The following is a 275,124-nucleotide window of genomic DNA, read 5'->3' as shown; positions in this document are numbered from 1 at the left end:
AAATTTAGGCTGGAGGTGAACATAGCCAGAACAAAAATGAACAATTGGATTTAAATTAGATTTAGCCACCAGATATTGAATAGTTTTTCTCTCGCAGGGAAATAAATCAACTTGGCAGCAATATTTGGAAAGCTTTTGTTGGGAAAGTGGAAGTTGAAAATGTCTGCTCGTTACAGACATAAGATCACTGCTGCGTTGGGCCAAAGGCCTAGCTAGTCCTTCATAGCTGGAATAGCTTTCTTCCATTCTTGCTACCTAGCAGCTAGTATTTCAGCTGATCTTGAGAGTAGCGTAGAATATGTTTGCTAGTGTTATCCTCCCATTTGCTCCATCCTTTTTTGTCTAATGTATTCCACTGTGGACATTACACTTTTAATCTAAACCCTTCCTCCCTCTTCTGTTATTGCTTGATTACTCAGTTGTCTTTGGTGGGGAACTCAAACAATTTTTGAAGTTCAAGTATACAATATATATTGGATCATGCTTGTTAATGCGCTCAGAAAAGTGTACTGAGACAGGATTTTGCCCTTGCAGTTGGTAATTCTTCAACAAAATTTGTTCTAGATACTTGATAATTTTAATAATACTTTCCAGTGATTTATTCAAAATAACTGGTCTGTAATGTCCTATATCCCCTTTCAGTCTCTTTTTAAAATTATAATTACATTGTCCATTTCCCAGTCCCTGGGGAAAAGCTGTCAATTTTAGGAAGATTGTGTTTTAAGAGGCCTTGAGGTAGATGCCATCTGGAACTAGAGATGTATCTATTTTTCTCCCAGGACCAAAACTTTCTCCTTTGTTACCCTGTTTGCCTCAGGCCTGAAAAAGCAAATTGATACCTGAGCATCCTCCTCCGTAAAGACTGGTGCAGAGAATTAATTGGGCTTCTCTGCAGTTTCTTTGACCACACTTAGTGCCCTTGTCCAAGGCTCAAATCATTTTTGTAGCTGGTTTCCTGCTTTGAATATATATTTAAGGATTTTTAATTGTTTACCTTAATGTTATTTGCTATATACACATTGACATCTTTCATGCATCTTTTATTATCTTTTTGTTGTTAAAGGATGTATTCTTTTTTCCCCTCAATTGCACTAGTCTTCCACTTGGACCAGAGTTTCTTTATTCTTTGAGGGAAATTTCTTAACTCTAATGTCATCTCTGATGTGACTTGATAACTCATCCTGTTACTATATTCTCTTGGATTTGGTAGCACTTTTTCAGATTTGAGGTACAATATACATTCTAACATCTGTTATGTTTTTTAAAAATAATATTCAGCATTCTAGAGAGACTTGACCCTCTTGATTCTTCCTTTTCCTTAGACAAGTGATCTCATTTTTCTTTAAAAAGTTTTTTTAAAAAATCAAATGCAATGCATTGACCAGCTCCTGCTTTTGCAAACATTTGTAATAGCACTGTGGTACTCTTTCCTATCAGTTCAGTCATATTTACATCTTTGACAAGACCCTAGTACTTCCTAAGTCTAAAATCACTTTTTCTATGGTATAATCTCATTCATACATTCATTCATTCATTCATTCATTCATATATATATATATATATATATAAAAATAAAATAAAATAAAATAAAAATAAATGTTTTTGTCATGGCTGGAACATCTGTTTTTATAGTATAATTTACAGGTGCCTGTTGAATTTCATTGCCCATCTGAAAATCACTCCAAGCATCATTAATCAGAAAAGCATCTTAGTGTTAAATTTGTTTTGGGGCCTCTTATACATAACAATTCTATAAGTCTACCCAATATGAAAATGCTGATTTGTTGGAACGTATGCTATCATATGTAGGGTGACAGCTTCCCAGTATACCCTTCTCATCTTTTGCTGTAGCACCCATTGTTTTGGAAAACTCTCTTCCTATAGCACTATGGTTGTCTCCATTCCACTATGTACTGTAGTTTTTATTCAACTATATTCCTAGCATCAGGTTGTCCCTGACTCTTCAGTCTCTGTAGGCCCCACCAATCAATCTCAGCATTTTTAGATCAACTCACTTGACCTCCAGGAATGAATGTGTTCCATGAAAGCCCTTACACTCACTGATAGTCATTTGGTGTAACACACTGAATGGCCTCCAGTGTATTACAATAAATCATTATCAGTTCCTGCTCCCCTTCTGTTCACCTGTTATGTTGGCTACTTACTTGATCAGTAGACTACAGGTTTGCATAGCTGGTCAGATAAATTATATAAAATATCAAGAGGGGAAGAAAAGTCAACAGCCCCAACTTCCTTATTCTGCTGCCAAACTGGCCCTGATACCGAACGCCTGTTTATGTTGAGATTTGGTCACCAGGACTGATACGTTTCATCATATGGTGCTTCCTTATCGTTGTAGAGATACTAAATATTATGTAACAGTATTTCTCTTGCAGCTATAACATGTAAAAGAAATCTAAAGGGAAAGAATTTCTCTCCTTTTAATGTAACCAAGCCTTTTAATTCAATGCCTCTTGAAATGTACAACTTCCATTTAAAAATCACACTTGCCATGAATACATTAACTTTAGCACTGATTAATTAATTACATGCCACTTCAAAATACAATAACAGCCCTTCAACAAAGGCTTCTGTGCAGTCTTTGGGGGAGACAGTAAAGAAATACAATGAGGAAAGACCAGGGCTTCCCTTCAGCACCATTGTTGATGTTCCTGAGTTAGGCTCAGCTTGATAATCATCTGTATACTGTGGATCCCTGTTATGAGTTCTGCCTCCTTTTGTGTTACGAGAGGACATACGTTTTTCAGGGTCTGTGCTCCTTTTCCAAAACAAAGTTTCTTCTATATTCTGGAAGGATTGAAAATGGACTGCAAATTGTAAGTTGCCTTTTACAGCAGCTACGTGATTTGAAGAGTGGGCCTGGCTCACTTGTTCGCTTCATCTGTGATTTCTTCCTTGCAAATGAACATAGTGCTCTAACCGGATCAACAAGACTTGTTGCAAGGGCGTAAGGGACCAGATCAGGTTTGTGCAATCCTGAACTGATTCATGAGAATGATCACTTCTACAGTTTAGGTGACTACATCATTGCAACCTGCCCCCTTGTGGAAATATTCTTGGAAGGGTCTGAAGTCTATTATGCACTTTGCTGCAAGGTACTTAAGTGCATATTTGACTTCCAGAACTAACAAGATAAAGATACTGAACAGCCTGGGTTGAGAATATTTCCCTCTCTGTCTGAATGTTTAAAGCCTTCCTCCAGACCAAGGACTGCTTCAGGTAGTAGACTAATTCCAGCATTGGATCTCTGCTGAAAAAGAGAATCAGTATTGAGACTGAGCGGATTTCTCCTTGGCCTTCACTTCTAATTGACCTTCCAGTTCTTGGAAATAAAACTCCTTGGCATCAAACAGAATTGACACTGGCTTCTGCTCCTAAGAAAAATCTGATGCCATTTAAACGATCAATGGGTCTAATAGCACCACAAGCCTATTTAACAGAAACTCTTGTAGAAAAAACAGGAATAAGAATTAAAGAATTAACCCGATGGTTGATTTGAATCAGAAACAGGCAGACGGGAGAATCTTGGGGTGGCGTTCCTCCATGACTTGGCCGAAGCAATAGAGCCCCTTAGTTCCAACCTGGTTTGCAGATCTCCAATGTCCACATTGCATTCTGGTAATGGGCGGTGGGCTAGTGGGAGTCGTTGGTATTCTCCGCGTCACACAGCTCCATTTTCCTGTCTGGGTTTCTGTACAACAGTCCGAGGGGTATTGAGAGAGGGAGCGAGGGTGCACAAGAACCCTGCTAGCAGTGTCAGTCCCAGGCCGCCCCAAGCGCAGAACATGGACCAGCCATAGCCATGGCTGATGTCCTCTGGTAATCCATAAACGTACCGAGGGTAGCGAGACAGCTCAAAATTTATCCCAGCCACACACGTGCAAAGGGAAATGATGCAGCAAGTGCCTGAGGAGGAGGAGAGAGAAAGGATGTGTAACATCTTCCCTGCCAAAGGCAGAATCAGACATGTTTCTTTTTTCTTTTAGTCTTTCTTCAATCTTTTTCAATCTTCTTGTATTTTACCTTTATGTTGAAACCTCAATAAAGTTTATATAAAAAAGAATCAGGCATGTGAAGCTGCCAGCTTTTATCTCTGCCAGCGGGGTAAAAATACAGAAATGAAATACTTCCTTGTACAGACAGTTTCCTGATTTTTCCTCAGGCTCATTACTCTGATTCCTGCCCCTTCCTCGGCATGCAGCCGTCTCAACTGACCGAGTGCTTTTACAGCTGTTCTGGCCTCTTTGACCTTTACATTTTGAATACTTGTCTGCAAGGAGATCCACAGAATATAGTCCAAAAAGTCAAGATGGCGGTTGTGATGGTGCAGTGGAAGCTCACCCATTTTTTGTGTGTGTTGCACATGCAGTGGGCATAAAAAAAAAAAGCAGGTGGAGCCTCAATCACACTGTTGTGCCCACCATCTTGACTTTTCAGACCATATCCTGTGGACACCCTCCTTGTCTGAACTCTTCCATCAGCTGTCTTTCCTTTAAAGTTGCACTGCATGCTAATCTTGCCACACAAAGAGCTGCACTGCAATATACTGCAGTAAAAACACTGCAATGTTCAGATTGTAGAACAGTGTTTCTTAACCTTGGCCACATTAAGCTGTGTGGAATTCCCCAGCCAGGGAATTCTGGGAGTTGAACTCCACACAGCTTAAAGTGGCCAAGGTTGAGAAACACTGCTTTAGAGGATGGTTCCTGGGGTTACCCTAAAGCTTGCAAGGTGAGAGACTGAGCATATGACTACACTGTTTCCTTACATCTCTAGAAGTAGCAGCTTCATTAAAAGCCACCAACTTCTGTGCCATTTAGCAATCAAAATGTTAGAAATAAGGAAGGGAGGGACACAGTTTTTGTGGTGTCGTTCTCTTATCTTGGTAAATAGCCATCACTCCTGTATCTCCTCAGTAGATTTCTCATGAAAATACTAGCTAGTAGTAGCATCTGTTGCCATCAGTCCCATGTATTTTTGGTCATCTAAAACACCATTGTTGTTTAAGAAATATTCCTACACTTTGATGTTGTTTGTAAGGCCTGTAATGTGCTTTATACATAAACAATTTTGTTCCAACCTGAAGTGCATGTGATCCGTTTCTAATTTTGCTATAAACCAATCGACACAGGCGAATTATCTGGTGGTTTGATTGTTTTCTTTGTAATCATGGTGTCTTCCCTGCCAGGTAAGTTAGTAGAATACTGCACTGCTTCTTGGTTTCTCCTGAAAGGTTTAACCATCCGATCCCATCAATATGAAAACTGGTATAATGGATGGAAGGAAGAGTGTTCAGTTTACTTGCATCTGTTCTCTTCCTTTTGAGCTGTCAACTCTAACTGCCCCCCACTCCGTAGCTGTGCTTTTAACAACCCACAGATTGCACTGTTCATATTATAGTAGTGAATTAGTCACTAAACTAGTGACTATTGATAAGTATAAAATATAATTTTGATTTCTTTTCTTTTCTTAGTTTGTATTTTTAGTTTGTTTGGAGTTGTCTCTTTTCTAATTTTATTTTTTTAGATTAAAGATTATTTTGTTAATTATGTATGCATAAAATAAATAAATTAAATGGAGAAAAATTAAATTCTAAAAAAACCCTCAGATTAGCAACAATGAGCAAATCACAGAAGTCTTTCTAAAAGGGTTTGAAGTGTGAGTTAATACAAAGGAGAGGCAGTAAGAGCAGACTTTTTAACCAGTACTTAAATAAGTTAGTCTTACCTTCTGGCTATAATTCTGCAATATAATTTGTCTTCATGCTAGGGGAAGATTATTCATGTATTAATTCCTGCCTCTTTAACTGCAGCTTAAAGCACAGCCATAGGGGAGTGTTGAAAAGCTAACAGCCCTTACTGAAATGGAGACAGGAAACAAATTATTTCACAGAAGTAATCTGTTCAGTTGATGCAGAAAATTTGCAGCTGTGGTTTCACTGAAAAGTGGCCATTCAACACTTGCCTCTAGGCTTCCACAGAAAACCCCGTGCCCCCTAAGTCTTCCTGCAAACTATGACATAGCTCTGAAAGTTTGCTTTAGAGACAGGCAATGGGTGGGCTCCATATGTTGTTCCACTGCATCCTTCAAACTAGCTATGCTAGCAAGGGCTAGCAAGAGTCATGGTTCAGTGATATCTGCAGAGTTAAACAATGCCCATGCGTAATCTTTATGGGGAGGAAAACCGTGCATCTGGCAAAGAAGCCAGCAGCATTACTCTCTTCGAATCCCCGAATCAAACTTGTGCTGGATTTCTACAAATTTAACTGGCATGCCAAGTTTAGGTTACAGCCTATTAGCTGAACACCATTATTTTGTTCATTCATTCATCTGAAAACTCTCCAAGCATTTTGAAGTTGAGTGGATACAAATAATGGCATTCTCTGTTCAAAGTTCTTTTATCTATGAACTCAATTCCTCTGTTAAGGCATGGATTCGTTGCATATAATGCATAATACAAATGCCAGTATCACATTCAAAAGTATTTTGAACAAAAATAATAATTAAAAAACTCACCTCCCATAAGGAAGAGCAGTCCAGCTACATATTGCATGAGCTCATGCTGTTTACAGCAGCCCAGCATGCCAATGATCCATCCAAAGAGGATTATGGACACTGCCATTCCAATGAAGCCAGCTGTCATTCTCCGCAGGTCTGAGGGGAGGCGTTGTTGGTGCATGAAAGGAAGAAGAGGGAGAACACCCACAGAGAGTTAGTTGGGCAACTGTAGAGCAGCCTTTTCGAAGCTGGCACCCTCCAGCTGTATGTGGACTACAATTCCAGCTTGCTAGATCTGATAAGAGTTCTAAGTCCAGACCAATGTGGAAAAGACTGCTCTAGAGATCTGCAACATGGGTTCACTTTAGGGCAGGAGATTTGTGAATTTTGAGACCTCTATAAAGCAATTAAGAAAGCAAACCAAGCAAAGCCTTAGGACTTCCAACAAGTATAAAGTCTCTTTCATAACTGAATCTTGCCAACAGGAAGGGACTAGCTGTGTAAACCTGCTCCATTGAAAATATTCTGTTTGTTAGTTAGTGTTGTTCTGTTTTTCTGGGATCATCCATGACTCTACGGATAGGCAGTTTCCTTGAATGTACAAGCAATCGTGCTGCCTTGTAGCTCAGTGTAGCACAATGCAATACAGTGCAATCAGGCAGTGAATATGGGATCATCAGTGATTAGTTGCAGAGGGCATTACGTTATGATGTAATCCTGCCACAGTCTCAATCTGGTTGCCTCTTGACAAGGAGTTCAAGAAGGTAAACAGACCAGGCAAATGGGAGTGGAAAAAGAAATGGCTAATAAGTGATCAAGAGTGTAGCAGTGAAGGCATGGGGGAATTGCTAACTAAGGTCCTCCAGTCTTATGCTCTCCACATATACTGGATTTCAGCTACCATAATGGAGTTGCAGTCCAACACTGGGGGGCAACAGGTTGGAGCAACATCTACCTCTGAATTAAGGTAGATGATCTTTCCCCTCAAACTTGAGTTCTAAGTGATTTTCTGATCGTGCCTCCATTGCTTCCTTGGCAAAAATATAAAAATGGATTGCCTAGTCAGGGGTAGAGTTATATTTTTTTTTCATTTTTTTCATTTTTTTTTTGAGAGGCAAGTGTTGCAGCAGGTAAAGTTGTGCCAACCAAATGGACAGGGCCAGAATTCTGGTTTCTTTCCTTGGGAGAGGGAGAATTTCTCTTTTAACCATGTGCGTTAAGGCTATTTTAGAGCTTACTTAACCATTTCTATGGGCTTCCTACTGCAAAATAGCAGGAAACTGTGCAAGTGTAATCAAATTAGGCTCTAGGGCTGCAAAAATGTTTTGGAAGGGCTGCATGAGATCATGAGGGCCTCAGGTTGCCCTTCTTGGTATAAGGTATAAATTAACGCAAAGTGATGATCCCAGAGAAATAAGCTCTTGAACATTGTATAATGAGCGCTGTAGGGGTATATCTGGCTTAAAAGTCAGGAACACCTGAGCAAAAACATGCAAGGTTCTTCTTGCAGCTTGGAGGCCAGAGTGAAATATGGGCCATAACTCCCTCCAAACTGCTTTAACCCTGCTGGGGAAAGGTGACTGCAGAACAGGTAGATTTGCTTCATCTGGATAAGCAACTGATGGTGATGGTGTTTTCACTGCTTCCATTATATGGTTAAGAACTGTAATTCCCTAGAATCATCTTTTCAGGTTTTTGTCTTCTGGCCCTTCTGGATGCAAACATGCACATTTTCAGACATCTAAGAGTAACATATATTTATTTCAGTCCTCTTCAACTAAACTAATCGGAAATTCCAGGAAGAAATCTGGAAAGAAAGGTGGTAAATGGCTGATTTAGTTCCTTGCTTCTGAAAGAATCCAGACTATTCCAAGGCAAGCAACTTGTTCCATTTATATTCACTTTCTTCTTGCATTCAAATGCTAAATATGTAAGCAAAACAGCAGACCATTCTTGAGCAAACATGGAGCATACTTGCTTTTGACACACATGAAAAGCTAATATGCCTGTTAGAAGAATATACCTCTCCTTGATGTGCTAGCTTTCATATGTATCTTTCTCTACAGAAACAAAGCATACTCGCACACACACACACACACACCCTTCTCACCCCTATGGGTGGTATGTATCTTCCTCAACCTTGGGTCCTCTACCAGAGGCCTGGGAGTTTGAGGGTCCAGTGCAGTATCTTAGCTGTTCCTAGTGTTGCACTCTTCTGGACAGAGACCTTTGATGCTGTTCCTGGGATCTGCTGGAGCCACTCTCCCAGCTTAGGAGTCACAGCCCCGAGTGCCCCTACCACCACTGGGATCACTTTGGCCTTCACTTTCCACATCCTCTCTAGTTCCTCTTTCAGGCCCTGGTACTTCTCCAGCTTCTCATACTCCTTCTTCCTGATGTTGCTATCACTTGGCACCACTACATCTATCACCACTGCTGTTTTCTGGTCCTTGTCTACTACCATGATGTCTGTTTGATTGGCCATTACCTGCCTGTCCCTCTGGATTTGGAAGTCCCACAAGATCTTAGCTCTGTTATCTCCATGACCTTCTGTGGAATCTCCCATCTGGACTTGGGGGGCGGGGTCTAGCCCATACACTGTGCAGATGTTCCCGTAAACAATGCCAGCTACTTGGTTGTGCCATTCAGTGTATGCTGTTCCTGCCTGCATCTTACACCCTGCCACTATGTGTTGGACTGTCTCTGAGGCACAGTCTGCACCTTGGGTCTGTCTAGTGTGGTAGACCCCTGCTTCTGTGGACCTGCTGCTTAGTGCCTGTTCTTGTGCTGCTATGATCAGTGCCTAAATACTGTCTCTTAGTCCAGCCCTTTCCAGCCACTGGTAGGATTTCCCAGTGTCAGCCAGCTCAGCTATCTGTCAATGGTACATCCCATGCAGGATCTTATCTTGCCATGGCACTTCCTCTGCTTGATCTTCCTCCCATGTCTGCTGCTGTCTCAGGCATTCTCTCAGGAGCTCATCTTTGGGTGCCATCTTACTGATGTACTCCTGGATGCTCTGGATATTGTTCAGGACAGTGGCTTTGACACTCACCAGACCGAGAGATATATATCTCTTGAGATATATATCACAAGACAAGATATATATATATAGAGGGAGAGGGAGAGGGAGAAGGAGAAGGAGAGAGGAAGTCCTAGGAGGGACCTGAGGATCATTCTCGCAAATAGCCAGTTGGTTCTGATAAATTTAATACTCCCATCAAGTCCCCCAATGGGAGGAGATGGGCGGGGACAAATCAAACAAACAAACAAATAAAGCACATACAAGGATGTGCTTGGGACACTTACGGAGGGCATGCCATTCATCCTGGCGGATGGTATTAGTAACATTAATAGGCAGGTTGCGTGGCAGGGAAGATGAAGTGTAGTGATATTTCACAGCTGTGCAACGTTGAATGACTCCTGCAAAAGACAAATGCAGTGTGCAGTTGGGGATTCTATAGCTGAACAAAGGCATTGGTAATGCTGTTTTCCCCTTACTGCCTATAAATCACATTAAACCGCTTCTGTAACTGAGAAATTGAATTACTAATCAAGAAGTTACTGATTAGACTCATCCCCATGCTGAACCATTATTTGTTTTAATTTTAGTTTCTTAAATTAGTTGTAATGTCCAGTTTCATTACTTATTATCAAGCCACAGTGATTCAGCAGTATATAATACAGAACCAAACAAACCGCATTATTGTTACATTATCTGAACTCAGTCAGTAAGTATTTTTAGTATTCAGGGGTGTTCTATACACACGAAGCTGCTGTTGCTATTATGCCGCTATATCACATAAAGAGGAACTACTGATATGCAATTGGCTAGTCTGTTGGTTGTGGGTACATTGATAACAATAAAGAGGATGTCTGCTACAGAAGAAAAGAGCAGAAATTTAAAGAAGCATTTGAATTAATATTGTGATTTCACTCTCGGGCACTCTTGAATGGAGGTGAATTGTCTACTGTGTGACTCAAGACATTTTTCTATTAAATCTGCCCACAAATGGCCTTTTAAAAGTTATTTTGCTCTAGATAATCATTAGAAAGCCAAACCACAGAACTGGCAATGCATGATTCTATTACTAATCACATAATTTCAATACATTATGCCACCCAGCTTTCCCCTTAGCTCAATCTTCACTGGCTTTGGTAAGTCAAAGAGGATTCAAGCATCAAAAATTCTGGCACTTATGAATTAATTCCTTAAATTCGTCTTCCCAGCATTGTTTCTGATTGATTTACCATCGTTTGCTTCAGTTACAACACAAGAAAAGATTATGTTTACTGGTCTGCTGCTAGGGCTGCGCAAAGACCTCTGACCTGCTTCAAAACTCAGATCCAGAAACAATCTGACCCTTGGTTTCAACCTGGAATCACGTGCTCCAACTCTTACCTGGTTCCAAAGCATGATTCTTATGTGAATCATGAGATGTCAGATCTAATGTAGCCTTTGCAAACTTGGAAAAATATATGTTTAATGAACATTAAACAAATGGTATTACTTTTTCTCAGTTGTTAGAGAGTGATGAAAATCAATAAAAAGCATAATTGCATTGCTCCTACATTTCTCTTTGTTTAAATGTGTAAAAATTAATCTTTGCTGGCTTTTTATAAAGGGAAATTGTGATAGAAAATAGATGTATTATATGTGAATAAGTGGCCTTTCCAAATATGATTGAATTCCTGGTGGTGGTGGTGAAGTATTTGTATTAAATGTACTTCAGCAGTACTTATCAGAATGGTAGCAAGACTGTAACCCAGACCCCTTTCCATGCACACATAATGCAGCCCCATCACAAGAGTCATAAGCCTCAATTTCATCAGGCTGGAATCCAAATCACAGAATCCTAAAGTTGGAAAAGGCCTTTGTACTGTTGAGTCTTTCAGTGCAGGGATCCAAATTAAAGCATCGGGATAGCTAGCTGTCTAGCCTCTGCTTGGGAAAAGAAAATGACATGTTGTCAGTTTCTGAAATCACCCAGTTGTTCACACTGGGGCTCCTTCTACCATGCTGTTCCTCCCTGTTTGGGTTATTTTCCTGTAGCTAACTTAAAGAAGACTCCTACATGGCTTCTTGAATATTTTTATAGTGTTCAGTCAGTGGTAACAAAGGTACTTTTCTACTGATACTTGATTTCTTTTAAAATGCTACTTCAGCAGCATCCAGTGTCATCTTCAACTAGGCCAAAATGATGACACATGCATGCTGACATCATCACACAAGGGCCACTTGCATTTTTGCATCCCACTATCTGACTTATGTGTTTAAGTCATAGCATTTGTGTGATGATGCCATATACTTCATTTATCTCGCTCATCCCCCGAGGGATGCCCATCTGCTATTTAACTAATGTCTTTAATTTCTTCATTTTGTGGAGTCCTTGCTGCTCTCTGAACTTGGTTGTTTGCTTGCAGATGTTTCATTACCCAACTAGGTAACATCATCAGTGCTAGTTTCTTCATTTTAGTTACCTTTCTGAAACTTCTTTGCAATTCTGGTGGTCTGAATTTCAAATAGTAACTAAACATGACATTGTGCTTGTGTATAAGAGAGAGATTAGTCTGGCTCCTACTGTTGTTAGGAACAATGTCCTACTTTGTCCCTTCCCCATCTGTGCAGAAAGAAGTAATAGCACTTTTGACAGCCTGTCTCTCTATCTTTCAAATTACAAGTTCTGAATAAAAGCAGAAACACATTCTGTGTTTCAAAGGAAAACAACTCACTGCTCTGGTGCTCTTTTTGATTGGCTTCAACTAAGTCAGGATACAGGACCTCAACGCAGAAATCTACCGTATACCCTTCCTTCTCTCCATGTTTGGTCCTGAATTGCAGTCTTCGTGTTGAGTTTTTCAAGTCAGAAATGCAACAGAGTCATTTGCCATCAGATGTGGCACACTTAGGACATCACCTCATGCTGAGGACCCTTTTTCCTTTAAAGCCATGGTTTCCTATTTGTGATACAAGGACCACTGGTGCTCTGGTGGTCCCTGGTGCAAATGTCAAAATAAAAATAAGTTGTCAAAAATTATCAATATCTTGTGAGATTGTTTTCTTATTCAAAACTTGAAGAGATTTTAGGTGGACACACCAATATCTCATGAGGTTTGGCAACTTGGCATAGTTTCTGCCATTTTGCTTTTAAAAAATAAGTATTTCTTTTATTATTTAATTGGGGACAATCTGCAGATGCTACTGGGGATATCACCTACTGTATGTTATCTGCAATGTTGACTCTTGGGGTATATGGTAGGCCTTAAATCTTCCAGTGTTGACGCAGTGATCTCTATAAAAGAAAAGCTGGGAATCACTGCCTTATGAATTAAATTCTGGATCCGTAACTTTAGCAGAGAGGCTGATGCTGAAATGAGACGGAGCAGTAACACATATGAGATGGCTCTGTCCTGTGGTTTCTCAATGCTGGGAAAGATCATTACCCATAGGAACCTGGGGCTAAAAATAAATATAACGTTCCCAGAACACTGAGAGGATACTTCACAATTGCATAGTACCTTATCTTATCACAACAAGACATGGATTAATCAATGCTCTCCACCAAACCTATCATTTTATAGTATCAGGAAAGCAAACCCAGCCCACTCAACATAAAACTATCCTTGCTCAATGTGTATTATACATTATAAATATCATATGCCTGTCAACTTCTTTGATAGGCTGATACCCACATTGATGTCTAGCTTAGTGTGAAGGGATGTCACTTATGGCATTCTCTTAAACTGCACACTTGGGGAATGTGGAAATGTTACTGATTCTGACCCAGACTCTTCGTCCCTTGGTCATTTGTCTTACCTTAGCTTGTCTTTTAACATTAAGTCTGTGTTTATGGAATTGATATCAGTCAGAGAAATGTGACCTCTTTGACCCAAGAGCCACAGTGTTTGAGTGGCAAGTGGCAGGGCAGAGTGTGTCTCTAAGTAAGAGAGAGAGAGAGACTAAAACTGATTAATTTTAAAATTTAAATGCAATTAAATTTAATATTCTTCCCATATATTTAATGATTTTCCCCTCCTGTCCTGTTTTAATTGATTCATTCATTTGCTGGGACTTCTATGCTACACCAATCCAACAGGACTGTTAAAAAGTATAAATTGGTCGTTACTACCAGAGGGTTCTGGGGGTTTCACCCAAGGAACCATCTTCAGTTCTGGGGCTTCAGATCGTGGTCCCTTGATGGCAACCAAAATTCAATAGCAGTGATTATTAATTTAAAAATTAACTCTTTTGAGTTGTAACGTAAGAGTGAAGTTTGCCAACAGTGTGCCATTTTTTTTAAAAGGTGCCTCAGCCAGCAGAAGTGGGCTTATTTTATGTCATTCAGGAAGCTGCTTCCCTTATGCCTACTGTGAGCAATGTATTGTGGTCAGTGCTGTGTCTTAAAAGATCAGGCAGGGAAACTATAAAGAAGCAAAAGCCCAGAGGTGAGACAAAAATCGTGAGGTCAGGAGCCTACTCTACTGGATATGGACATGGGTCCATACACTCTCCCCCTGCTGAAAAGCCATAGTGACAAAAGTGATGTGAAGTTGTATTGGGAGGAGTGATTCTGAAGGCATGCCAACCTCGTAGGCTGGCAGCCTCCAAAATCTATTACACAAAATGGAAGTCACAATCCAAAACAGAGGTGAGCTTAAGATGCTGGATTTAATGGGCTTATACACACCTAATGTTATATCAGATTTTGGCTTTATTATCCAATATATGCATTAGCTTTGGGAGAGTCACAAGGGAGAGATGGAATTTAGAAAGCAACCAACAGAATTGGTTTTAAATTCCTTGGGCATCATTGGTGGAAACAGAAAGCCTTTAGATGGGAGGGGGGCCTATCAGCGAGAAGGAAATATTATGCAGGAAAATACCAATTAATAAAATGAAATAAATGAATTGCCTCTCAGTGGATAAAATCAGCATGGAAACTTAATAAAGACAGAAGATGCATCTGTGTGAGGATTAAATGCAGGAGAGCAGCTGATTGTTTTATAATGGATTCTGGATTCTGGAAACTGGATGCTGCAGCTTTACTTTTGCTACAAAGGTAGGAACAGGAGATTCTCAACTTTGCTTAGCACTGCAGGGCTTAACAAAGGCGATGTTTGACAGGTCCCTTTCCCAAAGCTGACAACTGAAAAGTATGCAGAGGGGAACAGGAAAGGGGAAACAGAGGCAGGAATAACTTGCAGAAATACCTGTAAAATAGTCTTGTATTTGTTTCCAAACCTTCAGGAAGAGGTGAATTTTGAAAATGGATTCTAGGGATGCATTTGGGGGTGGCCGTTCCAAATTTAAAGGGAAGCAAGGGAGAGACCAGGAGTTTAAGCCTTAGGCACCGAGCCAGCTGGGTGTCCCTGGGCCAGTCCCTCTCTCTCAGCCTGAGGAAGAAGGAGGCAAGGGCAAACCACTTCTGAAATCATGCCAAGAAAGCTGCAGGGACTTGTCTAGGCAGTCGCCAGGAATCAAGACTGACTGGAAGGTAGAATGAATGAATGAATGAATGAATGAAAGAAAGAAAGAAAGAAAGAAAGAATATATGACTTCTTTACAACTATGATCAAAGTTTTCTGGAACTGGAACTCTTTTCAAACAATCATCTTTGGACAAGCTTACCAAACTGGAGCATGCAGGAGGTTCTGTGGCAGAATGTAATCATACCTTGTCCTGCTCTTTCGCTGATGCCATGTTAGAAGCACTTTGCCCCACCTATTTCAATGTAATCGGACAGAGTGTCCTACACCAATCCCAGATAGAATGACACTCCCTCCAGCATCTGTCCCAGCACACCACAATTTCCTCTTCCACTCCAGCAGAACAGCTCTAGTGGCAGAGTGTTCCACAGGCAGCCCAAGGACATGAGTTACTCTGCCAGTAAAGCAGTAGGTAATGCTCAATCACAGGATTTTTCATGCTGCCTTCAACCAGCAATATGTTTGCACTCTAATCTGTTAAGAGTTATTCCTAAAATATCTCAAACAGTTTTCTTCCACTTTTCTTCAGATTTTAATGTGTATCACATAGTTTATTGTTCAAAAGCAATTTTTATGGAAATTTAAAAAAAAGTTCTGGAAGTGGATGAAAAAGGCTAAAAAAAGTGCCACCATCAGAGTGAACAATTAAAAAAAACAAAACAAGAAATTGATGTGGAATGAAATTGAAGGGAAGAAATGCTAGGAGTATTTTGGATATTTGTATGGGAATTTCGAACAATTGAAATAAATGTTATCAATGTCAGTGCCCAAGAAAAAAAATGGATGAAGCAAAGTCTTAAATGTTGGGAGAATGTTGAAAAATGGTAAAGTTGTAGGAGCAGAAGGTATAACAGGAAAAATGTTCAGTATGGAAGTGGTGAGCTTATAGAGTTCAACTTCTTTAATGTCTATGCAGGAAGGCTGCACGCGTGCCGGACAATTAGAAGAATGTGGTTATTGACCCACAATAACAAAGCAAAAAGTAGCAAAAGTGAATGCAAAAACTACAGAGGAATCAATTTGTTAACTGTGCCTTGGAACGTTTTTGGTAGAATTCTAACTGGAGGGGTATAAAATGTAATAACAAGGAAAATTTGGGAAATGCAATATGGCTTTATGCAAGACTTTATGGTTTTTGGCAGACCCAAGTTTTACTCTTCAGAAGCTCATTGAGTAGTCTATGTATGAAAATGTATTTTTCATTAGTATGGAGTAGAAGGGTGGTTTCTGAATGTGATAAGAATCATGTATGATGGAAGTAAAGTATATATGGGAATAAATGGAATGCTTAGTAAATGGTTCAACACTGAATAGGGAGTAAGACAAGAATATGTGATGTCCCCTTGATTGCTTCATGCATTTATGAATAAAGGTGTAAGAAATGCTTGTGGTGATGGTAAGAGGTATTGGTTGGAGACATGAACCTATGTGTACTTTTGTATGCAGATAATGCTGTGCTGTTGGTTGAGAACTCAATTTTTTTCAGTGAATCTTAGACAGATTGTATAATGCAACAAGAAATAGAGACTTAAAAACTAATGTAACAATGATGAACGTAGCTGTGTTGCACAGAAAAGGTGGAGAGAACCATTGCAAGTTATACACAACTGGTGAAAAATACTAACAGTGATGAACTTGTGTATCTGCGGAAGGTTGGAAGGAAGGAGGAGACTGAGAAAATTGTGGTTGGATGGAATCGGTGAGATCCTGAAAAAGAAAGAGATGAGAGGTTTAAAGAACAACAGGCCATGAATGAATCTGTGCATAGATGCAGCTGAAGCAAGGATAGTTGCCAAGATAAAAAGGTATGGAGAGGTATAAGAGTGTGATGTTGCTATAAACTAGATTTAGCTATGTTTCCTTTTCTTATCTCAGCTCTTTAATTTATTTGGCTTACTATTTCTTATTCCCTTTCTACACTTTGCATAGCATTGCTTATTCCAGAAACCAGCAGCGTAATAGATATGCGTATCTGTATGTGCCCTGTCTATAATTGTTGTTTAAACTAATTTTTCCTGTTGTTATTATTTGAAATTAGTTTTTAACTACTACACATAGTAATGCTGAAGAGCAGGATATATTTTTAAGAAGTAGAAGAATTATTCCGCATCATCATCTGTAAGCTACAGATGCCACAATTTCCTGAAATGTAAGGAAATCAGGTGAAATTTCTGATATGGTTCATATCGGAATTACACGTATTTCTGTTTATTGCAACCAATCCATTATTTTTGCAATTTCCACGACTGTTTCAGCTGAAGGATATCCTTTGGGAAAACTATGTGATTCAGTGATTACCATACAGAAGCTCAACATTCTCAGCCTTTGGCTCCTGCGTCAATGATATAGAAAAAATGAAGATAACTGTTATCTCATTTGAGTAGCACAAGGCAATAGCTGCTTTTTATAAAAGCTGTTGGGTGCATGTCAAGATTATAGGGATGGGGAAGAATTCTGTTCATTTTTTTTTCAGTAAGATCAGAAGCAAAAACATTGAAATTCAAAAATTAAAAGAAGGATGGAAGCAGACTGGCAGACACATCCATTGCTATTTAACAATCAGAAATACATTTTTAGTACAAATGCCAGACAGTACATCAAAAATATTTTGCTTAAGTCTCTACTACTTATTCCCCTGGAAAAGGCCTACAGCTGCATCTGGATTTAAGATTCAATAATGGCACCCATAATCAGGATTGCTTCTTATAGCTAGGCCATGGTCATATGCACGCCAAGGACCCCTTCGGTGGTCCCTGAAAGTGGGCAGGGCATTCATTTATTTAATTACTTATGTGATTTATATAGCCACCCAAGTTGCAATTGTGACTCTTGGCCCCTAAAATAGAAATAAAAACAAAAAGCAAAAAATAACCCACAAAAGTAAAAACAATAAAAGGCATAGGACCACAGATAGAGTACAACAAAGGCCAAACCACAATCATATCCATAATCCTAAACCATTGCAAAACCATGGCATTCTTTCATAGAAAGTATGTCCACCCAATCGGATTTCATGAGATAAGTAATCAGATAGGTGGTAGCCCAGCCTGTGCCATGAAGGATTTCAAAGGCAGTAACCAGTGCTTGAATTGCATGCAGAAGCCTACTGGGAGCCACTACAGTTGACAAAGTGGTGGGTATACCACACGGCTATACCACAGTGAGTACATGACTACATGGGGTGCTTCATTCTGGACCAGCTGTAGCTTCTCAATAGTATTTAAGGGCAGCCTTATGTAGCGGTATTACAACAGTCCAAATGAGAGGTGACCAAGGCATGAGTTACCCTAAGTAGAATCTCCTGAACCAGGAAAGGGTGGAATTTGTGCACACGGTGGATTGGTGCACAGAATGGATTTGCTCTTCAAGCAAGAGAACAGAATCTAAGAGGATCCCCAAATTGCCTACCAATGCCTACCAGCACTCTGGGGGAGTGCTATCCCATCCAACACTGAAGTTGTAAGATCCCCAGGTCTAGGGGGTTCTTATGTGGTCTCTCCCTGTCCATCAATCCTGTGGGATTTCTTGGTTTTCCTTGGAATATTGGAAGATGAAACAACAGAAGAGATTCCTAGAGCATTATTAGAGAATGACAAATAGTAAATCCAACTGAGCATGTGTGAGAGCCCACATTACAATTACACTGAGGCAATAAAAGCAGCAAAACAGTTATTTTTCCACTCTTATTGTCCATGGATAGCTGGCTAGTGGCCCTGTTTAAAATGACCTGTTCCCTGTCACAGAGTTGCTGTGAGGAATACTCTAGGCATCTGGTAGATAAAATTACTCGCATCCACTCTGAGTTAGATTCCAACTGGACACGTCATGTTTAACTGGCCAAGTTGTGGTCATTGTCATGTTAACTGGGAGGTATTTGATCCTATGACTCCTGAGAAAGTGGACTAGGTGCTTGAGGCTGTTAATCCAGGCATTTGTTTAATTAGATCCCCAACTTTCTGGTTGGTTAAGGCCTCTGGGGACATGATGCATAGTTGGATCTATGCAGTGTTAAATTCATCTTTGAGAGAGGGGGTGGTTGTGCTTTCCTTGAAGGAGCTGGTGAGGCACCCCTCCTCAAGAAGCCATTGATGGATCCAGTGTTCTGAAAATTTTCATCCAGTCTCCAATCTTCCTTTTTTTAATAAGGTTGTTGAGAAGATAGTCACACTACAGCTTCTGGGAGCTCTTGAACAAATGGATTATCTAGACCCATTCAACTCAAGTTTCATACCAGGGCATAGTATAGAACAGTATTTCTCAACCTCAGCAACTTTAAGACAGATGGACTTCAACTCCTGGAATTCCCCTCCCGGCATACTGGCTGGGGAATTCTGTGAGTTGAAGTCCACCGTCTTAAAGTTGCTGAGGTTGAGAAATATTGGTATAGAGATCATACTTACCAATAACCTTTGGTGAACCCATCCTGGTTCTCTTTGACCTCTCAGTAGTTTTCAGTATCATTGATCATGGTATCCTCCTCGGCCAGCTATGGAGTTTGGAAATGGGAAGCACAGTATTGTGGTGGTTCTCCTCCTTTCTTTGTGGCTGGTTACAGTCATGTTGACAGATTGGGAGAGATCTAGCCCAAAGATCCTGGTTTGGGGGGAGGCTTGGGGCTCCACACTCATTACTCCTGTTTAACATCTATATGATCCTGAGGAATAAATAAGACAGGGTCCTTGGGGCTTTGAGCCTTGCCACCTGCATTTTAGCCTCATATCCCTCCTGGTTGTTTAAAGCCTCCTGGGAGACAACATGTCATTGGGTCCAAGTGGTGGTGAATGCCTCCTTGTGGGAATGGACGGTGCTGCCTGCTTTGAAGGAAGCTGTAGTTCTCTCTCTCCTCAAGAAGCCATCACTGAATCAACAATTCTGGACAATTTTCATCCAGTTTCCAACCTTCCTTTTTTAGGGAGGCTGTTGCAAAGTTGGAAAGCTTACTATTACAAAGGGCCCTGGAGGAAATGGATTATCTGGACACCTTTCAGTCTGGGATCAGGCCAGAGTATAGTACCAAGATAATATAGTCATGCTTGTGGATGACCTCTGGTGGGGGATAGTGTCTCTGTTCTGGCCATTTTGATTTCTCAGTGGCTTTCAATGCCATTGGCCATAGTATCCTTCTGAATTGGCTCAGGGAGCTGGGAGTGGGGTCCATGTTCTTCAGTAGTTCTCTTCCTTCCTCTGAGGTTGGTTTCAGTCAGTGTTGATGGGGGAAAGAAGTCTAGTCCTAGGCCTCTGATCTGTGAGGTACCTCAAGGCTCAGCTCTGTCTCCACTCCTATGTAACATCTACTGTACATGAAGCTGCTGGGTGAGATCATGCAACAGCACAGGAGTAAGTATTGTCAGTATGTTGATAATACTTCATTATACATCTCTTCGCTAGGCTGCCCAAGTGATGTCCTCTCCCAATGCCTGGAGGCTGTGAGAGTCTAGATGGGAGGAACAGGCTTCATCTCAACCCTAGCCAGACTGAATGGCTGTGGGTTTTAGGGTCCCCTGGATCTGGAGAGAGTCCATGATTAAATCTGAATGGGATTGTACTCTCCCAGCCTGCACTGGCACACAGTCTAGGAGTCCTCCTGAACTCATGGCTCCTGCTTGAGGAGCAGGTGGCAGCAATGGCAAAGAGAATTTGCACAAATCCATCTTGTGTGCCACTTGTGTGTATTCCAGGATCAGGAGGCTGACCTCATGTCACTAGCCTTAGTCATGTTTTGCTGGATTGTTGCTATCCACTCTATATGGGGCTGCCTTGAAGAATATTCAGAAGCAGCAAGTGGTCTAGAATGCGTAAGCATAAGCAGTTTTGGGTACACTATGGTATGAGGATGTACCACCACTGTTTTGTGAGCTGCACTGATTTCCAGTAGGTTTTTGGGTGCAATCCAAGATGCTGGTTATCACCTATAAAGCCATACATGGCACAAGGCTGGGATACATGAGGGATTGTCTGTGTCTAGCAGTTTCTTCTGTCCCGCCAGAACCACCAGGGTGGGCATGCTCCAAGACTTTTCTGTAGAACAGCATCATCTTATGGGACCTAGGAAGCTTGCTTTCTTGTTGCCATGCCTGCCCTGTGGAACAGCTGCACCCTGAAGTTCCATGGCCCTGACCCTGTTGCTTCTTTGGAAGGCCTAAAAATTTGGTTCTTTGGTTCTTCCCTCAGGCTGTAAGGTGAGGATGTCAGTGGAGTCCAGTTTGTGTTTTTTGCTTTGGCTGATGGAAGAATCTTTTCTTTTTAACCTGGCAATTTTTACTGATTATATATGTGCTGTATGTATGTATGTATAGTATGTATGCATGGGGGGGGATGTTTTTATGCTTGTTGGCTACCCAAGTTATTAACATGAGAGGGGCATATAAATAAACAAACACATTAAAAAATAATCCACAGTGACTTGGTCTTGCTAGTGGGCTAAGCTGAAGCCTATTCTTCCCCATCCAGACCTCCACAGTCTCCAGACACTGGGAAAAGACCTTTATGGCACCATTTGGTTGACCTGGGTAGAGATGTATAATTGAATATCATCAGCATATTGACCATATTCAACCTATGCTGATGGATCATGTCACTCAGTGGCTTCAGGTAGATGTTAACCAAGAGCAGAGAGAGCTTGGAGCCCTGAGGGATCCTGTAAAGTACAAGTCTAGGGTGAGATCTCTCCCCCTGTTAACACCAACTGGATCCAGCCCCAGAGGAAAGAGGAGAATGACTGCCACACCATGCCCCCCACTCCCAACTCCCAAGGTTGGTCTACAATTGATGCTATGGAGGGGCTAACATTTTTGGACTCTTTTTTTTTCATTTTGGGAAGCTTGTATTTTCAAAAGTTTAGGGATGAAGGCTTGAGGCACCAACTACATCCCAAAAACCTCTCCACTCTTCCCCAGTTTGGGTTATTTTCCCATTGTGAGGGTGGGGGGATTACTGAGCAAAGTGGTGGCCATAAGGCTCTGCAAAGGTTTATGGATCATGTAGCCCCTTAAAACTTTCCCAACCCCTGAGAAGCACAGAATATGGATATTAAAAATTCACCCCACCTGGGTTAGTGATGTCACAGTGTCATCAGCCATACCCCTGGCACATTAAATAGGGCTGTGGAGCCTTTCCTAGAACTAAAATGAACTAGATTATGCAATAAAAGCCATATAACACAGCAACTACTTAGGGCCTGGATCTGATGCTTTAATGTTCAACACCAAAAAGGCAGGTAGAATTCCTTGAATAACCTCATCCCATAAATACAGTGTTCACCTTGCAGAAAGGATATCCTCATCTGGTCAGGCAAATTAATCTACAAACTGTCACACTCCTATATGCATAAGGCATAGGCTAACTAGCCTGCTACGTATAGATCACCCCGGCATCTACCTTAACCAACTATATTGGACAAAGTGGCCAACACCTACACAGAGGAATAAATGGACAGAAATCTGACATTGGACATGCCAGGATTTTTAAAAAATGAGAGAAATAGTCTGAGGTTGACCTCAAAGTAGTAATTTTTTAGGAAAAAGAGTTACAGAGACTTATTTTATTGTAAAACACCTGAGCTAGAATTAATCAAAATGAATTAAACAAAGGGACCTCTCTAATGCCAGGATGTCTGTGTGCCACACTCAGCAATTGTTTTCTGAATGGTCCCTATCAATAGGCAATTATCATTTTCTGCAACTCCTGTATTTCACTTTCCTCTGACTCCACCGTTTAGTTTCACTCTCCCCTCCAAGCCACACCAGCATGGCCCAGGGTTGTATTCTATGCATCTGATAAGGTGGACTGAATTCCACAATGCTTATGCAGTAATAAATGCATTAGTTTTATATGATGAAAGAAGACTCTGTGTTTTTGATGTAATAGAAGGGTAATGTTTCCAGGTGTACACCGAATCAGAAAAGGACTCCTAATTCTAAGCAGATGGAAGACCTTTGGTAAGGGAAGAATGTGTTCACATGAAAAATCAAATGTAAAAAATCAGATCAGCTGATCATACATACATTCAGCACCAGCGTTGCTTCCCAACATACTGCAATCACAGAAAACCTTGCCAATCTTATCCACAATCAGTTGGTTCATATGAAGTCATGAGAATTTGTACAGAGGACCACTGTAATTGTTTTTATGCTCAAGGCAACTCCATGGTTGGTTAGGGGTGTGCATGCACATAGCAACACAAAATCCTACAGAAGCTGAACACTAGAGATCCGGAGCTAAGGAAGTAGCCCCATTTTAGGAATCATATACTTGTGAAAAGTCAGTTCGGCGGTCAGCTCTTTTTGAGGCTTCTAGCCACCATGTGATGAAAGGAAAGGCTTCAAGACCTCGGAAACCTGGTATTTCGTGGATAAGCAGCAGGAGGAGGGACCAGGAGGTTACCCTCCAAAGAAAGGGCTGGGAATCGCTCTCAAACCACAAACGAGCTCAACAGCTAAGCTGAAGAGCGACACTTGGAGGCATCTCCCTCAGCGGTTCAGCATCCTGGACAGCGACACTCCCGGGGCGCCTTAAAGGGTAGCTCGAAGGGAAACGCGCCCAAACCCCGCTCCCGTAACGCAGCCTAGCCTAACCTTCCCACTGCACGGGGCGCGTCCGCTCGCTCGCTCGCTCGCTCCGCACCTTTCCGGATGAGCTCCTCGCTCTCGGGTTCGAAGCCCGCGCGGTGACAGCGCCGCCACAAGCCGGAGACGGTGGAGTTGAAGCGGCGGCCGCACTGCGATTCCAGGGCAGCTGCGGCAACCGGGAGCGGAGCCGATGGCGGAGTCTGGCCGGCCACCAGGGCCCGCGGCGGCCGGGCGCGGAGGGGAAGGTGCGGACTGGGCGCTGACATGGAACCCGGCGGGTCGTTGCTGTTGGCGTTGCGCTTGTGGCCGAAGCCCCGGCAGCGCTCCCGGTGCCGCCGCGCGTCGGTCTCATACCAGGAGTCGGTGCCGATGGCCACGGTCAGCAGGGCCAGGGCGGCGGCGGCCAGCAGCAGCCCCGAGCAGCTCAGCGCCTGAGCCGCGGCCGCCATCTTCCCCGCGCCGCCGCCGCCGCCGCCGAGTCGCGCCGCCCGCCACTGCTGCTCCCCCTGCAGCCCGGCCGGGGGGCCACAGCGCCTGCCAGCCAGCCAGCCAGCCACCGGACCTGTTCCTCCCCGCCCGCCCCTGCAGGCTCTCGTGGCTTTCTCGCCCCCGACTGAAATTATGGGACGGGACGGGACGGGATGGGACGGGACCAGCGCCAGGCTGCTTTTGCGCAAGACTGGCACAGCTGGAGGAGAGAAAGAGAAATCCCCCCTCGCCTTCCCTCCCACCCAAAAAGCAGCTTTCGGATCCAGGATATTTCAATCTGGGGGCGCGTTCCTGATAAATAAAGCTCCGAATAGCTTTTATTCTATTTTTTAAATGTCTATTTAAAGGCATTATCACTGTTAGGATTCAGTCCTAGGCGTACATTACTCAAATTGGAATGGGGTGTGTGTGCGTGCCTCCATGGTGTGAGTGGGCACATCATCACTCCCGCTACAAGCTGCTGACTTTGACCGCTAAGAATCTGGGATGTTTTGAATGGGAAAATACTCTAAGCGTGGAAGGGGGCTAAAAAAACAATGGCTTCTTTCGCCTCATTTCACTGTATGTAAAGAACACCAAGGCCTGCTTCACACAGCCTTGCCCCTCAGCCTGTTCAGCACCACCAGGCTGGTACCCCAAGTGCTGTGCTCTGTCCTCCCACATACGTGGCAGCCCTCCCTTCAGCTGGCTAACAAGAGTGCAAAAGATAGCAGCCCACAGTAATCCAACCCCCGCCGCCCGTTCCTCCCTCTCCATTTATTTTTCATGGGGGAGGAAGAATGGGCCCTTTGGGGGGGAAGCAGAAAAGCTGTCCTTCAGAGCAGCTGGGGAGTTGCGGGGGTGGGGGGAGGAGAGAGCAAAGCAGATGTTCGCATCAATAGGGACTTCCCTCAACTCCAGCGGAAATGGTTGAATGGACATATGTCAGGCAGCTGTATCAGTCCCAGGCTCCCTCAGTTGGGTCTGCGTCTGCTGCTCCATCAACAATTTTCTGGCTGGGTCATTGGAGACCTTGGAGCTCTGGTGGGTTGGCGTCCAGTCCTGGCTGAATCGCTTGTACCATTTGCGTTGCTTCAGAGACTGGGTGGATAACTCTGAAAAGCTGCTCCATCATCCTTGGATTGAGCAAAGCAGAGAAGCGGGAACTTTGGACCTCAAAATGCCACCATAAGTTATTATAGGTAATAGGAAGAGGACACTGTTAGAGCATTCCCCCAACAGTGTAAAAGCAAATACGTCGTTTCGTGGACCCAAGGCTGGAAATTAGGGATACTTAAAGTTATCAGTGCTTTTTACTCTGCATAATGCAGCGATGGGCAACCTTTGGCCCTTGAACTGCACATACCCTGGAGCCTCGCACTGTCTTGTATCCGAAATTGAGCTGCAGCACTGAGTTTTGGAAGTGTGCCAAAGTGCTGCTAAATAGGTGCTTTCAGCAGTCAAAATAATGCTGTTTCTGCTTTTAATGGCAGCAAAAATACAGCAATTTGCTCCTGATTGTCGGGGGTGGGACTAGGGAATGAAAGCCTCATTGCTTCCTCTTTCCTCTCAGGGAAAAGGGCTCAAAATGGAGCAAGAAATCAGTGATTGTGAGTCATAGTAAAATATGCTCTCCAGAGCAGGAAGAAGTGTATGTGTGAGAAAAGAGGAGCATGATATGTGCATGCTTGTGTATGTGGCTACATGTGTATATCCATATGAGCACATATGCAGGTGAGCACATATGCAGCCCCCAAGATCTAGGTACCTGGATTCATCCTCCCAGATGGTTGACCATTTTGGTTATCCCACCGAGGAGGAGGAGGAGGAGGAGATGATATTATAAGGGGTTATAAAAATATATGTGGTATGGCAAAAAGGTACAGAGAAAAAGTGTTCCTCCCTCCCTCTTAATAACTAAGTGTAATTGATCAGTGATGGCAACAGCAGTCTGACCAGACTAAACTTTACTATCTCAGCATCTTGTAGTGACTTTAAAAAGTGGCTTATCTTCCTGCTTACTGCCACATATCTTTATATTGATTCCTAGCACTAATTCTGTAAGATGGCCAGATGTCGCTGCCATCCTTTAAATCAACTCATGTTTTATTTCCTTTCATCATTAACGAGGAGTTTCTGTTAAGTCAATGAAAACCAATAGAAAAGGACAATTCCCCAAAGAAGCGGATGTTCCATCTTTCCATTTTCACGAGGAAGTTGCTCCAGGAGTTGCAGTGACCCTTGTAGTTCTGTGTTCATGCAGTGATTGTTGTGGGTCTACAGCAATTGTTTCATCCATCTGCATGGACAATTAAAAAATTATATTGTACATATACAATTTTAATTGTACATATACAATTAAAAATTATAGCACAATTCCAGAATGTCAGTAAACTCTAAGTCTACCAGTCTGAATTTTCCCCTATGCCTCATCTGCACCATTCTTTTTAGTATAGAAGGAATATTTTCTTCTTCATATACAGTTGCAGGGATTGGAGTCTCTCTGGAAATGCATCTTTTATAAAAATGATTCCTGTATATGACACTATAATTCTGAAAAAGGAAAAGAGATCACCACCCTTGCAGCAGAAAGTACCAATCACTGCTCTGTAGAGAGAATTCCATTATATATTATACTTCATTAGCTAACCTTATGAATTCTATTGGGTGCATTTGCCGTAAAAGCTTCTTTAACTGTTGTCAGACAGAATAGCAACATCGTAAGAGAAATATTTAACAAAGAGATAGTGCATTTTTGGAATATTCTGACATTCCAGAGGTTCTACTTCATTTTGTAAGGGTATGCTTGCAGATTTTGAAACTTCTGCATTTTGCTCATAGCTACCACTATGTTTAATAAATTGAGGAACACAGTGGTTGAATGCAAGAAGAGAGGCAAGAACAGTACGTAGAAATCTATGTACAATCCATCATGGTCCCCACATTCTCATTGAGATGGATGGTTTGTGGTGGATTCCACTGCAGTAAAACATGTAATAGAACCAATTGTGTGAATGCTACATTGTCTCTCTGCAAGCAACAAAAACTGGAGACCTTGCCAAAAAATGCATCAATCAATGGTTATTAGCCATATTGGCTACGTGGAACCTCTGTGTTTAGAGGCTCAATGCCCAGGAATACTAGTTTCCAGAGAGCAATAAGAAGGAGGAGGCAGTGCTTCCAACCATCTGGTTGCCTTCAGTGAGAAGCAATATATTCAGCTAAATGGATTTGTTCTTCACTGTGCTAGAGGGCAGGAGTAAAATTAATGGGCAAAAATGAAGAGAAGCAGACTTGAGTCCTCCCGTAGAGAAAGTGTCCAAATGGTAAAAGATGTCCTGGTCAGCAGTAGAATTGGCAGCTTTGGGAAGTGGTAGATTTGCCCTCATGGGATGGCCATCTGTCAGTGATATGGTGGCACAAAGGTAAAATAAAATCCTTTTTGGAGAAAAAGGGCCACAATAGGCAAAGTGGACTGGGCCATGCCACACATAGGGTGAAAATTAGGGGATCTGGAGAGGTTTCGTTTTTTAAAAAACGATGTCTATTTTTTAAGGCTTGCTAGAATTGGCTGAACTTTCCAATTCCGTGGTCTAACCTAGCAGTGCTCTTCTCATACCCTGTATGGCAGAACACTTGGGAGCTGCATCGTCTCCAAACTTCTGATCGAAATCCCTAGGTCTGTTTTCTTTTTAATTTTATTTTAAATAAGCCTCATGTAAAGCAAGCTGATCTGATAGTTTTAAATGCAGGAAGATTACTGTATCTCCACCATTTCAGCCATGTAGTTTTTGTTGTTATTAATAGACCCACTTGCTTCTTTTAGAGTTAAATCCCAATAAAGTTAATCCCACTGGGCATTTGAAATCATGTATACTACCTGACTGCAGATACTGTCTGCTTCATCTCTGTAAGTTAAGTGTTAGATTTAATGGATGCTGAGGGACTGCAACTCCCTACAACATTCCAGCATTACTGAGAATATTGATGGCCTGGGGAACAGCACTACGTTCTGTAAGATGTTTAACTGGCTATGTCATTATTAGTTTCTTACTAATAATGACATAAGTCCAAAATTGGGCTCAACCTGAGACCCTGGATTTTGAAATGAGAGGAAAGATAAGTTGTTGCTCTGGTGACCTGGCCTTGGCCAATCTATGAGACAATGGCCAATATGGCGAACACACCAAGTTGGATATTTCAATATACCTGGTCTTTGCCTATAATTTGGTAAGTTGCTCAAGACAAAATAAAGCTGTTAGTAAGGAGAAGCAGTGGAAAGTGCTTCCTTGCCCATCCACACCATGCCAACTGACCATCTAAATTTGGCTGAACTGTACTGTATCTATGAGGAGGAGGAAAGAGGAGCAATCAGTGCAATTGTATGAAAGATCCGAGGGTGCTGGGAAACTAGGTTCTTTGCAAGACTCTGTATTCACTGCAGCTCTCTTTTACCAGGAATTTCTCAATGTCTTCCTGTGTTTCAATTTAATCCCTTCACAAGAACTCAGAGATAAAGGATCATTGCTTTCCAATTTCATTAATTTTGTTTACAATGTTTTTACAATGGAATAAATATTTTTGTGCCATTCCACAGGCTGAGATTAATATGTTTACTTCTTCAAGATTTTCCTCTTCCTAGATGGTTTCTTGTGATTTCTACAGAAAACTTACTTTCACTTGGCCACACACTTCCAAATAAAGCACTATATAGCAGTCACTTGCCATTTTTATTTCCTAAGAGGGTCTAGGAGGCTTAGAGGCAGTCTTGGACAAAAATGACAGGCAAAACTGAAACCTGCTTTGCAGCATTTTACTTACTAAAATTAAACTTTGTAAAATCAGGCAAGTGGAGAGCCTGCCAAGCATTAAAGGTGGTTTCCATAGGTGTGCTGATGCCTACAGGCACCTTGTGAGCTTGATTTTCCTGGGCAATAAAACCCTGACATTTTGAAGTGCTTTCATATCAATGTCATAAATGAGGCAGTTGAGGGACTTGTGCCTCTCTTCTCTCCCCATCCCTCCAATTGATTCTTTCATCCCCCCTGTAAGGGAATTCATGGCAGGCAGAGATAATATACTACAAGTTGGGCTGCAATTATTTTTGATCCAGCAGATCTGTAGCTATTATCAGTCTATCCCTAGACCATTTCCAAAGCATCTCCTTCGTGTCCTTGCGATCCTAGTCTTCTGATTGTAGAAAGCCCTGGGGAGAGGGAGAGATGGGAGAGGAAGTTTCTGCCTTTATTTTATCTTTGATTTATCCCTCTTAACTTATAGGTCTCTCTCCAACCAAAATGTATGGTCCTTGGGACACCCTTCTGGGCATGCAGGGCTGCATTGTCAGTCTCAGGCATCTTTATTTAATCTTTATTTCAGTTTTTATTCTGCTCCCTTTAACAATTTCTGGGCAGCTCATGTGACATTATTAAACTCATAAAATGATCAATAAAATATGATGATTTAATTCTCTTTCAATCAAAGATAAGTTTCAAAGTGAATAGCCTTTCCATCTCCCCATGACAAACATCTCATGGGCTGGAAGAACTACATATTCACTACCTTCCTAAAAACTTACAATGGGGGGGCTAATCAGATCCCAAAGTGGTAGAGAGATGGGCAGCCACCCCAAGGGCCCTTTTCTGGACCCCTAACCTCCTGAGGAGAGGGCACCCAAAACTTCTCTTCCCAGGTGGATCTCACAGGTATGCAGATTCTATCTGGAGGAGTCTGGGGCCCAAGCCATATAGGACATAAATAATAGCATTTTGAATTTAAGCATATGAGAGGTTTATGTCATGAGTAAGGATGGCAAGCAGGGGGCTCCCATCCAGACTGTTAAGCGCATGCGTAGCACTGAGGAATTGGGCAGCCATTCAAAGAGACACAGATCGGGACCGCCTTAGTCTTTGGGGTTTATCTGTCTGGGTTTTTCCCACGCTTCTTCAGTTTGTTAGGATTCCTGTTATGTACTAGCAATAAACATTAGAGACCAGTTCCTTGTCTCAGCGTGTTTCCTGGCTGTTAGGACAGTTTTCTTCCTTTTGTCCAAATTGTTGCAGAACCAGAAATAGGTTAAGCTTTAACCAGGGGAGGGATGGAAGATAACAGGCCAATGAAGGTTCTGTTTAAATCATGTAGCTGACTTTGCCTGCTGTAAGTCTTGACCCAAGAATAAATCCATGAAAGATGGCTGTTGACAGATCTATCTGGCCGTGATCAAGTGAAATCTGTATGTTCAGAGGATATACAGGCCAGAATATTAGATGCTATAGATAGATAATGGGGATATGCCCTTTCAGAGTTCACTAGATGAAATATTGATGTGATCCAACATGTCTTTCTTTCTCTCTTTTATCATCTGCTTTTTGTGAACTGTGATACAGATTCTCCCCGAGGGGAGAATGGCTTATCATACTTTAGTAGAGATCTGCCTTCCACAACTTGATTCTCTCCAGAGTTGTTAAATAGTAATTCCCAGTCAGAATAATCAGAAGGCATCAGGTCAGGGAAGGATAAATCAGATGACCTTTTTGTCCTACCAAGAATTTCCTCATATTTAAGTGAGATGTGTGCAAGAGCGCAACGAAAGAGTAGAAGCATAGATGTCAATAAGAGACCACACTCAGATTTTTAAAATTTAATCTCTATTGCCTCCATGTGAAACAGATGAAGGTGAATGCACAAAAGCTAGTGCAAAATAATGCTACTTCCTCCAAAATACATGTATTGTGGAAATATTTACCATCCGCCCATCATGTTTGTTTGTAACATTGTGAGGCTAGTTCCAAATGCAGTAGAGGCCTCTTCCCTTGGACTCTGAATGGCCACTTCAGGCAATGCTCCCCAGTATCTGCAAATTCACTCCAGGCAGCCTGGGCTGCAAGCCAACAATAACAGCTCAGAGATTAATGAGTCAATGTCACCCACTTTGCATTCCTAAACTGTGAGCAGAAAATTCCTGCTGTAGCTTGCAGCCTATATCAGACTTAACCCTGATTCAAACAGCATGATCTTCTATGTACTCTCTCACCCTGGGAATGCACTAGAGCCTCTTAACAATGCTAGCCAGAACTTAAAGGGCAACAAGTATTCTTGGAAAATATTAGCTATGGTGCATAAAAGGGATTAAACACGTAGGATGAGTAGGAAAGGTGTCTTTTTGGGACTTGGCTCTAGAAATAGCTGGAAGCAACCATTGGAGGAAGCCAACTTTCCAGACAGACAGATGAATAAAAAGAAAAGATGTTTCATTATGAGGGTCAATGGGACAGATTAGCTGCATCTATTGCTGCTTTATGGAAGAGTTGATCAAAATTCGTGAACGTCTTTCAGCTAAAGTCACAACAGCAGCAACAATAACAACAACAACAACAACAACAAAATCTGAGTTTTTATCCCTGCAGACTTAAGGCTGCTGTATCTACTGCATTTCTCTTTATGCTGCCCATGTGTATCCCTTCCAAGTTTTCTCTTATTCATTATGGAAGAATGTAGGTTTGTCTTATCCTTTAAATAGTTACCAAATGAACCAAAACGGAAGCTGCAGAACAAGACTAATCCTGTTGCTTTCAAGCTACCTCAAGGCCAGAATGAATTAAAAAATCCTTCATTTTAAGCAGTGTTAGTGCTACCGTAGGAAGAAGGATATTGTAGGCCTTCTTAGATCATACCTCCCAGCTGTGGGTCCCTAGGAGTTTTTGTAGTTAAGTTTCATCACCCCAATTACTGGTGGTATTCTAGTTTTGACAAAAAAGCTATAGCTAGAGACAGAGTTATTAAATAATCCATTTAAGCATTTCTTGTGTGAATCCTGATTGCATAATACAAATGTACTGGAGAAGCCTAAGAAAGGACCAGCTAAATCCAATTGGATTTTCAGTTACCCACATTTGGAAGTAAGGAAGCATCAGGCTGTAGAAGATCAACATCCTAGAACCAGGATAGGAAACCTGAGTGGCCTTTCAGGTGTTTTGGATTGCCAACCCCAAGTCCCTTGCTATTGGCCATGCTGGCTGGGATAAATGGAAGCTGGAATCCCACATACGTAGAAGGCATCAGATTGCTTATCTCAGAAAAAGTACAAAGCTGCTTTATGGGAAGGGAAGATAGCAAAGTGGTAGGCAACATGCTTCAGTCCCTCCTGCCTCCATTCTGAAAAGGATTTCAGGGTGAAAAGAACTGGAAAAGCTCTCTAGCCAAGATCCCGAAAAGTCACTGCCAGTCCAGATATACTAAGCTAGATGGGAAAATGGGCAAATACAGGCTCCAACATATGTCAAATAACAACCAAGTATTTTGCTGCTGGTGACGACCTTGAGACCAGGAGAAAAGAGAATTCTTTTGCCTGCATGCCAAGGCTACGATTTTGCCTTCTATTTCACTCTGGAGTTTTGTCCAAGCAATCCCAGCACACAGACTGGTCCAACTGGCAACCCCATCAGTTCCACCAAAAGAGGTGCCTCCCATCATTGCTGCTTTTTTGTTTAAATTATTATTTAAAAAAAAAAAGACACACAGACACCTTTTTTCTCAAAATGTTGGATGTCCAGCTTTGTACCATTTAAAAAAAAAGAAAAGAAAAAGAAAAAAGGATGCTTTATTTACCACCCTGAGCAGCAGTCGGATCCGCATGCACACGAGGAAGAAAAATCCACTGGTGTCCCTGGCTCCTTTGTAACACTTCAGAGGGAGGCAGCTTTGTGAAACGGCAGAAAGAAGCTGGAGCCCCTCATTCCGTAGTGAGGGAGAAAAGCACCATGACAACGATGCCGGTGCACAGAAGGAGGACTTGTTGCACGGAGTGCCTAGGCAAAGGAAGGAGAAGAAGAGGAGGCCAGGCATGAAATCTGTTCCAGGGTCACCCTCCTATTTTTATCTTTCCTGGACCTTCAAGGCAATTACTATAGAATCATTGTACAGAGTAATACAAATAAAAACATTTTTTTTAAAAAAAAGATTATATTGTGGTTGTTAATGCTTGCATTTATACAACATGCTTAACTGGTAAAGACCAAACAGATGCCTTTAAATGCCATGCCAAGCTTTGGGGTTTTTTTTGGATGGGATGGGAGCTTACTTTGTTGTGTTAACCCAGTTTTTACTAAGGGTATATGATTCAAGGTATTACCGGAAGCCAGAGAACAGATTAACTCAGTAACCAGGTTAAATGTGCTGCATGAATGCAAACATAGTGTTGGACTTGGACTGGGGAAACCGAGGTTCAAGTCTCCATTTGACCATGGAAGTCCCTGGTGACTTCAGTCTGGTCATCCAGGGACTTTAAGATGTGTGGACTTCAATTCCCAGAATTCTGGGAGCTGAAATCCATACACTTTCAAGTTGTTGAGGTTGAGAAATACTGATTTAGTCTCCTTCTCTTTCTTAGCCAATCTGCTTACAAGGTTGTTGTGGGTACATAACAGGGGAAAGCTTTCAAAGAAAAGGTGGGTTACAAATCAAGTGCAACACATCAAGGAAAGTATTATCATTGGCACAGGCACCATGAAAGAAACCCACATCATAGCACCACAGCTTGTGTTCTTCTTATACTTTTTAAAATAACAGCTTTGATTTGTGTTCTGATACCATGAAACCAGTGCTCTGGGCTTCCTGAAAGAGACATTTTTCCACAAGGAAGTGGTCAAGGCAGATTTTTTTCCTGTTTTTGATCAGTTATTTTTTCAGAAAAAACCCTATTGCAAAATCCCATTTTCAACCTCTGGTAAAACTCGTAAGAGAAGTGGTAGTGTGGGAGATGCTACAGGTTCAGACTGTTTGCAGAGTGAAATGCTGGGCCTCAGCACCATACATCTGGCTAAACTACTAATAGGTAACCATTGAAACTCATCTGGGCTGGCTATTTCAATTACATTGGTCCTCACGACTCTGCCTTTGGAATCAAATTCTGCTTCCAAAGTCTCCCCAGGAACAGCTCCGCATGTGCAGCAATCCTCATCAGTAAAGACAAAGGAATTTAATAGACTCTTCCTCATAATAACTTATGTCATAAAAGCTTTTCCAGTCTTTGGGATTTCACAGCACTCTCTTTTGTTACGGCTATTTAAGCTTTTTTTCCAAAAAAAAAAAAAATCATTAGAGCACCTCTTACCAAGGATTCTTCTCTTCCAAGAGATCAGGTACCACATTTACCAATGCGATGTATAAGAATCCTCCAGAGGTAAAAGGGAGAATCCAAGCGATGGTTTCCCCTGCACAGATAATGAACAGCACATTAGTAACCAAGCATTGCCCATATTTTATATTCTGTATGAACACTTTTAGACCCAAAGGGAATGGAGCCCAGGCTTCTGAGCCATCTGCCGTGCATTCAAAGAGCCTTACCTGTCCCTTTTGGTGACTGAGCACAGATGGCAAAGCACGCTCCCAGAATGCCCCCAAGGGCTGTGGAGAGCTGTAGCTTGGCTGCACTCCAGCGATCAAATCCAGCACGGAGGAGAATGACAAAATCACCCACCTACAGAGCGGGAAAACAGAAATAGCATTCAGGGGCAATGCCCCCAACCTGAAAATGGTGTGGTGGCTATGGCATACTACCTAGGATAGGCTGTTCCATGGAGGGCAGGTGGCCCGGATGTTCTCTGTACTTGAAACCTGGTTCCTGACAGAAGCTCTGGGGGCTAATAAACTGTGACTTAGCAGTTTGTTTGTTGTTTTTATTAAATAAGCAGGAAAACAACAGAAAAAGAAAAAAGGAAAAGAATATATATACATACATAAAAATACGTACATAACATAGTAATCCTTAACTCGTCTATGCTGTTATTTCTCCTTTTTGCTGTTGTTGCTGCTGTTGTCAATGTTGTTATTACTGTTGCATAAGTTTTGCACTAAGAGCAAATATTTAAGTAGCACTTAAAGGCTTTTCCCTTTTTTTTAGTCACTGTATCAAACCTCATCCTTTGGATTTTTATTTCAAATCTTCACCTTAGTGGCTTAGTATTGTTTTATTTTATTAATGTTGATACTATGCAGAAATTATTCTGATTATGGATTTCCCCCTCCCCTCCAATTTATGCTTGCTGGGCTGAATTGTTCCACTGATTGTATCTCATCCTAAGATTTACTGAGATAAGATAGGCTTGAAACATTTTAATAAATACATACAGTTTAATAAATTCCAAGATTCAGAGTTGAAGGGGGTAATTAATGACAAAGCATAAACTCAGATGCCGTGCATTGCTTTTCTCCAACCTAGTGCCCTCTAAATTCATTGAAATATCTAGATGTGGTGTAGCCTAACATATCTGGAGAGCACCAGATTGGGAACATGTTTTTTGCCTTATAGAAGGGGACAGCTCTTCTGCTTGCTTGATAAGAAGGGATGCTAAGCGATATTCACTATCTGCTATCACCATCATTTTGGCAATGAGGAAGCAAAAGGATCTAGATGTGTTCACATTCATCTTTGGCCTCTCCCTTCTCTTCCACTATTAGTGTTCACACTGTATTATGAACAGAAGAGAAGGTTTCTCTGCTTTTGGCTTACATCAGTCTGCAAAGCATTCTGTGTTACTAATGCCATGCACGTGCACACAGGATTTCTGCTCTACACCTGCTCAGCTACCCAGCACACATATTCCAGACCCACTCACCTCATGGGGTATTTCATGTAGAAGAATTGCCAGGGTTGTAAGAAGTCCAACCTAAAATCAAGGAGAGAAACTAGCTAAGAGAAGTCTCTATAGCTCAGTACAGCAGCAATAGCAGCAATACATGATCCTTTCTGAGGAATCTGTGGGTAAGTAAAGAAGCAGCTTTTTTACCTCAGACAGTGATCTATGTAGTGTTAGCACTTAAAGTACCTATAGGAAACATCCAAGTGGAACGTTGAGGCTTTGGCATAAGTATTAAGGAGGAACAGGGGAAAAAGCTGAAATTGTTTACTAAATATTATACAGACCTTCTACTAGAGTATGGATAGGCAATTTTGGCCCACAGGCCACATGTGGCCCTCAGCCATAAACAACAAAGCCTGAAGATGCCTTCTTCATATTTTCTCAGTGGCCAGCTGATCCTCATAATCAGCTAGCTAGCAGGCACAAATCAGTGGTTTTCCCTTGCCATAATCAAGAGGAAACGAAACAATCAGGGCTTTGCCAGCCAGGTGACTATTTGATCAATTGACTGACTGGAATCAGGTCACTGTTTCCCTGCTGCTGGCAATGACCTGGATCAAGTTATTTGTTCACGAAGGGGTATGGAGGAGAGGAATGAGCTTATAGGAATACTGTGTGTTTGATGGGTTGCATTAAGTATATGTGTGTCAATGAGTTTTCATGTATGTGCTACCCCATCACCCAAGCTTGGCTGTCACATCCTTTTACTTTTTTACACTGTAAGCCACCCAGAGTTCGTCTGGAGTTCATCCGGGTGGCACTGAAATCAAATAAATCATCATCATCCTATGTAGTCTTTGGGGCAGAAATTGTATTTATTTATATATAATTAAATGGGCATTCTGTTTTTCTTTCCATATAAAAGTTAAGGCAGCTTACAAAATTAAAAATATATACTATAAAGTGAACAAACAAAAAAGACAATTAAAAGCAATGATAAAATTAAGAACAGTTTCACTGAAATCAATTCAGATAACAAAATAATAATTTATTAAACTTGTATGCCACTTGATTGACTCTGGGCTGCTCACAATAATCAAAGAAATTACAATAAAGTCAATAAAAAATAAAGATAGAAGATTGCAAGTGGGATGAAGTGAGGGGTCTCACTCTCCCTCGCCAAAGGCCTGGGTGAAAATCCAGGTCTTCATGGCTCTTCTAAACAACAGCAGAGTGGGGGCCATCCAGACCTCAGGGGGAACCTTGTTCCAGAGGCACATGCCACTACAGAGATGGTGCGCTTCTGGGGTCCTGAGAGATTACATTGTTTAATCAAAAGAACCCAGAGCACACCAACCCTGAAGGATCGAATTGGTGGGCAGATATTATGGGAGATAGGAGGTCCCTCAAGTAATCAGGTCCTATGCCATGTAGGGCTTTGTAGGTAGCAATCAGCACCTTTAATCATACCCAGAAGCAAACCAGTACCTAGTGCAGCTCATGAAACAGAGGTGCTACACGGGGATACTGAGGCATGCCCATTACTGCTTGCGCCACCTCATTCTGGACCAGTTGAAGCTTGGTGGAAGAGATGGACCATTTTCCCAACACTGGAAGAGTTGGGGGTCAAACATACCTTTTTGGGAACATAGTTCATAGTCTGGGAGCCACATAGGAAAAGGTCAGATAGACCAGCTTCACAGAGGGAGATACAGTCAGACTGTCAGCTGCTTAGGACTTTAAGAGCAATACCCAGCAAGCAAGTGACAAACTGCATTCATCTTTTAAGACAGATATCATATGATTCATGTATTTTGCAACCAGATAGCAGTTTAGCTGCCACATTTTGTATTCACTACAGTTCTTGGACACTTTTCAAAAGCAGACAGGTCAGCCTTCTTTCTGCATCCACTGCCATGGAGTAGCATTATCAATTGGCCTCAAAAAAGTCTTCCATGACATGTGCGATCCAGTTTGTCCTAAGAGTTCCTCCACTTGCATTTGAATCCTCCTCTACTGTGTTTCATTGGGAAGAGGGCAATTCACCCGGGCCATCTCCTTGTTTCACAGATTTGCCAAGGCTTTAACTAGAGAGCCAGAATGAAGGCAAGGAATTCCCCAAACATATTCAGGAAACCAATACTCTGCGGTGGTTTATAGCAGCCATTAGTCTAAACTGACCAGACAGTAATCTGTCCATGAGAATGGAGTTAAAACAGCTCCTCCATTTTCAGAACACAGGCACCAATCAAATATCACACCCACTATACATCCTGCAGAGATGAGCCCAGAACCAATTGGGCTAGGCCCTGGTCATTGTGGACATGCAATCCTGAGCCACTCCTGACTGCACAACCTCAGTGTGGACACGGAATTCTTTCAAAACAAGAAGTGTAGGATAGTCCACTATCATATGTCATCCTGGGTAGCTTAGAAAGAGAGGCTGTTGTACAACAGGGTGAACAGTACACCACAGGATCCCTGCGCTGCCCAAGCCATAACCCAAAGGTAGCAGTAGACATTCAAAATTGGCAGACTGTTGGATGGAGATGGAATTCTTAGCACATTTGTGTTAAGAGTAATGGAAGAAAAGTCCTATACTTCGGAATGGAGGACAATTGTCTTTTAATACCATCTTCTTGTTGGTAAAGGAGGCCCAGTCTCCTAAAGAAGGGAACTTACCTTTCTGCTAACCAGAAAGCTGGCTGCCACTGCCAAGCCATGTGTGAAATTATCTATTGCGTTGGCCAAAAGATTGAGATATCCACTCATCTGCCGAGGACAAAGGAGGAGGGGTGAGGAAGAAGAACAAAAAGGAAGGAATTCAGAAGCTTCAGGATTAAAACTTAACAAAAGATTAACCAGTAGAGGTGGTCATATTCACAAATAAAGTAGAAAATACGTCTTTTACTCCCAGTTTTAGTTTACACACAGTTTAGCTGTTGCATAAATGCTGCTTTGCATAATGTTGCTTACCATAGATACCATAAGCACAGCTTAATGACATTCCCATGTATGTATGTACAGTGCATGAAAAGGCACATCTAGTCAAACAGTATGCTTCAGTGAATCCCTGCGTTAACAGAGGCTGACACAACCACTTCATGGTACAAAGCTAAACATGATATATTTCCACAGATCTGAACATATTCTAAGTATTTAGGAGCTGTTGTCTACAGATTCAAAATAGACAACAATGCACATGGCAAGTGCAGTCACTTGGATAACCTTACAGCGGATTCAGTGCTACTTTTTTCCTAACTGTAAAGTTGTTAATAAGGCCCAGAAAGGTGATCAGTGTGTTTACCTACAAGGAAAATGAAATCAGTATCACAGATAAACAAATACTTTGATCCTTCTAACCTCTCAAGTTGTGATGGTTGTCATCTTTACTTCCAGCAACCATGGGGTTTCTCTAAGCAGCTGTCTGAACATTTGAAAATGAAAATAATTCACTCTTACAAAGCAGAAAAAGGCTATACAAATCTCTAACCAATTCCAGCTAGCAATTTCAACTGGGAGAAACACTATTAAAAAATGGATATTCTGAAAAACAGAATCCATGTATCAGAGCAAACAATCTGCTTAAAAGTTCAGGTAACACTGGAGTAGTTGTCAGAGGTTCACAGTACAGCCACAATGATCTGTGTGGAAGATTTGTCAGAAGGAAATCTTTCCTTCAACTTCATCATTAAAGTCATGCAGAAGAAAACCTTAATCCAGAAACATTGGAACAAAGTGCTTTGCACTGATGAAATAAAGAGTGAATTGTTCAGCCACAAGCACATAAGAGAAACACCTGAAGGAAAGAACACCTTGCCAACAATTATGCTCTGGGCTTACATGGCAGAGGGTGGCACAGGAAATATTGTCCAGGTGGAATGGTTCCAACTAAATATCAGCATGTTCTAAAACTTACATCTCACTGTCAGTGAAGAAACTGAAGCTAAAAAGAAGTTGGATATTTCAGCATGATCTGAAATATATGTCCAAATCAACCATAAGTCACTTACAGGAAAGAAAGATAAAGGTTTTGGAATGGCCTTCATTATACCCAGACTTGAGTATTATGGAAAATCTGTGGAGAGATTGTGGCATATGGGTTTTAACGACCTGGCCTGGCTACTGTTCTCCTGGTGTGAGTAAAAGGGTAAAAGCAGTTCAATTCTGGCCTTGAAGGGCTGCTGTGCTGTCACGAGACCTGATGAGCTGACCAGGCTGCTGGCCAGGGCTGGTGTGGTGAGATGTCGAGACAGCAGTCCCATTGCTCCAGCCTGGTATGTAGGCATTGGGGAGTAGAACCCTGGGGGACCCCCACTTCCTCAGTTGCTGAGGGACATGCTGCTGGTCTGGCTAAAAATTGGAGGGAGAGAGAGAGAAGGAGAGGGGAGAGAGAGAGAATGTCTGTGCACTGAGTGAACAGAGTGGCTCGAGAGAAAAGTTGGAGAGAGAAGTTAAATGTGCAGAGCAGTTGTTGGTTGCTGGTTGGGAAGGGAGAAGAAAGGTCCAGGAGTGGCTTTCCTAGAAGAAGGGAAGTGAAGACCCAGAGAGACGAGAGCTCCACCCAAGACCCAAGAACAGGAAGGAGGGACCCGACTGGCTGCAGGCGGCAGCTTCACCAAGGGGAAGGAAGGAATCAGCTATCATGGAGAAGTGCTGGTCTCTGGGGAAGGACTAGGCAGAAGAACATGAGAGGTTCTTCCCCCAATGGAGAAGCAGTAGGAGAAAGTCAAGCCACGCTGAGCACACTATAGTAAATTCCAGCCCCTTTCTTTTCACACTCTCTTGCCAAGCCCAGAAACAGGGGAGGGAGTCAGAGAGAAAAGGGGACGGAGCAGGAGGGATAGAGGGGGATAGTCTCTGGGAGAGACTTAGGAGGAAACCTGACACTGGGTGAACACTGGGACTGTGCTGTAAATATTTGTTGTAATAGCCTCACTGTAAATAGTAAAAAAAAAGCTTTCACTGTCTTGTTTTCTGTGTCAATTGCCACCCTTGCAAAAGCACAATACACTTCCAGTTCAAAAAGAACCCCACCACACTGTGACAGAAATAGCAAAAATGCAGGAAACCTGCAGTATGAATATTTCTGAGCTAGGAAAGATCTGCAAGGGAGAGTAGGGAAAAATTCCAAAAGAATAGAAAGACCCTTAGTTGGCTACAGGAACATTTGGAAGCTGTTATTTCTATCAAAAGAGGTGTTGTAAAGTACTGTCTAAAAGTACCCAACTTCTGCACCTGCCATATTCACTGCTGTCTTATTCTGAATTGGACTGCAAATGAAGAGGAATTATGCTTTCAAATTTGCAGGAAGTTGTTGTATTTAGCTTTGAACCATATAGAGGTTGTGTCAGCTTCTGTTCATTTAGGGATCCAGTGAATCATACAGTTTGATTGGGGTGCCTAAACTTTTGCATGCGATTGTATATACATATGGATACTTGTATTATATAATCCTTATGCTGGTCTATGATCATAATAAAGATCTGATTTGATATATAACCCTTATTTTTTCTAAATGTAAATTTACATAATATAAATGTATACATTTTAATAAAGAAATGAATAAAGGTTTGAACTTGAATTTGTGAATAAAGAGACAGATTGCTTTGGAAACAGCAACATGGAATTAAATGATGGTCCCTAGGAACACACAAATATAAAATTCAGTGGATGCAGTGTTACTCTGTTTTGATGGGCATAGCTCTGATAATGTGCCCCCTGCCAGTTTTCAAACAGAAACACAGCATCTAGGCTTATCCCTTAGCATGTATGACCTGGCTCCTTTCTCCTCAATTGGAAAGTGTATTTTTAAGAATACAGAATCCCTGCACTGTGGAAAGTAACATTACTGTAGTGATTTCAGAAAAAAAACAGTGTTAGAATCCAGGCATTAGCTGTTCATTAGGGCTGTCCAACAATCTGAATTCAAAGAGAAAAAAAGAATTTGATACCTGTGTGGATGCACATGGCACCCCTCTTGGAAACTCTTTAAATCAAATGTGTCTTTTGCTTCTTTAAGGAGATGCCAGCAGGTGTGATGTGCATGTCCCTGTGTGTTGCGAATCATCTTTTCCCCTTTGAATCCAAATCACTCCCTAGTCCTACTACCTGTATAGACTTAGCATGAGATTTAACATTAAATTGAATTATGATTATGATTAAATGATTAAATTATTATTTTTATTAAATTATGATTATTAAATTATGATTAGGTAAAGGTACAGGTTTCCCTTGACATGAAGTCCAGTCGTGTCCGACTCTAGGGGGCGGTGCTCATCTCTGTCTCAAAGCCGAAGAGCCGGCGTTTGTCCGTAGACACTTCCGTGGTCATGTGGCCGGCATGACTACACGGAACGCCGTTATGATTAGCATTAAATTAAATTATGAGACTTAGCATGACTTAGCATTAGAGCCAAGTGGTTAAGGCAGTGGGTTAGAAACCAGGAGACTGTGAGTTCTAGTCCCGCCTCAGGCATGAAAGCCAGCTGGGTGACCTTGGGCCAGCCACTCTCTCTCAGCCAAACTCACCTCACAGGGTTGTTGTTGTGGGGAAAATAGGAAGAGGAAGTAATATTAGGTATGTTAGCTGCCTTGAGGTATTTATAAAGATAATAAAGGCGGGATAGAAAATAAATAAATAAATAAATAAATAAATAAATAAATAAATAAATAAATAAATAAATAAAGAAAGAAAGAAAGAAAGAAAGAAAGAAAGAAAGAAAGAAAGAAAGAAGAATTAAGGAGGGCATACTTGGGGACCAGGCACCCGGGGCATTAAGATGGAATTGGAACCTTAGTTCAGTAGCAGAGCCTATCTTTTGTATATGCAAAGTCTCAAATGCAATCCTGGGCATCTCTGATACAAGGAGGTAGCAGGAGCAGAGAAGACCTCTACATTTGACAATGGAGTACACAGGGCTGGGTATCTTAATAGTCTCAGTCAATATAAAGCAGCTCTATGTTTTATAGTACAAAGCAAAACAAATGGAAACTTTGCTCTTCTTTAGAATTCTGTCCCACTTGCTTATTTTCAGCAGGCCATGACTTCTTTTGAAGTGTTTCTCCTCAAGTGGCCTACTACATCTCTCTGTGGGCCATGGATCTCTAGAGCCCATCAACAAATGTTTTACCTTGATTTTCTGAGCTGATGGTGAAAGTAAATGAGAAGACCCATTACAATGAGCAGCGCCCAACTTCTTTCTTTGGACTGGAGTGTCTGCATCTTGCATAGAGGAGCTGCTCCCATTCAGAATCCTTTCAGTAGCTGGTCTGCAATCACTGACCTAAATCATGGAGAAATGGTTGATCTTTATCCATGTCCATCAAACAGAGATTTCTCTTATTCCTTTTATAACATCCCATTTCAAATGCAACGAACAAAGTACTATCATATGAATATTTACTTAGGTGAGAGGTTTAGGTAGAGTCACACAAATTAAACATACATTTATATATTTCACACATTGCTGTGGAAGCAAAATTGATATAATTTGCTTCAGTCTCTCTAACTCCACCCCAAAAATCATTAAAAAAAACCCTGAAAAATTACTGCTTTGAAATTTGTAAGACATGTATACACTATGGTGATGTAGGATTTTGGATTCATTTCCCAAAAGATGCTTCAGAGTGCACAGGGGCCTAAATGTAGCATCTGCCTGCAACTCTTTAAAGGCAACTGTGCCTTTCTATGGGGCTGTCCTCCAAAGCTGCTACATGACCCCAGGCAACGATGTGGGTGCTTTAAAGAGCGGCAAACAGGTGCTACACCTGCTTCCTTCTGCCCTGTAAAGCCTATTTTTGGCATCAAATCTGAAGCACTGCAAAGCTGTAAGATACACACATATGACTTTCAGGAACTTATTTCTGTTTTTAAACTGTGACTGAGGCTTAGATTTTTTACTATCCTTTTTATTGTAAACTGCCCAGAGTCCCCCATTGGGGGAGAGGGGTGGTAATATAAATCAAATAAATACATTAAAAAAAAACCCTATCTATTTGCACAGTTTATGCTCAGTGCAGAAGCAGAGGGTAGGAACAGGAAAGAGAGACATTCAACATGGCGTGTAAGGCTTTTCATATTAGCAGAAGATTCCTGTGGGGCACAATAAAATGATGCCTTTCTTCTCCCCCATAGTTCTTATACACTGAATTCCTAAACTATTAAGGAAGCTTCTAAGAGAAAGATGGAATAAAGTGTCATGCGGAGCAAAGGGCAGCACATCATGCCGTTATCTAAAGTGAATTCAAGTGCTCCTTCCACAGTCCACTCACCAAGTTGGTACTTCCTTGTTTTTCACTATCTGGGAACATCTTCTGCAGACTCAGGAAGGTCAGTAAGCCAATGATCACCCAGAGCCCCAGAAGCTTCTGCTGTTGGAAGCTCTGCCCTTCTCCTTGTAAGGGTGGGGAGAAGAAGTAGAGCAATCAGTTCCTACTGTATGCCTAAAAATCATGAGTCCACAGGATGATTTTTCCCAGCTCTCAGCATCCCCAAGCAATCTGATCCTGTAGAGGGCATGTTCCATTACTTTATGGTCACAAAAGGCAAGCTGGGTACTAGAGGAGGAACAAAATCCTAGAGCTCCCGCACCCCAGGGAACAAATAATGCAACCAAAAATACTTGCTATTATTCCTGCAACATAAAATACCCTCTTCTCACTATGTTACCTCCTAGGAGATTCATCAGAGAGTGCCTTGGTCAAGGAAAAATAAAATATTTGGCACTCAAGAGTTGGGTAAGAAATTTATCTATTGCAATGTACCAATGAATTACTGCTGAATTTACAAAGGGCCATGAAGCACTTGTGGCTGCAAGAATTGTCATAAACATAAAACTACATGGATTTGTACCATCAATGGGTAACCATGTCATTAGCCTTAAGCAGCATGGGCTTGAAGCTGTAAGGAAACCTGCTCTTCCCCCTCAGTATGATCAGCTGACCAGCAGAAAATGGATTCTGCTATTATTAATGGCAGGAAACTAGGCCACCTGGTCCTGGCTGGTCAGGGATCACATGATCAGCTAGTTGGCAGGGATCAGATTACTAATTTTCCATTAATAGCAGTAGGAAAACAACCATCTGCAGTGGCTTGGTAGCAGGAGAGAGGCAAGATGCATTTGAAGGGTTTCACAAGTGTGTGCATCTAAGTATTGTGCAAATGTGGCCTCTGCCGCCAACCCACAAACCTGTACAGGTAGTTCTCGCTTAGCAACCACAAGTGGGACCAGCAACTCCATTGCTAAGCTCTGCAGTTGCTACGTGAAAAATCACGTGACCACGACAGGCTTACAACCTCATTTCCCTTTGGTCGTTAAGCAAAACGTCCTGTGACTTACGATTTTACTTCTGCCTTTTCTATTAACTCTGCTTGTCACAAGCTAATTGAGAAGCAAACAATGGTGAACATGTGACCGCAGGACATTGCAACAGTCATAAATGTGACCATTGGTCACAAAGCTATTTTTTTTGCAACTCTGTAACTTCGAATGGTCACTAAATGAGGCAGTCGGTAAGCAAGGATAAACTGTATGACCTTTCAGGGCTGAAAAGTCTGTCCACCCACAACACAGTCTGATTGGCAATTCTGATTGTAAGAAGATGGCATACGCTGGAAATCTTACAGCAGAGCCAAAAATAATCTGTATTAAGAAATCCTGATTACATACTCACAGTTGTAAATGTAAAATAAATCAGTGAGCTTTTAAAAGTCTACATAATTCAAAATCAAAAAGAGAAGATCAATAATTTTGGCTTCTCACATGTTGGTATAATCCCATCATCCACTGCTAGTTTGACTAATGATAAAGGATTGTGTTAGCTACAGCCAATCAACTTCTGAGAACCAAAAGTGGAAATCACTGCTTTAGTGTATTGGTGTACATAACCTTTCAAAGGTAACTTTTTTTCATCAAAATGCCCAATAATCAGGTACCCATAGATGCACATGATTTGAAAAATTATGACCTATTTATAATGAAAGTACCACAGCCTATAATAAGGATTGTGAGAAGGGCCTAATTGTGTGTAACATACATACAGTACTGATAATGTAGCATCCAGCATGGAGTTTGCAGTCTTGAAAAAAAACTGGCTTTCACCTTTCTGAAAAAAGTTTTGATTGCAGTAAATCACTTGAAACAGGAGATTAATTGGTAAAAAAAAGTTAAGGGCCTGTGGCTTTGCATAACTCTGTTTCCTTCTGGCTATTAAGCCATTGACCACTACTGTGTATTTAATTATTTCTCTTCCTAGATCCCCCAGTTATGTGACTTTCCGCCAATCCAGTTTTTGCTATAGAACGTTGATTTTCTGAAAGCCTGAATCCTGAAAGCGAGTGTCTTTTATGCTTTAGTCTGTGAACAAGACTAGGATTTCTTGAGTAAAGGATCATGTATAGTTCTGGCTATAACCATGTATGTTCAAAGCTGCAAATTCAGCAGCCAAGTCTTCTTAAATTGTATGCACAGCAAGAAACCTGCACCTTGAAGTAGCTAATGCATTCTTCTGCCATACCCTGGCAAGTTCTTAAATGGTACCTTTGATTAAATGGACTACAGTCAGCTTCATGCTCTCGATTCAGGTTGACTGTAGCCGAGCAAGCATGACAGGCAGATATGTGTGAGATGATGAAGCCCAGAGGCCAGATAAGAAGACAAATGGAGACACATTCCAGAAGAGTCACCAGGGGTGACACTTTCAGGAAAGATAACCCCTGCAAACTCAAAGCAGACAGCAACACAAAGACAGGTGCCTCTCTTAATGATGCTCCACCATGCTACAGGTCACAAGACCACACTTCTATTAATCAATTTGTTAATTATAGAGCTTCACTCCCTCCCCATCCAAGAGTGTTGAAGCACATGGGGGTCAGGAGCTGTGCTTAATTTGTCCCTATTTTTCTTTCTTGTACCTACAGGCATACACTGGCTGTGCTTGATCTTTTTGCCATACCAGGCCTTTCTATGATTGCAACCCCAGAATGAATCCATTCCAGAATCCACAATATATCTTCACAGATGTGATGAAACAGATGGCTGTGACCTGCCTCATCACCTTGATATAGGCTTGGGTGTTACCTGCAGTAGCACTACAAGTGTAGGCCCAAGCTTCGGGAAGCAGGTGGAGAAACACGTTTCCCAGAAGCCCACCAACAGCAAAGCTCAACAGCTGCTTCATTCGATGGGATCCCTCTGAAAAAGAAATAGCAGCCAGTCACTGCAGGGCTTGGCTTGGTCTTATTCTGCTACTCATGACAAACCTGAGAGGACATTTGTATACAAAAAGGCAGCTGCTATATGCTTAGTGTAGATCCACTGCTTCCAACAAAACACTGAAATACTTTGAACCTCTAAATTGTGCCTGCCAGCTGGAAGTCCTTGCCAACTGCACTTCTGAGAGCAGCAAAACTGCCATCTGTGAGCTGAGCCAATAGAAAAAAGCAAGATAGTAGATGTCTGGCCCTCTGGCAAATGAACAGGGTGTGGATATTCCAAAGATCCAATCAGCTGCTACAGAAGTTAATACCCTGATTGATTTAACATACCCACTTATTTAGATGTCCAGACTTATAAACTGTGTGGGCATTGTCGGGGAAAATCTCAAAAGCCACTGAGAAGGCACTTAGGTGGCTTCCTTGTGGTCAAAGAGTAGGGCTTCAATCTTCTGCCTAATATTTTGCTCATTCCTATAACCAATGGAAATCAAATGATACGAACTGCTAAAGTACATGCAAAACAATTCCTCATCTTCCTTTAAGCAGACCAGAGAATTCTACCTCTTGGGTTGTGAAATTTTGGTTAACCTGATAAAGTACAATGGGTGAAGGTCCAATGTGACTTTCAGACTTTTCACTGGACAAAACATGGGGCCTCACCTTTAGCTCTGAAGTTACCTTGCTAAAAGACAGAAAAGATTGTCACTATATTTCAGGAAGCAGCATTTCCTGGCCACAAATAGTACTCAGCTACTGCATTAAAAATACATACCAGCTCTGGCATTCACTGACCAGGGAGAACAGTCGCAAATGAGAGCCAGGCCTAACAGGAATGCTCGGCTGAAGAATTGACCTACCTTCCGATTTCAGTGCTGCCCCTGTCTCGAGAGGAACGAACAGGAGGGGAAGAACCCCACTCAGTCCCACCATAACAGAACCAATCATAGAACAGGTCCAGGCATCTAGGCGTTCCTCACTGAATACAGCTCCCCAGGACCCAGCATCTTTTTCACATAGGGAGCTCGTCCCTCGGGTTGCCTGGCTCAGTGGAAGATCATGGGCCTGACAGACAATATTAAGCAACAGGAAAGAGAGAATTCCTTGCAGAAGCGACCTTTCCCCCATCATGACTGTGTGGTATCAGCCTGGCGGGCTAATCCCTGAAAGCAAGAGAGAAAAGATTAGCCATTCTATACCCATATTTATGTTTCTCTTCTACTATCAGTAACTTGAAAATCACCTCTCAAAGCTTTTAATTCTCCTTGCTCCCATTGTTTATCTTCTTTTTTTTTTTACTTCAAGGAGACTAAGGTTAACTTACAGTTTTGTTTACTTTAAATAGGGAAATCTCACTTAGTACAGTTCCTGACTGACTGTATGTATCAAGGAAGCAAATAAAAATATTTATGAGCTAATTCCTTGTGCCCTTGCCTCCAAGGCTAATTGAGGAGACACTGAGGGACTTTTAAAGATCCAAAAGAATTAAGATCTCATCCCCATAATTAACAATTATGCTAATGGTTTCAAAATGTAAAATGTGATTTACAAAATATTTAGATCAGGATTGCAGTGAGGAGAGATTAAAAGATTAAGATTGAATTATTTTATTTCATAAGTAGATTTGAAAATAAATGGGATGGGGCTGATCTACATTTATCTGGTTTTCAAAGCTAGTCATGCTACGTAACTGGGACTGCACCTAATTTATGGCAATTTCCTTAGTTAACAACAGCCCTTTTTCCTTAGTCAACACAGCAAAGTAACATACACTATATCCAACCTGCCACAGAACTGTAATAAAGATGGTGGTGGGGCACACTCATCCCCAAGTATTGTATGTGCTTGTCATCTGCCAGGAAAAACTCTTACTTCTGAAGAAAGAACATTGGATAAAGAGATATGCTATTGGCTCAGCTGAGAAACTGTCATGAGTGCCGTTGAGCTGAAGTCATCAGCGCAATGGCACACATGACAATAGCAAGGAAACAGGGGAAGGGGCTCAAGATAAGTAGCCATCAACTCACAACGACTAAAGGTCAAGAAACAATAGCTAAACGGATCACGGAGCACACCCAAGCCATTAGCGTTAATACAACGGAGATCGCCCAGCTGACAGCAATCACCGGAGGAATAGAGAAACCGATGATGGGCGATCCCAGAACGCCAGCGGGGCCTCGCAACCCCTCACCCACCGGCAGGTCAACGTGTTGGACAAAGGGGGGTGACGTGACCGCGAGTGAGGGGGCGCTGACCGGCACGGGGTATTTAAACCCCGCACCGGCACGCTCCTGTCACTCTCAGCTTTTTTCCCGATGCTGTACCTGCGCTGTGAATAAACCAGAGCCTGTTCCACCGAACCAGTGTCTGAGCATTATTCAGAGGTAGGCAGCGCATGACATAAAGCTGAGAGTCATAAACTCAGCCTCGCCGAGCCCCACCGGACGACAACGAGCCGCGGGAGGAATAGACGGCGAGAAGACCAGAAAGATGAAGCCGGAGCGACGCGGGCAAGGAGGGCGAGCCGCACGGCAAGAAGCAGAGGAGGACCGACCGAGGCCAGAGGCACCGCGGACTCCCGGAGCCATGGACGCCCACCCGACCCGACCCGAGCCTCAGCTCCAACCCCAAGGGGAGATGGCGACGGAGGCGACCCGACCGCGGGAGGGAGCAACATACCTTCCGAAACCAGCGGAGGACCCCGCGCCCCACATCGCACCCCAGCAACAGGCGTGGAGCGACAGCCCAACGGCGGTCAGCACGGAGGAGGACGATGGAGACACCCAGCAGACGGCGGAGGAAGCGGACCAACGGCAGAGGGAGGATGAACCCCGCCGGCAACCCACCTCCGCCGACACACCGACGGAACCGGCCCCAGCGGCGGCGCGGACCGTGGACGAGGAAGCACGAGCTGAACTCGCGGCCATGTGGACCCAACTGAAGGAACTCCGGACCATGCTTCAGTCGCTCATGCCCCCCGCGCCGCCCAACGACGTCCCCGCACAGGCCCACGCCCCGAGCGAAGCACCGAACCCCCACGGGCCAGATGAAGGTCAGCAGACGGCCCAGGCGGACGACACCACAGGCCGGGAAGCGAGAGGAAGGGCTGCGCAAAACGCCCGGGCCCCAAAGGACTTCCCCATCTTCTTTGATGGGAACCCCACGAAACTGTCGTTCTTTATAACGAATGCCAGGGAGTTCATGGGGAGGCACGGACACTCCTACGACTCCGAAGCGGACAAGATCGCTGCCGTGGCGATCAAATTACAAGACAGGGCGGCGGACTGGTACGTCCAACTGTACGAGTCCAGCTCCCCCGCCCTCGCCAACTTCCCCACCTTCATCAATGAGATGAAAAACTACTTCGAAGACCCCCTAGCCAAAGTGAGGGCGAAAAGCGCACTCCAAAGACTTAAACAGGGCACACGCACTGTTCCAGACTACGCCCTGGAGTTCAAAGCCCTTGCGGGGAAGGTCAGCGACTGGTCCGAGACCACCCTGCTGGAAATGTTCAAAAGGGGGCTCAACCGCGACGTACTCCAATGGGCCCTCTACCGCGACGACCCAGAAACGCTACAAGGGTGGATCCACCTCGCGGGGAAAGCCGAACACGCGCACCGCACCTTCCTCATGACAACCGCGGAAGACACAAACTATACCTGCAAAAAGGTACCCGCACCACACGTGGGGACGGCCGGCCCCACATACCCAAAGAAGAAATTCAATCGGGAGCCCTGCGGGAAGTGTGGCAAACTAGGGCACAAGACGGCGGATTGCTTCGCCAACCGACCGCCGACCAGTGCGCCTAAACCCACCCCGAAAATTAGCCCCAAACCACCTAACCCGGGGCCGCCCCCTCACCGCCGAATGACCGTGGCCACAGCGACACCAGAGGAAGGCTGGGACGCCTACTGGGGGGAAGACGACAACGGAGACCCAGACCAGCCGGCGGGAAAAGCTCCCCGCCTGCCCTGAAACGCGTTGCGAGGCAGGCGGTGGGACAGCAGCGCGAACCACCTCGACGGAACGGCGAAAGCTCCGTAATAATGGCGGCAATTAAACTCTCTGCCGGCAACGGAGCCACCACGGCCGCGGCATTAGTAGACTCGGGGTGCTCAAAAAACCTCATCCACCCCGACTTAGTCGCCAAACTCGACCTCCGCTGCTTCCCCCTCCCCACGCCGTTGGCATTCCACCAGCTGGACGGCTCTACAGCGGGAGGGAAACCAGCTACGCTGCAAACCGAGCCGGTCACCCTGCAAATGGGCACTCACACCGAACGCACATCGTTCGTCGTCACTCACATCGGACGGCCCATTGCAGTCCTGGGGATGCCATGGCTCGCGACAAACAACCCGCGCATCAACTGGGAGACCCGCACCTTCACATTCGGCGACGGCGAGTATCGGGCACCAGTTCCAGCGGGCAGAACCAACCCCACTGTGGGACGAGCGGAGGCGACTACACAGGACAACGCCGCTACCATAGCAGACCTACCGGAACAATACGCCGACTTCTCCGAGGTCTTCGGAGAGGCGGAAGCTGACCAACTACCCCCCCACCGCAAGACGGATTGCCGGATCGACCTGCTGCCCGACGTCCCCTTACCTAGACCAAAGATCTACTCGATGACCCCGAAGGAGATGGCAACCCTCCGGGAGTTCATCGATAAAAACCTAGACAGGGGATTCATAGAGCCAGCATGCTCACCGGTCGGAGCCCCCGTCTTATTCCGGGAGAAGAAAGACGGCACCCTACGGCTCTGCACCGACTACCGGGGCCTAAACGCGGCTTCCCTGTCCAACAAATACCCCTTACCCCTGGTGAAGGACATGCTCGCCCACCTGTCCACGGGCAAAGTCTTTTCCAAATTGGACCTTCGCGAGGCGTACTATCGCATCCGAATCAGGGAGGGGGACGAATGGAAGACTGCGTTCAACTGCCCCCTAGGCGCCTTCCAGTATAAAGTGCTGCCGTTCGGACTCGCGGGGGCCCCTGGGGTGTTTATGCAGCTCATCAATGAGGTACTGCATGAACACCTGTTCAAAGGGGTCCTTGTCTACATAGACAACGTCCTTATCTACACAAAAACACACGAGGAACATGTGACCCTAGTCAGGCAAGTCCTCGACAAGCTCAGAAGGGCGCAGCTCTATGTCAAGCCTACAAAGTGCGAATTTCATAAAGCGCGCCTAGACTACCTGGGGTACCGAATCTCCGGGGACGGCATAGAGATGGACCCCGCAAAAGTTGAGGCGGTGCTAAACTGGGAGCGCCCCCGCAACAGACGCCAACTCCAGAGCTTCCTCGGCTTCGCGAATTTTTACAGGTCATTCGCCCGGGGGTTCGCAGAGATAGCCCTCCCCCTAACGGACCTCCTCAAAACCAAAGGGGTGGGGGACACCCGACGCGCCAAGAACCCGGGCACAGTGTTGAATTGGACTCCCGCGTGCCAGACCGCATTCAACAAGCTGAAAGCGCTGTTCACCACGGAGCCAATCCTCGCGCACCCGGACCCAGAACGGCCGTTCGTGGTCCAAGCCGACGCCTCAGACTTCTCCCTGGGGGCCATCCTACTCCAAAAGGACCCCACGGGACTCCTGAAACCATGCGCCTACCTGTCGAGGAAGTTTTCCGAGACAGAAAGGCGATGGCACGTCTGGGAGAAAGAAGCCTTCGCGGTAAAATCGGCGCTAGAAACATGGCGACACCTACTCGAGGGAGCCACCCAACCATTCGAGGTCTGGACCGACCACCGGAACCTCGAGGCCCTACGAACGCCCAGACGCCTTAGCCCAAAACAGGTCCGATGGGCCCAATTCTTCAGCCGCTTTAATTTCCAGCTGAAGTTCATGCCGGGCAAAAAGAACTTCCTGGCCGACGCCCTCTCCCGACTGCCCCAAGACGAAGAGCCCGCCCCAGACACCATTGGGACGGTCCTATCCGCCTCGCAACTGGGGATGGCCGTGACCACCTGGAGCGGCGCCCGGAGACAGCTCGACTCTACGGCGCAACCGACGGCGGGACAACCTGCGACCAGACGAAGCCAACCGCAACTACCAGGGGGAATACGCACGGACATCGCCGCCGCCCTCAAAACCGACCCCTGGTTCCTGGCAAACCCCGACAAGGTAACGATGGCACAGGACCTGGCATGGGGGGAAGGCAGAATCTATGTCCCGGACTCGCAACGCCAAGCGATCTTGCATAGGTCACATGACGCCAAGCAAGCGGGACACTTTGGGTTCCTCAAGACCCTACACCTAACATGGCGTCAATTCTGGTGGCCCGCGCTCAGGCGAGACGTGAAAGCATACGTAGCGTCCTGCCCAACGTGCGCTAGGGCCAAACGGGCACCAGGCAAACCCGCGGGGCTATTACAACGGGTGGCAGAACCCTCCCGCCCATGGGAGGAAATCTCTATGGATTTTATAGTGGACCTCCCACCCAGCCAGAACAAAACGGCCATTTGGGTGGTGAAGGATTACTTCTCAAAACAGGCCCACTTCATCCCCTGCACGTCGGTCCCGTCCGCACAACAACTAGCCAAACTCTTCCTCATCCACGTGTACAGGCTACACGGATGTCCCGCACGTGTGGTGACCGACAGGGGCACACAGTTCACCTCTAAATTCTGGCGGGCCTTCCTAAAGCTGACGGGGACCCAACAGGCCCTATCCACTGCCTGGCACCCCCAGACGGACGGGGCCACAGAGGTCCTCAATGCCACCCTAGAGCAATTCATATGCTCATATACCAACTATCACCAAGACGACTGGGCTGAACTGCTCCCGTTCGCCGAAGTCGCATACAACAACGCCGTCCACACGAGCACGGGGAAAACTCCGTTCGAGGTAGTCTCGGGGCGCGACTTCGTCCCCATACCGGAGCTACCTCAACCCCCGGAACCCCAGGTGGACGCTAGCGACTGGGGACGGAAGATCGCGGAATCATGGCCAATAATCACGGCGGCGCTGAAGGATGCACAGGCAGCCTACAAAGAGCAGGCCGACAAGCACCGGCGCCAACAACCGACATTCCAGGCGGGGGATATGGTCTACCTATCCACCAAATTCCTAAAGTCACCCCAACCCTCGAAAAAACTGGGGCCTAAGTACATCGGGCCGTTCCGAGTCACGCAAATAGTGAACCCGGTGGCAATACGCTTGGACCTGCCACACAACCTACGGAGACTCCATCCGGTGTTCCACACCAGCCTCCTGAAACCAGCAACCACCTCTCGATGGCACCCAAGCACGCCACAGCCCTCACCGGTGATGATCGACGGGCAACATCACTTTGACGTAAGGGACATACTCGACTCCCGCAAGCAACGAGGAACTCTACACTATTTGGTCAGGTGGAAACACTTCCCCCACCCGGAATGGGTGGCGGCGCACAACGTTAACGCGCCTGACCTGACCCGGGCTATTCACCGGGCATACCCCGACAAGCCAAAACCAAGGTTAGCAAGCCGTCCCCTGCAAAACCCCTCCCCCGCGGCCCCCCCGCCTACCATGCCCCAAGGGAAAGGGCCCCCCCAAGCCCGCGACTTGGGTGGACCTCCCCCCCCCGGGACTCACTCCCCCCGCCCCGGGCCCACGAGGCAGTAACAAGCGTGCGCCAGCACCCTCCCCCCGCCCCGGGCCCACGGGGGAGTGGCAAGCAAATCAACAGGGCAACCTGGGGGCAACGCCCAGGAGCACAAATAACAAAGGCGACGCACTTTGAATAAAAAAGAAGGGCCCTACCTGGAGCTGATAAGCACCCGACCAGCCACGCCTCTCTCCTCGCCGAACTGAGCCAAACAAACAGGGTGTGGCCGGAGCATGCGCACGCCAGGGCGTGACCTGGGCATGCATTCTAAGGACACACCCTGGGAAGGCACGTGGTAGAGGGAGGAGCAAAGGGAGGGGCGAAAACTACTCCGGCGGGAATTTCAAAAAAAAAAAAAAAAAAACCAGAAAACCGGGGGGGAGCACTATTCGGACAGGGGGCAGTATGTCATGAGTGCCGTTGAGCTGAAGTCATCAGCACAATGGCACACATGACAATAGCAAGGAAACAGGGGAAGGGGCTCAAGATAAGTAGCCATCAACTCACAACGACTAAAGGTCAAGAAACAATAGCTAAACGGATCACGGAGCACACCCAAGCCATTAGCGTTAATACAACGGAGATCGCCCAGCTGACAGCAATCACCGGAGGAATAGAGAAACCGATGATGGGCGATCCCGGAACGCTAGCGGGGCCTCGCAACCCCTCACCCACCGGCAGGTCAACGTGTTGGACAAAGGGGGGTGACGTGACCGCGAGTGAGGGGGCGCTGACCGGCGCGGGGTATTTAAACCCCGCACCGGCGCGCTCCTGTCACTCTCAGCTTTTTTCCCGATGCTGTACCTGCGCTGTGAATAAACCAGAGCCTGTTCCACCGAACCAGTGTCTGAGCATTATTCAGAGGTAGGCAGCGCATGACAGAAACCAATTGCCATCTAGCTCCTCCCCTTCCTTGACTGATTCCATCCACCAGGTCTTAGGGCAGAAGAGACATACTTAGGTGGTGCATCCATCCTTGTGCTCCTTGAACTCTCAGCGGCTGTTGATACTGTTGACCATGGTTTCCTTCTGAGCTGGCTCTGTGGGTTGGGGATTGAGGGCACAATTTTACAGTGGTTCTCTTCCTTTCTCTGGGGCCAGTTCCAGTCAGTGTTGATTAGGGGGGAGAGATCACTCCCTAGGCCATTCCTTTGTGGGGTTCGGCAGGGTTCTACTCTCTCTCCGCTCCTTTTCAACATACATGAAACTGCTGGGTGAGGTCATCCATCAGTTTGGGGTTCAGTATCATCAGTATGCTGATGATACTCAATTATATCTTTCAACTCAGGGCCAGACAAGAGAGGCTGTCAAGGTTCTGTCCAAGTGTCTGGAGGTCATGCAGGTTTGGATGGGGAAGAACCATCTCCAACTCAATCCTACCAAGACCAAGTAGCTGTGGGTGTCTGGGCCATCCAGATCTGAGGATATTGCATCTTTCCACCTTGGATAGGGTAGCATATCCCCCTTCAAGGCTGCTGCTCCTGCTTGAAGAGCAGATGGTAGCTGTGCCAGGAAGGCCTTTGCACAACTCCATCTGGTGCACCATTTTAACCCTTTCCTAGATCAAGGGGCCCTTCAGTCACCCACCCATGCCTCAGTTATTTTGTAGCTTGACTACTGCAACATGGTTTACATGGGGCTGTCCTTGAAGACCACCCAGGAACTTCAGCTGGTCCTGAATGCAGTGGTGCAAGCAGTAATGAGCTTGCCTTGGTATGCCCATGTAACACCTCTGCTTCACAAACTGTACTGCTTGCCAGTTTGCTCCCAGGTGTGATTCAAGGTGCTGGTTGTTACCCATAAAGCTCTACATGGCACAGGGCCTGGTTACTGGAGGGACTGCCTGTCTCCCATAACATTTGCCCAGCTAATTCAATCCTGCAGGACTCTGGTGTTGTGGACTCTGCGTTCCTTTGATTAAACAACGTCATCTATTGGGACCCCAGAAGTGCACCTTCTCTGTAGCAGGGCCTGCCCTCTGGAATGAGGTTCCCCCCAAGATCCAGATGGCCCCCATTCTGCTGTTGTTTAGAAAGGCTGTGGAGACCTGGCTCTTTACCTGGGCCTTTGGCAAGAGAGAGTGAGACCCCTCGCTTCATTCTATCTTGTCTAGCACACTTGCCATCTTTTATCTTTTATCTTTCATGTTTTATTGATTTTATTGTAATCTCTTTGATTGTTGTGAGCTGCCCAGAGTCATTGGGAGTTGGGCAGCATACACATTTAATTTATTATATTATTATTGTTGTTGTTGTTTTCAGTGGTTGCATTTACAGAAACTTACAACAGTAGGGGATCTCTACAGATCCGATGACACTCAGGGCAAATAAACTTCTGGTAGGTATTTTTATTGTCTATCCTGCCTTTATTATTTTTATAAATAACTCAAGGCTGTGAACAAAGCTAATACTCCTTCCTCCTTCTATTTTCCCCACAACAGCAACCCTGTGAGGTGAGTTGTGCTGAGAGAGAGGGACTATTACAATGGCCTCACAAGGCCAAATGGCCCCTTTAAAAAATGGAATTAAGCCATGTTGGATTGGTCCTGTCTAGAAAGAAAAACAGAAATTCAATACTTCCTCCCAAACCGTCATTCCCCTCCTCCCAAACCATCTGAAAGGAATCCCAAACACAGAAATAAAGCTACTATGTTGATGTCACAGCCAACAAATATTTAGGACTTCTGGCTAATTACATCTGACATGTGGTATTAAATTGATTCTTAAGAGTGAATTTCTATGAGACACTTGAGAATTTTTCCACTCAGCACATACAATTCTTCTATCAGTAATGAATGGTCCCATTCATTAAATTGCCTATGGGTGAAAGCCAACTGGTGTAGGCAAAACTCTCTGCAGCACAAAATGTGTGACCCTGCCATTGGTCACAATGAAACAATTGTCTTAGGGAGCAGACTGGAGTAGCAATGTCGATTTTCCAACCATCCCTCTATTGGAAGACAGATCTGTGTGTGCCATTTGGATTCTCCTAGGCCCCAAAGCTAGCTTCCAGCTCACAGGTTTGGTAGAGGACTCTGTCCTATTGGCTGTGTTGAGTAAGATTCAACTGTCAATCTGTCACTTTTTATACATGGAATTAACCTGAATGGTCCTCCAGAATTTATTTGTAATTCAGTTCTTTTTTACTTTCAGGTTCTCTCTCTCTCTCTCTCTCACACACACACACACACGCTTTACAATACACAGAAGTACTATTTTTAGGTGCCATGCCTATAATAAACTTATCCAGGAAGACGACCATTTGCAAAAGGTTGCTAAAATAGAACTTCTATTTACAATACCCTTTGATGCCAGATAATAGGATTAAACATCTTAAGTCTGTGGTCTCTTTAGAGGCTTCACAAAAACATTACATGAATATTTTGCTAAAACCACCAAAACAATTCTAATAGCCTCGATACCTTTGGGAGCATGGGAAATAGTACCCTGATATATTACTTCTGGGGATTCGATTTTTATTATTATTGTTGCTATTGTTAATGGACACATTTCCTCAAGGGTTACCACTGGGGAGGCAGAGCTGAGGCAAGCAGTGAATCCAACTAGAGCCAGAAGGGGGTGAAGGTTCCAGTTTTCTTTCTGAAACCCCCTTTTTTTCTTTTTGACTCCCATCTTTTTCCCCCTCCCAAGTAGCAGGCTGCCCCCAGCAGCATGAACTAATCTTGGGTTTTCAAAATTACTGTAAATCAAAGTCAGTGTGTGGTTCTAATGACTTGGGGTTGCTCTTGCCCTAAGTTTTTCTTTCCTGCCCATACAGAATTTGCTGCGTGGACATTACCAAGATAAGTTATTTCTAAATCAAACACAAGTTATAGAGCATCTTCTGTAAGTTGTGTTACTATAAAACGGTAGCTAGCGGTGACTGGGAACAAGAAACAGGAGCAGTATACTGTATGTTTCTATGTGGAGCAGGACAATACTTGTCATCTACTAGTGGTGGTGGTGGCAAACTGGGACAGCATCTCAAATTATAGTTGGGAAGACAGTTAAGCCCTTAATGAAAGTCCCACCAACCACTATCCTCTCATAACATGATCCCTACCATTATTTTTTTGTATTTAAAAAAAACCCTAACTAAAGGGAAGCTACACAGAAGCATTGTATTCCTATTGTAACTATACATCTAGTTACAACACAAAGAGCTTAGAATCCTATATACACATATGCAGTTTACAGCCACTGCCTAAAGATGAGACATCAAGGGAAACATTTTTAGAGCTCCTTACAACTCAAATAAATGCTTTCCAAAGGAGGAAAATTCACATATTCCTCTACAAATTATCATGTGTCAGATGAGCAAGTTCTGCCTGTCAATCAGCTTAAAGAAATCCCCTGTATCAAAGTCAGTCTGTGATTCCCTAGGGAAAAAGCTTGAATGCAAAAAAACATACGGCCTCATGACCTATGGATGCATTTGAGGTCATGATCCAGAGGCTGAGTCAGAGCACATTCCACACTAGAGTTCCAAGGAAAGATTTGTCTCAGAGCAATGCTGAGATGGCTGGCTGTGGAGCAGCTGTCTTCCTGAAGGCATCTGATCCGTGGAAGAGCTTAAGCAATGAACTGCAGGGTGTGAATAATTTCTCCAAGTCAACGAGAACAAGATATCCCCAGGGAAACAACACTGCACAAGAAAACAGTAACGTGATTTTTATTGGTCTATCTGTATATCTATTTGAATGATTTAAAACAGCCTTTTTCAACCTAGTGCCCTTCAAACACTTTACGACTACAACTCCCAGAATTCCTAAGCAGCATAACCAGAAGCTATTTTGAACACATATGCTTGGGACTGTGTTCCATGCCAGATTTGTCCCACTGGCCAAGCAGGACATTTTCAGAGGAGGCTTTTATTTGCAATAAGCTTGCTTTGTTCATCAAATCCAGAGGTGGGAAGGTTCCAGATGTCCTCATTTTCCAAACCTTCCCATCTTTTTCTGGCACTTCCTCCATTTTTTTCCCCTTATCACAGAAACTCCATTAAGGAAGAAAACACAGAATAGCTGCACAGTGTCTTCTGATCTGCTTGCAACAGCAGCTTTCTGTCTTCAGCTAAGCCTCCACCAATTTCCTGCATCATCAACTCACTGGCCATTACTACTGGAAATGTAAACTTGCATCTCATCCAATAAAGAGGAGGAGGAAAAGAATAGCCCAGAATATTAATCACATGGGACATTCTTGGAGCTGCTAGGTAGTACAGTCAGAATTTCTTCTCCTCTTGTTTCCTCCCCCACCGCATATGCAGCTGAGAACAGGATAGCCATACTGCTCCATATCCATACTGCTCTTAACATTTTTTCTGGCTGATCTCCTATCCAACAAGCCACTCTTAAAAAAGAAATTATAGGCATACTTCTATGGAAGCCCATGGCTTGTCTGTAATTATGCAAGTGCTTGCAGACAAAATGTCATCTTATTTTCTACAGCGGAAATAGAAATAGCGATGAGCAGATTCATTCCCAGAGCTTTTTTATAGTTCGGCGGTAAGCGCCTGCAATTCTACTGAAAATCCTGACCTTCTGCCAATAGCTACAGCTACAAGGCTTCCAATCACTGTAGCTGTACCACTGAGGGATTCAAAATATCCCCCCAGGATTTTCCATTCTCAGCATCTTCCCTAATGACTATCCCATTCCCATGCAGCACTTCTAATCCTACAGGTGCACAGTCCTCTACCCTTCCTTAAATAAAAATGAAATGCATTAGGACTTTAGATTACTTTTGATCAAGCCCTTCCACTAATACATAGAGATCTGGTCTTACCAGATCTTTAATTTCCTTAAAGAGAATATCAGATGCCAATATTACTGCATCTTAAAGTAGCATGCTTGCTATATACAGTTGGCAGAAATTCCATAACCATGCAATTCAAATTCTTCATAAGAAAAGGAAACCTTTCTTATTTTGCAGTATTTACCCTGTGACATTTCCTGTTTTTCTTTTTTTTAGTTCTGCTAGTTATAGACAAGTTATGGAGGAAACCAACCACTGGAAATCTTACCAGATCCTACATTAAGGCAGTTATTTTTCAAGTTAAACAATGTATAGTATAGTGTATAGTATATAGTAGAGTTTATTATTGATTGGCCATTAGGCCATATCAAAGTACAGGATATAAAGCATAAAACATCAATAAAACTGTATGTTAAAATAGAATAAAAGAAACAAATTAGATAAGAAAAAGAATAAAAATACAAATCATATTTCTGAATCACCTCTACAGTTTATCCCAGTCAGGCTCACATATGCAGATCTCAACTGAACTGTTCTATTCAAATAAAGGGCCATATTATATGTAATTTTTGGATTCTGTCTGCACATGAAATATGTTGTTTTAATTTAAGGATCCCAATAGGCTATTTGTCTATGTGGTCCTAAATAATACATTTCTCTTATACAATCGACATTCAAATAATATGTGTGTTATGTCTTCTACCTCTGGAGCTCTGCAAACACAAGTACGTTCAGTGTAGGGGACTTGGTTAAATCTTCCATATTTAACCATTGTGTCCAGCTGCTTCTTAGTCTTTGTGCTAAGATCAAGGGTAGAACAATGTGATTTCAGTCACAAAGCCAAGAAACAAATGAACGCTTTATAGAAACTGAATTCTCCATCCCATAAATTCTGTGTTTTGCTACACTTCTACAGAATCATGTAAAATAATTGCAGTTGCACTATCAATATAATTTGCTAAAATGGCAGTACATCCATGAACTCAAATTAGCCAACAATAATCCACTTGCAGTAGTGAGATCAATTCTCTAAACTAACTAGAATAGATCCAAGATTGCTATCCAAGGATACCAATTCTCTTTTTCTGAATTGCTTGTTATAATGTTTTTGTAACCAATGCAGTCAATAGCCATTGATAGTCCTATGTGTAACTTATGTATTACACAACTCCACTTTAAAACTATCTAAAATACTGATCCTCACCATATCCTTTGGTAAGGAATTTTCTAAGTTATGAACAGATTGTATGGACAAGGACATTTCTTTTCGCTACTTAGAATATGTTGGAATATATTTCTAGTCTTAAGCAAAGTGGAAAAGGCATTATATCAATTTTTCTCCACATCTCCTTGATGCCAGGCTGCAGTCTTGTTGGGAAAAAAAAAAGAAAATATCAAATCAAAATGCTGTCTGTAATATTATGTTCTCCTTCCCCAAGTAACAGGATAAATGATAAGTAAATCTGCTTCTGGCTGAAAGAAGACCGAGTTATGTATCATTTCAACCTTTACATTTTCTTAGTTGGCCATGCTGGAATCATACAACCACACCACCCACACCCCACTGAATTGGTTCCTATGCTTTTTTTTTTTTTTTTTGGTCAGAAGCACCTACCAAGGCGCTCCTGTATTGAAAGGATTTGCCGGTGACGTCACCGTTGCCAAGGGACACCTGAGGGTGCTCCTTTCATGTCCCTGTTATTTTCCCACCAAAGTGGTACCTATTCATCTACTTGCATTTGCATGCTTTCGAACTGCTAGGTTAGCAGGAGCTGGGACAAATTGATGGAAGCTCACTCCGTCATGCAGCTTGCGCTCTCGAGTTCCGAGCTGCCGAGCTGCCAGCCTTAATGGTCCTCTGACTCAGCGTCTTAACCACTGAGCCACCGCAGCCCCTATGGTTCCTGTGCTTATCTAGTGTCATTCAGATGTAGTGAACTACAGTATAACTCTTATAAATAACATCTACCTTTAGCCATACTAAATGGAAGCTATGGATTTTGTATAATTCAGCAAGTCTGGAAATCACCAAGATGGGAAAAATTGTTATATGCAATTAAACTGCCCTTGTTTCCATGTCAGACATTTAACATCACTATTTTATCTCCCCTGCTCCATTCCTATGTATATTTTGCACATAAGACAATACTTTGTGCACCTGATGAAGTAAACTTTAGTCCACAAAAGATTATGATACAACACATCTGTTGCCTACTTCACTCTCTTATATCTGATAAGGCCTATAATTCTAGATGATCAGAACCCATTAAACTTCACAATATGAAATCCACTTAATTGTTTTCCCAATACAGCTGTTTCCATGTGCCATGCCATTAATTTACTTTTGAGTTTATAAACTGTTGGCTAGATTTTGACAGTAGCAGCTGGCATGCTTAAGCTTCTGCCAATGTGAAATAAGGCAACAAAGATTAAATGTACAATCAGATAATAACTAAGATTATGTATGGCTGATGTGAGGGTCAACGTCACTGTGATAAATTCCATTTAAAACAGTTGCAGTTTTGTCTGTACAATACGTTATATTTTTTTTCTGGATACTACTATTTACTGCCTGCTTTAAATAGGAAGATAAGTAATGATTGCTACAAAGTTTGCATTGTAGCACACTATCCTGATAATCTACGATTTTGACTGGTCAGAACTTTGACAAGTTGTGTCCCTGTGCTATTTTCTAGCTGAAGGTAAAATGAGGTAGGAATGTTTGAAGACAAATGACCCAGTCCCTTTTCCCACAGGGTTTGAGAGGAATCGACTCTGCACACTGTGGATGTCTCCGAGACTCACCAGCACAAAAGCCCAGCCCTTAAAAGCAACCGACCAGGCTGTAATGGGGACAGGGATAATGAAGTTAGTGCAACAAAAGCAACGGATGGAACCCAAGAACCGCCTTAGCCCCAGGCAACAAGAAATCATCTGGCTTCCTATTTTCTACCGTTGCCCGCGCAGAGGGCATCTCTCGCAGCATCCTCGTCGATTCCAAACGGGGGCGCGCGCTGCCCTCAAACAGCCCCGGGCCCTACCCGGCTCACTGCCTCAGCCACCAGGATGGAAAGGGAAGCCGTTTCTCCCTTCGGGACGACTCCGACCTATGCTCCCCCACCACCCAAGCGAGGTTGCATGCATTACCGTGTGACACCCGGGAGCTCCAGATTGCCCCTGCCATCCAGCGCGTCTCCGCTCTGGAGTCTCCCGCCCCTCCAGCTCCAGCTCCAGCTCCAGCTCCGCCTCCCAAACTTAGCCACGTCGGTCTCATCCTCCCTCGAATCCAGCCTCGCCGCTCCGGCGGAGGCTTTAGCAGTTGCACCACCTCCGACGTAGTTAGTGAAGGGGGACTCTTAGTCAAAGCGCACTTCGTAGTGTAACCTGAGCGAAACCAAGGAGCGGGAAAAGCGGAGGCGCCTTTCCGATCGGAGCTGGGAGCGCTTCTGCTTGCGTTCGCTTGTGAATTTGATCGGGGTTCTGGTCCCTGTTTCTGCAGTATGGGCTTCAGGAGACTTCAGCTTTTTGGTCACATCCTCGCCCCCACACCTCCCCGCTGCCCTATGCTCCCCATCTCGAGCTGGGCAGGCAGCCTGCAGCTACGGCGGGCTTGCGCTCGCTTCCTTCAGCTGGCATCCTGGACAAGGAAGACAGCGTTGCCTGGTTGGTGTGTTGCTGGACAGGGGATCCAGTGGGGCTTATCCTTACAGCGGAGCCACTTACGATGTTAAGGAAAGATCTCACTATTAAAGCAAGGGGGGAGCGAGGAAGTCTTGGTCAGCCTCTGTCAAGCCACCATCACCCATCCATGTGGATGATATAAATTTTTGAGATTTATGGATGCCGGATCAGCTGAATTATTTGAACAGTCTGAAATAATGTTTCTCAACCTCAGGAACTTTAAGATGAGTGGAGTTCGACTCCCACAATTCCTCCAGCCAGCATGGAGAATTCCAGGGGTATTCTGGAAGTTGAACTCCACCCATCTTAAAGTGCCTGAGGTTGAGAAACACTGGTCTGAAAGCATATGTGTTTTAGTGTTTATTGCTGGCTAAAGTTCTTGCTGAGACCTGTGTAGAATGCATTCAACTTGTAACTGATAATTGACTTGCCCTGTACCTATCTAGCATTTTAATTGTTTGTATTGTTATTAAATATTGTTTTTTCTATTGTGATCATTTTATTTACGACATTCTTGGCCTACTATTATAAACCACTGTGGGATCCTGTGGGAGGAAAAGCAGCACAGAAATAAATATCATTGTAATTTTTATTGTAATTTTATTTGTTTGAATAAGGTGAGTTGCCCAGAGAGTCAGGTGGCATACAAGTTTAATTTATTATTATTAACATCAACATCATCATCCTTTTCCCACTTGAACCTAATAGTAGCGTAAACATTCACTGGCAACCTTTTTTTTCTGCCATGTCCTTGGAATGTTGCCTTCATCTGCTATCCAACCAATGCCTGAGACAGCCTTAGGTCATCCTTAGCTGTTCTGATTATAGGAGTGTTTCCCCACTTAAGTAGGTAACAAGCCACAGTGGTTTTACTTTGGGTTCAGTTTGATGCATTTCACCAACCATTCTCTCAGGTTACCTCAAGATCAGCCTGGTATCTATTGGCTCCTTTAGACTAATGCAGAGATATCTTCTCTGGTCCCTGGGCATTGTCCTTCATGGCCATTCTGCTTTGGTTAGTAGGTGAGTTGGGTTCTATCTAACTGTGCTCTCCCTCTTTACTCATTAGCTCTCCTAGCCAATTCAAACTTGTAGACCTGGATCAGACCAGTGAGCAGCTGACCAGCAATAGTGGTGGAGAGGAACTGCACAGTAAAGCAGGAGAGAGGGGGTTTTCTGTCTACCACTTAACAGTACAACCCCCACACATTGTCAACTGTTGTCTAGCACTTCCTATTCTTCCTGCTCTCCCAGCATGGGAATTAACTGCTAGGATCTTGTATGAAGTGTGGATTGAGATTGGTAGGTGGCTAAACCCACAGGTCAAAACCTGTTTCCTTCTCAGCCTCATTCTTTCTTAAGAAGACTGCTAGGTATTTTCCTACCAGCTGGTGATGCCTATTGAATGGGAAAATCTGTTAATCCCTTTCCCTATTGTGTCCTGCACATAGTATATAAGGACACTTCCACTTGGGGCAACTTTTCTGCGGTAGGATAGGGATCAGCAATGGAAGCAGAAAATTTTTTGCTGGTATAATTTTCAGTCAACTGAGAGGTAGGGAAGAGTTCTTAAGTGGTGTCTGTATATTTACATTCTACCATGTGACAGTCCCTGATTCATTCCTTTACTTAGTCATTGACCTGGAGAAAAAGTTAGGGATTGTAACATCACAGAATAGCCACATAGAGGCACCAGTTAGCTATACAGCTTGGTGTTTCTGGCCTTTCACACCTCCTGATTTCTTTTGGACTGAAGCATCCACAAGCCCCAAGCAGCCTGGCAAATAATCTGAAAGGCTGCTTCCTATGAACTGGAGGGTCACGAGTTTCTCATTCCTACTTATTATATCTTGTTTTTCATACATAATTCACAATGCATTGGTAACTTTTAAAACTAATCAAAAGGAAAACTAAAGCCATCGGGAGATTTAAAACAACACCATGAAAAGTTTTAATCTCGTTTTTAATGGAAGCATAGCTTGGATGATACAGTAGGTGTGTACTGCCACCTTCCTGCCCCTCCACAAAACCCCTAAGCTCCTGTTGCTAACGTTACATGGATTGGGGTGTTAATGCCCACACGTTTTTAATGTTTACTTAACATTTATTTATTTATTTATTTATTCATTCATTCATTTATTTATTTGTCAAATTTATCTCACAGGAAGTGACTCTGGGTGGCGTACAATAATCAATATGTTTACTTAACATATTGTTCAAACACTGCCCTGGGTATTTCTTCTATTGGGTAATGGCAAGAGGGCAAATCCCTGACTCAGCCCCAAACAGCAGCAGAAAGGGGAACTCCACAGATGGGAAAATATTGCAACTTTAAATATTTTTAATGGGCAGGATCTATACTGGAGCCCTTTTAGTTTCTGAAGCACCACTTTGTTTTTTCAGTGTTTTTCCCGGTGCAGCTGCTCCTTACTGGGCCCATATATTAATGTAAGCACTCCACCCGCTTTGTTTATTTATTTATTTCATAACCTTAAAAGTGTCACCTGCATGGATCTTTTCCTACATCTGATTTTCACAGCACCTAACTAACTGCGCAACCCCAATTTTACACCTGCTCACACAATGCTGCCCAATCTTCTTCGCAGCCTTTGATATCAATGCCTTTATCCCACTGTTCTCTGCTCTTCTCAATTCCAAATCCAATCCCCTTAAGCTTGCAGGAAGATGTGTTCATGTGACCAGGCCAGCTCAGGGACGCATCTATAGATTTCCTCACCTATATGAAATTGATGTGAAAGAGGTATCTGTATCTCTAGCCAGACTTATTTGACAGGAGAGTCAGGCAGGTAACAGCTTTCTGCTGTTAAGACATTATACCGGGGTTTCTCAACCAGGGTTCCATGGAACCCTAGGGTTCCACAAGAGGTCACTAGGGGTTCCCTGGGAGATTTTATATAAATTTATATAAATTTTATACAATTTATATAAAAAAATATTTCAAATTCTGGCACCTTCACATTGAAGAGGTAAGTTTCATCTATTTTTAGTTTAAGAACACTGTTAGTGCATATATAGAGGCCTACATATGAAGCAAATAGACTGGCCTATATTTGAGCCTGAATGTGCAGAGGTTCCCTGAGGCCTGAAAAATATTTCAAGGGTTTCTCCAGGGTCAAAAGGTTGAGAAAGGATGCATTTTACTGATGACAACGAAAACTGATTTGCATTAAGACTCTTAATGGGAAAAGGTGGGAAAAGGAGAGGAGCTTGGAAGTCACACTTTATATAGTTTGCCTTTTTAATTCAAGTACATGGAATGGTATAGTTCGGCAAGTAGGAATGACACTGCTAGTTCAGATTGATGGTATAGTTTTTTAAAGGCCAAGAACTGCACACATACCTGCATGGCTATGTAAGAATGTCAATTTTAAAATAAAGATTGTGTGGTTTTTCACAGCTATGTACTTTTATAGGTGCCCAGTGAAAACAGCCCAAGATCTCACTAGCTTAGATTTCCTGCCTACATGTCACTCCCATCTATGCTTGGAGTCTAAAGAGAAAGTAGAAAAAAAGATCCCCAAATGAATTGTACAACTTTAAAATTATTCCCACCGATAAGCATTATAATGTCATTGGATTAGAAAAGTAGTCTAAGAGAAAAATGGGGTTATTAAAGAAAAAATAGCATCAGGAGAACATGTTGGGGAGTGGGTCAGATGATCTGCTGTGTGCAGATTCTGGCAGGATCCCCATTACAGAGTCTTCTAGAGTCATTCAACCACTGTGCTGAAATAACAATAATCAGGACCAACTTTACTTCACCTCAGTAATAGCTGGGTGATGCTAGAAGTTGATATAAATCACTCATGGGATCCTGCGTCAAAGCGCTGGGATAAAATGAGTGGAAATTGGTCCTTAATTATATTGCTAACTTACTTATAGATCCCAGCTAGTATTCAGCTAGTTCTGTAACATTATGAGAATAGTCTCATAATGTGAGAATTAAGAGCCCTGGCCACTTATTATATGACATTTTATCATAATGGTAGCAATGACTGATACACAATCTCATTACATCTACTGATGTTTGAGCACTGATCTCGTGGCAAACTTCTTGAGGCAATGTCATGATTTTATTGTGAATTCAGGTTTGCAAAGCCACAAAGTGAGGACTTTATCAGTGCTTTAACATGAATCAGCTTCACTCTTTTGGTTAGAGCAGTCAAGTATATGGCTATCTGTGTAACCATGGTTTAGCAAAATTATTCCAGCACTAGAGTTCCAGTTCCATTCTCATTGATATGATCCATGTCATTCTTATTTTGAATTAAATTTTTATTTTGCACTTATTTAAGGTCTTTTCAGAAATATAGCCTCCCCCGACACTACCCACTATGGAGGAATGGTTGATAAAGTTGACAGATTTTGCTGAAATGGATAAATTGGCTTCTTCGATTAGAGAAAAGACATTATCTACATTTATTGGTGACTGGAAGCCTCTTATGGACTTTTTGAATAAAAATGAAAAAAATGGACTTGTGATTTATGGTTTTGATGATTAGACAGGATAGATTATAGAAAGAAGAGTAATATGATGTACTGTTAGAGAGAGAGGTTAAAATATATTTGTACTTATAACTGCTGTGAAGAATATCGGAAGCCACTTCTTTATATCATTTTTTCTCTCTTTTCTATTTTGCTTCAACTTTTTTTATTTTCCTGCACTTTTTGCTTTTTCTTTGATTTCTTTCTTTCCCCTTTTTCTTCCTTACTTTATAACATATGTTTTATATTACTATATATGTATATTTTAAAAAAAGAAACACAGCCTCCCAGAGGTTTACAAATGTTTGCATATCCTAAGTGTGCATGCCTTCAAGTCAGTGTTGACTCCTGGCAACTGTCTGGACAAGTCCCTGCAGTTTTCTTGGCAAGATTTCAGAAGTGGCTTTCCATTGCCTCCTTCCTAGGGCTGAGTGGGTGTGACTGGCCCAAGGTCACCCAGCTGGCTTTGTGCCTAAGGCAGGACTAGAACTCACAGTCTTCCAGCTTCTGGCCTGGTGCCTTAACCACTACACCAAACTGGCTTTATCCTAAGAAAAATAGGTAAAGTATTTCCTACTCTTACAAAACAGATTGCTGAAGTGACATTCAACAAGCTCCTCATAGTTAGAATTCCAGAGGTAAGGTGCTATGTCCTGAGACCCATAAACAGGAGCTATATATTAAGCATTTGTCTTGGAGTCCAATTTGTGGTCTCCCTCCCTCATATAATTGGACTGAAAGTAGTTCTTCAAGATTTTTCTGTGTGCTTGATAATCCTTTAATTGGATTTGCCCAAAATTGAAACTCAGATCTGATATAAATAAAGCATGCGCTTTTCCATGGAGCTATAGTTTCTGTTCTGGAGATACTAGCTCTCTTGATGTCAGGGCATTGGTTTTTTACACCATAACAGCTAGCAAATTGGGATGGTTTTGCAAGGAAATTGGAACCATCTGTTTCCATGGCTGAAACGTTCTCTTTTCTCTGCAAGGCGTCTTTAGAAATATTTCACAGTTATTCTGCTTTGAATGCTTTTGGCCAGTTTATTGGCCAAATAAATTACTGGAGATTCCTCATGTTGGTAGGATAGGAAAATAGACCAAACTATAACCAGGCTTCATGTACAGAGGCAGCTTCTGGAAGCTTATGTCTAGAGCAAACAAACAGGGAAGATTTTCATGGGAATTTGGCTAGGGGAGTTTGCAGGGCATGCGCCAAGCAATATGAACATTAAGGAAGCGTAACGATCACTTGCAACGTGTCTACAATGACTGTCTTCCTGTCTGAAAGGACCATGCTACACCTGTTGCAAATGCAAGCATCTTACCTTATTGGAAAAGAAAGTGAAGGGACTTGAGAAAGTTGCTACACTGAAATGCACCAGGGAAGACAGGACAGCTGAAACTCTTGAGGAAGGGTAAAGACGTGAACACCAAAGGACAGGAGAAAAAAAATCTGCCAGAGGCAAATATGTAGAAAAATATGACCTTACGGTGAATTGGAGTAAGAATTCAGGTTGAATCAATTTTGTAACCATGCTTATGTTTGTCTGTACAAGTGTGATTTCCTTCCTTCCTTCCTTCCTTCCTTCCTTCCTTCCTTCCTTCCTTCCTTCCTTCCTTCCTTCCTTCCTTCCTTTCTTATCAACATTCTTTATAAGACCTATGTAACCTTTTTGCTCTTACTCTTGGTTCCCCTGGATACAAGAGACCAGGGATCATTGTAAGCTGCTATCTTTGGACTAATCAAGCAATCATTTGCTCCCCCCCACACCAGTTGTTGATTTCCTTGGTGAATTAAATTTGCCATGGCATTTTTTTGGTGGGGGGGAGCTCACTTGAGATAGGAGTCCTTCGGGGGAGATACGCCTCTTTGCTCTTGGGTAAAGGGCCCTTGGGGTGGCTCTACTTGAAATGGTCCCTTTTCTCTTCCCTTTCAAGTGGTGTGGTTTTTGTCTGAGAAGACTCAACAAGCCTGAAGGCATCAGCTCCAGCCTGTGAGCAGCTTTGTTTGTAGTATAGAGGGTTTGTTGTGTTTGTTTGTTTATTTGTTTAGAAGACTCCACAAAGCTAAGAAAAGAAAGAAAGGGAGGGAGGCCTGGGTAGAAGTTTAGGAAATACCAGTATGATCATCAGTATTGCTGGCAGCTATTAAGATGTGCATGCCCTTCTGCACTGACCACTAGAGTAGTATTAGTGAAGTTAAGAATACACAGGATTGAGTGAAGGGTAGATGTATTGATCTTGTTTGTTTTCTGTCTCCACTGTATGTTCTCCCATCTTATAAACTTCCCACTGATCAGGATTACCTGCCAGGAAGTCTCAGATGCACCTAGCCCTGCCACTGGGAAAAGATACTGCATATGAGTTGTTGGATTTCTTGGTGAGTTAAATTTACTATGGCAGATGCAAAGAAGCAGAAAACAGGATCCTAGACATCAACAACTGGCTATGCAAATGGTGTCACTGAGGTGGTTTTAGATTATCTGACAATGGACTATCCTATTTTCAGAAAGATTCCTTGGAAGAGACAGGATATGTCTCAGAAAAACTGGGAAGGAAGTATTTGATAGGCCTCACCAGCCTTATCAGAGGGGTCTTAAACAAGAACAAAAAATGGATGATGCAAAAATCCAGAACTATAAATGCAGCCAAGGAGTGGAGCCAAGAAAGGAAGAAGCAGGAGGTAAGAATGGGACTCACAGCTTCTCAAATATGCCAGTAGGTGGTACTCAAAGCCTCAGGTGTTTCTACAATGCACAGTGTATACTTCCTATCCAGGGAGAACTAGAGATAGTAAGTCAGGGACACAAATAAAATGTGGTAGGCATTACTGAAACTTGGTGGAATGATACTTGTGATTAGCACAAAGCACCGGAAGAGTACAATATACTGAGAGATCCAAGGGAAAGGATGCAGATTCATAAAGTAAAATATGCTTGCACAGAAATTCAGGAATTAGAGCACTGAAATCCTGTTGAACATAGGGGAATCTGCCTAGGGGGCCTGTATTCTCCATCATTTTTATTAATGACCACGATAAATGAGATTGATAGACTACCTATCAAATTTGCAAATGAAACAAACAAAGCAAAGGCCTGGCCAACACCCAGAATTACAGAATAAGATTGTAATCTAATCTGGACATATCAGAAAACTGAGCTGAAGGGGGAGAAATACAAGGTATTACATTTATGGAGGAAAAATGTAGATAGCACATACAAGATGGGGGATTCCGGGCTTGGAAGCTGTACATCAGAGAAGGATTTGGTATAGTCACTGACAACAAGCTGAACATGAGCCGGCAGCATAAGACAGCTGTAGAAAGGCTAACACAGTTCTGGGCTGTGTTAAAAGAAGCATTGTAGCAATGTTGCATGAAGTCATTATTTCCCTCTACTCTGCACTGAGGGCACCACATTTCTAGGTGGATATTGACAAGTTAGAACAGGTCTGGTGCAAGGCAAAAAAAGACGATCCAGAGAATTAGGACTTGTCTTGGGAGGACAGGGTGAAGGGATGTTCAGTCTGGAGGGGGAAAAAAACTGGGGAGACATGTTAATCAATGTTCACATATACTGTATAAAAGCAGATCATAGGAAAAATGGTAAGGAACTTTTTTCCATTGCCATAGATACTAGGGCCAGAACTAATGGATATAATTTGCAGCTACCTAGATTCCCTTACTGATCACATAAGTGGTGGTCAGTGTAACATCTAAGAGTAAGATCTGTACAACAGTGGAAAAGTCTACCTATGGAGACTATGCGTTCTCCATCTCTGGAGGTTCTTAAAAAGAGACTGAACAGCCAAATCTTCAAGGATGGTTTAATTTGTTTTTCTATGCATTATAGAAGGCTGGACCAGATGAACCTTGCAGTCCACTCCAACTCCACAGTTCTATGAATTTAGGATATCTGCAAGGTTGTCACAGAGAAGAGATAGATTTACTCTCTATTGCCCCAGGGGGCAGGACCAAAAGTAGTGGTTTAAAACCACTAGGAAAGATAGTCAGGCTAAACATCAGAAGGAAGTTCTGACTGTACAAGCTATCAGCCAGTGGAACAGACTGCAACATGACATAGTCAAATCTCCTTCTCTAGAGCTGTTCAAACTGAGACTGGATGGACATCTGTCAGAGAAGCTGTAGTGGATCCTGCACTGAACAGGGGATTGGACCAGATGACCACTATGATATCTTCCACTTCAATGATCCTGTACTATAAAATGCAAAACTTAGATGTTTCTGTAGTGCCTTCCTGAATTTGATTTAAAGCAACACAGCACTCAAAAGCTTCTTTCCCTATTGCTTAGAGTTGCCAGAACATGTATTAGTGGGTGATATACAGAATATTCATATGATTTAATGTACTTCTGGAGTGAGCCACCTCTTCTTGGAAAGAATCCCAACATGCTTTCTAAAGCAAATTTCTATTTCTGTGTGGTACCCAACAAGGTAATAATTTGTCTGGAAGCCTATAAAATGACAGTAGGCTTTATAAAATTTCCATTTCCATCAAGTTTCCCCCCCCCCCCAAATCTGGTGGTTTCAATCTGTGGAATTTGGATTGATTCATTTATTTTTAGCTGTTGGGATGAACAAAAGCAAACATACCAGTTCCTCAAGCTGATTGGAAAAGCAATCTCACGCTGAAAATAAATGGCAGTGCAAAAATGGAAGATGTGTATGTAAATTCTAAAAGTTGTTATTTGTAGGGGCAGACCCATGTATGCAAATTATATGTGAGTTTGATGTATATTTGGTGTTTCCCAGGATGGAATCACTGTGGGAAAATACATGCAGCTTCATTAAGGATGGGGAGATAAAAATAGTTGAGATTTGGAAAAAGAGTGGGGATTTTTCTCAGTAGCAAATTTGGCAAACATGCTTGCAGGGAAAAGCATTTGCAAGGAGCTGAAGAAATTTGGGATTATGCTGAACTGCTCACTGAAAATGTCAGCTTAGTGTGTAGTTACTCTGGAGAAGACAAACACAGAACAAGCACCACTACATAAAACTGCCAATATTATGATTCCTTTTACACAAATCTGTGGTGCATCTGGTCCTATAAGTCACTACCTCCCATTATCTGTTCCTTGTTCTCTCCTTTTGCCAGGCATTAAAAAATGCCTTGCTGTCTGGATCAAATTCAGAGACAGATAGATAGATGTAGATATTCTGGTACTGCTGGCCCACGTTGTGCATCTTTTAGCCCTCTAAGGCAGCAGTGAGCTGTTAGGAGCAATCTGGTGGTGGCACCCTGCAAGAGTGTGGGCCGGGTGCGCTGCTCTGACTCATCCCAGGCTGCAGTTCTGCAAGGCCCAGCAGAAAAGGAGAAGTCTGTGTCGGAAGAGGGGGAGAGAGCTTGCCCCTTGGAACTTAAACAAGGGAATTTTAGTCTTACTCATCATATTATTTTTATATTTGGTTTTCAGATGTAAACCTCAAGGCTTCTGTCAGCGCATTAACTCTTGAGCTTTCAGCACCACATTTAGTAGAGGCCTAAATTCCTGTTGCCATGTAAGGACTGTTGTGAGGAGCAATGACACTCTTATAATGGAAAGTTAAGTCTCTTGCTGGGGTAGCTCCAGGTCTCTTTCTTCAAGAGAGCTCTTGTGTTGCCTGGAAGAGAACACTTGTTCCCTGGAACTTGGATCACAACATTTTATCACTGGGGGCAGAAGTTGTTTCCTTCTCAGTCAGTTTAATATTGTGGAAAGAATGGGGTTTGGATGCCCAGCTATGACTTTGCTCTGTGATCAGTAAGCTGGGCTCCAAACAATCATCTGAATATTCCTGAGATTTAAACTTTAATAAAAGACCAGTACTTCATGTTGATTCACTCAAAGGTATGATACTATAGTGTTTTTGGGGGGGGAAAGGTTTTCATTCACACAATACATTAAACCAGACCCAAAACATGTCCACGTGTGAACCCAGTCTAAAGTTTACAAAACCTTAAATTTGTCCTTCTCAAACTGGTGCCCTCCAAGTAAGTTGTTACTACAACTCTTAGAATTCAGAGCCAAGATGCAGACTGGGAATTCTGAAACTTATCGTTTCAAGTTATCGGGAGGGCACCAGATTGGGAAAAAGGCACCAGATTGAGGAAAAAAGCCCTAAATGGTCCCCCCATGGAAAGCCTACCCTTAGAGTGTTTCGCTAAACTGAAAAAGTCCCATGTGATCTGACTGCCAGGTTAATAGGTACAACAGACCTTTTTTCTCTTCTCCCTTTTCAGAGGTTCCTTTAAGCCATGCTGACAAAGTGCAATTAAAACTTTACTTAACCCCTACTTTATTGAATTCAATAAGGGTACATCTGGATAGGTGGGAAAAGAAGTTTAAAAATAACTCAGATTGTGATCAGTTGTGCTGATAGGCAAGAATGTCTCATAAATTGCACAGATTTTTTTTTCCAGTTGGGGAGGGATGTTGCTCAAAGAAAGCTTCTGTGTACGTTAAGGCTTGCTGCTCTATCAGGATAGGTGATGGAATAAATATAATCTAATCCCTTGCCAAGGTCTTCACATAGTGAAAATAAGTTGTGCCCAATTTCTACTGATACCAATGAGAGCATACAACTAACTTGTAGCCTTGATCTCAAGGGTACATAAGCATGAGTAACCCTTCTTGCTTGTTTGCTTCAAACCCTAAAAATTATTCTCATAACTATGAAAGGGTGACAGAAGTAACAGCAATGATCTGCAATGAATAGGGAATGTCTTTTGGAAAGGAAAACAAATAATAGGCCTAACAGCAGCTTGAATGTAAGTGACTCAAATGGTGACATTACACTGGCAGTCCAGGAAAAAATTAACTTGCCTGGTACATTCATTCGTATTAGCATTCTTGTTCTGATTAGAAAGAAGAGCTTTAAATATCCTAAGTAAATAATGTGTCTAAACAAAGAGTTGCAACAAAAAAACAAAACAACCACAACAACAACAAACCTGTCAACAGGTTTATGATCTGAGACAAAATTAAATGAAGTTTGGAATTTGGGAGCGTGTGGTTTGTGCTCTTCCCAAATGGCTGTTATGGGGGGTGGGGCAGAACGCTTTGCAGCCTTTTTTGTTTTCTAAGAAGGTCATCTACTGAGCTTATGTGAAAGCTGGAGACATCCTTCGAAATAACTATGATGCTTGAAGTTGTGCTACAGCAAGCTACTGCCTTCCCATTTAATAATTATTTTTTTAAGGATTCTTTTAATTAGAAAGAAATTCAAGCAGCCTTGCAGGTGCCTCCTTCTGATTAAAGAGAAAGATTAAAAGCAGGGCGATAAACAGGCTAGAAGAGATTAATTCCATGAACAAGAAGCAGAATGGCAAGTAGTCCCATACAACTTAAAAAAACAAACAAGTATGCTTGAGCAATGCAAAATGATTATGAATCAAGGAAATGCAGTTAAGTCCGACTACAGATGTAGTTACAAATGTAGTTAATTCCGGGGAGCAGAGATTTAAACAGAGATTTGAAACACAATAAGAAGCCAACATGGAGACTTTTGAAAGGGTGAGAGTAACATAATCAAAGTGATGAGGGAGAACATTTATTTTGGTATTGATATGATCTGAACAGCCTGAAACGGAGAGCTGGCCAGAATTCTCCTGGAGATGCATGGTGAGCCACTGAAAGCAGTAGCTCAGATTCCTCCCTCCTTGGTTTCATTTCTTCTTGAGAGCAGGAAAATCTTGAACAGAAAGACATTATGTCAGACATTTTATCTTACTACACACAGACAAAGGGTAAGAGGAAAAAGCAACCTTATTCAGAAAAATGGATTACTGTCACATGCATGATCCTTGGGCTGATGTTCTTCATTTTTTTCCTCCAGCACAGTGTGATGAGAAGCACAGATGTTGCTTCCCATTGCCAGACATCATGGGCAGGATCCACAGCTGGTTCAGCAGGATATTCAATATACAGTGTATTAGTGGTTCTGCATTTATCTGGGAAATGGGAATTGAAGTAGCCTGGCCCTTGAGTTCTACATTTGTGTAAATTACTTAGAGGAGGGTGTACAGAAGCTTATCAAATTTTCAGACAGCCCACTGCGGGGAGGGATAACAAGTAGCAGAGAAGATGAGCATATTTAAGTTTAAATGCCCACATGTTACCCCCCCCCCAAGAAGTTAACAGTATGTGCACTGGAATGGAAGCAGGAAAAAGAAGGTCTAGCAGAAAGGATAACCAAGCACTGCACCTCAGTGCATTACGCCCCTCCAGAAGTGACTCTGAATCTGATAGATCTCATGATGTGGCCCAAGTCTGAGAGGCGAAAACCACAGTAAAGCCAGTATTTTCCTTTGAATCACTGTGGACCTGCCCACCTAATCAGTGGTCATTTCCCCATTGGTGGACCTCTTGCCTCAGCCCCCATCTCCGCTGCTGCACTCCTTACCCCTCTTGCCTCCCGTAGAGAGTGAACATCTTATCTTGCAGCTTGTCTCTTCTTGCTCAAAGCTTATCTCTCCCAAACCCCCAAATATGCCATAGTAGCAATATGCAATTATTGTATTAATTATCGCACTACTATTACTGCATATACAATAGGCAGTTATTGAATATGGAAAAAGTGCCGAGCTGCAATGTTGCCAACATTTCATCTTAGCAATGACAGAAAGGTGACTGGAAAGCTTTTTGGGGGGAATTCAATATTTTACTTCTTTTTTTTTAACATCCCCTCATATATCTTCTCACCAGATTTTTTTTTTTTTTGCAACTACCAGAAAAATGCTGTCACAAATCCCTAGTTTTGTTACAGAACAACAGTGTGCACTAAAGCATCGGTAAATTGACCTCTGGCTGATGGTCTGAACAGATGGAATTTAGGTTTTGTTTTCCAAAAGAACATTTCCCATGTAATCTCATTTATACAAAAGCAGCTGATGAAAACCAGACTACCTTTTTAATTCCACCAATGGACATTAAGGAAGGTGGTTTAGTCCCTATATGATTTCCGATATGTTGGCTAGATGCAGGACATCATAGATGGAGCATTGTTCTTGACTGGACAAAGCAACAGTCATTCTCCCAAAGTGAAGGGACTTCACCTGTCCCACACTCCCTATGAAAATAAGGAGAAGAGGGAAAAGGTGGTGGGGGAAGGATTGCCTACAAACACCCAAGTAGGAAGCCCAGCTGATCTCTCTTCCGTTATCCTCTCTGTAATAAACACCTGGTGAAACCTGAGGGCTTTCTCCAGGAATTATTGAGGAACTGGTTTAGCTAGGCAGATAGTATTGATTTCATTTGGAATTTTGTTTTGTGATTACCGTCCTTCCTTATTTTACCTATATTTCCCTTTCTTCAGTAAACTCTCTTTTATATGTAGGCACTTGGCTCAATTAGTTTTATAAGGGAAGTTATGACTAGATGTTTCCCAAGTGCAGGACTGAACCTACCTAATCTTGTTTCAGTATTTGCTCAAGGTTTGTTAGGTTCTATATTTCTGGGCTTTAGACCAGAAGATTAAACCATCTTCCTTTCTGTTTTCCTAGAGAGGAGCTAAAAAAAACATTTTGGGTAAGAACTCCCCAGTTGGACAGTTTAGAGGATCAGAAAGTTCACCATGACTTGTGGCAGCATTTCATAATCATCTTTTACTAGGAAACTCTTGAGAAAAGGAGAGATCTACCCCTCCTGTTTGTTTATAACAAATGAACACAATTCATGTGCTGCAAAACAAGGTTGGGAGAGATCATTAGTATAGTATTTTATTTTTCCCTTTTTGTGTGGAGAAGGGGCAAGGGATTTTTGTTACCCAATGAATGATGGTAGAGCAGAGGGTTGGACAATGGATAATGTTCTTTGTTCCTTGCCTTTTTCTATGGTCAGTTGCCAGGAAAGAGAGCGAGCACAGCGTTCTCCATGCTTCAGTGTGGCAGAAGTAAAGATGATTGGAGGTCAGCTTCAAAGTACTTTGTGAAGGACTAAGGAGCAGAAACTGGTGGCATGGAAGTATCCAATTCTCTCATATATTCAGAGCTTCTAACTCTGTCTAATGGGGACAGAGGGCCAAGCCAGGTGATTTAATGGCTGTGATGGTATGTGAGAAAGACCTTGCGAAATGGGGTAAAGAGATGCTGCCCAGGGAACCGTCAGATAAGAGAGGTCATAGCCAGCAGCTGCATAATGGGAGGAGAAAGAGGCTCAGAAGGGACCCTCCCTAACTTCTCAGGCTGTAAAGGAGACAGCAGGAGATCTGTACTTCCAGACTTGCAAGATTCTGCTAATGTAGCTTTACAATAAAGTAGAATGAGTTCATCTGGTTGTATTTCCTGTCTGGTCTACCTGAGAAGGTTGACAATAGCTGACTGGTAAATCAGAACTTAGCCATTACTGAAATACCACAAAATGGGAGTGGAGTCGGTGGGAAAAAAATTAAACCACAGAAGGGGGGAATTCAAAATTTATTTGTATTTCTTCCCTACTCCAGACTTGCATACATTATCATTCCTCCTCTCTCTTCTATTTTTCTTCTGAAGAGATTTACTAATCAAAACCAACCCTATTAACAGGAAAAAAAAATCAAACTGCAAGTAACAGTTCTATGTGTAGGTACAGTAAATAGTTCTATTCTCCAGTCCTTCCCTGTCTTAAATATCTCCTTCCTTATTGTGTTACAATTAATTCAGACTAAGTTGCTTCATCAGGGAAAATATAAAGTTAATTTTAGACGTTGCTAAAATTGAACAAGCACAATAAAGAAATTATAGTTCAGTAATTAGCAGAAATTCTAAATTCCAAATTAGTCTTATAATAATGACAGCAGATTGCACCATTTCATCATAAATAAGGTGTAAAATACTTACTTACTCAAGTCTGTTCCCATAAAGCTCTCATGTCTCTGACATTATGCTGACATAGTATAATGGTAAATACATATAATTTGCCATGACTCATGGCTTCTAAGGTTTATAATATAATGAGCCAATCAAGTTTGTAATGAATTTTGCATTTGAGGCTTTACAAATGTAGGCAAAATCCAGCAAAAATTAGGCAGAAGCCACACCATAACTTCCAGTGGAAACTCTCCACTTGCCACTGCAATCATATCCTCTCCATTCCTTCCATTCTCACTCCACAGAAAAGGGGTAGAGATGAAGAAACCAAGTCAGCTGGCACTTTGCATGGCCCTGCATCCCCTGCCAAAGGAAAAAGGGAAATCAAGAACTCTCGTCCATTTCACCCCGTTCAGTCAAGCCAGCATTTCTCTTACAGGACCTTTAAGCCACCTGAAGCTGCTTGGAGGAGGAGGTGCTGCAAAAGTCATAGGCATCCATTTCTAACTACAAGGACACAAAATTGACAAAAAGTGCATTGTGACATCATGGTGCAAACTCCATGTTTTTGTACTTGAATCACAGTGTTGTGCACAAGCACGTTAAGGACAGGAGTTTGCATTATGACATTATAGTACACATTTTATCATTTACCCCTCTCTTTGCCCCACTCTGAAGATGCCTGTAGCAAAAGTCCCTTTCCCTGGGGAAATAGGCCACCCACAAGCTCTGTGGAACTGGACTGTTACAAAAAGAAACGCTACGTTTTTGTGATTTGGGTTCCACCACAGCTGGAAATAAATCAGCTCAGCTGCCGAAGTTAGCCGACATCATGGAACGTAGAAGTCTGGACCTGCTTTTGAACTGTTCTGAAGTCATCATGCACAAGTGACTGGAGAGAGAATTAGGGAGAGGGAGAGGGAGAGAATGGCCTTGAGGTTATTCAGGTAGTGACTCGCAAAATGCTAAACCATAAACTACAAGTAGCAACTTGATTTGCCGTGTTAGTTGTGGCTAAGCCAAAACCAACCAACCAACCACATAAAGGCTTAATATGATGGCCTAGTTCACACATGCTAAGATATAATGTGTTTTGTTTGGTTTTCACTTATTTTAATTTGTAAACCACTGTGTATAGTTTAACAAGATGCTCAAACTCTCAGTAATTCTCCTAACTCTCACCCCCAAGGGTTTAATTCAGTCTATGTTTCAAAACAAAGTAATTTAATTTATGGTGCTATATTTTCAACAAATAACATACCAAAATGCATATACTATCTTAAAGCACATTTGGAAATGTATTTCTAGACTAATAAATATGTATTTCATAAATTCAAATTTTTGTACAGCTTTTTAAAAAAGGCAGTTAAATGTCCCATGTACATTTCTCCCCATTCTTTCATCTGTCTTTATAGCAAAATGTGTCCTAACAGTCAGTAATCACGCTGAGACAAGGAATAGGCCTCTAGTATTACTGCTACATAAGACAGAAAATCCTAACAAACTGAAGAAGCGTGGGAAAAACCCAGACAGATAAACCCCAAAAGTTAAGGCGGGTCTGATCTGTGTCTCTTTGAATGGCTGCTTAATTCCTCAGTACTACGCATGCGTTTTCCCCCCTGGATAGAGGCCCCCTCCTGCTCGCCATCAGTACTCATGACATCACCCTCCCCTCCAGATTCACATTCCATTTCAGCCCCCTCCCTTCCAGAGGTCTGATAAGAGTCCATCTCTCCTTCCAAGCTCCTATGGGAACTGGGCAATGATGGAAATTCTTCAAAGAAAAACTCCAAGGACGAATCAGTGCTGCTCTCCAGGTCTGATAACATTTCTGGCCCAGGTGGCTGCTGCTGGAAAATAGCTAGATAATTAGAAGATTCTTCCCCCCTCCCCCTTGGGAAATGCAAGCTCGAGGTGGAGGGCTGCGGCTCTCCCTCCTCCTCAGTTTCTGGTCTGAAGGCTTCAGGCGGGGGTGGGGGCTGCAAACTTACGAACTCCTCTGCTTGTCTGCCTGCTGCTAAAATCTCTGTCTGGTTCCCCCTCATAGACTGCTGAAAGTTGTGAGGTTGTAATATAGTAGCCTGTACCTCCTGGTGAGTAGCGGGGGTTGCCTGAATGGATTGAGAGAGGGCATCTGCCAAACAGTTCTGCACCCCGGGAACATAAGAAATAACAGAATTGAAACGGGAGAAAAACTGGCTCCATCTGATTTGGCGTGGGGTGAGGGATCTGGTGTTTTGTAGAAGCTGTAAATTCTTGTGATCGGTGCAAACTTTCACAGGAAAGGTTGCACCTTCGAGCCAGTGCCTCCACTCTTGGAATGCTGCTTTAATTGCTAGCAACTCCTTGTTAAAAACAACATAGTTTCTCTCTGCTGGTGAGAGTAGGCGTGAAAAAAAGGCACAAGGAAGCAATGTAGATTCCCACTCTCTTGTTGCCTTGCTTGAGCTTCCGAATTTCCCGGCTGGCAGTGACCTCTCTGATCGGGTCATCAAAGTGTGCTCGGAACCCTGCCAGAAAATTCTGGTAGTCGTTGAGAATTGGGTTGTTGTTCTCTACCATGGGAATAGCCCATTTGTCTGCTGGGCCCTTTAGCAGATTTAAAATGAAGGTGACTCTGGTTCTGTCTGTGGGAAACTCTGCTGGTCTGCTGTCGAAAAACATTGTGCACTGTGTGAGAAAGGTTCTCAACTGTCCTGCTTCTCCTCCAAACTTCTCTGGTAGACTGCCCTGGGATCTCAAGACTAGTGGTGGAGCTGCTGCTGCTGCTGGCACCGGTTGTGGGTTAACGGGAGCTGGTTGTTGTAACTGCTGTAGCATAGCTGCTTGTAATGTGTTGATCTGGAGATCTACTTGTTGATGTTGTTGCAGGGCTGCTGCCAATTGTTGGATGGCTTGCTGAATTTCCTGGTTTTCCGAAGACATTTCCCAAATGTCTCTCCTTTATTTTTCTTTGTTCCTCCCTCTTTCAATGAGAGTAGGAGTTTGTTAGGATTGATATCCTAACAGTCAGGAATTATGGTGAGATGAGGAATAGGTCTCTAGTGTTTATTACTGCTACATAAGACAGAAAATCCTAACAAACTGAAGAAGCATGGGAAAAACCCAGACAGATAAACCCTAAAAGTCAAGGCGGGTCTGATCTGTGTCTCTTTGAATGGCTGCTTAGTTCCTCAGTACTACGCATGCATTTTCCCCCCTGGATAGAGGCCCCCTCCTGCTCGCCATCAGTACTCATGACAAAATGTAATTAATTATGGTAACAATGAATATAAAGAACATTCAGATTTATTGTGCCATAAACCTACATGGATTAGAGAGTGTTGAGACTGACCTATTGTACATGGAAGCTTCCTACATAATCTGTTTATCTTTGAAGTATGGCAACACTCCTTGTTTTTGTTGAAATGGACAACTAGGATTACCCTTTTAGAATGTCACGAGGAAATCATGGGTTAGTTGAAAGCTATATGCCTGGGAAAGTTGCACAGAACCCTGTTGTACTTTCTTTTCTCAGTCTTGCTTCCTAGGTTTTGGTTTTGCAGGACTGTAGGCTTTCTTGCTGATATATACAGCCTTCTGCTTTTGAATGTTTGCTCCAACTTTCAGAGGTAAGGGTATGAAACTGCTCAAGCATTTCTGCTTTCATCTGAAGCAGAAATAACTTGTTCTGTGGTTTCAAGGAGAAACATTTGAACATCAGAGAGATGAGACTCAACAGCTGGAAAAGCTGAATGAAAATGCGGAAGAATATAATAGCAGCATTCTCTATATGCTTTTCTTTTTGCAAGAATCTCACAATACTTTTGGAACATATCAGGCTCGCAGTATTGATGCTGTTACAGTAGGCTGTGTGGTAGGAAAATTCTGTCCCTGCCTCCAAATGCAATGATTTCATGAGATCAACTGGCCTTTATTCAACTACATTGTTGTTGCCATCACCACTAATTTTGTCATTCCAACGACTTAGAGCAAAGATTTCAGCAGTCTCTGGGGCATAATTGTCCTAGTCCTTGTTATATACATACCTTTTTAATTTTTATGCCTTGAAATTCAAAATAAGTGACATTTGGTACCCTACTTGTAAGAAGCAATGAGTTTTGTATAGGCCATTGCAATTTCACACATAGACAAATTAATTCATTTTTTCTCTGACAACATAGCAGGGGGAAACCCCAAGAAATAATGTCAAGTCCACTGCCCCCACCCCACATTTTATGAGGAAGTTGGTATTTACCAAACGTTGAATCTATACATATTATGGGAAGAAATGGTATGTCCCTCACAATAGATTAAGTTCATTTTGTTCCAGGTCAGAGTTGAGTCCAAACAGGTCTCAATGTAGTCAGTTCACCTCTTGTGTTACTGCCCCATAAATAAACAACAGATGTTGTTACATTTTGATTAATTCTTTGCCATCAATTCAGTGTCAACTCCTATAAATTGTACAGATAGGCCTTGTCCAGGATGACTGGCCCAACTTGGCCCTTCACATCTTCCAATGATGTACTCATTGTGATCAAGTTCATCCATCTTGCTGCTAATCATCTTCTCTTTTCTTCCATCTTTCCCAGTATCTTGGATATCTCAAAGGAGCTGAGTCTTGACTTAATGTGTCCAAAATATGATAATTGAAGACTCATCATTTGTGCCTCAAGGGAGAACTCTAGATTGATATATTTTATGATCCATTTGTTTGTTTTCTTGTCTATCTATGGTATTCTCACCTTCTCTAACACTAAATTTCAAAAGCATTAATACTCCTTCTATCTTGCTTCTTCAAAATCCAATTTACACTTTCACAGAGTGTCACAGAAAAAATTATTGCCTGCACAATTCTGATCTTGTAGGCATAGACACATCACAGCATCTGAATATCTTTTCCAAGACCTTTACTGTTACCCTACCAAGTGCTAGTCTGCAGCATATTTCTTGACTGCTGGTTCTTTTACTATTGATAGTCAATCCTAAAAGAAGAAATTATTCACCACTTCAGTGTCTTCATTGTCAGTTCTAAGGCTGGTCGCTACACCTGTTGTCATTCATTTGGCCTTTATATTTAGCATAGTTTTTTCACTATGCTCTTTGACTTTCATTACTAGAGCTTCCAGTTCATTTGCGTTTTCAGAATACTGACATCAGCATAGTACAAGTTATTGATGTTTTTTCCTCCAGTTTTAAAACCATGCTCATCTTCTTCCAGTTTAGTCTCCCTCAGTATATATTCAGCATATAGGTTGAATAAATAAAGACAGAAGGTACAGCCTTGTCTCACTCCTTTGCTGACTTGGCACCAGTCTGTTTCATCATTCTCTGCCTGGACTGCGGATTCCTGAAATGTGTATCAGTTTTGCATGAGGACAATGAGATGTTTTGGGAATTCTATTTTCCTAAGGCCATTCTACAGCTTGATATACTTGACTCTACTAAAGGCCTTTCTATAGGCAATAAAATACATATTGACTTCTTTTTGGTATTTTTTTGGCTTTCTCAATTATCCAGCATATATCAGCAAAAGTATCTCTTGTTCCTTGGCCTTTTCTAAAACCAGCTTGAACATCTGACATTTCCCCTTCCAAATTGGGCTCTAATCTATATTGGAAAACCCTAGCATGGGAAATTAAGGATATTGTACAATAATTTGCACCCTCTGTTAAGTCTCCTTTCTTGGTATTGGTATGTAGACTAACCTCTTCTAATCTGTTGGCCACTGTGTCATTTCCCAATTTGCTGGCATAGATTAGTTAGAACTTTCACTGATTCTTCTTCTGTTGTTTTCCATGTTTCTGTGGAAATTCCATTAATTCTTGTAGCCTTCTGATTTGGTAATGACTGGAGTGATGACCCAATTTCATCTTTCACTAGAGAACTGGAGAATCTTATAAATAAGAATCTTCTAAGGCATTTGGATGTTGATATCTGTACTATGCCAAATTTCAGAATACTTCTTCCATTTTTGTTTGAAATTCTTTGAATCAATTACTATCTATCCACTGGTGTCTTTTAGCATACCAATTAGGGTTTGGAACCTGAGTTTGGAGATCTTTTAGAACACTTCGCTTGTTTTTTTATGTTTCCATCTTCAATGTCCTTACAGATGTTGTTGTAATATTTGCCTCTTCTAATAGGTCTCTGAAATTCTTTGTTAAGTTCCTTCCTGAGATCTTTGTCTTTCTTGTCTTTCTTATTTTCTTTACAATTTCACTGCTTGTTCTGACATCTGGTTTGGTTTCTTTTATTTCTCTGGTAGTCTCTTTTCACATTCATCTTTAACAACTTTGAATTCATTCCACAGGTCCTCTGATTCCCTATCAAATGAGATCTTCAAAACAATGTCTGATGTCCTCCTTGAAAATGGGTATATGCTCAAGATCATATCACAGAAACTGGCTGATTTTGTTCTTCCACTTTAGCCTGACTTGGAACTGGCAGTTCATGATTGTTCCACAATCAGCCATGTCTTTGCTGTCATAATTGGATTCTTTAGCCTTCTTGTATGAATGATACAGTAAATTTTATTTCTGCATGCTCTGTCTAGTGAGTTCATATACCCAGACATTGTTTTGGTGCTTTGAGGAACATACTAGCAAAGGAGAAATGATTGTATTGGCAGAAACGGATAAGTCATTTTTCTGCTTCATTTCAGTCCAACTACATTTTCCTCTTTACTGTTTTCAACGTTGGCATTCCAGTCTCCAACCACAAACAGCACATTTTTCATGCAGATTCTGTCAATTTCAGATTGAACTTGATCATAAAATTTGACTATCTCCTCTTCTTCTGCATCAGGGGTTGGAGCATGAATTTGAATAAACATCATATTAAAGGGTTGTTTACAAAATCTGATTAATATTATTCCTTGTACCCATTGAGTGCACTGTACCCAAGTATTGCCTTTGCTATATAGTTCTTGTTTATGAAAGCAAAGCCATTCCTTCTTTGGTTTCATGTCCTGAGTAGTAAACAGTATGATCTTGTGACTGGAAGTGCCCCAGTGCATTTCAGTTCTCTGGTACCTAAGTTGTCAATGTGTAGTCAATTCATTTCAGCTTTCATTAAGTTGAGTTTTTTCATGTTCATAATGCTTCCATTTCATGTCCTCACTGTAATTCTGTCTTTGCATTCCTGCATGGCAACATCAACATCTAGACATCTGAAATGCTTTAATCTTGTCATGTCATAAACACCATTAGTACCCTGAAAGATCCTCAGCTCTCCCTTAGTAGCATGTAGAGTGCCATCCAACCTGAGGAGTCCATCATCTGGCATGATACTCTCAATCTCTTTATCTGGTCTATCTATGTGGTTTTCTATGTGGTTTTCTAAAATACAGGAGTGGATTACCATTGCCTTCTCCTGTGCAGTATTGTCAAAAAATGATCATCTACCTCCAGCATCTTCCTGTAATGCTCCTGCCCAGTATAGATGCCTGCCTGCTTGCTTTAGCTGGGTAGCTTTGGTAACCCTGCTGTGAATATATACTCTTGGCATTAACTCCTGGCGTTCTTCGCTCATCCCTCCTAGGAACACACACACACACATACACACACCCCACCCCCACAAAAAGGCAGCATAGTAGGACTTGGGGGTAGGGTGCCAGAAATGAAGTTGAATGGTGTGCTAGAGACCTGGGTCTGGCCAAATAAATAAATAAATAAATAAATAAAAATCCACTAGCTAAAAGAAGAAAAATGTGTTTATCAGTGTATAGTCAGATCATAGAAAATCAGCACAAGGCTAGAAGGTCAATTGAGACATTACTGAGAAATAGTGCCCTCCTTGGTCTCAGCTGAGTATTGACAGCCTCAAAAAACTTTAAGACATAAATATTCTGAAGCTACCACCAGAACAAAAACTTATTAACAATGTGGAAGGCCAATGCAATGCTTTCAACCAAGATTTCTATAGTACTTGAGAGTAATTGGCTGCCATGCTGAAGAGAACAAAGAGAAATATCAATTTACCTAACCGTGGTTGAAGCAGGTGGCACTGATGTGTATATTCATGGATGAAGAAAGAAATAACGTTAAAGCCTCATTGTAGAAATTTGAGACCTCATGTGGACCATGAAAAAATATAAGCTATGAAAGATTTGTCCTCAGATCATATATACAGATCTGAAACTAAACAGTACATCTTATGACTTTGGTACATTAAATCTTTGAACAAAGATCAAATTTTGGGAACATAAGAAACAAAAAAAATGCAAGAATGCTAATACAGAAAGGTAAATATGTCCCTAGAAAATGGTATTGAGATATGCCAAGCAGCAGAAATCACTCATTCACAACTGAAAGTTATGGGAAGGAGCAATGAAAATACTCCAGTATTGGACATCATCCACCATAGAGACTTGTGGAAAGGAAGGAGACTAAAAAGCTTGGAAACAGGGCAAAGCGTATGCAAGCAATGCAGCCAATGAGGTATGAAACTTACTTATGAACAATGTTCACCATATAGGCAGCAATGTCTTGAGTGTATAAAGTATAACCACCTGGCTAAAATTGGTAAAATTACAAAAACAATTCAGGAAATACAAACAGAAGTGCCAAAGGAGTATGAATCTGAAGAAGTTGGCTTCTTCATAGTATCAGTCAACAAGGAGTGAGACATCAGGAAGAAGTCGGGGTTGAAAGAGTACTATTAATGGATTCCCCATTGCTTATAAGTTTGGCACTGGTACACAAGTCAGTCTAATAGTGGAAATGAATTACAACAGATTGAAGCCTAACCCATACTGAGTACCCATTAACCATGTCTCTAAAGTCCTATTCTGAATATCTAATAACCACACTGGGTGGCTGTGAGCTCATTGTGGAATATGAAGCATTCTCTATGCTCTAAATGATATAAAAGCATTCATAGTACCAAATCCTTGAAGAAATATCCTGGGCAGGGTCAATCGTGTTGACTCGATCAGTACAGAACTATCTCAGAACATTGATCTCCATGATTAAGTAGGTATGAAGATAGCTCTCTTGGTACGGTTGTCTTACCACATTGCTGTTAGTAAAGATGTACTATGCAACCAGTTGGATATGCTATGAGTAACGTATTTTGCTATGAGTAAAGTAATGTGATAGAATAGAAATAAGAGGAATTGTACTGAAGAATCAATTGATTTATTTCTTACGTATAGTTCACCAGACAGGGAGAAATCTGAGAATTTTCTTGGACTCCAAAGAATTAAAGAAATTCTTTCAGAGAGATTATTATCACTACCCAACACAAGTGGGACTCTTAGCAGAACTGGCAGGCATAAAGATATTTTTCAAGCTGGATGAATCAGCATCTACCTCAAACAAAGAAAATAACTGCCTATGTACATTTAATATGCCATATGTTCAATAGAGTTTTAAGTGCTTCATCATACTATGCAACAACCAATGGAGGGCATTCCAGGAACTATGATATAGATGGATGACATAACTTGTATAGGACACCACAAAAGAACTTGATCATTTGTTAAAACCAGTACTAGAAAAATTCAGGTCTTCAAATATTAAATTGAACAAGAGCAAGTATTTGAAATTTCAAGAAATACAGCATTTGAGAGAAAAATTAACAAAACAAGGCATTGAAGTAAATTTGGCTGAAGTAAATTCAATTGTAGATATGTCAAAATTGACATGCCAGAAAGAGGATCATATATCACAGGAATGGTAAATTATGTGCCTAAATTCATTCCCACCCTTCAGAGAGGAGGATTTTCTTTAGAATTAAGAAAGAAAGAAAGAAAGAGAGAGAGAGAGAGAGAGAGAGAGAGAGAGAGAGAAAGAGTAGGCACTGACTTGTTCACACTGCATGATAAATACTATGCTGTGATAATAGCTTTTCAAATGAAGAGCACTTGTTAGCACAAACAACTATTAAAAACATCAAAATTTTCTTCACTACACAAGGCATACTACAAGTTCTGATAATAGATCACAAGCATTAAGTTTAAAAATATTTCCACATATTATGGGTTTGAACATGTGACATCAAGTCCCCACACCCACAATCAAATGATCTTGCAGAAACTGGTGTAAGGATAGTCAAGACTTTCTTAAGAAGGGCTAGAGATGCTGAAGAACATCCTTGTCCTGCAATGTGTGAAGTCCCAAAATACCAGGGACATTAAGCCAATTGATATTGTAAAGCTCTCCATGATCCTGTGAGGTCAAAAGAGAATCAGAACAGACTCTTTGATTTAATTGAAGACACCTTCTTCCAAATTTACCTCCCAAAAAGATGCCAGATAGTCTAAACCTTTATAAGCATAAAGCTTAGAACAACCAGTACTGCTGAGGGTAATGAAGGATAACCAGTTGTTACTATACAGTACATGTTATAGAGTGGACATGTAATCAAGAAGCCAAACAGCCTATTTATCAAAAGCTGAACCTGCCCACCTCATGAAGAAGAATGGTATGTTCCTTGCACTATGTTAACCTTTTTGTTCCAGATCAGAACTGAGTCTAAGCCAGTCCTAATAAATACAGTCAGCTGATTGCTTGTGTCACTGCCTCCTCATAAATGAAAAATACACATTCCAGGCACTGATGCATCTAAGAGCTTTTATTCACTAGCATTGCTTAGCAGAACCCAGCCTTTGCTATAGTAATGGATATGCTGCCAGCATAATATCTGAATCACTCCACTCTTCTGTGTTTTGTTGGTGCCAGATTTTTGCCATTAAGAAAAGAGCAGGATAAGATTGTCTCAATTATGGCTTGATTGATTGATAACAGTGGTCCAACATCATGGAAGTAGGAGGTAAAATTAGAGTTGCCAAGCCATTCCAAGGATTCTGCTAATAAATAAAGTCTTACTTTCACACTGGTGATGAGGCGGCATAATTCATCACCAAAGAGAAAAGCAGACTAGCAGAAATTATGTGAATCACACAAACCAGACTGTCTTAATTATGTATAGTTCTGATTATTTTTTATTTTGTGCTTTCTGGTGTCTACCAGCTGAGCACTGAAATAACCATGTACAGCAATGCAAGGGCTACAGCATGCATTATAAGTACAAAGCAAAATAGGCATAACCATGAGATGTATAGAATTTATGGCCTGGGCAAGCTGGTTGCTTTGTTGACTGACCACAGTGAGTTTCCTATGACGCTTAGGCAACTAGGTGAAGCGGGCAAACATTTTCAGTTTTGGGGTGCCAGAACAAGGGGATGGGAATTGTCAGGAGGAATGGCCGCCACCCTTCTTAATAGTGCAGCCAGCCATGTAATGAAGAACCTCCAACATACCAGGTTAGGCAGAGGGCAGAGATCTTTGCATCATCAGTGTCAAATTTCCCTCCCTCCCTCCCTCTTTCTTCATTCTAGAGTAATGTTATGCAGCTGCCCTGTCCTGTCCTGCTAGAACCCAGTGGGGAGCCAGAGGAAGTTGTACAAGAACTTTGTCAACACTGATTCCCATATAAGCACTTCTTGTCTCCCTTTTTACTGTAAATTGGTACAAAGCTGCTGAATCATAAGATAAAAGTCTCTCAGACTCTTTATGTTAGAAGAATGAGATTGTCTTCTTTCCAACGCCTCAAGATTTCCTTTTTGTCTAAAAGTAGAAGGCCTGAATTTGCCTTTCAGATACCCCCACCCCCACCATTTTGTACATGAGCATATTCAAAGAGGGTGTGTTTAAGGCTTAGACAGGAAATTATTTGTTCTGGTGAAAACCTTTTAGAAGGGATGCACCTCTTTTGGGGGGGGGGGTCATTATGCCTCACTTGTATGAAAGTTGCCTATTCCTACCATTTAAATCATTAAATTAATTGCTGGGAAATGCAGTTCTTGTCCCAGAAAAGAGATGAATAAATAGTTTATAACAAAGTGTCTTGGGATGTCTTTAAGAGAATTATGTATAAAATGTATTAAGGCATAAATTTGTGTTGGCTACTGTGAGTCGGACACGACTGTGCAGGGGAAACTTTTACCTTTTACTGTCCATTTGAACAGATATTGCATACCATTATACAGTTGATAGGTTCAATGTGGCACAATATTGTTTTTGCTTTTGTTGTGACAGATTAACATAACTATTTCTCCTCCTGGAAACTGACATAGAACAGTTTCTCAGACCCAAAGAATCTTGGGTTCAACTGTTGGCTTAGCTATTGAACTCACTTAGTGGCCTTAGGCATATTGCTGTAATGGTAAGATACAACACATAAAAAACACACTCTAATCTCTGAACTTTCTCTCTTCTCTCTTCTCTTTTTCTTTTTCTTTTTTTGCCTTCAAGTTAAATTTGACTTCTGGTGACTTTATGGACAAATGCATGAAGTTTTCTAGAGAGCTTTTTCAGAACTGATTTGCCACTGTCTTCTTCCCAGGGCTGAGAGTGAATGATGGGCCAAGGTCACCCTGCTGGCCTTTATGTCTATGGCAGAACTAGCACTCAACTCCCCTGCTCCTACTCCAGCACCTTGACCACCAAACCAGAGTGACTTTCAATCTATCAACTTACACATACATTAAAATTTTCATTGGAGGACTTGCTCTGAATGTTCCCATCATCGGAGGCATAATGTGTAATTCCTTGCAGTAAGATCTTATCAGTGGTAGCACCAAAATGAAGGAATTCTCTTGCTAACCAAATTCACCTTGCTCTCTCCCAGAAGATTTGGTAGATCTCTGCCTCTGCAATTGTTTCAGGGATTATTTTCACCCCTTCTTTGTTTATTAATTGGTTTAAGCTTGTGTGGTTTGTAGTTCTTGTAGGTTTACATCTTACTGTTTTGGTGGGTTTGTAACAAACACTAAACCTTATGGGATTTATGTGAGCCAAAACTGCTTAGACAACTGAGAGACAATCCACAGATATTTTGTCAACAGATTCTGGATGCTTAAATTTGTGTTTATCCCATTGCTTTAGCAGAAAGTGAGACATGCATGATTTTCTTTAGTAATATTGTACTTTCTTTGCTCTCTGTTCCCATCTGACCATTAGATTGTGCTGAGGAACTGGCTTTCACAATGCTGTTTGCTTAGGCTTGGATGTTTTAGTATGCTGGGACTGAGAAATCATGCATCAACAAAATCTGCTAATTCGAAATGTGAAAATATGATGTCTGCATTTTAGGAAAATGTGTATTTTGAAGTCCTTACGTATTTTTGCATTATTCAGTGTCTTGTTCCAATTAGGTAATATTAGACTTTCAGGCTGATGGCTTTAAGTGCTTAGGTGGAAACATGTCTTGCTTCACCTCTTTTCTTCACCCACCTTTTTGTGTATTTTATTACCAGTTCTGGTTGTGTTACGCACCTGAAGTAAAACAATTTTTGTCCATCTAGTGGAAATGAATATATTACTCTAGATTCATATGCTCCAGCACAGGGCTGTGGAGAACCAGCCTATTCCTGTACCCCCTGCTTCCCAGTCCTCTATACCCCCATCTAATTCTGTGTGGCCATGTGCTGCATTGTCCGTATCCCTTCTGTGTGTTTCCACTGGGGGCAGGCCTCAATTATGTTGCATTGCCTCAAGGCTTGTGGGAAGGGGAGGAACTGGAAGCTGTCTGTGAGAGATAAGAGGCTGAGGTTAAGAACAGACCAACTGTTACGCCCCAGGGGATTAGCTGCTCTTTGAATAACCTTAGTGTGGCTAAGCGATACAAATCAGCAGTATTTTGATACATTCCTCCCATTGAGACAACCATCAACACACTTCCAACTCCTTAACCCAAACAAGACATTGTTGGGGGAAACCCAAGGAATAGCTCTGTCGGTCCACATGAAGAACAAATAGGGCCATCTTTTGTGGGGCACGAATTACACCTCCAAGAGTGACGGAAAGAAGGGCAGAGGTGTATTTGTGTGTGCATGGTGTACGTTTCTGAATTTAGATGTATGGCTTGGAACATTTAAAGGCACAATAATTGTGCATGCTTACTTGTAAAAATTTAGGCTCCGGGGAACCTCAGGTTTCTTTGGTCATGGTATTAAGGTAGGAAAACTAGGATCCATTCTATTGTTAGTTCTCCAAACAAAGCCATTGTATTGCTACTTGTGGGGGCTTCAAATTACACCTAGCCGACAACATCGTGTGTGTGCAGAATTTCAGAGCATGTGTTCTTAATAATGAGGAAAATTCCAAATTATTTATTTTGTATTTTGCACATATACATAAAACTAGCTCTTGGAATGCAAAGCTTCTTGGTGTTGTTGTCTCAGGCATAAAGACTTCAGTCAGGACTTAGAAGTGTTGATAGAACTAACAAGAAATCACTGTATGACTTGAAGCCATTCCAGACAAATGCCTTCTCGCCACAAAATTTGTATATATCTCCCTCACGATAGACACCATAAGACATCTTCCATCATGAATGCCTCTTCTCATGTGGTACAACTCTCTGATAACTAAAGCAGCCCATATTGTGTGATTGGGAAAAAATTATTATTCCCTAACATCTTTCTTGATTTGAGAAAATTTGGTAAATCTTAACTGGGTATTTTGTGCAGGCTATTATTCAGCTGGGATTCGATGCAATAATACCAGAAACTGACAAATGGTCACATTAAATGTGGAGCTACATAATCAGAAAGCATGTTGCAGTCATTTCAGAAGAAAGTGTGATTCTTCTATTTTTTTATTCCACAAAAAGCTTACATTATGGGATCATGTTGCATTAAGAATACCTGATGAATATTTTGAGGGGATAAGCTGGATCTCTCATATTATTATTACACTGGACTATCTTAGCTCCTTTGAAGGGATGTTGTAGATCTCAAAATCGAGTCTGATTTATCTCAGAGTGCTCCTTGCCAGCTTATTCAGTGTAAGCATTTATTATCTGGCCTTTTGATCCTGATGCCATTGCAGCTTCTGAAGTTCCAGATAAGTTAACAATCTCATAAGAATAAACTATAGGTCCTAACCAGCAATTTATCTCTATAGGAAGTTGAAGAAAATGCATGAAATTGATATTCAATATTTACCCAACCTTTGGGAAAATGAGCCTGAACATTCTGCTTTTTGCAAACCAGTGAAAGATTTCTTTTAAAATGCCCTTTGGACTTGAAAATGTGGCAAATACAACAGAAAAAAATTCTTTTGTGTATACCAGACACATCAGAGAATATTTAATAATACTTGGTTGAAGTCATCTGGCTGTTGGAGATGCAATTAATGTGTTAGATCATGAACTCACATTATGTGTTTTAAAAAGAAAACAAAATCTCTTGGATTAAGAAACTTTGTGGGCAATCTTGTAGGAATGGAATGAAATGGAGCAGATATATTTTGAATACATAAGAGATGGACAGAGCTAAACTAGAGTGATTGATTTATTTATTCCTATCCTCTAAATACTTTTTAAATAGGACTTAAAGATTAGGATGTTTCAAACTTTTTTTTTCTTGCAAACCAGATGTGAGGAGGTCTTGCCTTGAAAGGCAACATGAAAATATTTCAGTAAATATGGCTCCCAGAAGAGGAATTCACTCATGTATATTTTTTTTCTGGATTCATATAAACATTCTCTATTTTATTGTTCTGCTTTTTCATTATGTAAAGCACCTGGAGTAAATTGGAGTCAGGCAGTCTTTTAATCTATGTAATAAATAGACAAGCATTTCCTGAGATTGGAGGGGTAAAGGTGACTTTTTATTCTCTTCTCCATCACCCCTCAGTCCCATAGAATGTTCCATGGCCTTCCTAGACTATAAGCATGAGAAAGGATGAGAGCAGGAACTGACAAATATCACCCAAATCAGTTAATGAGAGCTTCCATTACATCAGTGAATGAAAGGTCTTTTTCTATCCACGTAAGTGCACTACTGGATTCAAGCCATTATCTCTTGTTCTCATTTTTTTTTTTAAAAAAGCAATTGTTCTTAATGATTTTATTTATTTATCCAATTTGTCCCCTCCCATCTCCTCCCATCGGGGGACTCGATGCCACATTTACAAAATAGCTGAGATCTTTTAGTGGGAAATTTTTTCAGAAGTGTATCGCTAGCATGTTAATCTAAGAAATTAAACAGCATATTAGAAAAATTGAATAGATAATTGTTTCCAGTATCAGACCTGTAGAGTCAAGTATAAGCACATTGTTGTAAGATAATTGATTTACAATGGAAGCTGATCTTTCTTTGAATATAGCACATAAATGTATAACAAAGTAATATTGTTGAATTTTTAGAAAAGTTATCAGTGCCCTGTTTATGTGAAAGGAAAACTAGATTTCCCCCAATAATTTATCTTTACATCATAGATTTGCTGACAATATGGTAACTGTTCGCTACCCAGAGTCATTTGTCTGAGATGGGCGGCCATAGAAATTGAGTAAATAAATAAATACAAGCAGATCAGGTTTTTTTCTATGCAATTTTCTTTGAGGAGAGGCATTCTTGGATAAAGTTAGAAAGTTTTTTTAAAAAGAGTAGTATGTGTGTAAATGTCCATTCCGAAGATGCCATTATAACAGGACAAACGTTGTCCACATACTACAGGAGGATTAAAACATTACTGGAAAAAGGTTAGACAACATATCTGGGATTTAACTGGATTCAAACATTCATCCTTTTTTCCCCCTATAAACAATGTTCAATTCTGTGAATACGATCCTTCATATCTGACACAAACATTTTCAAAGTATGAGTTGTTTGTGGATTCCAAGAGGGTTTACTGCAATATTTCTGGGCTACTACCAAGACTCTGTCTATTAACATCTACCAGTCTCTCCTTTCATTCAACCCTTGCTTAGTCATAGCCTAATTCTCTCAATAGCACTGGAGCTCTAGTGGGCCACCTGAAACCATTTTACCTGTCTGATGAGAGACTAATATGGAGCCTGGTCCAAATTCCACACTACTTAAAAATTTGCCAAGAGGTTAGCAACAAAAAACTTACTTGCATTTGGGATGTGCTAGGTTCCTCAAGTACACAAAAATGCCATGAAAGCTGAACATGGTCTTTGGAGTATTCTGTATAACGTAAGTTGTATGGATGTTATGTCTATTGACCTGTCGAATGGGAAAGCACTCCCAACTTGTGATGGAATGTGTCTCTGACTGGGAAGGTGATGTTACGGAGATCACAGGCAAGGAAGGAGGGGGTGCATTCCGGGAGGAGAAACGCACTCACAGTGTGGAAGACTTCGGGCTCCTGGCCAAGAAGGTCAGGCAGGACCCGCCTTAGCGTTTCTGGAGTTTTCCCCTTAGATTCTGTCTGTATGGTAGAAACAATAAAGACTAGAGCTTTATTCCTGGCTCAGCGTATTTCTTCGCCTAAACCCTGACACAAATATTGATAACATGCTACCTGTTCTATATACTGTTAATTAATAATCTTTTAATCTTTTAATAAAATATTTTTTTATAAACAATTATTTGCAATGGTTTGTCTCCATAATAAAGAATAACGATTCTTTGTCCTTTTTTAGCCCTAGCAGTGATTGAGAAAGAATTATTGCACCAACGGCAGAAAACTGTACAATTATGTACCTAAGTACTATTTATTTATCTGTGCCTTTAAGCCAGTCTGTATGGACTTCTTGGCAATATTTTTGGAAGTAATTTCCCATTGCCTTTTCCTAGGGCTGAGAGAAAGTGATTGGCCCAAATCATCCAGTTGGATTTGTACCTAAGGCAGGACTAGAACTCTCAGTTTCCTGGTGCCTTTAACCACTACACCAAATTAGCTCTCAGGTAACAATTTTTGTTGTTGTGTTGTTTATTCGTTTAGTCGCTTCCGATTCTTCGTGACTTCATGGACCAGCCCACGCCACAGCTTCCTGTCGGTCGTCAACACCCCCAGCTCCCCCAGGGACGAGTCCGTCACCTCTAGAATATCATCCATCCACCTTGCCCTTGGTCGGCCCCTCTTCCTTTTGCCCTCCACTCTTCCTAGCATCAGCATCTTCTCCAGGGTGTCCTGTCTTCTCATTGTGTGGCCAAAGTATTTCAGTTTTGCCTTGAATATCATTCCCTCAAGTGAGCAGTCTGGCTTTATTTCCTGGAGGATGGACTGGTTTGATCTTCTTGCAGTCTGAGGCACTCTCAGAATTTTCCTCCAACACCACAGTTCAAAAGCATCTATCTTCCTTCTCTCAGCCTTCCTTATGATCCAGCTCTCGCAGCCATATGTTACTACGGGGAACACCATTGCTTTAACTATGCGGACCTTTGTTGTCAGTGTGATGTCTCTGCTCTTGACTATTTTATCGAGATTTGTCATTGCTCTTCTCCCAAGGATTAAGCGTCTTCTGATTTCCTGACTGCAGTCAGCATCTGCAGTAATCTTCGCACCTAGAAATACAAAGTCTTTCACTGCTTCTACATTTTCTCCCTCTATTTGCCAGGTATCAATCAAGCTGGTTGCCATAATCTTGGGGTTTTTTTGAGATTTAGCTGCAAGCCAGCTTTTGCACTTTCTTCTTTCATCTTCATCATAAGGCTCCTCAGTTCCTCTTCGCTTTCAGCCATCAAAGTGGTATCATCTGTATATCTGAGATTGTTAATGTTTCTTCCAGCAATTTTAACTCCAGCCTTGGATTCCTCAAGCCCAGCACGTTGCATGATGTGTTCTGCGTACAAGTTGAATAGATAGGGTGAGAGTATACAGCCCTGCCATACTCCTTTCCCAATCGTAAACCAGTCCGTTGTTCCGTGTTCTGTTCTTACTGTTGCTACTTGGTCGTTATACAGATTCTTCAGGAGGCAGACAAGATGACTTGGTATCCCCATACCACGAAGAACTCGCCACAGTTTGTTATGGTCCACACAGTCAAAGGCTTTAGAATAGTCAATAAAACAGAAATAGATGTTTTTCTGAAACTCCCTGGCTTTTTCCATTATCCAGCGGATATTGGCAATTTGGTCCCTAGTTCCTCTGCCTTTTCTAAACCCAGTATGTACATCTGGCAATTCTCACTCCATGAATTGCTGAAGTCTACCTTGCAGGATCTTGAGCATTGCCTTACTGGCATGTGAAATGAGTGCCACCGTTCGATTGTTTGAACATTCTTTAGTGTTTCCCTTTTTTGGTATGGGGATATAAGTTTATTTTTTCCAGTCTGATGGCCATTCTTGTGTTTTCCAAATTTGCTGGCATATAGCATGCATTACCTTGACAGCATCATCTTGCAAGATTTTGAACAGTTCAGCTGGGATGCCGTCGTCTCCTGCTGCCTTGTTATTAGCAATGCTTCTTAAGGCCCATTCAACCTCACTCTTCATGATGTCTGGCTCTAGCTCACTGACCACACTGTCAAAGCTATCCCCGATATTGTAATCCTTCCTATACAGGTCTTCCGTATATTCTTGCCACCTTTTCTGGATCTCTTCTTCTTCTGTTAGGTCCTTGCCATCTTTGTTTTTGATCATACCCATTTTTGCCTGGAATTTACCTCCAATGTTTCTAATTTTCTGGAAGGGGTCTCTTGTCCTTCCTATTCTATTGTCTTCTTCCACTTCCGCGCATTGCTTGTTTAAAAATAATTCCTTATCTCTTCTGGCTAACCTCTGGAATTTTGCATTTAATTGGGCATATCTCCCCCTATCACTGTTGCCTTTTGCTTTCCTTCTTTCTTGGAGACACTTCTAGTGTCTCAGCAGACAGCCACTTTGCCTTCTTGGTTTTCTCTTTCTTTGGGATGTATTTTGTTGCCGCCTCCTGAACAATGTTGCGAACTTCTGTCCAGAGTTCTTCCGGGACCCTATCTACTAAGTCCAGTCCCTTAAATCGATTCTTCACCTCCACTGCATATTCCTTAGGAATATTAGTGAGCTCATATCTAGCTGATCTGTGGGTCTTCCCTAATCAGTTTAGTCTGATCCTAAATTGTGCAAGAAGAAGTTCGTGATCGGAACTACAGTCAGCTCCAGGTCTTGTTTTTACCGACTGTGTAGATGTCCGCCACCTTTGGCTGCAAAGGATGTAGTCAGTCTGATTTCGGTGTTGTCCATCTGGTGAAGTCCATGTATAAAGCCGTCTCTTAGGTTGTTGGAAGAGAGTGTTTGTTATGCAGAGTGAGTTGTCTTGGCAAAATTCTATCAGCCTATGTCCTGCTTCGTTTTGTTCTCCCAGGCCATGCTTACCTGTAATTCCAGGTGTCATTTGACTGCCCACCTTAGCATTCCAGTCTCCCGTGATGAAAATGACATCTCTTTTAGGCGTGCTGTCCAGTAGGTGCTGCAGATCCTCATAGAACTGCTCTACTTCAGCTTCTTCAGCATCTGTGGTTGGGGCGTATATTTGGATCACTGTGATGGTAGATGGCTTGCCCTGAATTCGAATTGAGATCATTCTATCGTTTTTTGGATTGTATCCAAGCACTGCTTTAGCCACTTTACTATTAATTATGAAGGCTACTCCATTTCTTCTGTGGTCCTCTTGTCCACAGTAGTAGATCTGGTGGTCATTTGATGTGAAGTGACGCATTCCAGTCCATTTCAGTTCACTGATGCCCAAAATATCTATCTTTAATCTTGACATCTCCCCAATAACCACATCCAATTTGCCCTGGCTCATAGATCTTACATTCCAGGTTCCAATGGTGTGTTGATCCTTAGAACATTGGATTCGCCGTTCACCACCAGCACCGTCGGCCACTAGCCGTCCTTTCGGCTTTGAGCTAGCTGCATCATCATGTCTGGGGCTAGTTGAACTCATCCTCTGTTCCTCCCCAGTAGCATTTTGACCATCTTCTGACCTGGGGGTCTCATCTTCCGATGGTATACCGACATATCTCTTGTTGTACTGATCCATTTAGTTTTCACAGCAAGAATACTGGGGTGGGTTGCCATTACCTTCCCCAGGGATCGCATTTAGTCTGACCTCTCTGTCATGACCTTCCCATCTTGGGTGGCCCTTCACGGTTTAGCTCATGGCATCATTGAGGTGCTCAAGCTCCAGCACCACGACCAGGTAATGATCCTTTGCTGAAGGTAACAATTTTAGGTGGAGGAAATTCTGTTTTCATTAAACATTCAAACATCAGGTTAATATAAAAGCTAAATAGAAGGAGAGGAAGACTATATCCATGTGTGATCCCTTTTCTAATGGAAACAGTTCCTATGGATGGCATTGTTCCTATAGGCACAGTGGGTAGCAATTTGATCTTTCTTTGCTTTAAAGCACTCATGGAAATATACATAAGACTTACTGTTTGGGATTTGAGGAATTCTGTTGCTTGCATACTGGAATTGGAATGTATTTTGCTCTTCCAATGTACATGCAGATATTTTATGTTTTTGTGGAATTCCTCAAAACCTTATGGATCTATATCCCACCCTTCAATAAACATGTGTTGTAACACAATATAATACTTAGTCGTCTTATTTGATTTGGTGATTGCAAAACTGTTTTGAAAGCAGCAACTAAAAACATCTACAACATTAATATCACAAGCGTCTGAGACATGTGAAAGGTAGATTGATTAATAGGTAGACAGATGTTTCTGTACCCCCAGTGTTTTGCAAACACCCACCTATCTTCCCCCCTGGATAGAAAGTTGTATAAATGGAAAGCCACATGCAAGAAGGCACTTTCTCCACTCCCACCTGCATGACTCTAGATCAACCTTCCACAACAAGGTGCTCTCCCATGGTGAATCCTGAGAATTCCGAGCCACCATGTATGTCAAGAAATTATGAGAGGTGTCATGTCAATTCATTGGAAGGCACCAAGCTGAAGAAGGATATTATAGATGGTAGAGGTATCCCAATAATTTATTATATTTAATTTTATCATGACCACAGTTATTAATTTTGAGCATATTTTATACTGCTAATATGTTCTATATGTATACCTCTTCTGTTAATTAGTTTGATATAATGTAATAATAAAAAGTTTTAAAAAATTGTCTTTGGAAGGACTACAATGTAAGTTGGGATGATGTGGAACAAGATATGTCTTCATATATGTAGATTCCTATTCATTTTGGAATTTTCAAGGAATACATCTGCACTTTGAATTATTTTTTATTATACTGTTTAATTTTAATTTTCAGTCCCTTTTTGCCTCTTGGGAGTAATAATATGTGAATCCTAGTGCTATTTTCTGTAAATCTTAATGCATAAAAATGAAATGGAAACTCTCTGACCCATTAGCAGCTATTTATTATATTATTAGATGGTCAGAACTGTGGACTAATTTAGGGCCAAGCTACCCAAGAGGGTTTCTTGTGGAAGCATCATTATACAGCTGTCTTACATTTCAGTAAGGCTTCTACAGGTGGTCTTCCAGATGAACTGTAACCTGGAAAACAAAGCACTTTTCTGAACCAGCAATAGGCAACCTTTTGGGGCCAATGACCACATTTTTAGTTCACAAACTGGCTTAAAAGAATTGTTTTGTAACCAGTTACAAAACCCCCAGTAAACAAAGCAAACACTAGGGTCTTCTCTATCACCACAAAATGTTCCCACCCAAACTGTCTTTTGGGGGCAGATTTCCAAACTGCAGCCACTTGTCCTATTCTATTCTATTCTATTCTATTCTATTCTATTCTATTCTATTCTATTCTATTCTATTCTATTCTATTCTATTCTATTCTATTCTTCAAGACTACCTGTGGGCTAATGTGGGAGTTAGGGGCATATTAAAAGAAAAGATGATGTTGGAAGTTGGTGATCTGCTTTTCTTTATACCAACCATTAATCCATTTGAATTTTTTAAAAATCTGAAAGATATAAAGTCAACTAGTGCAAGAAGGCTGATGGTTGTCAAGGGAGCTATAAATTCACACATTGGTGCACATAAGCGCTTGGTTGCCTACCCTGTTTTAAAGCAATTTAACCAAATTGGCTTTACCCAGTTGGATGCTATATATACTGTTGAATTGCAGTTTCCAATGTATTCAACACTGCAGCAAAGCAAAATGAGAATTATAGTTCAATGTAGATGGTGGGCACCAGGTAGGAGGAGGCATATTTATTTTATGGAACACCTTACCCTAACTCCTGCTTTCCATAATTCCTCATCAACAGGATCCTTGGCCATGGAATTGTGGAAGTTGAACTCCCAGTACATCTGAGTCAGTTGGGGAATGTTGTTATAGTGGAATCAAAAGTATATTGCATATTTTGATTCTGAAATCTAATTTTAATCAACTCAGTATGTATATACTGGGCATTATTTTAATTTGGCTTTTAAAAATAATTTTACTAATTTATTATTGTTCTGATGCTTGTAATTTGGTTTTCATTGTTTTTATTAAAATAATTGGATATGCACTTCTCTGTGTGAATGTGGGGGTGTTTTACCTCAAAGAACATAATATTGCTATAGATAATGGCAGTGATGATAATGGTGCATAAGGCAAGCAGATAAGCTGCAGGGCCTTATTGTTAATAATAAACCACGTTCAACTTACAACCTGACCAACCTGAGACTATGACAGCCAAAACTGTACAGAGGCTGGTGGGTCAGCAAAATTCTCATTACTGTCTCTCTGGAGCTTGCCAAGTATTCTGTTAGCATGTTGCAACAGGTTCTGCAGCTCAGTTCATGGGGAGGGTGTAAGAGCTCACTGCTTCCTGTGGTGGAGGTACTTCCTGTTTTCTCAAGACCGATGGAGACTAGCTGGCGGGGGATGATTTTGAAATGAGGAGAGCTGCATGATCATAGCCTTGTGAGAGTCCAGATGGGAGTGATGAATCAACATCACCATCTTCACACACACAAAAATTAGTCCCAACTAATTCCAAAGTTGGAACTCCACAAGTAAAGAACCTCAACTCCCTACTTAAGTATTAAAGATTTAAGCACTATGCATGCTTAACCTACTGTGATATAAATTCTGTTCTGAGCTAAAAATTGAAAGGAGAAAAGGACTCCACTTCCATCAAAATGTGAAAGCTATCAGCACCCATTTGAATGAGCTAGAAAAGGAAAAAATAACTCTGAGGAAAGCAGCTGTGACTAAAATTTTGAAGCCTTGTGTTATTTCAGTTTTCTTGTACCATGTCCCACCTTCAGTCTCCCCACCCCCACCCCAACATTGAATAAGACTGCTCAAGGAGGCAATCAGATAGAGAGTAAGCCAAAAGACTCTGTCTTAGAATGTGTATAAATCCTTTATCCTCCCAGTCAACAAATGGCTAGATCAAATTAACTCAAGTATTGCCTATCCAAGATGGATGTGTACTAGACTTCTTGTGTTATCACTGGGAGTATCAATGAGAGATGAGACATATTATGAGAACTTTGCAGATGCATACCAAATGGAATAAAACAGTAGAATTAAGAAAGGTTGGAATATCTATCAGAATGAGAAGTCAATTAATAAACATGTTAATATAATTTGATTATGTGTCATCAGGTCAGTGTGGACTCTCAGCATGCATGTATGATATATGATGTAAGAAAAAATCTGTCCTGCAATCATATGGACTTCAACTTCCATAACTCTAGTTGGGCTGCCTAGAGGTTATTGGAGCTGAAATCTGCTATAGCTGGAGAAGACAAAGTTGAGAACATTGCTTTAAAGAGTTAGACAAGGACTGGATAGTGCTTGGAGACAGAAAGGACAGACCAGGAGTTTATCCAGTCCTTTCTATAGGAATTTAAAAACAAAATTTCTGTAGGAGGCTCTTTCTTTTTCAGTACATCATTATAGTACTAAGCTGCCATGCCACGCCTTGCTTTATTTTGTTCAGACTCATGGCAGATGCCACCACATTTTAGACAGATCTTAACTGGGCCCATGCTGGACAATCCATGGAACGCATTACCCTCCTTCTGCAGGTCACTCTTCCCCATTATCTAAGCAAGATGAGACTCTCAGCATGCGCAGCTAGCTACCTACAAAGAAAGAGCAGAGAGAGAATAAGCCACAAACACATGTTCCATCCTAAGCCATTGTACTCAAGCAACTTAGATAAGTATGATTTTGCATCTTAGCATTCTACCAGCACGGTGAAGTGCCTCTGTGGAGAGTAGGAATTAAGCCAAGGGGTTGAAAAGCAGTGGGGATAGTTGGAGGAGACAGGAAAGCATAAACTCAATGGACCTCACCTAACAGGGCTGCCACCAAGAAAAAGAAAAACATTTGGAGATGATTAGTTCTTTGAAGGATCGCATAATCATTTTGCTGGGGAAAACCAGTTTTTTTTTTCCAAGCTGAGGAAATAACATTGCAGAGAGTCATGGGCTAAGCATAAGTTAGGGGTTGCATAATTGGGATGACATGCACATTTGGGGTCAAGAAAGCACTCCGGTACCATTTTAATCCATTTATGCAGAAAAACCGAGTCTCGTCCTGGGCAGCTTAAAACTAAAATCTTTGGTATAGGGCAAGCAACTGGGAAATGGAAGGGATAGGGCAACAGTGTAAACAAGGGAGCAGTATAGGAATGTGACCATTCGATGCATAGGTTTTTTTGCAAGCTCATGGTGAAGGGGAAAAAAAGTGTTGTATGCTTTTAATATTTATTTCAACTGGTGTGCATCTCAGTTCCTGCCAAGGGCTCTAAACAAATAATAGTACTGTAGTGGAAAACTGACCAAAACATGCAACATATCACAAAAGGATGACAAAATAACAGAATGTGGGCTGAAGGCATTAAGAGCAGAGGTGCCACTTTCTTTTCTGCAGCAGCAGAAGAGGAGAAGCACCTTGCAGAAGCCAGCTTTCAGGAGAAAAATGCCATGGGAAAAGGAATAAGAAGCCTGTCTTGTTGCCATTGTTCAGACAGCACTCCCTACGCTGTGTATGCGCATGCATGTGTGAATATACCATATACAAACCTGCACATGTATATTTATTAAAAACTGCCTTTTTGAAACACCTTATTTTGAATTGATATGGTTGAATGCCTATCTTTGTTTTGAGCTCCATCCTGGGCTCTTGGTTGTTCAGAAAATAAAGCATCTGAAACAGAAGCATCTAACTTCCTGTTCATGTCCCTTATGTTACCACTTTCTCTTCCTTTCATTCATGAAGGCATTTTCTTCTCAGCAGCTTACCTTTGTTAGACGTTTATGTCATTGTAGTTGGCTAAAAGGTTGGGAAGTAGGGGAGGGACAAAGTTAAGTAATGGGGGAGAAGAGGGACTGAGTTTGTCATGCGAAGAAGAGAATTAGTGTGATGGCAGCCACAGGCCAGTGGAAGTTTCCTCACAGTTAGAGGTATGTGCCTGTTTGTGCAAATGATTCTGGGGAGAACTTGACCACATGAGCAGCTCTGTAATTACAATTAAGCAACAACACCAGTTCTTTTTCCTGTGAACAAAAAGACTGGCCACAAAGCCACTCACAGACCTCCATAGCTATGAAACGGGCTGGAATCACCACCATGAACAAACAGACAAGGAAAGTTGCTGCAATGAGCTTTGTTGTCTTTTGCAGACTTAGAAACTCTGAACAGGGCTATTTAGAGGCAATCCTCCCTCCCTTTCTTTCACACAAAACACTTCCTCTTTTCTCTTCACCAGTCAGCAGTGCTAGTAACTTTTTATAAACCATGATTCTTACTGCTGTCAGCTGGCTTAGAAACTCTGTGTTCAGCTAGCTTCAACAGCATTCACAATGGAGACTGGGTTGGGGGTGAGCAAATCAGATTCCCTTCTTCTGAACACTTGTTTCTGTAAACCATACATGCCATGATTTAATTCTGTGCTAGACATCTGGATATTATGATTCATGGTGCCAAGGAATCTTCAACATCACATCACAGTTTTATAAGCCATGTTGTTTTCTTGTACAAATCAATTCTTTATATTCATTTTAGGTTTCAATATGGCCTCCTCATGGTGATGGATGATGGATTGCACTCTGCTTTAAACATCTGGAATACATTTTATAGTCACTTGCTCAAGGTAAAGGACTTTGAATGAGTGCTACATTATTTTTACCTAGGCCAGAAAAGAATAATGATAAAAAAACTGAGGTGATGGTGTTTTGGAATTATTGCTCCCTGCCCTATACTTATTTCTTTAATTTCATCATCTCTGCTCAGTCTGTTCAATTATAGTAAACAAATAATCATAAAGGTATCTTGATTCAAGTCACAAATCAACCCAAAATGTGGTTTCTGCTAACTGTAGTTAAGAACCAATCATAATTAAACCTTCCAAATATATAGATCTTACAGCAATTTGCCTGAATTCATTTTCCATCTCTTAGCACCTGTCTGTATTATGTTCTTAAATTCATTTTATATGTATCAGAATGGCAGATTCTAGAGTGTCACGCTCCCTGTTCAAATGTTCCCAGAACACCTTATTGGACTCGCATCCATCTTCAAGCAATCTGTGTCAACCCAAGAGTCACTGAGGGGTCGGGGGGGGGGGGAACCGGATTGGAGTGTGAATCATTTTGTTTGGGCTAGACGCTCCTTCAGCAAAGGATCGTTACCTTGTCGTGGTGCTGGACGTGAGCACCTCAATGATGCCATGAGCTAAACCGTGAAGGGCCACCCAAGACGGGAAGGTCATGACAGAGAGGTCAGACTAAATGCGATCCCTGGGGAAGTAATGGCAACCCACCCCAGTATTCTTGCTGTGAAAACTAAATGGATCAGTACAACAAGAGATATGTCGGTATACCATCGGAAGATGAGACCCCCAGGTCGGAAGATGGTCAAAATGCTACTGGGGAGGAACAGAGGATGAGTTCAACTAGCCCCAGACGTGATGACACAGCTAGCTCAAAGCCGAAAGGACGGCTAGCGGCCGACGGTGCTGGTGGTGAACGGCAAATCCGATGTTCTAAGGATCAACACACCACTGGAACCTGGAATGTAAGATCTATGAGCCAGGGCAAATTGGATGTGGTTATTGGGGAGATGTCAAGATTAAAGATAGACATTTTGGGCATCAGTGAACTGAAATGGACTGGAATGGGTCACTTCACATCAAATGACCACCAGATCTACTACTGTGGACAAGAGGACCACAGAAGAAATGGAGTAGCCTTCATAATTAATAGTAAAGTGGCTAAAGCAGTGCTTGGATACAATCCAAAAAACAATAGAATGATCTCAATTTGAATTCAGGGCAAGCCATCTAACATCACAGTGATCCAAATATACGCCCCAACCACAGATGCTGAAGAAGCTGAAGTAGAGCAGTTCTATGAGGATCTGCAGCACCTACTGGACAGCATGCCTAAAAGAGATGTCATTTTCATCACGGGAGACTGGAATGCTAAGGTGGGCAGTCAAATGACACCTGGAATTACAGGTAAGCATGGCCTGGGAGAACAAAATGAAGCAGGACATAGGCTGATAGAATTTTGCCAAGACAACTCACTCTGCATAACAAACACTCTCTTCCAACAACCTAAGAGACGGCTTTATACATGGACTTCACCAGATGGACAACACCGAAATCAGACTGACTACATCCTTTGCAGCCAAAGGTGGCGGACATCTACACAGTCGGTAAAAACAAGACCTGGAGCTGACTGTAGTTCTGATCACGAACTTCTTCTTGCACAATTTAGGATCAGACTAAACTGATTAGGGAAGACCCACAGATCAGCTAGATATGAGCTCACTAATATTCCTAAGGAATATGCAGTGGAGGTGAAGAATCGATTTAAGGGACTGGACTTAGTAGATAGGGTCCCGGAAGAACTCTGGACAGAAGTTCGCAACATTGTTCAGGAGGCGGCAACAAAATACATCCCAAAGAAAGAGAAAACCAAGAAGGCAAAATGGCTGTCTGCTGAGACAGTAGAAGTAGCCCAAGAAAGAAGGAAAGCAAAAGGCAACAGTGATAGGGGGAGATATGCCCAATTAAATGCAAAATTCCAGAGGTTAGCCAGAAGAGATAAGGAATTATTTTTAAACAAGCAATGCGCGGAAGTGGAAGAAGACAATAGAATAGGAAGGACAAGAGACCTCTTCCAGAAAATTAGAAACATTGGAGGTAAATTCCAGGCAAAAATGGGTATGATCAAAAACAAAGATGGCAAGGACCTAACAGAAGAAGGAGAGATCCAGAAAAGGTGGCAAGAATATACGGAAGACCTGTATAGGAAGGATTACAATATCGGGGATAGCTTTGACGGTGTGGTCAGTGAGCTAGAGCCAGACATCCTGAAGAGTGAGGTTGAATGGGCCTTAAGAAGCATTGCTAACAACAAGGCAGCAGGAGACGACGGCATCCCAGCTGAACTGTTCAAAATCTTGCAAGATGATGCTGTCAAGGTAATGCATGCTATATGCCAGCAAATTTGGAAAACACAAGAATGGCCATCAGACTGGAAAAAATAAACTTATATCCCCATACCAAAAAAGGGAAACACTAAAGAATGTTCAAACAATCGAACGGTGGCACTCATTTCACATGCCAGTAAGGCAATGCTCAAGATCCTGCAAGGTAGACTTCAGCAATTCATGGAGTGAGAATTGCCAGATGTACAAGCTGGGTTTAGAAAAGGCAGAGGAACTAGGGACCAAATTGCCAATATCCGCTGGATCATGGAAAAAGCCAGGGAGTTTCAGAAAAACATCTATTTCTGTTTTATTGACTATTCTAAAGCCTTTGACTGTGTGGACCATAACAAACTGTGGCGAGTTCTTAGTGGTATGGGGATACCAAGTCATCTTGTCTGCCTCCTGAAGAATCTGTATAACGACCAAGTAGCAACAGTAAGAACAGAACACGGAACAACGGACTGGTTTACGATTGGGAAAGGTGTACGGCAGGGCTGTATACTCCCACCCTATCTATTCAACTTGTACGCAGAACACATCATGCGACGTGCTGGGCTTGAGGAATCCAAGGCTGGAGTTAAAATTGCTGGAAGAAACATTAACAATCTCAGATATACAGATGATACCACTTTGATGGCTGAAAGCGAAGAGGAACTGAGGAGCCTTATGATGAAGGTGAAAGAAGAAAGTGCAAAAGCTGGCTTGCAGCTAAACCTCAAAAAAACCAAGATTATGGCAACCAGCTTGATTGATACCTGGCAAATAGAGGGAGAAAATGTAGAAGCAGTGAAAGACTTTGAATTTCTAGATGCGAAGATTACTGCAGATGCTGACTGCAGTCAGGAAATCAGAAGACGCTTAATCCTTGGGAGAAGAGCAATGACAAATCTCGATAAAATAGTCAAGAACAGAGACATCACACTGACAACAAAGGTCCGCATAGTTAAAGCAATGGTGTTCCCCATAGTAACATATGGCTGCGAGAGCTGGATCATAAGGAAGGCTGAGAGAAGGAAGATAGATGCTTTGGAACTGTGGTGTTGGAGGAAAATTCTGAGAGTGCCTCGGACTGCAAGAAGATCAAACCAGTCCATCCTCCAGGAAATAAAGCCAGACTGCTCACTTGAGGGAATGATATTCAAGGCAAAACTGAAATACTTTGGCCACATAATGAGAAGACAGGACACCCTGGAGAAGATGCTGATGCTAGGGAGAGTGGAAGGCAAAAGGAAGAGGGGCCGACCAAGGGCAAGGTAGATGGATGATATTCTAGAGGTGACGGACTCGTCCCTGGGGGAGCTGGGGGTGTTGACGACCGACAGGAAGCTCTGGCGTGGGCTGGTCCATGAAGTCACGAAGACTCAGAAGCGACTAAATGAATAAACAACAGACACTCCTTGCCCCAACGTCATCAGGAGAGAAACCATTCCAGCCATCTGCTGACATGGGAAGGAGGGGCACGTACCTAAGGGGGAAGTGGTGGGTGGGAATTTGAAGTCTCTGTGGTTTTAAATGTAGAAATGTGCAGGAAATGCCATTCGCAACTTTTTCTATGTACTGAACGCTTCGCTTCATTACATAGATTTCTAAGCAACAGCTTATGAGTCTTAATTCAGTGAAAGCTTGAGTGTTCCAGTCATAACATAGAGTGTGGCAGCAGCCATAAATATGATTATATGAATATCTGTATATACTTCTAAATCTCCAAAGCTCTGCGTTTCAAAATAAACAAACATGACAATGGGTAGCAAGTCAGGGTTTTAGACTAAAAAAAAAGGATGTGTGAGGGATACTAAACTCTGCTTCCAGCCATGATTTATCCCCATACTGTCTATGGGTGGCTGAGGAATTCTGGGAGTTGAAGTCCACACATCTTAAAGTTGTTAAGGTTGAGAAACCCTGCTGTAGAGCTTCACGACTAGAAGTTGGCTTTCCCCCCCACCCCCAAAAAAATCCATTCGAGAGGACAGATTACAGGAAGATGTGGTAATTACAGAGAAGTCATCTGTATTGGTCTTCTACTTGAAGAAAATCAACCCTTCCCTCCCACTTCTGCTTTAGGTATTTAAATATCAGAACTGTTGGTAACATATTGTATGTAGCTTAGCCTATGCAAAGTTGGTCCTAAATATGGGGAAGAGGGTGATGAAACCATGTTCTCTTTTCAGGATCACTTTACCTCTACTTCAAGTTTGACATTAAAGCTAAAATTAGGAGTGGTAGAACTTTGGGGGAGGGAGGGTTATGGAAGAAGGTAGCCTATTATATTGGTAATGGAGGATTTTTCTCTTGCTTCATCTTGGAATTCAGAGTTGTGTAAAATGTCTGCAAAGCAATCATTTGGGCTTCATACATAGCAATAACTCTGTTTTAAAGTTACACGTGATAAAGTTCCCAGCTTAGACATGTACAATGAGCAGCAGTGAGTTCTGAACCATTCAGAAGTTAGAAATGGTCCTTTCTCAGGGGTGATTAGGAAAACGGTCTACAGTAGTAGACATATGCTTTGAGAATACCTGTGCAGATATAAAATACTGTGCTATTCCATTATGCTAAGGATCCTATAATGGAGAGAGAGAGAGAGAGAGAGAGAGTTAACTGTGAAATAAGTAGGACAAGTTAGGTTCTAATGTGCTAGGATGGAGAAAGTCCATCCATGAGTCAGAAACGACTTGATGGCACATAATCAATCAAAAATGTGCTAGTAATGCAAGATCATGAATGTTGTCTTTGAGACCTAAATCATGGCCTCTTGAGGTTATGGAGTGCCTTTGGAGTGCCAGGAGTCATGCTTATAAGACAGCAAGGTATCAAAGGGTAAGAGAAACACCAATTCTGTCTGAGACAGATGGTGAGCTCCATCCATGCAGAGTCAGCAGTAAGACGGAGACAGTTCCAGATCCCAGACCAAAATTTGTCTCAAGAGGTCTGAAGAAATTCACAGTAAGTTTCCTCCTTGATGGAAAAGGAGCTAATTTAGAGGCAACAGTACTGAGAAAGGTTTCCCTTGCAAACAGTAGACCAGTGTTTCTCAACCTTGGCAACTTTAAGATGTGTGGACTTCAACTCCCACAATTCCCCAGCCAGCACACACATCTTAAAATTGCCAAGGTTGAGAAGCACTGCACTAGACAGATAGAAGTCCAGCTGCAATGCTAAAGAGGCCTTCCTACTCTCAAGTAAACAAGAGATGACTGCTATTCTGGCATAAATGGTTTTGTCAATATCACTGATAAATCATGATTTAGTCAAATAAATGAAATGTTCATACCTTTGGTGTTCAAGATATCTGCAACACAAACCACACTTGTTTCTCATTCTTTATCAAATGCCAACCCTACAGTTAGCTGGCAGCTGGTAACTACCTGAAACAAATATTAGGGCAAAATTATCAATCCCCACCCTGGCAAACTTCTTGAGTTCATGTGTGGCTGATCCCAGGTTTTAGAACTTCCCACTCTCTTGCTGAAAAGCAGAGCTTTGTTATTCATGCAGATCTTTGATGCAAATAAGCTGATTTGACACTGAGTTGGCTGTTTTATTGATGTTCTAATTATTGTACCTTTGTCCTTTTAACCAATTTATTTTAATTTTATTTTACATAGCATGGGACAGGGACTGGGATATTAGAGGGATCACCTCTCCTTGGTTACATCTACCTGTGGTATCAGATCCAGCAGGAGAGGCATGTTACAGGTCCCACCTACTAAGGGATACCATCTTACTTGACTCAGGAAGAGAGCCTTTTCTGCCATGGCACCCACCCTTGGGAACATCATTCCCCCAGAACTTAGACTGGCCCCTACCCTTCTGGTCTTTAGGAAGGGCCTGAAGACATGGCTGTGTCACTGTGCCTGGGAGTCTGGCAGTAGAGGTGAGACTTGGCAATGGTTATTTTAAACGGGATGTACGGCTTGTACTTACCTGCTGCTGTTGATTATGTTTTATGTTTTATTGAATTTTTAATAGTGGTTTCAGTATAGTTGTATGTTGTGATGTTTGACTCCCAAGCTGGGAGAGTGGCTCTAACAGATCCCAGGAACAACTTCAGAGCTCTGTGTCCAGAAGAGTGCAATGCTAGGAACAGCTAAGATACTGCACAGAACCCTCAAACTCCCAGGCCTCTGGTAGAGGACCCGAGGTTGAGGAAGACACATACCACCCATAAGGGTGAGAAGGGAATTTTTTTTATATTGTTTCTGTTGTTTTTTTAAATTGTTATGAGCTGCCCAGAGTCACACTTGTGAGATTAGTTATACAAGTTATACAGATTTTATACATATTGTACGTACATACATACATACGTACATTATTGTTAAGCTCCTTTACCACCAGTCACTAGTGGGCAAACAGGAAATTAACCAATGATTGATTCACCCTGTTGGGGGAGACACCAAAACTGCTTGCTTTGCACAGCCTCCACTTAGTCTGCTATCCTCAGCTGCAGTGGAAGATGTTGTTCAGTCATCAGTATTGAAGTAAACTTCAGTCATCAGTCCCATTTGCTTTTGTTAGTGCAATTTGGGTGTGGTAGGGAGGATACTTTGTCTCAGCTGGCAGAATATCTTGAGACACTCCTGCCTTCGTGTGCTGCATTAGAGAGAAAGGCACCATCACTGTTAAACCAATACATCACTTTTATGTATATGCAAACCCTGATCCAGTTCTGTAAGAAGGCAGAGTACAAAGAGCCACAGCAAAAGAGGAAATGTGGGAGAGACTCATAATGAGAAACTTGAGAGCAGATCTTAGCCTGGGATAAACAGACCTCCTGATTTGCACAGCATTTTGGCCGGCCACTGTTTCTTAAGACAGGACAGCATGAGTCAGCGGCGGACCTTTGAATGAAGGCCACATTCCAAAGTCAGAAGAGCAGAAGAACAGCAACAGTAAAGCAGTCAGTGGGTGGGAAGTGCTTGAACTTTCCTTCGTCCATCACTTTTTCCCAAACAGCTCTTACCATTATCTATCTGCTTTGCCCCCAGACTGGAAGTTAGTCCAGCTAGGGAAAAGTGTGTCATTAAAAAAAGGGTGGGTGGGCAGAAATGATGGGTCAGAAAGAGTTCAGCCTTTATCATAAGACAAATGCCTCTCCTTAAAACATTTATCTGCCAAGTATAATTGTATGTAAGAATGAATAAATTAAAAATGGAAAATTACCATACAAGATTAAACTGTATTTGAATCTTCTGAAGTTCTTTCAACTTCCCAGTCTTAGCCGTTGCCCTGGGATTTCCTAGTAGTCTCTCTTCCAAGGACTGACCAGGTTAAATCCTGCCTAGATTTTTCAAGACCAACCAAGGTCAGGTATGTGCTGCCACTTGAACAGGACAAATAAGTTAATAGTTTCACATGAAATTTAAATTAGATAAAAGAGCGATTAGTTAAAACATATTACATTCAAAATATGCAATTTTATATAAATACACAAACTATAAATCAGCAGAAGAAAAACCCATCAGCTCAGTGCATTAAATGTGTTTGAATAGAAAGACATTCAACAAGAGGGCTTCATGCAGTAGGGAATTCCATAATTTGTAATTGGTGGGTCAGAATAAAAAGTTTCTCATGAAGATCTCAACACACAGCAAGTTCATATACAAGAAGATTATCTATCATGTAGCCGACACTAAATAGTTAAGGTCTTTAACAATATAATTTTTATGTCCAGAAGGAGACTGGCAGACAAGGTATCTATTGTAACCTGTAAGCTCCTTAAATGGTCCCAGTAAACAATCTAACTGCAGCCTTCTGAGCCATACGAGTTTCCAAGCAGACTCAAGGAAAACTTCATACTGCAGGTGTTCACATGAGACGTGACTAATGTATGGGTTACCATAACTAGATTTGACAGATAGGGACCAACCATAGCTAAGCAAAATCACTTCCAGACACAGTTGTAGTAGAGAATCCAGGAGAACTCCAAAAGTACAAACTTGATTTTTAAAGCGTATGCAATTTAATCCAGGAGAGAGTGAACTCTGATTCCCTGATTTAGTCTTTCTATTACCTAAGGGTACTTCTCCATAGTCCAACTGATGTCTCAGTTGGTTCACCTTACCCAGTGCATTATTGATACTAATTATTAACACCAGTCATCCTCATGGTTTGCCAAAGCCTCTTGATGTAGAAATTCAGGTTGGTTTCTGAATCTGAATAAATAATAAGCCACTTTTACCATATTTTCTATGTCTGGTAAAGATGTTGTGTTAATACATTAATAACTGTGGAGTCACTCAAGGCCCAAATGACCAGGCTCAAATTATCCTAATTTGGACACATTATGCAAAGGCCTTTTTTTGTTGTTTATTCGTTCAGTCGCTTCCGACTCTTCGTGGCTTCATGGACCAGCCCACGCCAGAGCTTCCTGTCGGTCGTTGCCACCCCCAGCTCCCCCAAGGTCGAGTCCATCACCTCTAGAATATCATCCAGCCATCTTGTCCTTAGTCGGCCCCTCTTCCTTTTGCCCTCCACTCTCCCTAGCATCGGCATCTTCTCCAGGGTGCCTTGTCTTCTCCTCTTTTTCTCTTTCTTTCCTCTTTTCCCAGTGTTAGAACCTTTTCCAGAGAACTAGGCCTTTGCATTGTTTGGCCATATAACGCAAAGGCCTATTTCTCTGGAAAAGGCTCTAACGCTGGGAAAGATGGAAGGAAAGAGAAGAAGAGGACAACCAGCAGTACAGTGGAGGGACTAGTTATAGTGATAATGGGTGCACCATTGGAAGACCTGAAGGACCAGTTTAGGGAATTGTTGACACCAGATTGATGGCACATAATCAATCAAAGAAAAAACTGCTGGGTAAAACAGATCATAGACTATTATTGTAGCATATAACAAATTGCTTTTGATTTTCTTTCTCTTTGCTTTTAAAATATGTTTTCTATAATGTTTGGCCAACAAAAAATACCTGTCCAAAGCCCCTTAGATTCTTTGGATGTACAGTTTGCCTGAGGACAAAGTTTCTGTATGTGTAGGGCTATGACAAAAGAAAGAATAATTGTGTTGTAATTATTAATCACTGAATACACAACCAAGGAGTATGACAACAAATAAAAGCTTCCTCAGCTACATAATTAACAGGAATTCCACCCTTGTAGAAGAGAAGCCATCAGAATTATAAATACACAGTCTTGGTTTTCTTTTTTGTGCTTGGACCTCCTAGTCTCTTACCACCTCTTACAATGAAACAAACTATTTCCCTTTTTTTCACTGACCACACACATCATTTAGGGAAATTCCTGTGTATAATGTACAAATTCTGATTCAGTTTTACCCCATAAGGATTTAACTCATTCTGGGCATTGCTACAAGCTAATCCAATCCAGCACGCTAAACATATTGCAACTTCCTTCTTGTTTTATTGTTGACTGATTTAACACAAACTCACTCTGTAGCTCACTCTCTTTTCCCAAAGTTTTCTACCCATATGCAGCAGTGGGATCATGTACCTGTGTAAGCTAGTCTTGGTGATCGTTCCAGTCCACAAGCTGTAGAATATTGATCACAGTGTATCTGGTTCAGATTATGTGTCCTTTGTGCTATTATGAGAAATAGCCCTGCAACGTACTGTGACTCTCTGTGTACATTAATGGCATTACACATATACTAAGCATAACTGTGAGAGCCAGTTTGCTCTAGTGGTTAAGGCACCAGGCTAGAAACTGGGAGACCAGGAGTTCTAGTCCCACTTTAGGCACCAAACCAGCTGGGTGACCTTGGACCAGTCACTTTTGCTCAGCACTAGGAAGAAGGCAATGGCAAACCACTTCTGAAAAACCTTGTCCAGGCGGTCTCCAAGAATTGGACATGATTGAACAGGGGAAAAAAAAGCATAATTGCTTACAGCAATGATCCATGATATTCGGGTCCCTGTCCTGACTGGCAATTGATTTACTTCAAAACAGGTGATGGGATACAATCCATTACCACAGCTGTGGGCCAGAGGCTAACTTAGGAGGCTCTGGGCCATCTGCATGACATAGGAGAATGATTCACAAATACTGGTTGAAGGCCTGCCTCTCCCACCCTCCATCAGCTAGCTGCCTGAGACAATTGCTTCTCTTTGCCTAATGGTAAGGCTGACCCTGTTTTCTTAAAACAGTTGATGTTGATTTTGCCAGCCAGGAAGAGTGGAGTAAGGAGTTAAATATGATATGCCCTTTGATATCTTTCTTTCAAATGTATTCCATTTTTTCTGCTATTCTCTTCTTGATGTATTGTTCCGAGTTATAGATGGATATTGGTGTCTACACCCACCACAACCATGTAATAATAGTATTATTCCTTGCATTGCATTCTCAAGCAATCACATATTTACCTTTCATTCCATATTGATTCTTGTGCTGTTTCTTATTCTTTGTACAACTTTTCAAATTTAGGGATGAGTGCTAGTCATTAAATTTATTGAAATATATCTTCATTCCATCATATACTTAGTTTTAAATAGCATACAGAAGCTGAACTGGATTAAAAAAAACTATTGTAAGGCAATGTATGATATTAGCTCTTTCTCCCAGCTACATACAGAATATTTTAAAGAAAAGATTACCATAGAAACAACAAATACTACAGATGTATTTATTGTATTAATCATTAATGCAGGAAGAGATCAAAATGCATCATCTCACAGAAGCAGCAGCCCACATCCCAAAAGTCTGCTAAAATATGTGAGCCTTGCATTTCTTCCTGAAAATAAATTACAACATGGCATTTCTATAGATCAAGAACTTTAGACCATAAAGTATCATAAGCACACGCAGTGCTAGCAACCAAGCAAGCATCAACCGTAAAAAATAGAAGAATGTATATTTCACAGATGTTTCCTGTAGGGTCAGTAAGCCAGTGTTCTCTACGTCCAGATACTAGCAAAACAGTAAGTAGAAGCTGAGGTGGGGAAATGAGGCATATCTATATTACAGACTTAAACTGGTTTAACAGTCATTTCCCTGTTCAAAAAGAACCCTGAGAGTGGGCCAATGGAATAACAAACTCTCAGGATACTAATTAAATAATGAGTAAGCCTGAATCATAAACACACAGCACTATTGGAAAGCAGTATTTAGAGCATCAGAACCAACTTATTGCTCAGGGCAGGAATCCAAATTAAAACATTTCAAACAGATGGCTGTGTAGCCTCCACCTAACATCTCCAATGAAGGAGAGTGTAATTGGTTCCAGTAAAAGTGCTTTTACTATTAAAGTTTTCATAAGATAGAATCTATCTTCCTCCTGACTTAAATCCATTATTCCATGTCAGCCCTCTGGGATGAGAGAGAATAGCTCTTGACCTTCTTTTATGTGACATCCTTTTAGAGATTCAAAGAATGCTATCATCAAAAAGTTCTCCTTTTATGTGACATCCTTTTAGAGATTCAAAGAATACTATCATCAAAAAGTTTCAGGCCATCTGAGAACCATAATGGGGTTTTAATACATTAGAATTGTTGAATTGATAAGGTACTAGTAATCTGACTCAGATTACTGCAGCTCACAAATGTTTATGCCTTTTTTTAAAAAGAAAAAGGTGGTTAAAAACAGGTGCTACCAAACTCCTTCCCATTTTTTGCCACTGGAGACTAACATGGCTCTCCTCCTACAATATTTAAAAAGCAACAAACGAAAACCTCAGAAACAGACTCCTATCTTCCCCGCAGCCAGGTTTTTAATTACTTCAGAATTTCAGCTTTCAGTTACCACCTTGTTATTCCCTTCTCAGTTTCTCCCCTAATCTCTTCTCATGCATTCATTTAATTTACATTGCTAATAAGAAACGATTTATAATGGAATGCATTAATGTTGTCAAGAGGTCAAAACACCGAACTCTTCTTTCTATTACCTGGGGATTGGAGATCTGATGCTGCTTGAGGGAAGAATGTGTGAATATAACATCCCCTTAGTAGCCCTGCCACTACTTTCCCAATCCAGTGTGCTCCAGATATGTTGACCTATAACTGCCATCATTTCCAGCCACTCTGGACATTGATTGGAACTGTAGTCCAACACATCAGGGGAGCTTCAAGTAAGGGAAAGGTATCATCAACAAATGATAGCTGCCAGCTTCTTACAAGGCCCTGATTCATGTGCCCGGATGACCATGGTCTGCTGAATAAACTACAAGTGGCTGAACCTATATTGCATGCTAAGCCATAAAGCATGGCTCAATTCACCCAATATGCAATGCTGCATGGGTGTCTGGGATGTATGTGTCAAAATCTGCAAAGGTGGTGGATGGGATGTCATGATCAAAGTCCTGCCTCTTTAGTACATAAGTATGACATTGACACACACATACAAAAGGGGCAGGCTTGGACTTTGATAATGTGCCTACCATTTTGCAGATTTGATACCCCTCCCCCCACCACGGGTGCCACTACTGCAAATGGACAAATCACGATCTGAATTAGCTCAGGGCAAGAATCCACTCAATTAGTTCATAGGGCATCTTCCCAGGTGCTCAGGTAGGAGTCTGTCTGTCTGTATTTATTTATTTAATAAGGTTGCCAAATTAATGGAGCTTATTTTTGAGTAAACATACACAAGATTGTACTATCAGTGTTGTGTCTGTTTTCTAATACCTCCCTCCAACCTCCCAAAATCCTTTTTTCTGCAATTTATTAGTTTCAAAATTCTGGATGTATTATTATTTCAAGGTAGGATTTCCATTAGCAGAAGAAAACAAATCTTTGTTATGTTTGAAACCAGAACTTTTCTTTGCTGGGATTAATGGATAGACAATTAGAAAAGAGTCATGGAAGACAATTTTTATATAACTGCTGCAAGATTACTATAGGTGCAAAAATGGAAAGACTTTGAAATACTTACAACAGAGGAACAGATGGTGAAGATGACACAACTAGCAGAGATGGCAAAATTGACTTGTTTGATTATACAAAGATCAACGACTACATTTTTTAGTGACTGGAAACCCCTTATGGACTTTTTGCTGAAAAAAGAGAAAAAAGAACTTGTGATTTATGGGTGTGATGATTAGAAAGGGCAGGTTAGGGAAATAAGGAAACTATTGTGTACCCTTAGAGGGAGAGGGTAAAATATAAATGCACTTATAACAGCTGTTAGGATCAGAATAAGATCTCTTTCTTCTATCTTCTTTTCTCACTATGCACTATTTTGCTTTATCTACTCCTTTTTTTCAATATTTGTATGGTATTTAGCTTGTTAAAATTTCTTTAATAATATATGTATGTATGTATGTATGTATGTATGTAATCTTTGTTAACTTAATTCTAAATAGGCATGATAAAAGAAGCTTTTACTTAGGTAAAGAATTTAAATATAATTTTTGAAATAATATGCAAATAGTTTCAGTTAAAGGTTAAGTTTGTGCAAATAGTTTCAGTTAAAAAGAACTGAAGATGGCTTACAGCACCTTGTATTGTACATACGATTTCTCAACTGTAGCAACTGTGGACCACTTACATGACAGAAAATCTCAAAAATAAGATTTGCAACAACTTGGAAAACCTCTGGTATTGTGATTATTGCTATTATTGTTATATTCATCTTCAGAAAATGAATCTAAGATTTCCAGATCATAACACCAATCTATAAGGCAAAATGTTGTATTGTCCAGAGAATATTTTTATTGCATTACATACAAGACACAAAAGAGCAGTCAGATTAGTGACATTTTATGCGGTTTGCTTGGGAGGAAAAAGAAGACACCTAGAACAGGCTTTGAGGGAAAATAACCTCTGTTTGATGTGGCTGGAAGGCAGGAGAAGAAAATATCATCTTCTACCTTCTGAAGTGGTGTTTGCTTCTGATGAATCTCTTCCCTTAAAGCATGCATAACACAAGATCATAATTCAGCCTTTTTCCAGCTGCTGGCTGGGAATTCTGGGAGTTGTATTTCAACTCATCTCGTGAATAACAGATGGGGAAGGTTATCATGCCTTGATAAAAAACTATTGACAGTCTTAAAAAATTCAGGGATAATGATTTGGGATCTGAACGTGATGAATATTGTTAGAAAGCTTAATGGTATAGACTACTTTTTAAATCTATTTAGCAAAGTAATCAAGGATTGATAATGAAGGTAATTCATAAGTTTTATACTCTGCATGGTATATATTGATGCCAATGCTTGGTTAGCTAGTCCTTTTGACTGACAGTTTTTAAAAGCATTTTTGTCATTTACATACCATGGTAATTTGTATGGACTGCCAAGAGTTTACTGTAATAAAACAATATTAAAATCAAGATAAAAATGTGATGATAATAACAACATCAATACATTACAGTAATACAGGTGGCACACAGATGGTATTACCCTGAATACACTCTGAAAAGGCTTTGTTTTTACTAATTTCCAGAAGGCCATTAGGATAGATGCTGGGCTGATCTTGGGGAAGGCTGTTCATAGCATAGGGGTCACAACTAAAAGCCATTGACTGTGAGCCCTGTCCCTTATCCTCATGGCAATGGGGACCATTGACAGATTTTGTAGAGAGCACCTACTGGACAGCGTGATTCCATGTGGAGAAGGCAGTCCTGAGGGTACCTAGAGCTAAACTATATAGAACTTTGTAGGTTAAAACCAGCACTTTGAATTGCACTCAGAAATCAATGGGCAACCAATATAGGCGCTACATGGCTATGACAAATTTATTTGGCAGCAAGTGAGTTCGTGGCTTTTGAACCAATTGCCGCTACTGTGTGGTCTTCAAAGGCAACCCATGCAGCCTGATTGTAAGATGATAAGCACATGAGTGACTGTTGCCAGGGCTTCTGTTCCAGGTAGGGCTTGTCAGCCTCACTAAGCAGACTAGACCAGGAAGTCAACTCCACAAGAAGCCTAAAATGTTTATTGAGATTTGCATGATTCTGTTACTATAGCCAGTCTGATTGTGCCGTACCTCCTCCACCTTCTTATACTCTAATGAATAAGGGAGGCATCAGCCTGAGCTGCTTCTGAATGTTAACTTGTTCTAGACTTAAAAAGTGTTTCAGCCCCTTTTGACTAAGTAATAGCTCTTGCATATTTCCATCAAAGTTATCTTCCTTACTCTCTACACTGCCACAACTAGCACAGGTCTCGATATGAAGGAGTCAGTAAGCCAAAGTAGGCAATTACACTTAAACGCATAGTGGAAGTATGCTCCAATTTCCCATCTCCTTTACATGAAAGTCATGCACAACAGTATGGGGGTCTTTATATGCACAGATTTTTTGGTCCTTGAGAATCCTGACAAATAGTATTGTCAGCTCTGGGAAGATAGGTAAGCAGTTTCACCTAGGGTTAGTGTTAGTGTTTTAGTGAGGTAAAAGACTTTAGAAGGACCAGCAACAAACACAGGCTATAATGGAATGTGAGAATGACTTTGGAAGACGGGGGAAAAGATGCTGCCTAGGAAATGATCAGATAAAAGAGGGATGAGCCCATAACTGGGTAATGAGCAGAGAAAGAAACTTAGAAAGGATCCGCCCTGATTAGGCGGTAAAAAGGGACGGTGGGAGATTTGTACTTTCAGACTTGCAAGATTCCGTTAATATAGCCTAACAATAAAGTAGAAGTAGCTCATCTGGTCATGTTTCCTGTCTGGTCTACTTGGGAGGCTGACATAGGCATAGTGGAAGAAAGAGGATATGGATGTGCCTTCACGCCCATCACTCATTTGTCCCATACTTTTGTAGACTGAATGTTCTCAAAGGCCTAGTAAGCCTGGCAGCTAAGGAAGTGAACCATGTGTATGTATATATCCACACAGATTTATTTATTTATTTAAAATATTTATGTAGCACTCATCTTGTACGAAACTCTGGGCAGCTCACAGCCAAAAAATAAAACAATATCTATCTACAATAAAAAATATTTAAACCAAAAATGTATATCTAGATACACACACACAAATCTGACAGGATTCCCAGCAGCTGGAACAACTTTTGTTTTGTTTTGTTTTTGTGCCTTTGAGTCAGTGCTGACTCCTGGCAAATCCCTGCAGTTTTCTTGGCAAGGTTTCAGAAGTGGTTTGCCATTGCCTGCTTCCTAGGGCTGAGAGGAAGTGGCCACCCAGCTCGCTTCGTGCTTAAGACAGGACTAGAACTCACAGTCTCCCAGTTTCTAACCTGGTACCTTAACTATTACATCAGACTAGCTACTAAATCATAAAGGTTCCACAGTAAATTAAGTAATAGACGATAATGATAAAACATCCACAGTAAGAATAATTTTTAAAAAACCAAATAATAAAATAACAAGCCTCAGCAAAAATAAGCACTGATTAATACAATCAAATCCCCCTATGTACTGCCCAGAGTGCTCATTTCAAATAGAAAAGTAGGATATAAGTCAAGTCAATGACTTAAATAATTGTAATAGTGTTTAATTGTGTTAATTAATTAACATTACTTTTATACTGAATAGAACCAAATAATAGAGTATTTAAAGGCCTAACCTCACTACAGATTTAAACTGAATTTTAACAGTTATTCCTTCATCTCAAGGAACTTTAGAGTTGTTCTGTGATGGGGAGTCATTATTTTGTATTGAAAATTCTCAGAACGTCATCAAGCTATCTATCCCATTATTTTGGAATCATGACAGTCAAAGTGCTATAATCCAAGTTATGCTGTTGTGTTAAAAGAGTCTGATTCATCTTGGTTACTATTACATACATTCTCCAAATGTATGCTGTCTGTAGTTTTCCTCAACAAGTCCTTCACATCAGAGAGATGATATGTTGAGGTGCTTCATGTTGCCTCACAACCTCAACTGCCCTTGCAATAGTGGAAGACGGGTTTGCCCATGCAGAGTGCCTGCACCAAAGCCTCTTCCAGCTAGTGCAAATGTGGGCCAAGGCTGTACAGACTGAGATAAAGTGGTGAGTTACATGAAGCACCTCCTCAAAGAACTGCATGGCCCACCCAACGTCATTCCGTTCCACAATGTTCTGTAATGGTTTCCAACTTATGGTCTCACGATTCCAGTGTTTCTTCTTCCCAAAGCTTGAGAGAAATTAATTTTCAACAGAGACAAAAGATGAGGAATATTTTAAAAATTACTTATCCATTAAACTTCTTTCTCGTTTCTTACTAAAAGATTAGACTGTATCTTGGCTAAAAGAAATCACTAGGATGGGGCTAAACTTTATGAATCGTTCCTAAATAAATTGTTATTAATGCAGCCAGGCATAGCTTATTTATTCCAGAATGAAATTTTAAAAATTCCAATTTCCTTTGCAGTCTGGAATTTGATCTGTTGAATCTATTTATTTGTTCTTGCCATATTCAAAATCATGAAATCTGCTGTTCACTTTGTAGCAGGCACCTGTCAATGGTTGATCAGCTTGGCGACACACTTCCTGTTATAATGCCACAGCTCCTTGAAATGAGATTTATGCAAACTTGACTTGCTCTTCTGATGTCACACTGGGCTGTAACAGTTTGAAGACTATCTATGCTCTACATCGCCTTGGAGAAATCAGGAACTAAAGATACATCTAAGGAAAGAGCTCACCTTAGAATTCTTGAGGGAAAGTATGAAAACTGATTAAGGTCTTTTTTTTATTCTGGGCTTAATCACTGCAAAGGGTCTTCAAGGAATCCCAGGAATTTTGTTTCACTTTTTAATTTTTTTCTTTTGTTTGATGTCTTTTCAAAAAGCCGGATAACTCAAATTAGAACATTAGTTCACGAAGAAGTTGGCTGAATGTTGCAGGCTTGCAAAATGGAAGGCTTTTCCCTCATTTCCCCTGTGAGTATGTGAATTAATTATAGTTTTGCCTTTCTGCCTTTGCCAACAGAGTTAATTTGCTATTGAAGACTGCCACATTTCTGGTCCTCATAATTCTTAAGGGTTTTGTGGTGGTGCCTATTGAATGGGAAGTTAGTATTTCCTCTCTCATGTTCTTTATCTTTCTCTGCTTTCACTGATAAGGCACCATATTATTTTAAGGCTTTAGTAAGTTGGTAGACTTTATTAAGAAAGCTGGCTTCATGGTTGAAATATACATTTATGGATTCATAATAGCTGGCTGTAACATGAAAGGTAACGGACATGTATGGCCAATCTATCCATTTAGCTCACAACTCATACAGTTTTCTCAGCAGTTCCAATGAAAAAGAAATGTAGCCAGAAACAGTTCAAAAGAAACTGATATTATTATTATTATTATTATTATTATTATTATTATTATTATATACACAACAATGCAGAATCACAGCTGCCAGTTCTTCAGCTGGTGTTGGCCTTCATTCACATCAAGTTCTTCCCAAGAACCTAGGATATCATAATGTATCAGCATTGTATATGTACAGATCCAAGCAGTGTGGCCTTTGTAATTAACAGATGGAAATTTTGTCAATGCGCAGATTTTCTAAGTACCATCCAAGGCTTTTTGGTATGGCACCCAGTGTGCCAATAATTACTGGAACCTCCACTGCCGGTTTATGCCATAATCTTTCAACTTTGATTTTCACATCTTGATTCTTTTTGATCTTCTCCAACTCTTTGTCTTCTATTCTACTATACCCTGGTATTTCCAGACTTTCTTCTTTTCAACCACAGTTAAATCTGGTATATTATGCACCTAGACTTTATCAGTTTGTATTCAGAAATCCCACAATATTTTAACCTGTTCATTTTTGACTACTTTTTCAACTATATGTTTCCAATAATAATAATAATAATAATTTTCCATTTAAAATCAAATTGTTTGTTTTGTGTACCAGCTCCACTCACACATGTTGCTATCTGTGAATGGCTGCCCTCAGTAATATTCAGCACGCTCAAGCAAATACCAGAGGTCAAAAATTTAGATCTGTCTATCTAGTATCCATGTAGAAATGACAATCCATGTAATTTATCCTTTTTAGAATTCTAGTTATTTGCTAAAATTTGTCAATAGCTTGATATTGGAAATGTAACACTGTATGGATAACAAGTCCTTACGCAGTGGCAACCAAGAACACCACTGCTGGGAGGACATACACATTTAACAAGTATGCAAATATAACACAGTTCAAGGATGCACTTTATATGGGATCCTTTTTTAAAATGATGCTCTGTGATTCTGATTTTGCTGGGGAGCACGGCTATTTGTGTACTAACCAAAATGACCAGAAAATCATCTTTCCATCCTTTGCATTTTAAAAACAGCATAAAGAAGAAAGGGAGGAAACCCTCTTTTTGACATATTCTTTCTGAAGTAGAAAGGGAAAAATTGTGGCTTCTCAGTTTAGGAAAAAAAACCCTAAGCTGGGCAAGGGGTCCCAGAACTGTGAATGGTTAGAGCTAATAGATAGTTGTATTTCACCCTCATAACACCACAAGTTAGTCTACCCAATGAAATTGATTAACAACAATATGTTCTTATTTATTTTTTATTGAGACTTGTGACCCAACTACTTTTAAGGTTAAGAGTTTGGAAGTTAGCTGCAGTTTGAAATATTATGAGAAATATTAATTCTGCTGCACCTTTATTTTTAGAATAATGTTAAACAGACTTCCCTGTTTAGGAATAACTGGAATGATTTTAATAATCTTGAAAATGAATGTGAATGTATTTAGCCTGTATCAGGAGATTAATAGGTTAATTTTGACAGATTCCATTGTTTTGTAAGAATATCCCAACTGTTCTAGACAAAGATACTTAGAGACAATTGCTTTATCAATTGTATTTTGCTATGTTTTCTCACATATATGCTGTGGGTATGTTGTATAATCCTCTTTAAAAAAAAAGTTCTCCCTCACTTTGGTTAATAAGTATTTATTTATTTAAAGTATTTATACAACCGCCTTTCTCACACAGTGATCCTGGGCAGCTCACAGCAACCAATAAAAACCACAACACAAAAACATAGTGTAGCCTTTCCACCAAGGCGCCAAAACCACCCATACTGTTGACCCCCTGACTCAACCCCATCCTAGCCCAATGCTTGAGGAATGAGCCAGGTCTTCACAGTCTTCTGGAAGATTAAAAGGGTAAGGCCCCCCAAAATCTCAGGAGGGCTGGGGTGGCTATGGAGAAGCCGTGCCTCCAGAGTCCCACTAGGTCCCACTTATTGTCACTTTGCAGGATAGTGATGATCAAGCTACTTAGCATAAGGAACAATGCCCTGTGGTGGTCCCTGTAGACTCTGTGCTACATTAGTGTGCCATGTTTCATAATTTGACATCTCATAACAGAACTCACAGAACAGAACTCTTGCTATTTTTGTCTAGTGATAAGTATAGTTCTTAAGAGCATAGCTTGATTACATGAAATAGCTCTCACAGGCCACGTTTATATAGTGCCATCAGTGAAAGTAGGTTTGTCAAACTATAATCATCATTATGATCATCATTTTCACGGTCACCATTGCTAGCCAGGAATCTACAACTTTACACAGGGTGGCTAACCTGATGCCCTAAGGCAACGTTGTCCTCAAACTTTCATCTGCCACTTCTGATCATAACTACCCAAAATTAGAACCATGTTTCCTGTGACTTTAAGGTGGGAAATACATAGGGTAATTCATAAAATAGACTTACCATAGTTAAAAAAAAAACTAAGCAAAAAATAGATCTGCTCCAAAACCCAGGGGGGGAAAAAACCCAGAAAATTGCTCATCTCATTAGAGCACTAACCTTCCTAAAAGTATTAAGGCAGTAATCCCTACCCACTAAAGTATTGCTTGCACTTTAATAATTGCAGAACACAAAGAAATGTAACTGGTACTGTTCTTCCTGAAATTGGGATATAGGGACTAGCCATGGTTTGCTTAACCAGTTTCATTTAATGAGCCACAAATGGTTGGGTTTGCTCAATTAAGCCAAAGCCATGTTTTATGCAACATAAAGATAAGGAACTGGACTCTTGTTGGATCAGCAGACTGTACGGTTAACAGCGATCTCCTGGAAATGGTGTGAGATCTATCTTGTTCAGGGATATTTTCCATAATACTCTGCCCACCCATCTTTTTTTTTCAGGACATAAATCTCTTCATTCCCTCAGACTGTCTCTGAAGGCATAACTCACTGCATCAATGGTCAATTATTTAGCATAATATTATATTTTAACATTCTTGGGAGTGATACTTAATTTTCTTGCTTCAAACATAAAAATACTTTGAGACTTCTCTGGCTAGAAGAATCTACACAATAATGCCTACAGATTATAAACTGAATCTCTCGTGAAGTTTTTTAGCTTTTTCTCCTACTGTCTGATTATGAGGTTAAAATCTTTAATTGAAACTATTTTTTGAATTATGAAGTTGATTTTCCCATAGACCTGCTAATACTTACATGGGATCTATGTGGTTTCATGAGGTCATCTTTTTCTTCAGCATTAGATTGTAAATACAGATCTTAATGATTGATTGTAAGTAGCCTTTGGCAACTTCTAGAAAGGTGGCATGTGTATAAAAGGAAAGGAAACATTTCTGGTTTATCAGTGCTAAAACAGGAGCTTGGGAATCTGCCCTGTAGATTTGAACTGAAAAAAACCTTTGGACGTGCTTATTAAACTAATAGCACAGGGATATAAAATGAAAGAATATTTCAGAACTAATGGTAGGATACAAATAAAATGAATAACTTCTGAATTTGGAGAGGTAGATAAGCTTGTGAAAGGACATTTAGCATGATCTTCCAACCCTTTCTTAAAACCATACAGTTATTTTGTAATTCTTTCCAAGGAAATGAGGTTAGGCCTGTCCGTTAAACCAGCCTCAGCTGCACATCACGGGAGTCATGTTGGTGTTTCTGAATCATCTGCTAGAGAATATTTATATCATAATAAAAAATAATGGGATTTAAATATGACACATTTATGAAATAATTTGAACTATATTTATCATATATAGCTATGATAAATTATGTATTGTAGTTAATTTCCTTCCCATCTTTGCAGTGACCTTGAAAATTGGTTGATCTGCACCCTTTAATGAACTTATGTAGTGGTTACTCATAGACATGAGAATTTACCTGCATATAAAACCAGATTTAAATATATCCCTGATGTTAATTTTCATAATGTATTAAGAAATTCTTGAATATTGCAACTATTAATAATTGCAACTTTTCATCACCAGTGTATGTTCCTTTTCACCAGGATAAAGAATTAAACAGATACTAGAGGCATAGGAAAAAGCTAAGGGAATGATGTTTAGCCACTGATAAAAATCTAGAAAAGTCTTTCCTATCATATCCATCTAGATATGCTGGGACTAAAGTTTACTGACTTTCTTGCTTGGCTAGGAATTTTGAGAATTGTAATCCCAATGCATCTGGGGACAACAAGCCAGAGAAGCAGGATTTAATAGATCCGGGCTGTAAGTAGTAGAACTAATTCTTTAGGTCATGGGATAGGAGGAGTATTAGGTATGTTAGCAGCCTTGAGGTATTTATAAAAATAATAAAGGCGGGATAGAAAATAAATAAATAAATACATTTGTTAAAAGATTGATGGGTCCTGAGCTTTGTACCATAGTTCAGAGGTAGGCAAGTGCTGCCCAAAAACATTTCCTATTACTCCCTGGATCCCTGCCCATGGGATTTTTAATGTTTTTATATTTAATTTTTTAAAATGACAAACGTTCATGCTGCAAAGCAAAACATTTGTTTCTACCATCACCATATTTCAGGCTCTCCATAGGTATGGTTAGATCAGTGTTTGTCAGCCTTGGCAACTTCCAGATGCGCAGACTAACTAAAAATGGCAGGTAGCCGCAACTGGCTGCTTTGTTTGAAAGAATGCCCACTTCTCTGGATAAAAGGAAGATAACTTGGGAAGTAGAAAACAACCTCAGGGGTTAGACGGGATTGTGAGGAGAAACCTAACCAGCTTGCTATTGATTAAATGGATGTGTTGTGAATACACAGCCTCTCCATTGCAACAATTTTGTGAAAGCGCCTACAATATGCTCTCAAATGTGCCCAGTAGACCAAAATGTAGATCTACTCCCGCTGCTTCATGCATTTAAGAGGAACCTTCAGCAATACTGTCATATTCTGGCACAGTGATAGTGTGTCATTCCAATGGATCTGGCATTTTAAACATTGGATCATAATTTAAGATCTTTCTCATAAGAAAAGAACATTTCATATGTCTGAGATGTTTCTGCTGTCAGTGATGCGAAGAATGAGAAATCTTTTCTTTAAACCAAACGATAGAAAGTGTTACGCCTTAAACAACATACGAACAGCAGCAGTACCTGTCATATATCATCATCATCATCACTGAAGCCTCTTTTATGTGGGAAAGGCATGCAGACTCCTCATGCCAGAATTGCAGGGGCATCAGAACTGAATCTGGGGAACAGTTCAGGAAGTTGGTGCAACAATTTGAGGCCAAAAACCACACTGACAAACATTTCTTTTGTAATAGAAAAAAAGTAAAATCACACAGATAACAGAAGACCCAGAAACAAAATTGTCATTACAAAGGAGGTCTTCTGGATAGCATATATGCTTCAAATGCTATGCACTTTCAGAGCCTGAATGGCAGATGGCATTTTGTTACTTATGGGGAAAACTAACCATGAAGGCATATGGCCAAGCTAACCTTTCCATTTCAGTTGCATTATTCTTTAAACGCAAACAGGAGCTGCTAAATAGGCCAGATACTTACTGAGCAGGAAAAGAGAATTTAACCTTTATCTTCCTTGCAGCGGTTCTAATGAAAATCATTCCTCCAGGAGGAAAACTCCAGTTATTTTAAATCTATGAGACAACTTCTATTGGACCAGACCAATATCCAGTTAATTAAATGTTATGTTCTCCAACAATAGTCAGCTAGGGCTTTGGGAGTCTCTTGCAGAGATATTGTTTGTTGGTTTGTTTGTTTAATTTAATACATCCCAATGTAATGAAGACCAGTAATGCCATTATAATTCTAGAGTGGAAAAAACAGTGCAAATTATGTCACTTGTTGCCTGCCAGAGTATGTATTTGTGATTATTATAAAATCTCTTCTGGGAACATTCATAAATAAGGGATATACTAAAAATTGTCTATCAGGCCAGTTATCTTTCAAGAAGTTCACTGAGAGCTTAGTTTGTTAGATGAATTTCTAAGATCTTTGCCTTCTATACGGATAACACAGCATAACACAACACACAACATTAACATAACAACATAACATAATATAACATAACATACCATACCATAACATAACGTAGTTGTTAGCCCCATGCTGTATTTTGCAGTAAGCACAATGCCTACAAATATTTGAAGGGCCTATGAAAATGTTTTAAGTTATGAAAATATGAAAAGTAATAGTAAAATCAAAATTCATATCTCCTAAAATTAAATATACTTAAAACATTATTAGTACTTCATTATGCATAAATGTACTGAGACTTAATGAAGAATATGGGCCTTACACACCAAAGTGTCCATTTTTTTACTACAACAGAGCAGTCTGTTAGGCACTACCTTGTGAAGACTGAATCTGCCTGTCTGCTTTCAATAAGAGTTAAGTGATTTGTGACATGCATCTTAGAGGGTGGTTCTTTTTTTAATTCTGCATTGTGCAAAGTTCTTGTCTACTTTTCTTTGTGTCATTATTACTCTGCTGTACAGCACCCAGAATCTGCCAATTGGGATGGGCTACAAAAACTGCAAACAAAGAAACAAACAAAGAAACAAATAGTCTGTTACTTGTATTCATTTAATAAACTATAATCTTTTTGATCATTGCAATGATTAGTATCATTATTTTGCACAAGATACTTGCCAAACTATGTTTGCCTTTTTTCCCCAAGTGATACCTCCATAGCAGGATGACCCATTCTTGAAGGCAAGGGATTTGCTGAATGTGCTACATAGGCTGACTTGTGACATACTTGACCTCCAAATTAGATACCACTAATTTCAGAAATATTATTTCCCAAGAGTCCAGATGTTCAGAATGTGCAAACTGCAACTTCACATTTGCTGCCAATCCACCAGAAAATGGAGCTTCAATACCATTATTATTATTATTATTATTATTATTATTATTATTATTATTAATTAAATTTATATCACCACCCATCTCCCCCAATGGGGGACTCTGGGTGATTTACAATAAATAGCATTAAAAGATAGCCAGATAAAAATTACATTAAAATATACATAAAAGCAAACATGAAATCCAAGTGGAGATGGATCACTAAGGGGTACTATGGTGCCAGCCATCCCCAGGTGGAGCTATCTCTCTCCCCCTCCCAAGCAAGGCGGCAGAACCAGGTCTTAAGTTTCTTCGGGAAGTCTGAGAGTGAGGAAATCTGTCTCAACTCCGGGGACAAGATGTTCCAAAGGGCAGGCGCCACTGCAGAGAAGGCTCGCCTCCTGGACCCCACTAGATGAAATTCCTTTGCTGATGGGGTCCGTAGCATGCCCTCCCTGCCTGACTGGGTGGGACGGGTTGATTATATGGGGACGAGATGGTCCCTCAGGTACCCTGGTCCCATGCCATGTAGGGCTTTAAAGGTGATAACCAACACCTTGAATTGGACCCGGAAGCAAACTGGTACCCAATGCAGCTCGCGTAACAGTGGTGTCACATGGGCTGATTTTATAGCCCCAATAACTCTCCGCGCAGCCGCATTCTGGACCAGCTGAAGCTTCCGAATACTTTTCAAGGGTAGCCCCATGTAGAGCGCATTGCAGTAGTCTATATGGGAAATGACAAGGGCATGGGTGACTGTTCGGAGGGCATCTTGGTCCAGGAATGGGCGTAGCTGGCGCACCACCCGAAGATGTGCAAAGGCCCTCCTGGCTGCGACTGCCACCTGCTCTTCGACCAGGAGTCGCGAGTCCAGGAGGACCCCCAGGTTCCACACTGGTTTCGAATGGGGCAGTGCCACCCCATCCAGAACCAAAGATGACAACTTCCTGGAACCCGAGGAGCCATCAATCCACAGCCACTCTGTCTTACCAGGGTTGAAGCCTGTTGTTCTCCATCCAGGCCCCCACAGCCCCCAGGCACCTGGAAAGGGTGGAGACCACATCACTTACTTCACCCGGGATGGAGATATATAACTGGGTATCATCAGCATATTGATGATACCTCATCCCATGGTGATGGATGATCTCACCCAGCAGTTTCATGTAGATGTTAAATAGGAGAGGAGAGAGTACCGAACCCTGAGGCACCCCACAAAGGAGGGGTCGAGGGCCGGAACTCTCCTCTCCTATCACCACTGATTGGGAATGGCCCTGGAGGAAAGAGGTGAACCAGCGCAAAACTACCCCGCCCACCCCCAACCCCCTGAGCTGCCCCAGAAGGATACCATGGTTGACGGTATCGAAAGCCGCTGAGAGGTCTAGGAGAGCCGGGATGGATGCACTCCCTCCATCCCGCTCCCGCCAGAGATCATCCATAAGTGCGACCAATGCAGTCTTCGTCCCATATCCTGGCCTGAAACCTGACTGAAAGGGGTCCAGATAATCTGTTTCCTCCAAAATTCTCTGGAGCTGCAACGCAACCACTTTCTCAACCACCTTTTCCAAAAAGGGAAGGTGGGAGACAGGGCGAAAATTGCCCAGTATAGTAGGGTCCAAGGATGGCTTCTTGAGGAGGGGGTATACCAGTGCCTCCTTAAAGGCAGCCGGAAAGACCCCCTCCCTCAAGGATGCATTAACCATTGCCTGGACCCAATCACAAGTCACTTCCCAGGCTGATTTTATCAGCCAGGAAGGGCATGGGTCAAGCTGACATGTGGTTGCATTCACAGTCCGGAGAATCCTGTCCACTTCCTCAGGCCCAACAGGATCAAACCATTCCCAGATAACAGGGTAAGTACATTCCCCTGGCATCTCCCCAGACTCCGCTTCATACTTAGAGTCCAACTTAGAATGAATCTGAGTGATTTTATCCTGCAGATGCTGTGAAAACTCTTCCGAACGGCCTTGTAGGTGGGTCCCTGGATCTACCTGACCCAGAAGAGATCGAGCGATCTTAAACAAGGCCGTTGGATGGCATTCTGCGGATGCAATAAGAGCGGAGAAATATTCATGTTTCACCACTCTTACCGCCACAAGGTAGGCCTTAATAGCGGCTCTAGCTTGTGTTTGGTCAGATTCAGTCTTCGTCTTCCTCCAGCGACACTCCAGACATCTCTTAACCCTCTTCAAAACCCTCAACTCCTCCGTAAACCACAGAGAGTGACGGGTTGAGCGAGGCAAGAGAGGACGAACAGGCGCGATCCTGTCCAAGGCCCCGGCCCTACTCCAGGCTGTGGCCAGGACCTCCGCTGGACCGTGCAGCAGGCCCTCAGGAATAACCCCCAGCTCCCTCTGAAACCCTACCAGGTCCATCAGTCACTGGGGGCAGACCAATCGAATGGGTCCAGCCTCCCTGCGGAGCGGGGTGGCACAATAAAATCTCAGGGTAACCAGGGTATGGTCTGACCATGACAATGGGGACAGATCTAACTCTCCCCTCAGATCACATTGCCACTGCTCTGACAAGAAAACTAAGTCCGGGGTGTGACCACTGTCTCGACTCGGGTCCCGGATAATCTGGGACAGGCCCATGGCTGCCATAGTAGCCATGAACTCCCGGGCCATCTCCGAGGCACGTCCCAGGGATGGCAGATTGAAGTCCCCCAGAACCATAAGCCTGGGGAACTCCACTGCCAACCCAGAGATGGCCTCCAGCAGCTCGGGTAGGCAGGTTGCTATGCAGCAGGGAGGCTGGTACAACAGCAACACCCCCAACTGTTCTCGGGATCCCAGCTTGAAAAACAGGGTCTCACAACTGGCCACTTGTGGGGCAGGGCCCCTGAAGGCCACTAGAGATTCTCTGATGACAACTGCCACCCAGCCTCCCCTGCCCTGGTGTCTCGGCTAGTGCCACACTTGAAACCCAGCCGGGCACATCTCGGAGAGGGCTACACCCCCTTCCGAGCCCAGCCAGGTCTCGGTGATACACGCCAGGTCTGCCCCCTCCTCTGTGATTAAATCACATATGAGGGGGGCCTTGTTGTTCACTGACCTGGCGTTAAGGAGCAGCAGCCGAAGACCAGGGCCCGCGAGGGTCTGTCATCCAGGGCCTGGGTATGACCCTGGAGGGCCGGAACACGCCACCGGTAATAAACACCGGGGGCATCTTCCCCGAAGATGGCCTGCCCTCCGGGTCCTGTCATAATGTCCCCGGCCCGTCACCACCTTGATGGAATAGCCCGCCCCACAGCCCCCAGAGTTTCCTAATTTGGTAGCCTCCACTCCCGGACCTCCAGAACTCCTGGGCTTAACCAGGGGTCCCTCTTCCCACATATCCATCTTCTCCCACACCATCCACCTTAGGCAGTGGCAATCCCCCCCAGCGCACCAGCTTCTGCTCTCGGTGCTGGTGGGTCACCGCTGCCATCCACACCCTTACAGTGCCCCACCTCAACCTCTCTCACTAGAAGAGGTGGGACACACCAGCCACTCCTAACCACCCCTGACTCTCACTCAAGGGCAGGTAGATTTCCACATCAAACCAATCCTAACCTCCTCCCAAGCCTCTCACCCATGGGAGGAGTGGCACACTCACACTCACACTGACACCAATGGACTCCAGCCCTCTGCCGCCTAATATAATGGGAATGGCCAGTCTCCCTTCCCCTCCCCCCCTCCAGAATCCCCTAAGATTTTAAAAGCCAGGGATTTCTCCCAAAGCCACTTCACCCCCCAATCCTTCCCATTTTCCCCCCAAGTCTGTCACCCCAACAGGTTCAGTCTGTTGTGAAGCTGCCATTGTGGGGCGCCATCTGGCCCACTGAGATGTGTCCAGGGGCCACTGAGGGAGCACAGGGGGCTACCAACCATTAGCTTGGGTTGAATTGTCCTGTTGGTTTGCTTTCTCTGATTACTACAATGCTGTTCAAAGGGTGATTATAAGGATGAGCCCATATAATCCACAATGACTGACCACAAAACCATTAAAAGGAAACAGGCAACTTACAGACCCCTTTCCAATTTCCATTTCTTTGGTTCTTTCAGAAGGTTCTTTTTCCTCCAGTAACATAAACACCAACAGGAAAAAAAAAAGAAAACTAGGCCATACCTTTCAGGAAAATAATATGAGCAAAAAATCTGGTTCTGAAGATACACTCTTCTGGAGAACTCTGGAATCTTCTATTTTTATTCTGGGACCACACTGATTTCTGGGCCATTTTCGAAGTGGTACAAAGGCTTTCTGGAAATAAACCATCCAGATTAGGAAGAGGTTCACACCAGTGTTGCAGACTACTTCAGGAAAGTTTGTAGACCACATCCAGAATGCTGAGTTGGCACGGTCTGGGAATAATATTAAATCTTTCATCTCCAGAATGAGGCATTTTACAGATTCCTTCTATATATTTAGACTGCACTTGTTTATTTTCACAGTAATTCCCAATCTACAGCTTAAAACAGCTTTCCCTATGTGGAGTCTTCAAATTGTGCTGGATTATAACTCCTTCATCTGTTAGGCAGATATTAGGCTGGAAAGGGATATCTTGGATTTTTATTCCACATGCTCAGTAAAAATCAACACATCATAGCATCATAGAACAGAAGAGTTGAAAGGACTGGAAATCATCTAATCTAGCCCTCTGACCAGAAAAGGAATCCATTCTTAACAGCACCCTGACATATGGCAATTCAGCCTCTGATTATTTTGTGTCCTGTCTTTTGGAACAACTCGGAAGAATTCTGCCCCATTTTCTTACACAACAAGTCTTCAGATACTTGAAGAAATCTATCATGTGTTCTTTCAGCACTCTCCCCTTCTTCAGGCTAAGCACGCCTGACACCTTCAACTGTTCCTCAGAAGTTTTTCCTTTCAGGTCACTTATCAATTTAGTTGCTCTCCAAGATGATAAGGGACCCAAACACTTATTGGGAATAGTTTCAATTTCTAAGCTTCCACTCATCTTTTAAGATTAAAAAAAGTGCTTCACTGTTTTCAGATTAAGGGCATTGTCTGAAAACCAGCCTTTCCATCTCCCATTCCTTCTGATTCCAGTGTAAAATCACTTGAGATCAGTGAAGTTGTTTTGACTGTCCTCCATCTTCCATCTTCCATCTTTCAATTCTTCTCATGTCTGTGGTAGCATAGTAAATGGGACAGGGATAAGGTGGATCCGAAGTAATTAGCAATAGACCACGTCTGATCTGCATGCTTGTTTGTTCATGGCCTGTCAATTTCAGAGAGAGAAACTGCCTTGAAATGGAAGCTCCCTGACCAAGAAAATGAAATTTATGCAGAAGTTTATGTGGGCCCTGGTCACAATGTTGTTTAATCAACAAGGAGCTCATCTCCACCAAAACTGTGAGCTCCTCCAACTCTTTAGCATTTATTTCTACTCATCAGCAAGTCTTGGTGCAGAATCAAGGTCAGAATCATCTAAGCAATGTATTTGATAGCAAGTCTGCAAAAATGTCTGAGCTACTAAAACAAACTGTCATCACCTAACATATATCATAGTCTCTCAGGGGCTTCATAATGTCTCTTCTTTGCATTCCCAGCTTGGCAGGAACACTGGTACAGGCCACTATGCATAGTCTTTGGACTGCATTTCATTTCTTTGGATAATAAGATTTACAGGTCAAGCAAAATGTCTAAGGCTGAGTCTTGTATGAACAACAGAGATAAAATAAAATCCACTTCCAAACTATAGGTAGCTTCAAATGATCAGAATTCTTCAAAATTCTTACAATTCCTTTCTATGAAAGACAGAAGTGCTTTGTAACGGAAGATTAAACTATATTTTAAGAATCTATATACTGTATTTTTTTAAAAAAGTATTGATATATCATACTTTGGCACAGTGGATAAAAGAAAGATAATAATCTGAGTTGTAGCCCAATTCTGTTTCCAAAGTAAGCATATTGATTTAACAGAAAGTGATCTCAGATAAGATCTTCTTTTTCAATCTTAAGTCATCTTCATAGGATTGTAGTGATATGGACATATTAGATATTTCTTCTTCCTCCATGTGTATTCAGTTTGGTCTTTTAAATTACCTTAGGGTGGTTTTAGAGGGACGCGGTGGCGCTGCGGGTTAAACCGCTGAGCTGTCGATCGGAAGGTCGGCGGTTCGAAACCGCGCGGCGGGGTGAGCTCCCGTTGCTCGTCCCAGCTTCTGCACACCAAGCAGTTTGAAAACATGCAAATGTGAGTAGATTAATTGGTACCGCTTCGGCGGGAAGGTAACGGCGTTCCGTGAGTCATACTGGCCACATGACCCGGAAGTGTCTATGACAACGCCGGCTCCAAGGCTTTGAAACGGAGATGAGCACCGCCCCCTAGAGTCGGACACGACTGGACTTTACGTCAAGGGAAACCTTTACCTTTACCTAGGGTGGTTTTGGGCACATTCTTGTTTATATATCTTAAAATGCAGTAGTAAGAAAACCCCACTAGGAACAATAGGGGATTTTTCTACAGCATTTCTTTGGCACATCACTTCCAAGGATGAAAAACATAATAAAAAAATCAGGACATTCTATGGCTGTTTTTGACGATATACAAATAGTCCTCATTTAATGACCACAATTGGGACCAGCAACCTAGTCGTTAAGCAAAGTGGTCACTAAGTGAAACCACAACTCTGCTTATGATCTTACTTCAGCTTTCCTTTGCTTTAGAGACCTGCAAAGATAGTAAATATGAGGACTGGCCACAAAGTTACTTTTTCATCACCATCGTAACTGTAAACGGTTGCTAAAGGAGGACTACCTGTACCTTAAAAATATCTCTCTCGCACATAAACAGAAGGGACTCCTGGGAATGTTTATTTAGTGTATAAAATGCAGCTATTTATCAGCACACTTTAAAAAAGTAAAATAGACATCTTGTGATTTAAAAAGAAAACTATAAACACAGGAACACAAAGTTATTTTTGTTCATCTTTATCAGTTTTAAAACCCAAAATTCTCTACAGCGTGCAAATTCACAACTGGGAAAATTCTCATTTTGTTTGCTTGTTTGTTTCTATCTGCCTTACCCACAAATGCAAATATATTATTATCTGTCCAGAACTGTGGAATGGGGAGGGTCTCTTTCCAATCCACAATCCTTTATATGTCTCATCTAGCTAAGGCAGAATTATACAAAGCTATCTCTTATCTCGAAAACTATCCAAATGTCTGACAAAATCTTCTGTAGATTAACGCAAAGTCTTTTAAATGCAAGGAAAGGCAAGATTCCTTCTCTTCAGAGACGCCTGCTCAGCCTGGGTCTGGAAGCATCAAGCTTCCCGTGACAGGTCAATAGAAACACTATTACCATAGTTATTTCTAGAGCCTCCACTACTGTTCTTGCTGCAGTCTGTGTTCCTCTGGTTGTGTGCCCATGGAGGTGCTAATGACTACAAGATCTTAATAAAAGATATCCAGGGCCAATAGAAGTAGAAGTAAAGTGCAGACCACAATTCAAGGAAGAATCCAATTGATACCTGCAGATTTGCAGAGATGGATACATCTGAATCATTTAATCCATTTGGTGGTTTATATTTTTGCAGCCATAATGCTTATTGCTTTCAGACAGCTGTGCTGTGTGCTAAAAGCACGGGTCACATGCAATGAGATATTTCAGCTTCATGGCAGTAAACAAGTCACAGAAAGTCCTGGCTAAAGCTTCAGCAAGCAACATCCCATTCAGAGCTCACGCAAGGAAAAGTTTTCCTGGATCATATATCTGGATATTTATCTATCTATCTATCTATCTATCTATCTATCTATCTATCTATCACATTTCTTCACCACCCATCTTGACAAACAACTCTGATACGATCATCTAAGAACTGTGGATACCGCTTTGTAATGCATCTGTTGCTGCAAATGTTTAAATAGACTACTGAGAATCAGTCTGTCTCAGGAGGAGATGGAGCCAACATACATGAATTTCTCTTTCAAAAGCCTGAGAGGGAATCAGAAGTATTTGCTGAATTTATCAAGGTATTTCCCACCCTCTTAGCCCAGTACATGGAAAGTGGTGATCACAGCCAGTTTGGTCATCTTTCAGAGGACTTTTCCTATATGACCTTACCCAAGAAAATTCATGTCCTTTCCAGACAGGAGCTACTCACTTAAATATTAGCTTATTCACAACTTATTCACAGCTGCTGTCTGCTTGTAGCACCCAGCTTCTCCTTTCTATACCAAGCAGATCCTTTGAGGCATTTTAAGTGGCTTATGCAAGCCATGATCAATGCTCCAGGCTACTGCTTTGACATGCTCAATACAGTGGAAGTGACTGCAGCCCAAGCAACTTCATTTGCTTTCCAGGTGAATTCTTGCAACAGTTGGTATACTAGCCCTATTCTAACTAACTGGAATTTAGAGATGAAAAATTCTGAGGCTTGAAATGAAACCTGAGAATGGTCTGAAACAAGAGAAGAACAACTTGCATTGAGCAGACTGGAAATAAACCAGCCTATTTCTCCCAAAGTTAGGAAATAGCTCTGCATATTTTTGAGCCAATTGGAATTTGATCTGTTCCACTTACAGGGTTGTTGGCTTTGCAAGCTCCTGGTGAAGGGAAAGACATTTTTCCTCTCCCCTTTTCCAGTGGCTGGATGCCAAGTTAGAGGAGCTTCAGTGCTCACTGGGAAATGTAGTCTTCTCAAGAGCTACTGCTGTGAAGTTGGGGTGGACATTATAAGCTATTAGAAGTCACTTTCCAAATAATGGATTGTGGATTTCAATGGCATTTCAAGCCAGGACAGAACTGAAATTACTGGTGTCGGAGCCCCAGGAGTTGCAGAGACATGAATACAGAAGTGAACAGTTGCTGTCCAGCTAGTGGTTTCTCAGAGAAGATTCTCCATCTGTTCAGGCAGTGAAATCCCCTGGCAGGAAATACAAAAGTGGGGTATCATATTTAAGTTTCAAAAAAGAGGGCATTCCAGAAAGAGGTTTTTTAATGTACCATGCATAGTAGCCACACAAATGTACTTGGTGTATTTTTCCTCCTCTCCCACCCTCCCCAGCACACATTCTGTGCCTCAAGTCTGAAATGATAGATTCAACAGAACAGGACATTAGTAACCTGGGTACTAGCACAATGCTTGTCTCAAGAATTAGGCCATGCATTTCTAAGGAGGTGCAGTATGCGATGAATGGTTCATTGAATCAGTTATGGTTTCTCTGGTTGCTTCCACCACAAGAGCTAACTGAGCCTGAAGCAATTGGGAGCACTTTGGGAGCAGTCGTCCTTCAAGCCCAAACCAGACAATACATTCAAATAATACGTGAAGGCTACTGGGGCTGAAGTAGTGTTTCAAACTAAAATCATCACACACACACACACACACACACACACAAATCTGTGAAAAGAAATCAGTCTTTTACAAAGCACTGTTTATGAAAATAAATCCCGCTGGCTAGGGAGAAAAAAAATCAAAAGAATCCATTTATGAGAGCAAGAAGGCTATTGGAGTGGGAGTGCCTTTGACAGAGGAGAACGTTCTGATGATGGGGCCAGGAGTCCCTTAGCCAGAGGGTTTTTCCCCTTCCCTGCAGAATTGTCCCAGATAGACCAGCAGCTGTCACCATCCTCTACCTTCCATTCCTTTCTCCTTCTTATCTTCTAACCATGCATAGTAGCCACACAAACATACTTTGTGTATTTTTCCTCCTCTCCCACCCTCCCCAGCACACATTCTGTGCCTCACAGGGACATTCTCTTGATCCATTCCACATAGATGGACAAGATGCACCCATTGCCCCTGGGTGCATTCTTTCCTGAGCATGCAGACTTTCATTGGCCATTGGATGTTTGGTGGTTTGAAGATGCTCTCTCTGCCTTTTAGTTTTTTCTCTTTTAACTTTATTGTATTTCTTGTAATTTCATAATAATTTTTATGATCTTTTATTTGTAAGCTGCCCAGAGTCACTTCCATAGTGAAATGGGTGGTATATAAATCAAAGCAAAGCAAATAAATAAATAAATGTTTGATACAACCAGGCTCAGCTAGACTGCAAATTAGAAGGAAAGACACAGGGGGATGAAGGTATCACTTGTCATGGTGTTGGCCCCATCATTGCCTTTCTTTACTTTACTGACAACGAATAAGCAGTAATGGTTATCTTATAAGCCAACTGCTTACCTACCCCTGCCTTTTCCTTCCTTTCAGGAAGGAGGGAGGGAATCAAAAGACCTGCACTGGCTCCACTAGCAAGGGCCACATAGCTAACAAGAGAAGGTGAAAAAAAGTAGCCTGACAGACTGAAGAAGAAAGAGGTTGAGAAGTGGTTACGGCTGCATGCTGCCACAGACTCCAGACATTCTTAGATATGTAAAAATCCTGTCCAGCCAGAGCTTTAAGACTCAAAAAGGAGGACATGTCCAGGAAAAAACAGATATATGATAACCCTAGGGAAAGGCCATTGCTCAGATTACTGCTGGGCATATTAAGATGGGCTGCATGCTGATATTTTACAATATGAAAAACTTGAGTTTGCCTCTTCAGGCAAGACAAGTAATTATAAGCACAGGTTACTTACATCCACAAGAAGATGGCTCCATAAAGGGCAGAAACCCCACGTCTGCCCTGGCAGTTTTTATTTGGAATATAGCTGTATTACTTTACATGGCTGAACCCCAGACTAGCTTTCCTACTCCATGAATGTAAAAATATGGTTTCATATTTACTTTTGTAGCAAAAGAGCAAAAGAAAAACCATGTTGCTGGACAGGTAGCCAACTTTCCACCACAGGAAATTTGGAAAGATTTCCTGGGAAAACCTTTGCCTATAGCTATTCAAGTTATATCTTCTCAGTGTCTGATGAGCTTTTTAATTCTTAGGCTATTTTAAAATTTTATTTTAAAGATCTCTATGCTGAATTTCAGAACTAAAAAAGATCTCCTAAAACAATCCACAACTCTTCTCCATCCGTAGCTAATACAAAACACTATATTAATAGTTTAACCAGTAGAAGCACAACTAGTCCATGCCTTTGGAATGGCCATGTGTTATTCATCTACTTTTTGTACAGAATGCAGATATCAGTGACAAATATTTCATCCCCATCTGTACTTTTGTACACATATGTCTTTTCCTCCATATTTCTTTAGACCTGAGTTGCAGCTATCATTTTTACAGTCAAAACATAACCTCAGCACCAGTCTATCCAGTGTAGGCAATCAGGCACAATACTATTGAGGTTTCTCAGGGCTTTGAAGAAGCCTTAGCCATCTATTTATTGACTGTATTTAACAAACATTCTGTAATAATGATTATCAGCTATAACTGTTTTTAAGAAGAATAAAACAATTTAAACCACCAGTTCTGCAACTAAGCATTCCTTGGTAAATGACTGGTAAGGTTGTTTTTCTCTTGTATCATGTCTTGCATTTCATTGTCCAATTGGATATGGTGGAAAGTTAATAATGAATAAACTGCGGTTCCATTACTTTTCCTAATTGCCTGGAATTGATTTCTGTTCTGTTGTGGGAATAATGGTTAAATTCCCTTCATGTCTTTTTTCCCATGGCATAACAGCATTATTTCAATGTAAAACACTATTCAAACAAAACAAAACCAAGAATAAAAACAACCCTGAAGTCTTCACCCCCATGTTGGGTTCAGAAATGGGGAATGAAACAATTAGGAAAGGGTGGACAGTGGTGTTGCTTTTCACCAGCATCTGGACCGTCTCCCAGTGAGAAACCCAGTGGACAAGATACTGCTCTAATATTATAACAACAGTATTGTTATTAAAGACTTGTAGAGTACTCTAGAGCAGCTAAAATGCAATTGGGTTTATTGCCATCTATGTGTATGTTTTAATAGAAATATAAATCATGGATGGACATTGGTGGTACTGGAATAGAATGGACATGGCATTTATTAAAATTTCAAAGAATTCTTTATAATATTCTATTACTCTCCATGATTGATATTCTACTTTGGAATGTCATGTCTGAGTGAAATGAAGAGCCAAGACACAGCTACAATAGATGCTGAGACATGTAGCCAACTACAAATGCTTGAGCATCAGTTTTCCAAATGCTGAGAAGAACAATTCCTGTCTGTTCCATTTTTACCTGAAAGGACTATGTTTAAAAAAATCCATCTTTGCTCATTTTAAAAAAGACTTTCCTTGTGATTTGAAGTATAGTTTCTGGAGGCACATATCAATATCATGTTTGGATGTCTTATTTGTTTTCAGTGGCAAACAGAAATGTTGGTCTTTGTGTTTTCATATGTGACAACATCTCCTCTCTGTACAGCCCTCTGAAGACCTGGTATCTTATGAATCAGACCTCTACAGACAGTCCCATGACAGTTACCAGTATCTCAACAGTGATGCAGACAGTCATGGTGGTAAGTAAATTGCCAAGCATCTGGGAATACCAGAGTGATAGATTTATGGTCATTCAAGAAGAATGATGAATGAGTACAGCTTTTTTTACCACCATTTTCAATGACGGTACTTAAAGCCAATAGTTTTAGAACACTTTGGCTTAGCATGGTATGAACACTACTTTTCTGAAACAAGTAGTTGATACAGTAGCATCTCAAAGACCATAAGCAAGGCTGAAAGACCTGCTAATAGCAACTATTTTCATTATACCTGTCAAATTTTGGTCCTGGTTCTTTCAGAGGTGGTAGTAATAAATAAGTGCTTCCCAGCTAAACACAAGTTGTACTAAACCACTCTTGTTGATTTTCCAATATTTTCTGATAATGAGGACAGGATAGGAATGTCTGCAGCAGCAACCTACTTGAAGTTGGGGAACATGATTCAGAGGCCAGATTGTGCATGTTTGAGTGGAAGGTCAAGCCCCAAATTTCTAACCAGGGTTAGCAGACTTAGATGTTAGATGTTCCCCATGACTGTGAACCATGGGGGTGGGCACAAAAAGAAATGTAATGACTGAAGCAGGGCCAGCAGATGTATTCCCATATACAGCTAAAATAGTCAAAATACTTTACAGAACCTCCTGAAGAATGATATTGTATACATCTGCAAGCAAGAAATAATAACCAGAAGGCCACAGTTATCTAATGCTTAAATTTTTATAGTTCCTGTTGTGTTGAAAATTAGATTAGCACTAGCCCTATTTAACAGAAAGGAATTGGACTGGAAATCATGGGCTGTTTTTCCATTCTAGCCGATTTAGAAATAGCTGCTCCAACTGTAAGAAAATTACTTTTTTGACCTGGTTATTTATTGAGTAAACCAAAATTGGCTGGGTTCAGTTGCTAAGCTATAAACTATAGTTTAGAAAGGGCAGTATGAGTTCAGAAGACATTAAGCTGAAGTCAAAACCATATTGTCCTTAGCACAAAATATGACTGCTGAGCTGCCGATCGGAAGGTCGGCGGTTCGAAACCGCGCAGCGGGGTGAGCTCCCGTTGCTCGTCCCAGCTCCTGCTCACCTAGCAGTTCGAAAACATGCAAATGTGAGTAGATCAATAGGTACCGCTTCGGCGGGAAGGTAACGGCGTTCCGAGTCGTCATGCTGGCCACATGACCCGGAAGTGTCTATGACAACGCTGGCTCCAAGGCTTAGAAACGGAGATGAGCACCGCCCCCTAGAGTCGGATTCGACTGGACTTTACGTCAAGGGAAACCTTTACCTTTACCTAATGTCTTACTTGTTTTATTCATATGTTTCTGGAATTAAATACATTTGACTTTAAACTATCACCCTGGTCTATTCTGGGTATAGTTTATATTCATTCACTTTTGTAAAGAAAAATAAAGTATTTATTTATTTACATAGGCAACCTTTCCTAACCACAATCACAACAAAATGACAAAATTTTGTTAAATTAATGCAGGTTCGGCCCTTTCATACTTATGCCATGCAAGCATATAAGGGATGGGATTTTTATTGCAAGATCATGATAAATGTTTTGTCAATTTCCCCTTTTGCCTCACCCTGGCAGGCACCTATATTTATTTAAAATATTTACCCTCCACCATGGTCCATAGGTTTCAGGAAAAGCTTCTTTCTCTAATTAGTCCTACCTCCATCCTCACATCATATGTAATGATGTGCTTGTATGTTTAAACAAGACACCTAAATTAGACTAAAAGATAAAATTTTAATTTTCTGGTCAATACGGAAGAATTAGACACCTCCACATAAAGAGGAGAGAAAGTGTTCACATGAATCTGTACTTCTCTAATTCATTTTCCCACATTTCCTTTATTCTTTATTCTTCTCTCCTTTACAGATGAATCTCTTCTCTATTGTCAGTATGAAATGTTGACAAACTGTTACAAAGATAGAGAAAGATGGAGGATTCCAAGTGATATCCAACACATGTCAGACACACTGAAAAAAAGGACAGGGAAAAAAACTGGTAGTGACATCATCTTCCTTTTCGTTTTATGGTTTGGCAATCATCCCTTTATTAATGTGATACAACTTAGAAGAAATACTTAAAAAATGGATGAATGATGTTCACAACCTAGTAGTAACATGTCAGTCAAAGGCTATATTATTACCTAGTGGTAATACGTCAGGAAGAAATAAAGCCCTTTTGGAAGGAATGTTCCTCTATGACTTCAGTAGCAAAGTCATAGTGCGATAAAAGCTCTTTATCTTAGCAGTGCATTTCAGCAAACTAATCCTTGTCCTTTCTCTAACCTTTTCATGCCATTAAAGCAAGCGTTCTCCTTGTCTCCATACAAACAATTCTCTCACATCCTCTTTCACTTCATATGACAGTTTTCAGAATGACTCCTACATGAAAAAGCGGCATGCCTCCTAGTGATATTTTGTTTGAGCAAGAACATTTTTATCCTTTTCCAGAAATCTGATGGATCACACCAAAGATCACCTTGTTCAATGTTCTGTCCCTTACAGAGGCCACCAGATGCCTTCTGAAGATCAGAAGCAGGACAGTGACAAAAAATTCAGGCTCCCACTCATGTTCCTAGCAGCTAGGACTGAGAGTCAGGCTACTTTGCAGGCCATTTATTTATTTATTTATTTATTTTAATTTAATTTAATTTAATTTAATTTAATTTAATTTAATTTAATTTAATTTAATTTAATTTAATTTAATTTATTTATTTTATTGGCCTCCAGACTCCCAAATTATTTATATTTTTATTTATGCACACACACACACACACACACATATACATACACACACACAGTATATATGTTTGTGTGTGTGTGTGTAAAACATGTATGTACTGTATGTATGAATGTATGTATGTAAATAAAAACATAGAAAAGAGAAGATACAACTGACTAGAACAGCAAAGTATTCAAAATAAGACCAAAACAAAACAAACAAATGCATTTGTGCAAGTCAAAAGTATCTGAACACCATTTACTGCTCATAAAAACATAATAAAAAATAAGCAAGGGAAAGAACTGTCTGACCAACAAGTTGTCAAGAACAGATGGCAAGAATATACAGAAGAGCTATATGCCAGCAACAAAGTGGCCCAGCTTTTTCAGGATGTTGAGGAAAGGGTAGCAGAAATAGAACCAGCCATCCTTCAGGAAGAAGTCATGTGGGCAATGAGCCAACTGCTGAACAACAAGGCCCCAGGTGTTGATACATAACATAAATGCTAAGCCTGTACCACCTACAACCATTACAGCCTTGTGCCAGAAAATCTGAGAAACCAACACATGGCCACAGGATTGGAAACAATCAGTACTCATTCCATTGCCAAAAAGGGCAACTTCAAGGATTGCTCCAATTATCGCATAATTGCCCTCATCCTTCACACTAGCAAAATTCTCCTTAAGATCATACAACAATGTCTGGCATTGACCATCGAAAGGGAATTACCAGATGCTCAAGCTGGCTTCAGAAGGGTTCGTGGCACTCATGATCATATTGCAAATCTACACTGGATCATGGGAAAATCTCAAGAATATTGAAAGAACATTTATATCTGCTTTATTGACTACAAGAAAGCCTTCAATTGTGTTGATCATGACAAGGTGTGGCGAGCCCTTGAAGACCTAGGGGTGTCAACACACCTGGTCAGGTTGGTGCAGTCACTGTACACAAATCAGGAAGCCATTTTGTGAAAACCACATGGAGACATTGATTGGTTCAAGATAGAGAAAGGAGTACAGCAAGGTTGCATTCTTTCACCTTTCTTATTCAACCTGTATGCCGAAGTGATAATGAAGAAGCTGGAACTTGAAGAATCAAAAATTGAAGTAAAGATTGGAGGAAGGAACATCAGCAATCTTTGATATGCCAATGACACAACTCTCCTCTCAGAAACCAAAGAAGGCCTGAAACATCTGATCTAAAGGATTAAAGGTGAAAGGAGGAATTTAGCCTCTAAACACAAAAAAGCTCATGACCACTGTGAGGAAAGGAAATGTCAGAATAACAATTGATGGTGAAGAGATCGAATGCATGCAAGAATTCACAGATTGATCAAAGCAGCAAATGCAGTCCAGAAATAAAGCATCGAATCCCACTGGGTCACACAGCACTGATGAGCATGAATCAAGTATGGAAAAGCAAGGATATCAGCCAGGCAACTAAATACAGATTAGTCCACACTATCATGTTTCCCATAGCTACCTATTGTTGTGAAAGTTGGTCCATGAAAAAACTAGACAGAAGGAAAATCAACTCATTCGAGCTGTGGTGTTTGAGAAGGCTCCTTTGCATTCCTTGGTCAGCAAAAGTGACAAACAAGCAAGCACTGGAGCATATAAAACCAGACATATCACTGGTGGGCTAAATCACAAAATTCTGCCTTATTTATTTTGGCCATGTCATGTGATCAGACTCACTGGAAAAGGTAGTTATGCTCAAAATGGTCAGTGGTAAAAGGAAATGAGGCTGCCAAAAAACACAGTGGCTAGACACCATCAAAGCTGACACCAGCCAGAGCATAAAACAACTAAAAGAAGCTGAACAAAATCAGAAAATGTGAACAGAGCTGATCCATACAATCACTGAGAATCAGTCACAACTGAATGGATAGCATCATCAACATCACCATCTATATGTGATTGGGACAACCTAAGAGCTGTGCTGCCCCATTCCAGCTTGGAAGGTTGGGTCCCAACTTAGAACTGGTTATTAAATTTCTTGGCATAGGGAAAACCATTGTTTGTTTGTTTCTTTTTACTTCTGAACATACTGATAAAAATTGTGTGTTATAAATAGAACTGTTAATTCAATCAGAGACAATTATCAATTATCGTATAGCATAAAGGTCTGGAACATGTTTTAATTTTCACGCAGCTCCTAAAACCATAAGTAGCTTATCAACCCAACCAGCCAGATTACTAAATGCTGTTCATTTATTATCCTGGAGAAGGGCTTCTGACTCTTGCACTAATGACATTCTCACATGGCATCCCTTTCCCATAGAGCTGTTTGGGATAATGCAATACCAAATTAGAGTAATGAGCCAGATGTCGATACATACAGATGGATGGAGTATGTAGGTTGTTTAAAATGCTACCACTGTGTGGTGATAGATTATTCTAGTTTGCTTCAGGATTATATGCCACTCACATAGCAAGTTGGCAGGTTCACAGCTGTAAAGAAATAATTCTAAGTATTGCACATAGCTGCTGTGTGGAGTTATAACTGTAGATGTTATGCTTACCATTGACCAGCAGGGCTCAGAAGTCCATTTCTCCTCATTCTCAACACTGAATAGCTCCTCAGGCAATTTCTTCCTCTGGATCAAGCCAGCTCTCTACACATTTCCTTCAGCTTTTTTGATCAGGCAAAGAGTTACAGTGAGTCCCCAGGCATGTAATTCTCACCCCAACACCTCCCCTACAACCTGTTCCATGGTGGTGCTACTCAAGACATCATAATAAACTACAATGAACCATCCAAGTTGAACTTGCTGTATGTCCTGCTGAATTCTGAAAACAATGCAACTCCTGCCCTAGATATCAGAACATAGTTCAAATTCCATATATTCCACATGGAATCAATCTTGATGTGGATTTGAACCCAGTAGATTTAGCAATCTTCTTTCTATTGCACAGATATGAACAGCTGACCTTTTTAAAATTCTGTGTTAGCAGGTGAACTGCTTTTATCTCCGTCAGATCACTATTGGGAATATCATCCCCATCATCTGCACACCGAATTTGAGAGCTTTGGAGACAATCACTTTGCAGAGCTCCAAAGTGTACAGCCACCACAGCTCCAGCAGCTCTACCGGCATATGGAGATAGAACAGATGCACGTTCTGGATTCTGGGATCCCTGTCACACATCTTGGACTCAACCACAACCATCAGGTACAAATCAGAGCCCAGATAACCCAAATGTAGATATTTTTCTAGGCACCAAAGATAATATAATAGCAAAACATAAAGGGAATAACTTCTGGACAACAGTGTTAGAAAATCAGATAACTGGATATGCAAGAGATATTCCTACTTAATAAAAGGAACACAGATTAATACCAACACAGAGACCATTTTAAGTGAATGATAGACTAAGCATTATAGACAGGACTATATCACTTTTGCTTGACATTTAAAAAAAGCAGATACATCCTTTCCAGGCTGTTAGTAGAAGGGCTAAATTATCCATGCAGTTAAACATATCATTTGAAGTTGTATTATTATCAGTTTTGTTTTTTTGTTTTTTTTTACCAGAAATAGCAGGTGGAATCAGCAGAGTGAGACACAGGGAACGGTTTATTTTTAATGTGCTCTTCCCTACCAGGGTTGCAGTAAAATTACTCTCCTGAGGCTGCTATCAGCCCAGGGAGAAACATTGTCAGCACCTATGAATGAAAGACCCATGAGTGGGGATCAGAGCTGCTTATTCTTTTTCTTCTGTCCTCCTTTGCAAAGTAAAGGAGTTGGAGTTGGGCAGCTTTTAAATAAATCATCTCCCTCCCTCCCTCCCTCTCTCCCTCGCTCCCAGTGGATTGTAAAGAAGCAGCTATAGCCACTCATTGTAATTAATATATTTCATGTTCCCTATAGAAAATGGTCACTCCCCCTCAAATAGCATTAATAACATACATTCAACACTTGGAATAGTGGAATAGAGGCAAGAAAAGAAAATTAGTTCCTAGACAACCTGAATGGCAAAGGTTTGTTCAAATATGCTGAGCGTAGGCAGGAACAATCATTCTGGTTTAATATTATGAAAAAGATCCACCCAGTAAAAGCAGTTTCTCAGCGGAACCCCTAACTAGGCATACCCTATCTGGGCTGCAAACCTCTGGATGATCACTAGATGGCACCAAAGAGTCACAAGATATTTTAAGACAGCTGGATTTCTCCTGCAGGTGAATTGTCTCCCAAGTACCTGTTCTCTCCATCCCAAGCAGACTGAGAACGTGGTGTTCCACAGGGCAGCAAACCACACTGCCGATGTCCATTTTTTAAAATAAATGATTAAGTAATGGAGTATATCACTGTTTTTAAATATATATTCCTATCATCCTTTTAAACTGAGATTCACCATGTCAACTCTTTCTTTCTCATTCTTCCTCAGAGTAGAACAGTTAATACTAGGGACTGTTAATTCTCCTTGCAAAACTCATGGAGAAATCTCACTAGCATAAATGAAAATGTTTCACTTCCCTCAGAAACTTCCAGAGTTTCACTACTGAAGGAGCTTCCAAACTGTCACTGAATTTCCACTGTAGTAAAAATGTGGCCTCAGCCACTCCTCTCAGGAAGTTTCATGAGCCTTAAATAAAGGTCTTGGTTTTCCTGGGCCTTCCTTAGCTGTTTCATATGATGGATGTTTGCAGTGAATTTCATTTTAAATTAAATGTTGGTGGCAAATCTAACCCTTGCCTCTCCACTTAAGCTGCAGTTTAACTATAAAGAGCTCAAGGTGACTCTGTGGTTAAGGTCAGTAGTTTTACACTTGAAGAGCTAGCAGGAAATGTACACACACTATTAGTCAATCCCAGCCCGTTCCACTATAGTCATCTCCAGTCAATCTGCAGAGTCATTAACCACCCATCACTGTACCCCTGAAGCAACTTAATTGCACATTCCTTACCGAGACGTTTTGGAACAGCTTCTACAGTACATCAACAGAAAAACCTCAGAAGTCCATGACCTGACTGCTGGAAAGCCTAAGTTACAAACTAAGAGCCATTTCTTATCTTCTCTATGTGTCCCTTCTTATCCCTCTTGCTTCAAGCCTATTTGTCACTTATTTCCTGTACCTATGAGGAAGCCAGGAGGTTTGCTTCTGTAACCTAATGACGAACAAAAACAGGGTTAACCAGTATATTTGAATTTTTCCTGCAATGCTAGCCTGCCCTTTTGCATCTTTCTTGTGAAATGGCATGGTAATGCAAACACAAATCTGCAGCTACTTAGGAGATGTTTGAAAGAACAGCTAATTTATCTGTCTCCATTCTTGGCACACCTTCCTCTTGTATGGTTTATTTTCCATGCTCCTATCTCCGAACAGGTTGCTTTTGTGCCTCGCATGTGTGTGTATCCCTCTCATCAGCGCAGTTCTGATGAAGAAGATCTAGAGAGGCAGAGTCCACCCTTGGAAGTATCAGATGGAGAGACTGAGGTTGGGGAACCCACTCCTGGGATTATGAATGGAGAATCAGGTTAGCTACTATATCACAAAAGCTGAATTCTGTATTTTACCCTAACTTTTTCTTCTTTCCCGTTCTGCCATTGCTCCTCTGACATCACTTCCCCTTCTAACTCTACTATCTCAAAACTGAAATGTCCTGCTCTCTTGATGACTCCCTTTCTGTCTTTATTAAGTTTTCTGTCATGGCTAACTTGTAATAGCTCTGTTTTTTTCTTCAAATAACTTTTCAAATGCATTTTAAAAAGAAAAAGAAAATGTTTCATTTAATTCCTTAATCTAGATTTGTAATGAAAACTAAGGGTTCACCTTCATGTTTTGCTTACTGGCAGTGTGAAGACACCTTGGTAACCATTTTTAAGGGGCATGTCCTGATAATATTACCTTCATCTCATCTTCCAGCTTGCTGTGGACGCACTCTAAAGTTGTCTTCAGTTGGTCCACTGTTAGTAGAGTTTTCCCTCTTCTCCTGAGCCAAGTCATGCCATGTGAACAATCTTTCACACCTCAGTGACGAGGCTGGCAATGATATTGTCAAGAGCAGGGATCTGCTCCACTTCTATTGACCACTTAAATCATTGTGAGCATGACCCCTTCCTGTCCAGTTGCTGGGCACTGCCTTCTATGGCCATTTTGGCTTGGACTGTGAGAGAAACCTAACATTGGCTTATGCGGTCTGCAGTCTATGGATAACCTGCAGTTTCCCACCCTGTTTTCCATGGTCCCTGGAGAACCCAACCCCTCACCCCTGTATCACCCTAACAAAATACAGCAGCAAAACTCAGAATTTGTTGGTGAGATTTTCTAGAGATTTGGTAAAAGAGCAGCTACAAAATAGGTGCTCCTAGTTTTAACAAAATCAGAGCCCAAATCCCAAACAATTGATCCTGCCATCTCTATGGACATAGCTGCATTGTTGCCATATGTGTGATGCCCCTTAGAAGGTGAAAAAAAATGGGAATGCTGCAGGCTCAGCCAGAAAAAAGTTACCCATATGCCATAAACCACAGTTTACAAACCATATCTAAATTTACACATAATGCTAAGACAACATCAAACCTCATTACGGTTAAGTGCAATGTGTAAAACATTTATATATTCATTGGTGTTTATGACATGGCTAGATTAAAGCCTTCAGGACATCTAGTTGCTGATGTTGCCATACAGGAAAAGAAAATCCAAAGCTGCAGAGATAGAATTACATTAGGAACACGCAACGTAAGAAGCATGAACACAGGAAAGCTCAACACAGTGAAAGATGAAATGAAACAACTATAAATTGACATCTTAGGCATCAGTGAATTGAGATAGGCTGGGATCGGACACTTCCACTCAGAAGATCACACCATTTATTACTTAGGACATGAAAAACAAAGAAGACTGGAATAGAGTAATTTATCCACAAAAGGACAGAACCTCTGAGAAAGGTATTAAAACAGCACAAGGGAAACTACCAAAGGTTCTTTTTGATATGATGGACAATTTAGAGCTGGTAAATTGAGGAAAGAAAAAGAGAAAAAATGATATGAAAACTACAAGATGGAAATGCCATAATAATTGATAATCTAAAGATTCAAAAATATTTCATCAATTATATATAAATTATATAAAGGAGAAGAAATTTCCCTGGCAAAGGTTGATGAATATTTAAAGAAACAAAATTTACCAAAGATTACAGAAAAACAGAAACAATTAATGAATGGCCTTATAACAATAAGGGAAGTTTGTGAAGTTATAAAAAAGGTTAAAATAGGGAAAGCACCTGGACCAGATAATAAGCACTCTTATTATAAACATTTTGGAAATGAACTACTACAACCATTGCAACATATGATGAACTCTATTTTACAGACTGGAAAGATACCAGACAGTTGGATAGAGGCCAATATAGCATTAATACCTAAAGAAGGTATTTTACCTCACCAAAAAATTACTGCCTGATATCATTACTGAATAATGATTATAAGTTATTTTCGATGATTTTAGCTAAGAGAATAAAGATGGTTCTACAGGACTTTATTCATGAAGATCAGTGTGGGTTTTTATCTAAAAGACAGCTGAGGGACAATATTAGAAATGTACTGGATATTATGGAATACTTGGAAGAACATAATGAAAAACAAGCAGCATTGATTTTTCTTGATGCAGAAAAAGCCTTTGACAATTTGAATTGGACTTTCTTGTTTAAAATGGATATGGATATGGACTTTGGTGAGAAGTTTATCAAATGGGTAAAATTGACTTATACTTCACAAAAGGCACAGATCATTGTGAATGGGGAATTAACAAAATTTTGTGAGATATGGAAAGGGACTAGACAAGAATGCCCCTTGTCACCATTGCTATTTATTTTAGCTTTGGAAGTATTGAATAGAGATACAAGGCGGGATGAGATCATTGCTGGAGTGAAGATTAAAAGAGAAACTTATAAATTACAGGCACTTGCAGATGACCTCAACCTTGGAAGATCCTCTGGGAGGAATAGAAATATTAATGGAAAAACTAAAGGACTTTGGGGTATTAGCTGGCTTTAAAATTAACAAACAAAAGATGAGGATGTTAACAAAAAATATGAACATTAAAAAACAAAAGGAATTGATGAAAAAATGGTTTTAAGATTGAGAAAAAAGTGAAATATTTGGGTATCACTATGACTAATATGAATTGTATGTTATACCAGAATAATTATGTTAAGACATGGAATTAAATCAAGAAGGACATGTTAAGATGGGAGAAATTACAACTGTCATTGTTGGGGAGAATTTCTGTAATAAAAATGAATGTTTTGCCCAGAATAATGTTTTTGTTTCAAACAATACCTATTTTGACAACTTTGCCATTTAAACAATGGCAGAAAGATTAAGTTTGTATGGCAAGGGAAAAAAACAAGGATTAAATACAAAATACTTCAAGATGTAAAGGAACAAAGAGGATTGGGACTGCCTGATCTGAAATTGTACTTTGCAGCCTGCTGCTTAGTCTGGATGAAAAAGTGGGTTCTGCTGAGAAATAAGAAGATCTTAGAATTAGAAGGGCACGATCTGAGGTTCAGATGGCATGGTTTTCTATGGTACGATAAAGTTAAAGTTAAGGTAGATTTTAAGAATAATTATATTAGAAGTGCAATACTGAGAATATGGAACAGATATAAACCCAGACTGTGCCTGAAAATACCTTCATGGGTCTCAGCGCAAGAAGCATTTTATGGGAAAGAAGCAGTAGGTTAAAAAAAATGGTTAACTTAACAAGAGTTGTTAGAACAGGAACATGGAGCACATAAGATAAAATCAAGAGAGCAATTGACTGCAGAGGGATTTAGTTTCCAATGGTTTTTGTATGCACAGTTAAGAGAAAGATTTAAGGCAGATAATAGGACATTTGGAGCAGCAGAAGACAGAAGTTGAACTATGTAATTGCTAAACATTTACATAGTTCAGCTTCTGTCTTCTGCTGCTCCAAATGTCCTATTATCTACCTTAAATCTTGAGGTAGATGATGAACATGTAATTGCTAAAATGTATAAACCTTTATTGAAATTTGAAAGGGAAGAAGAACAAGACTGTACGATAAAATGGGCTAAGAACTTTGGACAAAATATACTAAGGGAACAGTGGGAAAATATGTGGTTAAAAGGATTGCAATTTATATTATGTTATAACTTAAAAGATAATTTTTATAAAATGATGTATCGTTGGTATATGACTCCAGAAAAATTGTCTAGAATGTATAAAGGTACTTCAAATTTATGTTGGAAATATGGACAACATGAAGGGTAGTTTTATCATGCTTGGTGGAGGTTCAATTATAATATAATGATACTAAGAATTTCAAAGATCAACATTCAGCTGAAACCAGAACTTTTCTTGTTGTGATTAATGGATAGTCAATTAGAAAAGAGCCATGGAAGATTATTTTTATATACAATTAATGCTGAGAAGAGGAATGGTTGGTGAAGATGACAGAATTAGCAGAGATGGCAAAATTAACTTGTTTTGATTAGAGTTGCCCCTCATGTAGTGCTTTTTCTATTTTCTCCATATAGGTAGTAAGAAGAAAATCCGATTGTACCAATTTCTTCTTGATCTGCTTCGGAGCGGAGATATGAAGGATAGCATCTGGTGGGTGGATAAGGAAAAAGGCACATTCCAGTTCTCCTCTAAGCACAAAGAAGCACTGGCTCACCGCTGGGGCATTCAGAAAGGCAACCGCAAGAAAATGACCTATCAGAAGATGGCACGGGCATTGAGAAATTATGGGAAGACTGGGGAGGTCAAGAAAGTCAAGAAGAAGCTTACATATCAGTTTAGTGGTGAGGTGATGGGAAGGAGCAGCATTGATAGAAAAAACTATCCTCTCTGAATGAGAATCCCGAATCCCCCAAAAGCCAAATCGTAGAGACAAATATGGGTTGGACTTTGCAACAGAGTTCGTATATCGTCTTCTATTATGCTTCCCAGGCCCTCATTCTTACCTTATCGAGGCTTTCAACAACCATCTTCTCTGGTACGAATTCCCTTTTCAGCTTTGACATTCCTACAGGTTATTTTTGCATCTATACAACAAGCTGGACACAGTAGGGATTTTTTTTAAAAGAGAAAGAAATGTATAGGTATGTTCTTTTCAGATAATATTTGCTGTAATTAAAACACATAGCCAATGAAGTGTTTTTCTTTCACAGACAGTACTAGTTCACCTTCAAAGACTGCCTTAGCCTACAGCTTTTAAATTAGCATTAATAAAGACTCTGCTGTATTTCTCCATGGCTAGAGAGAAAACTGCAGACCGTGGAAACATCTTTTCCATGTGCAAGTATTAATAACATTAAATATTTAATAAAATAAGGTATAATGAAATCATATCTTCTGCATTAATTCAAATAATCTTAGCTGTTTTTGACTCATCCTAGAAATAGATCTCTCCAAGGCCCTAATGGAGATGTTGGAGAAAGAACTGGGGGGCAGGGGCTTCTTGATCCAAATCATGTGATCACCATTGAGCTATGGGCCCTACCTTTCTTGTGCTATATGTACTTCACAGTTTCCCTCAGCACAGGAGCGATAAGCTGTACAACAGCATGGACTGCTACTGCTTCCCCAACAGTGAGACTGAAATACTTTTTCCTTCTGATCTTCTAAGCTGCTGCTTCATAGTGATATAAAGATTTTACTTTGCTTCTGCTTCTATTTGTAAAACTGATGGGGTGGAACTACTAGCAGGCCACATAGCAGACATACAGACCAGTTAGAGAACTCTTTGCAGTTAGAGAACCATATAGGCGGGATAGAAGTAGGATACCAATGGTAATAATGTTGACCCTTGCAGATAAAGGATCTCAGTCATAGGTGTCCATTACAAACCCCAATGACATCATGAGTTTGTGATGCAAATAATATGAGTTATGCACTTACATCAGGGTTTCTCAACCAGGGTTCCGTGGAACCCTAGGGTTCCATGAGAGGTCATTAGGGGTTCTCTGGGAGATCACAGTGTATTTAAAACATTATTTCGAATTCAGGCAACTTCATATTAAAGAGGTAAGTTTCATTCTTTATTTTTAGTTTAAGAACACTGTTCATGTATATATAAACATGAAACAAATATAATAATTTTGTAACTTCTGGCCTATATTTGAGTCTGAATGTGCAGAGGTTCCCCGAGGCCTGAAAAATATTTCAAGGGTTCCTCCAAGGTCAAAATGTGAGAAAGGCTGACTTACATTATCACATGCAATGTCACCAGCACACAATGGACACCCATGGTCTCAGTACAATTTTCTTTTCTCCATCCAGAGGATTATATGTTCACCCTGCCCTCAGATTACATGAGCTTGGTCATATTGATCATAGGGAGCCATAGTTGTAGGCCTGGCTTCCCTCAGCCAACACAGTGTTCTTCCAGGTAAGAGAATGTGGTGGAAGCCATTATCCTATTCACAAAGCACTGAGATCAAGGTACTAACCCATACCCAGGATCCTGTCTCCTCCTTCCCACACATAATTGCTTCAACTGTGGAGAGAACAGACCTCCTTCCATCGCAAAAGTGCAGAGGCAGATAGGTGAAATTTCTCCCTGTGCATCTCAAGAACCAAAAGAGATTGCTTCTTCCTACCTCTGAAATGATTATGAGAGGATTTGCTTTGAGAAGTCTTTTTCTGAGCTTAATTCCTCAGCAGTTATTGATTCTTTATGAAGAAATAGGAGAACCAAAAAAATAACAAAAAATATTTTAAAAAAATTTTTTTGCAGTAAAAAATAAGAATCTATGTGCTATTTACTTCCTGTTCAGTTTTCTGTAAGTGGTCATTAACACTGTTTAATTTCACTGTATAACTTGAATGACATGCTGGAATGGGTCTTTTCATCTATTACATGTGACGCCTATAGCACCGTTAGTATATATGCTATAATTCAATTTGTATCATATTGTTTCATGACAAGCCTGAGAAACAAGTTAATGGTATCAGACAAAGAATTGCAATTTGGAAAAGAACTTGAAGCGAAATGAGATTTTTGTTTGCACATGTTTTTAAATGTATAATTTAATTCTCATTTCAATTCCAGAGTGGTTTTCTCTTCCACGTTTTTCAAAAACATTTGTTTCTAAAAATATTAGAACTGTGACTGGTTGAGAATTTCCACCTGTTTGACCACTTCCAGCCCACAGCTGTGAAGAGAATTGCATGGTTTATCCAGCTGCAGTTTTCAATCATTCCATTAAAACTCTGTAATTCTGACCCATCCATTCCTTACTGCTGCACACACATTCCATTCCGGCTATATTCAAAAACTCCCCCTTTTAGCTTGAGGGAAACAGCAGAGTCCTGATATTGACCAAAATACCGTACAAAAATGTCATTTAGAGCTAGGTTCTTTCCTTATTTATTTATTTAATTTTTATCCCGCTTTTATTATTTTTATAAATAACTCAAGGTGGCAAACATACCTAATACTCCTTCTTCCTCCTATTTACCCCACAACAACAACCCTGTGAGGTGGGTTGAGCTGAGAGTGACTGGCCCATGTGGGAGCTGTGCCAATCTAAGATCAGCACTGCCCTCCTGTGCCCCCAAAACATTGTGGGGCTTATGAAGTCAATCCAGTTAGCTATTGACTTGGTTCCTATGGTAGGAAAAATGCTGCAAAGAGAATTTTGCAGCCATTCCTCTAAAGCTGTGGACCAGTTAGTTGTCTGTTGACAGGAACTCCTACCTCAGTCCAGTTCTGGGAACTTGGGATGAGGGAGGGGCACCAACTGGCTGCTGATTTAGCATTTTCCCATACAGGGGGATTTGGCTAAAGCTGGGTAAGGTGAGGGCATTTGCTGAGTGCCACCCAGCAATACAAAAATGCTGGTGAAATTTATGGGTAGAGTGAAGCCAGTGTCATGCAGATGGGGTATTAATTGTCTTTTCTTTGGGTCATTGCCAGTTTAAACATTTCATCAAAAGAAGGAAGTGACCATGTTTTAGCCTTTCTGAGGAAGAGTCCTACATATTATCATAGATTACATGTTGTATGTGAGTCAACAGTTTGCGACTTTTCCAAAAAAGGCAAACACTGTGCTGGGTTGCAGGCACAATGCAGGCAGGATACAGAACTGTGACAGTTTGTGACAGACTAGGCCGAACCCCTTTGAAGAAGGGCCTCCTTTCATCTTATTTTTATCAAGGCTATTTGAGTAATTACCAGAATATAGATGATGACTTTTAATACAAGCATAGAGAAAACTGATGTAGTCCTTTTGCATTTTTTCACAGAACCAATGAAAACAAAAACTGAAGCTATTGGTCAATACTATTACAAACCACTATCGTTCTGAGCAACTGTAACCAATTCCTCCCCAACTGATGGCTTAATTACAGGGACTAGGAAAATCTTCTGGGTGGTTGCACTACCCAAAAGGGAGGAAAGGAGGTTTATATCCAGTTTTAACTAGCCTTGTTTAGGAGCATGCTCAGGGCAAATCTGGACGAAGACACTTTTCTGAGGAACAATGTCTGGGAAACCTGTTTCCCAGATAGCAGGTGGAACAGGCACACAATCACACAAGTGACAGTATATTGTACTCCCCATACCCTTGAGGGCAGTTTCTGATGGGAAAGGGGAGGAGAAATTTTACAAATAAATAATAATAAACAGCCTGGTGTTTGTGGGTACCAGTGTACTTGCTAACACCTCCCTTAATGCCAGGGGCCACCATGAACACACAGTCAAAGCCTCCCTCTTGACTCTTTTGGCCCCCTCTGCTTAATTTTGCCAGCTTCCCTATCCCAACTGACTTATTTTTATTATTTGCTTCTTAAAAATGAAATAAATGGGACCTAGCATGCTGCAAAGCCAAGAGCCAACCCTTAGCCTCATTTTTATTTCCAAGAATGCCTCTTAGGCCACATAGCTATTCCTAAAAACGGACAGCTATAGTCTAGTGCTTTGTTTAGAAGTATGCCCAGCATAAAAAAAACAAAAACAAAGATCAATTATCCTGGGGGACAGAGGGTGGATAGGAGCAACCTTACATAACAGCCATGAGGTAAACGGATGGTTCACCATACCCTGTGCTCACCATAGAAGCTATAGTTTGAATAGGGGAGCTTCCCATGGCAGACATTTTGTGACAGTAGCCAAGATATGTTCTCTAATTTTCAGTGTGCTCCTTGACCAAAAAAGGTTGCTTGCCATGGTATCTAATCCTGGTAATAACAGAACCCTGGACTTATAGGGACTTGTGGATTAGATTGTGATCATCCTTTTCAGGGCTATTTCAGCCTCCTTCCCTGAATTCTCAGCTGTCCTTAAAAAAACTTTCTAGGTTGTTTTGCTTGTGAAAACATATGGACAAGCATACTTACTGCTCAGTAAGGAAATCTGCCCTGAGTCCTCAAAAATGAGCACCAAGAACAGATTAAGCTGCTATAAAAACATAAGACTAAGTATGATCAGCTGCTAGTATCCACAAACCAAGCAGCTATTGAATGGAGGAACGGGTTCTAATAAAAAAGAAATTGGTACGCTCGACATTTCTGCATAGGATTTGGATCATGGGGATGCGTACAGAATATTTTCTACCTCAGAAATCTGATTTCTGATTTCCTAAGTTACAAATGTGATAGATAAGATGCAAAACTATTTTGAAAACTTTAGATGTTAAAGAAACACATTTATAAAGTGATTTAATTATTGAAGGAAGTTGTGGGGTGCAAGTTGTTTCCCGGGGGTTTTTTTGGATAATTATATTATATATTATAGCATATTATATTATATATTATAGCATATTCAGTCATAATAGCAATTCGTGCAATTACTAGGTAATCTCCAAGTAACATCTGGGTTATAGAATTCCCCAGGTCCAAAGTGAGTATTAAGAAAAAATGCTATATTCTTAGATCAAATGCATTAGCTGAGGATGAGGATTTCAGGATAATTTCATGTGGAATTCAGGCACTTCCATCCTGGACTTTGGTGCAGCACTGGCCCTACATTCTTGGGATTACATGCCATTGTCCTCCTTGGGCAACCAAGCCAATTTCCATTCAGCTGAGTGCAGTACCACTGAAACTGCCATACCCCAAAGTATTGTAGCACTTTGGAGCAGGCCATTTTCCCCTTCCCACGAGCTCTTACCTCAGCTTGCCTCCCACCTGAACTTAGAGCTCTGCAATAGTTTTACAGGCAATCTGATTCCAGTCTTAATCTTGTTTATTTACAATTCCTGATTATTATTATTTTTTAAAAAACCACCTATGCATCTTCCCTGCTTATGTAAGCAGCATTTACAGTATTTTTCCCTCTCTGAGTGGAGCAGAAGTGAATGGATTTTTGTATTCCAGGAGCTGCCATAGCTCAAGAAGTGGAACACTAACTGATCAGCTGAAGGGAGCACTGATTGGCTCGTGGGGTTCCCTACCTGTTCTTGGCAGTCTTATGTCACCAGGAATGAAGGCAACTGCAAGTCTGGCTTTCAAATGCTTTGAAGAGTTGAGGGAGCGGAAACTACCACACAAGAGAGCTCTTAGTGGGACAAGATTTCCTTTGTTCACCTGCAAATTTTCCATGGTGCAGACCTGAAAGTTGAGATCAAAATATGCCACTGGTAGTTCAGAATTTTTTCATTAACAGAGTCTGCCAAGTGGTCTATCTCAAACATGCTACCACCACCACTACCACCACCTCCCATATGTACCACAAATTTCCTTATGTTTCATAGAAAGCCATAGAAAAATCCCAACCAAGGACTGGGAATAATTGTTGATAGCTTCTTCCAGAACATGAGATGAAAATGCAAAACTATTCATGAACTTGAATTGGGATGAAATGTGAAGAGTTTTTCCACGATATAAAAAAGATGGTGCAGAAACCCTTCAAACTGATGCTGGCTAAATTCTTGCCATAGTGAAACAGCTTATTTTCTTAAACTTCTTTGTTCCCTTCCTCTGACATTAGGAAGAAATACTGCTAGATAGTCATCTTTGATTTATTTTCCTCCAGAAGTAGCCAAAAATTCTACATCATCATCTCACCTTGACAGTTTAAAAAAATCTCTTGAAACTCACTGTTTAGCTGGTAATCCCAACATTTCCTTTACTGGTGGAACTGAACAAATTCTGAGGTTCAAGGTAACCCTGAAAGTTCATAAATGGCAGTGCAGAATGGATAACATGGATTTTCACTGCAGTGCTGCCACCTGGTAGTCAGCAGCACAGTAGCATTAGGAAAAGAGGAATAATACTCTTCAGTTCACATGCCTTCTGAATGTGAGGTCAAGTCTAAGCTGAAGTAATACAACTGTGCACTAAAAATGGCCAGTCCATTCCACTCCAGTTTTCAAACTTGCTATTTGCCGCTGCTGATTTTTGGTTTGGGTTTGTGGAGATATGCTCTATAACTTTACTCCCCTACATTGATCGAGGTTAGTGGCAATTTGAAGGGTAGTTCTGTTGTAACTGGGTAGCCCATCAAGGAATACTTTTGCAGAGCAGTTTTGATACAGTCCTATTGTATGACAGTGTTCCAAATGATAAGAAACAATTCAGCCCAAATTAAGCTTCAGTGGGAAAGATTTAAACTCTTCTACTCCATTTCAATGAATGGGACTTACCGGTGCATAACTTCAGCTTCATCTGTTCATAGTGCTGGAATTTACATTGATATGGTGAGGTCTTATGTACATAGCTGAAGAAACAAATGACATGCCATGGAGAGGAATACACAGGGACATCATTTTGGGCACTGGGGTGTGTGTAAGTCCTCCACTGAATGAACAGTAGAGCCTGTCTTGGATGGTTCACACTCTCTGACACATGGAACTCAGCTATATTTATCCTGGCGGAGGAATTCTGTCAAGTGCCTCTGTGCTGTTGATAAGGTGGTGGTGCTGACAACAGAAGGAGAACAAGAGGGAGGAGTAGGAGGGGGCTTCTGAGTAGTATTTCTTTGGAGGGGGGTCTTGGAAGTCCTTCAGTCTCCTTGCAGTGCCACTCAGTGAAAGGCTCCTTTCAACTTACAAGCCAACTAGAAGATGCCAGAGCCTGCAAAGAAACCAGGTAAGGACAACTGAAGATAGAACGAAAGAGTGTCACTTGCCTAACATAGAGATGGAGCAACTCCCTTCATAATGCAGTGAAATAAGGTGCCTTAATTATAAGGATACCGAAGAGAAAAATTAAACGGTGTTTCTTTCTGAAGTAAACAAACAGAAGTGTAATTAAAAGGTAATTAAATTAAAGTGGATTAGTTGTTTTAAAATAGAGGGAGGCTATGTTCTAAATTCTTTATTTCTTTATCCCCTTCAAACTGCAGCTTGTGATTCTCTTCTAGAATTTTTCTGGGAGAATATGTGACTCCCATTACTTTGTTATGTTTCTCTGTCACAATCTTCCATGCAAGTCTAAGTTTACAGGGGAGTGAGAAAATGAGGTACAGTATTTAAGATGTTTGGCTCAGTAAGATTAGTCCTTGTAGTCACAGAAATCCATAAATAATGTTTTCCCCTCTCCTTTGAAAGACAATATGAACATGATAGTCTCATCCAGAAAAGGTATTTTGATACCTTTTTTGAAAGACCACTTAAATTAGAATGAAAAAAAGCCAAGTCACATTATTCCCTTTTTAAGTGTCTGCACCTGCAAAAACATACATGCCTCATTCCTGAAATTTAAACCTTATTAATGCTCATCTCTAAATAAGATTTAAATTTCAGGAATGAAGCATGTACGTTTTTAACAGTCTTCCTCAATATTTAATGCTACATTCAGACACAAGTTACTAGGGAACGGGTCCATTGTTTGAATGTTTTAAGTAATTACTGATTGCTGTATATTTGCCAGGATATTAAACTAATGATAGACCTTTTTCTCTGTTACAATCTCCTGTTATGTTGAGGAGTTTTCCAGTCATCCAGGATCTGCTACTGCCTGATTTAAAATATAGCTTTTCTCTATATTTTTGTAAGTTTGGTTTTTCAATTCAGATATCTTTTCTAAGACACAGCATTGATTTGTTACTGTATATACAACCATGCAATCCTTTTATGCAAGGTCACTTGATGCACATCACATATGACTGCCTCAGATATTTTGCTTTTAAATTACATTGAGCATAAACATGACATGTAGCTCATGTCTCCAAATATGTTTATAAGGATTTGTCTTGAAATGCCATTTTCAGAGAGATAGATACTGATATGGAGAAATACCATTATCATTACACATTGATATTGTCTGATATGTGGCACAATGATGGGATGAAGGCAGTGATCTGGAAGAAGTCCAGAAGAAAACAGAACATAGGAATTCACCCAATTATGGACTGGCAAATCAAGTGTCCAATTCTCTTCAAACTTCAAACCCATTTGTTGTAGACAAAAATTCCAAAAATTAATTTTCAATTACATTATCAAAATGTTCTTTTTCAATCTCTTTTGCACTATTGGGAAAGTTCACTGACAATTCTACAGCAAAAATAATTTCCCTGTGTCATCAGGAAAGATCTAAAATTTCCCAATAGTACAGGAGGAACTTGAAAAGGAAATTTTTAAAAAATGTATATGAAAATTATTTCTTGAATATTTGCATGAATTCAGTGTTTGGTGGAAGCAACACCCAGTACTGGGTGGTTTGTAAAAAGAGAAAGATATGGAGAGATGTAGGGAATGGTTTCCTAGCAGTTAGATTTAGCTATATTTCCTTCTTTTTTTTTTCCTTATCTCATGCCTTAATTCTTTTGACTTACTGTTTTTTACTCCTTTTCTGTGCTTTGTGTTCTGTTGCTTATCCCAAAAGAGAATAGCATGATGGATATATATGTATATATGTATGCTAGCCTGAATAGGATGAGAATTTCAAACAAAGCCATGAATCCAAATTTAATATTGTTTAATATTATTTTATGATTGTTGAAGGAAGCGGTGGACTTGGTCTTGACTTTCAGTTCTCTTAGCTTAACCTTCCCCCATCTCTAGATACTTTTGACTGAAAGCCGCATAATTCTCAGTCAATAAGCTGCTGGCTGGGAATTATGAGGCTTTAGTAGTACAATCAAAAGTTTAAATGATTTTAAAATAATTTCAAAATGCCTACATGAGTAAGAAAATGTCAGTGTGATCCCCAAAACACTGCTGCATAGGAGGTCATTCCAAGGACAAGCACTATCCTTCAGAAAGTCTTCTCTTTTGCCATTGATAAATGCACTTTAACGGGAGGGGCTTCATTAATTTAATGCCTAGATAGGTTAATATTTGAGGAGGCCCCTCTTTACATATCTGGCCCACAAATCCATTAAGGGCTTGAATTGGGCTTCAATTGGTAATAAATAAGTAGTACAAATCCTGAAGTACAAATTTGGTATTAACTGAGCCAACATTCCTTAGCAGATATCTCTACCCACATCAGCCCTTGATTAAGCAATGTAAGTACATGCTTAGGGCACCAAGGGAAGGGGAACATCAGAGAGTTTCCCCTGCAAACTATCAAGTCCTTAACTCTTTCACTGCCACACTCAACTTTAGTTTTCAACAGTTATTGAATCTTAATGTCTTGTCAGTTAAGCAATGAAAAGGCTGAGGGTACCATTAGGGCATCATTTGGCCCTCATCCAGCCTTGACCCACATATATGAATTATCACAGTATTTAACTTTGCTTAGTTAATACTGGGTAGATTATTTCCCCAAATCACTGCCTATAAGTAGCGTGGAGTTTTTATGCAGGCCATTTTTGGTTAGGACTAAAAATCTCTTTGGATATGTTTTCCTAAAAATCTAACATGTGATTAGATTAGAATCTCAGAGATCTAAGGGCTCTTTTGGTGAGAAGACCCATGATGATTAAGCTAAAATCTGTGAGGGGTCAAAAATCAGGACATTGCAAATATAGAAGCAACAACCTAGTAATTGCTCCTTAGGAAGAAGAGTGACATTAAACTAGTGAGAATGCCATTTGCTTGTAATCATAGTGCCTGAGAAGAAGTAAGAGGACTTCCACAACAAATTATTGTCTTGTCCCAATCATATCTTGTGATCTCAAGTGTGATGAAATCCATGTAGTCTTTTGCATTCTCCAAAACTCTGCTATTGTGGTGCCCTCCCTCTTTGGTCTCAGTGATAAATTTGAACAAATACATTGAAGTGATTAGTTTGTAAGAGGAATGGAATTAGTTACTAGAAATATAGTATTATGGGAAGAAAACCTAAAATAGGTACATTTCCATATTTGTGGTAGCAGTATCTGTAGGAGAAGTCAAGAGGGGTCAGAGTGACAAAAGCAGCATTGTGGGATTGTGATGCAAGCCCTGTATCTTTTCTACACATGTTGCAAATGGGGTGGAGCTTGTGGTGCAATGCTGTTTATTGGAGAATAACAGGAAAGGGTTAGGTGTAAATAAGATTAATGTTAGGGGTATGACACTTTTGTCATGTTACTGGAGTTGAATGCATGTGTATGATTGGAGGCCTGTAAAAAGGCTGAATGACCTTCATGGAATAGGGTGTGTGTATTTAGCTGTTATGGGGACCTAATTAACCCGTAGCAATGCTAACAGTGGAAGCACCTGGCAGATCTTGTTTGGGCTAGGAAGACATCTAAGGTCAGCATTTGAATAGGAGATCTCTGGGGAATACCAAAGCTGTTGACTAGAGTCAAAGGCCAAAAGAAGTCCCAGAAGACAATGGCAAACCACTTCCATGCTCAATGGCATGCACAGGCTCCTGCACCTTTTCTCAGAATGACTAAAGCTGTGTCATGCCACAAGCAATGCTTCCTTTGATCATACATGTGACCAAAGGGGCAGGGCTTCAGTCAAGACAGCATGACACTGCCTGCATCACCCTGATCCTCACCACCCACCCCAGTTGCCACTGCCAGCACTCAAGTTTGGGAGAGACCTGACTTTAGTAATGTTGACAGCCTTCTGGAATAGTTTTGGGTTGGGTTTTTTTTTTTTTAGGATACTGACTACTTTTGATTCTGTTGCTATAGAATTGATCTTATTTACATGTCAGACTGTCTTGCATGTCAGAATGAAAACATATGTTGATGATGATGATGATGATGATGATTTATGTGCCACCTCACTCCCAGCAACTCTGGGTGATTATATCTATATAGATATGGACATGGATGTTGGAAGTGATTAGTTGATGATACTTCTAATTGTCCATATATCTGGAACAATTCCAGAATCAAAGTGGGGAAGCAGGAAAGAAGGCACCCCAAGCACTGAACAATGTACAGTGATGCAGGAGCTGTGCACGTACAAAACGTGAACCTCAAATTGTTTTCAGCAGGAGACTTTGAACTTCCAAAAGAAAACCATTTGCTAAATGCAAGTGACAGGGATGACTATAGGACTAGGAAAAGCTGTGGCAAACACTTTTTTTACAAGAGCACTTGTACTGTAGGAGCTGAAACATTAGTAGTAGTAGTAGTAGAAGCAGCAGCAGCAGCATTTTCAAATTCATAAAACTACCCGACTCTAGAAAGATTCTGCGCAGCATGAGACATGAAAAATAGTTGGAGACAATATCAGAATGAAAAAACGATGCATGTCCAGAAAAGGAAAAAATCTGTAAAATCATACAGAGACTTGCCACCCATCTTAACCCAAGGCCTGGGGGAAAAGCCAAGATTTTAATACTGTTAGAGGCCATATAGATCTGGGGGGAGGGGGGAGGGGGGAGGTGAGGTGGAGGCATAGCATGTAATGTATAATGAGGGGACTCCAATGAGATAATTTAAATTGATTTTGTAAACTGAGTCAGCGTACCCTTTTTTTTCATAACTTTGAAGATATAACTGCATAGCAAAGCTTTAGCAGTACTAACCATGCTTTTAAATGCAAATCTGTAAGTACTAGGGCATAATAACAACAAGTAGTCCTTGACGGATGACAACAGTTGGTACCAGAATTTCCATCACTAAGTGATGTGGACATAAAGCACAAACACATCGCTTAGTGGCAGCAATCCCTGCCGTCCTGGTTGCCATCGTTAACTGAATCCCATGGTTGTTAGGCAAGGCAACTTCCTGCCGACTTCCCACAACCTAAGTCAGTAGGGAAGCCAGCAGGAAATTGCAGGTCCCTGGCTGGCAGGCAGGTAAGTGGCTGCTACCAGATGGTGGAGGGAGTGGGGGTGTGTGCGGGGGTGCAGGGGAGGGTTGGGGAGGGGGTACAAGAGTGCAGGGTGTGTGTGCGAGGGGCACCGCTTGGGTCAGGGAGGATGTGCGGGGGTGTGCAAGTGGCCAGCGTGAGCGCAGAGGGGCTGGGGGTGCACGAGTGGGGGAGACTTACGCCAGCAACTTGCAACCTTCCCTGCTGGCTTCCCCATTGACTTTCTGGGGAAGCCAGCAGGGAAGGTTGCAAATGGCGATCACATGAACGCAGGGTGCTTGGCAACTGGTTGTAACTGCCAAGTGCCCAGATCACAATCATGTGGCCACAAGGGTGCTGGGATGGCCGTAATTCTGAGGATCAGTCATAACCACCATTTGTTCATCACTTCATAACTTTGAACGGTCGCTGGATGAAGGGTTGTAAGTTGAGGACTACCTGTATAACTACTCTACACATAGTGGACTTGTGGGACACAGATGTATGGAACCATCACAGTATATACAAAGTGTTATAAAGGCAAGCTTGGTGTGATACACGCCTTACTGATGTCTTTTGCTCATGTTACTGGAATTTATAGCTTCAGCTGCTCTAGGGGAAGAAGAATGTAAGATTGTAAGACATCACAACTTGGGATCAAGGGAGAGCTAAGCTTGTTAATGCAGCAAGTGGCCTTTCCTCTTTACAGCTAGGAAATTTACAGTAACTTTAAATATAGTTCCAGAGCAAAATGTTGACAACTTCTCTCACTGATCTAGCTGAAGCTTCCAAGTGCCCAAACCAAACTCATTTCCATTTGCTTTGTTGAAGGGGAGGAAAATAACACATCAGAAGTAGAAAATCAGCTAAGGAAAACTGATTTTTATGTGTTCTCTCTGTGCCGAGTATAACATATGAAACTGACAGCAAGAACGATGTCTAGACCTGGAGGGAGGGGGAATTCTGGCTCTCAAATGTCAGAGCACTGAACCTCTCAAACTTTATAACTCTTAAAATAAATCCGTATGTCTTGTTAAGTGGATGATCAGAGTAGTTCTGGTGATAAATGATAAGCAGGGAGCACCCTACTCAATTGCTATGGTTGAAAAGCTAGTGAAAGACCATGCTTTGGCTAAAATTGAAGGAATTGAAGAGTAGATCTGATACACTTAAATGAAGGACTCCATCCCTCCCTTCCTTTCTGAATCATTACTCATATCATGGTTCCAAGAACAAGATGAAACATTCCAGTGGCAGAAGTTGTCATTGAGGGCTTATCCATCTTATCCAGGGCCCTGTTCCCAGAACTGGCCAGCAACCATCTTTGGAGGACAGAAAAGATGACGTTGTTCTTTAATCACCTCCTCTCCCATGGCCTATGTGATCTCTGGGCATGTTGTCCTGCCATTTTTTAAAAGTACTGTGTCCCCGTTATGTCCCCTTGACTCACTTGTCTGGGCTGGTGTAGTTTACTTTCTTACCCCAGCAGTTCCTCAGCTATTTCACGAGGAAGGAATGCTCCTCATTTCTTTTTCAAAGAGCACCTTCAAGGAGGTCTTTTGCTGCACAGATAGCAGTTATCTCAATGGCACAGCAGTTAGAATGCTTTTTTCACATGCAGAATGTTCCTGGGTCAAAACCAACAAGAAATGCTTTATTTTAAATTATTATTTTTCTCTCCCTGACATCCCTATTTTGTCCCAACTTTTCTTTTTAAAAAGAAAAAGAGACAGGCACCCCTGGACTTACTTAAAAAACAAAGCCCAGGGGAAAATAGGAATGTCAGGGAAAGAAAAATATATATTTTTAAAAAATCTGCTCTGCTGGGTTTTCTGCATAGGAAATAAGCCTTCTAACTGCTGTCCCATTGATGCAACATTGCATCAGAAGCTGTAGAAGACCTTCAGGAAGACAAGAAGGGAATTTTTATTTTAAATGTAATTGTTGTGCCAGCACATACCTGCATTTTGATGCATTAACTTTAGCATATATAAATTTATCTAATATACATATACACATACACACACACACACCATTGCTGTCCTAACAGTCAGGAACCACGCTGAGACAAGGAATAGATCTCTAGTGTTTTATTACTGCTACATTAGACAGAAAATCCTAACAAACTGAAGAAGCGTGGGAAAAACCCAGACAGATAAACCCCAAAAGTTAAGGCGGGTCTGATCTGTGTCTCTTTGAATGGCTGCTTAACTCCTCAGTTACAGGATAGGGGCCCCCTCCTGCTCACCATCAGTACTCATGACAATTGCTTTCCTGAACAGAAACTTGGGAAGGCACAGTAGCTGAGGGAATGTCCAATAAGAGAAGATAGTAACCCTAGATTTTTTAAAAGGTGTTGCCAAACCACCTCAATCCAGCCAGGTTTTTCTTAAACTGGGTTGGATTTAAACTGCCATGAGGACAAGATAGAAGCTGCTTAAAAGGGCAGCACCTATATGCCCTTAGACTTTGAAGTGTTACAGGCTCCATTGTTGACAAACCATTAAAGTATTTATGGATGATTTGAAGGCTAACAGGATGAGTGACAACAACTGGGCATTACAAAGCTATCCCTCGAAATCTTTTTATCCCTGCTATGGGGGGAGAAGACAAGCAATAGTGTTTGTCTTGCAGTCATTTTCCAAACTGGCTTGACTTCTAAGAATGCTGTAATCCAGTCCTTTTAGATATACTGTATGTAAACGTTGGGTCTTCATTTTTGCTACTTAGAACAGGAAATTTTATTAGGAAGTCACTTCTCTATGTATTGTCTCATTGTGCCTTCTCAATGACTGTCCCCCAAGGGCAATTTTGTTGTTCATTCGTTTAGTCGCTTCTGACTCTTCGTGACTTGATGGCTTCATGGACCAGCCCACGCCAGAGCTTACTGTCGGTCATCAACACCCCCAGCTCCCCCAGGGACGAGTCCGTCACCTCTAGAATATCAACTATCCATCTTGCCCTTGGTTGGCCCCTCTTCCTTTTGCCTTCCACTCTCCCTAGCATCAGCATCTTCTCCAGGGTGACCTGTCTTCTCATTATGTGGCCAAAGTATTTCAGTTTTGCTTTTAATATCATTCCCTCAAGTGAGCAGTCTGGCTTTATTTCCTGGAGTATGGACTGGTTTGATCTTCTTGCAGTCCAAGGCACTCTCAGAATTTTCCTCCAACACCACAGTTCAAAAGCATCGATCTTCCTTCTCTCAGCCTTCCTTATGATCCAGCTCTCACAGCCATATGTTACTACAGGGAACATCATTGCTTTAACTATGCAGACCTTTGTTGTCAGTGTGATGTCTCTGCTCTTAACTATTTTATCGAGATTTGTCATTGCTCTTCTCCCAAGGATTAAGCGTCTTCTGATTTCCTGACTGCAGTCAGCATCTGCAGTAATCTTCACACCTAGAAATACAAAGTCTTTCACTGCTTCTACATTTTCTCCCTCTATTTGCCAGTTATCAATCAAGCTGGTTGCCATAACCTTGGTTTTTTTGAGGTTTAGCTGCAAGCCAGCTTTTGCACTTTCTTCTTTCACCTTCATCATAAGGCTCCTCAGTTCCTCTTCGCTTTCAGCCATCAAAGTGGTATCATCTGCATATCTGAGATTGTTAATGTTTCTTCCAGCAATTTTAACTCCAGCCTTGGATTCCTCAAGGCCAGCTTGTCGCATGATGTGTTCTGCGTACAAGTTGAATAGGTAGGGTGAGAGTATACAGCCCTGCCATACTCCTTTCCCAATCTTAAACCAGTCCGTTGTTCCGTGGTCTGTTCTTACTGTTGCTACTTGGTCATTATACAGATTCTTCAGGAGGCAGACAAGATGACTTGGTATCCCCATACCACTAAGAACTTGCCACAATTTGTTATGGTCCACACAGTCAAAGGCTTTAGAATAGTCAATAAAACAGAAATAGATGTTTTTCTGAAACTCCCTGGCTTTTTCCATTATCCAGCGGATATTGGCAATTTGGTCCCTAGTTCCTCTGCCTTTTCTAAACCCAGCTTGTACATCTGGCAATTCTCACTCCATGAATTGCTGAAGTCTACCTTGCAGGATCTTGAGCATTACCTTACTGGCATGTGAAATGAGTGCCACTGTTCGATAGTTTGAACATTCTTTAGTGTTCCCCTTTTTTGGTATGGGGATATAAGTTGATTTTTTCCAGTCTGATGGCCATTCTTGTGTTTTCCAAATTTGCTGGCATATAGCATGCATTATCTTGACAGCATCATCTTGCAAGATTTTGAACAGTTCAGCTGGGATGCTGTCATCTCCTGCTGCCTTGTTATTAGCAATGCTTCTTAAGGCCCATTCAACCTCACTCTTCAGGATGTCTGGCTCTAGCTCACTGACCACACCATCAAAGCTATCCCCGATATTGTAATCCTTCCTATACAGGTCTTCTGTATATTCTTGCCACCTTTTCTGGATCTCTTCTTCTTCTGTTAGGTCCTTGCCATCTTTGTTTTTGATCATACCCATTTTTGCCTGGAATTTACCTCCGATGTTTCTAATTTTCTGGAAGAGGTCTCTTGTCCTTCCTATTCTATTGTCTTCTTCCACTTCCGCGCATTGCTTGTTTAAAAATAATTCCTTATCTCTTCTGGCTAACCTCTGGAATTTTGCATTTAATTGGGCATATCTCCCCCTATCACTGTTGCCTTTTGCTTTCCTTCTTTCTTGGGCTACTTCTAGTGTCTCAGCAGACAGCCATTTTGCCTTCTCGGTTTTCTCTTTCTTTGGGATGTATTTTGTTGCCGCCTCCTGAACAATGTTGCGAACTTCTGTCCAGAGTGCTTCCGGGACCCTATCTACTAAGTCCAGTCCCTTAAATCGATTCTTCACCTCCACTGCATATTCCTTAGGAATATTAGTGAGCTCATAACTAGCTGATCTGTGGGTCTTCCCTAATCTCTTTAGTCTGATCCTAAATTGTGCAAGAAGAAGTTTGTGATCAGAACTACAGTCAGCTCCAGGTCTTGTTTTTACCGACTGTACAGATGTCCGCCACCTTTGGCTGCAAAGGATGTAGTCAATCTGATTTCAGTGTTGTCCATCTGGTGAAGTCCATGTATAAAGCCGTCTCTTAGGTTGTTGGAAGAGAGTGTTTGTTATGCAGAGTGAGTTGTCTTGGCAAAATTCTATCAGCCTATGTCCTGCTTCGTTTTGTTCTCCCAGGCCATGCTTACCTGTAATTCCAGGTGTCATTTGACTGCCCACCTTAGCATTCCAGTCTCCTGTGATGAAAATAACATCTCTTTTAGGCGTGTTGTCCAGTAGGTGCTGCAGATCCTCATAGAACTGCTCTACTTCAGCTTCTTCAGCATTTGTGGTTGGGGCGTATATTTGGATCACTGTGATGTTAGATGGCTTGCCCTGAATTCGAATTGAGATCATTCTATTGTTTTTTGGATTGTATCCAAGCACTGCTTTAGCCCCTTTACTATTAATTATGAAGGCTACTCCATTTCTTCTGTGGTCCTCTTGTCCACAGTAGTAGATCTGGTGGTCATTGGATGTGAAGTGGCCCATTCCAGTCCATTTCAGTTCACTGACGCCCAAAATGTCTATCTTTAATCTTGACATCTCACCAATAACCACATCCAATTTGCCCTGGCTCATAGATCTTACATTCCAGGTTCCAATGATGTGTTGATCCTTAGAACATTGGATTCGCCGTTCACCACCAGCACCGTTGGCCGCTAGCCGTCCTTTCGGCTTTGAGCTAGCTGCGTCATCACGTCTGGGGCTAGTTGAACTCATCCTCTGTTCCTCCCCAGTAGCATTTTGACCATCTTCCGACCTGGGGGGTCTCATCTTCCGATGGTATACCGACATATCTCTGGTTGTACTGATCCATTTAGTTTTCACGGCAATACTGGGGTGGGTTGCCATTACTTCCCCAGGGATCGCATTTAGTCTGACCTCTCTGTCATGACCTTCCCGTCTTGGGTGGCCCTTTACGGTTTAGCTCATGGCATCATTGAGGTGCTCAAGCTCCAGCACCACGACAAGGTAATGTTCCTTTGCTGATGGGCAATAGATACAGTCAAAAGTGTATGCATGGCCCCACCCCATCCCCTTGACTTCTTTACATCCCCTTTTTTTTAGGTATAACATGCCTCCAATTGGTTGGACTGATATTCTCAGGGCTGTCATCACTTCCTACTCCTTCTCATTACTGTCAATGTAATCGCATAGATACTACACCACCTCCATCTGGTCTTCCAGTTTGCATAACCTGTCATTATTTTACTTTGAATATAGCTATATCCTGTACATGAGTCCCATAATGAGTCTTTCAATTTTTATACCCTTTGAATTAAGGCATTCCATGGAAACATCTAGGTGAGTTAAAGGCAACTGGAACCTACAGCCACAATGTTGTTTTGTAATATTTTTTAAATATATAATTTTATAAGATTTTAAAAATGTAACAGCTAACATTTTAAATAAACACATTACTTTGGATTACTACAGTATATATAAACTTTACTAGCAATGTATCCATATAACTATGATACTACTATATAAAATACTATCCAATTAAATCTAACCTATTATATAAAAAGAGCTGAGAAGTTATATAAAATTATATAAAAAGTGTGAGGGGGGAAAAAAGGAAAAACATTATACTCAACTACCTAAGAAGAAGAAAAAACAAAAAATCTTGAAGGAGCAAATAACAGGGAAAACTAAAACAAAAATGAAAATCATACCTTAATTTTATCTAATCTGAAATATTTTGAGAAAAGACCATTTAAAGAAAGAAAAATAACAAAATATATCAAGTTATTAACATTATATAACTTTCTTCAATTCCAACATTATGGATTTATTGCCTGGTTTTGCCTCTTGTTTGATTGTGTGATACAAAACTAATTCAAAGGCTGAGTTGACAAATTTTGCTAAGCAAACTTTTAAAGTTTGGAACAGAAACATTCTTCCATGAGTGCACAATCACCTTTTTTTTTTTTGCAACAGTCCAAGCAGATAATCCAAAATTCTTCATAGATTGAAAGATTCCAGATCTCTGGAATATAATACAACAAAACATTAACACCTCTAACCCTTAACCACCTTCCAAGAACCTGGTTCACCATAGTGATAATATCTAAGCAATAAGAAATTACATGAGAACACACCCATAATATATGTACCAAAATCCCTTTAAGCTTATTATATAACCAGCAGAAAAAGGGTAAGAGGCAACCTTTATAAACATTCTTTGAGGAGTCCAACAGACTCTAAAGAGAATTTTTTGCTGAACTAAATGAGATTTTAGGTCATAAGAAATGTATCTAATATTCCTTAAATAATATGGAGTATTCCAATTTTTTTGTATATTGTCCTTTTAAAAAAAAAAAAATTAAAACAAGAATTTTAATAATAAATTGTCAGTTAGTTTCAGTAAAGGCCTTCTCCAATGTAATACTTCTGGAGGTTCAGGGACCTGACGTGCTTCGTGCTTCAGTAACAACTAGCATACACGGCTAGTGTTTTACAGCTAGTGTTTTAACTGTATAATTGTCATTTATAGGTAATTTGCATTCCTTCTGTAAAATCTCCAAAGTTTTTAAAATATCATTAATTAACAGTTGATTATGGGAAACAAACCCATTGTGAGCCCTTCTTATCCCAAAAGAGATATTCCCAGCCATTTTTAAATAAGAATTGCTCCAAAGAGAAGAAAAATCAAATTAAAATGTTCTGTAAAATGAAGCCCAAATATATCTACATTTTGGTTCATTCTACTTAATATATCACATAAACCAGACTACCAAAATATCTTATTAAAAACTGAAGGACTAATTGATACCTTTATTTAACTTCCTTATGCACTTGGGTGCCCATTTTGTATTTAAACCCAGACAATATACAGTAGTTTGGGCATAATAAATCAGCGATGCTGGCTGCTCCTGTCCCAAGGATCAATGTCGTTACCCAATTAATGTGATCCTTTGCACTTCCTCCCACCAATTATCACACATTCCTATGCAAAAAGCAGGCTGGGATTGGTAGTTTATGAAAAAGCACATTACATAAGGAAAGAAATCTCCCTTGCTCTCAAGTGAAAAGTCCTAGTTTAACTGTACAGTATGAGCACAGCCTAGGTAGGTTACAGAAAACAGTTTGGACTAGAAAATCCTCGTCAGAATTTACTTTTGTTCTTCTAACATTGATTCTGATTACTTTTATCAAATCTCACCAAGATTCTCAGAAGGTTTTAGTGCCATTGATTCCTGTCATTATACTACTAACAGTACATTCAGGAAGCAGCATGCTTCACCAACCAGAGTCTCTGAATGATTTACTAATGTACCATTCAGAGAGCATAATATGGGACATTTAATGTCACAAAAACATGGTTAGCTGAGATCAAGTCTAGCTCTTTTTAGTAGGATCATTACTGACTTGCTAATCAAAACTGATAGGAATTCTAGCTGCTATAGCCGGACAAAGCGTTTCAGTAGAAAGGAAATACAATTGGCCTTCCTGTTTTCAGGCTCATAGCAGTGGGTTGCCCAAACAACAGGTAGCTGAGGTAAAAATGGAGCTAGAATCAGAGTGGTGTATTAAATAAATGTGCATACAATATTCTGGTCCCAAACTGAGTAAGCATTTGTGATAATCTGTTCCAGTTCTAAAAGTCAGCGTCTGTAAAAATATCACAAGCGGTATAAGTAAAGGGGACTGGAGAACCGGGTAGACCATTTTGTATTTTTCAGTCTTGTTTGCCATCTCTTTAGCTTCAGCATTCATCAAGAAACCGAAGACAAGAGATGTCTCAGCAGGAGGCACTGCTGTTTTTGAAGCAGAGACAGAGAAGACTGGCATCAAGGTGAAGTGGCAGCAAAATGGTGTAGAACTTACCACAAGCGAGAAGTATGTCATCAAATCAGAGGGGAATAAGCACTCCTTGACCATTAATAATGTTGGAAAAGAGGATGATGCCACTTATGCTGCCATTGCTGGAAGTTCCAAGGTCAAATTTGAACTTAAAGTGAAAGAAGCAGGTAAACCAGGACTCCAAGGGATGCAAACTTCTGTTCTGTTTCAGTCCATCATCACTGTGATGCACAACCTTTCTTTGAAGACATTTAAGACAAACTGTAGAGCTAATAAAACAGGGGTGTTCCCATGGGGAGGTTAAAAAAAAGGTCAAGATGGCAGCCATCACCATGCAATTGAAGCCCTGCCCCTTTTTTATGCATGATGCCCCTGCAGACATCCCTGCCATAAACCAAAAACAGCCATGCTACCTATGAGGAAAAATAAAACCTCAACCTCACTCTGGCTTAAAATAGAGTGTGGGCATTCCCCATGTATTTGAACTATTTCTTTTTTCTCAACTCAAATCTAATTTGGGAATCGCTAGGCTAAATGGCATGACAATAGAACAATAGTTTGGATTCAGCACAAACCTCCCACAGGCAGAAAAGTCATTTCTGTAGCTGCAAGGCATTTGAACAAGCAGAGCTGTTTCACTGGTTAGATGGGGGAAGAGGCAATCTATCTCAAAGCCCACTTACCTGGGTCCCTATCCAGAACAGTGAAGCTTCAGAGGGGGGTGGGGATTTGTAAGATTCAGTTCAGTTTATCAGAAATGAAAAATAAGTCAGTTCTGCAAAAAAAAGTTCATAAATGATCATAGAATGTAGGTTTTGGAAGGGATCTTGGAGATCATTTGGTCCAGTCTCCTGCCCAGCAGAGGAATCTACTATTACAGCATCCAACCTCCATTTACATTCTTCCACTGAAGAATGGAGGTGATGTCCACCATCTCCTGAGGCAGGCTGTTCCACAGTTGAATATCTCTTGCTGTTAGAAAATTCTGCCTGATATCCATTCAAAATCCATTGTTTCTGTTTTCCATTCTAGAACAATACTGAGCAAGTCTACCCATCTTCTATCTATCTTCTACTTGAAGACAGCTCTCATATCTCTCCTTTCCAGGCTAAATATACCCAGCCCTTCCAATAGTTTTCATACATTTTTTCCTTCCAGACCTCTTACCAACCTGCTTGCTCTAACCTGGCCATGCTCCAGTTTGTCTGTGTCCTTCTTAAAATGTGATTCTTAGAACTGGATGCAATATTCTAGGTGTGCATTAAGCAATGTACACTAGAGAGGTACACTGACTTCTTTTGATCTGATATGTTACTTCTGTTGATGCAGGTGAGGAGAGGATTTGTTTGCTTGGGTTTTTTGCAGCTGCATCAGATTGTTGTTTATGTTCAGCTTGTGATCCATCAGGACCTTCAGATCCTTTTTGCATGTTCCTCTGTCATGTATGACCTCCCATTATCCTATGCACATACCTTTTTCCTTCCCAAAGGTAGAACTTTCCATTTGTTCCTACTGAAATTCGACTTGCTGATCTCTGCTCAATGTTCCAACTTATCAAGATCCTCCTGCATCTAGGTGGTGTCCCATAAGGTGCTTGCTATTCCCCTTAATCCTGGTGTCATCTGAAAATTTGATAAATATATTTCCTAACCCCTCATTCAAGAAACCTATACATCTAGCGAACAGCATAGGGTCTAGAACAGAGCCATGAGGAATACCAAACCATGAGTTCTTTCCTAACTATTTACAAACCAAGTGTTTAATAATCTTCTCCAGCATTTTGTCTGGTATCAGCATCAAGCTGACCTGTCTATAGTTACCTGGCTCATCGTTTCTTCCCTTTCTGAAGACAGGAAAAACATTTGCTCTTTTCCAATCCTTCAGCACTATGTCCATCCATCATGATTCCTCAAAGGTAACAGAAAAGAGCTGCAATATCTTCAAGTTCCTTCAAGACTCTTGAGTGTAATTGATGTGGTATTGGAGACTTGAACTAATTCATGGTAGTCAGGGACTCCCTAATTGTTTCTTTGTTTATTTTCTATGGCCACTCCCTACTGGTGTCAATTGTTTTGCATAGGTCCATCTGAGCACAATTCCTCGCTGGTTTCAGTAGCTACAAATAAGCAGTATAGTCCTAAAGGAATTACAAAACAAGGTGGAACACTTAGGGATTAGACTGAATTTGAAAACTTACCACCCAAAATTTAGATGAGTTATTGGGACTTATGTATACGTTGCTAGTGAAGTGCAACTCAGAAAGTGAACAAGTTAAGGACTGTATGATCAAATGGGTGCAGAATTTGAACAGAACAATTAATATCCAACAACAGGAATATGAAAGGAGGAAAAATATCAAATTTATAGTTAATATTATACTTGGAGAAAACCAATATACTATGAAACAGAACTGGCAGGAACACCACTAGCACCTTACCCTAAGGCCTGGGAGAACAGCCAAGTTTTTAAAGACTTCCACAACATCATCAGGGTGAGAGCTACATGGATCAGTTACTGTACCATACGCTGATTTGAATATTATTTTAACAATGATTCTAACTTTCAGATTGATGTAAGATATTGTACTAGGTAGTTTTACATTAATATCATTTTGAAATTCTTATCAGTTTTACATTGCTTGTAAGCCTCTTTATTTACACCTTGCTTTTTTCTATTTTTTCTGTTTTTTCTTGCTTTTTTCTCTGGTCCTATTTGTAAACTCAATAATTAAAAAAAAATCAACACAGTTCCCCTTTGGATAGAAAACCTAAGCAAAGTAGGAGTTGTGGAGCTCTGTCCATTCCCCTTCCCTCATAATTGTCTCCAAGCAGTTAGCCCACCTCTTCCTTTTTCTTCATCTACTACTGACATAGCCCCAAAGCCCCTTATGTTGCTTTTTTTCTTGTGAGCCTCAGTTCCTACTGCGCTTCGGTGTTTCTTCCTTACCTTCTGTAGATATTAGCTACTTGCCAGTGTGCTTTCTTGATGACTGCACCCATTTTCCATTTCCTATACATGTCCCTTTTATTTCTTTGGTGAAAAGTTCCTTATACATCCACAATGGGTTCCTAAGCTGTCCCCCATTTTTTATTCTACTGGAATGATATCGGATCTTTTTTCAATTTTTTTGAGAAATTCCCAACCCTCCAGCATTCCATATAACCTGAGAACTTCTCTGATGTCTGTCTAGTACTTCTAGTTTGTTGAATCTAGCTCTCCTGAAATCTAGTGTCTATGTACAAATATGTTCCAGTTTACCGTTCAGTAATATGTTGAAATCCAAGATGATGTGTTAAATTTCTCCCAGGTTCCCATTGTTTTTACCTCATCAACCAGGTCTTCCTTATTGGTTAGGAACTGGTCTAGAAAAGACAATCCTTTTGTCTCTTCTTCAACCTCCTAGAAAATGAAACAATCAACAAAACCACTAATAATTTTTGGAATTTTGCAGTCTTGGTTGAGATGATTTTCCAACAAATGTCTGGGTAGTTGAAGTATCCATTATCCCTGAAAGTTCTATAATCTGGTCTAGAAGAGCATTATCCAGATCTTCTGCCTAGCTTGGCAGTATATAGTACATTCCTCCACAATACTATCATTTTTGTTAACCCTTCCTTGTAATCTTATTAAAATGATTTTGGCTGGATCCTTGTGCTCAAATTCCTGTATCTCCACATGTGTGCACTTTCTTCATGCATACATGAGTACATTTCATTTTCTCAGCATTAAATATAATCTTCATTTTGCCAAAGAATATAATATTCCCACAATTTGCTATAACCTTTCAGTAAAAAAGATTCTTCTATGTTGTCTTCCTTTTTAGAAAAGATGGGAGAGGTTCCTCCTCCTGAAGTTTCTTCTGATCAGCCAACAGTCTCAGATGCTGGACCTACAAATGCTGGACCTAAAGATGCTGGAAGTGCAGATGATAGCAAAGTCTCAGAAGGTAAAAATAGTAATAAGCATGAAGATTAATCTGATAATAACTATAACAAAATGAGTATTTACCATCAAGAAAGAGAAGAAAACTAAAAAGCCCACATCATGTGGCTTGACAAACTATTTTGCCTATTATTTGTTCTTTGGTACAGTATATGCAACCAATGTACTATAAAACTTTATTCCTGTTGAGAAAATGTGCATACACTTCAACCAACTCTATTTTCTCATGCCTATGCCTGGAAAATTAGTTCCCCCCCCTTTGGGGAGATATCAAAACAAAAAGCTGTTTTATACCAGGCCAAGCCATTGGTCTGTTTAGTTCAATACTGCCTCCGCTGACTAGTAACAGTTTGAACAAGAACACAACTTAAATATAAATATATTTATATTAGATTCAAAATGTAATGCTGGGGCTTTTTATATGAAATGTAGATGCTCTGCTCTTTGGCTCTAGTCCTCCCTTATCTTTCAGATCGTTTGCCAAATCATATACTTGTTTATGCTGATCTGCCTGTAGCTGATACCAGAAGGCACAACAGCAAAGTAGCTAGTGATTGTATAACTACGATCAGTTCCCAGTAAGCAATTTACTTCAATGAACACTTGAGTTAAATACAGGTCTTCTGAGTATCTACCGCCATCCCATTTAGTTAAACTCTGTTCCCTGCTCTAGGAGCGAGACCTGGACTAAATATAACTGTCTTCTTTTCCATGTCCTCTTGCTTGATGTTGCTGGACTGGCATGGTGGTTTAGGAGATACAAGCTCAGAGGGATGCTTCATTGAAAGTCCTGGTTCCAGTCCTCTGGACTTTGCTTCTACAGGCTCCTGACTGCAATCAGTCTTAGGTTCAGTATCATGAGTCCTTGGGGCTTGACAGCTGCATCAAGAGCTATTTGCCAGTCTTTAAACCACTAGGAAAGTTATGCTGAGATAAATTGCAGATCCATATTCTGCCATAGTACAAAGCCAGAAAATGATGCTGACCTTACTTACGTATTATTGCCAGCAAGTTAAGAAAAGCAGCTGAATGATTTCCCTGGTTTTGTTTCCCCTTCTACCAAGCTTCCCACGGGAAAGACAGCCACCAATCATACCTCTGAATGTGGCATAGGGCAGGGTTAGATGACTATAAGTGGATGATTGAATTATTTGTTTAATTACCTGTCAAGTGATCTGGGTAACAGGTGGCTGGAACTAATGGGATAGGGGGCAGTGAAGCAGGAGGGAGCTCTCCTATGCACCTGTGACCTCTCAGTGGATTATTTCTGAACATGAGTCTGGCGCTTTTCTGAAAGAGTGCTAATGGTGTGTATAAAAATAAGCCCACTGACAGGTTATGGGCACAGAGGAGGGGCTTGGGATGAAGTGGGAGGGAGCAATTGATAGAGTAAATATAATTCTCATTATATTTGCTGGAAGAGTATGTTAATGCTGGCAATGCGTGACCAAGTGATCCAGTTCTGACCTTCTGGAAGTAGTCAGTGGCTGGCCATGGAAAACATGCATTTGTGATTGGCTTGCACATAACAATACACATCATCTTGGAATCTAATGCCACCAAGACAGTACAAGTGTGACAGAGCTTGCAGAACGCAACCTTTCCTCATTTAGGCTGACCTTCCATGCAGCATTAATTCAGAAGAATGCTAAACACACATTTTAAAATACATTTACGACTCTTTCAAAAAAGTGCTAAGCCACAAGCACGTGGCTTGTGCCATGATTAGGAGCAAGTAAGGAAGAGCCTCTAAGCTCTTGGACAGAGCTGGCTCTTCCACCTCTGACTCCAAGCTTAAGACCAGGACCAAGAAAATAGTGTTATTCTTGGTGAAGTTTTAGTTCCTACTCAGGTGAGTCAGTCTCTCACTGTGGGAGGCATAGGCCATCTTGACAAAGAGAATGATTCTGAAACAAACAAACAAACAAACAAATTATTTATATTTATGGAAAGATTCAAACAGCTCCCACCTCACTGGTGTTTTGAAGGGCCCTGAAGATCTGGCCCTTTGCTGAGGCCTTTGGAAAGTGTGATTTTATATTTATATATTATGTATGTATGTATGTATGTATAAAATTCCCTTCTCACTCCTATGGGTGGTATGTGTCTTCCTCAACCTCAGGTCCTCTACCAGAGGCCTGGGAGTTTGAGGGTTCTGCACAGTATCTTGGCTGTTCCTAGCACTGCACTCTTCTGGACAGAGAGCTCTGATGTTGTTCCTGGGATCTGTTGGAGTCACTCTCCCAGCTTGGGAGTCACAGCCCCAAGTGCCCCTACCACCCCTGGGACCACTTTGGCCTTCACTTTCCTCATCCCCTCTAGTTCCTCCTTCAGGCTCTGGTACCTCTCCAGCTTCTCATACTCCTTCCTGATGTAGCTGTCACTGTGATGACTGCAACACTCTGTCCCATCCTGCCAGTCTTGGTGGCGTCATCATTCATCACCCAGTGGTGTCCAATCTACTTCCTTGAGGTCTGGGTGACTGGACTGCTGGAGCCAGGAATCCTGTATTCCAGATCCTCTGGTAACATCCAGTGTAATTTGTTCTGTGTCTAACTCTACCATACAGCTTTGTGGAAACAAGGAGATTCCCACAGCTCCTTCTGTCTCCAAATCTCCATTCAATTCATCTCTCAACTCCCTCTCCATCTGCTGAGTTGGATCTTCAGATGTTGAGTTTGACATTTTTGTAGATTTTGAACTCTCTTCAGGGTATGAGTGTCTCCAGGTAGAGTTCAGTTAAAAGTGATTCACAACTTTATGTGATGACTGCAACACTCTATTACCATTAAATCCAATTCATACGTAATTGCAGTAGAAATCTTTTTTAATGGAAGAAGTGTACAGAATGGCAAAAAAGTTGTGAATGAAAGTTCCTGTGCTTTCTCTAACTTAAACAGTCCAACAAGTACAAGATCCCCCTCCCTCGCTCTGGCATGCAGCCCCCCTTTCCCTCAGTTCATGCCAGTCTCTTGCAGGTGTTTCCAACTGCTCAGCCAGCTGACCTGGGTATGAGAAATAGTCCAAACATGATGTCTTCTCACTCCTGAATGTTCCCCCTCCCTTCTACCAACTCGCAAGTCTCTACACATGTTGACTTCATGTGTGCGAGTCCAATCAGATGTTCTGGGAACATTTGATCAGGGAGCATGACAGTCACTTGGTACTGCTACATCTATCATCACCACTGTCTTCTGGTCCTTGTCTATTACCATGATGTCCGGTTGATTGGCCAGTACCTGCCTGTCTGTCTGGATCTGGAAGTCCCACAGATCTTAACCCTCTCATTCTCCATAACCTTCTGTGGAATCTCCCATCTGGACTTGGGAGGGTCTAGCCCATAAACACCGTGCAGATGTCCCTGTACACGATGCCAGCTACTTGGTTGTGCCGTTCAGTGTGTGCTGTTCCTGCCTGCATCTTACACCCTGCCACTATGTGTTGGACTGTCTCTGAGGCCTCTCTGCACAGTCTGCACCTTGGATCTATCTAGTGTGGTAGACCCCTGCTTCTGTGGATCTGGTGCTTAGTGCCTGTTCTTGCGCTGCTATGATCAGTGCCTCAGTGCTGTCTTTTAGTCCAGCCCTTTCCAGCCACTGGTAGGATTTCCCAGTGTCAGCCACCTCAGCTGTCTGTTGATGGTACCTCCCATGCAGGGTCTTGTCTTGTCATGGCACTTCCTCTGCTTGATCTTCCTTCCATGTATGTGTGGGTGTGTGGGTGTATATATATTTTTTATTAAAGATTTTTTTAAAAGGAAGATAAAAAATAATACAATCTAATATAAAGTAAGTAAAAGAAAAGAAAAAGAAAGAAATCAAAGAGAAAGCTAAAAGTGCAAGAAAGAAAAAAAGGAAAAGAAAAATAGAAAAGAAAGAAAAAAGATACAAAGAAGAAGCTTCTGATTTTCTTTACAGCAGTTATAAGTACAATTATAAATTTACCTCTTACTCTATGGTTACAACATAACTCTCTTCTTTCTATAATCTATCCTGTCTAATCATCAAAACCATAAATCATAAGTTCATTTTTTTCTGTTTCACGCAAAAAGTCCATAAGGGGTTTCCAGTCAGCAATAAATGTAGATATTGTCTTTTCTCTGATCAAAGAAGTCAATTTAGCCATCTCAGCAAGTTCCATCATCTTCACCAACCATTCCTCTATTGTGGGTAATGCCAAATCTTTTCATCTTTGTGCATACAATAATGTCACTGCCGTTATCATGTATAAAAACAAAGATCCATAACCTTTTTCCAATTGTTTGTCCATCAATCCAAAAAGAAAAACCTCTGGTCTCAATTGTATATTACTTATTTATTTATCATATTTTTGTTACTGTCCATCTCCCTCACATATTAATATATTAATCTTTTAAAATCCTCTGAATCAGTGTGTACTGTATATTTGAATCAAGAATTTTCTAGCTTTTTTACCCGTCCACCAAACATGATAAAATGTCCCTTCTTGTTATTCACATTTCCAACATAAATTTGAAGTTTCTGTATACATTCTAGACAAGCCTTTGGTGAGCATGATTGAAGCCTCTTCTTCTTCGTCTTCTTCCCCATCTGGGTTTGTTATCTCTGCCATCTTTGCATCTTTGTTTTGTGTTGTTTTCTAGTTTTGAATGTTTTTAACAATTTGTAAACTACCCAGAGTCGCTGGGAGTCAGATGGCATATACATTTGTAATCATCATCATCATCATCATCGTCATCTTGATTTGGTTTACAGCTCTTCCTACAGAAGCCCAGAAAGAGATACCTGTTGACCCAATTGGTATCTTTGTGACTCGACCACAGGATGGAGAAGTTGCAATTGGTAAGTCTATGGCACAGATTCTAGGCCAGAAGTAGAGAAAGGGTGGCCTGGCAACATTCTTTTTGTGACACCCAGGCCACCCCTAAAAGGTAGAATGAAAAATTTGGACCTTTTTTTTTATTTTTGCACTTTTTGGAGGTGGGGTGTTAAAGGGCAAAATACTACTTTCAGCTTGAAGATGCATAAGACCCCCATTTCACCCTTTAAACCTCTGCTCCTGCTCCCTTGTGAAGTACAGGGCCTCCCTTAAAAATTCTGGCATGACCCTCATGCAGAGAGAACTTGTTTGTCCCTGCTTTAGGCCTGGAGGGAAAGATCCTTTTGCCAAACTGGTTTCTCTAACATAGTCCATGATTTAGCAGGAACTTTTATTCTGGAAACCCCATATTCACCTTAATCTCTCTCTCAAGGTAGGAACATTATATTCACTGCTGTAGTGGCAAGTGAAAGCTTGCTGAAGAAACCTACCGCGAAATGGTTCAAGGGAAAGTGGATGGACCTGGGAAGCAAAGTGGGAAAACACCTCCAGCTTCACGAGAGTTATGACCGAACCAACAAGGTACAACTATCATAAGAAGAACTTGACCTGACCACCTTTTTATATTTCGGTGGAAGCAGCATAACCATAATATTTCTTCTAAGACAGGAATATCAAGAATTATCATAAAATGCTGCTTACAACCTCTTGCTGGTAAAATTTACTTTAGATGCCAGTTGCAACTCAGAGTTATGCATCTTCTCCCAATGCATAACTTGTACCATTTAAGAAAGTACCTTGTACGTTTGTATCAGAAAAAGGATGAAAAAAGTACTTCTTAATATCTGTTTTTCATGAATGACTGAACCTTACAGAAGAATAGATAATCTTTTGGGGATTAACCCTTTTTTTTAAAAAAAAACCTGAGTCTTTCCAGGGACTTTTTTTTTCTTTTTCAGTTTTAAATGTACTAAACCTGTCCAAAGGCTTCGTATATTTCATCTCTTTCTATTCCAACTAGAAATAGAGAGGAGAATGTGCCTTTTCTGGTTAGCTAATAAGAGATGGGTATATATAGAATATAGTAGGATTCAGAGAGTATAATAGAATAAAGAATGAATATATTATATATGCCAAGATAAATTTGCAGATATTGAGAATCTCACTGGGGTTCCTAAGTAAGTGAAGAAGATACTGTCATGATCACCGTTGCGATGCTTGTGACATCGCAACGGCTCACATGACAATACAGGGAAATGGGTCCCTGGCGGATTAAGGCAAAGGCAACTATGAAACACAAAAGAAAGCAACAGGTGCAGGAAACTAAGTAACAACCAAGACCGGTGGCGTGGAAGACAGCGATACAAAGTTGCCAACAAGCAATTGACTAACAACAAGAGTGGTGCGCCCGAGCTGTCAAAGGATTAAGAGCCTGATCGCCCGGCAATGAATCATTACCGTTCAGGAAGGCGATCGAGGCGACACCCGGGGCACAGGGGGCTGAACGACCTCTCACCTGACAGGGACGAAACCGGTGGGACTCGTGAGACGCACCTGGAATAAGGTGGGGTGGAGCACTGACCGGCGCAGGCTATTTAAATTCCATTCCAGCGCGCTCCCCTCACTCTCAGCTTTTTAAAGGCATGCACTCTGTTCTTCAATAAAGCCAGAACCTAAGCCTATGCTAGCGTCTGTGTCTTTACTGGATCACAGGCAGAGCCTGACATAAAGCTGAGAGTCTCAAAAATGAACCTCGCCAGTCTCCACCGGGAAATTTTTTTTCTGCAGGAGAAAACACTGGCGATGACGGAACCAGGGACGGCCATGGAGTCGGCGCTTCACACTGGAGGCGCGAAGGACACAACGCAAGAGGGGGAGATGACCTGACAGCTGCTAGAGTCGGCGCACCCAAGATGGGACACGGGCTTCCTCCCTGCCCACACCGCACCCCAGTTCCAAACCTGGAGCTCCAGCCTGGAATGGAGAGCCCCGACAGAAGATGAAGTCAGGGGCCAACAACTCTTCACGTGGGACGGCGGAGCAGGACCCCGGACGGGGACATCCTACACCACCTGGAGACTCCACTACCCCCAAACGCCCGAGCAAGGAGTCGCAGGACTGCCGATTGGGCAGCAACCGGCAGCACCGAGGACAGATGACCCTGTCACACCAGACAGGGTCAGAGCCCTGGAAGCCAAGGTACGAGCCCTGGAACACATGCTCCAGTCCATGGCATCGGTAGTGAGTGAGCTCACAAAGACTGCTGCTGCACAGGGGGCAAGAGGGGATCGGGGCACCCTACCCACCCCATCGACAACCACAAGAGGAAGGGGCCAAGAACGGGACTCTTTTGCAGGGCTTTGTGGTCCCAGCCCAGTGGGGGTCATCCCTAACCACCCACAGGTGAGGGTCTCGCAAGTTGGGGGATTCACCAAGGACTTCCCCATGAAATTTGACGGAGACCCCACGAACCTGTCATTCTTCCTGATGAATGCCAGGAACTACATGGCCCAGTATGGACATTGCTTCGAGACGGAAGCATCCAAAATCTCGGCAGTGGCCACAAAACTCAAAGTCAGGGCTGCGGACTGGTACGTCCAGATGTCAGAGTCCGGAGCCCCAGCCCTGGCCACTTTTCACAACTTCCTAGCCATGCTCAAACAATACTTCAAAGACCCCCTGGCAAAGGAAAGGGCCAAGAGTACCCTTAAAGGACTTCGCCAAGGGGAAAAAGCGGTGGCAGACTACGCTCTCGAGTCCAATGTCCTAGTGGGTAAAATCCCGGAATGGTCCGAGGCCACCTCGATCGATATGTTCAAGGATGGCCTCAACCGCGAGGTGCTACAATGGGCACTCTATAGGGATGACCCAGACTCCCTACACGGGTGGATTTGTCTGGCCAGAAAGGCTGAGCACGCCCAGCGCACCTTCATGCTAGCAACCACAAATGACAGAACCCCTCCCAGCGGGAGAGGACCAGTCCCACAGTCGGGCCCAACCTGGGACGCAGAGTGACAACGGCGGTTTGCCCGCGGGCAAGGTGCCAGGTGTGGGAAGACGGGCCACTGGGCAGCTGAATACTTCAAGGACTGGATGACGGATCGCCCACCCAGACCAACACAGAAGGCTCCGCACAAGCCGCCCAACCCTCCCAGACGGCTGACAGGAGCGCTAGCGACCTCGGACGAGGAAGCGGACGCCTACCTCTCAGGGGATGTGGTTGACACCCAGGAGCAGCCAGCGGGAAATGCCTCCCACCTGCCCTAAGCAGCACCGCCGGGCAGGTGGTAAAGGAGGGGCACGACAACCCCAGGGTGAGTGAAGATTGCTCCATCCTGGCAGGGAAAATCGAACTGACTTACGGCTCTAGAGCCATCACGGTCGAAGCTCTGGTGGACTCTGGGTGCTCCAGAAACCAAATCCATCCAGACATTGTCACCACACTAAAACTGCCCTGCTCCCCCCTCCCTAAACTGCTGGTGTTCCAACAACTCGATGGCTCTACAGCGGGGGGAGGGGGGGACTGGCCACCCAGGGTACAAGAAAGGTCACCCTGAAAATGGGCACCCACAGGGAGTCCATAGACTTTGTGGTAACCCCGGTGGGGAAGCCCATAGTGGTGCTGGGGATCCCCTGGCTAGGACGCCACAACCCCTGCATAAATTGGAAGACCTGCTCTATAACGTTCGAGGACGGGGTCTACCAAGCACCAACAAAGGAGAAATCCTCCGCTCTGACTGTGGGGAGGGCAGAGATTGTTGACCAAACCCACGCCCACCCACCCCCAGAAGGACTGCCGGAGCAATACTTGGACTTCGCAGACGTCTTCGGGGAAGAGGAGGTGGACCAATTACCCCCCCATTGCAAGACGGACTGTGCAATCGAACTGCTCCCAGACATCCCATTACCCAAGCCCAAAATCTACCCCATGACCCAGAGGGAATTGGCAGCGCTGCGAGAATTTTTGGACAAAAACCTCTCCAGGGGCTTCATCGAACCGGCAAACTCACCGGTTGGAGCACCCGTCCTATTCCGAGAAAAGAAGGACAGCACCCTAAGACTATGCACAGATTACCGCGGATTAAATTTCACCTCCCTATCAAACAAATACCCCCTTCCCCTCGTAAAAGACATGCTGGCACACTTGTCAAAGGGAAGGGTGTTTTCCAAACTTGACCTCCGCGAAGTGTACTACCGAATTCACATCAGGGAGGGAGACGAGTGGAAAACGGCATTCAACTGTCCCTTGGGCTCCTTCCAGTACAAGGTACTGCCTTTCGGTCTTGCGGGGGCCCCAGGGGTCTTCATGCAACTCATCAACGAGGTGCTGCATGAACATCTGTTCAAGGGCGTACTAGTTTACCTAGGTGATGTCCTAATCTACACAAGGACTCAGAGGGAACATGAGAGATTAGTGAGACAAGTTCTCACTAAGCTCCGGAAAGCCAAACTCTATGCTAAGCTGTCCAAGTGCGAATTCCACAAGGTGCGCTTGGACTACTTAGGGTACAGAATCTCTGACAAGGGCATAGAGATGGACCCCGCAAAGGTTCAGGCAGTTTTGAGCTGGGAACGCCCACGCACCAGGCGCCAGCTTCAAAGCTTCCTTGGGTTCGCAAACTTCTATAGGTCCTTCGCGAGGGGGTTCGCGGAAATTGCCCTGCCCTTAACCGATTTACTAAAGACCAAAGCTGTTGGGGAGACGCGCAAGGTCAAAAACCCAGGGGCCGTGCTTAATTGGACTTCTGACTGTCAAACCGCTTTTGACAGGCTAAAAGCGCTGTTCACAGCGGAGCCAATCCTGTCCCACCCAGACCCCGAACGGCCTTTTGTGGTGCAGGCGGACGCCTCTGACTTCTCAATTGGGGCCATCCTACTGCAAAAGAATTCCGCTGGAATCCTGAAGCCATGTGCCTATCTCTCTAGGAAATTTTCAGAGACAGAGAGGCTCTGGCACGTGTGGGAAAAGGAAGCCTTTGCAGTTAAAGCAGCACTGGAGGCTTGGCGTCACCTTTTGGAAGGGGCGACTTGCCCGTTTGAGGTCTGGACAGACCACCGCAATCTCGAGGCGCTCCGTACGCCCCGGCGCCTCAGTCCCAAACAGATACGCTGGGCTCAGTTCTTCAGCCGGTTCAAATTCCAGCTGAAGTTCATTCCAGGAAAAAAGAATTTCCTGGCAGACGCACTCTCCCGACTACCCCAGGATGCGGAGCCTATCTCCGACATCGTCGGGACTGTGCTCTCTGACTTCCAGCTGGGTCTGGCAGCTGTCACCCGGGGACACGCTCGGGGACAGCCTGCCCCCCCCTTGCAAGCGACTCCGGCGCAACCCACCCCAAGGTGCAGGCAACCACAGATGCCAGGTGGGCTACGGGCAGATTTTATAGGAGCAATAAAATCTGACCCCTGGCTCCTCACCAAACCTAACAAAGTAACTATGGAACAGGACCTCGCATGGGCAGAGGGAAGGTTATATGTCCCTGACTCACAAAGATCGACGATCCTTAGCAGATCGCATGACAGCAAACAGGCTGGCCACTTCAGGTTCCTGAAAACCCTATACCTAACTCGGCGACAGTTTTGGTGGCCCTCGATGAGGAAGGATGTCAAAATGTATGTGGCGTCCTGCCCGGTGTGTGCGATGGCCAAGCGACTGGCTGGTAAACCCCAGGGGCTGCTGCAACCCGTGGCTGAACCCTCCTGCCCTTGGGATGAAATCTCAATGGATTTCATTGTGGACTTACCACCTAGCCAAAAGAAAACAGTCATTTGGGTAGTCAAAGACTACTTCTCAAAACAAGCCCATTTCATCCCCTGCGCCTCGATCCCATCGGCACAACAGCTGGCAAAACTTTTCCTGGTACACGTGTACTGCCTCCACGGCTGCCCCTTCCACTTGGTGACCAATAGGGGCACACAATTTACCTCGAGGTTTTGGCGGGCTTTTTTGAAACTGATAGGCACCCAGCAAGCCCTGTCAACCTCCTGGCATCCCCAGACAGACGGATCTACAGAGATCCTTAATGCCACACTGGAGCAATTCCTCCGCTCCTATATAAACTACCACCAGGACAACTGGGTGGACCTATTCCCGTTTGCAGAGGTCGCATACAACAACGCGATACATCAAAGCATGGGACAAACCCCCTTTGGGGTGGTGTTGGGTCGGGAGTTCGTCCCCATCCCTGAGCTACCCCAGCCCCTGTCCCCAGCAGTGGCTGCCTGTGATTGGGGTGCGAAACTCACAGATTCCTGGCCGGTGATCAAGGACGCACTTAAAGAGGCACAAACCGCATACAAACTGCAAGCGGACAATCACCGGCGCCAACAACCAACGTTTCGGGTAGGGGGCCTGGTCTACCTATCCACCAGATCCATCAAATCACCGCAACCGTCTAAGAAACTGGCCCCCAAATTTATTGGGCCATTCCAGGTGACACAAATCGTGAACCCAGTCACGGTGCGCTTGGACCTGCCCCATAATTTAAAGCGGATGCACCCGGTGTTCCACTGCAGCTTACTTAAGCCGGCAAGCGACCCCTCCCGGTGGCACGCACGCTCCCCCCACCAGTGATGATAGACGGACAGCAACACTTCAAGGTCAAGGAGGTACTAGACTCCCGCAAGCTGCGGGGCTCCCTCCAGTACCTAGTCAAATGGAAACACTTCCCACACCCTGAGTTGGTTGCTGCCCATGACATCCAGGCTCCCGACCTGATCCGCACCTTCCATACCGCCTATCCCTCCAAACCCTCGGCGATTTCCTAAAGGGGGGCAGTATGTCATGATCACCGTTGCGATGCTTGTGACATCGCAACGGCTCGCATGACAATACAGGGAAATGGGTCCCTGGCGGATTAAGGCAAAGGCAACTATGAAACACAAAAGAAAGCAACAGGTGCAGGAAACTAAGTAACAACCGAGACCGGCGGCGTGGAAGACAGCGATACAAAGTTGCCAACAAGCAATTGACTAACAACAAGAGAGGCGCGCCCAAGCTGTCAAAGGATTAAGAGCCTGATTGCCCGGCAATGAATCATTACCGTTCAGGAAGGCGATCGAGGCGACACCCGGGGCACAGGGGGCTGAACGACCTCTCACCTGACAGGGACGAAACCGGTGGGACTCGTGGGACGCACCTGGAATAAGGTGGGGTGGAGCGCTGACTGGCGTGGGCTATTTAAATCCTGTTCCGGCGCGCTTCCCTCACTCTCAGCTTTTTAAAAGCATGCACTCTGTTCTTCAATAAAGCCAGAACCTAAGCCTACACTAGTGTCTGTGTCTTTACTGGATCGCAGGCAGAGCCTGACAGATACTCATAAGTTCTATAAGACTTATAAGGTATTCATAAGGTATAATAATAAAAAAGAAACAATTTCATTAGTGATTTATATATGTGTTAATGGAAGGATTTATAGAAATAATGTGATCTTTGTTTGATATAGAGTAAGGAATTAATTATGAAAATTGCTGTATATTCTTCCTGTTGAAAGTCAGAAGTCACCTTTCTATGTAATAGTCAAAAATTCTTTTTTCTTGTGTTTCTCACCTTTTTAGTTTTCCTTTTTTTCCTTTTTCCTTTTTGTAGTTTTTTGCTTTTTTGTAGTTTTTATCTTTGATTTAAATTCAATAAAATTCTTTTAAAAAAAGAAGATACTCATAAGTTCTTATAACAAAATATTTCGTAGAAGGAAAATTGAGGGAAAAAAGAAACAAGAAGTTTTCCATTAGGAGAAGGTAAAAAATAAAGAATCCCTCAAGTTGAGTTTGATTCCTGGGGATTCACTGAAAAGTAGTGATTCCATATGTATATTATAGAGAACAAGGTGATTATTGGGCAGTGCAGATAGAAGAGGAACTCTTAGCTAATAACATTCAGATTTATGTGACTATCTCCTAAAAGGCCAAATTATTTCTTCCATTCTTTTCAAGGTTTATGTCTTTGAAATGAACATTATCGATGCAAAACCAACTTATGCGGGGGGATATCGATGTGAGGTAGCTACAAAAGACAAATTTGATAGCTGTAACTTTACCCTGGTTGTCCATGGTAAGGCGTTATGTTTTCATTATTATCAAGATGTTCATATTTTGCTAGCATAATTATTACTATTTCATGCTGAATAATGTTTATTGTGTAAGGTATGCACTGTGATAAAACTCATATCAAATTAAAATATGTGCTCAGAAAAGGCTTGATAAAGTCTGAGCAAAATAGGATTTTGGAGAAGGGGCAACAGGGAAAAGACAAAATTCCTTGCATTTAGAAATATATGCTCATGAATCTTTTTTTTTTTAATGTACATTTTTCAAATGTGAGTATTTTGAACCAGGATCTATGTTGGGACATTTGTAAAATGCAAAGACAATTGGATAATGTACAAGCACAGACCTTTGCAATTCTGTGCCTGCCTATCTCAAATTAAGCTCCTCTGAGTTTATTGGAACTTACTCCCAGATCAGTAGCTATAAAGTGGTAGTTTTAACCAGCTTATCCGTCCAGAAGTCATAGATCAAATGAGTTTCATCTCAGAAGTTTTAGAGACAGTGGACGTGAAGCAATATATTTCAGTTGAAGTTTCAGTTTGGTATGTGAATATTAGTTGTCCTACTCCTAATATGTCTGATACAATCTTATTTCTGCAATTAATTTGTAATCCTATCTACAAAACAGATCACATCTCATTTATTTGTTTTAAATTTTGAAAACACTACAATTGGTGTGATCGCAAGCAGATTGAATTGAGATTTTAATTTTGCATCTCTAACAGTGTTAGATTGTTTAGTCAGCAAAAGTAAGGAGAATGTAAGACCATGGATTCTGTTTTCTCAAAGGCCCAGCCCCAAAAGAGGAACTGTGTAGAAGGGAAGAAGCCTCTTACCACAAAAGATTTGAAACAATAACTTGCTCGTTTCTGTGGCTCCACTCAAATGTAGAAACCTGCATATTTTTAGAAACTACTCAGCTAGCTAAGGAATTAGAAAGATATCTCAACCGTTACACTTGACTTTGATTAGAAGCACATATGATATAATATTGCCTTAAAAAGTTTCATGGAGAAGCAGCTTAGTACAGTTTTTTTTCCCACTCAGTGCCCTTCAGCTCAGTTGGACTTCAATTCCAACATCTCCCAACTCTCCTCATCTCTATCAGCATGGTCAATCTTGGTGCTCCTATAAGGATATCACACTCATTGTATTTACATAAAGCAAAATAAACTCTTAGATTGTTTCAAATCTAAGTTCTCTGTCTTTCCCTTAAACGTAAAATCTCCTTCCAATTGAGCATGACTTCTGGTGACCACATGATGCATCTATATAGTTTTTGGCAGTTGGCAATAATATGGAAGTGGTTTGCTATTGCCTTCTTATGCAATACGTGTTCAGCTCTAAGTCTAGCCTACAACCTTGGAATTTGTGGGTAGTCTCCTATCCAAGTACTAACCAGGGCTAGGATTTTCCTTACTGCTTGAAATTTCAACCTCTGGATGAAAACAGTGAAGCTGTACAAAGAACAAACAAACAAAAAAATCAGAGGTAAATTTTGGAAAAAAGTTGCTTTTGAATATTGTCTTACTGTTATTACCATTATCTGTATAATAACAGAGGCACCTGCCACAGCTGACCTGGACATCCGATCAGCGTTTCGACGGACGTGAGTGTTATCACAAGTGTTTATACAAATTTGCTAATGCAGGAACAAAACAAAATGGTTGCTATAAATATTTCCCTACATTAAATAGACTAATTCCTTGAGGTCACTCTGTTTTGGAGATCCTGATCCAACAGTTGTCAAATGTAGGTGGCACCACATAGAAATAATAATATATATGATAACCACTTACAACATTTCTAGAAAACTGACGTGTAATGCCAACAGAATGTCACTGGCACTGTGCACTCATAGCTTAAGCCAATTTGGGAACATGCTGCGAGTTCATAACACAGTACAAGGGACCATGCAATTAGGTCCAGTTCCTGTAATTGAGACATCTAGCCAAGGGACTCTAGCACAAGCCACATTTATGCATGTGTGTACACTGCACATCCTAATTTAACAGCCAAGCTTATGGGTATGGTCTAGAATAGCAAAATCTTCTTCAGGTAGCAATTGTGACTTGAGCATGTCAATTGTTGACACTTAGAAAACATGATTTTAGAGTTAAACATTGGAATTAATACTTCTGATAAATGCTTCCTATCATGGTAGAGCTACAGAAGAAATGGAAAACTTGGGAAAATCATTTCCCTGTTTATTGGAACTATCCTGATTTTCAGAAGCATCTGTAAACAGCAGGAGATGACAACAACAACAAATCACCCCAAATTTTCTATAGCGATTAAATGATAACATAGTCCCTGACTATCAGATAACATAGAACTTGATTGACATACTTTTTTTAAAAGAAGAGAAAGTTAGAAATCTAGGTAAAGATACATTTCAGTTGAAAGCAGGTGTGTCTGTTTAAATTCTTTTTATAACTCTAATTCAGGAGCATGGCAGGAGGAGGGAAGCGGACAGCAGCAGCCTTATCCAGGTAGCTGGTTTTATCCCAGTATTCACCCTTGATTGCCATTGTGAACTGTCACTCAAAAGTTTGTCATTTAAACAAAACTTAATTACAAAATCACCCAGAGTCCCCTGTTTGGGGGAGATGGGTGGTGATATAAATTTAAATAAATAAATAAATGTGGCAAACATCAAATTATTTCTGTGTGAGGCATTCTTGAAAGACAGATTCCTCTGTGGGATAAGAAAGTTCCTGGCAAATATTCTAGAAAAATAATAATTTTTAAAAGTGCATTGATGTTTCTCATTATTCACTTCTATATCCCTTAAATACTGATTGGTTTTATTAATCAAATATTTGCCAGCACTCCCATATGAAGCTTGTCTGCAGTTTGAGATGCATAATAGCAATCCAGTTTTCCTTCCAAAGTAGCTTAATATTTTTATGACCCTATATAAGCACGTACTCTGCTCACCCTGTCCCCAGTGGCTGCTATACTAATGGAGAATGCATACATTGGGAGTTTTGTTAGGTTTGGGAACTGACATAATGCTTATTCTTACTTTTGGCTAACTTCAGCATGAAGATGCCACATTAACCATTCCTAAATGATAGACAGCAGGATTTGTTTGTCTTTAGCTATTCCAGTGTTAGTGGTGTTTACTTTCTCTCTGATACATCTTGCCATATGAACAGCCTATAATACCTTACTGACAATGGTCACAGGTTGTGTCCACTGGCAGTTTTAGGCAGTTGTGGGCACACCACATTCCACTCTGGTCTCAGTACATGGTTTTCTATGGCTATTCTGCTATTAGCAATGGGAAAGACTTTTTTTTTTTCAAACTGGGCAATGCCCCTGTCCCAAACAGCCTTCTTTCCCCATTTCTTCTGCCTCTGTAGGATTGAACACCTGGCAGGTAACTCTCATCCCATGTCTTTTGCCATTGCACCAAGACTGATAGCTGATCCCAAGGCTGGGCAGGGTGGCAAGAGAAAGAAGTGGAGTTGGTGATCCAACAGGTCTCTGATCACACAGTGCAGCTGTAGTGTTTGATCTATGGGGTGGTTTGGGATGGTGCCATAATGCTCCTGCTTTACTGGGCAAACCCAATTCAGCCAATGAATCAGGTGCTACAGCTGCTCCACAGTATGGCTTAGGGCTTCCTGGTAAAGCAGCTGACAAGTGTGTGTGGGTGATGTGAAAAGGAGAGCTGCTTCCCATTTGAACCCCAACTGCAGCTGTTTTTCAGGCTACTTTTAAACCTGGGTTTAACACTATACCAGAATAGTGCTGAACCTGTGTCTAAAAGGAGCCAATTATCAGCTGATCATCTGACAGTTGGACTCCGTTTACATTTATGCAAAACATTTGTGCAAATCAAACTAAGGTTTGCAGATAGCTAAACCCATCTAGCCATCTGTCAAAATCTGCCTCTTCCCACTCCCAGTCCTGGCCCATTTCAAGGATTTTCCCTGTCAGCTGGTGACATATAGTAAGAGGCCAAATCAAGTAAGGAGAATCCACCAATCTCTCTCTTAACCTGCCCAGCATTATAAGTGTAAGGACAGTACTTTGCCTTGTTGCTGAGTTAGATGAAGGCTCACAATGAGGGCAGTGCAATTTAAGCCAACCTACTTCTCTGCCAGCTTAAGGATGGGGTAAATGCACATTAATGCAGCCATGAGGAAGAGGCCATATACTAAATCTGTTTCAGCTAGTTTTGGAGGTTCTTTGATAAACTGCTAATTTACTGTCTTTATTCCAGTTCATTTAACCTGTGGCGTTAATGCTCATCCACTCTTGCAATAACAGAATAAAGGAATAAATACAATCAGATTTAATCAAAATAAATTTTCAATATTGTTTTGATTTTAATGAAAAGGAAAGATTTTATGTTAATCCACCTGTGGTTCAGTAAAAATGTAATTATTAAACTCTAAGATATGAATAACATTTTTTTTCTTAATTTTGCTCTTCAGTTTAGAAACAATTATCTGAAATAGCTCCTACTGATGCTAAGGAAGCTTAGATAACTAGGCTTTTGTCCATGAAAATTCTGTAAAATATTGGTTTTTAATATTTATAAATATTTGCAAAGTTTAGTATAAAATGACATTTGGTTTATGATTAACATTTTAAATACACAGAATTGCACCCTTGCCAAATTTCAGGGGTCGAGAAAATAACTCAAAAATGATTTTTTTAAAAAAAGGTTTATGTTACTTTCTGAAAATGGTTGCCCATATCCATTTCTTGTTTTGTGAGGCATAATCTGGTAATGATGACACCAACAGGAAGCATGTTTTCCCATTTACTGTGTTTATATTCAGGATAATATTTGCAGAAAATGAAATAAGTTTGTATGATACTTTAGCAGATGCAATGGCCTTTGGTGTTTAATAAGATTTCCTCGATAAACTCTTGGGAGGAGAAAAGGGCAAAATAAACTAAGTTGTGTTGTTCCTGAAGTTTATGTTGAATCAGACCTGTTTTTGTTCCTTTCGTTCTTCCAGCACTGCCTGTCAACAGAAATAACTTGGTTGGGGAAGCATGCTGTGGTTGTAGACCATTGCATGAAAGACTAAGCAAAATATTCACCTGGTATTTTAAAAAAGTGAGTCCTGTTCTTCTCCCATGAGACCCAAAACATTATGCTATAGATTCAAGCATCATCAGCAGTATAGTACCCTGGAAGAAGGAAATGGGATCAGGCTTTAAACAATCTAAAAACTTCTTAAACTGTATGCGAAATATCATTGGCCTTCATACAGGAGGTAGTTGAATCACCTACATTTTTAGGGAAGCTAATTTTTCTTTCTTTGTTTCTCTAGTATTCATTATCAAAACACTTTTTGCTCTGTTATGCAGTGTGGATGGTCAAGATGAAGGCAGAGAGTTGGATTTCACTACCTTGCTGAAAAAGAGGTGAGTGGTCATTGTGCAGCCAACTCACTTGACAACAATGGGATAAAACATGAACAGTACCAATGAACTGTGTCAAATCCTTTGGCAACATTCTCACATCCATTTTCCGCAGGAGATGGTGCTGGATATCTTAAGGCTGTCAGCTGGGACAAACTTCTATTATTTCTAATAAAAACTGGATGACTATAATAGCATGGGAACTGATACCTATGGTTGTTCCATCTGATTGAGCAACATAATTTGTCAAAAAGTAGATGCAGGGAGAACATTCCCCAAAATGGCCAATTCAGTGTAAGTGGTACTAAGCAGTACTAAGCAGCATAGTACTATAATCTAGAATATAAACAGAAGGCTGAGAAAGGAAAATATTAGTTAACTTAAGACCACTTGATAGGCTGAGGTAAAAAATTAATTTTCTCCTAATTTTTTCCTATTTCCAGGAATGTGGGTTGTTGTTTTTTGTTTTTTGTATTAACAACTTACTTTTCTGTCCCTGGTTTTTCATCCTTTTCTCCTTTTTTCCCCTTCCTTTTGCACTTTGCTTTGATTTGCATCTCCACTTGGAAATCTTGCTTGGAATTCTGGAACAGAGAGTAAGATTCTATTTTAATTCTTTTTAAACTGCATGGAACTTATGAAATACGTATGATTTGTAGTATACCTAAGCATCCATTTTTTTCAACACTTGGAGCATCGTAAGTTTACCACCTCAGATATTATTTCAAAATATAGCTCATATGGATGATGAAGCAGCTACTTTCATTAATTTGCTTTTTTAATATTCTAACTGCTTTAGAGCAGTTTTGTAATATAATTTCCAAACTTGGTTACTTGGAACTTTGAACAATTTCAGTTCTATTTGAGCATCAACACAGCACCTTCTCAATCAATGTAATCATGCCTAAGGACCATTTCTCTGCCCTCTTAAAATAACTGAGGTGGACCAGCTTTTCTACTAAGTAGCTTATAAACCATCCATGGATCCTGTCTTGCAAAAGCTCTTAAACTAAAATAATCTCTCTGCAGTAAATTGCTTTACAGCATCTTTTAAAATAACATACCTGCTTCTGCCCTCTATTAGTGTCTTATGTTGCTCCAGTGATATATTGTTTGGGCCTGAGATCGACTACGTTAATGTGAGGTAACAGTATTTACAAATAGGCCAGAAACTGATACTTGGTTTTATTTAAAACAAAGATTTTCCTTCAAATGAGATCATTATTTTGCTGTGGTGATAATCCATCATAATTTTCAACTATACCTAATTAAGAAGTAAGGAATCAAGGAATAAATTTCACTTCAGTACCAACTAAACTATTTTTTAATTATAGGAAAATAATTAAAGAGAATATTTTCAGTAAACGTAGTCTATATTAATGTTAATATGTATGTTTTCATTGGAATGTTAGAGTAGGCAATTTGGAACCAGAACTGAATCTAAAAATGCTAGGATTGGGAGGAGGTCCTATTCTAGGAGAGTTGAACTGAAATGATCTCTTAAATATTTCTGCTAGATTATTGGAGTGTTTTCCAGACACTCTGAGTTAGCAGCCAGGATTTTCAAGACTAAAACATGGTATCTAGGCAGATGTTTGCCACACCCTTTTTAAATAAATCATTCAGCAATTTGGAATTCTACACTGATGTAATACTTCTTATCCTATTAGGATGGTTTTCTTTGCAGTGAACATGATTTATACTACCATAACTTATTCTGAGTTTAGTTTTAAGAAAATATTTTTTCAAATATTTGAGAAGTTCTATATCATAATGTTTGAGAGGAAAGCGCTTTTCTCTCTCTCTCTCTCTTTCTTTCTCAAGCTACTGTTAAGCTTTTAAAATAAACAATATAAAAAAACTGGTATGCAACCTTAATCTTTGAATGTGCATCCTGAGCCAACATACAGTAATTCATACATTTGCATTAGTTGGTGCAGATACGGTGTGTGATTCTGGTGGGCTTTAAAGCCCTAAGAGGGCTTTAATGTCCTCTCTGCTCCATATAGAAGTTCTGATTCAGAATGAGGGATAGCTATTTGTACTGGAAAGAAAATTCCTGTTTCTACAAAATAGCAACAAGAAGATGTGCTAATTGTCTACACTTGGACCACTGAAATTTACTGGCATGGTTGGAGGTTCCAGAGTCACAAAAATGGTTTGGGGGAGCTAAATGTTGCCCACTCTAGTTCTAATGGGAACAGCATGTACTGTATAATAGAAAAAGCATATAAATCTTCTCTTCCCCTACTACTAGTCCCAGTCTGGACTGGGTGCTCCCTGCCTTCTCTCTCTCTCTCATATTTTATTTATTTATTTATCTGATTTGTCCCTGCCCATCTCCTCCCGTCAGGGGACTCTGGGCGGTTTACAACAATCAATTAAAAACAGCAACCATAAAATACACAGTATAAAAAAAATACAATAATAAATAATATAAATAAAGGTAAAAATAAAGGAACCATAAGGAAGGCTGAGAGAAGGAAGATCGATGCTTTGGAACTGTGGTGTTGGAGGAAAATTCTGAGAGTGCAAGAAGATCAAACCAGTCCATACTCCAGGAAATAAAGCCAGACTGCTCACTTGAGGGAATGATATTAAAGGCAAAACTGAAATACTTTGGCCACATAATGAGAAGACAGGACACCCTGGAGAAGATCCTGATGCTAGGGAGAGTGAAAGGCAAAAGGAAGAGGGGCCGACCAAGGGCAAGGTGGATGGATGATATTCTAGAGGTGACGGACTCATCCCTGGGGGAGTTGGGGGTGTTGACGACCAACAGGAAGTTCTGGCGTGGGCTGGTCCATGAAGTCACGAAGAGTTGGAAGCGACTAAACAAATAAACAACAAAAAATAAAGAATCCAGGTGGCGAAGAATCTAAAACAGTCCAAGTGTGGGAGGAGTGGTCTATAGCAACCATCCCTATGTAGATCTATTCCCCTCTCCACCCCAAGCGCTTTGGCATTAGCTTTTGTATTATCTGAAAATATGACAGCCCTTCCCACCCTTTCTCTTAAAAAAAGACAGAAAAAGGATTGTGTGTAGAGAGATGATAGAGATAGGGATAGACAGAGAGAGAGAGAGAGAGAGAGAGAGAGAGAGAGAGAGAGAGAGAGATACAGGATGAGATCCTGGTGGGCTTTAACGCCCTAAGAGGGCTTTAATGTCCACTCTGCTCTTTCGAGATTGAGATCAAGATCAAGATCGAGTGCATGTAATGAACAAGCAATCAATATACACCAGTAATATAAATGCTGTTCATCTTTCTGCCAGCCCTTACACTCTGCTATCATCCTTCCCTTTTTTCTTTTCATCAGCTTGTTCACTGTCATCCTTTTCCCCATCTTCCCCTTTTTTATTTTCTTCACCATTCTCATCAGACTGAAAAAATAATCCTCAGTTCTGTCCAAGGAATTGAAAGCAGAGGATTTTTAAATCCTTGTATTACTACTCCCAGATTTAACTGATCCTGCATTACCTTAATTCACTGACAAAGTATTGATATACTAGATATAACACAATAGAAAGTCTGAATTTATATATAATCTAATTTAAGCCTCTCCTCAATGCATCCATGGAATTTTCCCCAGCAGGTAGCCCTCCAGCCCCCATTTGAAAACCTCCAGTGGAGGGGACAGTCTATGCTGCTCTTGCAGGCAGATTGCTCCAGGTTTTAACAGCTCTTATCATCCAGAAATTCTTCCTGATAGGACCTTGCTTTTTTTTTTCTATCAGGATTGGATTAGAGTTTGATCTACTATCAAGACCCATTCTGATTACTGAGATTTCAAAAGGCCTTAAAGATCTTGTTCATTTCTACATCTAACATCTGCAGTTTTGATGTCATTCCCCCTGTATGATAACAAAATCAATATTTGTATCACTGATCAATTTGTTCATTTCTGCTATTAGTTGCCCTTTGAATATATAAAAGGCAAACATTCTTCTTGCTTTCATTTAAACAACTTACCTGTTCTACTCCAAACAACAATTATCTAATCCTTTATAAATTGTGAACATCCACACTTTGTTTTGACACTGAACAAGTCTTCCAAGGAGGTGTTTCATATTTCAGGATCCCATATGGTGGTAATTATGTTCCAACATTACCTCTGCTTTTTTACAATTACAATCTTTGCACTTTTCTGTTCAACTGTATAATTGGACAGCATCTTAAAGTAAATTGCTATCTAATCAGGGTATCCAGTTGTGTCAGGCCTAGGCCAAGAACGACGAGGAATCAATCCAGCCAAACTTCAGTTCTTTATTTGCTCGCACTGTATAGACAGAATCTTGCCAGACTAAACCTACTCAACTCTAACCTAAAGGGAAATAATCTGGGAGGCTCTGTGGCTACTCTGAACCTCTGTCTTCCCACAGTCCACTTCCGGGCTGTGTTGTCTCTTGTCTTCCCTCTCCCCCCCCCCCCGCCCCTTGGAATGTGCTCCCTCCTTCCTGAGGGCCAGCTGCGTTACTGTAGTCCATCACATCATTTCCCCCTTCATAGACATATTCCATCACAAGCTAGTTCAGAAGATAGCTATGATTTTTCTCTCTCTTGTTCTTCTTCCCTACTTGCTGATTCTCAGCCAGATTGTCCTGACTAAGCAATGAGCACGCTGAGACGAGGAGAAAGTCCCTAGTGTTTTATTATTGCTATAGTAGACAGAAAATCCTACCAAACTGAAGAAGCGTGGGAAAACCCAGACAGATAAACCCCAAAACTCAAGGCAGGTCTGTTCTGGGTTTCTTTGAATGACAGCTCAAAGTCTCTAAACTATGCATGCATGCTCACCATCAGTACTCATGACACAGATGGAGCCTAGTGGATAGTTCATTCTCTAACTCATTCAGGACTGAAATGATGACCACCTTTTCCCAGTTCAAGTACAGGACACTGATCACAGGCAGTAATGAAAACCCTCCCCCTCTCCTCTTGAAATTTACCAGGATTTGTTCCTTCTCTCTCTCTCTCTTCCTCCTATAGGGAATGGACTAGACAAGAAAGTATCGAGTATAAGTAGATGAAATGGGGAGGGGGGGAGGTGTGCTCCTACAGAAGGTCTATCAGTGGAAACTGTGTTCTCAACCCATGAAAGAAAAGCAATTGATGTTTGCTTTCCCAGCATTTAGAGGGGGGGGGGTGAAACAAGGCAGATAAAGAAGCAGGGGAATCCATCATGGTAAATGTGGTCTGTACAGAATAACAGACCATCACCATAACCAAAATATAGGAAGGAGCTGAAAATTGGAAAGGATTTCTTAAGCTGGCTTCATTTCCAGCCAGTTCACACACACAGGAGTAAAGCCCTCAGGGGGGTGACATAGGATGGGATGGGATGGGATGGTTTGTCTCTCTTCCACCCACCTCACATTCTACTGAGTTCGTTACCATACTACATGTTCTCAGGGAGATGTACAGTAGCATCTGCCTTGTTTACATGACTCTGGAAAACTACTACATGCCACAGCAGCTTCTATCAAGTCATTTGCTTTCCTTATAGCTTTCATTACCATATTTTCAGAAAACTGAAGTATTCTCTCCATCATACTCTATTTCAAAGGCAAATTACTTGGGCCAAAAAAAAAAATCTGATCTTTCAGGAAAAAATGGTACTTGCTGAAATGGCACCATTCCAGCTTGGCACTTAGAAGCAAATCCCGCTGGATTCAAAAGGACATTTCTGGGGCTTAATATTACAACCTTAGTTTACTCATTTTAAAACGATTTTGTTTTTAATGTGACTTCTCTAGCACCGGAAATAAGGGTTTCAGTTTAAATACTTATGGTAGCACAGTGCAACTGATTTGTTCCTGTATTTTTGTTTCATAATCACAGTAAAGAGGCAGGAAGGTTATGTAATATTTTTCAGAGGACTCAAATGTTCTTTTTTGGAAATATATGTACTCACCCAATGACTCTCTTTTTGGAAGTAATTCCAAAGGAAATTTTATATTATGCTGTTCAGAAGCATTACTTTCCAGCAGAGTAGTCTGAATAGATGACACTGACGTACATGGATCAGCAACAGACCAAATGGAAGGAACAGCTGTCACTTCAGTGTTGGACAGGCAATGAGTGAAGATACTAGAGGAGGCATAGCTGACATTCTAATCAATCCAAGTAATAGGATAGGAGAAAACCATTGCTAGTTTTTTGCAACTAGTTTTAACTCTTACACAGTTGTTTAGAACACGTAACTCCTCATTAGTTAGGGCCTACTGAAGCTCTCTAATACATGAGCAAAAGAGGACTGTGCCAAATAGTCCCACCCTGATGTCATGATTTCATATAGCTCCTCTTCTTGAGGAATGCACATGTAGTGTGAATCTCTGCAGGGAAGGGATAGATAATGGTCTATATGAAGATTGCTCCCTACAGATACCGGTATTTTCACAGTTTAAGTGATGCCTCTAGGTAACTTGCTTGTGTTCAGTAGGATTAGCTGAAAAAATTAAAGCAGTCATGCCCAACCTGATTCCCTCCAGCTATATGGGACTTCAATTTATATTGTGATGGAAATTGTAGTTCAAGACAATGGGAGGCCTCCATTTGGCAAAGACTGTTTTAATCCTCCCATGCTCATAGAATAATTGTGGGGGGGGGGGTTTCTACATCACTTACAATAGAAGCATAATGCCTTGGGGACTTGTGCTTTAAGTGGGAAGCTAGGTGATGTGGAAGAATCCCTTGTTAACATCATTCTTGAGATGGTGCAGATCTGGCTTGTGACTTTGGTCTCATTATTTCACCAACTTTAATTCAGACCAAATCAAAACAAGGATCGGTTATGAGGTGGGCAGTGATGGTTGAATGTAGTTTGGAATAGATCTTTCAGAACTGTCTGCACTATACTAATTATGTCTGTAATCCATGTGAAAATAATTTTCACTAATTGAACTGAATTCTTCTGTACAAATTAAATATCCAAATCAATAGCTGTATTTGTACATTCTGAAAGAGAAGGACATATGCTAGAATTTCCTCAGTTTTAGAAGAGACAATGAAGAACGTAAGAACTAGATTAGACCCCTGGCCTATCTAGCCCAGAAGTCAGTTTTCACAATGGCCAACCAACTATACAAGGAAGTCTGCTTGTCTCCCGCTCACACTGCTGTCAAGGCTAATAACCATTGATTCCCATGACTTCCTTAAATTGGTCCAACCTTTTTTTGAAGGGTTAGGGTTCATTTAACTGTTTCTCATTACTCCAAGATCTCTTTCCCTCATCAGTCACTGCCAGCTCTGATCCTGTTAGTTTGTATGAGTAGTTAGGATTTTTGGCACAAGAAAGCTACTGTCAATTTTTTTAAAAAAGGTCAGCTTCCAGCAAAACTAGCAATAGACTAGTGACATACACGTTTGAGACTGGTATAAATTATAAAGTGTAAGCCTACATAAAATTGGATTGTTGTGTGTGTAGTTGCTTCTTTACAACCATTTTTCAGTGTGGTAAATCTTTAGACTTTCTATCAAGGACGTTGAAGCTTATTCTAGTGATGGCTGCTGATACTACTAACTCATGATGCCCTCTCTCTTGCTTATGGGGACGCTGCTGCATGTTCCTCCAAATGCTTCTTGGCATTGTTCTGAAGTCCAGCAGTTTCTTGCGCTCAGTACATCGGTAAGCATTTCACTCCATCTCTTCTGCAGTGATAATTGTCAATAAACCTATTCCAGAAAGGTAACTGTCCCTTTGCAGCAAAAAGAAAAAAAAGAAAGAAAGTAACTTTATAGCACCTTAAAGACTAATAAATGTATTATGCTTTTATGGTTTAGAAACTTACATCTGATGAACTGGGCTCTGTTTGATACCATATATCATAATATATACTATATATCATAATATATATTAAACTTTAAGACGTTAGAAAAACTCTTCATGTTTTTGTTAATAATTTTTCCACCAAAAAACCCTAAACAGATCTACGTATCTAAAAGACCTGAAACTAACAAGCAATCTTGATTTAATTATCATATTGGGTATGATGGGTAGTGAATAAATTTATTAAATAAATAAATAAATAAAATCTAAAGTTGATGTCTTGCATCTGTTGGACTAAAATCCAAATCTAAAATTTAGAATCTATGGATTGCACATACTTTCCTAAGCATGAATTTTTACATTATTTATTTATTTATTTATTTATTTATTTATTTATATTTATTCTATTTCTATAGCCACCCATCTCAACAAGTGACTCTTGTTGATAATGTATTAATATTTGTGAAAAAGACAAAAAAGAATCTTGAACTTACCTATAACTAAGCAAGATTTTTCCATAAATGCATTAAAAACATATAGAACGTTCCCCTAGTTCTTAACCACAACTTTAATTTAAGAATCTGAAACTAAGGCCCAGCTGTTAGTTCATCACCAAGCTACTCTGACCACATTTGCCCATTCTGCTAAGACAAGAATCCTGGCTTTCTGTGAACCAGCACCATTCTGCTACACCCAGACCTTTTACTCCCACCTTGTTTCTTTTGCTTCTGTGAATGGATAAACAATCCATACTTCAAATTTACTGCATATGTCTAAACCCAAGATCCTGATTTCTTGCTCTCAAGCAAATTAGAAGGCATAAAATTTGTTGCTGGCTTGAAATACCAAATGTTATTGGCAGGAAAAAAAACCAGGATCCTGGATGTTGCTCAATTGCTTGAAGTGCAATATAATGTGAAGCTACGTGTCCTTTCTTTGTAGAAATGAGGGAAAAATTGAATCACAGCCAGAGGTTGATGTCTGGGAAATCCTTCGGAATGCTTCACCATCAGAATATGAGAAAATTGCATTTCAATATGGCATCACTGATCTGCGGGGCATGTTGAAACGCCTCAAGCGCATGAAAAAGGAAGAGAAGAAAAGCACATGTAAGAGAACACATTTTCCCCCACCTTTTAAACAAAATTATCTCCTTTTAGAGAAACGTCCCATGTAAACAATGCATAAATTATCTTTTCAAACTGTGGTCTTTCTTCTCCCACTTCTATTTATTATCTAGAAAAGAACAGCTGGCTCTATAAAATTAGAAATGAAAGTTCAAGCTGACAAGGGCAGCAGAAAAGAAAGAGGAAATTTAGAAATAATAGAGGGAGCTTAGGAAAAATCAGCTAAACCAATAAAAGTAAAGAAAGAGGAAAGACAGATGGGGTAGAATAACTCAATGCTGAATGAAGGATTTGAAGTCGACATAGTATGTACGTAAGCCAGTGGTGTTGGCATGATACAATGCATTCATTACAACATAACTCTCTTCTTTCTATAACCTATCCCGTCTAATCATCAAAACCATAAATCATAAGTTTGTTTTTTTCTGTTTCACACAAAAAGTCCATAAGGAGTGTCCAGTCAGCAATAAATGTAGATATTGACTTTTCTCTGATCAAACAAGTCAATTTAACCATCTGGGCAAGTTCCATCATCTTCACCAACCATTCCTCCATTGTGGGTAAAGCCAAGACTTTCCATTTTTGTCCAAGATGTCATTCTTTCTTTTAAATGCAACAGAGGGATCATACCTTGGCAGCTCGACAGCTCCCTCTTCATAGCAACCATTCCATTTCATCAGCAAAACAGGGTAGGGGCTCTCTGTAGTTCCAGCATGGCAATAGCTTAATGCAAGGCACCTGCTAATTGGCACTTAATACATTCTCCTGTTAATCCACGTTCTCAGCATTTTAAGGCTGCATTATAAAGATAAGGGAATGGAAACAGTTGTGGTACAATGCCTTCAGTAAGTGTGTAGATTTTTGAAGCGGGGGGGGGGAGAGAAATAGCAATCAATCAACTGAAAGAAGTTGGAACTATGTAAAAACAACTAGACATTATATCTGCAAAGTATTTATCCGGATTACACAAGAATTAAGCAACTTCAAATGCTACAGTCAAGAACAGAAGTGGGAAAATCGTATTTAGGTGTTGGAGGCTTGAATTCAGCAGGAATCCTTGTTCCGGAATATGCCCCTAAACATATGCAGGCTGAATACCAAAGTTCTGATGTAATAGAGCCTGCCATTGAAAAAATGCTACTAATGTAGTTGTCCTGGATGCAGAGTATGGACCTAGCCCAGCTATCAATGAATGTGAGTAGATGTTCATTATATTTGAAGTAAATGCTGGATTTATTCAGAAATACATAGGATAGAAAATTTTCTATTAATGCTAATGCTATAAGCTTGGGAGCAATATTACTTCAAGATTGTTTACTAGTGTCATATGCTTCTAAAGCGATGGCAACTGCAAAATATAATTATTCTCACACTGAAAAAGCAATGTTAGCTATTGCGTCTGACCATACAAGATTTCATCTGTTTATTTATTGAAAGATAGTGAAGGCAGTGGCAGATCATAAACCCTTCAAAGCCACTATATATCTATCATAATTTAGGGTTCGAAGATGGCTTTTAATCTTGCAGAAATACCAGTTGCAGATTACTTATAGACCAGGAAAGGAATTAGTAATCATTGACATTTATTCATGGGAAGGCTCTGATACTGGAGAAGCTGAATTAGCAGTATATTTGATTATGCCCAATTTGCTTATGCTTCTAAACTGAGAGGCATTAAGGTTGGTGCCAGCGTTCACCACAGAGTTCAGCAGTCAATCTGGGTGCTCTAGACACTTCACCCCTCATTAGGGAATAGGCTTTCTACTTGGCTTACTTACAACTCAGCTAGATCAAACTTTTTAGTGCAGACTAGAATGAAGCTGTATATATCCTTTGCAGTGTAAAGTCAAAGTTTTTATATAAGATGATACTCGTTTTTGAACTTCAGAAAATTATACTGGCATGAAAGTAGCTGCCCCAGTTGCCAATCCCTATCTTGCCCCTACAGTCTTGGTTCTGACTCGCTGTTGAACAGTGCTGTCCTGATTCTGCATGTGCAACACATAACAAGAAAGGCAGCTGGTTGAGTCCTCTGATTTGCAGTTCTCCTTCAGCAGATCACCAGCCAGTGGGGGAAATATCTGTTGGTCATGGAACTGCAGCAGGAAAGGAGCAGGCCTGTCTGCAATTCTCTCCCATCATCTCTGGGGTCATTCCTGCGCTCCAATTTCTACCTCTCTTCTGTCATAATCAAGTTGAATAATTTTAAAACAACAGATCAGAATTATGAATAGAACTGAGTCACAAGAAACACATTTATTTAGGATTTGTCTCATCTTCCTTTGCCTTATATGGCAAAAATGTATATTGTATTGAATTTGAATGTTCTTTAATATCCAAAATCCATTGCATGAAAATATTTTAAATGCAAACGGAAATGCAGGAGGGTGGCAGGGATTTCTTGGGATTTCTTGTCATTCTAAAATGATTCCAGATGACATTTTTATGGTGAAATTATCCTGCCAGGCATAGAATTTTAGCCTGCCTCTTTTTCCCCACCAGCATTTCTATCCTGTTTTATATCACAAAAACACCTACTCAAATTTTTTTAAAAAAGCAGAATAGCTTTTGATTAAGAGAGGTAGGAGCTCTCCATTTGGCAGCATCTGAGTTACAGAATGAATTTAAAGAATATGAATATTAATTTTAAACCCATTTTATGCACAGCATTTCTGAAGAGACTGGATCCTGCATATCAGGTTGACAAAGGACAGAAAATAAAATTGGTAGTAGAACTTGCAAACCCAGATGATGAAGTTAAATGGCTCAAGAACGGACAAGAAATCCAAGTGAGTGGCAGGTAATCAAGAAAACAAAATCAAAGCATTTGGATTAGTATTATAAGGTAATATGAAATATTATATGGATATAATGTGGAATATAGGAAATCGAGTAATGATCAAAACTGGGAAAGATGGAAATGGGATGTTTCATCAGAAGGGAAAGGGCGAAAGAATAGCAAGCAGAGGCATCTGTGGGTGGGTGGGGGTCAAAAAGGTCAAGCTTGTGGCTGCAACTATACAATCAAAGCCCCAACCCCATTATAATGTGCAACTCACATAAATAGGGGGTGGGCTTTAATTGCACAGGCATGACCATGACCTTGAATCTTTTGATACCTCTACCCCCCTCCAGAAGCCCTCAATAGCAACAAAACCTGTATGAAGTTGACAAAATGAGGTGGGGTTAATGCTTACTAGAGTATAAGTCTGCTAATTCATATACAGATTTTCATGACTGGCTTTTCTCTTTCCTCTGTTCATCTTGGCCTTCAAATGAACCCATCGATGGTCTGTTCTTAGCAAGTAAGTTCTCGTGTTGCACTTCTTGTTTGTGTCATCTACTTTTCTTCATTTACAATATAACAGAAAAATATTATTTTTGCTGATTTTTTCCCAGTGTTTCAGATGGAAGGGGTACAATTACAAATGAGGCAATCTAGTTTTGGGGGTCTTCTAATACAAGTTCTACTTGTCCTAATCGAATGCCTTTGAACTAATGAAAACATATTGCATGATCACTCAGCCGCAAGGGAACAGTTTATCTAAAATAGAACTATGGTAACTACCTCTGCCTTATTGAGCAGCTTATACAGGTATCAGTATTTGTTTTCTGCATAACTGCTGTATGGTTAATTGTTTTCATGCACATTCCAAGAAATAGATGAGTCCCTTAGTAGTCTTTTGCATTTTATTTTGCTACCCAGATCAGGATGAGGATATATACAATACATGCCCATTATGCTATTCTTTTGGGGGGGTGAACAATATTATGCAAAGCACAGAAATGAGGTAAGAAATATTGTAGTAAGCCAGTTGTTGTGTTTATTAGCAGCAAGGCACAGGACAATCCAAGTATTGTAAGATGATATTTATTAAAGAGAGAAACAATGGTAAAGAACGAGAAGCTGCTCCCTATGACAAACGGGGATGTATGAGAAAATCTGCTGAGTCATTTCCCACTGATCCCCATTAAAGGGATCATACATTGCACCAATGGAATTAAGGCATGATAGAAGAGAACAAGAAGGAAATGCAGCTAAATCTAGTTTACACCAAGCCACTTGCTTTTACCAATTCATACCTTTGCCCTTGAAAACGGTCTTTGTTTTCCCAATGTCCATACCCCATTTCATACCTTGACTTTCTCACCCCTCTCTTTTTGAGGATCTCATCAATCCCATCAACTTTCTCACTCTTCCCCTTTCTCTTAATCCATTCACTTTTCTTCATGTATTTGTTTTATGATCTGATCCTGATTCATTCTCTCAACTCCCCCCCATGTATTTCTTTAATACTGCTCATTCTTGCATTAAATCCACATTCATTCAACACCATTCATTCTTCATCCTATCGCTTCTTGTTTTACCACATATACAGTATCTTAAGTATCCATTCCTCCTGCAGTCAATTTACTTCTGTGTTTTTCCTCACATTCTCAACTCTCAATGCCATATAAAAAAACTTTCCCCTTCTTTGGATAAACATCCATTCCTTGCCACCGAGTATATACTACCCACTGTTTCTCTACAACATTCACATGTCTTAAAATTTCTCCATCTCTCTTCCCATCTTTCATAAACATTTTGTCAGGATGCCAGAATTCATCTCTTTGCTACAATTGTTCATCATTAAGTATGTGTTCCCACAGTTTTCCCTGTCAAACACAACTTTATTGCTCATGATACATTAATTTTCACCTCCACTCCATTATACAATCTAACATTCATTGTAAATCAGTTGGATTGTGAGCCAGCAACACTGTATCATCTTCAGTCTGTATACAAAACTATGCATATCTTCATATCCATGAGCAGCATACCTCTAATTTCATCTCAAGCAGTTCTTATATTTTTATCCATGGATACATTAAAGAAAAAGTGGATTACCACAAATCCATGCCCTAGTACTTAGTGTTGAGCCATTTGCCAAGCATTGCCTTTATTGTCATACACACTATACTTTTATTTTATTATTTTATTATATATATATAAACACTCTTACTGCATTCAGCAATAAATCATCAAGTCCATATTTACAGAAAATATTCCATCATTCAAGCTATTTGTTTTATGTATGTTTTCTCTAAACTTCAATAAGCTTTCTTTCCCTCATTCATACAGAGCTTGCTTGCTTTTGACCATGTAAGAAATCATTTCCACACCACCTTTCACTTAGTGTTAGGAAATAATAACAACTTCCTTCCAATCAGCAGACACAAATAAGTCTTTACACACATGTTAAACAAGTCACGGTATCACTCTATATGTAAACCACATCCATATTTTAATTTTTCTCCAATTATACCATCTATATCTGTGGCCTTACTGTTTTTCAACGTTCTCACAGCATGTTTTACTTTCTTTTCATCACTTTTTTCCTGGACACTAGCAATTATAGCATTCATTTCAGTTCTATTCTTTGACCTATCACTACCATTCCCATACAAATCTCTAAAACACTCCTACTAAGCATTCCCTCACTTCAGTTTCATCCCAAATTATTTCATCACTTTTATTTTTAATTCCAGTCACTCTGGTCACACTTCTTCTTTAGTGGTTTTCACCCACTTCCAAGATTTTTTATTTCCATCAATATCACTGATTCTCTTTCCCTTTTTAAATTGTAATTGTTCCTTGTTCTTTTTTTTTACTACATTCTTTGCAACTATCTTTTTTCTCTGCACACTGTGTAGAGTATGTCTATATGCACATAGCTAATCAAAAACTCCCAGGGACCTAGGTGGTACCTGTTCCATGTTAAGGTTTTTTTTAATTCCATTTGCATTTCTCTAGATATATTTTTGAGTCTCTGGGAAATAAGAGAATCCTGACCATCAACCACTGCTCACTGGCTGATGACGCAGCATATCAGTGTGTGATTGGCGAAGAGAAGACTTTCACAGAACTGTTTGTAAGAGGTGAATGTAATTCACTATTGTTGCTGGGTTGGGCTATGAGATATTCAGACTTAGACCTGTACTAAGTTTTTCAATGCCGACATTTTGAGCAATCTCCTGAAAACCACTTTTTGTGCTGCTGCAATATTGCCAACCCAATGTTATTTTGGCAGCTATTTAGTGTATATATGTATGTATGTAGGACTTCTCCTCTTTTCTCTCCTTTACTTCCTGAACTCGGAAAACTGTAAGGATGTCTGTATATATGTATTTACCATATTTTTATCTTCCAAAAGGTATTATGTTTTATGCTTCTCTAATAAATATTACCATATGAGATAGTCAAATCTTCCATTTCTCTGCTGAACCTATCTAATAGGTCACCGCAAACCTGAAAGCCTTCTGCATACTCATTTGAGACTTAGCCAAATTGAATTAAGTGTCATTTACTTCCAAATATATCTAAGACTGGGTATCATGAGTGCCGTTGAGCTGAAGTCATCAGCGCAATGGCACACATGACAATAGCAAGGAAACAGGGGAAGGGGCTCAAGATAAGTAGCCATCAACCCATAACGACTAACGGTCAAGAAACAATAGCTAAACGGATCACGGAACACACCCAAGCCATCAGCGCTAATACAACGGAGATCGCCCAGCTGAAAGCAATCACCGGAGGAATAGAGAAACCGATGATGGGCGATCCCGGAACGCCAGCGGGGCCTCGCAACCCCTCACCCACCGGCAGGGCAACGTATTGGACAAAGGGGGGTGACGTGACCGCGAGTGAGGGGGCGCTGACCGGCGCGGGGTATTTAAACCCCGCACCGGCGCGCTCCTGTCACTCTCAGCTTTTTTCCCGATGCTGTACCTACGCTATGAATAAACCAGAGCCTGTTCCACCGAGTCAGTGTCTGAGCATTATTCAGGGGTAGGCAGCGCATGACATAAAGCTGAGAGTCATAAACTCAGCCTCGCCGAGCCCCACCGGACGACAACGAGCCGCGGGAGGAATAGACGGCGAGAAGACCAGAAAGATGAAGCCGGAGCGACGCGGACAAGGAGGGCGAGCCGCACGGCAAGAAACAGAGGAGGACCGACCGAGGCCAGAGGCACCGCGGACTCCCGGAGCCATGGACGCCCACCCGACCCGACCCGAGCCTCAGCTCCAACCCCAAGGGGAGATGGCAACGGAGGCAACCCGACCGCAGGAAGGAGCAACATACCTTCCGAAACCAGCGGAGGACCCCGCGCCCCACATCGCACCCCAGCAACGGGCGTGGAGCGACAGCCCAACGGCGGTCAGCACGGAGGAGGACGACGGAAACACCCAGCAGACGGCGGAGGAAGCAGACCAACGGCAGAGGGAGGCTGAACCCCGCCGGCAACCCACCCCCGCCGACACACCGACGGAACCGGCCCCAGCGGCGGCGCGGACCGTGGACGAGGAAGCACGAGCTGAACCCGCGGCCATGCGGGCCCAACTGGAGGAACTCCGGACCATGCTTCAGTTGCTCATGCCCCCCGCGCCGCCCAACGACGTCCCCACACAGGCCCACACCCCGAGCGAAGCACCGAACCCCCACGGGCCAGCTGAAGGTCAGCAGACGGCCCAGGCGGACGACACCACAGGCCGGGAAGCGGGAGGAAGGGCCGCGCAAAACGCCCAGGCCCCAAAGGACTTCCCCATCTTCTTCGATGGGAACCCCACGAAACTGTCGTTTTTTATAACGAACGCCAGGGAGTTCATGGGGAGGCACGGACACTCCTACGACTCCGAAGCGGACAAGATCGCCGCCGTGGCGATCAAATTACAAGACAGGGCGGCGGACTGGTACGTCCAACTGTACGAGTCCAGCTCCCCCGCCCTCGCCAACTTCCCCGCCTTCATCAATGAGATGAAAAACTACTTCGAAGACCCCCTAGCCAAAGTGAGGGCGAAAAGCGCACTCCAAAGACTTAAACAGGGCACACGCACTGTCCCAGACTACGCCCTGGAGTTCAAAGCCCTCGCGGGGAAGGTCAGCGACTGGTCCGAGACCACCCTGCTGGAAATGTTCAAAAGGGGGCTCAACCGCGACGTACTCCAATGGGCCCTCTACCGCGACGACCCAGAAACGCTGCACGGGTGGATCCACCTCGCGGGAAAAGCCGAACACGCGCACCACACCTTCCTCATGACAACCACGGAAGACACAAACTATACCTGCAAAAAGGTACCCGCACCACACGTGGGGACGGCCGGCCCCATATACCCAAAGAAGAAATTCAATCGGGAGCCCTGCGGGAAGTGTGGCAAACTAGGGCACAAGACGGCGGATTGCTTCGCCAACCGACCGCCGACCAGTGCGCCTAAACCCACCCCGAAAATTAGCCCCAAACCACCTAACCCGGGGCCGCCCCCTCACCGCCGAATGACCGTGGCCACAGCGACACCAGAGGAAGGCTGGGACGCCTACTGGGGGGAAGAGGACAACGTAGACCCCGACCAGCTGGCGGGAAAAGCTCCCCGCCTGCCCTGAAACGCGTTGCGAGGCAGGCGGTGGGACAGCAGCGCGGACCACCTCGATGGAACGGCGAAAGCCCCGTAATAATGGCGGCAATTAAACTCTCTACCGGCAACGGAGCCACCACGGCCGCGGCACTAGTGGACTCGGGGTGTTCAAAAAACCTCATCCACCCCGACCTAGTCGCCAAACTCGACCTCCGCTGCTTCCCCCTCCCCACGCCGCTGGCATTCCACCAGCTGGACGGCTCTACAGCGGGAGGGAAACCAGCTACGCTGCAAACCGAGCCGGTCACCCTGCAAATGGGCACTCACACCGAACGCACATCGTTCGTCGTCACTCACATCGGACGGCCCATCGCAGTCCTGGGGATGCCATGGCTCGCGACAAACAACCCGCGCATCAACTGGGAGACCCGCACCTTCACATTCGGCGACGGCGAGTATCGGGCACCAGTTCCAGCGGGCAGAACCAACCCCACTGTGGGATGAGCGGAGGCGACTACACAGGACAACGCCGCTACCATAGCAGACCTACCGGAACAATACGCCGACTTCTCCGAGGTCTTCGGAGAGGCGGAAGCTGACCAACTACCCCCCCACCGCAAGACGGATTGCCGGATCGACCTGCTGCCCGACGTCCCCTTACCTAGACCAAAGATCTACTCGATGACCCCGAAGGAGATGGCAACCCTCCGGGAGTTCATCGATAAAAACCTAGACAGGGGATTCATAGAGCCAGCATGCTCACCGGTCGGAGCCCCCGTCTTATTCCGGGAGAAGAAAGACGGCACCCTACGGCTCTGCACTGACTACCGGGGCCTAAACACGGCTTCCCTGTCCAACAAATACCCCTTACCCCTGGTGAAGGACATGCTCGCCCACCTGTCCACGGGCAAAGTCTTTTCCAAATTGGACCTTTGCGAGGCGTACTATCGCATCCGAATCAGGGAGGGGGACGAATGGAAGACTGCGTTCAACTGCCCCCTAGGCGCCTTCCAGTACAAAGTGCTGCCGTTCGGACTCGCGGGGGCCCCTGGGGTGTTTATGCAGCTCATCAATGAGGTACTGCATGAACACCTGTTCAAAGGGGTCCTTGTCTACATCGACGACGTCCTTATCTACACAAAAATGCACGAGGAACATGTGACCCTAGTCAGGCAAGTCCTCGACAAGCTCAGAAGGGCGCAGCTCTACGCCAAGCCTACAAAGTGCGAATTTCATAAAGCGCGCCTAGACTACCTGGGGTACCGAATCTCCGGGGACGGCATTGAAATGGACCCCGCAAAAGTCGAGGCGGTGCTAAACTGGGAGCGCCCCCGCAACAGACGCCAACTCCAGAGCTTCCTCAGCTTCGCGAATTTTTACAGGTCATTCGCCCGGGGGTTCGCAGAGATAGCCCTCCCCCTAACGGACCTCCTCAAAACCAAAGGGGTGGGGGACACCCGACGCGCCAAGAACCCGGGCACAGTGTTGAATTGGACTCCCGTGTGCCAGACTGCATTCAACAAGCTGAAAGCGCTGTTCACCACGGAGCCAATCCTCGCGCACCCGGACCCAGAACGGCCATTCGTGGTCCAAGCCGATACCTCAGACTTCTCCCTGGGGGCCATCCTACTCCAAAAGGACCCCACGGGACTCCTGAAACCATGCGCCTACCTGTCAAGGAAGTTTTCCGAGACAGAAAGGCGATGGCACGTCTGGGAGAAAGAAGCCTTCGCGGTAAAATCGGCGCTAGAAACATGGCGACACCTACTCGAGGGAGCCACCCAACCATTCGAGGTCTGGACCGACCACCGGAACCTCGAGGCCCTACAAACGCCCAGACGCCTTAGCCCAAAACAGGTCCGATGGGCCCAATTCTTCAGCCGCTTTAATTTCCAGCTGAAGTTCTTGCCGGGCAAAAAGAACTTCCTGGCCGACGCCCTCTCCCGACTGCCCCAAGACGAAGAGCCCACCCCAGACACCATTGGGACGGTCCTATCCGCCTCGCAACTGGGGATGGCCGTGACCACCCGAAGCGGCGCCCGGAGACAGCTCGACTCTACGGCGCAACCGACGGCGGGACAACCTGCGACCAGACGAAGCCAACCGCAACTACCAGGGGGAATACGCACGGACATCGCCGCCGCCCTCAAAACCGACCCCTGGTTCCTGGCAAACCCCGACAAGGTAACGATGGCACAGGACCTGGCATGGGGGGAAGGCAGAATCTATGTCCCGGACTCGCAACGCCAAGCGATCTTGCATAGGTCACACGACGCCAAGCAAGCGGGACACTTTGGGTTCCTCAAGACCCTACACCTAACACGGCGTCAATTCTGGTGGCCCGCGCTCAGGCAAGACGTGAAAGCATACGTAGCGTCCTGCCCAATGTGCGCTAGGGCCAAACGGGCACCAGGCAAACCCGCGGGGCTATTACAACGGGTGGCAGAACCCTCCCGCCCATGGGAGGAAATCTCTATGGATTTTATAGTGGACCTCCCACCCAGCCAGAAGAAAACGGCCATTTGGGTGGTGAAGGATTACTTCTCAAAACAGGCCCACTTCATCCCCTGCACGTCGGTCCCGTCCGCACAACAACTAGCCAAACTCTTCCTCATCCACGTGTACAGGCTACACGGATGTCCCGCACGTGTGGTGACTGACAGGGGCACACAGTTCACCTCTAAATTCTGGCGGGCCTTCCTAAAGCTGACGGGGACCCAACAGGCCCTATCCACTGCCTGGCACCCCCAGACGGACGGAGCCACAGAGGTCCTCAATGCCACCCTAGAGCAATTCATACGCTCATATACCAACTATCACCAAGACGACTGGGCTGAACTGCTCCCGTTCGCCGAAGTCGCATACAACAACGCCGTCCACACGAGCACGGGGAAAACTCCGTTCGAGGTAGTCTCGGGGCGCGACTTTGTCCCCATACCGGAGCTACCTCAACCCCCGGAACCCCAGGTGGACACTAGCGATTGGGGACGGAAGATCGCGGAATCATGGCCAATAATCACGGCGGCGCTGAAGGATGCACAGGCAGCCTACAAAGAGCAGGCCGACAAGCACCGGCGCCAACAACCGACGTTCCAGGCGGGGGATATGGTCTACCTATCCACCAAATTCCTAAAGTCCCCCCAACCCTCGAAAAAACTGGGGCCTAAGTACATCGGGCCGTTCCGAGTCACGCAAATAGTGAACCCGGTGGCAATACGCTTGGACCTGCCACACAACCTACGGAGACTCCACCCGGTGTTCCACACCAGCCTCCTGAAACCGGCAACCACCTCTCGATGGCACCCAAGCACGCCACAGCCCTCACCGGTGATGATCGACGGGCAACATCACTTCGACGTAAGGGACATACTCGACTCCCGCAAGCAACGAGGAACCCTACACTATTTGGTCAGGTGGAAACACTTCCCCCACCCGGAATGGGTGGCGGCGCACAACGTTAACGCGCCTGGCCTGACCCGGGCTTTTCACCGGGCATACCCCGACAAGCCAAAACCAAGGTTAGCAAGCCGTCCCCTGCAAAACCCCTCCCCCGCGGGCCCCCCCCCGCCTACCGTGCCCCAAGGGAAAGGGCCCCCCAAGCCCGCGACTTGGGTGGACCTCCCCCCCCCGGGACTCACTCCCCCCGCCCCGGGCCCACGAGGCAGTAACAAGCGTTCGCCAGCACCCTCCCCCCGGCCCGGGCCCACGGGGGAGTGGCAAGCAAGTCAACAGGGCAACCTGGGGGCAACGCCCAGGAGCACAAATAACAAAGGCGACGCACTTTAAATAAAAAAGAAGGGCCTTACCTGGAGCTGATAAGCACCCGACCAGCCACACCTCTCTCCTCGCCGAACTGAGCCAAACAAACAGGGTGTGGCTGGAGCATGTGCACGCCAGGGCGTGACCTGGGCATGCGTACTAGGACACACCCTGGGAAGGCACGTGGTAGAGGGAGGAGCAAAGGGAGGGGCGAAAACTACTCCGGCGGGAATTTCAAAAAAAAAAAAAAAAAGAGTGCCGTTTGACAGCTCCACGAAAAGAAAAAGAAAAAAAAAAAAACCAGAAAACCGGGGGGGAGCACTATTCGGACAGTGGGCAGTATGTCATGAGTGCCGTTGAGCTGAAGTCATCAGCGCAATGGCACACATGACAATAGCAAGGAAACAGGGGAAGGGGCTCAAGATAAGTAGCCATCAACCCATAACGACTAACGGTCAAGAAACAATAGCTAAACGGATCACGGAACACACCCAAGCCATCAGCGCTAATACAACGGAGATCGCCCAGCTGAAAGCAATCACCGGAGGAATAGAGAAACCGATGATGGGCGATCCCGGAACGCCAGCGGGGCCTCGCAACCCCTCACCCACCGGCAGGGCAACGTATTGGACAAAGGGGGGTGACGTGACCGCGAGTGAGGGGGCGCTGACCGGCGCGGGGTATTTAAACCCCGCACCGGCGCGCTCCTGTCACTCTCAGCTTTTTTCCCGATGCTGTACCTACGCTATGAATAAACCAGAGCCTGTTCCACCGAGTCAGTGTCTGAGCATTATTCAGGGGTAGGCAGCGCATGACATAAAGCTGAGAGTCATAAACTCAGCCTCGCCGAGCCCCACCGGACGACAACGAGCCGCGGGAGGAATAGACGGCGAGAAGACCAGAAAGATGAAGCCGGAGCGACGCGGACAAGGAGGGCGAGCCGCACGGCAAGAAACAGAGGAGGACCGACCGAGGCCAGAGGCACCGCGGACTCCCGGAGCCATGGACGCCCACCCGACCCGACCCGAGCCTCAGCTCCAACCCCAAGGGGAGATGGCAACGGAGGCAACCCGACCGCAGGAAGGAGCAACATACCTTCCGAAACCAGCGGAGGACCCCGCGCCCCACATCGCACCCCAGCAACGGGCGTGGAGCGACAGCCCAACGGCGGTCAGCACGGAGGAGGACGACGGAAACACCCAGCAGACGGCGGAGGAAGCAGACCAACGGCAGAGGGAGGCTGAACCCCGCCGGCAACCCACCCCCGCCGACACACCGACGGAACCGGCCCCAGCGGCGGCGCGGACCGTGGACGAGGAAGCACGAGCTGAACCCGCGGCCATGCGGGCCCAACTGGAGGAACTCCGGACCATGCTTCAGTTGCTCATGCCCCCCGCGCCGCCCAACGACGTCCCCACACAGGCCCACACCCCGAGCGAAGCACCGAACCCCCACGGGCCAGCTGAAGGTCAGCAGACGGCCCAGGCGGACGACACCACAGGCCGGGAAGCGGGAGGAAGGGCCGCGCAAAACGCCCAGGCCCCAAAGGACTTCCCCATCTTCTTCGATGGGAACCCCACGAAACTGTCGTTTTTTATAACGAACGCCAGGGAGTTCATGGGGAGGCACGGACACTCCTACGACTCCGAAGCGGACAAGATCGCCGCCGTGGCGATCAAATTACAAGACAGGGCGGCGGACTGGTACGTCCAACTGTACGAGTCCAGCTCCCCCGCCCTCGCCAACTTCCCCGCCTTCATCAATGAGATGAAAAACTACTTCGAAGACCCCCTAGCCAAAGTGAGGGCGAAAAGCGCACTCCAAAGACTTAAACAGGGCACACACACTGTCCCAGACTACGCCCTGGAGTTCAAAGCCCTCGCGGGGAAGGTCAGCGACTGGTCCGAGACCACCCTGCTGGAAATGTTCAAAAGGGGGCTCAACCGCGACGTACTCCAATGGGCCCTCTACCGCGACGACCCAGAAACGCTGCACGGGTGGATCCACCTCGCGGGAAAAGCCGAACACGCGCACCACACCTTCCTCATGACAACCACGGAAGACACAAACTATACCTGCAAAAAGGTACCCGCACCACACGTGGGGACGGCCGGCCCCATATACCCAAAGAAGAAATTCAATCGGGAGCCCTGCGGGAAGTGTGGCAAACTAGGGCACAAGACGGCGGATTGCTTCGCCAACCGACCGCCGACCAGTGCGCCTAAACCCACCCCGAAAATTAGCCCCAAACCACCTAACCCGGGGCCGCCCCCTCACCGCCGAATGACCGTGGCCACAGCGACACCAGAGGAAGGCTGGGACGCCTACTGGGGGGAAGAGGACAACGTAGACCCCGACCAGCTGGCGGGAAAAGCTCCCCGCCTGCCCTGAAACGCGTTGCGAGGCAGGCGGTGGGACAGCAGCGCGGACCACCTCGATGGAACGGCGAAAGCCCCGTAATAATGGCGGCAATTAAACTCTCTACCGGCAACGGAGCCACCACGGCCGCGGCACTAGTGGACTCGGGGTGTTCAAAAAACCTCATCCACCCCGACCTAGTCGCCAAACTCGACCTCCGCTGCTTCCCCCTCCCCACGCCGCTGGCATTCCACCAGCTGGACGGCTCTACAGCGGGAGGGAAACCAGCTACGCTGCAAACCGAGCCGGTCACCCTGCAAATGGGCACTCACACCGAACGCACATCGTTCGTCGTCACTCACATCGGACGGCCCATCGCAGTCCTGGGGATGCCATGGCTCGCGACAAACAACCCGCGCATCAACTGGGAGACCCGCACCTTCACATTCGGCGACGGCGAGTATCGGGCACCAGTTCCAGCGGGCAGAACCAACCCCACTGTGGGATGAGCGGAGGCGACTACACAGGACAACGCCGCTACCATAGCAGACCTACCGGAACAATACGCCGACTTCTCCGAGGTCTTCGGAGAGGCGGAAGCTGACCAACTACCCCCCCACCGCAAGACGGATTGCCGGATCGACCTGCTGCCCGACGTCCCCTTACCTAGACCAAAGATCTACTCGATGACCCCGAAGGAGATGGCAACCCTCCGGGAGTTCATCGATAAAAACCTAGACAGGGGATTCATAGAGCCAGCATGCTCACCGGTCGGAGCCCCCGTCTTATTCCGGGAGAAGAAAGACGGCACCCTACGGCTCTGCACTGACTACCGGGGCCTAAACACGGCTTCCCTGTCCAACAAATACCCCTTACCCCTGGTGAAGGACATGCTCGCCCACCTGTCCACGGGCAAAGTCTTTTCCAAATTGGACCTTTGCGAGGCGTACTATCGCATCCGAATCAGGGAGGGGGACGAATGGAAGACTGCGTTCAACTGCCCCCTAGGCGCCTTCCAGTACAAAGTGCTGCCGTTCGGACTCGCGGGGGCCCCTGGGGTGTTTATGCAGCTCATCAATGAGGTACTGCATGAACACCTGTTCAAAGGGGTCCTTGTCTACATCGACGACGTCCTTATCTACACAAAAATGCACGAGGAACATGTGACCCTAGTCAGGCAAGTCCTCGACAAGCTCAGAAGGGCGCAGCTCTACGCCAAGCCTACAAAGTGCGAATTTCATAAAGCGCGCCTAGACTACCTGGGGTACCGAATCTCCGGGGACGGCATTGAAATGGACCCCGCAAAAGTCGAGGCGGTGCTAAACTGGGAGCGCCCCCGCAACAGACGCCAACTCCAGAGCTTCCTCAGCTTCGCGAATTTTTACAGGTCATTCGCCCGGGGGTTCGCAGAGATAGCCCTCCCCCTAACGGACCTCCTCAAAACCAAAGGGGTGGGGGACACCCGACGCGCCAAGAACCCGGGCACAGTGTTGAATTGGACTCCCGTGTGCCAGACTGCATTCAACAAGCTGAAAGCGCTGTTCACCACGGAGCCAATCCTCGCGCACCCGGACCCAGAACGGCCATTCGTGGTCCAAGCCGATACCTCAGACTTCTCCCTGGGGGCCATCCTACTCCAAAAGGACCCCACGGGACTCCTGAAACCATGCGCCTACCTGTCAAGGAAGTTTTCCGAGACAGAAAGGCGATGGCACGTCTGGGAGAAAGAAGCCTTCGCGGTAAAATCGGCGCTAGAAACATGGCGACACCTACTCGAGGGAGCCACCCAACCATTCGAGGTCTGGACCGACCACCGGAACCTCGAGGCCCTACAAACGCCCAGACGCCTTAGCCCAAAACAGGTCCGATGGGCCCAATTCTTCAGCCGCTTTAATTTCCAGCTGAAGTTCTTGCCGGGCAAAAAGAACTTCCTGGCCGACGCCCTCTCCCGACTGCCCCAAGACGAAGAGCCCACCCCAGACACCATTGGGACGGTCCTATCCGCCTCGCAACTGGGGATGGCCGTGACCACCCGAAGCGGCGCCCGGAGACAGCTCGACTCTACGGCGCAACCGACGGCGGGACAACCTGCGACCAGACGAAGCCAACCGCAACTACCAGGGGGAATACGCACGGACATCGCCGCCGCCCTCAAAACCGACCCCTGGTTCCTGGCAAACCCCGACAAGGTAACGATGGCACAGGACCTGGCATGGGGGGAAGGCAGAATCTATGTCCCGGACTCGCAACGCCAAGCGATCTTGCATAGGTCACACGACGCCAAGCAAGCGGGACACTTTGGGTTCCTCAAGACCCTACACCTAACACGGCGTCAATTCTGGTGGCCCGCGCTCAGGCAAGACGTGAAAGCATACGTAGCGTCCTGCCCAATGTGCGCTAGGGCCAAACGGGCACCAGGCAAACCCGCGGGGCTATTACAACGGGTGGCAGAACCCTCCCGCCCATGGGAGGAAATCTCTATGGATTTTATAGTGGACCTCCCACCCAGCCAGAAGAAAACGGCCATTTGGGTGGTGAAGGATTACTTCTCAAAACAGGCCCACTTCATCCCCTGCACGTCGGTCCCGTCCGCACAACAACTAGCCAAACTCTTCCTCATCCACGTGTACAGGCTACACGGATGTCCCGCACGTGTGGTGACTGACAGGGGCACACAGTTCACCTCTAAATTCTGGCGGGCCTTCCTAAAGCTGACGGGGACCCAACAGGCCCTATCCACTGCCTGGCACCCCCAGACGGACGGAGCCACAGAGGTCCTCAATGCCACCCTAGAGCAATTCATACGCTCATATACCAACTATCACCAAGACGACTGGGCTGAACTGCTCCCGTTCGCCGAAGTCGCATACAACAACGCCGTCCACACGAGCACGGGGAAAACTCCGTTCGAGGTAGTCTCGGGGCGCGACTTTGTCCCCATACCGGAGCTACCTCAACCCCCGGAACCCCAGGTGGACACTAGCGATTGGGGACGGAAGATCGCGGAATCATGGCCAATAATCACGGCGGCGCTGAAGGATGCACAGGCAGCCTACAAAGAGCAGGCCGACAAGCACCGGCGCCAACAACCGACGTTCCAGGCGGGGGATATGGTCTACCTATCCACCAAATTCCTAAAGTCCCCCCAACCCTCGAAAAAACTGGGGCCTAAGTACATCGGGCCGTTCCGAGTCACGCAAATAGTGAACCCGGTGGCAATACGCTTGGACCTGCCACACAACCTACGGAGACTCCACCCGGTGTTCCACACCAGCCTCCTGAAACCGGCAACCACCTCTCGATGGCACCCAAGCACGCCACAGCCCTCACCGGTGATGATCGACGGGCAACATCACTTCGACGTAAGGGACATACTCGACTCCCGCAAGCAACGAGGAACCCTACACTATTTGGTCAGGTGGAAACACTTCCCCCACCCGGAATGGGTGGCGGCGCACAACGTTAACGCGCCTGGCCTGACCCGGGCTTTTCACCGGGCATACCCCGACAAGCCAAAACCAAGGTTAGCAAGCCGTCCCCTGCAAAACCCCTCCCCCGCGGCCCCCCCCCCGCCTACCGTGCCCCAAGGGAAAGGGCCCCCCAAGCCCGCGACTTGGGTGGACCTCCCCCCCCCGGGACTCACTCCCCCCGCCCCGGGCCCAGTAACAAGCGTTCGCCAGCACCCTCCCCCCGGCCCGGGCCCACGGGGGAGTGGCAAGCAAGTCAACAGGGCAACCTGGGGGCAACGCCCAGGAGCACAAATAACAAAGGCGACGCACTTTAAATAAAAAAGAAGGGCCTTACCTGGAGCTGATAAGCACCCGACCAGCCACACCTCTCTCCTCGCCGAACTGAGCCAAACAAACAGGGTGTGGCTGGAGCATGTGCACGCCAGGGCGTGACCTGGGCATGCGTACTAGGACACACCCTGGGAAGGCACGTGGTAGAGGGAGGAGCAAAGGGAGGGGCGAAAACTACTCCGGCGGGAATTTCAAAAAAAAAAAAAAAAAGAGTGCCGTTTGACAGCTCCACGAAAAGAAAAAGAAAAAAAAAAAAACCAGAAAACCGGGGGGGAGCACTATTCGGACAGTGGGCAGTATGTCATGAGTGCCGTTGAGCTGAAGTCATCAGCGCAATGGCACACATGACAATAGCAAGGAAACAGGGGAAGGGGCTCAAGATAAGTAGCCATCAACCCATAACGACTAACGGTCAAGAAACAATAGCTAAACGGATCACGGAACACACCCAAGCCATCAGCGCTAATACAACGGAGATCGCCCAGCTGAAAGCAATCACCGGAGGAATAGAGAAACCGATGATGGGCGATCCCGGAATGCCAGTGGGGCCTCGCAACCCCTCACCCACCGGCAGGGCAACGTATTGGACAAAGGGGGGTGACGTGACCGCGAGTGAGGGGGCGCTGACCGGCGCGGGGTATTTAAACCCCGCACCGGCGCGCTCCTGTCACTCTCAGCTTTTTTCCCGATGCTGTACCTACGCTATGAATAAACCAGAGCCTGTTCCACCGAGTCAGTGTCTGAGCATTATTCAGGGGTAGGCAGCGCATGACACTGGGTTGCAGAATGTTACTCTGAGTACCTTGGCAGCAAGATGAAATACAAAGGTAACATGTGAGATTTAAAAGACATGGCACAAATCAGTGTCACAATTATATTAAAATTAAAGAGTTCTAAAAATTAGCTATACAGATTTTTTATCACATTTCTTTATTACTTGGGTTAGGGAATATTAGAATTAAGAGACAATTTTAGACACCATCCCTTAGCATATATTAAAAAGATGGTAATTTACATTCAAAGTTAGATCTTCCATTTAAAGGAGGATAAAGAAGCATGGTAATGCTCTATATAGATATGTAGATATATACACTTAGGTGAGTTAGTGTTGACCATTATGGGCAGATTATTCTGGTTTGCAAATAAAAATTAACAAAACAACAATATGATTCATACCATCAATTCTAAATCCCTCTTACATTTTTTCAGCTATATGCTTTCATCTGAGCCAAAGAAGAAGCTTTCATTTACCTCTGAAACAAACATGATAATTACAGGGCTGGAAGAAAGGAAGAGAAATAATTAAGAGACAAAAAGAGGGGGTGAATTGGGCATATCCCTTTTACAAAAGGGATAATATTTAACTTGAGAACAGAGAAGTGGGAATAAGATAGTATAAAACAAGATGGAGTTTTTACTTGTTTCACAGGAATGTGACCAAGCTCAGGCCTTCCTAACATACATAATCCATAAGGAGGTTGGTTTGGACTGAAGGTGATTTTAGTTGCAGCTGAAACATATTTGAGGGGGCTACATCTAAAGCAATTTCTGGTGAGCTCTCTAGTATGAAAGAATATGGATCTGACCTTGGAAATGGGGAAGGAATCATTGAAGTGTCAAGGGAAAAATTTCAGAAAAGATTACTCAATCCTTAGAAAGAGGAAGGGATGAGAAAGAAATTCAAAATAACCTCACCATGATTTTCTTTAGTATAAAATGGAGTAAGAGGAACTCTGACAGGCTTTAAAGATTGATGTCAGCCCTTCAAGGAAAGGAAGGTCATGAAACAGAAGCAGCAGAGATTCCAGGAATACTTTTTGTGTTGCAGGGTAGGTTAACAGTGTCTTGAAAGCCTGTCAGAGATTCTCTCTACTCCATCTTATACCAAACAAAATCAAAGCAGTATTGGGTTGAGTTTCATTCTCAGGACTGAGAAATGCTTTCTGAAACTTCTCCCTTAACAGTTTGCTCATCCCTTTCCTCTTCCTAAGGCCAGATCTACATTCTTTCACATAACTCTGAGCAATATTGAGTTTCTGGGTCTAGCTGCCATTTTAAGTTACTGTGTTGCTTATGGTTCTTTTATCACTGTGGGAAATTGTGGAGAATTAAAATAATAGCAATATCCAGCTGTTTGATACTATTCAATGTACTAGGAAAAAGTTAAAGAGAGACCATAGGACAGTGACAGCATCCAAGGTTGTCAGATGTTAGTATCACCCTTGATTCTACTATTGGGCACAGAATAAGTACAGAACCAAGACAAAAAAGTCATTCTTGTGAAGGAAAAGGAACTGCTTAATTAAATAATATGTTAAAAGCATTGTTAAGAACTTAGGTTTTGGAAGAAAAAGAAGAGAAGAATTCTGGGACCCATTCCCATTTTTCCTCTGTTCTTCTCTTTTATCTGAAGTCTTTGTGACCTTCCCAGAAAAGCTTCACTGCAATCCCACAGGGTATGTTGTTCTTGGTCTGGAAGAAGAAAATAAATCTGATTCCACATGAATGTTATCTAGAGCTAGAAACAAATGCTACAATTTTAAATTATCTTCACATTCTCCACTTTGAAATCAAATCTCTCATTTTATTTCTAGAACTTCCCATCCTGATTACTCATTCCTTGGAAGACCAGGTAGTCACAGTTGGAGAAAGGGTGGAGTTTGAAGCTGAAGTGTCTGAAGAAGGGGCTACTGTGAAATGGTAAGGTAAAGAATGGGGAACCTTAGCTGTTAAGGTGGAGCTAGGCAAAGGGCTTTATTTAAAAAGATAAAGATTACCTCTAAATGAGCTCAACTCTTGGTGACTTCATGGACATGCCCATGTGGTCTTCTTGGCAGTAACACAGAATCAGGTTGATGTTGCTTTCTTCTAGGATCTTATTTTGGCTTTCCAGTCAAGCCCACGACTCTGGTATTTCCTAATAGTCTCCCATCAAAGTACCCAACTAATCCCACCTGCTTAGCTTTTTGAGATCAGTCGAGGTTTTTAAAATGAGAGCAATTATGCTTTAGAATACCATGGATCAAAGCCTATGGGTGTTCACCATCTGTCTTAGTATGGCCAGAAAATGAGCTGGTGTGTTCACTGAGGCCATAAGCACAAAGATACAGTAGTTGGGGACACTCCAAGATTTCAGTAGAAAACCTATATGTGTATCTCATCCAACTTCCCTTTATTCTCCATTTTAAAGATGTATTTCTCATAACACTGTTTTCCTATAGACGGTCCAAGTGAGTAAAAGCTTCTAAGTCAGAGTAGGCAACAAGTGTACTATATATATTGCTATGAGTACTATATACGGTATTTTCTGAACAAAATGGTATTACATTTCTGCTCCTTCCAGAGGAAAGAGGGGAAGAGAAATACAATTAAAATGGACATGCATCATTATGACAACAAATGTTCAGGGCAAAAACCTTATCATGTAATTTGCTCTTACAGGCATGTTTTTTCTCTTACAAATTGTCAGTGTAGGAGATCCAGCCCAGACCAGGATTCTCGCATAAATGATATATTCATTCCAGATCTGATTCTACTCATGACTGCTATGTGTATGGGAGGAAAAATTACCCTTGAAACTAATGATAGTGTTTCCTTCATGCAAATAACAAGCAGGGGGTTGAAGGAATCTAAATGGACAGAAAAGGGAGAAATCCTTGTATGTCCCATGGCCAGAATTCTAATTTAGATGTTTCCCCACCCTCTACTAGGGTGAAATATTTTGTATTCAAGAACAAATCATAGCTTCAGTCTACATACATTCATATATCTTTCTTACTGCTATTTGAGTTCCATCAAAGTGAATTAGTTTTTCTCCCCATTCTCTTTCTCTTTAATGAAATGAATGAATGAATGAATGAATAAATAAATATGATACTATGTATATATCATAGTGAAAGTAATAGTACAGTCAGATCAGCCCAATGATACTTCGATATACACAGGGAGAAGGATGGTGTAGAGCTTACTCGGGAAGAGGCATTCAAATATCGTTTCAAAAAGGATGGTAAAAAGCACTACCTCATCATCAATGAGTCCACCAAGGAAGATAATGGGCACTACAAAGTCAAGACTAATGGTGGGGAGTCTGTTGCAGAATTGATTGTACAAGGTGAGAAATAAGTAAGACTATATCATTTCAAAACCTTTAAAATATTTGTATGGAAATCTCTGTAACAGTGATGACAAATAACCACTAGTAATAGAATAGTTTATTATGCATTATATGTTGATGTTGGCCCATCAGTTGGATGTAAGAGGTATCCTGATAACTGCCTACTTATCAAGGTATGCTAAATTCCACACATCCTAAATATCTCTTCCTATTTCACCTTTTCCAGAAGAGTTTTCTTTTACTTTCCTTTTTGTAAAAGCAGTATTTACAGTTTGGGTGCTTCCTGACCTCTGACCTGTTATGTTCTTGTTGACTTGTTCCCCAAATTCACACTCTCAGAAAAGAAGCTGGAAGTGTACCAGAGTATTGCAGATCTGTCTGTGAAGGCACGAGACCAGGCTGTGTTCAAGTGTGAGGTGTCTGATGAGAATGTGAAGGGTGTCTGGCTGAAAAATGGGAAGGAAGTGATCCCAAACAATCGGATTACAATCTCTCATATTGGCAGGTACATCATGCATTGTTCAGTGATCCTAGAACACTATGATTCTCTTAGGGTTAATATGTGGTGTGAGAAAAATGGTATAAAGTAGAAGTGTTCCCCATAAGTTGCAAGAAGAAAAAAGGGAAATGTCTATGAAAGCTGAAAATTCCCAAAGATTTTTCTTTTTTTTTAATGGATGCACCAGTAATTAACTGACATTTAAGTACCTTTGAACTTTCTAATATTCACACATTTTTTTTTCTGGTATTGTGAACATTAAATATGGTGTTTTGGATTTTCAGTATTCAAAATTAAAAATAGGAATGCTAACATTAGCATTATGTTTTAGGGTTTGTTTTGTTTTGCTTTGCTTTATACAGTATCTCATTTTTTTATTTTTCTTTGATTTTCTGTTGTTTTTTCCCCTTATTAGTTACCTTGTGTGTGTAGGGGGTATATGGTTAATTTTTAAAAATGTATGTCAGCCAAAAATTTCACTCTCCTTAACCTACAGAAATACTGGTCTGCCCACAAGTCTATATTATTTTTCTTTGAGATTTACTCTTACATGATATCTCTATTCATTTTGTGACGTCTCTCCAAGAAGAGATATCCGATAATATTAGATTACTAATTAACATTCTAGATGTACATTCAGAAAGATTGAAATCAGCAGCAGTGGTCTCACTGGATGCAGAAAAACTCTTTAATATGGTACAATGGAAATTTTTGAATAAGTGGTACTCTACTCCTGCTCAAATTATTAAAAATGGAATTACCTCTTAATCTATCAAGATGTTTCATGGAATTCCTCAAGGTTGTCCTTTATCTCCTCTAATTTTAATTTGGTATTGGAATTATTGGCCCACCTTATTCCATGTACAGATTTTTAATATAACAGTGGCCAGATATGAAAATAAATTGTTATTATGGACTGATGATATATTTTGTCTCATTGATAATTATGTATGTTCTATACCAAAATGTTTTAATATTGTGAAATAGTTTGGCAGTTTATTAAGTTATTCAGTTAATTGGAATAAGTCTCATATACTTCCTATAAGCTGTAATAATTTCCATAGAAATTTGCAAAAATTCAGATTTAATTTGTTTGAATGTAGATATCTGCAAATAATTACTCCAAGAAAACTTTGTCTATGTGAATGTGAAGAGAAAGTGAGAGAGAGCACCAGTGAATTATAGCAGTTAAGACCAAGGTTAACTCCTCCCCTAAGCATTGAAACCAGTGGGGTGATTTGGGGCCAGTCATCTGTCTCAACCCTAGAACATCTATCTACCAACCTGCAGTGGATCGCAGCCCTTAACTTTCAATGAGAGTCCCTTACCCTTGACTGGATTGAGTCAGGCTCATAATTTGATTATATGTGCTTGTATGTGCATGGGTATGAGTGATAGAATTGACATAAATAGATGGTTAAAAATCCCACTGAGTTTATGGGGAAAGATAAATGTAAAAATGAATATTATTCAACATTAATATATTCATTTTGAGGTAATACTGTACTAATAACTTTGGGTTCTTTTAGGCAAATTGATAAGATTTTAAGGAATTTTCTGTGGGAAGAACAAACCCCTTGATTTTCTTTATCTAAATTATAGTTACCATATGATGATGGAGATTTTAACTTTTCAAATTGCAGTTTTGTCATTGGGCATATATTTTTACTACAATTTCTCTAGGAAATGCAAATGACTAATACCCATATTGTTTTTCTAGAATCATATTGTGAATATCAATAGATCAATAGAATTTAAAGATATGAATGTTATTTTGATTATGTAACAAAAATTTAAAATTTATCACTAAATGAAAAATTATGAATCTATTCAGCATGGGGTTTGCGAAATTATTCTTCAATGTTGGAAAGATAGCATAACCCCAGACTCAGAACTGAATTGATAATATGTATTGGCTTTCTGTTTATGAACGAGCTCTCTATTAATGTAATGGAAAGGCTAATTAAAGTTATTCTTGGTAGTCAAGATTTAATAATGTGTTTAAAAACTTGGCTAAGTGACTTTCTTTTACATAATATATTTTATTTTGTGGTTTCTTTTTCTCCTTTTTTTGTTTGTTTTTGTATTTTTTTATTTTTCTTCCCTCTTTCTTTGTATATTAAAGCAATACAAAATTTAAAAACTGATTTGCCAGGTGTTAGGCATTCACTTGGATTATAGTTCTTATGTTTTGTACTGAAAACAGCTGATGCTATAAGAAATGCTGTCATGCATCTAATGTATAAATGTGGGTCTCAATCCAATCCATTGCAATCTGCAGAGGAACCCATGGGGTCCATTACAACTTCATCCCCTACAGGGTGATCTCTTGGCATTTTGGTATGTTTCCCTTTCCGCTTGGTCAACTAATGAACTTCTAGGTTTATCTGTGTAGAAGGAAGGGTATGTGTAGTAGAAGCATATTCAAGCAGTTCCATACCCTATAATGCCCCAGTACAGCATACTGATGTGGCAAGAAGGAAATAGGGCTTTGTTTTCTGTATAAAGAGACCTCCTACCATAGATACCACATAAAAAGTAATGTTGAAATTATTGTAATGGGCATGATACACAGAAGTCATGCCTTTGGGGCTTAGTGATTATAATACAGAAAATAAATCTATACAGCTTCTGATTATATTCTAATATATATGCAGCTTAAAACAATCATTGTTCATCTACCTGTGGGGTAGAATTTATACTGGACAAAGATTAGACTCAAACAAAAATATCTGTTTTTCAGAATCCATAAGCTAACCATTGATGATGTGACCCCAGAAGATGAAGCTGATTATTCTTTTGTGCCTCAAGGATTTGCATACAATCTCTCAGCCCATCTGCGTTTTTTGGGTAAGTTTCCTGGAATCTCCTTTCTAACACCAGGTAGGAATGTACAGCAGGGCTTATCTGTCTGTCTGTCTGTTTTTGAACATACATTTCATAGCTAAACATTAGATCCTGTAGCTGAATGTAGTTTATTTCATTACCTTACAGCTACAACATCACAATTATTTCTCAGTGATGCACAAGCATAAAAGCAAATAGAGTAGTAGGAGCTAATATCAATAAAACTGGCACTTTTCAATACTCAAGTTATGTCATATATAATATTTATAATCATATTTTATTATGTTTTGTAAAGTGGATTAGTTTTCAGTCAAGAATCTTTTTGAATTCTGCAGACTGAACAAAGAGAAGAGAGTATGGGGACAAAGAGAAGTTCATTGAGGATTTTTTTTTTAAGTAGTCTTTATTAAATTATTTACACAAATAATACAGACAGACAATAACATATCAATGATAAACATAAAATACAAAAACAAGAGAAAAGAAAAAAGGAAAAAAGAAGGAAGAAGGAAGAAGAAGAAAAAGAAAAAGAAAAAAGTTTAAAAGAAAAGAAATGGATTTCCAACTCCCTAAGTAGTACAATTTTATACCTTAACTAAATAATTTCTTTTCACAATTCGCTAATTTGGTTTCAATAATTCTACAGTTCTATTAAGATTATATGAGTCAAATACATAATATTTACATCTTGTATTATATTTATATATTTTACACATTCATATTAATTTTTGGGTCGATTCTACATAGTTGAAAAAAGGGGTCCAATCATTTTGAAAATCTTCCACGTTTTTATCATTTAACTGGTCCGTAAGTTTTGCCATCTGCTCCAGATCCAGGGATTTAAATGTCCATTCTTCCATTGAGGGAGTTAGTTCTTCCTTCCACTTTGACGCATATGTAATTCTAGCTGCAGTAATCAAATATCGTAAAAGTTTTCCATGTTTATGTTCCAAATCCTTATCCATGATGCCCAATAAATAGAGTTTCGGTGTTCTATCAATTTCTTTAGTCAACATTTTGCAAATTATATTGTGTATAGATGTCCAAAATTTTTTCGCCTTTTTACATATGATAAAATGTCCCTGTTTCTTTTTTACACTTCCAGCAGACATTTGAAGTATTCTGAAACATTTGGGATATTTTGTCCAGAGTGATGTACCACATATACATCATTTTATAAAAATTTTCTTTTAAATTGTAATTTAAAGTAAATTTCAGCCCTTTGGTCCACATTCTTTCCCAAACATCATAGTCAATATTGTATCCAAAATTTCTCTCCCATTTAATCATACATTGTTTGATTCGTACATTTGCCATTCTTATTTGTAATAACATTTTATATATTTTGGAAATCATATAATCATTGTTGGCATAAACTAAGTTATCCCACCAGGTTAGATCTTTTGTAAATTTGTAACTTTGGGCATCAGTTTTAAATTGTTCCTTTAGTTGAAAATATAAAAACCATTGGCATGGATGTCCTTCATTTTCCAATTCTTCTCTTCTCTTCATTTTATATGTAGCCCCTTCAAATTTTATTAGATCCAAATATCTTAGCCACTTACAGATTCCTGTTTTTTCTCTCCTACTATATGCTTCTTGTGGGGAGATCCATAATGGTAGAGTGGGTGTTAAAATAGATTTATATTTTTCCCAAATTTTAAGAAGGGACTTTCTAATACAATGGTTGTTAAATGCTTTATTTACTTTCAATTTGTTGTACCATGCCAACCAATTTTCAGGTCATGGCCTTCTAAATTTAATAATCTATGATTTTGTAAAGTATTCCACTCTTTTACCCATAGTAATCCACATGCTTCATAATATAACTTAAAATCTGGAAGACCCCAGCCTCCTCGTTCTTAAGTATATTTTGTATTGTATAAGTAGAAATAGATATTGTATATTGTATACTGTAATATATAAACAAATAGTGTATTAGGATTAATAGTTAAGATAAGCTAAAAAATTAAGAAGGATTCTTACAAAAATAAAATGAATACAAGAAGACAGAACAGGAGAGGCTCAGAAGCGGGGGAAGGCGAATGGTTGAAAGCCATGTTTGAAGACTTTACACAGAAAACAATTCAAAACATCACTCAAAATTTAACTCAATTATTGGAAGAAAAAATTGATGGCTTTGAGAAAAGATTAGACCACAAGTTAGAGACAATGGACAAAATAATAAAAGCAGATATCCAAGAAGTGAGAGAAAGAGTGGAGAAATTAGAATGGGAAAAGGAGACTGAATTAGACCATTTAACTGTGTTAGAGTTAAAAGAAAAAGAATACTGTGTTAGGCTTAGAGGAGTACCAGAAAAAAAAGAGCCAGAAATTAGAGAAATCGTGATTCAAATGCTTGCCAATTTAATTGACTGGGATGAAGAAAAATTAGAAGAAAATATAGAAAAAATAGATAGAGTTAACTCGAAATATGCAAAGGTTCATAGGAAACCAAGAGACATAATAATTGAATTTGCAAGAAAGAGGACAAGAGAATTGATAATACAGGCCTCTTATGGCAAAAAAAATAATATTGAAGGAGAGGAAATCATGATGCTGAAGGACATACCACTGAAAATACTTAAAAAGAGAAGAGAATACTTTTTTCTCACTGATGTCTTAAAAAAGAAATAAAATTCCCTTTAGATGGCAAGTTCTGGAGGGAGTCAGTGTTATGTTTAAACAACAAAGATACAAACTGAACACTATCTTAAAAGCGCAGGAATTTCTAAAAAATACAAGAAAGATCTGGAAACAGACATAGAGGGAAGTGACAGATCTAAAAGTAGAGAAAGTAAAGGGAAGTGTCTAAATTCTGAAGATCCCAGTGCAGAGGAATTAGCTTCTAGTTCTAAAGAGTTCACAATACTCTTCTCAAATGAATGAATTAAAATGCCTCTCCTGGAATATAAATGGAGTTAATTCCCCAGTTAAAAGGAAAAAAGTTTTTCATTATTTATATAAATTGAAACAAGACATTATATGTCTCCAAGAAACGCATATTGCTAAAAAAGATGATAAATATTTGATAAATAAGAAATTAGGAAATGAATTTATAGCAGCAAGTGAAAAAAAAAATGGAATCTCAATATATGTAAAGTCTCATTTAAACTCTAAATTGATAAGTGCTGACAAAAATGGAAGATATATAATAATAGAAGTGGAACTGCAAAGCTCTAAAGTACTAGTGGTTGAAGTATATGCCCTGAATGATAATCAGAAAAAATTCTATCAAAATCTACTCAATGTACTTTCTGAAATATCCTATAATAATTGGATCATGATGGGAGATTGGAATGGGGTTACTTTACCTACCATTGATAGAAAGTCTGAACAACAAATTAAAAATAATCAAGGAAAACTACCTCAATCTTTTTTTGACATGATGGAAAATTTGGCTATTGTAGATGCCTGGAGACACAAAAATGGCATGGCCAGAGACTATACTTTTTACTCAGATAGATTCAAATCGTTCTCCAGGATTGATATGATATGACTATCCAAAAATCTGGCAAATAAAATCTCTGATGTAACAACCCTCCCCAGATCCTTCTCAGATCATAACCTGATTCAATTGAGTATAAAACTCCACCCAAAAAATTATAGGTGGGGATTAAATGAAACCTTGTTGAGAAATAAAGAATTTGTAGAAGATTGTAAAAAGAAACTAAAAGATTTTTTTGAATGGAATCTAAATAAAGAAGTAAGTATTGGCACTGTGTGGGATACTAGTAAGGCTTACATGAGAGGGTACTTTATGTATCAAAATAGATGTTTGAAAAGGAAAGCACAACAAAAAACTCAAATAATCTTAGATCAAATTAAGTTAAAAGAAAAAGAGCTTCAATTAAAGCCATCTGATGAGGAAATAAATCGCCAAATAAAAATTTTGCAACAACAATTAAAAATACTTACAACAGATGAAATTGAAAGGAAACTGAGATATATTAAACAAAGAAACTTTGAATATGCTAATAAAGCGGGTAAATGGTTGGCATATAAATTAAGAAAAGATAAGGGGAAAAAAACCATTACCAAAATTTGAGAAAATGGGGAAGAATTAGTTGATGATGAAAAAATTAAGAAGGCATTTCACAACTTTTTTACAAATTTATACAAGAAACAAGAAATATCAATTGACAAAATTGAAAACTATTTGCTAAAACACAACTTAAAGAAACTAACTAAAGATCAAAAAGCAACAATTAACAACCCCATTACAACACAGGAAATTACAGATGCTATTAGAAAACTGAAAACAGGTAAAGCCCCAGGACCAGATGGTTTTTCCACAGGATACTATAAACATTTCCAAGATCAAATATTACTACCATTTAAAGACCTATTGAACATGATTGTATTAGGAAATCCAATACCTAAATCTTGGTCTGAGGCGAATATCATATTAATTCCGAAAGAGAAACAGGATCCAACACTATGTAGAACTTATAGGCCAATTTCCTTGTTGAATAATGATTACAAAATATTTACTTTAATTTTAACTGAAAGACTAAAAATCATATTACAAGAAATAATTGATCACGATCAAAGTGGATTCCTACCCCAAAGATACATAAAAGATAACATACTATCATAAATATAATAGAGTATGCCCAAATTCATAATGAAAAACAGATTATGCTACTCTTCTTAGATGCAGAAAAAGCCTTTGACAACTTAAATTGGAATTTTATGCTTAAAACTTTGGAATTTATGGATTTTGGCAATACATTTATAAAGGCAGTTAAAGCAATCTATACATTTCAAAAAGCCAAAATTGTGATAAACGAAGATATAACACAAGAATGCATAATAGAAAAAGGTACCAGGCAGGGCTGTCCATTTTCCCCTTTACTATTCATATTGGTTTTGGAAGTTTTAACAGAAAATATTAGAAAGGAAAATCAGATTGAGGGAATAAAGGTAAAACAAGAAAGATATAAATTAAGAGCGTTTGTGGATGATTTAATCATTACCCTACAAAATCTGTTAACATCTCTTGATTACTTACTAAAAATGCTACAAGAATATGGAGAATTAGCTGGTTTCAAAATAAATAAACAAAAAACAAAAATGATAAATTTAAATACGTCACAAAATATTCAGAGTATATTAGAAAATAAATCAGGATTCTCTATCAGTATTAAAAAGTCAGATATTTAGGGATAGAGGTTACAGCAAAAACTAACGATTTATATCAAAATAATTATGCAAAAATATGGAAGGAAATTCAACAAGATTTAGGGAAGTGGGAAAAACAATCTATCACTTATGGGGCAAATCTCTGTAATCAAAATGAATATCTTGCCGAGGATGCTATTTTTATTTCAAAATATTCCAATATTATTAACTGACAAAACTTTTAAATTATGGCAAAAAGACCTCTCAAAGTTCATTTGGCAAAGGAAAAGACCAAGGATTAGACTCAAATTAATGCAGGAAGTTCATTGAGGATTTAAAATTACTTCAATTGATTAGATTAGCAGCTATTATAATGCCTTCTCAGAAAGGGAAAACACTTATAGTATGTCCAAAGACCTACTGATCAGAGATTAAAATTATTCCTTTTCCCTCAAGGAAAATGTGGGAGCCAGGATCTGGGGGGAAAAGTACCTTGGATGGAACTTCAGAAGAAGAGATTATATTGCTCCAAAGTGCTGGCCAGATGGGGAATCCCTCAAGATAAATTAAATCCCATTAGATTCCCATGCCTTTTCTAAGGAAAGCTCTGTAGGCATGGATTCTGAGTTATACATGGTAACATTCAGTGAAAACCAAATATATCACCATTTTTATATCGTTTTTATTCTGAATTTCCAGATCTCTTCAGCCGCTCCATTAATTATTTTGTAAGAATTCTTTTCCTTATCACTGTAGCTGTCAAAGCATATAAAGCTGTTTGAGAAATAGCAGTTTAATTATGATCTCGTAAATGAAATTCATTTTTTTTAGTTTAGTGTCACTTGGTTTAGTTAACCCTGGAGAATCAATCCAGAAATGATAATCAGTCCAGCTGACATTTTTCAGCCCACTGATTTGGATTTGGGAGAGTTTTGTTAGAAGAACTGAGGTGGAGAAAGAGGGTTGTTTTCCCTTTTTTAGTACATTGTCCCCCTTCTCTACCCAGTGTCACCTCCCAAGCTTCCCTGGAAGACTGGGGACTTTCAGGGCAGCTGGTGTGGAGATTAAAGGCAACAGAGGAGTGAATCAGACGAAAATGCTGCCATGTCCCTTTCTCCAGTGAAAAACTTCCTATAGATCTATTAAGCAAAAAGGATGAAAGTTGTTAATAAGTTAGCAACAGTAAAAATACAATTACTAGATCGTGGGATATATGGGACAGATTAGGTATTTTAAAAGCCTATGCATGTATATTATGAGTGCATAAGAAACAGAGCTGAAAGTGAGATCAGAGAATATCATCTGAAGATATGAAAAGCAAGCAGGAAATCAAAGTGATAAAGGAAATCTTTGACCAACCTCTGCAGACAGAACATGCTAGTTATATTTTCCATTGTTTCTGAAGAAATAAATGTATGAACATGATGGTCCAGAAAAATCAAGTAGTGGAACATAGTTTCAGAAGATTAATGATAAAACTTCATTTGTCACGAACATTTATCAGTGACTCAATGGATGAATTCAAAAGTTCAATATCACTATTCTGTGATATTTTATTTGCCCAGCTATGGATGTTTATAGTTGTTTAAAGCTTGTTAAACCTTAGAAAATGTTTCAGGTTTAACAAATGCAAATGTTATTTGATGCTGCCATGACTAAGTGGCAGTGGTGATTTTCAGGTCTTCTGCAGCCTCAAGTGTGATATTCAGGGACAGGCTGAACAGAGTGGCAGCAGCTGAAAAGACAATGGATTGACAAGGCATTGACAATTCACCATCTCTCCTGGTTGCAAAGGCTTTGTAGTCGATGTAATGGCATAAAACCACTACAGCCATTCGTAGATCCAACTTAATGACAGTATTAAATCATAATTGCATTGATTTTATTGCTTCTGCTTTGTAATCCCCTTTTCTGTCCTCTCGCACAGTCTCCTTGGCAACTCACATTCCTTCTCTGTAGTCTATTTTTTAAAATAAATGGTTGCTTCAATTGTACAACTATCAAATACAGTACATTGAATTGCTTTTCCTTTTTTTTCTTTCCTTTCCTGCAGAGGTTAAGATTGACTTTGTGCCTAGACAAGGTAAGGACAAAATTAGTTATTGTATACTAATCTGTGAAATGAGAGCCATGTTAAAAAAATTTCTCCCATTCTAGAAGAGTCTTTGTCTATGTCATGAAATAGCTTCTATGCTTTTCCTGCAGAACCCCCCAAAATCCACCTGGACTGCATGGGGCAAACTCCGGACACCATTATTGTGGTAGCTGGAAATAAGCTGAGACTTGATGTACCCATTTCAGGTGATCCAGTCCCTACAGTGATTTGGCTGAAAATAAACAAGGTAATGTAGGCTAAAAATGCCAGGGTTTTATAGGTGGTTCTTTAAAGCACTACTGTTCCTATGTGGCTTATTACAAATTTCTTACTTGATTAAAAAAATAAAGGAATTCTTAACATGAAAATACAGTTTTCATGTAAAATGTTATAAGAATATTTTCTTTCTAGTTCTCCAAGCAGATGCATTATCTCGGCAATAAAGACAGCCATTCAGTGTGGCTCTGAGTTATCCAGGATCATTCCCTCTATTTCTGATATTCAGGCTGTAGATGTCTATACAACTAAAATGATACCATTCATGTGCAAGGGGAAGACATCAGCAAGATATTTATTTTGGTGGGGGAAAGAACTGTGGAGGAGAACTTGAGCATATTGAATACTGGCTGAGTGTAGAGAAAAGGCAAATTAAAAAATGGGGGGATGGAGAATGCAACAGAAATCTCAAATGAAATCTTGGATAGCAGTGCTTCTTCCTGCAATAACTGATGGTTGTTCCTGCTCATATAAGTTTAAGCAACTGTGGGATTTTCCTGTCCCCCTCCTTTTGGTTCTGGATAAATCCTCATGTATTTTAAATGCACTTCACTTGACAATCTGAACAGGTACAAATGCTATTACTGAATGCTGTCTGATAATTTGCCATGACTCACTGCTTCTTGTAGCCTGAAACAATGGAGCATCAAGCTGGAAGGATTAATCCTACCATTCATTTTGAATCACTCAAAAATGAGCGGGTGGCTCATTTTTCATGATATTTTGGTTAAAAATGTGAGGGCCTGCTTATCCACAGATGGGCTTATTCATGAGTATATACGGGATATACGAGTACTTTTTAAAAGCTGAGGGAAAAACCTACCATATACACTGGTAGATAAGCCTATCCACAGAGAAGCCAAACCCAATTTGGGAGTTGTATTTTGGCACCTAAAATTCTTGGCTTATCTGCAAATACATAGAGTATATAATTACCCCTAGTTCTTGGTAATCTACAAGAGGCTCCAAAATTCTGGATGGTTACATGAAACAACATAGAATTCAATTATTAGAAAAAGTTCCAGAAGTTCAAGAGAACGTACTGGACTACAAACAATGAAAAAAAATGTATGTTAGTAACCCTTAATTGACTTTTAAAATCCTCTTTTCTTGCTTAGAATTTATGTTTGGAAAGAAGAAGGCTGACATCTTCTGGTATTTATTTTTAATACCAGTTCTCTTTCTCTCTTCATATTATTTCTGAATACTTATGAATACTGAATATTGAATACTTTTAAAAATTAAAAAAAATTTAACTCACCCAATATTTCCTGTGTTTAGCATTTTATCTCTCCTAGATCTTGATCTCAACCTTCATTTCAAATGGGATGTTTATTTGAATATGGTAAAGAAACCATTCAGGACAATTCTTTCCTATAGCACTGTTCCTCTTGGCCAAGTTAAAATGCTATCCATCAGTCCTTGAGGTAGCAGAAAATTATACGAGCATAAAATTGGCTGCATGTGCTGGCAATCCCTATCCTGCTAGAGGTAGGATGGGGGCAACCATGCTGTCCTTATTATGTGCAGGGCATGTTAAGGACAAGGATTGGTGGCTTCCCCCTGCTTTATTTTCCTAACTCTAATCCTGTCCTCTCACCCAACGCCATCATCAGTCAGTGAGAAGACATCCACCAGTCACTCTTCTTAATGTGGGATGGAGATTGTGATGGGGAACCAGCAGCCAGTCAGCACTCACTTAATATTATTTCAGATTGGCAAATAACTAAATGCCTTACCTTGCCTTCCTCAGGTTCCACCACATTCGTAGCCAGACAAACATCTCTTTCCCCACTTCATAAAAGAAGTATAAAATAAAGGGTGCAGTAGCATTTCCCATCTCCTTCACTCCATGTACTTCTATGCATATATTGTTTTGCCAAAAATAATGGAGTCAGTCTGAGAGGAAGTTGTGTGAGAAAAGGTTGATTATTAATAATATATATAAATACGCATAAAACTCTGCAAAACCTCCCATTCATTGTGGCAGCAAATCTCGTTACCTTCCAACCCCATGTAAGCCAGCAATGCTAGTGCATCAGCAATTCATATTTGGGCCCCTCTTCTGAACCACTTCGCTAAAACATCAGCCCAGGAGTTGGGAGACCAGGTGAGGCAATGGGAAGCCACCCCTTCAAGAGTAAGTTTTTACACATCTTGATCTTGAAATGGTATTTCCCCATCCAGAGATAAACATATAGTATCTCTGTCCATTGGCATTGCACTTGCTTGCTGTTGCAAGCCTCTGACTATAAAATGGTGTGATCAGTGGCAAAGGGGTTGTTTCATTTACTATTGGGAGTATGCCTTCATCTTAAGGTTAGGGATAGATTGTCATGGAGAAAATCTGTGTGGTCGCTAGTTGTTGAAAACAACTTGATGGCACATAATCAATCAATCAGTCTTAAATCATCTGCTGCTACATTCTCCATCTTATCTGAGGGGTTGTCCTCTAAAAATATATTTCTTGGGCAGCTGGTTAAAATTATTTAATAGCAGATCTGGCCAATTTCTTTTATTTTAACCATGAAGCCTAATTCTTCTTCTGTTTTATCTCTCTTTCAGAATAATGAACCAGAACTAATAAAAGATGGCTCAAACTCTACAGATCTTAAGGGCACATGTGGAGATTTGACTAACAATGAGAAGGCAAGTCCCTCATTTTTCAAACTGTCAGGCAGATAGATCTCTCTTTTGACAAATGTTTGCAACCCAGTGACACAATCAGTAATTGACAAGTTCAGAATAGTTATGTAAATTGGTAGCTTGAAATAATAATAGTAGCTTAGAGCTTTTAATTTGAACTGTCTCTCTGTGGACTTAAAGTACTATTTCTCAAGCTGTTGGACCTTCAGCACATCTTCTAACTTCAAGTGATGAAGCACTACCCATCTGAATGGGCAGTCTTGTGCAAATAAGTGTGTGCTTCTGTGCAAGCATACATTGTCTGGCAGTAATCCCACATTGGCATTAGAATGATTTTGCTGATCCTTTGTTAGCCATGCAGAAAGATAAATGAGGGAAAAGAAAATAAGCCCTTCTAGACTTTCTTATTTTCAGATGGGGTAGAAAGAGTGCAGTTATTTTCTCATGACCAATGTGGATCAGTGCCAGACAGTATTCAATGTATCTAGATTTTAGCTAGTTAGGGAGGAAAATAGGACCTATCACTAGATCCCAATTCTCCTTTTCACTCCTTGCTATTCTCAGCTCCTTACCTTTCCATAGGACTGACCCCAGAGTTTTAAGTGATATAAGATAAACTAAATGAAATTCTCACCATTGTGCATAGTTCAAATATGTCTCCATCCTCTGCTCAGCTAAATCAAACTGAATTATTTCCTTAACTGCATTTTAATTATAAATGAAGTGACACCATTTTTAAATGAACAGTTTAAATGAAAAAAAGCTCTTAACACATTTTCATTTTGTAGAAAAGAGAATGCAACATTTAGTGCATGTTTGCACTCCACCTTTAAGCTGCTCCTGTCTGTGCTGATGTCGGAGAGACTCAAAGTGGTTTAAGACAATTCTGCCAGATTGGGATGCACTGGCAGTGACTTGCAGGTGTTCAGTACAATCCTTCTGCTACTCTTCCCTCCCAATTTTCCATGACAAGAAAGCGGTTGCCAATCACTTTCCTTTCCTTTAATCCATTCAGTAGTGTCCAATTTTCAGAGACTGCCTAGACCGGTCCCTGCAGTTTTCTTGGCAAGGTTTTTCAGAAGTGGCTTGCCATTGCCTCCTTTCTAGGGCTGAGAGAGAGCGACTGGCCCAAGGTCACCCAGCTGGCTTTGTGCCTAAGGTGGGACTAGAACTCCCGGTCTCCTGGTTTCTAGCCTGGTGCCTTAACCACTGGACCAAACTAGTTCTCAAACAACCTATATTACTGCATTATTCAACAAGTTCTCCAGGACACCATTTCATAGTTTTGTCTGTGAATTGAAATAACAAGCAAAGGACTTGTAGGACTTGCAATTACTTGTAGTAATTATTCAGGTATATTTGGGAACTGATAAAAAAAGGAAGAAAACAAGCTCTGGTGTTTCATCAGTGCACTTCTTATTTAAGAAGAAAAATGCCCAGCAAAAAAGTAGGTAGCTCAGGGGAAAAATAGTAATTAAAAAAAACCCTGTCTGCTGTGTTTTGAACCAACAAACCTCAGTATGTCAAGCAAATATCATAACCACTGTGCTCCTGGAACATTTGTAATAGCTGCAGCAGATATTAGAAAGCTGCAGGGCTTCAGCCACTAAACTAGGTTGTTCCTTGGGTGGGGGTCTTTCTGTCACTACATAAACAACCAAGTTTGCTAAAAGGAAGTATCTATCTAGCAGCAGCTAGACAGCAATGCTTGTGTTGACACCAAGTGGAAAACACTACTTTAAACACAAAGCTGAAAAATACAGATGGAGGTCACATTTACAATAGGCTAGGTTTAAGTAGAGGACATCCAATCCTGCCCTCCAGAAATGACTGCTGGATTGTACTTGCAACAGGGCAATCTGGCCATGAGAATATGCCCTTTGAAATCACCACTGTATTGCTTGCTAATAGTTTTTACAGTGATATCAGCTGTTTCTTCTCCAGATCATCTATTTAAAGGTACACAAATATCTTTGCCTGCCTATTTGTTTTTCTCTTTTACACATTCAGATTATCATGGTGCAAATATAAACTTAGTAACATGTACCAAACTACTTAAATGTCATTAAGAACTTTGTCCAGTACTATACACCCACCCAAACTAACTTTTTTTTTACTTGCTCACAGCTCTTTCCTGATTCTGAAGGCAGAGTCCATGTGGAAACATATGAAGACCATTGTGTGTTTACTATTGAAGGGGCTGAGAAGGAAGATGAGGGAATCTACAGAGTTACAGTGAAAAATCCAGCTGGAGAAGACACAGCTGATATCACTGTAAAAGTTATTGGTAAGCAAGACAGCGATGGGTTTAGTACACAAAGCAAGTTTAGTCAGTCTGACAAAGAGCTGTCAGAAATCAATCACTCATCTTATGTTTTCATATTTTCCAATGGAGTAGAGACTCAGCAGCTGTGATCTCCCAGTTCAACTCCTCCTTGCCTGCAAGTAAAACCCCAAATAAAGGAGAAACTGCAAGGGCTGAATCTCCAGTTTCAGTGAGTGGTTTTCAGAGAATAACAGCAATCTCTGCACAATTCTTGCCTGAGATTAGCTCTTATTTTGTCATCTGGAATGATCTGAAAATAATCTTTGAAGCAATGGAAATACTTACAATTCATTACCAAATATAGTGAATACACCTTTCAAATATGCTTCCTGGTCACTTGGCTTGGCAATTCTTCTCTATTTCTCTATCATATTTCTGGGTTGAATAACCTCATATTTTATATTTCATGTCATTTAAAAATATAGCACATGGGTGAAGTCTTAACATTGGCTTTCTTTTCATGTTTAAGTATTAATTTGATTATACCGTTTGCTTCACAGATGGAGAAATGTTGTGACTAACATAGTAGTTACAACAGGAACATCTCCCTACCTTCAAAATGTTAACCATTAAGACACTTTTCTCAGTTTTAAGAGGGAGCTGTTTAACAGAAACATTAATTAGTACCACAAACAATAATGAATGTTCAGTGAATCAAGAATACAGCAAAAACTTGCAAGACTGCTTAGATCCAAAGCCATTCTACCTTAGGATCCTGCATAGGCTTAAATCATTAGAGGTGTCTTCCACTGAAAGATCCTTGGATTACCCCGTCTGAGATTCAAATTTATAGGGAGAGATTGGAATTGAATTCTTCTTCTGCCTTCATGCCTAGTTGCTTCTGAGGCTGGGAATTCCAAGCATGGAAAACCACAAAAGTGATTATGAGTGTTTTTCGCAAGACATGCCCAAACTCAAGAAAATATTTAGACTAGCTCAATAATTGGTCTAAATGTGTTCCCTCCATTGAAGAAATAGAGGAGGAAAAAGAGGATGGGGAAGGGGAAGAGGAAGCTGAGCAAGAAGAAACAGCAACAAAACAGGAAAAGGATGGAGAGATTTTTCTCCAACATAATTTCCATCCTTCTGAAGCACAATAAGTTATAATTGCTCTGCCCATTGATTGTCACATAAACCTTAGCTATTAAATAATACAGAGTATTATTCTATAGTTGTCTTCAAATTAATTTCAATGAATCTTACTCTTAGGATACGTAATCTAGGATTGCAGCCTTCATGAATTATAAGGGGAGGGAGGGAGAGATGTGTGGGTATTGTCTGCTGATTGGACATAAGCCATAGTTTCTAAATACATTATATTTTAATGGGAGTGTCTACAATAAAGGAATATATCTAGCTGGGTGGACATAGAAGGAAGTCTCCTGGATCACCAAAGTCTACTTTTTCCAACTATTTTGTTTCCACATGGGCAAACCAATGCTGGTGGGAAACAGTAACATTCTTCCCTCAGGGCATACTGCTTCTGAAACTAGAGATAATAAGTAGCCATCATACTGCTGAATGCCTCATACTCATGCATTTCTCTAAGAACCTTTTAAAATAATTCAGATCAGTGGCCATCATCACTGTACTGTATAACAGCAAGTTCTTTTACTAAGAAGAGGAGATTCTAATAAGCACTAGCAAAAGAAAATACTTGATCTCATCTTTCCCTCCTTCTCCAGATGTACCTGATCCACCAGAAGCTCCTAAAATCACTGAAGTTGGTGAAGACAACTGCATAGTGCAGTGGCAGCCACCTAACTATGATGGAGGACAGCCAGTACTGGGTAAGAATCAGCAATAATCTTAACAGAAGACTTTTTAATCAGAACAGACAATTCTTCTCAATTATTCATAGCAAAAAATAAAATAAAACAGCAGGGCTGTGAAGTGCCTTGGATTTGTTTCAAAAAATACGCTTTGGCATGTGTGGAGATATGAGCATAGCACCTGTCTGCAACTCCTTAAAGAAGCCCATTTTTCAGAAGATTGCAGCTTCAGGATCCTAGAAAAAGACACAAATACTTTTAAGCATTGCATAAAAGTGCAATATACATGCTCCATGTGTTCCAAAGCAGCTGCTGGGAAGAGAATCCAATAGTTCCTTGATTTCTCTTACTTGTCATTTCAAGGACAACATACCCACAACAATGACACCCAAAGGGTACAAAAGGAAATGGGAGCACCTTCTCCTCTTTATAAAGTGCCCAGAATGGAAGCCCATAATAATACTTACATCCAACTTTCATACAACCAGTAGTTTCAATCAACTTCAAGGGATTATGTGGAAAGCATAAGCAGAAATCACTTTTATTTCTTCTGCAGGTGATGTAGTGTGCAAAGCACTTTTCAGTGCAGAAGTCACTTGTTCAAGGAGAGTAGCAAGTGTTAAGACCCAGGAAGAAACTGTCATCAGAACAGGCAGAGTTTAAGGCTGCAATCTTATAGTGCTGGCACAGTTAAACACATTATGATTAGAGGGCTTCAGTCTGTCTATCTTTGGGTAACAATGTAGACAAAGATCACATGAGCATTATAGAGCTCAAATGGTTTTAGTAAGGCATACAGTATGGGACTGAATCTCCTGTTAATAGTTACTCATGTGTAGTGGCTGCAGTGGAGCCATGTTCCTGTCCCTGATGCCATGATCTTCTGCTAGCTCCACCCTCTGGCCTGTTGAATGGAATCAGAGATCTGAATAGGAATAGTGATTCATGAGCTCCGATTCTGGGGCTCCACATAGTCTCGACACTTGAAATTCTAAGTGAAAAACAGGCATTGTCTTTCTCATTTGCATGTTTAATTTAAAAAGGTAAGTTTAGTAAAAGGTGCAATTGATTTAATAGTATTTTTTATACTGTGTGTTTGTGAGAGAGAGAGAGAGAGAGAGGAAGAGAGAGAGAGATCAAGCTATCCATTTCAGAGTAAAAACAATTCTTGCTATCACTTATAGAGGAAAACCAGTCCTGAAGATCACTAGAAGAGGGTAAGCTCCATTGAACAATGTGAGATCTCCCCCTGAGCAATAGTGCATCAACTTGCCTTGCATAAAGTTCAGTCCTATATGGAGACCTTGGGAAGTCTTACCACATTCACAACTGCAAGTTCTGCATCTTCTTGCTGTAACTGGGTGTTAAAAATAGAAACAGAAACCTGGGGGGAAATTTCATTCTGCATGGACAGTCCACCCTTCTTTTAAAGCTTAGATTTCTTAATTAGATAAATAACCTGTTGGCTAGGCTTATTTTATTTCAATTGTTGTGCAGGTGAGTAAGCCTTTAATAGTGTGGGTATCGTTATTGGGTGAATGAATTTAGTCACAGTTTGTTAAACTACACAATAATATGTAGCATGTTGCTATCTAATTTTTTGTTTAAGCAGGTTGACTTCTCAGAGGTCCAGCTCACTATGCCCAGGTGGGAAGACTTATAACTCTTCCACCTTGCCATTTAGTGGTAAATATAACAGGGCTAATGTAGGATTTGCTATGTAGGTCCATATCCCTGATAAGGGCTGAACAGCTATTCCAAGCTATTTGTCTCTCTGTCAGCAGTGACAGATGTTTTTTTCAGGCTTTTACATTTCTCAGAAATAAGAGCAGAGCAGATGTTAATCTCAATTTCATCATGGTGCTTCTTCTATACAGAATGATATAATGGCACATTAGGCAGGGTAACAGAATAATAATGAATGAATCCCAACGTGGCTTGGGAGTGGAACACAGAAACACAAAGGATTAGGGTTCCATTCATGGAAGAGGGTCAACTTCAAGTCAGTTTATCCACAATCATGTGGAAGCCTCAGGAAAAACAGAGAGTGACTTCAGAGTAATAATGTGGTATCAGACTTAATATTAGTAAACATTATCTTTATTTCTAACACTGAAATAAATGAGTTTACAGCAATCTCTTTCTTTCTGATTGATGTATAACCTTGCTGTTCATTAAATATCTCAAAAACAAATGTTGTGATCTAACAGTATGAAAATTTAAACTAATCATATTTCCAAAAAGTCTCATCTTAGAGTATTACCAATCCCACCCTTTTAAGAATGTCTTGATCTTAGGAAAGACTTGTGAACTGAAAGGCATTGTAATAGTGAAGTGTAGTTGGATAATTCTCAGGTCAAGGTTTCCTTACGTTCACACTAGTTTTGTTTTATCTCTATGTATTTAATTTAAATTAATATTTAATTTGCTAAAGAATAGAGTATTGGGCATCCAAGAATTATTTAATGTTGCCTACACTAATCTATGCACATGGAAACCAAATGACAAATATGCATGAAATATGCAAGCAGTAAAAAGAAAGCTGATTTGAAAGTTTCTTTACAGCGAAATAAAATGGTTATGCTTGTGTTACTAGATAGGGATCTGACCAAAGGTAGTTCCTCTGCACCCTTATAGTTTCTTTTTGATTTCCAGGATACATCTTAGAGAGGAAGAAGAAAAAGAGCTACAGGTGGATGAGGCTGAACTTCGACCTTTTGAAGGATCTGACTTATGAAGCGAAGAGAATGATTGAAGGAGTTGTTTATGAGATGAGAATTTATGCAGTGAACTCAGTTGGCATGTCTCGGCCTAGTCCTGCCTCACAGCCTTTCATGCCAATTGGTGAGTGTCAACATGCACATTGAATTATTTGTAATCCCTCCCAAGAGAAAGCAAGAAAGAAATGAACAATTTTGAGGACAGAAAATAAATGTATAATTACTTAAAGTTTCTTTTCTTTTTTTCTTTTACTTCTTCAAAATGAGAACATGGAGGTTCCAATTTCATTAAATTGCTGATGAATTTCTAACTGTTAAAATTAGAAGTGTGAGAGGCAAGCTAGGCTTAACAAGAGAGGGAAACTAATTGGCAGTGACCTCCCATTGCTTTTCAGCTTCCCCCATTCCATTATGGATGCAAATACCATAGTAAACTACTAATGCCAGTCATTCCACCTCCCCTGTGGAACTGTAAGGTTATCTGATTAAGAAAATATCCATGGATTTTCTATAAATAATTATTATGACCCCGACCATTTGGTAGCAGTCCTTGAGTTAAGGGCACACTATGTGAGTCATTGTGAGAAAGAAGCATTTGAGTAATTAAGGTACCACAGTCATAACAATGACCAAAGAGGTGGTTCAGCTCACAGAAGTCTGTAAAGAAGAAGAGCTTTCTGAAAGTAACAGTGCAAAAATCCAAGACCCTAAGAATGGACAAGCAGATAAAATTATAGTTCCAGAGAAAGTGATTAGCTCTGATCTTCAGTTGCAATTCAACAGCAAGGAGAAGAAAAAGAAGATCCTCTCCAGGAAGCTATTCGAGAGTACCTGCTGGAAACAGCTGAGCTAAAAGGACCAAGATTTTGATAGAATAAGGTCATATTTACCTGATTAGAAATAAAGGGCCAACCTACAGCTCTGGAGATGAGGCACTGGTTTGTAATGTGAATTTTATGGTAGCGTGCTCACATCCAAACACTGACATGTGATGCACATGATTTTTTAAACTTACTTTCAACAACTGGCTTTAACTGAATGTCATTCCAGAAAGGAGAGTGAGAAAATGTGTTTATCGCAACAATGTTAGGTTGGGTGCTAACATTAGGTTTCCCATCTGTTGTGTCATTTTTAACCTTTTTGAAAAAAAAGGGGGCTTGTTGTCTGTTGTATGGAACATTCTGCATAGTTGAAATATTTTAAATAGTGCTCACAATGTGTTTAAATACCACAGCATTTAAGCTGCCTAACTTACGATAAGCACACATATGGCACAGGAAAAAATAACCCACCTACCTTCTTTTAAAAGTGTCATTCCCTTAGTGCATGTAATCTAAATGGAATGAGGTTGAATCAGTTATTGATTGAGTCTCACTTCACACAGTGAAGTATGAAGGCTTTGCAGTCTGAGATGGAGAAATATTTGGTATAGAGGAATCTCAGAGATGGAAATGCAGCTCATCTGCGCAAAATATAAGCCATTCAGAGCCTTGGGGAATGAGCATCATATAAATAAATACCTTGGGTTCAGGAATACCGAGTAATGATAGTGATGATGATAATGACAATATTTACAGTAGAATAATGGCAGTGGTGGTTCTCTGTTCCACAAATACTTCTGTCTCGTGACCATTGAACCAGAAGATTGTGCTTCTCTAAACGTGTCTCCCCAATATTGAGTGCCATCTAGAGAGCAATATGGTATCTCTTCTTGTCCTACCTATAGCTGTTAATTTTGGGGTTAAGAGCATTCATTATATACATTCTATTGGCATGCTAGCTAATGATATTTGCCTTCTCCTTTTGTGATACCAATTGTCACACCATCTGCTTAGCTATACCCATGGGATCATGAGTTCCAACAAATGCAATCTGTGTTCTACAACAGTGTTTATATGCTGTCATTGTACATAATTTGGCAGCCTCCCTCTTCATCAATTTTCAGCTCAGGAAATCCAGTTCTAAAGATACAGTAATGTCTGTCATCTTCCAGACCCTATGTAAGAGTTTTTTCGTTAACCCACCAAGCTCTATGTGATGGTCATATTACTACTTCTCCCACAGTTAAATTCTTCAAATCTTTGGTATCTTCAGTGGAGGTGTTGTTTTTCTAAAAGGACAAAGTCTTCACTGTCAAAAGTCAATTTTCATGGAAGCTCTTTCAAAGTCTAAGATCGTTTGCAGGGATTGCTTTAACAGGTTACTCCATTTTTATTTTGACAAATATTTTGTGTGCTATACTGGAAACAAGGCTTTTGTTAAGATTTTTTATTGTACTGCTGATTCTGTAGTTTTAAAGTACATTTTGCAAAAATTTAAGATAGTATAAGCCAACTTGACATTTTTAATAAGGAAAATGAAAATTGCATTGTTGCTCAGCTTTAACATACCATATAAAGGCTTTGGATTGTGCATTCTGTTTAGCTCCTCCAAGTGCGCCAACACACTTTACTGTAGAAGACATTTCTGACACTTCTGTAACCTTGAAGTGGAGACCCCCTGAACGGATTGGAGCAGGAGGATTGGATGGCTACAATATTGAGTACTGTAAAGAAGGATGTGAGTAGGCTCTGATGTATGAAATGCCCTTCCAAGGAGCAAATAGCTTCCATTTCTCTGTGTTTACTAAAGTAGGCATTGTTCTTCAGGTTGATAAAGTAGAGAGAGGATGGTATAATATGAAGGAAAAATTAGAGGGATTAAGGTTTAAAACTGGCTGAAGTCCCAGATATTCTCTTTTTAGGGGGTGCCTGTTTCCTAAAATGTCGATGACTATGTACAGAAACAGAAATGATAACAGAATGTGGGCTAACTTATTACACTATGGGAATAAATTCACAAGATAATCTTCGACAAACCTGTATTTTGTTTGTCCCTCCACCTCCAGGGAGCTGAGTGGGAACAAATATTCTTTGGTGATAGTAATTGTCACACTTTTTAAACTTGTCAGTCATTATACCAAAACTTATTAAATGTTAAAATAATCTCTGATCTCTGATCTGTGCAATTTTCAATAGATCCATTTTCAAAACACTGTCTCTCCCTTCTCTAACTGCTCCTTAGGTTTATGTTACCTTTAGTTAGCAATTTCAAGCACACTTACTAGAATAAGGTCCTGCTGAATTTGCTTTTGAGTAAGTTGAACTTATTCATGCTAAGCTTACTTTGAATAAATATGCTTAGAATTATCACGCCATTAGACATAGTCTTATAAAACCATGCTTGACAAAATTTATCTAGCGGGTGTTGTTGTTTTTATCTGTAGCCACAGAATGGATCCCAGCTCTTCCTGACCCCACTGAACGCACATCTCTCCTACTTAAAGATTTGGTTACAGGAGACAAGTTGTATTTTCGCATCACTGCTATAAACCTAGCAGGGGCAAGTCAACCAGCAATGATCAAGGAACCAGTTACTGTTCAAGAGATCTTGCGTATGTGTCTTGAGAGAATCCCTGAAGCCATTTATAATTATTCCTTTAATGAAAAGCTCCTTGGAGTACAAGGGAGTATAAATTTGTGTATTTGGGTTCATTCTTCCTAATATTTTAAATTTATCAGTCTCCTAATCTTTTGAGGCCAGTGGGGATATTTTGAATTTTGAAAGCATATTGTGGAAGCTGCAACAAAATAATTGCCATAGAGGCAGTCATCCATTCACAAATGAATGTCAGGATGGCACAGCCAGTCACAGTATACCTATTTCACTGATGAAACTAAAATAAATTGCAGTATGTATTGACTCATTAAAAGAAGCCATTTTCTAAAGTGTCTGACAAACTTTCAAAACTCCTCTTTTGTGGGAGATGGGCAGTAGCAAAATTTGAATAATAAATAAATAAATAAATAAAATACTCCAAACTGCTTAGCAGGTACCAAATCAAGTTCGATAGATGTATTGTTGCAGTTGGGTTCCATGTTGGGATCCCAGTTATAACCAAATAAATCTAGCCTTCACATGTGAGAAGTTTGTCCAGGATCCCCTAAGCCTGGGCTGTATGACAGGTTTCCAACAGAACATGGATGAACAACATCTCATGGCCCTTGAGATGTTCTTAGATTCCTACTTCTCACAGTTCCAAGTAGCATGGCCAATGTTCATTGATAATTAATTGAACAGTTACAATTCCAATGTGGCTTCTTCTCATGTATCTTTGTGTATTTGCTATGGCACAAATATTTCTGAATGTAAAAATAAAACTCCAAGTAGCCATTAACTATCCCTAAAGAATTATGGGTTCTTGATTCTATAAATATTTAATACATATTGTCAACATCATTTCTTACTGTTTTGCACAAATTATCTTCTGACTTGATTAGACGAGTTACAGACTAATTATCTTCTGACTTGATTTTTGATTTACAGAGCGTCCTAAAATTAGGCTGCCACGCAATCTCAGACAGACTTTAATGAAAAAAGTTGGTGATACAATCAACATTGTAATTCCTTTCCAGGTATGTGATGGAGACTTTATTGATCATAGGGCAAAGTCTTACCCTTGTTGAAGAAACTGACAGTGGACACAAATGTTCCTATATATCTCTGGAGCAATTCCTGTCCAGGAGGCAAGCAATATCCTCATAATTGTGTGAAAGCACATCATACCTCATCTTCCCCCTGCCAAACAATATTTTGTGGGAAGCTTCCTGGTTTTTGTTTTTGTTTTTTCCTATTTTAAAAAATGTGCTAGGCATGTTCTAAGTATAATTTTACTATGCTACAGTTAGTATTTCTTACTTCAAAATGGCTGGAATCTGCCCTGCCTATTTTTAGTAATCATGCTGGCCAAAATTCAGTGGCATAAATTCAGGAGCATATATACAGGTACTTCTAACATACAAGTTATATAAGCACTGCCCACCTCTGATTTAGCTGAGGGCAACACTTATGGTCATATCTATATTTCTCTTCAACTGGCAAACAAACTGAGTAGATTAGTAACACCTCTAGCTTCGCCATGTTACTACAAAAATGTTTGGGAGGAGGTTCACTGCCAGGAAGAACTTTGAGGATCAGCCAGTGAAAGGAAACTCTTTGCCATTGCTGAATAAGTTATTTCTACCTGGCTGCTTCTACCTCATAATATGGAAAGCTGAATAAAAGAGATACTTCTAGATCTCATAAATGCCAAAATATAAAGGAAGGTTCATTTAGAATCAGATTAAGGCAATTTTTCTCAACCTCTGCAACTTTAAGGTGTGTGGACTTCGACTTCCAGAATTCCCCAGCCAGCATGCTGGCTGGGGAATTCTGGGAATTGAAGTCCACACATCTTAAAGTTGTCAAGGCTGAGAAACACTGGCTTAGGTGAAGAGATAAGATATAAACAGAAAGGTAAAAGGAAATTAGACAATAGTATATTCAGGTATTATGACAAACTTCAACTCATCCTAGCAGGAATTAATCTACTCTACAATCCAGGTTGTACAATTTTCCATCTCCTGCTCCAGTGCAACAGCAAAGAGTGATTGGAAACTTTCATCCCCATTTTAAATTATCAAAACTTGACAAACTGTGAAAAATTTGAAGTGTGACTTGTTTCAGACATGCTAACAGAAGGCATGTTACGGACCCCGTCAGTGAAAGGATGTCGATTGGTGGGGCCCAGGAAGAGAGCCTTCTCTGCCATTGCCCCCACCCTATGTAACATTCTTCCCCCAGAGGTGAGGCAGGCCCCCACTCTCCCAGCCTTCTGGAAAGGGGTGAAGACCTGGCTCTGCCATCTCGTGTGGGGCGTAAGGAGGAGTAACCAACCCTGGGGATGGTTAGCACCCTGAAGATGCTCCCATAAATTAAGAACTTTTTAACACCTATGTCTTGGACTATATTTTTATTTAAGAATATTGTTTTATTGTATTTTAATGATTATTTATTCTTGTTTTATTGTAAACCGCCCAAAGTCACTCTTTGAGTGAGATGGGTGGTGACTGAATTTGAAATATAAATAAATAAATAACTTTAAACATCCTGGAGTAAATCTATCTACCTATGTGGTCACTAAAAGCCAACAGTGACTTGATGGCACATAATCAAAAATCAAAACTTTAAATTGTGGCTTATTAAATTAATTGTATTTTGCTTTGAGTGGCATACTAAACTGCCGTTAATCTAAAATGGAGTAGTTTAAGGCCATACCAGAGATGGGCAGGCATACGGGAGTCTGAGGGAAAGCTTAAACTCATTGTTATCACTATAAACCTTGGTTTGATTGTGATGTCTGGTTATGGCCATGATAAAATAAAATTCTAAATACCCTATACATTTGAACATCAACATACATGTCATGCTTACATTAGTGATGTTAAAGATTTGATCTTCTGAAGAATCTGACTTTTAAAGTGTCCAAATTCATAAATGCTCTAAAAATTAAAAAAAAGATTTTTCAAGTTCTCTATCTGGTAAGGAAGAGATGGGCTGAAGGAGAAGAATCAACCTATTCAAGAGAATTCCAGCCTTGCTGTAATGAAAGGGGATCTTCTGCTCAATTGTATAGATTGAAACACACATTTTTAGCAGCCTCTTGTCTTTTGAGCATTCACATGTATATTACTCCATGGTAGCTACGAAAAATTAACATCTTCCTGAGAAACAGCAGGTGGTGGTGAGAACTGGTCATTTTGTAATAAGACAAATAACAATGATTTTCTGATGTCTTCATTGTAGCTATGCGTGAGGGATTTTTGTACTGAAGAGTAGAAGACACACAGGAAATAACCCTACATGGAACAGCTGAGTGAAAAACAGCTTTCTTCATGTAGGGCAGGAGATAAATACGCCCAAGTACTCAAAGTCAATTTTGTTTTCAGTCTGACCATTTTTCTTTCCTTTCACAGGGTAAACCTAGACCTAAAGTTATCTGGAAAAAAGATGATCTGCTAATAGACTCCAAGGAAGTGGGAATTCGAAACAGCAACACAGATACTATCCTATTTATCCGAAAGGCAGAGCGTCACCATTCCGGAAAATATGAAGTAGAGGTGCAAATAGAAAACATGAGTGACAAGGTCACAATTACTATGCAGATCATGGGTAAGAAATTGCTGGGCAAAGGATTACTTTTATTTATTTAAAGCATTTGTATCTCTCTTCACATGGACCAACTTGTAGAATTTAGCTCATCTGAAATCAAGTTTGATTTTTTTTTAAACCAATCCTTCTGCAAAATGTATTTAACTGTAGCAGGGCTTCCATCAGTATTTAAGTCTCCATCCCATTCCTTGTTTTGAAAAACATTTTCCTAGTGCTTGTGAAAAGGATAACTGAGGAGTGGGAGAAGAAAGAGAGCTCACCTTTTAAGTACAGACTTAAAGTATAGTCCATTGGATTGGAGAATGTGTGGACTGGTGCTCTAATCCTTTGAGCATAGGCCCAAGCCAAGTTAGAAACCACAGCAGCTGCTTATTTATTTATTTATTTACTATCCCGCCTTTATTGTTTTTATAAATAACTCAAGGCAGCGAACATACCTAATACTCCTTCCTCCTCCTATTTTCCCTTTTGTTAGAAGAGTGTCAGAATTTCTGTGGTGGATTTCACAAATGACCTTAATTCCACCCACTAAACCTACAGCTACAAATACATAGAAAATTTGAGACAGTATGGAAGGTTTTTCAGAAATATTCAATGAAGAGTGAGAATGTTCATCCATTTGTAGGGGCAGCTGTCACAAGACCCATTTGAATTTTTGTCTCAGGAGTTCCTTCACATGCCTATGACAGCACAATCAGCCTTTTTCTCTTTTTTTCTTCTGACAGAGAAGATGAGGTGAGGTCTTATTTTTGAGAGAATTCAATGCCTCTAAAATACTGTATCATCTGAAAGAGTAGTAACCCAATCTGATATCCCCAGGATTAGTGGCAAACCACTTATATGTTGTTTCCAAAAAGACTGCATGTCCATGCAAAATCCAGAAGTCAAGTGTCACTCAAGGAAGACATTTTACCTTTACTTTTGTATATTTAAAACATGATAGGCCCGACCAAACTTTATCCCCTTTTGAGGGATAGAAGAATGCCTTCCAACGTCTAATTTATTACTGTAAGCTTCCAAAATGGGTTTATTACATGGAGTTACAGTGAAAATTGGAGTAGGATGATGCTTTGTTTAGTCCTCTCCCCTCACTGGAGAAGATGTCTCGTTCACTCTGCCTCTAGTGCCAGGTATCCTAGCATTACAGCTGGATATCAACACCAGGTTAAAGAGCTTAAATATAGGGCAGGATAGATGGCTTGGTGAGATGCCACCATGAAAACATCTTCAACTCTTTTTAAATTACTTTTCTCATGGAAGAAAGTTTGTTTGTTTGTTTGTTTGTTTTGGTGCTAAACTAAAAGAGCAAGAAAAGGTACCCCTTCCTGGCTGGCAGATAAGAAGATGTGTTCATCTGTTCCTGGTAAGGCCAATTATGATTGTCTCACAGTCATCTGTGAGTACTATCAACTCACAAAGAGTTAATAGACCAGTTGCAGGTGTAACCTGGGAACTATAAATTGTCTGAACAATCTCCCTAGGCCCAGCTTTGTTTTCATAGTAAGATCAGAAGGCTTTGGGGAAGGGAACGTTGGTCATCTGGAAGCCTTCCATGTTACACTGTAGCTGGTGGAATATTTTATCAGCGTAGGTTGATACAGCAGCTGTGCATCAGCTGAAAGGAAAGACCTTGCCATTAGTCTGGAAAGCTTTTGCCTGATCTCCTGTTAAGGCTGTAGTGGGAACATCCTTGCAAATATTTGAAACAAACATCCAGGTTTGTTTGTTTGATTGATTGACTTATATAGTTGCTGATCTTTAACACAAAGATTGTGCAATCCCATTACTGAAAAAGTTCCATTGATTAACAATTTGTTTCTGGGTTCAGTTAATGTGTTTAGAGACATTTATAATAAATCAAGGAAACTTTGGCACAGTCTTTTGAATATATACTTCCCAGTATGTTACCTTCTAAGAAGTAGATGCCACTGCATTATTTAAATTGTTTTCAGCAGTGTTTTTTTATCCATCTGATATTTATTAAATCTAGATCCTGGGTTAATTTAGAAGAACTTCCCCCATATAGTGGCTTTGTTTGTCAAGCTTTCTTGTCCAGAATTCAGCCATAAGTCACAGAGCTCCTGACTTTACAGGGATTTACTTGGCTCCTCCCTTGGCAGAAGCCCTACAGACATAGCTGTGCTGGATAAGAATCTTTACTGCAGCCAGAATGGAACCAAATGAAATGTCTGCCCATTGCCAGGGTTAAGATGCTATCGCCCTCTTCTACCCCATGGTGGTTTCAACCATTATGTTTTCTTTGGGCCCTTCCCATGAATCAATGGGCACTTTGCACATACTTGATGGCCCTCAAACTGAGCAGTTGTTGAATGCTTCCCTAATTACCATCTCTGCCTGGGAACTATTGGCTCTTGCTTAATTCTCACATCACCTTCTTACCCTCTATGGTAATTTCATGTGACCATGTGAATGTCCTCACTGCTGAGGCTGGGAGAACAAGGAAGGGAAATGTGTTTGTTTGTTTGTTTGTTTGTCATGTTTTTATTACCGCCCATCTCCCCCACTCGGGGGACCCTGGGCGGTTCACAATAAAATAGTATAAAATACAATAAAATCAGAATAATATCAATAAATATTCATATAAAATATAATAAAATCCAAGTGATAACAGATCTAATTCCACCCAAAGGAGACTGGAACTGGTCCCGGCAGGACTAGGGAACCAACCAGCCCCAAGAGTGGCTTTTCCTCTCCCCACTCCAGGCATGGTGACAAAACCAGGTCTTCAGCCATTTCCTGAAGTCCAGAAGCGAGGAGGCCAACCTTACTTCTGGGGGAAGGATGTTCCAAAGGGCAGGAGCTGCTGCAGAGAAGGCCTGCCTCCTGGACCCCGCCAGATGGAATTCTCTTGCAGATGGGGTCCGTAGCATGCCTTCTCTGCATGACCGGGTCGGATGGGTTAATATAATGGAGATAAGACAGTCCCTTAAGTAACATGGACCCATGCCATGTAGGGCTTTAAAGGTGATAACCAACACCTTGAATTGGACCCAGAAGCAAACTGGCACCCAATGCAGCTCGCAGAGCAAGGGAGTAGTATGTGCTGATCTTGCACCAAAAGCTGCCCGCGTGGCTGCATTTTGGACTAGCTGTAGCTTCCGGGTACTCTTCAAGGGTAGCCCCATGTAGAGCGCATTACAGTAGTCTATATGGGAGATGACCAGGGCATGAGTGACCGTTCGAAGGGCCTCTCGCTCCAGGAAGGGGCATAACTGGCGCACAACACAAAGTTGCGCAAAGACCCTCCTGGCCACGACTGCCACCTGCTCTTTGAGCAGGAGTTGTGAGTCCAGGAGGACCCACAAGTTACGCACTGGGTCTGTCTGGGGCAGTACAACCTCATCCAGAACCAAAGATGGCAAATTCCTAGGAGCCGAGGGGCCATTAACCCACAGCCACTCCGTCTTACCAGGGTTCAGCTGAAGCCTGTTGTTCCCCATCCAGACCCCAACAGCCTGCAGGCACCTGGAAAGGGCAGTCACAGCATCACTTCCTTCCCCCGGGATGGAGATGTATAGTTGAGTATCATCAGCATATTGATGATACCTCATCCCATGGAAACGGATGATCTCACCCAGCAGTTTCATGTAGATGTTAAATAGGAGAGGAGAGAGTACCGATCCCTGCGGCACCCCACAAAGGAGGGACTATGGGGCCGATCTCTCCTCCCCTATTAACACCGACTGGGACTGGCCCTGGAGGAAGGAGGTGAACCAGCACAACACTACGCCACCCACCCCCAACTCCCTGAGCTGCTTCAAAAGGATACCATGGTCGATGATATCGAAAGTCGCTGAGAGGTCAAGGAGAGCAAGGATGGATGCACTGCCTCCATCCCGCTCCTGCCAGAGGTCATCCATAAGTGCGACCAATGCTGTTTCTGTCCTGTATCTGGGTCTGAAACCTGACTGAAAGGGGTCTAGATAATCAGCTTCCTCCAGGATCCTCTGGAGCTGCAGTGCCACCACCTTCTCAACCACCTTCCCCATAAAAGGGAGGTGGGAGACTGGATGAAAATTATCCAGCACAGTAGGGTCCAGTGATGGTTTCTTGAGGAGGGGACACACCAACGGCTCCTTAAAGGCTGTTGGAAACACCCCCTCCTGCAAGGATGCATTTACTATCAACTGGACCCAACCACACATCACCTCCTGAGCTGTCTTCACCAGCCAGGAGTGGCATGGGTCTAGTTGACAGGTAGTGGCATTTACAGTCCAGAGGATCTTGTCCACTTTCTTAGGTCCAACAGGATCAAACTGTTCCCAGATAACTGGGTAAGTATGTTCCCTAGGCATCTCCCCAGACCCTGTTTCCCGCTTGGCGTCCAACTAAGAGTGAATCCGAGCAATTTTATCCTGCAGATGCTCCAAAAACTCCTCAGTAGGGCCCTGTAGATGATTTTCCAGGACCCCTTTCCCTCACAGGGATCATGTGATCCTAAACAGGGCCTCTGGGTGGCATTCTGCAGATGCAATAAGAGCGGAGAAATATTGACATTTCGCCACTCTTACTGCCACAAGGTAGGCCTTAATTGCAGCTCTAGCTTGTGTTCGGTCGGGTTCAGTCTTTGTCTTCCTCCAGCAGTGCTCTAGACGTCTCTTAAGCCTCTTCAAAACCCTCAACTCCTCCGTAAATGAAGGGGAGTGTCGGGTTGAATGAGGCAAGAGAGGCCACACAGGCGCAATCCTATCCAAGGCCCCAGCTGCCTCCCTATTCCAGGCTGCAGCCAGGGACTCCACTGGACCGTGCAGCTGGTCCTCGGGTATAACCCCCAGCTCCCTCTGAAACCGCATTGGGTCCATCAGTCACCGGGGATGGACCAATCAAATAGGTCCTGCCTCCCTGTTGAGGGGGGTGGCATATCAGAATCACACCCCCCATGATCACCAGGGCGTGATCTGACCAAGACAAAGGAGAAAGATATAACTCTCCCCTCAGATCATGTTGCCACTGCTCCGACAAGAAAACCAAGTCTGGGGTGAGGCCACTATCTCGAGTTGGGTCCCGAATAATCTGAGTCAGGCCCATGGCTGCCATAGTGACCATGAACTCCTGGGCTGCCTCCGAGGCCCGCCCCAGGGACGGCAGTTTTAAGTCCCCCAGAACCATAAGCCTGGGGAACTCCACTGCTAACCCCAAGACAGCCTCCAGCAGCTCTGGCAGAGAGGTTGCTATGCAGCAGGGAGGCTGATACAGCAGCAACACTCCCAACTGCTCTCAGGCACCCAACTTGAAAAATAGGGCCTCACAACCAGCTACTTGTGGAGCAGGGCCCCTGAAGGCCACTAGTCTCTCTGATGATAACTACCATCCCTCCTCCCCTGCCCTGGCGTCTCGGCTGGTGCCACACCCGAAACCTGACTGGGCACATCTCCGACAAAGCCACTCCTCCTTCCAGGCCCAGCCAGCTTTCAGTAATACATACCAGGTCTGCCCCCTCCTTTGTGATCAAATCACATATGAGGGGGGCCTTGTTGTTAACTGACCTGGTGTTAAGCAGCAGCAGCCAGAGGCCAGGGCCCCCACGAGTCTGCTGTCCAGGGTCTAGGTTTAAGCCTGGAGGGTCGGAACACACCACAGGTAATAAACACCTGGGGCGTCTTTCTCTATGATGACTCACCCTCCGGCTTCCGTCATGACATCCCCTACCCGTCACCACCTCGATAAAATGTCCCGCCCTATATCCCCCAGGCTCCACCAGTCCAGCTGCCTCCAGTTCTGGACCTCCAGAATTCCTGGCTTGAAGTAGGGATCCCTCCATCCTCTCATACAATCATACTACCATACACACTTCCCACAACCACAAGGGGATGGTGGGCACCCCAGCGCACCACCTCTCACTCTCAGCGCTGATAGGCCCAACCATCACCCAGGTGCTCACTATACTCACTACTCAAATGGTAGAAAGGACATCTAATTGGCCAGTGGGGCAGTGCAAAATCTATGGTCCATCCCCTTTCTCATAATATCCTTTCTCTGTTTACTTTTGCAGTGAGGACAAAGAAAAGAACTTGGAGACTATGCAAGGAAGAGGGCAAAGGAATGATGGGATGGTGATAAGGCATTAGAGTGCCTTGGCTACAGGAGCCAAGAGGCAGGCAGGAATCACCAATGGTTATCCCACAGCTCCAGAGGAAACATTGCAAAACTGTTTTCTCATTATTGCTTCTAGAGCATTTTCCCATTGTAGTTATCATGAATTATTAGTTATTTTGGTATCTTTTTCTTTTACTATTTTTAATGATAGTTCTCCATTTCAAGAATCTATGAATTGCAAAACAGACTGTAAATAAATACCTGTCTGCAGTCCAAAGCAATTTTGTCAAGTATTGCAGATTGCCAATTACTGTCTTTCTCACTGGTAATTTCCAGTAGAAGCTGTAAAGCCATCAATAGTTCACAACCTATTTCCCTTTCAGAACTGTTTTCTTAAGTAATATGATGATAGTATATATGCAAATTAGTAGAGCATATTTTACAGTGGGAAATATTAACTTCTATTTTCAGAGAATGTATTCATGTAAAGTATATTTTAAAATAAAAAACTAATGGAATTCAGTTTCCCCCTAAAACATGTTGCAGGGAGGTGGAAGAAAAAGTATTCATCTCTTTAAATATCACTCACTGCTTTTCAATGATTAATGGTGAGCATCCATGAATTTTGAGGAAGGAAAAGTTAATTTTTTTACCTCTCAGTTGGAATATGAAGCCACTGAATATATATTTCACATCTATATTTGATAGGGTAATACTTCAGGGAGTAAGTTTTATTGTAGGAGAAAAATTGGCTGCAGAGAACTACTTGGAATATATTGGTACATTAGGTTGTTTAAGCTGAACTCCTCTTGTCTCATGCCTGTGTAAAAACACTGAGGAATAGATCTTGATTATGTAACAGCTGGTTTTGTGTGGTGGGTTTCTTTCTCCAGATAAGCCTGGTCCTCCTCAGAACATTAAGATTGTGGATGTTTGGGGGTTCAACGTTGCACTGGAATGGATGCCTCCCCAAGATGATGGGAATTCTCAAATCACAGGGTACATGGTCCAGAAGGCGGACAAAAAAACAATGGTAAGAATCATAGGCTGAGTAAGGGTACACATCCATCCTAGGACTATGTATAGTCAGTTCATACTTCCTGTAATTGTATGTGGGAATGACCTTGGGAGACAGGAGAGAGAGCTGCAGACTGGACAACTAGCACGTAAAAGGTATCGCAGCCCACAGAAGGAGGGAGGGCATGGGAAACTTTTCAGAAGGGACCTTCCTAGTGTTCTGAGGAGTAAAAGGAAAGGATCCAGGCAAAAATGGGTATGATCAAAAACAAAGATGGCAAGGACCTAACAGAAGAAGAAGAGATCAAGAAAAGGTGGCAAGAATATACGGAAGACCTGTATAGGAAGGATAACAATATCGGGGATAGCTTTGACGGTGTGGTCAGTGAGCTGGAGCCAGACATCCTGAAGAGTGAGGTTGAATGGGCCTTAAGAAGCATTGCTAATAACAAGGCAGCAGGAGACGACGGCATCCCAGCTGAACTGTTCAAAATCTTGCAAGATGATGCTGTCAAGGTAATGCATGCTATATGCCAGCAAATTTGGAAAACACAAGAATGGCCATCAGACTGGAAAAAATCAACTTATATCCCCATACCAAAAAAGGGGAACACTAAAGAATGTTCAAACTATCGAACAGTGGCACTCATTTCACATCCCAGTAAGGTAATGCTCAAGATCCTGCAAGGTAGACTTCAGCAATTTATGGAGCGAGAATTGCCAGATGTACAAGCTGGGTTTAGAAAAGGCAGAGGAACTAGGGACCAAATTGCCAATATCCGGATAATGGAAAAAGCCAGGGAGTTTCAGAAAAACATCTATTTCTGTTTTCTTGACTATTCTAAAGCCTTTGTGTCATGCGCTGCCTACCTCCGAGTAATACACAGACACTGATTCCGTTGAAGCAGGCTCTGGTTTATTCGTAGTGTAGATACAGTAGTAGAAAAAAGCTGAGAGTGACAGGAGCGCGCCAGTGCGGGGTTTAAATACCCCGCGCCGGTCAGCGCCCCCTCACTCGCGGTTACGTCACCCCCCCTTTGTCCAACATGCTGTCTTGCCGGTAGGTGAGGGGTTGCGAGGCCCCGCTGGCACTCCGGGATCGCCCATCATCGGTTTCCCTATTCCTCCGGTGATTGCTGTCAGCTGGGCGATCTCTGTTGCACTAGCGCTAACAGCTTGGGTGTGCCTCGCGATCCGCTTAGCCATTGTATCTTGTTCTTTAGTCTTTGTAAGTTGATGGCTACTTATCTTGAGCCCCTTCCCCTGTTTCCTTGTTATTGTCATGTGTGCCATTGCGCTGATGTCTTCAGCTCAACGGCACTCATGACACTTTGACTGTGTGGACCATAACAAATTGTGGCAAGTTTTTAGTGGTATGGGGATACCAAGTCATCTTGTATGCCTCCTGAAGAATCTGTATAACCACCAAGTAGCAACAGTAAGAACAGACCACAGAACAACGGACTGGTTTAAGATTGGGAAAGGAGTACGGCAGGGCTGTATCCTCTCACCCTACCTATTCAACTTGTATGCAGAATACATCATGCGACATGCTGGGCTTGAGGAATCCAAGGCTGGAGTTAAAATCACTGGAGGAAACATTAACAATCTCAGATATGCAGATGATACCACTTTGATGGCTGAAAGCGAAGAGGAACTGAGGAGCCTTATGATGAAGGTGAAAGAAGAAAGTGCAAAAGCTGGCTTGCAGCTAAACCTCAAAAAAACCAAGATTATGGCAACCAGCTTGATTGATAACTGGCAAATAGAGGGAGAAAATGTAGAAGCAGTGAAAGACTTTGTATTTCTAGGTGTGAAGATTACTGCAGACGCTGACTGCAGTCAGGAAATCAGAAGACGCTTAATCCTTGGGAGAAGAGCAATGACCAATCTCGATAAAATAGTCAAGAGCAGAGACATCACACTGACAACAAAGGTCCGCATAGTTAAAGCAATGGTGTTCCCCGTAGTAACATATGGCTGCGAGAGCTGGACCATAAGGAAGGCTGAGAGAAGGAAGATAGATGCTTTTGAACTGTGGTGTTCGAGGAAAATTCTGAGAGTGCCTCAGACTGCAAGAAGATCCAACCAGTCCATCCTCCAGGAAATAAAGCCAGACTGCTCACTTGAGGGAATGATATTAAAGGCAAAACTGAAATACTTTGGCCACATAATGAGAAGACAGGACACCCTGGAGAAGATGCTGATGCTAGGGAGAGTGGAAGGCAAAAGGAAGAGGGGCCGACCAAGGGCAAGGTGGATGGATGATATTCTAGAGGTGATGGACTCGTCCCTGGGGGAGCTGGGGGTGTTGACGACCGACAGGAAGCTGTGGCGTGGGCTGGTCCATGAAGTCACAAAGAGTCGGAAGCGACTAAACGAATAAACAACAACAACAAAAGAAAAGGAGGGGAGAAATACTTTCATTCTTAGAAGATTCTGTTAATGTAACTTTATAATAAAGATGGAGCTAGTACTCCTGGTTGTGTTTCTTGTCTGGACTACCTCACAGGGCTAACACTTCCTACAGTCATGTTCAATTAAGGTACAATAATGAATTTTTCATCATTTCCACAATTAGAATGTGGTTTGTTTGAGGATTTCAAAAAATATATAGTCAATGACTGTGGTGGATTTCAGCAGTGCCACTGGTTCTCAGGAAGGAGGGAGCACATTCCAAGGTGGTGGTAGCGATAAGAGGAGGCACAGTCTGGGAAGCAATTGTGGAAAAGCAAAGAGGTTCAGAATAGCCATGCCCTAAAGCTCTCCCAGGTTATTTCCCTTTAGGTTAGGTAGAGTAGCTTTAGTCCAGCAAGATTCTGTCCATACTGTGCGAGCAACTAAAGAACTGAAGTTTGAATGGACTGATTCTTCGTCATTCTTGGGCTGGCCCTGACAGTGATTATATGAAAAACTACTTCTCCCTAAATTAAATACTTTAGACCAGGGTTTCTCAACCAGGGATCCATGGATCAACCTTGGAGATCACAATTTATTTAAAAAATTATTTCAAATTCGGGCAACTTCATATTAAAGAAGTTAAGTTTCATTCTTTATTTTTAGTTTAAGAACACTGTTAATGCATACATACAGGCCTGCAAATGAAACAAATACAATAATTTTGTAACTTCTGGCTTATATTTGAGCCTGAATATGCAGAGGTTCCCTGAGGCCTGAAAAATATTTCAAGCATTTCTCCAGGATCAAAAGGTTGAGAAAGGCTGGTCTAGACAGACATTATAGCTTGCTAGCCACAGGACCCATTATGGCTTCATCCAGTTCTGCTGTCTATCACTGTGCTTAATCAAATATCAGTTTTTAAAAAGATGTTTGCATTTTAAGGTTCAGCACACTGTTTTTGGTTTTCCAGGAATGGTATACTGTTTTTGATCACTATCGGCGCACTAACTGTGTAGTATCTGAGCTGATCATGGGAAATGAATACTATTTCAGGATCTTCAGTGAAAATCTGTGCGGGCTGAGTGAAAACGCTGCAACCACGAAAAACTCTGCCTACATTAAGAAGACAGGTAACAAAGAGAAATTATACAGGCACTGCCCAACATTCTCATTAAAAATTATTTTTGTTAATGTTGAAGTCAAAATAAGTTGTCAAGTATTCTATGAGATGCTCACTGAATCTTTGCTATTCAAGCCAATTAATTTTGGAAATGGGTAGCATGTTGCAGTATTTAGTATTCAACATATTGACAGATGACCTATAGTGGCTTGTCCAAGAATTTCCACACCAGCATCCACCAAGGAATCTCTGACATCTGCCACTGAAACTCTGTCCAGAGCATCTCTAGGACAGTCAGTTCAAATGGACTGCAGAAGAACATACATAACAATAAGCAATCTGCTCTTTTTGCTAAATCTCCCCCACAAAGCTCCCCAAATAGATTTAAAAACAGCACTGAGCAAAATTTGACAGTACGTAATAGCTAAAGTCCCACAATAGTTAACATTTGATAGCTGATGTGCAAAGATTCTTTTAAACTTAAAGCATTTGATAGGTAACATCCAATGACAATTTGCTTTTCCTAATTGAAGCCTGCCAGTCAGACTCTAAGCACAGCAAATGGGAACAAGTGTACACCTCTTTGTAGATCTTGTATGTATAAGGCACGTACAGTGTGTGCGTAAGTATATTTGTTCCCACTATCTGAGCATACTTTAGACAAAACATCAAGTTTGAACAAGAAACCAGTCTATGGAGTGGTCTGTATTCAAACCCCCAAATGTCTTTGTCTTTTGTAACATGCAAATGAGCATCCTTCATATATTCAAGGAAAAGAAAAGGTGAGGAAAGCATCAAAGCGCACAGAAAGTGAGAGTGTGCTATTCTCAGCAGATAAAGGGAAGGAGAAGAGGAGGAGTGGGGTAATATTGGAGTGGAGAGAAAGAAGGGAAAGAGCAAAGAGTCTCTTCTAAATGTAAGGGAAAGGAGAGCTGAAATGAGAAGGGGCAAGACAAACTAATGAATTAGTTCTGGAACTTTGCATTCATCCCAGGCTTCTCTCCTACAATAAAATTCCTTCGCCCTTTGACCAGCTTGAGATAATGACAATTGGAGAGTTTCACTAGTGTGGCAAGAGGGGGAAAAACACAAGAGAATGCTTGCTTGCTTGCTTGCTTAAGATGGACCACAACTTTCGGAGATCGTCTTGTGTATTTCTGAGGCCAGTCAGCATTACTGTTATCCTGTCTTTCAAATATTTCAGCTGGATGTTTTTAATGATTATTTTAAAATATGAGCTGATTAAATCAGGACATTTCCTGTTTGGCTTCCCCTCACCCTACCTCTTGTTCATGCTGCAGGAGCAGTTTACAAACCACCTAACTACAAAGAGCATGACTTCTCTGAAACACCAAAATTCACCCATCCGCTTTCTAATCGTTCGGTAGTCTCTGGGTACAATGCAACACTCAGCTGTGCTGTCAGAGGAAGCCCAAAGGTATATCCTACCATATATCCTACCCCTGCATTCTTAATATACATGAGTATGGTAGGAAAATTACTGCTAATATACTAAAGTGGTAGGCTTCATAATACAGAAATATATTGAAGCAATAGAAAATACAGACAAAAATTCCAGCTTGTAAGGGAGCCCTAGAAATAGGGCAAGGACAGTACTGTTTCTAAGTATAAATATTTCAATATTTCAGGATAAGAACCCAGGCTAGGAATTGTATAATATTGGATAATTAGAAACTCTGAGAGGCTTGAGTCAAGATGAGATCACCTCTGAGAGAAATAGAAAGAGAATACTTTTTTAAAAATGGGGGAAGGGAGAAAACCATAGAACTGCATTATGATATCATATTTGGGTGGGTATAAGAATAAAGAATTCCTAGGTCACTTGCAAAATCAATGAAATCCTCATAGAAAGAGGAAGATTTGGTAAGAACATCTCCCTTCTTATACAGCATGCTAATCTTGCCAGTGCATTGAGCAATGCATCTGGGCCATCCTTTAGAGAATTTTCCAAACTTTGCTTCTCCTTATCTTTAGAAGATACAGGTATTTAAAAGTTTCAAGGACTTAATATGCATGAAATACTTACTGAGGCAAAAATGTTTGGGTTAAAAATGCACCAAGACCTGCTTGAATTTCTAATGTAATCTCTAAGGTAGCTAAGTAGATGCCCTTTCCACTTCAAAATGACCTGCTTCTGCTTTTAAGCTTATTGTTTCTGTTTTCATGAACATAGCCCAAGATCTTCTGGTTCAAAAACAATGTGGACCTTTCCGGAAATGCCAAGTACCGCATGTTCAGTAAGCATGGAGTGTTGACTTTGGAAATCCGCAAGCCCAGCCCATTTGATGGAGGCATTTATACCTGCAAGGCAGTGAATGAATGTGGAGAAGCAGAAATAGAGTGTCAATTGGATGTTAGAGGTACTAAGGAGGATTTTATAGATCTATTACTTCCAAAAAGACAAGGCTTTGAGTTTGTATCTTCTAAAGAAGTTTAAGTGTGCAGTTTCAGTGTCCTTTTAGATACCTTTCCTCTGCTACTTCCATGTTGCTTCCAATGACCATGTAGACTCACAATGAATGATGTGTATAGCTACCAGCTTGGTTAATTAAACAGTAGACTAAAGTACTATGGAAGTATGCAGACCTATCTGCATGGAAGCCGGGCAAGTGTATTATTGTTCAAAGTTTTATTTAGCAATGGTCCATAGGGGTTTCTTATACCAGTTCCAATCCAGAGAGAAAGGAATTTTAAGGCAAGGAAACACACACAGACACATTATGTCTGCTCTGTCTTTTTATGTTCCAATATATGTTCCATACACTTTCTTCCATAATTTGCAGATGAGGAACAACACGGCATCATAAACTATGTCATTATATTAGCCAGTTAGACTCATACAGTGGCATCCTGTACTGTCCTAGTTGTATAGCAAGTGAACCTTTTTTATTACAGGAACAATGACATCCCCTACAGATCTGCAGCAACAGGACTGCTGCTGAATTCTCATTACTATATCCCATTTCTGTGTAAGAAAACTGATTGAAGGGTTAAGGCATCATGGCAGAACAGATCAGGAGAATGCCAAGCATGTGAGTCCTTGACCGCAGACACAGTACTATGTGACTGCAGCATAGCAAGGACAGAAACCCAACCTATTTTCAAAACTCCAAACAAAAATTGCCCTAGAAATACAAATGCAACAGCAAGTGGGAAATCATTCTTCTCAGTGTCTTATAATAAATAGATAAGATTGATTGTTAGCACACATGAACACCTGTATTGATGTTTCTCATTGCTTCTTTCTTACTTATTTTGTTATCTACAGCACCACAGTAACATCAGCAACTGGCAGTCAGCAAGTCCACATACAGAGCCAAGTTGTTTTATCAAATAAAAACAAAAATGGAAATTTGGGGAAAACCAGAAGAGGCAAGCAACATAAAGAGAAACCAGAGGAAAGACCTGTCAACCCCTCAAAGCCCTAACTATGTAGGTTCTGGTGGCCAGAAATGCCACTCATCACTCCTGCTCCCAAGGAAATTACAGAATGAACTCCTTGTTTAATTCATTTCCTGGTGTGGTTTCAGTCTCATGTGGTGCTTGGCTCCCAGTTTTTAAGGCTGTTGTTCTCGGTAGGAGCTTCCACACACACAGTTATATACCATACATGCCAACCTAGCAACTTTGTAACTGTTACTGATGGTTTTACAATAGTAGACCCTGTTTGACCACAAGCAGAGTATGTGAGATCCACAGACAAAAAATCTACAGCAAATGCAGTCATCAGTTTTTGTTTTTTTTAAGAAAACAACTTTACTTGGGAATGAGACCAATTGCAACATTATATTGTGACTTAGTGCATATGCTCAGGTCTCCCAGGCAAACAAGGAGAGTGAGAGTGTAATTTTTCAATGTTGTTTTGTTGTGCGGCACTTATGGCAGACAACTGCAGTATATTCATTAACAGGCTAAGCAAAGGCTTTTCCATGCATGGGAGTGTCTACAAAGCATATATTTTTCAAATCATTAGAGCATTTCTGTCATTTGCAACCTTGCTTGATGTCTTTGGAAGCAGCTATGAAAGCTTTGCAAAGGATGTAGCTGTTTTAAGAATTCAACCAGAGATGCTCCGCATTCCTTGTGAAGCACCTCTTTTGATGACTTTGCACAGCCCTCCAAGAAGCAATTTTCTGCCTGTGTTTAAAAACTGGTATCTAAGAGTTGGAAGAAAAAAATATTAAATTGCAAAGTAAGAGCAGGGCAATTCTACAAGACAATGTTTCATCTGTTGAGTCTAAGTTTTTTGATAAACACCCTTAATCTAGACTATTTACACATGGATTTTGCCAGCATAGGTTTCACTTTTTAACCAAACGAATGGGTTTTATTTCTCCAAGTGTACATTTTGAATTAAGCAATAGCAGCTTTTTGCATTATGGTAGAGACACATTCCTTTAGGAAAATCACTTGTTCAGTAACAAACAATGAGAGATAATAGAAACTTAAGGTAAGAGTATTGCAGTGCAAATATTTAAATTTAAAAATTAGGGAGTTCTAAATCCTACTAGGTTAACTTGAGTAGAGTAGATTTTTATAGAAAGGAGAAACGTATGGGAACTCTGGGGCTATTATCGGACGTGGCCATCAATGCTTTTAGGAAGCAAATTAAGACACTACCCTACTTCATAGTTCAGCCAACATCATTGGGCACTTTTTATCTTGCCAGGCCCCAACTTCCTCCTGCTGCAATGACAAATGGTTTGCCCAAAACTTTGCCCTCATGTGAGGAGACAGAAAAGACCTGGCAGAATAAAAAGTACCTAGAGATTTTGGGTTCAATTGCTCAGATGCCTACTAGTCTGGAAGAAAGCCTCAATGATCTCAGGTTAAGTTAGGAATAAACATGTATGGAATTGTGCTGTGAAGGGATCAGTCCTCCATAACTGCAGTTTGAAAGCTTCTGGTTTATATTGCCATGCATACTAAGTGTAACATTGTCTTGCGGCTGTTACTCCATTTTCCAAAGTCAATTGAAAAGTTACTTTACAATAACATTAGCAATTTTAAGAAAGCTCGGTTCCCTGTTTTAACACACATACAGAATGTATTCCCTGCATATTTAGAAAATATTAAAAGTTTATAAACACTAATATAAAAATATAAAACATCAGAAATGTTTGTTCCATTTTCCAAACACAACTCTGTATCCTCATTAATGAAAATGTATTGCTTCTGCATAAGAAAGTAAATAAATAAAATAGCTGTTTCTGCTTTTAAATCTTTTTCATTCAGCTTCCAAACTAGTTATTTTCCTAGGCTATGTTTGTGGTTTCTTGATTTATAAAGCATAAAAGAGGGCTACTTCAAATCCATAGCCAATAGAAGGAATATGTAGTAGCAAATCCCTACTTGAGATTAAGTCAGTAAGGGTGTGCAATTTTTTATTTTTTTATTTTTTTGCTTCCAAGGGCCACATGAAACAATGGCTCAGAGTCTATATGCCTATCATGCACGTGGCTAAAGATAAACTTCTTGGCTGGCACTATGTAGGCCTTCAACTAGTATCCCACACCGCTGCCTACATCCTTCATCTTTGCCCACTACTTTCAACATTCAAAGAATCACAGTTCCAATCTGATAGATTTGAATTAAAAAGAAACTCATATCACTTCATCATTTTATCATATTTCTTTACTGCCCATCTTGTATTGCAACGACTCATGTCTAGATATGAAGCAAATTCTCTTTGGTTTCACCAATGTGGAAATTAAGTAATTTCAGTTACTTTCAAACTTGCAAGATTGACGTCAGCCTTACCAGGTGGACCAGACAGGAAACACGACCAGATGAGCTAATTCTATTTTATTGTAAGGCTACATTAACAGAATCTTGAAAGCCTGAAAGTACACATCTCCCGTCGTCTCCTTTACAGCCTGAGAACCTAGAAAGGGTCCCTCCTGAGCCTCTCACTCCATCCACTATGCACCTGTGGGCTATGCTTCCTCTTATCTGCCCATTCCCTAGGCAGCATCTCTTCACCCGGTCTCTCAAGGTCATTCCCACATACCATTACAATATTTTATTTTCAAATGTTAGTAACTGTGAGTGCCTTATTGGCACAGCTTATCTCTGAGATGATGACAGTATTAGCCTTTTTAAAAAAAGATTCTCAATCTTCTTGTATACATCTGACGTTCCTGGAAGAATGGTGTGTTGGTGTCAAATAACTACAGTATGTTGAGAAAGATCAAGCCGCTTGATGTCATGCAAATGTCAAAGTACAAACTAACAACGGAAAATCTATTATCTTTGTGGATCCTTCTGTTAAGCAGCTGTTTATCTCAAGAAGGTTCTGTAACTCACATTCCTCACTAATTTTTATATTTTTTAAAGCAGTAAAGTTCTCTATTTCTGCTGTGTTGCTATGGTCTTCCTGTAACCTGAAACCTTTACAAAAGGATCATGTTTTTTAAAGGTTTTTTAAGGTTGCAATTCTAAACAGTGACATTTATTTGAGCAAACATGTTTTAGGATTGTACTGCAAAATCAAAACAGAAGAAAATCCTTCCAATACTTTCTCCTTTCATTATAATAAAGTATCATAATCACAAAACAGTAACAATTAA

The 275,124-nt window shown here is 41.4% G+C and overlaps 4 protein-coding genes across 7 annotated transcripts; 2 read left to right on the top strand and 2 right to left on the bottom strand.

The window, feature by feature from the left end:
* Positions 1 to 2,436: 2,436 nt before the first annotated feature.
* On the bottom strand, positions 2,437 to 24,029 carry LOC134487747 (transmembrane protein 178B-like). The gene is made up of 4 exons (XM_063289761.1): positions 23,629 to 24,029; positions 9,829 to 9,942; positions 6,538 to 6,675; positions 2,437 to 3,927 (listed from the first exon to the last, which is right to left on the bottom strand). Exons 1-4 carry the CDS (start codon positions 24,020 to 24,022, stop codon positions 3,683 to 3,685), a joined length of 891 nt encoding a protein of 296 aa, XP_063145831.1. The 5' UTR covers positions 24,023 to 24,029; the 3' UTR covers positions 2,437 to 3,682.
* Positions 24,030 to 30,666: 6,637 nt separating this feature from the next.
* SLC39A13 (solute carrier family 39 member 13) lies at positions 30,667 to 63,404 on the bottom strand. Its single transcript, XM_063289739.1, has 10 exons — positions 63,335 to 63,404; positions 47,696 to 47,998; positions 46,702 to 46,815; positions 43,895 to 44,016; positions 42,754 to 42,906; positions 38,303 to 38,392; positions 35,657 to 35,707; positions 34,386 to 34,518; positions 34,153 to 34,252; positions 30,667 to 32,848 (listed from the first exon to the last, which is right to left on the bottom strand). The coding sequence occupies exons 2-10, from the start codon at positions 47,964 to 47,966 to the stop codon at positions 32,773 to 32,775; spliced, it is 1,110 nt and encodes a 369-aa protein (XP_063145809.1). The 5' UTR covers positions 47,967 to 47,998; positions 63,335 to 63,404; the 3' UTR covers positions 30,667 to 32,772.
* A 60,252-nt stretch (positions 63,405 to 123,656) lies between these two features.
* On the top strand, positions 123,657 to 156,537 carry SPI1 (Spi-1 proto-oncogene). 4 transcript variants are annotated; one of them, XM_063289735.1, is made up of 6 exons: positions 123,661 to 123,764; positions 123,891 to 123,981; positions 143,405 to 143,498; positions 149,171 to 149,391; positions 151,547 to 151,697; positions 155,727 to 156,537. In XM_063289735.1, exons 2-6 carry the CDS (start codon positions 123,937 to 123,939, stop codon positions 156,041 to 156,043), a joined length of 828 nt encoding a protein of 275 aa, XP_063145805.1. In that variant the 5' UTR covers positions 123,661 to 123,764; positions 123,891 to 123,936; the 3' UTR covers positions 156,044 to 156,537. The 4 variants fall into 4 exon arrangements, with proteins under 4 accessions (XP_063145807.1, XP_063145806.1, XP_063145804.1 ...); XM_063289737.1 differs by having other exon boundaries at positions 123,657 to 123,981; positions 149,198 to 149,391; XM_063289736.1 differs by having other exon boundaries at positions 123,657 to 123,981; positions 149,174 to 149,391.
* A 6,662-nt stretch (positions 156,538 to 163,199) lies between these two features.
* MYBPC3 (myosin binding protein C3) lies at positions 163,200 to 270,992 on the top strand. Its single transcript, XM_063318209.1, has 32 exons — positions 163,200 to 163,224; positions 177,014 to 177,280; positions 180,937 to 181,059; positions 185,789 to 185,875; positions 186,286 to 186,434; positions 193,785 to 193,902; positions 195,459 to 195,507; positions 196,346 to 196,390; positions 199,236 to 199,292; positions 199,883 to 199,885; positions 206,892 to 206,915; positions 207,999 to 208,165; positions 210,851 to 210,983; positions 211,486 to 211,488; positions 213,978 to 214,102; positions 229,087 to 229,192; positions 230,437 to 230,603; positions 230,946 to 231,111; positions 233,849 to 233,955; positions 241,130 to 241,159; positions 241,282 to 241,418; positions 246,221 to 246,380; positions 248,105 to 248,209; positions 250,847 to 251,035; positions 253,336 to 253,470; positions 254,177 to 254,344; positions 255,277 to 255,365; positions 257,745 to 257,940; positions 264,891 to 265,030; positions 268,385 to 268,544; positions 269,836 to 269,972; positions 270,729 to 270,992. Exons 1-32 carry the CDS (start codon positions 163,200 to 163,202, stop codon positions 270,990 to 270,992), a joined length of 3,831 nt encoding a protein of 1,276 aa, XP_063174279.1.
* The last annotated feature ends 4,132 nt before the right edge of the window (positions 270,993 to 275,124 follow it).

The sequence above is a fragment of the Candoia aspera genome, chromosome 1 (assembly GCF_035149785.1).
Source record: "Candoia aspera isolate rCanAsp1 chromosome 1, rCanAsp1.hap2, whole genome shotgun sequence".
Lineage (NCBI taxonomy): Eukaryota > Metazoa > Chordata > Lepidosauria > Squamata > Boidae > Candoia > Candoia aspera.
The sequence above is the reverse complement of the archived record's forward strand: the minus strand, read 5'-3'. Positions and strand labels throughout refer to the sequence as shown.

Coding starts and splice junctions, on each gene's coding strand:
- SPI1 (XM_063289734.1), top strand. CDS start 123,937: ATGTTGCAGGCTTGCAAAATGGAAGGCTTTTCCCTCATTTCCCCT. Junction 149,392..151,546: donor GACTCAACCACAACCATCAG/GTACAAATCAGA, acceptor ATCTCCGAACAG/GTTGCTTTTGTGCCTCGCAT. Junction 151,698..155,726: donor GATTATGAATGGAGAATCAG/GTTAGCTACTAT, acceptor TTCTCCATATAG/GTAGTAAGAAGAAAATCCGA.
- SLC39A13 (XM_063289739.1), bottom strand. CDS start 47,966: ATGATGGGGGAAAGGTCGCTTCTGCAAGGAATTCTCTCTTTCCTGTTG. Junction 46,816..47,695: donor GGCAGCACTGAAATCGGAAG/GTAGGTCAATTC, acceptor TTTCTTTTTCAG/AGGGATCCCATCGAATGAAG. Junction 34,519..35,656: donor TACATGAAATACCCCATGAG/GTGAGTGGGTCT, acceptor CCCGCTCTGTAG/GTGGGTGATTTTGTCATTCT.
- MYBPC3 (XM_063318209.1), top strand. CDS start 163,200: ATGCCAGAGCCTGCAAAGAAACCAG. Junction 195,508..196,345: donor CGATCAGCGTTTCGACGGAC/GTGAGTGTTATC, acceptor ACTCTAATTCAG/GAGCATGGCAGGAGGAGGGA. Junction 251,036..253,335: donor ACAGCCTTTCATGCCAATTG/GTGAGTGTCAAC, acceptor CATTCTGTTTAG/CTCCTCCAAGTGCGCCAACA.
- LOC134487747 (XM_063289761.1), bottom strand. CDS start 24,022: ATGGCGGCCGCGGCTCAGGCGCTGAGCTGCTCGGGGCTGCTGCTGGCC. Junction 9,943..23,628: donor CGAGGAGCTCATCCGGAAAG/GTGCGGAGCGAG, acceptor TGTCTTTTGCAG/GAGTCATTCAACGTTGCACA. Junction 6,676..9,828: donor GGATGAATGGCATGCCCTCC/GTAAGTGTCCCA, acceptor GCCTCCCCTCAG/ACCTGCGGAGAATGACAGCT.